Below are 288,358 nucleotides of genomic sequence, written 5' to 3' on the forward strand. Positions count from 1 at the left end.
GCGCTACATGCTACATATCCTTTATTTTTGTGATTGGTTGGGTTAAAGCTCATTTTGTACAATTATTTAAGAAAATGCAACTAGTGATTCTAATTCCATGATCGATTGATCTAAAGTTTTGCACCTTCACACACTTTGTTTGACCCATTATCTAGTCCCCAAAGTCACTGAAATGATTAAAAGAAAAACAGGAAAGGGTCATGATGAGCTGGATCCATGAGGGTTTTTTTTTTTTCATGACTGCTCAAAATGATCGAAGATAGAAAGATAGATTTTCACCAGTTCACCTAAATCAACACCCAATTAAAGGTTGACCGTAATAATTATTAAAATTGTTACCAGTTCACTGCCTGAAATTATTGAGTCATCTGAAAGAACTGACTCTATAATCTTTGATGGATTAACATTTCTGGTTTGGACATAAAATCGGGACTATGGTGTCAAGAGAAGTGAGCATTTTGCTAAAATGTCAATAAATGTTTTATTTTCTTGTTGGGCAAAAAATGACTAAAGATTAGAGACACCTCAACTAGCAAGGCCATCTGTGCAGCTGCCTGAGGCGTAATTACATCCTGCAGATGAAGAAGAACAGCTCCGCAATGTGTCACATACAGTCTGTCTCTGATTGGTGATTCTGATGTATGTGTGGGAGTTTCATTATACAGAAGTGCTTAGTTCCATTGGGCTTCTATGTTGGGTCGCACAAGACAGACTCACACTAAAGCCTATTGATCATCTGTGGAGAAATATTGACTTTTCTGAAGAACCTTTTAGCCGCATCAGACAGACAAAGCCAGAGGAGAAGGGAATGGTGGTATAGATACTCACAGCACACGGCTGATACTATCACACAGACAAAGCGCAGAGCAGTTGTCGGGGAGAAACGTTCCGGTAACATGTTCCACCTGCTGCTGCGTCGGAGAACGTGTGACAGGCGTTGACATCAGTGCAATATCTGTAGAAAAAAGCAGGTGTGAATTCCAGGCAAAGTGATTGAAAAGAGATCGCTGCAGGAATCCAGTTTACAGGCTTCACATGCAACAATATAGACAGACCGGTTAGATTTCAGTCTTCCTAACAGTGATCCACGATCAGACTGTAGCCTACAACCAGTGGTGGCGGGTTTGGGAATAAAAAGCATGATGAATACCCCTGTAAACTCATTAATAGAATAACCCCACAGCATAATGTAGAACGAGCACAACGTTGGAAATATTTCATATGAAATGAATGAATTGCTGAGGAGCGCGCACACGACGTGTCGGAGACAAAGCCGTGGTCTTATTAAAGCCAGTTATTAGAGTAATACTATCAACATCACCATGTATCCACGGTGTAAAGTGGAACACAAGAAAACTTCAGTAACCTACTTACCTCCGTTTTCACTATGGTCTCAGTGTCACTGCGTTATGTCCGGTTTACAACCACAATCCAGACAGATAATTCAAAAAAGCAGCCGCTGAGTGTTTGGTGCCTCCCGGAGCAAAGAAGAACTTATAGACTCCACTCATCTGGATCCGCACGTCCATTTTCCATCTCTCAATGGGAGACGCGTCTGTGGAGACTGTGAGGAGATTAGAGTCTGTGTGTGTGTGTGTGTGTGTGTGTGTGTGTGTGTGTGGACAGAGAGAGAGAGAGAGAGAGAGAGAGAGATTTAAAACCACGATGATCAAGGAAGTACAACATACAGTATATTACAATGATATGAACCATTTTATTAACGATAAAAATAAAAAAATCTTCCCTCTTTCTTCATCATTGTGACTGTATTTATTCATCATGTTTTCAAACCTGTAGTTTGATCTAAATCAAATCAGTGGACCAATTTGTGAACCGCATCTGTTTTCTCCTTGGTTCGGTTGGAAACACCCAAAAAAGTAACCACAAGAAATACATCTTATCTGTACTGTTAGTTATAATAGTAATAGTTAATTTTATTTACAAAGCAGATTTGTGGGCAAATCTCAAAGTGCTACATAAGCAGATTATAAGCAACAAGAAAACATGTAAAGCATAGAAACATATAAAACATAAAATAATCGCTTTAAAATGCTGAACAGAAAACTATTTTTTGAAACAGTCCACAGACTGGGCGGATGGGGAGACAGTGAAGTGTCCGGAGGACAAGAGTGATGTGCTCATATTTCCGCACCCTCCTACGGATCCTGGCAGCACTGTTTTGAGTATATTGGAGATTTTGAGGGCCCCTGCCACAGATCCTAACCTGGAGGAGACAAAGGCGTGGACCAGCTTTTTACCATCACAGAGGGAAACGGAGGGGTGGAGTTTGGTTTGTTTCTGAGATGAAAAAATGCAATTTTACAGAGGTGTTGGAAATTTATTTCAAATGACAGGTGGGGGTCAAACTGGACCCCCAGGTTGTTAACAGAGTAGGAGAGGATAATGGTGTGACCAGAAAAGGAAATACAGTTAATGGGGGAGGATTGAAGCTGATGGGGGGTCCCAGTTAGAAGGGCTTCAGTTTTGGTGCTGTTCAGCTGAAGGAAGTTCGATGTTTTGTTGTTGCTTTTTGTTGCTATTTTCTTTTCTCTCTTCACTTCCACTCACCCCAACCGGTCAAGGCAGATGGCATCACACCCTGAGCCTGGTTCTGCTGGAGGTTTCTTCCGTTAAAGGGAGTTTTTCCTCTCTAATGTTGCCTATGGTTTGCTCCAGGGGGAATTGTTGGGTTCTATTTATATATCTTTATAATCTTGACTTTATTCTGTAAAGTGCCCTGAGATGACTTTGTTGTGAATTGGCGCTATATAAATAAAGTTGAATTGAATTGAACTACTACTACTTTAACTACTTTATGTGCTTACAGCTGGTTCATCCATGATACATCAGAATTTATTAAGTCATAACAATTTCCTACAAAACACATATTGTTATGTGTTTTTACCTCTTCTGCACTCCTCCGATTCCACCATCCCCTCCTTTACCGTCACCACAGACCAGGCCAAACAGGACCTGAGGAGACTCTGCCCCAGGAAGGCAGTCAGTCTGGTGGCCTGTGCTGCAGAGAACCTGAGCCTTCACCTGAGGAAGGTGCCAATGCTTTGGAAATAATACATTATTCCTCTTCACACAGCTGCCTTTATATATAGGAATGAATTGTGTCATGTGCAAAAGTTTTCAGATGACACAGCCATTGTCGGACGTCTCAGTATAGGTCCCTTGTGAAGGACTTTTCTATCTGGAGTCACCAGAACCATCTGCAGCTAAACACTTCCAAGACGAAGGAGATGGTACTGGACTTTAGGAGGTGCTGCCCATCTCTGTTGCCTGTCAACATCAACAGCGAGGAGACTGAGATGGTTACCTCCTATAAGTACATTGGGGTGCAGGTAGGTGATAAGATGGACATATCTACAAGAAGGTGCAGAGTAGACTGTATTTTCTGAGGAGGTCGGCATCCTTCAACTTGCAGGAAAATGCTGCAGATGTTTTCTCAATCGGTGGTTGCCAGAGCTCTGTGTTTGGGGAACATCAGACAGAGGGACACACAGAGGCTGGGAAAATTAATAAATAAGGCCACCTCTGTGATTGGTGCAGAGCAGGATTCTGTGGAGTCAGTGGTGGAGAGAAGAAGCTACTCTGTGTGATGGAAGACAGCAGCCAGGTGATGGGGCAGAGAAGCTTCTTCAGTGGGAGTCTACTCTCTAAGAACTGCTCCACAAAAAGGTCCCTGCTCCCCAGAGCCATCAGACATAAGTCTTTGTTTGTACTTGCAGCACTGCTTGTTTTTAATGTGTGACTGTGGTGTTGTGACCTTAACTGAACAGGTGGATAATGGAATTCACTTCAGGATTAATAAAAGGATCTATTTATCTATCTAGATAGATGAACCTCTGCCCGCATTTACATTTAAGAGGCTCTGCCTCTCTGAAATGCTCCTTTTATACCCAGTCATGTTACTGACCTGTTGCCAATTAACCGAAGTGGTTAGTTGTTAAATGCTCCTCCATTTGCGGCAGTTACTTTTCAGCCTTTGGTTGCCCCTGGTCAAACCTTTGAGATTTTTTGCTGCCATCAAATTCAATATGAAAAGTTGTTAAAACTGAGAAAACTGAAAAGTTTCTCAATTTTAACATCTGATATATTGTTTATGTTCTACTGTGAAAACATACACGTTCTATTGTGAGAACATAAACATGAGATTTCCAAATCTGTTGGATTCTGTTTTTATTTACGTTTTACACATTGTCCCAACGTGTTAGCAATTTCTCAAATTTTTGTTAGGTTCCTACATAGAAAGTCTTTTTGCAGAGTAAACAGGATGAATGATTACAGCTACAAAAATGCTTTCATTCTAAATATGGTATTAATTGTTTTGATCCTGTTAATTTAAAATATGCTGTACGTTATCTTTTTTGATTTCCCTGTCCTCTGACATTTGTTGAAGCGTTACACTAAAATGGAAATTTAAAATGATATATTTGCCTTCAGCTACTTCAGATTCAGAGTTGCAAAATATTCTGTATCAAACACAACATACAACCTGAACATCTGATAAAATTAGAAAAACTGGATTGAGCAACTTTATTAAAACATCTAGTCACTCGGCAAAACCCAACACTGATACCATCGAAACATAAAAATACCTCAATGCATCTCTTCAGTCTATTAATAAACAGTTCAAAGACAACAAATTGTAGGAAGTTAGAAGAAGTCTGCGGCCGAAGGTCGTCGTTTAGGCGTGTTCTTTGGAGTTTTCAAGCTCATCTTTACTTTGGGGAATGGTGTGGGGGGGGACTTTAAAACCCCAAACTTAGGTTTCTGCTTTGGGTCAAAAGCCACTCGTGACGATCCGTCGGGACTCACCAGCAGACTCCGATCAGTCTTCCTAAACTCTGCGCCACACGGGGAGAAATCAAAATCAGTTAACACGTTGACTTAATGTGTAATTATACATCAGTGCAGTATAGACTGTCAGAATCTCGGCAGCTCAAACACTACTGATAAAGGATCAAAGTTCATTCAGACATTGGAAATAAGATTAGAAAACACCCTCAGCACAGGGTTTGTGTAGTAGGTGCTGAGGCATTTTCAAATGTGGTGTAAAGTGGAAAAAATGAAAATCATTTCTTTCTGAGGACTTCTGGTATATGTTTGCTTAAAAGCTTAGGTTCAAAGTTTATTGTGTTCTAGAATTCTTGATTAGGTTATAAAGACAATGGAAACGAAAGAATTCTCCTTCTGCTGAAGACTATTTGATACAACCATCAGATCCACACCAGCAACTTATTTAAAACATAAATAGTCACAGTAGAAGATCTGTGTGTTTGTATTTATGAGGTTTGACAATTGCCGCGAAGCCTGTAGTGTCAAAGCTGTCAGCTGATCAACACCTGGTGGTGAGTTGGATCAGATGCAGGTGGAGTCTGCAGGGCATGTCCACTTCATATTAGTACACTACGCATTCACGCCACATTCTACAAAGTGAACTGGAAAAGTCCTATTTTCCCCTTTTTCATCATGTCAGAATGCTCTGCACGCTTCTGGAATGTCTAAAGGAACAAGAGCTCCAGTTCCACTAAACATGTTTATTGCAATTCTTATAACATGCACTTTCTTACCAGCGGTTTTATTATTCTTGAGGCCAAAGGTCACCTTCTTGGATTCGGAATTGGGAATGTGAATCTTCTGAGAAACAAAAAATAGGAAAAATAAAAAGTTACATATAGTACAGCATTATTTTCACAACACTGAATGTCCAAACCTCTCATTCAAACTACACTAACAAACTCATGACTACCAGCATCAAACAGACAACATGAGCAGCTGGCTGGTGAACATGGAGCTACTGCAGAAGAAGAGCGTACTGATTAATGACATCAGTACTGTGACTAATTATTGTTGGTAATATGATATTCATTCCAGTGTTTCCTAGAAAATTATACGGGCACAGTGTGGGTATATGGGTTTTGTATGCATGCGATAAAACGTTATTAATTTCTTGCACAACAAAGGCTGTGGGTTGGCAATTTTCATTTAAAGGTCATCTAAAACCAATAAGCAAATAATAAATAAAGTAAGTAACTCCCCAGCTGGGGTGTTCATTTTCTCATTGTAAACACAGTGTGCATTGCTGCATTTTTTTTCATTTTTCATAGCAGCACTGTATGAAAATTCCCGGACAGGAGGCCCATTTATTGGTATTCTCCTACCAGCTCCCACACGGTCTCCTTGCATCCTGTTCCTGTGGTCTGTTTACACCTACCAAAAAATGTGAATACTTGAAATATTACAATTTTGAAATAGATTATTAAAAAGCATTTAGGATCATTTAAAACTTAGTTTTAAATCTATGAGATCAACAAACTAGAACTTATGCTACTATACAACCACATTATTTTTATTTTTTAAACCTACTCTGGTTCCCAGCCACATGTTCTATGTTTGCTTATATCAGGTAGCTCACCTGCACTGGAGCCCCGCCCCCCTGCCCAATTATGTTATTAAACTATTATAACGGAGCTGATAATTAAGCAATTCATTAATTGTCATATACATTTGTAAGATTGGTTGTAAGATGTGAAGTGTTAAAAGTGATTATATTATCAGGAAGGGCTATTTGTAAAAAAGCTTGGACATTATGTGAATTTATACTAAAGAGCAGACTAAGTAAAAGTCTGGATAACATCCAATTAGGCACGTGTGATTAGAGCAGGTAATTATCTGAAGAAGTGAGGGGGCGTATTGGCGGCGCCTATATTCTGTTATGGCAGCAAAAGAAAAACCAACCTGATGGTGAAGAACACGTATTTATACGAAGACAACAACTCTGGATGACAGGAAAAATGAATTGAATTTGTAAGCATCTGTTGGTGATGTTGAGATTGTAAAGCAAATTCAGGGAACAGCGCAAGACTCGTTCACATATGATCTTCAAAGTCCTGTTATTAAAACACTAATTTTGCTTCGGAATTTTTTATATCTTTCCCCCTGCACACTCTACCCATCACCATCTCCTCCACTGATGTGCACTGCAAGTGTTTTTAGCAAGTTTCAGGTCTCGAACAGGCTGATGTTACCCACATTTTAACTTCTGCTGTGATGTCAGAAATCTGCTTATTCCTCTATGATTCTAGGAGCAGATGTTGCAGGAAAGTCCTTTAGTTTTCAAAGCCTGGTCACTTGAAATCACAACATAATATACAGAGAGCTAATGTTAGCTCTGGTGCTCTTTTCTTTATATAATGCTACTGTATCTGTCCACATAACCGTCTACTCCTGCTTGCAATGGAAGTAAAAGAACAGTGTGATACCTGTGACAGGGATCTCCAACCCAGCTCTTGTGCAAGTCCTTATATTGGGGGAAAAATGACTATTATATAGTCAGCGAGTCACACACACGAGGGCTGTGTGTTCTTGGTACAACACTAAACCAATGAAATATTCAGGAAAATTTCAACTTGCTGCTCTGCTGTTTTGATAAAACCCTACATGTACATTTCCACTTAGCTCAAAGCCAATTGTCATTAGGCAAGAACAGGTACACTACACTTTATCACAGGGCCACACACACAACCATTAACACTCATGCACATCTCAAACAAACAACACAACTTCAGACTATGACCAATGTAATAAACAAGTGAATTAACACATTATCATTTCTGACAATGTTAAAAAAAGATAAACAGCATGAGCAGTTTAAGTACATTGTACAGGTGGCTATGATACAATGGCCACTAAGAGTAATATACTAACTCCAAACACTGGATTTATGGTTATGTTGGAATGGAGTAGAGGGGAAAAATTACCTTATAAATGTTCTGAAATGGTAAACATGTAATATAATTCTATGGTTTATGGTAGTTTTGGTTTGATTTGTCCAGGTACTGACACGCAGTTCATAGAGTGCTGTAACTGGTAAACTGACCCTCTGATGCAGGGGTCTGGTCTTTACCTTTTTGCTGATCAGTGGAGTCCTAGGGCTTTTCTGGGTTTTGCAGAAAAGTGGAGTAGGGAATGATGCATTCCCCTGAAAGGTGATGAAGTCAGACGCTGACCCCGAGGAAGTCTTTGCCTTCTTTCTGGACTTTTTAATGTTCAGAGGTGTCGATGGCTCTGCAACATTCTGAAGTGGGAAATAGGTTTAAAAGTCAGTGTTTATAGCTGCTCTGGCTGTGTCTCACTGGAACCATTTAACCTCATTGCATACTCACATTTCCCGCTGCTGTCTCCTTGGCACCAGCCTCTTTTTCTGTAGCTGCCCCCAGCTCATCAGCCTCAAACTCAAACACCACCGGGATCTTCTTCTTCTTCTTCTTGCTTTGCTTCTTATAAGAAGGGGCCACATCTTGTTCATCTAATGCAAGGTCAGCATCCACACTGCCAACCATCTGCAGCTGGGACTCCTTTTTGATCTCATTGGTCTGGAATGCTGAGAGCTCTGGACTCTTTTTCTTCGCCTTGGCTGGTGTTGTCATGGTGATCTCAAACAGCACTCTCTCAGCATCCAGCATCAGAGGTGTTTCTGTGACTTTTTCTTCATCATTTGCTGTAATATCAAATTTTTTCTTATTGGTTTTCCTTTTCTTCTTCAGTGATGGAACAGTGCTGTCACCTGCAGCCGCTACAAGTGTTGTGTCCTCAGATGTCTCATCTCTTGCCTCCTTGTCCCTATGCATCTTCTCCTTTTGTTTTCCCTTTCTCTTCATTTTCTCATTAAGTGGCACTGCAGCGGTTTGTTGTGATGCTTCATGTGTTAACTCAGCATCAGTCCATTTTCCCTCCACCACAACCTCTAATGCCTCATTTGCCCTGAGACTCTTTTTCTTACTTCTCTTCTTGACAGGGGTTCTAGTATCATTTGGCCTCTCACACTCCCCAAAGTGCACTGACATGACATCTGCTTCTGAGCTCAAACCACTGGTGTGTGATTCACCCTCATTCTCTGTAAGGTTCCTGTCAGCCTTCACTCTCGTTTTCTCCTTGGCAGGAGTTGTAGTTGTGCTTTTTTCCTGTGATGCCTCACAACCAACTAGTGTGATCTCTGCTTCAGCATCTGTTAGTGAGTCTGCTCTCAGACCCTTCCTTTTCTTCTTTTTCACTGAAACTGGAGCAGTTGCTTCAGGGGGCACCTCTAGCTCTGTTGTGGCAGTTGTCTGTTGCTCCATCGCAGTGACCATGGGTTTGAGCTCAAAAGTGTTCCTCTTTTTCTTCTTGTTTGACAAGAGAGTGTTGTAGGACTTATCTTTTATGGTTGTAACTGACGCCTGTTCCTTTAGCTCAGAGGAAAGCAGAGTTTTTAACCGACCTGGGGGAGTAACTGCCTCTGTGACCTTTACAGATGAGATGGAGCTTTGACTTTGTTTGTCTAAACACTCCAAACCTTCTTCAGTGTCATTAACTGTCTTCTGAGCCACAGATTGTCCCTGGTAAGATTTCTCTGCACCGTCTTCATCACATGCACTTTGACCCTGCCCTGCCTTCTTCTTTTTCTTCCTCTTCTTCTTTTCATCATTAGTGCTCAAGTCTTCTTGATCGTCTTCTTTTCCACAGTGGTTCTTTTGCTTGTTCAGTGTGGATGAATCATTTTTCTTCACTTAAATGGAAAACACAGATAATATTAAGTTAAGTCCAGGTTTCAGATCCAGACAAAAGCCTTATTCAGGAGCAACTCGCACCATGTTGACTGTCAAAGAAATAATTATTGATATTCCTCGTTCATTGTAAAAAAAAAGAAAAAAAAGACGTATTTAAAAAGACTTATATTAAATGAAATATGAAAACATTGCAGCTTTAAAATCAGGGCAGGGTTATACTTAATATCAATCCAGTAGAAAACATAGCAAAGACAAACACTCATCCAACTAATCATTCTGTTCACCCAGTTGCCTTTTATAATCTTTTTCTCTTCCTCTCTATCCCCCACCCCCATTCTGTCCGCACACAAAGTTTGTTGGTGTAAAAACACTGAAAATTACTAACAAAATCATGTAAATATTCTTTACATACAGAACACACACAGTAAACTCAGATACATCGATTGGCCTCAACGTCAGGTACACCTGTAGAATTTATTGTAATCCAGCACAGCATAAATGCCATAAATTCCACAATTTGACCATCCTATTTAAAATTAGGAGGGGGCCAAAACATTTAAATGGTAAATGTTCTGCACTTTTATAGCACTTTTCTACCTATTGGCACTCAAAGCACTTTACACTGCTTCTTATTCACCCATTCACACACACAATCACACACACACACTTACACACTGATGGGGGAGCTGCTATGCAGCTGGCCAACGCTCACCGGGAGCAACTAAGTTGGGGTTCAGTGTCTTGCTCAAGGACAATTTGACATGTGATCAAAGGAGGTGGGGACTGTACCAACAACTGTGAAATTGGTGGACAACCGCTCTACCTTCCTGCGCCACAGTCGTACCACAGAACCATCTCTTAATATAATACACTCCAGTACGACTCCAGTCCACCACCCATTAACATTTTATAGTAAACCCAAAGAATTATCCCCTTTGTGACAGTTTCAACTTAAAAACAAAAATTTGAACCTTGAAGAGTAGAATGTAAGGCAGAGCTGCTGTACTGGATTGAATTAAATTGTACAGGTGGACCTCATTTTGTTGCTGATTGATGTGAACTAGTGTTCGAATCAACTACATATGAAGTAATGCTCTCACACCCTTTTTTCGCATGTCAGTGGTTACATTCAGTACACAGAGGGAGTACATCCTCCTGTTTTAAACAAAAATAAGTCCAAAAAACTTTATTAAAATTACTGTTTCTCATTGAGACTAGTATGGTCTTTTTTCTTTTTTTGCTGTGGTATTATTCGCTATGGTAGCACAAGCAGTACACACTTAGTGCCAATCCGAAGACTGGATAAATGGGGAGGGAAGGTTAGGGAGGGCAACTGGAGTAACGCCTGTGGACATCAAATATGAAAATCATTAACTGGATTTCTATACAGGTTTGTTCAAGGCCTGGGTTACCAATGGCCACCAATGTTAATTTTAAGCAGAACTAAAGATGGAGAGGGCAAAGGAAGGTGGAAACGGATGATAGCTGTGGTTACCCCTAAAGGGAGAAGCCAAAAGAAGAAGATATACACTAAAGTCCCAGTCACAGTTCCTTACTGTGCTTTGTGATGGTTTCTATCTGTGACATAAATGCCAACAGTTGTTCAGAGTACTTAAACCTGAGTAAACATTTAAAACATAAACTACAGGGTAGATGATATCATACTACCCAGGAAGCAGAGTGAATAACCAAGTAAAGTCACAAGAAAACATTTACAATATGAACAGAGTGGATGCATTTTGGAAACTTGTCTTGGTTACACAACATCTCAAATCAGTGAAGTAAAAATACCAAAACTCCAGGACACATTTTTAATAATCTGACAACTTGTGGTACCTTTACTCTTCTTGGCTGGAGGGGCACCCTGCTCATTCTCCTCTACGTGAGCCTTAGGTCTCTTCATCCTCTTCCGGCTGCCGAACAGGTCATCATCCTCATCTGTGGACACCTCTTCTGGATACTCATCCTGAGGAAAGATGCCTGAGAGGAGAAATGTGCCACAGTAAGAACAATCATTCTGTTTTTATACATAATACAGTTTCAGTTTATTTACTATTGCAGCACACTTACTGAGTTACACTGAGTTCAAGACACTTCTTTTAAGCAACATGCTGTTCAACAACAGCTCTCACATCCAAAACACAATGAGAATATTAAAAATAGCTGCCGATAATAATTTTTAGGTTGGATTTATACAACCTCAATTCCCAATAAGTTGGGAAGAATGCAATGATCTGCAAATCTCATCAACCCTTTTTTTATTTGCAATAGAACATAAACAAAATATCAGATGTTTTACGTTGGAAGAGGGTCTAATGTAGATCAAACCATCTACATTATATAATAGTAACAAAAGATTCAGAGAAACAGGATGAATCTCTGTGCGCAAGGGACAAGGCCAAAGGTTAAACCTGGATCCGCAAGATCTTCAGGTAGCAGTGGATTATAACTGGGCATCCCCCCCTCCCTTTTTTTGTCCTTTCGGCTTATCCCGTGAGTTCAGGGTCGCCACCGCAGATCCCACCATTGGGACAGTTTTTATGCCGGATGCCCTTCCTGACGCAACCCCAGGTATCCACTAATGTAAGTTAAAGCTGTATTATGCAAAGAAAAGCCATATTTAAACACGATCCAGAAATGCTACTGTGTTGTCAAATCTGAGGCTAAAATGGAAAACTTCTATGGTCAGATAAATCAAAGTTTGAAATCCTGGATGCCCTGTTCTGCCCTAAAGAGGAGAGGGACCATCCGCCTTGTTTTCAGCGGACAGTTTAAAAGCCTGCATCTCTGATGGTGTGGGGGTGCAGTAGTACCTATGGCAGCTTACGTCTGGTACATAAAGGTTTTAGGAGAAGAGTCTGGTTGCTGAACTGTCTTGCCTGCAGTCCAGACGGTTCACCAGTAGAAAAAATTTGGCGCATCGTAAAATGAAAAGTACGGCAACAAAGGCCCAGGAATGTTGAGCAGCAAGAATCCTGCATCAGACGAGAATGGGACAACATTCCTCTCCTAAAACTTCAGTGAATGGTCTCCTAACTTACCAGACATTTACATACATTTGTTAAAAGAAAAGGGGATGATACACAAACATTGCCATGTTCCAACTTTTTTGAGATGTGTTTCAGCCATCAAATTAAAAATTAGCTAATATTTTCTATGAAATACTAAGATATCTTAGTTTCAACATCTGTCTTTGCTCTAACACTTGTTTATGTTCTATTGTGAATAAAATATGGGTTGATGGAATTTGCAAATCATTGCATTCTGTTTTTATTTACGTTTTACATCTTCCCAACTTTTGCTATGATTTGAAGAATGTAATTCTAAAATTTTAAAACTCTATTCTAGCTTAAGAGACTGTAATGCGAACTCAGAAGTGAGCTGTGTTGGCATTCGTAAAAAGGTTAACTAAACCAAGTGTAAAAGAAAGGTGTGAACACCAGCTCCTACCTTCACTCAGGTCCCGGAGTCTAAGAGTCAACACAAAGTGAGAGAGAAGAAGAATTGCATTAGTTTGGATAATTTGTTCGAGCCATACAGACATCTTTGGGTGCACAGTTTCAGCAGCTGAGCAGCTGGTTGAGTGACTTTTAAATCTATGCAGTAGATCTGCAAGTGGCCCAAGCTGTTGAAACAATAAATAATGTGTTGGGGGGGGGAGGGGGGGTCTTGGTCACACAGCACTTACACTGCAGCACTTACAAATAGTGACTGAGGTACCAGATGGTAAACAGCAGGTATTTTTACTAAAATTACTGTTTGGCAGTAAAAAGAGCAGACTCTGTTTTTGTGTCCATTTGGGAACATGTTCTCACTCTCAGTCAGAGCCAGAGTAGGTTCCCACCATCTGTAAGCTATTAATTAAAAGAAACATGCAGCAAGCTTTTTTTTTATTTAAAATTGTGTCAATAAAAAAGGCTGCGCCTCTCGTGTGGTGACATGAAAATGAACTGTGTCTGATTATAGCCTAAGGCCATATACATTCTGTGACTGCATGAAAGGAAAGCAGAACCTTAAGTCTGCAGATATATGAAGCCTAAACAAAGTAGCGTATGTTTACCGTTTTTACTCCCCTCCTACTCACCACAGACATTTTTTAACTAATTTTAATTGAAAATATATCTGATAACAAGTTGACTGACAGGTCCAACTGATGGTTCGATTTATCAACTTTCAGAAGACAGCTTCAGGAGCCATTAACAAAATTGAACTCTTAGCTTACCTGATGGCTGTTGTGCAACAGTCCCCAGAGTTGTAACAATGTTGAAATTAAATTAACTGAACTCTAAATTGTAAATAATTCGTTTTAAGCAGAACTTGCATGGATATCTTATAGCACCCTAACTGTTAATTATCGACTGTATCACGGATGATGCAGCTCAAATTTCTGATTTCACTAGTACATAGTTATAGATAAATAATAAAGAATTTAATTAAATGTATACATTTTCTAAACCCTATTTTAGAAAATTCTGTACTATGAATTTCTGTTCTTTTCCCAATAAGAAAAGTCAAACTGTGCACTGCGACAGGACCTATGAGAACAATCACAGCAATGATGATGTTCTCATAACGGAAAAGGTACAAGAATACACCCAAACTTGTAACATACCAACGCTACCCTTCAATTAATCACAACTTTATTCTGACATCAACAAAAGAAAATTTTAACCGTGACCATGAAGGTAAAAGTTCTGAAACTTTAATTTCTTTTTTCTCCCATGATTACTGCTAACAGGGAGCAGCAGAAGAATTGAGCAGGATACCATGTTTTTATCAACCCAGTGACGCTGGGTGAGGTGGTGGTGTTGCCTCATTAGAGCAGCCTGTTTCCTCCACAGAACAGCATATAAACAGGACAGTGCTGGAGTGTACTCACACTTTGATGATCCTGTAGAGTTTCTGTCTGTTGTGGTTGGGTGAGCTGCTCCGACTGGCCAACTCAAACAGCTTGTTTGCCAGAGCTGCGTAGTCAAACTGCAAAACACACACACCTTGTAAAAAACAGAACTAATTTATCACCATCACACATACTTATAGTTAAAGACACCTGATTAATGAAAGACAGAAAATTTAAGTCCGACAATAAAGTCCTCTCGTGACACTGTTTCACTTGTACATTTTGGACATCAAATTGAATCACCGTGCAAACAATCTGTTTTTAAAATCATGCCATCAGTTTTTACAAGGCCTTTTTCCTTTAGACAGAAATTTTATAAATTTTATAATAGGTGCTTCTCCAGTTTTGTTTTCATGAAGGTTTTAATAACATTGACTCGAAGAGCTGAGAGGAGAAATAGTTTTGTAACTAAACTCACTTCAGCTTTTAACGCTGTCTGTGATTTAGATTTATTTTAAAACAGGGAGGCAGGATGCAGCACTTTGACCTATAACATGTCAAGTAAAAAACAAGCAGCCTGCATTCAAATAAAACAGAGAATTGTTTGTTTTTAGTCAGCAGATCAAGAAAGGAAGAAGCTGCACCTGTAGGACTGGTCCGGCATCATCATCCTCATCATGTGGCAGCTCCGTGTCAGAGTCTTCCAAGTCACCTAAATCATTGTCATCCTCGTCATCTTCATCGTCCTCCTCCTCCTGTTCATTTAATTTACTGCCTGAAAACAAAGTTGGCAGGACAATTTGTTTTTCAGTAAAATGAGGGACAGGTTTTTTTAGATTTAAATCCCTTTACACTGAGCAATACGCGCACAACACATCCGCCAACTGTGACAAATCAAAGTACAGTTATACAAATGAGGGTGGTTTAAATTTCTGTGAAAATACGAGGTGTGTCTTCGTGGATATGGAGTGATTAACCACACTGAGGTATAGCACATAAAGGGCCTTGAAAACTATTCACACCCCTTGAACCAATCTTTAAATAAAGACCAATTTTTTTTTTATGTGCAAAATTGTGGCTACAATTGTGGCTTGATCTGTTCTGTAATTTTTAATGTCATACATAATGTCATCATTTTTATGTAGATCACACATTTTAACATGCCTCAGGACCCTGGACTTATTCTCAATGTAGCGAGAAATGGAAGACCAAGTATTTGTTCTTCTCCACATCTGTGTTTGTGGACAACCTTACTAGGATAATAACTATGAATTGAACTCAAATCTCTTGTCTTATAAATACTAGGTATTTGGCTCGATAGAAGTCATTTAAGATTAACATGTAGAATTTGGCTCAGAATTGTAAAGGCTAATTAGGGTGTCTTTTTAAGAAGGAAGGTTTTTGGTCATTTCACAGTCAGTCTTTTGTTTAGTAATGACTTGATTATGGTGATATTCTGTACAATCCCACGGCTCAAACAGGACGTCAGCAGCTGAAGCCGTGTATCACTGCACCTCACACTTCATCGCTAATGAGAACTTCTCTACCCATAATTGCTCTCTTCACAAAGTCTGTTAGACTTCTTTCATTTCAAAAGAGCTAATCATCCGCTTATTTTCATCTCTACTACCTAATATTAGACCTTCCACATGCATGTGTTAACCCTTGCAGGAATTCTTCTAGGTACTAACCACCTTTCAAATCTAAAAGGCTGCAAATTACCCTAACTTAAAGTCATGAATTGTACATTTTTAAGTTTTATCAGTGTTTCATGTAATTAGCTATAATTGTATTTTCTGTGAATGTGCACAGTGCAAAGAAGTAGGGATTTAGTGTGTATTTTCTCACTGTACAAGTTAAAATTGTGACTAGATACTGACTAGTCACATGAGTAATGTGATAACATTTGCATTTTAGGAGCACAAATATTACATATAAGTATAATATAAATAGTCACTGCAGGAAATTGCATTGAGCCACTACAGGATTATTGAAGTTGTTATTAAGGCAAATGTAAGACCTGTAGAGATTCATTTTAACCTTGAAATTAAAAACTTTTTTCAAAATAGCTGGATAAAATCAAATATCATTAGAGGTTGTTAAAAAGAAAACGCAAAACTTTCAAGGTGGGTGATTCTTTTCTCATACACTCTGTATGTCACTATAGACACTGATACCGGCACGTTGACAGTGACACCGTTACTGTCTAGTGAAGTAGAGGCTCCGTCACGAGTTCTCCCTGAAAAGCATTACTAGAAATAATATAACTGAGAGGAAACTTTTCCCCACAAATCACTTAATGTTGTAGTGCAACTAAACCTACACTACCACCAAACTATTAAAATGTTAAAATAATCAACTAGATATGAAAAATAAGTACGTTTTTGGACATCAATAACAAGTTACGCTCATGATTTGTTATGCTGAGAGCAAGAATTTGTGACTTGTTTCCATTTTCTAGACATTTAAAAAAAAACACTTTAAAAAAAAAAAAAAAAAATCTTTACCTAAATAGTTTGACCCACTAACCTCACAAGTTTTCTATTCAGATTCAATACATTCTTAAAAAGATGGAGGAACTATGCTTTAGAATCTAAAAAAAAAAAAAGAGTTTTATATCTTTTAATCTTCCAATGAACATAAATGAAGTCCATTGTAACATACCATTGACCTGCTTCCCTTTCTTGATGAGTGAGTTGCTCATGTTCTCTTTCAGTTGGTCTCCATCGCCCTTTACAGAAGCTTCACCTGAGTCAGAGTCTAAGTCCTCAGCTGCTTTCACCTCTCTCATCAAGTCCTCAATAGCAAAGGGAGCCTGGTCGATAATGGTGCTGAAGATGCTGCTGCAGATGGCTCTGAAGAGATTCCGACTAGTAAGACAGACAATAAAAGAAGCAACAGATTAGAGAATGAGTGGATGGGAACTAGCCAAGGTTGCTGTTGGCCACAATCACACTAACAAGCTGCGTCAAAATCCTTTGTGCTGCTTCTGACCTGGAAATGACTACTTTCTGTGAAGCTTTCAAATACAGAATTGATAAAATTGAGCTTTCACAATATTAGATTCTGATTACACAATTAATGTGAACAAAAGAATTCACGATAGATTCATGATAAGCTGCTATGCAATATCTATGGAAAATGTAAAAATGAAAAATTCTCAAATGTATCTTTAAATTTGTGTGAATAGAATGGACTTTCACACTGGTGTCCACAGGATGTCTCACTCTCTCATTTCTCCTGTTCTGTGTGACTTTGTGATGACAGTGAATGAATGTGGACTCACTCTTTGGTTTTTGCTGCGGTTTTGCAGAATGGCTCGATGAAGATCAAGTTCTGATCAGCTGTGAGCTGGAAAAAGAAGAAGACCACATCAGGATGCAGAGCTGGAAAACATGGTGATTAGCTGATAAAATGAAATTTTGATAACTGATAGACATTAGTGAGTTATCAAGCCAGAAGTGTAGTTACACATTTAATAGGGGTTCAATGTTTCTACTCATTGAATGTTGAATGAGTAGAAACAGTGAATTCTGTTGAGTTAACTTTTCTCCCCAGAAGAAAAGATTCACCCTCAATTGGCGACCCCTACTGTCTGTTATAGATCACAAATTCAAATTCTAAGATAGACAGTAAAGGTGATGCTGTACCTCTGCTGAACCCACAGCTGCCAGTTCAGTCATGTAAAGGTCCAGGATGTGAAACTGCAGCCCGCTGGGTGCTGAGCTTCCACTCTGCAGGAGCTGAACTTTCAGCAGCTCCAGAAACCCCTCAATCAAACTTAGGAGACAACAAGAAACTTAATTACTTCAAAATGTGCTCAAAAAAAATAAAAATAAAATAATAATAATACAAATAAAAAAACATCCTTAAGACATTTTAATACTTTACCTGCTCTGCCAGTTTTTCCCCTTCAGCATCTCAAATGTTTGCCTGAACATGAAGCGGATCAGCTGTTAAAGAAAGAGGCATAAAAATATGATTTGGTCATCAACCCTGACCAGACTGCAACACAGAAGCATCTCAAGTCTCTGTTGAACAGTATGTTCTACACTCCATTCTGTGTGCAATCTGTGTTTAAATGCAGTCTTTTTTGTGGCCTGAAGCAAAGCACATGCACACACGCACAAATCTTATTTTAGTATTTGATTTATTTATGTTAACAATGTTCAATAACCAGATCAAGTGGCATGTTTGCCAGACAGTGTGGGTAACTTGTCATTACTGTCAGGTTGAGGATGTTGGAATGTCAGAGAGAGTCCAGAATGTCTAGCTAAGGTTAAGCACATTGTGGGAGTCGTTTGTGTTATTTGCTGCCAGAATATGAGATATGAGATTCAAGCTTTTAAAATGGCTTCTCATTCACCCACCCACACCCACACCGATGGCGGTAGGTGCCATGCAAGGTGCTCACCTTTTTGAGAAACAGTCTCAGCTGGCTAACAACTGTTACAAACTAACTTTGCAGAGTTTGAATTTAACACCCAGCAGTAAAAACTGATTTGACTGGCCAGTTAATAGGGTTTGGGGGCTTTCAGATCAAAGTTTACTTATGTAAAAGACCTATTTCAAAGCAAACATGTTGAAATCTGAAAGTATGTAAAGCACAGGGCAGTGAGCCAGCATGTAGTTTGCTGGGCACTAAAACTGAAGCACATACAAATTTTGAAAATAAGATCATTTCTTATTTAAACATGTCAAATATACTTTTACTTTACAGTTACGGTAATAAAGCTATGTAGAGAAGCAACAGTCTACTGTTGTTGATGTATCTTGATTTTCATACCAAATGCGGAACCAGGATTTGTGTACTGACACCATAATGAGTTTTTCTTTTATTTTTCAACATTGTCAAGTCTTTTTTCATTTAACAGAATAAGTCAATAAGTCTTTTAGAGTTAATTTAAAGTCATACCACATAACATTTTACGGTTTTCATTACATGGGGCTACAGACACATTTAGGTCTTTAATAACAAATAGGAGCCCACTGAATGATCTAACCATTTGTCCCGTTTGCCTGAAAAACTGCTGTCAATGGAAGAGATGGGGGTCATTGTTTTATGCAATTGTTATGGCATTTTTTTATTCTATGTGTATCTAAAGCTACAGTGGTTTTAGAAGTCCTGATTTGTTAAATCAAAACCTAGGTTACATTTTTTTTGTTATTAATTTAAAATTCCCTCTATGTTGAGTTGTAGTTGGAGGAAAACAATAAAAATGAGAAATATTGTACTAAAGTGTTGTAACCCTGAAAGATATCCACTTAATGTGTCCAATTTGAAAGGCTGAAGCTTTATTTTGCCTTCAGATACACATTTCACTACATTATTGCACAGATAGTTTAATGGGTTTTGGTCCCCATCACATCTTTTGCATTTTTTGCTAAACATGTGATGGGGGCATCTTTTGGAGAAATATTTTGGCTGGATGTGTGGGATAAAGAAGTGAGCTGACCAGACGTCTGGAGCTGCTCTTCATCCTTATAGCAAGATATATTAGCAAACACCTAACCACCCTCTTAGAGCAAAATGTCAGGGAGTTCATTGAGGCTAATGTAGATAACCAGTGTAGACAAGTAAACAGCGAATTAAAAAAGAACCATACGTTAGCTGTAGTTCTCCTACATCATTATGTTTTCTTTGTCATTAGTGTTACAGTGTTATATTAGTGTTATAAAACAACAAAGATAATTAAATGAGCTTTTTAAATGTTTTTTACAACAAGCAATTCTCAAATCAAGTCCTGGCAGATCTACAGTTTAAACTGTGTTTATGTTTCTATCCTTAATTGTTTTTGATTTTTTATCTGGTACATGAAAGTGTATACTCTCTAAGACAGGAAATAAGTGGTGTGGTTTTGGTTTAAAAAAAAAAAAAAAAAAGCATTTTGAAATAATATGCTGCGAATAGTATCCTGATTGCATCAAGTGCAATAAAATAGAATAAAACAACTTTTGTCTTTATGTTGGAGGTAATAAAACTGAACCACAAACCCGTTTTAACCCAAAACGTTAGTTATTGTCCAGTCAAGCATCTAGAACCAACATCTAGTGTAAAATGGGCAAATTCATTTAAGATTCTCTTCACACTGACCTGGAAGAACTTGTCCATCCGCAGCCGATCAATACCAGTCCACTCTCTTTTAAAAGTCTGCAGAAAGGTCTCCAGGTATAATAACTCTGCAGTGACAAGCACATGAACAGTATAATCCCATGACATAATTAGCTTCATCTTATTATCAAGTATTATTTACATAACCTGAAGGGATTTTTTTGTATGTAACCAAACGTGGGAAACTTACGTCCATCGAAATCATGGAATCTGTGTATAAGGGAGGAGATCTGGTTTGACAACTCCTCCTACACATGAAAAGTAAAGAGTTCATAAACATGAATATCAAACCAGTAAGGGTAGAATACATTTACAGATCCAAATTTATCATGAACACATCTAAGGTTCTAGGATTTGGGCTCTGAACAGGTTTTCAGGCAAATGGTATATTTATAATCAACAACAACTTTTTTTTTTACAGATAATTGTCTACTACAAGAATGCCCACCATAACTTATGACTATGCACACTTCCCAATCATAAATAAAAGAGCCAGAAAACATGAACTATTCATTACAACTCCAAACATCTGTTTGTATTATGTTTTACAGTTGAGTAATAAACTGTCACTATTGAAAATGCTAATGCTTACAGCTAATTCATTACTATTAATAACTCAAAAATACAAATAGATCTACATAAAAAGTAAAAACAAATTTTAGATTTTGCAAATTTGGTAGACAATTTTCAGCCACGAAAAAATTGTTAAAAAGCCATTATAACGTTGAGTTTACATTGCTGCTCTGCTTCCTTTTTGTTAAAACTGTGAATTGAATTTCTCCTTGAACTATAAAAGGTCAGTTGGAAGAAACTGGTTTCATTACGAGCTGCATGTGGATATTTAAAAGTGGTTTGCAGAGCTTCACGTGTCTGTTTATTTTAATCTGTAAGCCAAACAACAATAAGGGACCACCTACCTGCAGCAGTGGTTTATCCTGCATCCAGAGACAGTAAAAAAGACCCTTCCATAGCTTGAGAAGCTCATCACCTGTGAATCCACCTGTACAGAGAAGAAAAGACTTTTTCTGTGACACACTGGCCGAGTCCAGGGTACCAAGCTAGCTGATTTCAGTGAGAGGGAAGTGGATATAATTTTACCAGGGTGTTTTAAATCATTGTGTTGTAACCAGCTAAATAACAAGGTTTGTCGTGGCTACGTTACAGTTATGTTCATATAAACGAGCTTCTCACTTAGCATAGAAGCTAACTCACTTCCACACGTTTTCACTAGCGGGTATTTATTTTTTAACACCCAAATAGGTGCCAGGCTGAGACCATTTACTTTTCAAATTGCTATTTTTGCTATACGGACTGTTAAGTTGTCATCAGCAAACTTCAAGCTAGTTCAGTGCTTTTACCCTTTGATGAGCCACATCTAGGTGAATAACACGGCCATGCTAACTTACCTGTCCCTTTCTGAGACCTGACACTTATATATTTCCTTAGTTTCCTTATAGCCTTGGTTCGGACGGACTTCTCGTTGGAGGCTAACCTCTGTGCGAACTGAACCTCTGGCTCTTGAATCGAAGCCATGCTCACATCGATTCACGTGGAAACACTTCTCTCCTCCGTTGCTCTCCTCTGTCGTTTCCTTTCCACGTATCCCTCCGCACGGCGCTGACTGATGACGTAGCGAAGTTAGCGTTTAGCTCAAAAGAGTCACAAAACGGGAGAGAACCCACAGTGTATTCTACAACAGAGAGGTTAAAGTTCTGCTGATATTTTATGACATTGTTAATACTATTACAGTAAAATGGCATATTACAAGTTATGTAGCTTTCATTTTTTTTTCTATTTGAGTTTACAGAACTCAGCAGTGACTCCATAAGCATAAGTCCAGCATGTAGACGCTGAGTGAATGTAGTCTAGACTCTCTAGAGCCTCTTGGTTTCAGAGATGGCTGTAGAAGAACAGAATACCTGCTCTGTGATCCAGGTATACTCCTACTCTGGGAGATATAAGCACCTAGAAATACCTGAGACAGGAGTTTGAATGTTTTTGTAGTAAAGATTATATGTGTTTTGGCCACAGTCCCAAGATTGGCATAGGACTGATCATTGATCCAGAGCCTCAGCTATCCCATCTCTGTGCTCTGCTGACATTGTATGTGACTGCCACAAAAACTCCCCCTCTACACGCCACCTCCCAGTAACAACCTCCCCTCAGTTTTTCTCTACTAAGGCCAGGGGTAAACATTGTGAATCTGTCCTTATGACCACACTAAGGCTGTGTTTCCCTTGTTAATGATACTTTTCCCCTCAGATAATAACAGCAGTGTGTGTTCTGTGTTTGGATCCAGTGTCATTTCACATGAATATTTTAAGAACTTAGTTCTGGTCTTGGGCTCTGCCGTGACTGTAAAAACTTTTTAGACTGTAAAAAGTCGGTGCCAGTGAGAGGTTTGTCCATGTCTCTATCGGAACGTCCTGTAGTTTCTCTCTGAGCTCTGACACAGCTGCTGTCAACATCCTCAAAGTATCTCAGAGGACGGATATTAATTCTGGATGAGTCTGTAGATTCACTGAGTGCTGACAGTGAAGGGTATCTGTGGACAAACTGGATGTGATCCTCTGTACGTAAGAGCTGCTTCAGCTCAGTGATCTCCTGCTCCAGCTTCTCCTGAAGCTCTTTACTTGACTCACTTCAGTTTCCTGCTGGCATCTGATCTTCTTCTCCACATCAGACATTCTTTTCTCCATGAGATGGTTCAGCTCAGTGAAGATCTTCTCCCTGTCCTTCACTGCTTCATCTGCAGAGAGACTGATGACCTCCACCCCCTGTTGAAGCAGCTTCACGTCTTTCTCTCTGTCCTGGATTCTCTGCTGGAGATTTGTCAATTCCCCTGAGCTCTCTCATCTTCTCCCTTCCTCTCTGCTGCAGCTGAGACTGTGTCGGAACAGATACACTGCCGATCAGTACAGCAGAAAATCTCCCTCATTTTATTATGATGAGAGCAGAGGTTCTCCCATAGCACACTTCTTCAAGGGATCCACCAGCTTATATTATTATAGAGCTCATTTTCTATTACATTTTCTATTATTATAGAGCTCATTTTCTATTATTTACTGGTCAATTCAAGATGAATTCAACATTGTCATGTTAAAGACAGAAACATGTAATTAGAAATTACTGAAAGGAGATAGATGTGACATTGAAAATTTCTGAAGGAGTTGAAATGGTCAATGACCAGATTTCACCCTTCTTCCTTTGTACAGAGTCTGTGTAACGTCAGATTGAGCCAACTTGTGAAAAGAGCCGGCAGTTCAGAGAAAACACAGTAAGTGTGTTGACCTTTAAGTCATGAGACTGGCTTCAGTATAAACTGATTTTTCTAGTAAATTTTTTCATCATATCATACCTCTTGTACTTCCTGCACTGTAAGAATGCATTTGACACAGACACACTCCTAGCGTGCACTATATCAGTTAGAGGGCAACTCAAGCTATATCCACAACTTGTTCTCTAGAATTCATATGAAAAAATGGCCAGTGATTCTGTACTCAGATCAAATCACTATCAGATTATCCAATAGAGAATCCAGAGTGGGGCCTATACACAAAGTAAATTTAGGTAGATCCATTAAAACATCATTGTCTGAGGTTAGAAAGGCTCCATTATCAGGCAGACAATATATAATTATGTTTTCATTAGTGTGTAATCAAATGAAAATGAGAATTACTGCATTTTCTTTAGCCTAGAGGTTTTTGTCAGGAGTTGGTCTCCTTTTCATGGAGGCTACTATATTGGACCACCATGTTTACACAGTAGACCAGAATGGACAAACTGAACTGAATTTCTCACACTGAAATACAAGCTTGAATTTGACATTTGGAAGATAACAAAGAAGAGAGAATTTATTTTTAATTTCTAGGGAGCTGATGTGTAAGATTCATTGACTGTCCCTTGTATGCAATGAATAGTACTTTGAATTGATTTGATTGATTCTAAAGGAGACATGGAGCCAACATTTGTACAATGTGGTCTATCATGTGGCTGATTTACAGTTTAAATGTTTATAAAAGTAAGCAAGGTTTTACAATTAATGAGGATATAGAAGTGAGTTTTCTCTGTGTTACTAAATGACAGGGCTGATTGAATTTAGAAGATTTTGCTCTATCCCTTTCTAAAAACTTGTTGTACTTTAGCTATTGCATCAGGCTAAAGCCACAATCTAAGACCACTGCAGTTTTTTTTGCAGTTAACTTTAGCTGTGTTTTGATATAATAAAATATAACACAAAATTTCAATAGTGACATCATATAAAGTATGTGATGTACATAAGACAGCTGCTTACAACAAGTTGTACTAGGTATCATAATCACTTATAGTGCATGAGTTCATATTATGACAGCAGTAGCTCCGCAAGCATATTCCCATTCCGCACACTTTAAGTGCAAAAATTACTGGAAACCCCTTTACACTTGTTGGTTCCAAACATTGGAGCTTGTTAGTCTATATGGTTTATTAGTCATAGACATATGTTAATGAATCACTAATAATGAAATTAATGGCTTTGTTAGAATTTTAAATGAAGAGAGAATTAATAAGGACTGATTTTTAAAACTGATATTTTCAAAGTATTTGACATTCTTCTTCTTCTTTTCCTTTCGGCTGCTCCCTTTCAGGGGTCGCCACAGCGAATCATGTGCCTCCATCTAACTCTGTCCTCTGCATCCTCTTCACTCACACCAACTAACTTCATGTCCTCCCTCACTACATCCATAAATCTCCTCTTTGGTCTTCCTCTAGACCTCCTGCCTGGCAGCTCCAACCTCAGCATCCTTCTACCGATATATTCACAGTTTCTCCTCTGAACATGTCCAAACCACCTCAATCTGGCCTCTCTGACTTTATCTCCAAAACATCTAACATGATCTGTCCCTCTGATGTCTTCATTCCTGATCCTGTCCATCCTCGTCACTCCCAAAGAGAACCTCAACATCTTAAGCTCTGCTACCTCCAGCTCTGCCTCCTGTCTTTTCTTCAGTGCCACTGTCTCTAAGCCGAACAACATCTCTGGTCTCACCACCGTCTTGAACACCTTTCCTTTCATTCTCGCTGATACTCTTTTATCACACAACACACCTGACACTTTTCTCCACCCGTTCCAACTTGCTTGCACTCGCCTCTTCACCTCTTTTCCACACTCACTGTTGCTCTGAACCGTTGACCCTAAGTACTTAAAGTCCTGCACCTTCTTCACCTCTGCTCCCTGTAACCTCACCGTACCATCTGGGTCCCTCTCATTGACACACATGTATTCTGTCTTGCTGCGGCTAAGCTTCATTCCTCTGTTTTCCAGATCAGACCTCCACCTCTCTAGATTTTCCTCCACCTGCTCCCTGCTCTCACTACAAATAACAATGTCATCTGCAAACATCATAGTCCAGGGAGATTCTTGTCTAACCTCATCTGTCAGTCTGTCCATCACCAGAGCAAACAAGAAGGGGCTCAGAGCTGATCCTTGATGCAGACCCACCTCCACCTTGAACTCCTCTGTCACACCTACAGCACACCTCACCACTGTCTTACAGCTCTCATACATGTCCTGCACCACTCTAACATACTTCTCTGCCGCTCCAGACGTCCTCATACAATACCACAGCTCCTCTCTCGGCACCCTGTCATACACTTTCTCTACATCTACGAAGACACAATGCAACTCCCTATGACCCTCTCTGTACTTCTCCATCAGCGTCCTCAAAGCAAATACTGCATCTGTTGTACTCACAAATGTTCACCTCTGCCCTTAGCCGAGCTTCCAGTACTCTTTCCCACAACTTCATTGTGTGACTCATCAGCTTTATTCCTCTGTAGTTGCCACAGCTCTGCACATCTCCCTTGTTCTTAAAAATTGGTACCAGTACACTTTTCCTCTAGTCCTCAGCATCCTCTCACTCTCCAAGATCTTGTTAAACAAACTAGTCAAAAACTCTACTGCCACCTCTCCTAGACACTTCCATACCTCCACAGGTTTGTCATCAGGACCAACTGCCTTTCCGCTCTTCATCCTCTTCAATGTCCTCCTCACTTCACTCTTACTAATCTTTGCTACTTCCTGCTCCACACCAGTCACCTCTTCTACTCTTTGTTCCCTTTCATTTTCCTCGTTCATCAACTCTTCAAAGTTCTCCTTCCATCTTCCCATCACACTCCTGGCACCTGTCAATATATTTCTATCCTTATCTTTAATCACACTAACCTGCTGCACATCCTTCCCATCTCTATCTCTTTGTCTGGCCAACCTGTACAAATCCACCTCTCCCTCTTTAGTGTCCAACCTAACATACAAGTCCTCATATGCTCTTTGTTTGGCCTTTGCCACCTCTACCTTCACCTTACGCTGTATCTCCCTGTACTCCTGTCTACTCTCTTCAGTCCTCTCAGTGTCCCACTTCTTCTTAGCTAACCTCTTTCTCTGTATACACTCCTGAACTTCCTCGTTCCACCACCAAGTCTCCTTGTCCGCTTTCCTCTTTCCAGATGACACACCGAGTACCCTCCTACCTGTCTCCCTGATCAAATTAGCTGTAGTAGTCCAGTCATCTGGAAGCACCTCCAAACCACCCAGAGTCTGTCTCAGCTCCTCCCTGAAAACTACACAACATTCTTCCTTTTTCAACTTCCATCACTTCGTCCTCTGTCCTCTTCATCTTCCTCACCACCAGCATCATTTTACACACCACCATCCTGTGTTGTCTGGCTACACTCTCCCCTACCAATGCTTTACAGTCACTGATCTCTTTCAGATTACAACGTCTACACAAGACGTAGTCTACCTGAGTGCGTCTCCCTCCGCTCTTGTACGTCACCCTATGTTCCTGCCTCTTCTGAAAGAAAGTGTTTACTACAGCCATTTCCATCCTCTTTGCAAAGTCAACCACCATCTGACCTTCTGCGTTCCTGTCCTGAACACCAAACCTGCCCATAACAGTCTCATCACCTCTGTTCCCTTCACCTACATGCCCATTGAAATCTGCACCAATGACAACTCTCTCACCTCTGGGGATGCTCTCACATTTTTAAAATAATGGAAGATGTTTAATCCCTAAATTCTAGAATATTGTTAGCTGTTAAACTTTCAGCAGAAAAAAGAACTAAAAAATGAGAAGAAGAAGAGAAACAAATTAAGAAAGACAAAAAATAAAAGTCAATCAATCAATATCATTCAACTCCTGTTGCACATTACGTTATTACCTGGATTTAGAAAGTGTTTTGGTACACAGACAACAGGGCTGGACACATAGACACTACAGCATCTAGGATCATGTGGGCTCAAAAGGACAAGCTGGTTGGCAGTAATACAGTATGTTCCCCATCTAACAACATGAAAAAACAAACAAACTTAATGGAGGAAATGCTCAAGCCGGTCAACACTAACACCACACCAAGTCTCTCAAACAACAGAGATCTGTCTGTATTTTGTCTTTATTAGCTAACTAGAAATGTTTCATCTTTGAAAGTATATCATAGAAATCTGGACTACTTACACTTGATTTTATTTAGAGCATCAAATTCAAGTATTTTTCTTTTGAAGTACATTGTTTTCTTACTGGAGCAGGCTAATTTCGCGCTTTAGGACAAGTACCTGTGCTTTAGGACAAGTACCTGTGCTTTAGGAGAAGTACTACTTTACGTGAGCAGCACATGGACAGAGGAGTTAACATAAAGTGCAAGTGCTTCATGCATGTGTCAACAATGTTCTGTCTTGCAGAACATGTCCCAGCAGCTTCGTCTGAGTTGAGGTGACTCTAGGCAGCAGCACCTGCGCCATCAGCCTGAGACTTCACAGATTAAATTGTATTGAACAGAACACAAAGGCGAATCATTACTGACTTACAGTTTACAGCTGTTTTCCCAAGAAGTCAGCACGTGAAGGGCAGCGGGAGCCGGGGTGACGTCAGAGCAGCAGAGACGAGCGTGAGCCGCGGACAGCCCAGCTGTGTGTGTGTGTGTGTGTGTGTGTCATAGAGAGAGAGAGAGAGAGAGAGAGAGAGAGAGAGTGGCTTTGAGGTGACAGTCGCTGGTTTTCACATAAGGAAGTGGAGGACACGCGCCACTGAAAACAGGAATTCTCACGAGCCGTTGAATTCTTCTCCCAAAGTAAGACAACGTTAAGTCCTTCAGCAGGAATAATGTGTCTGTGTTTAGTTACGAAGCCGGCACGATGGTCGGTGGTTGAACATGTCTTTTAGCCGCGACATAGTCTGATGTTAGCTAGCTGTTGTTAACTAATGTGATAGTGAAGCTTGGCGTGAATGTTTATTTACCCGATTTATGTCCGATTTTAGGGAAAATGTTTAAAAACATTCAACATTCTATGATGATCAATGATCCGCCCTAGCTATTGTTGTGTCGGTGCATATAATGGACGTCGGTTTTAGTGGGTTAGGTTACTCTTCGACATGTGACATATAAAGGGCGAAAAATGAGAATATGTCGTTACATAACGTAGCTTCCTAACAGTTGATCCTGAGGCTGTAGATAGTGTCTATTCTCTGGGTCGCAGCAGGTTTGTTAGGGTTAGGATTGTTGGAAACTGGAAGCTTTTGGCCAATCTGCAGAAATTGTCACTGAATGGTGAGATTACAGCTGCGCCTCGACAGTAATGCAAGATTTAAGAGGCAAACCAGGAAGAGATGCCAGGAAGCCATATATGTCGTATGAAAATTAGCTATAATTCTAAGCTTTTATAAATGCAGATCAAAGTCTCATGACTACATTGCATGAATCGTTGATTGAAATGTAGCCACGCTTCCCGATGAAGACTTGTTTGTGAATCCAAAATTACCAACGCAGTTTTCTTGATCAAATATTTGTGTCAGACTTAGTCTAAGTCTGCCTGTTATACTCTGATGGGCAAAGAGCCTGTGTGGATTAAGTTCACAAATGAGCCTGAAATACCTTATAATCATTTTGAGCTTTTTATGGCCTTGTCTCCATGGCAGCTATTACCCCTTCTCTCCTATTCCTCTCCTCTCTTACACTACCCATCTCTCCTCTCTCGCCTTCTTTTCAGACTACAGACTATTTCATCCATCTCCAGTGCTTCATGCATGTGTCAACAATGTTCTGTCTTGCAGGCCATGTCCCAGCAGCTTCCTCTGGAGATGAGGTGACTCTAGGCAGCAGCACCATGTTTACAGTGATCCCCTCAGCCTCTTCAGCGTGAGCTCATAAGCTGCCCCTCTGTGATTGCCAATACCAGCATCCGAACATGGCTCCTATTCCTCCAGGAATACGTCTGCTAGTTTCTTTTGACAGGGACCAGTGGTGAGTCACGAATTGTTTGTATATGTGTCAAGTGGGAGTTGTCTCTTTACATGTTAACCTTTCCTTGACATTTCAACTGACTGTTTATTAATCCACAATCTACAATATTGGGTGAGAATTGACAGCCATTTCCCCATCAGTGTCAAATGGTAATTGTCTTTGAGCAGTTTCAGTCTTTGATAATAAGTTTTTTTGGAGTTCTCAAAATATCTCGATCGGGAATTCATTCTACTGTTATGGTATCTTCAGAATTCAGAATGTTAGGTTTCTTTGTGACAAGAATGTTTCATTAGGCTAATCAGACACACTACAAGGGGCTGATGTAACACAATCTCCTCCGGTCATATTAAAGTTGTGTGTGATTAAGAGGGGCTTTAAAACTGCAAATGATGGCAAGGGCCATTGCTATGTGACTTCATAAATGAAAATGAACTAAATACAAAAAACTCTTTCCTAAAAACTGAGAAATGTTTGAAGGTTTTGAGAAAACTTAAAAGCAATATTTGTAACCTTGATTGGTAATTTTCTTTTTTTTTTATTCTGTTAGCTTCTAATTAAAAAACAACAACCAAACAAACCAGTACTGTGAACAAGACGTGTTGCAGTATTGTCAGATACAGGGTGTTCTTGTTTTGTGTTAAATAATAATGGCCCTCTGTGGGCTTATCAGTACGCCATTTCTTACCTTGTTCAGTTTTGGGGGATGTTGGTACCCTTCCTTTCTTATGGTGAGTTGCGTTTGGACTTTGTCATGGTTCTGAAAAGCTTCACCACAGTGGGTCAGTGCTGCTGCCATAGTAGGTCTATAAGTGCCAGCTTGTGAATTGGCAAACTATTGTGTATTTATCTGGATTAGTTTTTCCAATTAACTTTACTACCTAAGGTTGGTCGGTAGAGTCCCTAAACATTTAACATTTTGGCCAAATTATCACACTGAACAAATAATTCAGTTCCAGGTCCAAATAACATAACATTTCCATATTCATCTATTCTGCACAGTTTTTCACAGTTCCACAGTGTATTTATTTTCTATATTAAAAGTATGAGCCCAGCCTTTTCTGCTGTCTTTTTCTTTGATTGTGCAGGGAAATCCAGGCAAATTATTATGTAATCAAAGAGACAGTTTGCCACCTGTTTGTTTGTTTTACACATTGCTAGTCATATTCACCGGTGTCAGGCTCTACCTGTGGTCAATATTTAACTTTCTTTGTGAGTTACTAGTCAACATTTGCCTTTGTTCCTACATCTGTCAGGTAGGAGTTTTAAATTCCTTGTCAACTGCATAAACCTGATTTTCAGGTCTCTGTAATGGATAGTGGTGGTAAATGGTCTGCTTTTCTACCTATTGGCACTCAAAGCCCATCCCATTCAATCACAAATTTATGGAGTGTTTTCTAATAATGGTAAATGTTCTGCACCTATATAGCACTTTTCTACCTATTGACACTCAAAGCACTTTACACTGTTTCTTATTCACCCATTCACACTCACAATCACACACACTCATACAGCTGCTATGCAGCTGGCCAACACTCACCAGGAGCAACTAAGTTGGGGTTCAGTGTCTTGCTCAAGGACACTTAGACATGTGACCGTAGGAGTCGGGTATTAAACCAACAACCGTGAGATTGATGGATAACGGCTCTACCTTCCCGGTGCTAGGATGTCTTACATTGCTGTTTTTTTTAAGAGTGGCTGCATTGATTCAGTCCCAAAAAAGCCTTAGAAGGTCTCACTTGAAAGGTTCTTGTATATTTTTCTCTTTTTTTTTTTTGTATATTTTGTCTCTGGTTTAGAGAGTAACAGCTTTCCTAGAAAGCTGATCATTTATCAATAAAATAACAGTAGGGCTGGACCTAAGGCTTTTCTTTGTTTTTTGTTCGATTAATCTGTAGATTTTTTTTCCTACTTGTTATTATTCACTTGGTCGCCCGCGAGAAAAAGACTTAATCACCTGAAGTTTTTCACAATTGAATCAGCCTGAAAAAACTGTACCTTGTCAGAAAGCAGAAAATCTCACGACAATATAAGATTGAAGGACCACATCAACAACAGTTCCTCAAAAAGTAAGATGAGTTCATACTCAGGGAGACGGTAAAGCTTAAATTTTATGATGTTTGCAGTGGCACAGAGTTATTGAATCTGCTTTACACGAATCTCTCCGTATAAATCCAAATAATAAAAGAATTTTTCCAGAGAAAAAGTTGAAAATTCTTCACTGTTCAGTCATTGCTAAAATTGCTTACTTTTCTTTGTTTTCCGGATTGTTTAGGCTGCCTATGAAAAATTAACACTGTGACAACCACCATTTTGAAAACAGCCAGCATTCTGCATCAAAACAAGCCCACATCTAAGCATCTAAAACAAGGATTGGGCCTTCAGAAAGCCTGTAAACCAATTAAAAAGTCCCCGACAGCGCGGCTCAACTTAACTTGGTGGTTGAACATTTCTCGGCAGTCACGGCTAACTAACCGTGTGCGTTCCCTGTGATGATGCAACAATGTTGTAGCCAGTGAAATAACATTTTCAGGGATGTATATTTTGCTGGAACTCAGTAAATGGTAGTTGTTCCTATCTTATGGCAGCACACTCACTGGATACATGCAGTATGCACAGCATTGATTAGAGCACACAGGAACAATTGATATGAGAAGAAGTTTAGTCTAGATAATCTACTTAATCAATTGCCCCCAATTAACAGTGATTGATAATTGTTTTCTCCATTCAAATAGATGTTTATCTTCTTAGGTGGTGGAGTCACCAATGTTTCGGCTGACTTTAGACTTTGAAAAGTTGAAAATAATGTAGAGGAAGGTTCCACTCTTTTCAGTGAAAAGATGTGATGTTCCTCATGTACATCATCATTAGACTTAGTGATTAAGTCTGACTTTTATTGCACTTTGCTGTATTTTGCTTGTATTCTAATTGCATAGATACTAATATGTATTACGCTAGAATACATATGTCATTAAGAAATTAACCAAATACAAATTTCAAATCAGCCAACTTCCTAAGTGTAGTTTCTTTTTTTTTCCAGTCTCATATTCTTGGGTCACACTTTGAGACACACTGGAACACACTTGTGGCACGCTGTCAAGAAATCGAATAATGTGTCCAGTTGTTCTTCTCAGACTATTCTGTGATCCTTCTCGAGTGCATTACTAGTGATAAGAGACAGGTGCCTGGCCAAGCCTCAGCTTTTGTCTCTGTCCAGCTTATGGTTTCCATCCAGATGCTCATTACCATGTCACATACAGACACTCATTTTGATGGGAAAAAATAAGTTAATTCCACAGCCAGAATGTAACTGTAGTGTCGGCACAAATCAAATGAGAATATTGTCTGAAAAGAACAGTAATATAAAAAAACCCACAATTGATGGCAACACATTGAAGTTACAGGATATCATGTATGTGTGGTGGAACTTGAGCAGGGTGTACCAGTATGAACTAATGAATGATGTTGCCCCTTTTTTTTTTGTTCTGGTGTCTGTGGTGGAGCCTGATCACTGCCTCTGACAGTTTATTTCAGCCGTATATGTCTTTTACAAACGGGATGTCTGCAGGAAAATTGGTATATATTTAATGTTACGAGACCAAGGCCAGATGTTAAACAACTCTTTGTGTATGCTTAAATATTTCACAATACATTTCTTGGTTGTCTGAGGTGTGTTGTAATCATGGTTAGCTATAATGGGATGGGTTATATGGGAATGGGTGTTTCACAGTCATTAAGCTTGGTAACTAAAAGTGGTTTCTATGTTTACTTGTTTCACAATAAGAACTGAATAAATACAGTTAACATGTCTTATCTCTTACCTCTGACATTGTGCATTGTTGTGGTTGTTGCTTGTGGCATGAACTGAACCGATCTCTGCAGAAATGTTTACTGTGTTTACATTTGTGATTGGTCATGAGGAGAATAATCTGACTTTTAAAATTCTGTAAGTGTCCCTTTAGTTTTCTCAGTTTTAATTACCGCTCTCTTGTGTTGCCTCTCTGCAGGTACAGAGCTCTCACCTTTATTCTCACCTTCCTGCTCTACACCAGCTTCCACCTCTCCAGGAAACCCATCAGCATTGTCAAGGTAACACAAGCTTATTGTTCTTGATCACTTTCATGAACTTACATACATTACATTAGTGTGGCTAACCTGTATTTTGGAAGTCTGTGCCTGTCACACGTTGTGTTTTCTGTTCAGATGATTGATGTACCTATTATCTACCTATTATGCGTTGACAGAGCGAGCTCCATAAAAATTGCTCATCTGTTAGTGAATTAGCCACCGTTGTCTCTGGCAGCGGCAGCCAGCAGCCCTCCCTGCCATCTCTCCACACAGACATAGACTGTAGCTGGAAGCCTTTTGGTTTGTATTTCTTTGTATTATTAGTTAATAAGATTCTGTTCTGCTGCTGTAACACCCAAAGCAGAAAAAAAATCCATCAGCACCTTCTTGAACTGTTCAATTTTACTTGATACTCTCAGATAAAAGCAACTACAAACAGCTGCTTGGAGCCATGGACTACTCCTTCCTCTGTGCCTATGCTATCGGCATGTACCTCAGGTGAGACAATGGCTTTTGGGCCATCTGATAGATTTGGTTTTGCATATTAAATTTAATTGGTTATGAGAGGAGACCTCAGGAGACAAATTAAGATACTAAAACAGTGTTAGCCTTAAAAGACTCCTCCATCTACTGCTCATTCACACTCCTGCCTTCAGGTAGAAGGAGCCTGTATTAGGTGCTGAATATGGTAAAGTGTTAAAAAACCTCGGAAGAGGAGCTTGAAAAGAAACTGGTGTATTATATAATATATAATAAAGATTTCCCCAAGGGTGCAATACCTTTTGTCCTCATTTCATTACATAAAAATTCACCTAAAAAAACAAGGCAAATTATGAAGTTTAACGGAATAGAATAACATCAGTAGAATAAACTGAATAAAACAGTAGTTTCGATGAACAAATCAGGATGTCAACATTATAGATTATAAGCATGCAGTGTACTGTATGAAGAATATGATCCAGGATGAGATACCTTCTTGGATAATGGATGGTGAAGTCCAAAACATCTGGAATGAGGCACCGACAGCTGAGCGAGAGAGGTTGAGGGCATCCAATGGTCCAGCTTAAAGAGATTGAGTGGAAAGAGAGGATAGTGTGGAGAAGAGACAACTTGCATACACTCACACAGCCTGGCTTATGTGCTTAAGAGAGAGCCAGAAAACAGTTTTCAGAAATCACTTAATCATATCATACTAATGACAACAATGGTTCAGGGAAAAATAGAAAACATCAAAAACTGCTGTAACTTGTTCAGTTTGGCATTTTTTTAAAATCAGTGGCTGTGGTTTAGCTTTGTGAAAGATTTTAATTAAATTCCTCAACAAAGGATCACAACTTAAATATATGATCTGGAAGACTTAAATTTGATACATTCTGTTTAAACCTTAATAATGAGAGTAAGTTGTTATAATTAATCTGATTTCACAACTTTGATTGAATGCAGTGGTATTATCGGGGAGCGCCTGCCCATTCGACTGTACCTGACTGTGGGCATGCTGACCAGCGGCCTATTTACCTGCCTGTTTGGACTGGGTTATGTCTACAACATCCACAGCCTGGGGTTCTATATATTTGTCCAGGTCAGATATACCATGAAGAGTTTGAAGCCAACCCATCGTTGTTGTAGCACTGTTATTAATTTACAGTATAGTTACAAGCAACACAATAAAGTGCTCTGTCCTGTAAAGAAGAAAAGTGCTAAACGAGTACAGACCATTTGCCATTGGGCCATTGCTGAATCTGTTGCTCTAGAACTTTTGTCTAAATGTGACCATCTAAATAAAAATGCCATTCTGCCGCTCCCAAATGGTATTACAGGTAGAGACAGACATGTACAGTTAATACCTAACACATACACTCCTCTTTAAAAGTATTGGAACAGTGAGGCCAATTCCTTTATTTTTCCTGTAGATCAAAAGATGAATATGAGACAAGGGATCATTTCAGCCTTTATTTCCAGGTATTTACATCTGGATCGGTACACAAATTAGAAGATAGTAGCTTTTTGTTTGAACTTTTTTGTTTTTTTCATGTAAGCAAAAGTAATGGAACAGACAGACTTAAAATAGATTAAAATGAATAAGACTTAATATTTAGTTGCAAATCCTTTGTTTGCAATAACTGCATCAAGCTTGTGACCCATTGACATCACCAAACTTTTGCTTTCTTCTTTTGTGATGCTTTTGCATGCTCTATAGGGTTGAAGTCTTGAGATTGACGTGGCCAGTCCAAAACCTTCCACTTGTTGCCCCTGCCGAACTCCTTTGTTGTCAGTGTGTTTTTGGTCATTATCTTGCTTCATGATGAACAATGACATTATCAACGAATCTCAGGGTCAGTGGTTTGATTCCCGGTCCCAGCTATATGTCAAAGGGTCTTTGGGGAAGACACTGAGCCCCCAACAGCCCATTCCCAGCTGTGCAGTGCCGGTCCAAGCCCGGTAGAAATTGGGGAGGGTTGCGTCAGGAAGGGCATAGTGTAAAAACTGTGCCAAATCAACATGTGGACATTGATCCGCTGCGGTGACCCTGAACTCATGGGATAAGCCGAAAGGGATAAAAAAATTCTTGCTTCATGGTGAACCATCTCCCAATCAGTTTGGTTGCATCTTTCTTTAAATTGGCAGACTAAAACTTTCTGTAGACTTCTGAGTTCATTTTGCGGCTGCCATCATGTGTTACATCATTAATGAAACTTAATGAATCCATCCTTTCTTTCTCTAACCTTTAGCCTTTTCATAACTTTGGTAAAGGTTAATCTTTGTGTCATAAGTCCGTAAAACTTTGTCTCAGAATTTTGAAGCTCTACTGTTTGGCAAATTCCAGCCTGGCCTTTCTGTCGTTTTTGCTAATTACTTGGTTTGCATCTTTTGGTGTAGCCCCTGTATGTTTTGTTCATGAAGTCCTCAGAAGATTGTGATACCTTTACTCCTGCCCTCTGCAGGTTGTTGCTGATGACACTAACGGCCGTTTTAAAGTCTTTCATTACAGATTGCAATATTTCTGCCGTCAACGGCTTTAGTTTTCCTTGGTCTACCTATTTGACATCTTTTATTTAGTACGCCAGTGGTTTGTTTCTTCTTCAGGAATGGTTGCACTGGCTATGGCTAATGTTTGTGCAATGGCTCTGATTGATTTTCCATCTTCTCTCAGCTTCACAATTGCTTGTTTTCCACCCAAATTGCTTATTTTTCATGGTTGTTACACCTCTTAACTATGAATGCAGTCTGAGTAGGCAAAACCCAAATCTGAAACTAAGTGTAGATTTTCAGTGCTGTTTATTGTTTTGAATAATCAATGTCATACTCTATACTACATATAATGACACTCCTGGGCAACAAAACATACCTGTCAGTCACATGTTCCAGAGGGACTGTGGTGCAGGAAGGTAGAGCGGTTGTCCACCAATCTCAGAATTGTGGTTCAATCCCCGGCTGTGTCCTTGAGCAAGAGACTGAACCCCTCCTTAGTTGGGTGAGGGTTGGCCAGCTGTGTAGCAGCTCCCCCATCGGTGTATGAGTGTGTGTGTGATTGTGAGTGTGAATGGGTGAATAAGAAGCAGTGTAAAGCGCTTTGAGTGTCAATAGGTAGAATAGCACTATATAAGGGCAGAACATTTACAATTACTTTTGCTCACATTGAAAATGGGTGGTTTCAAACAAAAGGTGCTATCTAAGTTGTGTATCAGATCCAGATGTAAATGCCTGGAAATAAAAACTGAAATGTTGATCTCTTGTCTCATATTCATCTATCATATTCAAACCCAAATGTTTTCAGTCTACAGGAAAATGAAAGGAATTGGTCTCACTGCTCCAATACTTTTGGAGGGAAGTGTACGTAAATTATGATTTATGTTCTGTGACTTTCTGTGTGCTTAGACGAAAAATATTTTTAAAGTCAACTAAAAGAGTGATTTGAATAAATGTTTCTAATTCTTTAGTGCATAATGAATACTGTCCAGATTCATCTTATTACGGTTTTAGGTGGCCAATGGCTTGGTCCAAACCACTGGCTGGCCCAGTGTGGTGACCTGCATCAGTAACTGGTTTGGAAAGGGGAGGTAAGCTGTGATTTTTTTTTTTTTTTTTTCATGTTTTAGTAGGAAATGTTACAGTAGTAAATGAGGTAAATTTAAATTTACATAATATAATAACTGTAGTAGTAGCAACCTGTCAAACATGTTAATGTATTTTTTATTACTTGGCTTAATGAATGAGGTACCAAACAAAACATTCTTTGAAACACTGTCTGTGGCTTGTAAGCCCCAGTTTGTTTATGTCGTGTGTCTATACTCTGGCCCAGCCACAGCCTATGAGGCTAAAGAATGATTTAAGGTCTGGCTTTAAATGTTGATGACTTCTAGTGACTTCAGCTGAGCAGATGCAAGGTGATTGTTTGTACAAAGGAAAGTCTCACAGTGGTCACATTAGAAACACATTCTTTGCCTTCATTTCCTACAAATCATGTGACCCATTAGACATTTACCAGCTGTTAAGTTTTTTTTTTAGTGGTTGCAGTGTTGGGGTATACTCTCAGTAAACAGTTAGATTTGAACACTAAAGCATAAAAGGAATATTGTGAAACTTATCCAGCAAGCAGAGGACTTCTATAGGACTAACAAACACCTTGATGTGTGTGTTCCTGTTGTCTGGGCTTCCCATCAGACGTGGTCTTATCATGGGGATTTGGAACTCACACACCTCAGTTGGCAACATCCTAGGCTCTCTGATTGCTGGCTATTGGGTGTCATCCAACTGGGGCCTGTCCTTCATTGTACCGGGGTTCATCATCGCAGCCATGGGCATTGTCTGCTTCCTGTTTCTCATTGAGCGTAAGTGCAACCTCCTTTTGGCTGAACAGCTACAATATAATGATGTTTTTTTTCTGATTGCTTTCTTTTTATTTACTGTTTAGATAGGATTTTAGTTACACATTTGCTTCACTTTCTTGAAGTGCAAATGACTTGGGTTTAACTTTTTTCATATTAATCCCATTAAGATGGGATTGTTATTAAAATGTTAATGTTCTCCCTAATAGTTTGTATGGAGGTTTTTTTTTTTAAGTAAGAACTTTAATTAGGTGGGAGAGTAGCTAGCGATGATGCTAGCTATTTGTTCAGTATGCTGGAAGATCAGAGATAGTTTATACACCATGTAATAGCTGTAAATGCAGGAAAATTCTATTAACATTTTTGGCATTTTTTTTCACTGCAGATCCAAATGACCTAAAATGCATATATGCTCAAAAGTCTTCCCCAGGCAAGAGTGTGAGTAGAAAGTTGTTTTTTTTTCTGTAAATGGAAACATGTTCTGCGTGTTTCTGTCTGTGTAGATGACTTATATCCTGCTATGCATTACTTGTTAGCATTCATTTAGTACTTTAATTTGTATTTCAGCTAACTCTGAGTAAACTCTGCACACACTGTACAACCTCAATCTCCAGTGCAAAACTTGGCATCCCCTTAAGTTGAAACGACAGAGTAAAGAATAAAACAAATAATATTCTACTTATCAGCATTCTATTTATGCACATTAAGCTTTAATAATTGTTCCTTCAACATCAAAACTAACAAAAATGGTCAAGTAGTATATAACAACAATGTAAAATAATGGAAAGTACAAATTTGCTCCCCTGTTTATGAAAGCTTCTCTAATATTGTATGTTTTCCCTTTGCCTTTATAACCTCCAGCCTTTTTCGTTACTCTACGAACAGCATTTGTATCTGTTAAGTCTACCAGTTTTCTTGGTTTCCTGCATTGTACAGCCTTCTGTAATCTGTCCAGAATACAATTTAAGTCTGGAGACTAGGAAGGCCATGGTAAAACATTCAGTTTGTTCTTTTTAACTAATTCCTGAGTTTAGTTTTTTTTGTGCTTTGGGTCATTGTCTTGTTGAAGGATCCACTGCCTCTTAGTAACTTTTGACTGAAGGTAGGAGGCTTTGATTAAAAATCTTGTGATACTAAGGTGCATTAATTTGGCCTTCTACTTTTTGCCTACACCTCCAAAATGTCAGTGAGCTTTTACCAGTTTATTTCAAATTATGACCAGAAAGATTAACTTTAAGTTCATCAGACAGCATAATCTTTGTAAATTAATTTGGTCTGTTTGCAGGCTCCTTTGCAAACTGCAAGCCTGCTGCCTAATGTTTAAAAGTAAGCAATGTCTTCCTGTGTGCTTTTCTCCCAAACAATCCAAACTTGTGCACTTGAATGTGGAGATGTGAAGTTTTATTCTATTTGCCTCTAAGGACTTTGGTCAGGTCCCACTACAGTTTGTTTTGGATTCCTACGTAGCTCTCAAGCAAATTTCCTACCATCTTTTATAAAGTAATTACATAGAAGGTTAATCAAGGTGTATGCAAATGTTTACACTAAAGTAATTCTCATTATTTTACTTTAACTTTATTTTTATAAACTTGCCTTTTTAAAATAAGGGGATGCAAACCTTTTCACTCAGCTTTACATTTTACTTACAATGACACATTAGTCCACATTGCAAATGCAGCATTAGACATGGAGAGAACTTGGTTTGATGAACAACCGCAGTCACTTGTGTGACTGAAGCAGCAATGATGATGTGTCACCAGCTTCAAACAGAGCACAGAGTGTATTACATTTTTTCTTCATATGGTGCTTTGTAGCCATAAGCTGCTCACAGACCACTGGTTTTGTGGGTGATCCATGTACATGGTGCTCAAAAACAAATATTTGCCTCAAACTGGTTCCCTGAATATCAGTGATCTACAAGTCTTTGTGACTATGCCACCAACTATGCCAAACCACCCGTAGTAGGAACAAGTTGGCTTGAGATGAGAGCCACAGATGAGGCACAGAAGAACACATTAAACACATTAATTTTAAGCTTATTATGAAATTTGTTGACACCAAGAAACAAAAATCATACACACTTAAACCTTTATTGACTAAAGAAATCAGTATGAGATGTGTAAACAGAAATGTGATTTTCTGTCTTTTCAAACAGGCTTCAACTAAGAGTTGGAATGGAGTAAATAGCCACACTGAAGTGTATCTGCAATATAAGGACAACAAAACCCAGGTGTGTCACTCTTTGTGTATTTTAAAGTATATCTTCACTGATTTTCAACTTCCTCCTATGATATCATCAGGATACTTAAGACCTGTCAGTTAACCAAGAGCATAAGCACTGTTGTATGTGCAACCAAACAACCAATATCATCTGTACTGTTAGGGCTGTGACACACTAAGCTGATGATCAGCTGTCTGTAACTGTCAGGACGTCATTGATCGATTTTCGAACCCATTCATCATGTTCAAATGCTGGATAAAGATACATTGTGATAGACAAAATCTTCTTGTCAGACATATCCTTGATAAGAAGTAGATAAAAACTTTCTTTGGGTGAGAGATTGGTGTAAAAATGGTACATGAACATTGCTTTGTATCCAGTTTGTAAATCTTCTGTTCTAGATTTTAAGCTTTCCCTTCGTCTTATTCAGGGATTGAAGATAGATGCTAGCCAGCTGACAGCTGTGTGGTGTTTTAAATAAAACTTGTTGGCCCAGTCAAAAGGTGATGTGAGGCAACACAGCAGTTGGTGTTCATCACTGTTGCTTCTTTGATTTCGGCATGTGTGTCCTTCAGACGACATCATCTGGAAGACCTTAGTAAAATACATGCTGACCGAAAATCTTGTCTTCAGTTTTTTTCTCTTTAGCATTTATGCCGTTAAAGTGTGTGTCATATACAAGTTTATGGGTTTTTTTGTCGTGTAATAATCTTTGTTCCTTTTACCAGACAGTAAGTAGAGTAAAAATGAACACATATTTACAACATCAAGGGATTTGAATCTAAAAAAGATCTACAGCTTTCAGCTTGTCCCTTCAGGGGTCACCACAGTGGATCATGTTCTGCATGCTGATTTGGCACGTGTTTTTACGCCAGATGCCCTTCCTGCCGCAACTCTGCCATTTTTTTTATCCGGGCTCGGGACCGGCAGCAAGCACCCTTGGGGGCAACACTTTGGTTGGGTGGGATTCGAACCCGCAGCCGGGCAACTTTGGCGCAGGAAGGTAGAGCGGTCGTCCACCAATCTCGCAGGTTTTGGTTCAATCCCTGGCTCCTCCACTCACATTTCGAAGTGTCTTTGAGCAAGATGGGTGTGAATGGATGAATAAGAAGCAGTGTGAAGGTCTTTGAGTGCCAATAGTTAGAAAAGCGCTATAAAAATGTAGAACATTTACATTTACCTTCTGTCCCCGTCAGGTGATTTATATCTGCACTGCTATATACCACACTTCAGTACCAGTTGGATTATCATGTTGCAATGACACTGAATAATGTGCTAATAAAACAACCTTGTAATAATTCATTATTAAGATGCTTAAATTTGTACATAATAACGGGAATGCAACTGCAAGGGGGCACATAAATGCAGACTTGTGTCAGGAAGGGCATCTGACGTAAAACACATGCCAAATCAAAAATGCGAATCATGACAATGACCTCCATACTGGATCGGTTGGGGCCGGGTTAACAACAAATGCTACCGGTGCTGTTTACCTACAGGGTACCGGTGGAAATTGGACTACTGTTGGTCGAAGAAGGAGAGGAGGAAGGTGTGTTCGTAGGCAGAGAGAGAAGAGGAAAGCTAAGAATGTAGGACTGACAGAAGGGACTTTGAATGTTGGGACTATGACAGGGAAGGCTAGGGGCAGAGTTGAACATTTGTGAGCAGCAATATGGTTTCATGCCTAGAAAGAGTCCAACAGATGCAGTATTTGCTTTGAGGATGCTGATAAAGAAGTACAGAGAAGGTCAGAGGGAGTTGAATTGTGTCTTCGTAGATTTAGAGAAAGCGTACAACAGGGTGCAGAGAGAGGAGCTGTGGTATTGTATGAGGACGTCTGGAGCGGCAGAGAAGTATGTTAGAGTGGTGCAGGACATGTATGAGAGCTGTAAGACAGTGGTGAGGTGCTGTAGGTGTGACAGAGGAGTTCAAGGTGGAGGTGAGTCTGCATCAGGGATCAGCTCTGAGCACCTTCTTGTTTGCTCTGGTGATGGACAGACTGACAGATGAGGTTAGACAAGAATCTCCCTGGACTATGATGTTTGCAGATGACATTGTTATTTGTAGTGAGAGCAGGGAGCAGGTGGAGGAAAATCTAGAGAGGTGGAGGTCTGATCTGGAAAACAGAGGAATGAAGCTTAGCCGCAGCAAGACAGAATACATGTGTGTGAATGAGAGGGACCCAGATGGTACGGTGAGGTTACAGGGAGCAGAGGTGAAGAAGGTGTAGGACTTTAAGTACTTAGGGTCAACGGTTCAGAGCAACGGTGAGTGTGGAAAAGAGGTTAAGAGGCGAGTGCCAGCAGGTTGGAACGGGTGGAGAAAAGTGTCAGGTGTGTTGTGTGATAAAAGAGTATCAGCGAGAATGAAAGGAAAGATGTTCAAGACGGTGGTGAGACCAGAGATGTTGTTCGGCTTAGAGACAGTGGCACTGAAGAAAAGACAGGAGGCAGAGCTGGAGGTAGCAGAGCTTAAGATGTTGAGGTTCTCTTTGGGAGTGATGAGGATGGACAGGATCAGGAATGAGGACATCAGAGGGACAGCTCATGTTAGATGTGTTGGAGATAAAGTCAGAGAGGACAGATTGAGGTGGTTTGGACATGTTCAGAGGAGAAACTGTGAATATATTGGTAGAAGGATGATGAGGTTGGAGCTGCCAGGCAGGAGGTCTAGAGGAAGACCAAAGAGGAGATTTATGGATGTAGTGAGGGAGGACATGAAGTTAGTTGGTGTGAGAGAAGAGGATGCAGATGACAGAGTTAGTTGGAGGCACATGATTCGCTGTGGCGACTCCTGAAAGGGAACAGCCCAAAGGAAAACAAGAAGTACTTGATGAAGGGATGACAATAAATAATGAATGTTTCAGAGGATGGATATTGTATTTTTTGTGCTAATTATTGAGTTTTAGTTTAACACGTTATTGTAATCCATTCAGGCATACAACTATCATGAGGACAGTGTTCAGAACAGGAAGGTCAGTTCCTTCACTGCTTCCAGGTCTTTCCTGGTTTCAGCCTCACTCAGAACTGTTCGAGTTTACTGTTAGATTTAACAGGATTCTGGGTGAACGCTTAAAAGTTATTCTTAGGCTGAATCCAAATCTCTACCCTCTTTGGACATGTGACAGATTCTTGATTGAACGTCACACAACAAACACTTCTGTCCCTTTGCAAATTTAATGGGCTGTGGATTTGACAGTTTGTAGGAGCTGTGGACAGTTGGATTCAGCCTCATGGTGTGAAACCCTTTTGGACTGATAGTAGCATTGGGTTTATGATATGGAGTGATATCAAAACCAGCTGTACAGTTTTATCTACAGTATTTGTCTATATGGAAAACCCTGCTTATCTATAACACCAAATGGGTTAGAATAATCCTAGATAAATGCTGAAATTCTAAGTACTATTTAGGATAAATGGATGTTGGCAATTTCTCTTCAGACCAGTTTCTCTTTTGTGTCTTTTATTTTCACCATTAGTCATCATTTTATTATGATGTAAACTTAAGGTGAAGCACAAAAATATCCAGCAGTATTGTGAATGAATGGCTCCTGACTTCTATTCATTGGTTAATTCTTAGGTGACCTGGGTACATGAGACAGTTAGTAATTCCTGCAATCCCTGATCACTTATGCTTATTTTTTTTCTCTTCACCTGTTTTTAAGAGCTATGACACAGAGCTGTTGTTGCCCCGGGACAGTGTGTGTGTCCCTGCTCAACCATTTGTGGTGGTAAAGAGCGAATCTGAGCCGTCTGCAATAAGCTTTATGGGAGCCCTACGGATACCAGTGAGTTATACATACAGTAAACACACAAGGACACAAATCTATCATCAAACAACTCTTCTTCCTGTTTGGCAGAGTAGAACTTTTAAGCATATAAATTATAGCAGTATTTTATCAGTGGACATCACTGATACATTCCTTTAAATGCTAATATCAGTCATATTATGTCGGATTATTTCAGGGACAACAGTATTGTGGACTTCAGTTATGCTTTCAATACTGTGACAACTTCTTCAAAAAACTGAACTTATGTGCTGAACAGATGATTTGCTGAGATCATGGAACATGCTGGCATAGCTGGAAAATACATTTTCTTAAAAAAGTCTGACCAGATTTGTAAACAACCCCTCAGAGTTGAGAAAAAGAAGAATGAAAATACAGTGATACCCAAGCCCCTATTGTGACTGATTTAAAATCTGTCTTTATGGTTTCATTAGAACAGCTAATTATTGTAAGAGGGTTGTAGTGCATGCAGGTATCATTTAGTTACAGTTAAGAGTTCTGTAATAATGTATAAGATGTTTGTCTTGCAGGGTGTGGTTGAATTCTCTATGTGCCTACTGTTTGCAAAGCTAGTCAGCTACACCTTCCTCTTCTGGCTGCCGCTCTACATCACTAAAGCAGGTGCAGACTAAATACAACTCCAACCATTATTGTCTTGAATTTTGATTCATTTCTCTACAAATTTCTCACCAATAAACATAAACAAAATCATTATTAGCGCAACAATATATTGTGATTTTCTGTATGTCCCTGTGTCAATACTACAATGACACTATATCACGATTGATAAAGATGTACATGTAAAAGTTGTCACGGCACAGGAAAATGTGTTTATCGTCTACAATATTATATTAAATTTTTCCACATTCCCATTCTTTTTTTGTAGAAACAAATAATCTATTTTAATGTACATGGAGAGGATCACATTGTTTTATAGCTACACTATTACTTTAGGTCCAAATATTCCAGTTGTCACGTGCATTGTGTTCTACATATTTCCCCCAAATCACTGTGATTTGCGGCCCAGTATCTCTGGAATCTTTGAGATACCCTCATATATAAAATGGTTTTACATATCTCATTTGTCTGAAACCACTTGTGACTCAGTAAGAAAGAAATTTGAATTGATTAATTAAAAGATTAATCAAGGTACACATTTTTTTGTATTTGTACCTTAGCTCACCTGGATGCTAAGAAGGCTGGAGATCTCTCAACCCTGTTTGATGTGGGAGGAATTGTGGGTATGTTAACATTTGGTCTTGTCCTGAGCTAGAGAGATGCGTGGACATGTCTTTCTAATATTAAATGGTCTGCACTTATATAGCGCTTTTCTACCTATTGGCACTCAAAGCGCTTTACACTGCTTCTTATTCACCCATTCACACTAACAATCACACACACATTCATACACCGATGGGGGAGCTGCTATGCAGCTGGCCAACACTCACCGGGAGCAACTAAGTTGGGGTTCAGTGTCTTGCTCAAGGACACTTCGACATGTGACTGGAGGAGCCGGGGATTGAACCAACAACTGTGAGATTGGTGGACAACCGCTCTACCTTCCTGCGCCACAGTCGCCCACGACTGCATATATTACATATCCATTAAACAGGGCAACAATTCTAAAATGTTCCCGGTGGTTTAAATTGTTTTTGCATTTATTTCTGTCCATATTACAACTCAATAGATAGGAGATTATCTTATTAGCTTGTGTAAAGCACTGCCAACCAAGCAGACACCAGAAAACAAGCAAAAATGACTTTATAGAATTTATGGTTTCACCTTATGCTTTGGTCATATCAAGCAGAACACTGAAAGTTCTTCATTTGTCACAGAACAAGCAGAGAAAACTTTCCAGCAACAGGCAAATTAAACTTTGTTTGCTCAGACAAAGAAATCTGACTGATTTCAAGAGTAAAATGCAGCACTAGCACCTGTTACTGTACCTATATAAGAACATGTCTGTCAGAACTCCCTGTCCACACTACAACATTGCGCTGGCAGTTTCAGATTTACACACTTGGCGGGTTTGAAAAAGTTCTGGTTTAGAGCATTGAGTTGAGATGCAGGAGACCACAACTTGGAATCCCACCCCACTAGCCGTAGGCCTGGTGCCGGTCCAGAGCTCTGTTCAAATAGGAGGGTTGTGGCTTGAAGGGAATCCAGCGTAAAAGAAACCTTATACCAAATCAACGTGTGGAACACATTATGCTGTGGTGACCCTGAAGGGATAAGCCAACAGCTGTTGACCTATGCTGCTGTATTTTCTCATCTCATTGCTGTCTTCCTTGTATATTTCTGTGTGTATATGAGAATTTTTGTGTGGCTACTCAGGGGGGATCTTGGCAGGAGTGATCTCGGATAAACTGGGAAAGAGAGCCACCACCTGTGGAGTCATGTTGCTGCTGGCTGCTCCTACAGTAAGTCCCCATGACACTGTTACAACCACCCAGAAAACATCTAAACTATAACAACCTTTAGTATAGTTACCTGAAACCAGTGCATATTCAACGAAGTCAGACTAATTGTTTGGAATTGCATGCTTTGTCTTTGTCTTGCAGCTGTATGGCTTCTCCATGATCAGTCAGTTTGGTCTGGGGCCAACCATTGGTAAGAGCCAAATCTCACCCCTTAGAATTGTTCATGCTAAAAACTACCATTTTCTGTTCGCAGCTTCTCAGGATCTCTAAAGAGCCAACTAAGGCTTTTCTTCTCTCATTATATATAGGTATTAATTACTGAAGGATATACATGTTACTTAGTTTTAACTATGCAAAATAGAGTAGCTCAGACACATTGTGTCAGCTCCCAACTGAAACATTGGTCCTCAGTCAGACCAGCAGGTGGCTGTGTTACAGCACAGAAAAAGACTCAATCATTCATGTAGAGAAAAGAAACGTGTACAGCATTTGATTGACATACAGAAATTACCCAGAACATACACAGATGGTTGTCTCTAAAAGTGTCTGATACAGTGCACAGCAGTGATTTCACAAAAAGTTTAAAGCTGGGAATTTTAATAATTCTAATAATTAATAATACTGAAAAGGAATTGTTATTTATTATTTCTTTCCACCTTCTCTGATATGAGGACTTGCTATTATTCATATTATTTTCCTGACCTTTCGTTAAGGTAAAAAAATCGTTGGAATAATTTCTAAATTACTATAACTTAAAATAAAGTAATGGGAGAAATGTTCTTATATTGGTGAACACATTACTGAGGTTATACTGGATGGGCACTACTTTAATCCTGTCACTTTGGCTTTTCAAAATATTTTATATTTGCATTTGATTGTTCACAAACAATAATCATTAGATGGAAATGTGGTTTTAAAATGTAAATACAAATATTGTGTTTCCCACAGTTAAACTGCATTTTTGAATACTTGGCCAGGGACCAACTGCAATGCCCTCAGAGTCCACCAGAGGACTGGATAAGCCTGACTTAACCTCCATTTCTGTATTCTTCTCCCTTTGTTCACTCTCTTAAATATAAGACTTACATAAAATATAAAAATATAAAAGTTCATGAAGCTGCCCTCCAACATGCAGTGTGGATACAGGTTAGGAGCTGTGCACTCACTGTGAAACTAACTTCAACTATAAAGCAACAACAGTGTGACAAACTGAAACAGCTCTACATAAAATGACCCGCAGTGTAGAAACTTATGGCTACTGTTTCATTATGAATATTTAAGAGCCATGTGAAATTTCAGTAGGGGTACACCACTGTTTAATACATATAGGGGAAATGGTGTTAGGTGTTTTTCCTGTTACCTTCTGACCCCAATTCTCATATATTCCATCGTACACTCTCAAAAGCGAAACTCCAAAGCAAGTCTCAGTGGCTAAAAAACTAAAAGATTATAATTTATACTTGATGTCCACATTATAGTCATTTATATGTCTCAAAGAGAACAAGTCATTAAGAATTATAAGAAGAGGGAGTTCTGAGGTTTTGGCTCCCTTATTCATTTAAATAATTTACTCCAGTACAACTCTACCACCCACTAAGACCTCAATAATATACAGAGAGTAGAATTATTACCTTTCTGAGAGTTTCACTTTAAAACTGAGAAAATATAACATGGGTCCATTGCAGAGCTGCTGTTTTGGATTGCATTAGATTGTACATGTGTACCTAATAAAGTGGCCAGTGTGTTGTACTCCAATCAGCCACAACATTAATTGTGGTTGTCTTAATAATGTCATGGAGGACAAGGGTCAGCATGAAAACGATGAGCAGTCAAAGGGAACACAGCCCCATATTCATCTAAATGTGATACACTGTATGCTAAGATGGTAGAAGTACACGAACTCAATACTTTTAATTAAAAGGGCAAGTATTGGCCTAACAATGTTTCCACTACAAGTACCAGGTTTAAATCTTGAGAAAGTACTAAGCAGATTATCTACATTTTACATGTAGTAAGAGTACTTCACTAACAACACAATGGATTTTAAACTAAATTGATTATAGTAATTATGGAAAAATATGTACAGTAACTATTTAAAAAATACCTGATAATACCTGGAGCTGATTTTAACCCCTTTATGTGCTGAGAGCTGGTTAACCCATAATGATACATCAGCATGTATTAGTTTATGATATTCTTATAAAAGCACTTTTATATTAACACCAACAGTTGTTGTTGCTGATTGCTGTGTTTATGGTGTCTGTGTAAAGTAGCTGACACATCAGACAGCTGCTTCAGTCACGCAGGTGAAGGCTGTAGCTATGGTGACTGTTGTCATGCACGACCATAATTGCTCTTCATGTCTAATGCTGCATTTACCCTGTGGGCCAAAGTGTCAGTGTGAGTAGTACAAAAGTCCCCTTTTGTTGAAATAGCAAAAAGAAAAAAAAGGTTAATGTTTATACACTGATCAGCATGAGAAACATTTAATATGGGTGAGGATTGACTGTTGTTAGAACATACAGTTTATTTCAGCTTCATGAAAAGGTGCTCATGCTAAATACCCCTATTACCACAACTTTAAAAACGGGGTGTGGGTGTTATGGCTGATGGTTGTTTAATGTGTGTCTGTAAAGAGTGATGTAAAGCAGATCTGACCTGTCTCCTCTGGAGATCTGCTTTTAGATGGATAAAACCTTGAGAGTGAGTGCTGTAGACATAGTTGTAGTTAGTAAAAAGAGATATACCAACAGTTTAGCAGGCTGTCCTTCTACTTGTCCAGCTGCATAGTATCTGCAAGATCTAAATTTATTAGAGGAGCATATCAGCAATAATTGGTTGATTAGAACCTCAAAAATAATCTATGGCTTACTGAATGCAGATACTGTGGCTTGACTGTTGTATATTCATCATCCATTCATTCATTGACTGAGCTCCTGATGGTCGCAGCTGCTGCTCATTATCATCACAGTGTGCTGATGGGATGCTCTAAATGTCCGTATCTGACACAGCGTGATGCAGCAGAAGAAGCACTGGTGTATAATTATCATTAACATGCTGTTATTAGGGAAGCATGACTGCTTTACGTTACAGTCAACAGAAAAGTCTGTATGGATATATTTTCAGCTTTTGAAAAACACTGTGTAGTGGATTTGTGTCGCTGTAGAAACTCCATCACTGAAACAATGTGCATTTCCCAGGTATGCTGCTAGTATGTGGAGGCCTGGTCAATGGACCATATTCCCTCATCACAACTGCAGTGTCTGCAGATTTGGTAAGAATTTTTTTCTCAAATCTAATTCAATTTTACCTGTGTTTTTTATTGAACAATCCCCCCCCTTACTTATCTGATGAAGTTTTTCTTTTTACCTTTAAACCTAGGGCACCCACAAGAGCCTAAAAGGCAATGCCAAAGCACTGTCTACTGTCACTGCCATCATCGATGGCACAGGATCTGTAGGTCAGTACCATTGATCAACACACATGTAGGACACTGTACTGAAAGGAATTTGCGACAAACCACATAAACTACCACAGCAAATTATTGCAGTTATAAAAACATCAAATTACCATATATGCCTCAAACTAATGAAATTAGCAAATAAATGAAAGGTACGTATCAGTCAAAATTATTACTATTAACAAATTCCATTGAAAGACTCCTCAAATAATTTAGAACCATGATATCTTCCTGCATGATTGATTGTCATTTGATATGCAATCTGAGGAAAGTCATGTCACCTGACCTATGATTGATAAATACTTTTCCCGTTGGACAATAAGATGTGGGTGTTTTTTTGTTTGTTTGTTTTTTGTTTTTCAGAAATTTTGATTAGCTGTCTGCCGCCGAACAGCGCAGTCCAACGTTCATATAGTGATCATGTTTTAAAACTGTTAGAAATATTTTACATGATGTGGCTAAATCCGTAGTCTTGGCACTGCTGTAATATAAAACTGAGCTTCACTGCAGTACAAACATCACTTTCTCTTCTGTGAAATAGATAAAATTGGCTATTATGCCCATCACTCTATATTCAACAACCCATGTTGACAATGATTGAAACCTGTTTTTAGATTGTTTATCAATTCATTATCATGCTAGAAGGTTAATCAGTTTCAGTTTCAGGTCTTATGCAATCTAGAGCAGGTTTTCTTTAAAGTCCCCAGCAATTGGGGGCATTTAACCCTCTCTTAATGCTGACCAGCCTTCCTGTTGGATTTAGGAAATTATCAGGCCCTTTGCATGCAGAAACTATAGGATATTGGTCTAAATTAATTTCTCAACATTCCTAATAGAAAATACAATGATATAAAGAAATTATATTTGCACTTCTGTCAGGGGGGAAAAAAGCTGCGGATTTGATTAACTCAGCCTGAACACAGCCACTGTACCACTGAACACACTGAATCTGTTTGCACAAGCCAACCTTTCAGAAAACCAGGTGTTATTAGGCACTATCAACCTTTTAATATTGAAATTTAAATAATACACTTACCAGTGTTGTGTGTGTAAATGCCTGTTGCCCCTCTTAATGTGGCAGGTATGTGGTGACACATAATCCTGTGGCTGTTTGATGGGTACAGACAAGGAGCTGTATTTTATTGATTGATTGATTGATTGATTGATTGATTGTTCCCTGCCAAACTGGAAGTTGTAATATTTGTAATTGTTTTGCACTTATAAAGCGCTTTTCTACCTATTAGCACTCAAAGCGCTTTACACTGCTTCTCATTCACCCATTCACACTCACAATCACACACACACTCACACACTGATGGGGGAGCTGCTATGGAACTGGCCAACATTTACCGGGAGGAACTAAGTTGGGTTCAGCGTCTTGCTTAAGGACACTTTGACATGTAACCGAAGGAGCCGGGGATTGAACCAGTAACTGGGGGATTGGTAGACGACCGCTCTACCTCCGGAGCCACAGTCGCCCAATGGACATGAGCGACACTCATCATCAACGAGCTAAAACAAGCTTGGCGAATATGATGGATGCTGAGTTCCTGATCGTGTCCATTGAGGACATGGAGTGTGAAGCCAGCTATGACTTCCATGTGGATGAAGTGGAGGGAGAGGAAGAGGACTCCAACTTCCTGGCCCTACAGTCAAGGCCTTCTGTGAGGTGTATAAGTGGGCTGCATCCAAGCTGGGAATAGTGTGGCCAGCAGCCCATGATGCTGAAGGGATGGAGTGGGACTTGTATGATGGTAAGAGGCGTCTGCCAGCCCAACTGCCAGCTAAGTAACTTAATGGCAGTCTCAGCCTGCATGAAAGAAATAAGCCGTTATTGGTCAAGTCCTTTCAAGAGTAAACTCCAGACTGGGTGACTGTGGCGCAGGAAGGTAGAGCGGTTGTCCACCAATCTGCTGGTTCAATCCCCAGCTTCTCTTGACATGTCGAAGTGTCCTTGAGCAGGATTCTGAACCCCAATTTAGTTGCTCCCAGTAAGCGTTGGCCAACTTCATAGCAGCTCCTCCATCGGTGTGTGAGTGTGAATGGGTGAATAAGAAGCAGCGTAAAGTGCTTTGAGTGCCTCTAGGTAGGAAAAACACTATATAAGTGCAGAACATTTACCAACTAAAGTGTTCTCAAAACTCGAGATTTATGCAATTCATGAATCTCAATCCCATTTTTTGGGAATTTTGCAAATTCATGAAGCAAGTTCATGCCATAAATGAGCTGACTCTTAACTGAGCCAGCAGCATTGGAGCCTGCAGTGGCTTATCACTTTCACCCCCACCGCAGGTGTGTATCCTCGAACATTTCTCTGCTCAGCAAAATGGATCATCTCACTGCTTCCATTTTCAGAGAATATGTAGATATGCAGCTAAGTTCACGTGCGCTCTAAATGTAGTTACTCTGCTGTCTGCATGAATAGATCCTGGAGGACAAGAGAGCCATTCTTGTTAACGTTGTACCCAAATTTCCCTGCCTGTCTTACATCCATTCCACTTCAATTTGTCCATTGCTGTCCTTAAACGCACCATTTAATTGTCCCCTCCTCCACAGCTCGGTGAGAGAGAAGTGCACATGCACAACCTAAAACTGGATGCCTGTAATGTTTACAATGCACAGTAGTAATATTAGGTCTGACAATACGATTTTGTGCTGTTAAACCAAGTCTACAAATAAGGACAGTAATTATATTGATGGCATTATATTGGTAAGTTCCAGTTTGGCCTCATAAATGTAAAATTACAGCATTAATCACTTTTCAATTTAAAACTTATTTTTATTATAACTCAAGTTATTTTTTTTAAACATTTAAAAAAATAGCACAGTTAAACATTATCTTTCATAACTGGCAGGATTGGCAGGAATATTCTGTTGTAAACATCCCAGAGGGCTTTAATTGAAGCCCCCAGTGAGACATACATGAGAAATTATTGCGTGCAGTAAATGCATCATATTAATATTCACTTTTCACTTTCACTTACTTGACCCTCAAACTGCAAAACCTCTACTGCTCTCTTGCCACCACTGCCCTTTATTTCCCAAGGTTGGCTACTGCTCACATCAATTCGTTGGAACTGCTTGCTGTATTTTTGGCTTTTGGGCTGGTTGTCTTGCTGTGAGTGCTGCCGCCTCACAGCTAGAAGGCTGCGGATTTGCACGGCCGTGGCCTTTCTGTGTGGAATTTGCATGTTCTCCTCGTGCTTCCTCTGGTTTCCTCACACAGTCCAAAGACATGCATGTTTGGTCAATTGGTGAATCTAAAATTGCCCGTGACACTGAGCGAAAGTTAGAAAAAGAACATTGATTTACTTAACATAATCCCTGGTTCTTTTGATAACAGAGTAAGGTGTTTCACCAACTGTTCCCTCCTTGCATAGGCACAGAAAGATAGGAGGTGCAGTCAGCAGTAGTAATAAGTGGAGGGCAGAGCCCAAAGCCACTCGATGTGCCTGTCACTGACAGACGTGGTGTTATTGGAGCTTCTGTAGTTGGTCACGATTTGCCAATGCAAATCCCTTGGGCTACCAGAGTCTGTTATGGAGCTGGGTTGTCCATCTTAGCATTTCTGTGTATTCTTAGATCGGTTTTGGGATTTGCATAAAATGTAATATTCACTTAGAATTAAACCTGAGTTCCCTAGTGATTTTTGTTTCCTGCTCACTGTATGGATAATGAGCATATTCAAATACGGGTTTCGTTTCTGCTGTCAGGTGCAGCACTGGGCCCCCTGCTGGCTGGACTGTTGTCTGCAGGTGGCTGGGATCAGGTCTTCTACATGCTGATGACTGCTGACTTCCTTGCTTTGCTGGTGAGTTTTTATAAGTAGGGCTGGAGCTGAATATTCAGCTATTCAGGTATGTCTTTAAAAATAAAAAGCAAAATAGTATTTATTGTTTCCAAAAACATGGATAACATGCACTCTGCACTGTCCCTGTGTTAGCTTGTAACAGACAGAAGCACACACTATGCTTTGTTATTTTCTTAGATGCTGTGTTACTTTTTTAATGTAAAACACAATTTTCACAGTTTCCTTTACATTCATTCTGTCTAAATGCCTTTACGTGTTTAACAGGTGACAAGAAATGAATAAACACACGTTGCAGTGCCCTGCTATTAAATAGTACTGAGACCTTTGGAGCTTAAAAAAAATTATTACTAACAGCTCCATTTGAAAACCAAAAGAAATATTACCAGTAATAAAAGTATTTGTAAGTGATTTTCAATAAGCTACACCAGGCTATGTTCTTATATTAACAATGGTTTAAATGATCTACAACATTTTAACTCCTTTTAGCTGATTTCTTTGATTTTATAGCTGATTGCATGATAAAATACTTTAAATTCTGAAAAATAAAAGCTATATAAACTACTGTAATATTGACTTTGTGTATTCTATGTGCAGTTTTTGCTGCGACTTGTGACAAAGGAACTGGCCTCAACTAAATCCCGTCCCACCTCAGTCATAGAGTAAGTCCTGCTTTTCCTCCTTCTGTTCTTTGACACTCTGTTTGTCACATATAAGTATTATTAAGCAACAGACTACTGTTCACAATAACATAATCCACTAAAATAGATGATTGATACCCTGCTTTGAAGCCAGGACACAGAATGTTTAGTTTATTATTCTGATATACTTACTTATTAAAAATATTTCAATGTATCAATGGACAGTGAGTTTTCATAGACCTAATTGCTCTTAATTATAAATATTAATGAGATACAATCTACTTATCATGGTGTTAATGTTTGTCTCTGCTTCACAGGTTGAAGGAGCATTGAGCACTTTGATCTTTCTCTCACACACACACACACACACACACACACACACACACACACACACACACACACACACACACACACACACACACACACACACTGAATTAAACCACTTAAGCCAGAAATGGACTGTGTCTCTGACAACTGAATTGTCCCGAACATTAAGCACGTGCAGCTGTGCCAGCTATAGCTGTTCCCTGTAAACAAGAAGAAGAAGGACTTAACCCGGAAGAAAAGCTAAAGATTACGTCCTTATGAAGCCTACAGAACAGCAGCAGGATGCCTCTGTACATACTTCACTTTACTCACTCGATACATTTGTCTTGCTTTTTCCTGATTCCTGTCAGCCAGTTTGGTCTTGAACACACCACCTCAGACTCAAAAGAATGAAAGATATTTATTTAGGTAACCATCTTTGAAATAGCACCTTCCATTACTGTTCGCATGGATCCCACAGTAATGTAAACTCCTAAAGTCCTGAGCAACATCTGTGCCAGTCATGTTTATACTGTCTCTGACGTAGGGGACCATATTTAATTGTATGCCTAAATCCAAAATACCAAAGCTTGGAGTAACAATAATTTACAGGTCTGTATGAAGTGTGTGTGTGTGTGTTAGTTGGATGTTAGCTTGATGAATCCAACATTGAATCCTTGTGAACTCGTGATCCATTAGATCCTGACATTATTCAGTGGGGTATCTGAACAAATTGGAAGTGCTTGTCAGATTTGGTCAGACTCATAAAAGGTGTCTGGACAACATGAAAATAAATCTTTTGTGGCCCCTTTCAAATATAAGTCCCAAATGATCAAAGATCTCCCTTAGACATTCAGAAATCCAACAGCAAAATATTTCCTATTTCAATTAATTATGTTTTTTGTTTTGTTTTGTGTAATAATTTACTGCTTTGAACAGCAGAAAGATATTTCTGGTTCTTCTGGGTTGAGGCAGGAGTCTGTGTACATGGATAGATACCACTGGATGGATGAGGGACTATAGTCTGTTTGTTGATGAACTCACGCTTTGACCTTTAGGGAAATGCTACTAGCCCGCTGAGCCAGTGGTTTTAAAATGTAATTATGCAACAAAAAAGTCAATTAATGTCCACTCAAACATTGCTCTGTAGTCAAATGTGTGCTTATCTGAGGTGTTCAGGACCAACTTTAAATACTGTGTTTTTGTGTCAAAAGGGCACATACGAAGACCACTACAGCTCTAATGAGTAAAAGCTCTTTCATCATCACCTTTGCCTTACTGAACCAAAGAGATTGTGAGATAATTTAATATCATATACAATTAAAAGTTCATTATTTAGAATAAATTAACTTATTCTGTTAGTTTTAATGGTGGTTTGTACTTTTTAAAAATATATATATTAATAATATATATCATGCCATAATATGAATGTAAATTAGATGACTTTGTCATGTGGATACATTTTGCAGTGCAATTTTGAGACAAGATTCTGCCTTCCTTAGACTACGAGTGTATATTTACAGTGTCTGTGGTAGGACTAGTACTGTACTTGAAACTTTGTGTGCCTTGGTGTTTGTTCACAGAATTGATTTTGTAGAAAGAATGGAAAAAAAGATTAAAATGTTTCCTTCCTTGCAAATGGTTTTGGTTTGTGGTTGTTTACACCCTAAGCATTGTGGGAAAAAATAAAGCATTTGTTTTGGGTCATGTTTTTTCCATGTATTATTGGAGACTTGGTCTAGTTCATGCCATGGAGTGGTTTTCAAAGATGGAGGTAGCAGGTGTCAGACACAACCCCACACGTTTAAATTTTGCAGGAGTGTTCTACTACAACTTTTAAAGACTAGACTTGTCTTGACCTCATCTCAGCTTTGGCAAACATTAGAATGAGTCATTATTAAAGACATTAACTCTGTAAGTCCTCAGTTACAAATGTTAGTAAGTCTTTAATCAAGGTTTAATCATAAAGCACGTACTAAATACATGAATAAAATTCAAAGGTTTAAAGGGACAGTCCACAGCAACGAGCAGCTTGCAAGCAGGTTGTACGTAGTGGTGCTAAATATGCTGAGGTTTGAGTATAACTTACATCCAGAAAGTACTCGCATGTTTCTTTATTGTAGATTGGTTGATACTCTGTAGTTGCATACAATAAAATACAATAAAACCACACTAATAAAACCAAAATAAAACGCAAACCATTTTTCCACAAAAGTTGGGACGCAGTGTAAGAAGTGAATGAAAAGAGGATGCCATTATTTACAAATCAATTTTTAAAAGGGTCTCATTTAGTTTTTTTCCAGCTCAGAATGCTCTAAATGTTTCCAATGAGTGACCGGTAGGCAGGTCAGTTTATTACTATTCGTTTACTACAGAGCCACGCTGTTGTAATACATGTAGGATGTGGTTTGGCATTGTGTTGCTGAAAAAAGGCAAAACCTTCGGCAAAAAAGAGCCTCACACCATCACGGACACTGACTTTTCATGCACTGGAATTCAGACATCATCCAGACTTCACCAAGAGTGAGTCCACTGCCCACTGCCAACAGTTCGACGTGAGGGCAACACACTCTTTCCTACATGACCTTGAGTCTTTCTCGCCCTCACACGCCTACTTTCTTCTCCACTCCGCTTTTTACCAGCTTGCTGTTTTCCTCTTTATTTCGTCCGGGATGTTTAAAGTCGGAACTAAACGACACAAAAAACTGGGTACTATACTAAGAAATACGAAAAAGGAGGAGTGAAATTAAAATAAACACACCTAAAGAAGGAGACCAACTGCAACAGGCTGTGGCTCAGCACGTGCCTGTGCATCATAGGGATGATGCTACTACTAGACTAGATAATGTGAGTTCTTAACCACCCCCATCTATTTCTTTAAGATCTTGTGGGAACTGTCATTTATGGGGACAGTGGAGAGATACCTCTGCATCTGCCATCCACCTCTAACTGTGACATGACGTGTCACAGTTAGGGAAGTAAATATTGTTCATCAAATCACTAGCATGTAGCTGCCTGCTAACATTAGTTTCTGTGTTAAATAGTTAAAGGACAATTGTGGAACTATATAAGTGAGAAACGTTTTCCTTAAGTGAAGGCTAGTTTCCCTCCATATAATATAAAGTAAATGAAATGTTAGGCCTTGAGCAGTACCACAAATGGTAGTATCTGTATCTGTTCCTTCCTAAAAAAAGAGGGTCAGTGGTTCGATCCCCGGTCCAGGCTATATGTCAAAGTGTGTCTGGGCAATACACTGAACCCCCAACAGTCCAATCCTATCCCCAGCTGTGCAGTGCCGGTCCAAGCTCTGTAGAAATTGGGGAGGGTTGCGTCACGAGGGGCATCCGAAAAAACCCAGTGATCCACTGTGGCGACTCTGAACTCACGGGATAAGTCGAAAGGGCAAAAAAATTAAAATAAAAATAATCCTGAAAATTATTACTCTCATGACAACTCTCTTTGAAATGGTATTGCAGCTCCATTAAATGTTGGTATTATCAAACAAACATTTTATTTTCTAAAGACAATTGCATTTTATGTTGGTATTTGGTATAACTGGATTTGTTAAAGTTTCTTCCATAAATCATAACGCTAACATTAATAAAATTGATTGCACACTGGCAAACAGCGTTCCCACCGATGAAGCGATACTCCCATTCTGGCCGGAGTGTCAGTGGGAGAAAACAGACATGCAGATGTCACTGCTATGGACATATTCAACCTCACCTGCATCTGTCCAAGGCGAATTGCAGGCAGTGACACAGTCATTGGCTAACTTTCCAATTAATTTCTTTGCATAGTTTTAAATCAAGCAACAAAATGTCTTCCAAAGCAGTCAACAAAATTGTGGTAAATGTCCTGCACTTATTTAACACTTTTTTACCTGTTGGCACTCAAAATGCTTTACACTGCTTCTTATTCACCCATTCACACTCACAATCACAATCACACTCATACACCAATCGGGGAGCTGCTGGCCAGCACTCACCAGGAGTAACTAAGTTGGGGCTCAGTGTCTTGCTCAAGGACACTTCGACATGTGACCAGAGGAGCCGGGGATTGAACCAACAACTGCGAGATTGGTGGACAACCCCTCTACCTTCCTGCGCCACAGTCGCCCCTAGTGACCCTCTTTATTACGGAAATTACTTACTTAGCTGCATGAAGGAGGGAAAAAAACTGTTGATTCCAACCCTTGTGTTAAGACATGACAATGTCACTAACTTTCAGACCACACCACAACATCAAGATAGCAAATGAGATGGGAGACTAGGACCCAATTCTCGTGAAACTGAAATTAGTGAACACCCCTGATTATTCCTGAACGTTGTGATCCTTGTAACATTGTAACAGGTGTTAACAGTTAGTTTGAAGTGTGTAAGCCCATCCACAGCCCAGGACACCTAATGTTGGTCCTACAAACACAGAACTTTTTTAAATTATGAGGTTTGCATGGAAACATTTACATTTAGTCATTTGCCCGATGGGTTCGTCCAAAATTATTTACACATCAAGGGCGTCCTGGGGTTCAGAATCTTGTCAAAGTACAATATGACATCTTAGGGAGGAACCAGGGTTCAAACCATTGACTCTGCAGTCGGTGGATGATCTTCTACCATCTGTGCCACACCCCTGTAATTATTAAACACATGCTTTTAAACAGTTTTAGATAAAAGAGGGTCTACTACTCATAAATGTACTTTATTGACAATGTAACTGTGATGGAAATTCAAGTATGATTACAATATACTCTTAGCATTTTACCTAGTTATAATGGAAACTTGTTCTCACTGTACTTTTGAAATGTTGTTCAAACTTTGTCTCATATCCATGTTTTGTCTCAAAGTGTTTGCAGAGTTGCTCCAAGGTCAGTTATTGTCTAACAGCAGACCATCCCACACTGACTCTGACCCAGAGTCACTCCATGCTCACAGGTGCTTCTCAAAGTGCTGGAAAAGGAAATGATTTCCATAACAGGAGAAAGGGCCGGGGGCAGTGTCCTGAGGGTGGAGGATGTTCTGCCCATCAACAGAAAGATATAAAACGAATGTGTGAACGTATGAAGTTTAGAACTGCATAGGATGGAGAATTGAAACTCTGTTAATGTTCTTCTCTCTTGCAAGATAATAAAACTCTAAAAGACGTCCTGGATGTTGAAGCTTCTTTACTAATTGTCTAAGACCAGATATTGTCATTTTTGCCATGACAGTAACGATTTATGAATTTTTTTATTAATAATCAATTCACCTAAATTACATAACAATACATAGTATTATACAATACATAGGGTAGTATGCTGTATATTATCTAGCCCACAGATTTTAAAGCACTGCCAAATGGAGAATAAGCACTGTCCAATCAACTGTTCAAACATATAATTTATAGACAGCTTCAAACAACATTATTTTAATTACAAGTTATTTTCTGCTCAGCATACTCTAGTTTGTAATGCAGTGAAATTGAATAGCTTTTCACATCTAACTACTGCTACAGCTGACTGACAGCAACAGAAAGCACATTTAGTCAAGTACTGTACTAAAGTAAAGATTTAGAAATAGGCTACTTGCACTTGCGTCATACTTCAACTTCACTACATATAAGAAGGAAATGTTACTACAGTACTGTACTCTGAAGAAACATCTATTAAATTGCTCCAGATACTACTTACTTTTCAAAGTTAAATTTAACAATGTTTAAAAATTGTATAAGCAATATAAATGCAATATAAAATCCCACTCCTGGCCCATTGTAAGCAGGTTGATCTAAGGCAGGGTTTACCTTCCAAACTGTTTTTATGGTTTGATTAACCAACTGTTTGAGGTTAAACGAGGTAAAGTTATCCAGCATTCCAGAACAGTACACGAATGAAAGAAAATATGTGCTTTTAATTTCTCGTTCTTCTCATAAATTACCTAGCAGTGCTTTTGGGTTTTCTTTCCCCTTAAAGTCAATAAAACAAGCTGTACTATAAGCTTGTTCAGTGGTTAACTAATATTAACTGATACTTCTTACAGCCCGAAAAACTGAAGACTATAAATCACATCACATTCAGTGATTGACTAAACAGACATATTTTAGATATTTGTAATATTTGCTCATTTGTCCCAGCTTTAGAAGAACTCTGTTTTTACATCATCCAACTCCACCAAAATTACACAGATTACCTCAACAGAATGTTATGTTTGCACAGTTATACAGTTTGCAAGTTATATAATGCAGTGCCAATGTTTTGCTGAGCGTCATCCTGCGTAAAAACGATACCAAAACAACATGCTGGGTCCGGCACCGCATTCCCATCGGCTGGGGAAGGGGACGGATGTTGGATGTTCAGTGTCTTGCCCAGAGACACTTGGACATGTGGTCGGGAAGAAACCTCCGACCCTATGGTTGGATGGGGGCCCGTGTATCATCCTACCAGATAATACTCATATAATAGTACAATAGTTACTGTTCATCTTCAGAATGAACAAATGAGCATCAAATAAATCAGAGTGATTATTCTTGGTCTGCAACCAGGCCGCTGAAAACTCACACATCAATCCTGTATATTCCTTGTTATTATAATAATCATTCTTGTTATTATAATCTGTTATTGCTGGGAAGGAAGACGTCACAACTGTTCATCCCTCACACACTAAACAAACAAAAAGTAGTTTTGGGGTCTTTTACCTGAATCTCTGTTACAGAGAGCGTAGCCTGTAGGTGAGCGCGTGGACCTCAGAGGTCTGGAGTGATTGAAGGAGGCGGGGGACGCGCGTGGCCACGCTTTCAGAGAATCAGCGAGAGCACAGGACACCGGGAAACAGCGACCAACGGCGTTAGTATCGTAGTGTTTGGCAGACTGACTGGTCGATGGGATCCTGTCGGATCTCTGACAGACTTTCCATCATCTCCGTTTAACTGGAAAGTCTACTACCGAAGCCACGAAGCCAGAAGGAACCTCACAACGAGAGAGGACCATGGGCTCTGCTTCGTCCTCCTACCGGGTCATTTACCTGGACGTGGACGGTAGAATTCAGAAGGTAGGACACGAGATTTGGAAGCTACATGTCAGCTCTGACACTAAAAAAGGAATATACAGGAAACACAGGGACAAAAGACTATTTCTCAGATAGGCAATTCTTTAATAATTAAACTACAGCCATTCAAAAAAGTTAATGTTATAGGACAAAATTGCGAATATTGTCACTGCTGGTGAAATAAAACCTGAAGGGTGAAGAGTAATGATTAGTTTCAGCAGCACAAACGTGAAAAACATAATCAGTTAAAAAGACTAATTAAAAATCCATCAATTAAAATACATTTGAGCACCTTCTTATGAAGCAGGCTTTTATTTAGGCAATAGTACATTAAAATTATTAATACATAACAATATCAGTATTGTTATTGGATGTTTTTTTTTTTATACACTGAATTAGTACATCGACATAATTGGCTTAATGGGAAGACTGTTGTGTTAGGATGCAGAAGATCGTCACCCGGGGGGGAGGTTACGGAATAAGGGCATCGCGCGTAAAAACTCAGGCCAACCCGAAAGGCACAAGCCAAAAGCCTGTGACAGACTGTAGCGATAAGAGTAACGTATTAGAAGCAAAAGGCCACTTAAATTTTAATATAACTGCCATATACGAGTCTATAGAACGTTATATAATGTGTGGTGGATTAAACAAGGCCTCATACAATTACTTTTATGATATGTAATATTGAGGAAGACAATTACAGAGAGATTTTAATCATGTGCACCTTTTTTAATTTTCTAAATTAGTTAACATGTTTCTGTGCACTTTAATATAAATGTCATGTGTACAGTAAATGCAGAAATACTGAGCACTGTATTGGCTAAAATAGTGTGGATAACTAGAGTAGTTATGATCCTTCATTGTAACCTAACATTTTCATTGTTGTGTGCATGTGTGTGTGAATGGTCTCCATTGGTACAAACAGCACGTTACACTACTTCTCATTCATTTATTCCCACTCACAATTAAACACACTCACATGCTGATGCAATTGGCCAACACTCACTGGGAGCAACTAAGTTGGAGTTCAGTGTCTTGCTCAAACACACTTCAACATGTGATTGAACCAACAACTGTGGGATTGTTGGATGACCGCTCTACCCCCTGTGCCGTGTGTGTACAGAGTGCGACTGTGTGTGTGAATTAGCGACAGGCAAGGACCATTTAACAGGTTTGTTTGGGTGTTAGTGCTTTGTGCTCGACTGGTCCTTCTGAAGGCTGCAAAGCTGTGGGGTTAAAGAGTAACCAAGCTCTGACCTCTGCATACTCTCCATACTGTCTGCAGCAGACACAAATCACTATTAACTATTGTTATATATAGTGGCAAGAAATGGATATCACTCCTTTGTAACGACCCAGTTTTCTGTATTTGTTGATCATAAAATGTGATCTTAACTTTATCTAAGCAACAGGTATAGATAGACACAATGTGATAATAATGAAACAGTTCTGATCTTTTACTTACACACCTATTAAACAATTACTGTTATAATGGAGGCACATGATTTGCTGTGGTGACCCCTGAAATAGAACAGCTGAAAGGAAAAGAAGAAGTGATGAATACCATGATCTTGGGCCTGGACTCCCAACTATTTAAAGGATATGTTTGAGCTGAAGCAGTTCTGTTAAGAATAATCTTCCAAAATGTCTATTGAACATTGTGCAGATCTAATCCACTTCTAAAGGAACAGCCTGTTTGAGGATACTACTGCCAAGCAGGATATAACTAGCTTTTAAATTCAAGGGTTCCCTCAGTGTTTTCACAAGCACTGTGTCAATAAATACGGGATTAGAAATGTATGTTAAAAGCACATTGTATTTGACTGTACTGCAAGTTAATGAAAAAAAAAACAAGGTTATTCCAAAGAGTTCACATGCATTTCTTTATAATTTATACTTTATTAAAAATCTAAACCATAGAATTTAATAATTCAACAAAATACTTCAATGACAAGGTGGAGTTTTCTGGTCATTACTAACTTTGGCGCTATTGTTTTTATATCTCACAGGCTTTCTTTAAATAATATAAATATATAATAAATCCTGCAAATAGTAAAGGAAACAAACAGAAAAATTGCAGAAGCTCAACTGCAATGAAACCGCACATATAAGGAAAAATACATCTGTGTCTGTTACTAGTGATCTCACTATTACTGGCTCTAGTTTAGATTTCTGGAGATTTAACAAAAGGGGTAAACACTGATAATTTACAGCAGTATTATGCATAAAATATGTGGTAGAAGTGTTTTGTACCATATAACATAATAAGTATTTAAAAACTCTAAGGCACCTACTCATCCAGTTCCAGCCCCCTCCAAAAGTGTTGTAATGGCCAGGCATTCATTTGTTTTTGCTGTACACAGATAATATATGATATTGGTGAGATGGAAGTTTAGAATTTCAGCTTTTTTTGATACTTTATAAACCTCGGTAATTTAAACAACATACAACTTTGTACGCTTGAAATGAAATTTTTGTGCCCCTGTAATTTCCTCCATCCATCTATCCATTATCTATAACTGCTCATGCTGTTTAGGGTCATAGGGGAAGGGTTGAGAGATGGGGTCAACCCTGGAGAGGACTCACAGAGAGACATACATAGACAGATGACCATTCACACTCACATTCCCCTTACTCTGACATATCAAAAAGATAAAAAAGAACCTAAACAAAAGTTTTTTCATCAAGATAATATTTAATGCAGCTAGTACAGATATTCCTTCATCATCAGGGATAAAAAAGAGTTATAGTAAAACTTTGCTAACTCTGTCGCAGTTGAATGTTGGAGGCAGTCCTAGGTGTCATTCGGTGGGTACACATTGGAGAGATTACTAGTCTATACCAGGGAGGACACAGACAACATGTATACATGCACTTTCAAGGAAGCTGATTTCTTAATTGTCATCTAAATGGGAAAGCTGGTTTTCAAAATCAGGGTAGGGAGATTAGGGAAAGCTGATTTCCCCAGATATAATTTCTCACAGAGAATGACGACTTCCCTGCCATGTATAAACATAATCAGATGTTTAATCAGCTTTCTCCAACAGTACATATGCATAACAAAATCATCCAAGCAGTTGAGTGAAAAGCTTGGGGGGAGATTATTATGGGGTGATTCTGCCTAATTTTTAACTCAAACTCTGCCAACTGAAAGTAAAACTAGCACAAAGTGCCTCAAAGTAAATCACTAAATAAATCACTTTCCACTGACAGTGTGTGCAGTGTCTTTCTCCCTCCACTTTCCTCTCTCCCTACCGCTGTCACTCAGTACTGACACAAACACAGCAAAAAGAAACTGACACTCTGACGCTCTGCTGCATGTATATGCAAAATGACTAAATGTAAATGTAAATATGCAGATTTCCAGTAACCAGGTTTCTTAAGTACATTTAAACTCTGTTTCCTAATAGCTGCTTTCTATGAGTGACTTAGGCATTTAAGTAATGTTAACGTAAACACAGTCAGAGATACACAGGCAACTTCACACTCACATTCTCACCTATGGGCAATTTACAGCCACCAATTAACCTAACATGCATGTCTTTAGACTGTGAGTGGAAACTGGAGTAGCCTGAAAAAGCCCGCTGCAAAAACAGGGTAAACTTGCAAATTTCACACAGTTGGGACCCCTCTACCACAATGCTGCCACTGTACAGAAACAGTTTACCTGCAAATTTACCAAAAGTAGCTAGAGGAAGCTTGTACCAGCTGTCACAGGGCAAAAGGTGTAGGAGGTCCCTGGTTCAAAACCTGGGCTGCGGTCTTTTTGTGTGGAGTCTGTTTTTTCATGGGGAGAACATGGTTACTCTGGTTTCATTACAAAGTCCAGAGATATGTATGTTAGGTTAATTGGTGACTTATTTGCCCATAGATGTGAACGTGAGTGTTAATAGTTGTCTCTCTGTGTATGTCTCTCTGTCAGATCTGTCCAGGGTCTACCCTTCCTCTCACCCAATGACAGCTAGAATAGGCTTCAACCCCTGCAACCCTGAAGAGGATGATTAGTTATATATATGTATATAAAGAATGGATGTTATTTTTCCAACATTACTAGTGTTGCATGTTATATGTCTACTAAAAAGGAACAGTATTGCAATACCCCGCTGGTAAAAATGAAAGTATTAGCCGTTTTACTAGTATCAGCAAATAAGAACAACAGCGTTGTAGAAATAGCCTGAGTTGGGTTACTGTGTAGCATGAGACAGTGTGTGAGCAGCCTTCTGTTTTCACTGCCAGTTTGTAGATACAGTGGCTGTGCCATTTTTCAAAAATGTACATGACAAAGTAGATGTGCAGAACAATATGACATTATTTATTTATTTTATGTAGCTGACATTCAATGCAACCATAGGGGGGCACAATCTAGTGTCTTCTTGTGCCCCTCGCAAGTCTGGATGAATGCAGAGGGTTGTGTCAGAAAGGGCTTCAGTGGCTTTCGGCTTGTCCTTTCAGGGGTCCCCACAGTGGAACATGTTTTGCACGTTGGTTTGGCATGAGTTTTTATGCCAGATACCCTTCCTGCCACAACCCTCCCATTTTATAAAGACTTGAGACTAATTAAGATAGTAGCAACCAGGCTTCCTAGTGTCAGGAAGGGCATCCGATGTAAAACACATGCCAAATCAAACATGCAAATTCCTGACTTCCATACTGCATCTGGCATGGCCCGGGTTAACAACGACCACCACTGGTGTTGTTGACCTACAGGGTGCCGTTGGAAATTGGGCTATTGTTCGTAGGCAGAGAGAGAAAAGGAAAGCCAAGAGTGTAGGGCTGACAGTAGGGACTATGGGAATGTTGGGACTATGACAGGAAAGACTAGAGGGTTGGTCGACATGATGCAGAGAAGGAAATTGCATATACTGCATGTCCAGGAGTCCAGGTGGAAAGGTAGCAAGGCTAGAAGTATAGGAGCAGGTTTCAAGTTGTTTTACCATGGTGTGGATGGGAAAAGAAATGGAGTAGGACTTATCCTAAAAGAGATGTTTGTAAGGAATGTTCTGGAGGTGAAACGAGTATCGGTTTACGGCTGCCAGGCAGGAGGTCTAGAGGAAGAAAAAAGAGGAGATTTATGAATGTCAGTAAGATCAGAATCCAGCATTATGCCAGAGTCATAAATATGCATCAGAGAAAAAGAATCTAAAGAGGCAGGTTAGAGTACAAGGAATAGACTCTAAGCATACATTTCTTCAAGGGGATGTTTTAAAAATATTATTAATTTTAATTCTTTTTTTCTTGAGAAAAACAGGATTAATACATAAAAGTTGTTTTTTTAGGGGATAGATACTTTGGTCCACAGTCCTGCATTGTAGGCAGTGGTAATGCACTTTTAGGTTTGATGCAACCCACCATTAACTAAGTAAGGTAAAGATGACGCTCTCTGCTGGTTTGTGTATTCAGTGTGACTTTATTTAAATTGTGCCAATTCAAAACAGACATAAACAAACATAAACCTAGTGGTTTCTGTTTGTCTGTAGCTTATTAATTTGGTTTATTTCTGTTTTTTATTTCTGTGTATTACCCGTTGTAGTAAGTTCATGTTTACTCCTGCCTTGTTTGTTTGGTAGCCTATGCTTTTCCCCGTGTCCTGTTTCATTTGGAGCTTTTATTCAGTTTGTTACTCTCCTAATTTTTCCCCTGTGTGGTCATTTAGGTAATTAGATTTTTCCGATCTTGTTTATCCCTGAGTGTAGTGTTTATTTTTGGCTAATTAAGTTCCTCTCTTGTTGTCGACGTTAGTTTCTGTTGTCTTCTTATTTTTTATTAAGTTAATGCCCCTCGTGTTCTGGTCCTGTGGATAGTTTGTTTGCAGCAGTATATACAGTAGTTTAAATGAGCCTAGTTTTAAACAGAATACACAAATTCAGCAGTAATATTGATCAAAAACACTTTCTGTATTAGTAAAACTGTCAGGCATGTTTAAGGACTGTCCTTGTGATGAGGATGTGTTTCACTTATGTACTGAACTTATGGCTAAGCAAAATCTGGAAATGTCTGATGTGTATGAAATAACTGATCTGAGACCTCGTCAAATGTTTATCGATGAGCTGGTAGAATAAGGTATATGCCTTTAAAAACATTTAAGCCAAGTCTACAATTCTACACATACTGTATATATGTCCTGAATTGTTCATTGCGCATACATGTCATGTGAAAGACATGCACAGGGTGAATATACAGTATCAGTAACGCTGGCTTTAAAATAAATGAAGGGTAGAAATTACAGGATGATGTTTTTGTAGGTTTCATGAGCTGTGCTTAGGAATTTAAATTGTTCATTTGATTCAAATGGTTGAGCATTTCTGGCTCTTTGAACTAGTACAAGTGCATAGTCTAAAAAAAAAAATCATCCTGTCTTGTGTGGCTGTGCAGCTTGATAATCACCATGCTGTTTCATAAACTCAATGGCCAGAATGAAATGTGAGAGAAAGTATAAATGCCTAAAAATACAACAATACATGTAGAAGTGCAGCTTCAAATTACATCCAGTTTAAGTACTAAAGTAGACCAATAACAAAATAATGTATTGTACAAAGTACTGAATGTGATGCTGTTTTTAAGATAAATGTTAAGTTGCTTTCAAATTTATTCAACCAATTTAAAGGTTATAAACGAAGTAAAGTTATGGTAAATAATGAAAAACAATGATGCCTAGCAATTTTGTGTGTTTATGTACAGGTGGTTAATACATAATACATCATAATTAATTATTTGAGTTTGTTTTAAGAATCTCTATCTGCAAAAAACAAATGTAGTAAAATAAACTTAGTGGAATAAAGGTAGAATTATGTATCAACAACATGTGTATACAATGTGATTAGGCTTTAACATTGATATTAACTAATCCCAGCAAAATGTTACTTTGGTACTATTTCCTTTACATAACAAAAAAAAAGTACTGTGTCTATGATAGAACCAGATAAGCAACAGCCTTTACCTAAAAGTGCCAATAGAATTTGTATAAATCTTCATCTTTGTCCTCTTGGATCTCCACTAATATGCTATTAAGTGCTGTGCTGTCATCCTTAGAAACTGACCGAGGAAACAATCAGGAACAGATTTCCACTTTTGCATAGAGCCATTTGCAAAAATATTTCAATCTTATGCAAGGTTCTGCTGGGCAATTCTTTCATTTGTAAGAAGATTCTACATCAATATTATGTGTGAATACATAAACACACAAATGCTTCTGGACTACATTAAATTATGCCTGTTACACACACGTTAGGTTCCAGCACCTTGTTCATCTCTGAGTTCAAGTCAGGGTTGCTGTCTTAATGGACTGACAGCTCCCGCACACATGTATGGGCCACACGTCTTCTCTGTGTAAAGTTAATAATAATGTTCTTTCCCTTTCTTACCCTGTACAGAACCTGAGGAAGCAACAGAGATGCTTCATATCAGAATTTCTCAAGTATGTTGTTAGGTACTTCTGAATGTCCTTCTGATGGACAATCATTGTCTCTGGGAAGTTGAGGAACTTTACAACTTCTCTTACAGTTTGTTGCAAGGTTTCATATAATGCAGTGAGGTTTTGAAGGCTATGGTGCTGTCCCTGTGGTGCTGAGTACTTTTGTCCATTGTTTTATTACGTATGCAGGCTCTTGGACAAGTGTTAAAGTGTTAACAATAGTTAGCTCCTGGAGGATTTCATTAACATTGACCTTCTGCCGCTGTAGTTATCTAGGATCTCAATGAATTCTTCTTGGTCAACGCTGTCAAAATCTGACTGACATAATTCAAACACTGCACGGTCAGATTCAGGCCTGTATTTTAGGAAATTCTCCATTACATCGCTCTTCACATATCCCATGATAGCTTGCTCTAATATGACCAGTGCAATTTTCACGGGAAGATACTTCTCCCTCACCCATCCAAAAGCAATGATTTGGCTTACACTCTCCCACCGCTGCTGCCTTGGGAAAGGTACTTTAAAAGCTTTTCCTGTTGTGCATTGATCATAGAATTCATTCCAGAATACTGACAGGCAGTCTCTTACAACTCCTCCATCATCATACCCCATCTCAGGTGGAAGTACAAGCTGGATTTTGATGTCATTATCCATCATCACAGCAATGTGCTATGGGTTCTGGCAGTACCTGGCCTCTGTTGACTATGGCTTGGTTAGTGGTGAAAGAAGCAGTGTATAATTCAGAACCAGTGGCTTATTTTCAGAAAAGGCTCCTACAAAATCAATGTTGCTGCTCTTAAAAACATCTCCACTCTCATTCTCAGTGATATTTCTCTCCTCTATTAAATGTCCAAGTAATATCACAGCAGGGCTTACTGTTTGAGATGTGGCAGTTGGTGAGTGTTTAGCAAGACTGACAAGGGAATTAGAGGACTGATTTTGAAAGGTCTCCTGAATGTCCAAAGATGTGGACAACACTTTGCTGTGACTGTGTGGACTGTCAATTTTATTTTCCGTGTGGTCAAATAAAACCTAAGAAGAGGAAGCTTTGTAATCACTGTGACTACAGCATGAACTGTCACTTCTTGATAATCTTTGAGATCTACCTCAAACTCTGTTAAGAGCCCCGGAATATTTCTCCTATTTGTAAAGAACAGCCCAGTTGGTTCCTGTATAAAAATTCCTTTTCTGAGCATCCTTAAAAATGTCAACCAATTTTTGTTCCTCCTCCTCTTTTGGCTCTCACAAGCTCTTTTCTTCATCATAATGCATCCATCCAATCTCTATTTTTCTCCTTGTCTTCAGTGCATTTCTTTTTTGAGTTGGTTGGGAAATCCCCCCTGGCTTTGTGCTACTGCTTCCTCCATCACTGGGTTTTCTTTTGGCCAATTTTGTTTTCAGCCGGTCAAACAGCTTTGATTTGCGAGTGTTGTTCTGGTGCTTTTCCTTCCGCCTACAAAATCTGCTAGTAAGTTTTTAATTCTTCATCTATCATCATCTGAATGTTGCTGGCATCAATCTAAACAATTTTTCAAAAGAAATAGATAATGATTAGATAACCAACTGATTGTTGATAACAATTAGTTATCTAAAGTTTATTTAGCGATTTAAAAAAAAAGGTTATGTTTTGATAAACAATCCCTTAGAAGCAATACAAATTTCTATATTTTAGTTTTATGAGTGAAATATTCTGCTTTTGCAGTAAGGTACCTACTCATGCTCTAGGGCATCTATTGTTTCCTCAGGAACCTTTCTCTGTCTTCACTGAGGTGAGGTGATCCATCCTGTAAGCACAGCATACTGTAAGTTAGTAAAGATCACTTTCACCTTTCCATTTTAGAAAAGCGTGCCTTTGGTTCAAGAGAGTTCAGGTTATTTTTGCAAAAAAAATGAGCAATCATCTCCTAAAGCCAAAAACATAATCATCTTTTTATAGCCACAAACTACTCAATTCATTTAGCCAATTGTATGTCCACAGTGCACACTTGAGCATTTTTAGATGGGGTAGGCTTATTCTGAAGTTAATACTAACTCTAGGCTCTTAGGGTATTAATTCATGGATCACAGATGGATAGCTTAATATTCAGAAAGTGTACATAAATTAACTGAATGTAACCACCAATTAATCAGTCACCTGCTGAGGTTAGACGTCCCAGATCCGGAGAGTGGAGCATGGACGCATACTGTAGCCTTTTTCATCGCTAACCTAAGCTTGTTTAGTTGCAATATCTCTCCACCTCACTACAAAAACAATCTGCTTTGAGCTTATCCAATACCTGTAGCAATCCCACTGCAGCCATAACGATACACGCATCTCACCATTGAAAGAAATGCCCACAGAGAGACATGAACAGACAGACAACCATTCACTCTCATATTCACACCTAGGGGGAATTTTTGGGTCACCAATTAAACTAACATGCATGTTTTTGAACTGTAGGAGTAAAATGAGGTACCTGGCGTGAACAAAAAAATTGAAATTATTACAATGACTTAAGTGGTCCTAGAGAGAGCCCAGCCACCACGTGGGGGCAGGGTGCATCACATTGATATTGGCGCTGCAACAAGCCCTACTTTCCTTGTTTAGAAACGATAGTTGTAAACCTTGTTTTCTAATAAGTTGTTATCAAACAGTAAAAGTAAGTAAGTTTAACATGAGATAAATCAAATGACTGGTCGGTTAACATTACCCACATGGTGTTATGTTACATGTAACAACATATTTAACGTTGTTTTATTACTTTTTATCAAGTATAAAAAGATACAAGGTACCTCAGTGGAGCTCACGTTGAAGTTTGGCTTGGGTAGGAGAACACAGCAGTTGCTAAAACACTATGACAGAATGTGCATGATACTTCCCCGTGGTATCTCATTATTTTGACTTAGCAGCTCATAATATTGAGAAACTATCTCATTATCTTTGACTTAGCAACTCATAATATTTTCTATCAAGAACTGTCACCCTAAAAGAAAAATTAGGCTTATTTGTGGTTTCACTGTATCACTTTTTATGTGATCACATCAATCTAACGATTTTCAGTTTAAATCATATGCATATTTTTATATTCCCGAGTAAAAACTGGTTTTACCTGGGTATTACTGTAGCCTGCTGGTATTTTTTAATCTTCATCAGGCTGAAGTTATTTTGATAATGCATGAAATATTCAGCTGAATGAGACTGGGTAGAGTCAAGAAATATTTTTCAACCCATGGAAAAAACAAAAAAAACAAAATTAAAGTATTCCAAACAACACTGAACAACACGTTGGACATACAACAGTCCATGAGGAAATAATAATTATTATTATTAATATATTAAATTTTAAAAAAGAAGGACAAAGGTGTAATTAATTTGATACTGAGAATTGTCTTAGTGCTAATTTACTCTCATTATATTCAACCTAAACAAGAACAATGTGATAATAAAACACAAGATAATTGCGCCTTAAATGGTTTACTGGTAAAACAGATGAATAATATGACTGTGCGGTTACAGAAACAGGAGGAGATAGAATAAAATGTATTTGTTCATGAAGACAGATCTTAGGAGACTGGGTGGAATCACAGTAGTTTCTATATTTGTGTTTGTGTTTTTGGTTTCTACTCTGAGCTGATTTCAGTGAACACCATGATTAATGTGTTCAAGCAGATACTCAGTAAATCTGCTTCTTGTCCAAATTTTAAATCGATTGTTGCTTTTAGTAAAACTATCTGTTGTATAGTCAGAGGAGGATTTGAGTTTTCTGTAATAGTAGAAAAATCGTAGAACCAGTCCAATGCCTGCAGAGGTTTGGGGGTTTTCATATTTAACTGAAGTTGTCATTGACACCTCTCACGTTTGACACCATCTCCATGGTTTCCCACCTTCCCCCTTCCCAGCACCTTTGTAGAGAAGTTTGTTTAGGGGAATTCACCATGAAACAAAGCAGATATATTGACACACCTCTGCAGAGCTCATGATCCACTCAGAACAGTGAAAACTTCATTAATGAGCCTGGTATTATTAAATATGTCTGACACTCAGACTGGATAGGATTTTAAAGTCTTTAAACTCATGTTCACGTCCATCTCACCTGGAAGAGGTGAGGTGGTTTTTGTACTTTGCTTAACAGCTGACCAGTTTTTATCTTCCAAAATTAATTACATTTACATTTTAAACGTAATCATTTAGCGGACGCTTTATCCAAAGGGACTACAAGTGAGGTACAAGGCAGCCCAAAATCTAAGTCAAGGCGAAAACATCAAAGCAAAGTCCTATCAGAAAAGTGTTTACATTTCATGCAGGTGCAAGAAAGAGCAGAAAGGAGTTTTTTTTATTTCTTTTTAAATAGACTAGAAGTAGAAGTAAATGTTCTGCGCTTATATAGGACTTTTCTACCTATTGGCACTCAAAGCACCTTACACTGCTGTTTATTACCTCTTCTTGCCCCCATTCGCACACACTCATACACTGATGGGGGAGCTGCTATGCAGCTGGCCAACACTCACCAGGAGCAACTAAGTTGCTCCTTAAGTGTTGCTCGCTTAAGTGCATAGGAATGTGTGGAAGAGTTCTGTTTTCAACAGTTTTCAGAGTTTGGTAGATCGTTACACCATTGTGGGATCATTGAGCTGAAGAGTTTTGCTTGATGTCTTCTGTGTGGTGCTGGGACCATAAGAAGTAATTTGTTGGCAGACTGCAGTGGACTGGAGGGATTGTAGACCTGAATGAGGGAGTTGAGGTAAGCTGGAGCTGTTAAGTTGATCACTCTGTAGGCAAGAGACAGAGCTTTGAACCTGATGCGAGCAGCTACAAGAATCCAATGTAGAGATCTGAAAAGTGTTCTGACATGAGTCCTTTATGGCTGATTAAAAATGAGGCATACTGCAACATTTTGGATCATCTGCAAGGGTTTGATTGTGGATACTGGGGACCCCATTAACAGAGCATTGCAGTAATCAAGATGAGATATAACCAGCACCTATACAATAAGTCAATCACTGTAGATCCTGTGTTCATGCTGATGTTGGGTTGATGCCGGTGTTGAAGTTCTGGCTGGGAAGATCAGAACTTCGGACTTGGAGAAGTTGAGCTGAAGATGTCTCTCTCTGATCCAGGCAGAGATGTTGGAGAGAAGCAGAAATGCGAGATGAGACAGTGAAGTCATCCAGTGTAAAGGACAGGAAGAGCTGTGTGTCATCAGCATAGCAGTTATATGAAAGACCATGTGAGTGAATGATAGAACCCAGGGATGTAGTATAGACAGAAAACAGAAGAGGACCAAGATCTGAACCCTGTGGTTACACCGGTAGAGAGGCGTTGAGAGTGAGAAACATGCCCCTGCCAGGATACCTTGGAGGTTCATCCCAATAGATAAGGCTGAAAGCAGGCTAGAGCTGATCCTGAGATGCCCAAGTCAGAGAGTGTGGACAGGAGGATCTGATGGTTCACAGCTTCAAAGGCTGCAGATAGATCGAGTAGGATTAAGAAAGAAGATTGACCTGCGGTGTTTGCAGCTCGAAGAGACTCCACGACAGTCAGGAGTGCTGTTTCTGTGTAGTGACCCCTTTTGAAGCCAGACTGGTTGACATAGAGAAGTTGTTCTTGGAAAGAAAGTCTGACAGTTGATTGAAGACTACTCCTTACATGGTCTTGTTAATTAACTTGTTAATTCTTCACAAGGGAGGGGTCAAGAAAGTGGAGAACTGCTTTCTGGTGTCTGTGGTGTTGCTGAACTTCTCCTGGTAAATACAACATTTTAAAACTACATGAACACCAGCTTAACACAGCCTCAGTCCTGGGATAAAAATTAAACATCTTTGAGCCTCAAAGACCCAGACCCATACCGGGTCTAAGGTTACTGCTGGCAGTGCAGATGTCACGGGGCTGAAAACATTGAGTCAAATTGAAATTGGATAAACTGGTATTCTCAGATGTAGTGCATGTCAGGTCAGACCTGCAGTTTTAGTGGCCGACATGTGAACCCTGATCACCTCAGTAGAAGAGTCGCTTTTACGTGAATTCTAATATTAAGGAAAATAACAAGTCTAACAATATTTACACACAATTTATTACAATGCGCAGAATTTCTGTGTAGTTTTTCAACACTGGTGATCTGTAGACCTGTGCTTCAAATAGAGGAAGAGAGGAGAAGTTATTTTAATAAATAATGAAAACACTTTGATTTCTGGTTATGGCTATTTTATGGAAAGACGTTGGAATCGAACTCACAGATTAAAGTTCTGCTCTTTACCTGCTTGCCACTCAGGAAGAGTGATAATCATAAGTTCACATTGTTGAAGATAAATGTATTGATTCATTCATTAAAGACATGTTGCAGTGGGCTAGAATCTAAATATCAAATGTTACCTTCAAAATGATTTTGTAGTTTAGTTGCTTATGACCCTTTTAGGAAACAGGGTGACAAAACATGTATGAAACAGTAATGAAATCTCATCACAACCCACGTTAAAGAGTCAGAGACACAATCTATAGGAAATCTTTTGTCCATCACATCATCTGACAAAGTCAACATAAACACAGGGTTATGAGAGCAGATGTGATCAGATTTAAAACTAGTTTTCACCAGGAAGATGTTAATACATCCGTGGATAGAAGGATTCAAGTCTTGCCACAGATTCTCAATTGGATTTAAGTCTGGATTTTGACTTGGTCATTGTAACACATGAATATGCTTTGATCCAAACCACTCCATTGTAGGTCCGGCTGTATGTTTAGGGTCGTTGTCCTGCTGTAAGGTGAACCTCAGCCCCTGTCTCAAGTCTTTTGCAGACTCAAACAAGTCTTTTCTAAGATGGCCCTCTATTTGGCTCCATCCATCTTCCCATCAACTCTGAGCAGCTTCACTGTCCTCTCTGAAGAAAAGCATTCCCACAGCATGATACTGCCACAACTATGTTTCCTGGTGGGGATGGTGTGTTTACTGTGAAATGTTCTACAGAAATTTACTTGCCAATTGCTGCCAGCAAGTTAGTGTACATTTCACGGTTTTCTTGTTACAGTGCACATTTAGCATATGATTAGATTATTTTAAAATTTTCAGTTACACCATTGTCATCAAACTAGGAAAAGTAAAGGCAGTATTTTATGTTTTTTGATAACGAGTGTGTAAGTACCTTCACTTTGCCACCATAATAAACTTAAAAGAAAATACAAATACAGTCCATATGACACATTGACACAACTCTCCTTATGCCAAGGGTGAGTGACACCTGCAGTCAGGTTATAGTTGATTTTGAAGAGAGTCTGTTGCTGTGTGAAGTCCTTGTTAAAGCATGTGAAGTACTTCAGAAGTAAAACTGAGGTGGCTTCTGTAAGTATTATTAATTGTGAAATGCTAAGAAAGTAAAAAGATCCAGTTTGTCATCATCGATCTTGTCCACTGTAGGTCACTGATTATAGATTACATTCTTCTCATCATCTGTCTGCTCTCTCTCAGGTGGTGTTCAGTAGATTATGTTCCCCATGTGACATCAAGGAGTTGTTCTGTACAGCCCTAGGTGTACCAAGGTAACATCTACACCCACACACACACACACACACACAAACACCCTTATTTCATAAGTAATCCGCTCTGTTAATTTTCCGTCAGCTTTAGTAGTTTGCAAACAGCATAGTAATAATTAGCTCCCATGAAAGTACTGGTTCCCTTGAGTTTACAGATTAAGGCTGCTGATTCCCTGTATTTTTGTTTTATTGTTAATAAATCCCATAAGGCGGCTGAAAGGTGCAATTTATTGTTGGTTTATATCTGCCACAGAGGTCTTTTGTTGTACAATACCAGCACTAACTTACACAGTCTCTTTGTCTCTCTGAGCTTGTGAACATTGTTCATAATTATTTATTTCATCTCTTTCCCAGTAGCTGAATTAGAATTACAAAATGCAATGCTCAGTACATGGATCTTGGAATATTCATATGCTGTGATTCTGTTTCTCCCATTTGAGCTGCTGCAGATTGGATTGTTGCATTCATGTAATTTATTATTTTGTATCAGCTTTGCTAAGCAGTAACTGCGACTGCACCACCACTCTCCTATAGCTTTCTTTGGGTTAGGGATACCACTCTTTAAAATTTTTTAATGAAAACCATGTGTGTGTGTGTGAGTGTGTGTGGGTGAATAGGAAGCAATGTTAAGCGCTTTGAGTGCCAATAGGTAGAAAAGCGCTATATAAGTGCAGAACATTTAAAGTAAAAACTGCTGGTCTAATGATGTATTTTCAGACACAAAGCTGAAGTCATGTTAAAATATTGCGGTTTAAATTTCATTACGCCATTTCAAAGTTGGTCAGAGCTCTCCTAACATTTCCTGAACTTAACCTTGGCATTGCCTACCTCTCCTTCTTTGTGAGCCATGCACAAAGAAATAGGGAAATATAAAACAGAGCAAAGTGAGTTATTGGTGTTACTTTGCTGAGAACTGGGACACAGCTGTTCCCTGCTGATTCATACATTAATATAATTGATTGACTGAGGCAATTCTTTGTTCTCTCCTGCTGAAGGAAGCAGCCACATGCACTAGTGCGCAGTGGGGTTTCAACCATTCACTGTGTTTACTTGGATCACATAAAAAAAACAAAATAATGCTATAAGATTTACATTTACAGTAATATTTTAAAGTATATATATATATATATATATATTTAACTTTATTTTGTTGTATAATGACTGAATGAAAGAATGTATTAGTTTGACCACAAGTTGTGTAGTTTGAGGGAAAAATTAGCTTTTTTTTGCATGTTTGTAATGTTTTGTTTGTGTGTAAAAATTTTGCACACAGATGTTTTATTTTGTCAGTAATTTTCTGTTTGGCCTCTGTGTTAACTGTAAGGAAGATGTGACTTCATTATGGACAGATGAGTCTAAGCAAATGAGAAAAACTGACATTATGGTGATTGACAGTGCTGCTGTATATTTGTGTTACATGTTTATGTTTTTACACAGTAGTCAATAATGCAGTCATAGCTTCAGTGTACTGTAGATCACAGCCATATACACTTCTGCTGTTTGCTTTAATGTTCAAGTTGGTGTGATTCTTGTTTAGTAGCGCTTAATTATTGTATTATTATATATATGCACCCTATAGTCCTTTAATTTCAAGCAGTGCCATGAGGAACAATAGCATATTACTGGCAAGAATGACATATCACAAGCTGTGGTTGTTTGTATCTGCAGAAGATACCTTTGAAATTTAGTGTTTAGTTTGTTTTAAAAACAGATCAGCCAGGCATAACACTCCACTAGGTGACATCTTATTTTATCTTATTTGTATCGAATTGTTCTGGACATGTCACACGTGCAGTTGACCAGCTTACTACAGCTGACTGCTGTAAATGTTATAGTCATGAAACAATTGTGACCAAATGTCTAAACCACCTGCTTTGGAATAAAGAATTTTGTCTGCCTGATGTGTGTTTCATTGGTTTTGGAGGACAACATATAGTGTCTGTATTGGGGTTGTTGAAAAAACAATCAATTTAGAAAAGGACCATTTTTAGCCTTTAAAAATACTTGATGACAGACATTTGAACCTGCAGATAAATGTACTGCTCCTCCATTTGTTATTTCTACTTTGCTCGAGAAAACAACTCACTGATGGTAGTAATAGTAGTAAAAGTAGTTGTTAGTAACATTGTGCAGCAACAAATTAGTTGATGTGTTACTGTCTAGTTAAAATGACTAGTATAACTGCCCAGCTTACTAAGATTACTAGTTGGTCAGTGATAATAAATTATGCTGTTGTTGTAGTGTGTGTGTGTGTGTGTGTGTGTGTGTGTGTGTGTGTGTATTGTTCTCCCTCTGGTGGTGTTTAATAAATTCTGCAGCCTATTACAATTCTCATTTCCTGAGACACTTCTGTCATATTCTCAAAAGTTCACCTGTGTGAACTCATTCATGATTGTGTGAATTGATTCATTGGCAGCGAGTCCAGCTGAATTGTAGCCACTTCACAGTAACCTCAGAGTTGTTAGATGACTAAAATTTTATATCTCAATATAGTTAATTTTATATCCCAATATTAATATACGTATATCACAATAGAGAATATTTTCTGTAAATTCAATGACAAAACAAAATGTACTTACTCATATTTTTCTGCTCATATTTTTCTGCTCAAAATCTAGGTGCTAAATTTCGATTAACCATCACAAAAAACTATCACTACCACCTACCTACTCATGGTAGGTAGGTAATAGTGATAGTCTGATGTGGACACAGGTTTGCTGCTGAAGCACAGAAGCTGCAGGCTTCACCAATATTTGTTCCTTCAAGTGAGGAGAATTTTTGAAAGCGTGTGATAATCCAATCATCTGTAAAGGGTCATTTGTGCAATAGAAGCAATAAAATATGTGAAATAGTCGAAGTTGTAATCAAATTTAGGAATGGGTTGATTGATTTACCATATGCACTGAGTAGCACATAATAAATCATCCCACCTTAATAGCCTCTGGCTCTCAGTAGCTGTGTTGGTAGCTAATACTAACTAGAGCAAAAAGAAATAAAAGTAAACGATAGACAATAATATGAAACAATATTAAGTTTTCTGTTGTCACACCATATATGTTATCATATCTTACAGCACTAGCCTCAGATTTCTGGGCCTTTAGAAAAGAGAATAAGTAAGTAACCACTTCACAGTACTACAGTACTTATGGTTTATGGTTTCTATGGATATCGACAGTACTGATTTAGAGGAGGGACAGTTAGTGTCTTGCAAGTCTCAGCTAAATGTCAAATCTGAATTTGACTTGACTTGTTTGTGTCCCAAGTCCCAAGTTCCAAGTCAAAAACGTTATGTTTTGAGTCATAAACAACCCATTATGTTCGACTCACCTAATACCTGATGTTTTAAATTTGTTTGTTTGGGGTTCAACATCTCAAAGTGAACCCCAATTTTCTCCTGGTGTGTCAGGTGCTAGACAAGTATAGTCAATTTAAAAGGAAGAAGTTTTAAATTATCAGATGTGAATAAAATTGGGACTTTATAGTATTATAAGGAATTATATTGTCTTATTATCGTATTGTCTTATTATCTCAGTTTGAATGATTAACTTAATTTTTCTTTAAACAGAAAGCATTTGTATAAAAAGTTAAAAATAATTAAAACATCCAATGTTGTATCTGTAGTTTTTGTTGTTTGAAAAAGGCAGAAATAATACAGTTTTAAAAAGTAAAATGCTGATTAAATGTGTATCCAACACATAAACTATAGTCTTTTACACATTATGTTTCAAAAGCTAAATCATCTGAATACTGGAGGCCTACTTGCAGCCTAAAACATCAAGGACAGTAGGGGCAGCTTTGAAAAATGCATAATACAGGAAGGAGTAATCTTCCAACCTTTTATTACATATACAGTAAATTAAATCGAGCCTACACTATAACATCAAGCATGTAAAGATTTGAACACACCTCCTGTCAGTGTCTCTTCCCTTGGGTCCTTACACCTGTTTACAAGCAAGTAAGTCCATGTAAACACACTGAATGAAGGTTTTTACTGGATATGATGTAAGTTTAATCAACAGTGAACCTGTCAGTGTACTTACTAATTACTGAGTTTAACTGCATTTTATGTAAAATAGCTAACATGTGTGTTCTGCGTACTGTACATCTTGTAAAACATGAACACTTTTGATGGTAATGGTTTTTTTTTTAAATTTATCACATTATTAGAACAGGGTTTGAATGCTGTTTTGTTTTGCAAGAAAGTTTAGGACTTTTTAACAAGTTAAAACTGAAAATTCTTTTCAGTTAACTTTCAGTTTTAAATAAAAAGACATTATCAATTATTGTAAACTATATATATATATATATATATATATATATATATATATATATAATTCTTTCATCGTTTAGTTTTTTTTAACTGTATTTAACTGTAATATGTATTGGTTCAAACATTTTTATTACTCTCACTCAAAATGGATTCAGTGATTACATCTTCCAAAATCTATGAATACAGCTGGAACAGGATAAGTGGTTAAGATAATGGATGGATGGGTGAAATAATAATCATTCAATACTCCAGGTTTGTGTTTACTCTCATTCCCATTGTTGCATAAAAAAGGATTCTGGATAGTTTTGTTTGGAAACATTGATCAAGACAGACAGGAAAGAGTATTAAGCAGGAGACAGAGAATCTGTGTAGGACAATGAGAAGAAGATATGAACAGTGATGTTGAGAATTTGTAGCCAAATGCAGGAGAAAGGGAGGAGTCAACTGTTTCCAACCAGCAGGTGGAGACACACTTTGACATTGACCTTGTTTTTTTACTTTTTAGTAGTAGAAAAGAGAGGCCAAACCCTGGGCCAGACAAATTGGAACCCTTCCAATTTGCTTACAGGGCAGTTGAGGTGTTGAGGACGCTGTAGGCTCCTTTCTTTACTCGGTCCAGAATAGTTTATCATTGTTGCTTTTTATCAACTTTCCCTCTGCTTTTAATGTTATCCAACCGTATTTTTAAGAAGGCTGACTCAGTAGCAGTTTTAACATGCATAATGTTGGTGATGCAGGCTCTATAAAGAGTTTTTAAAGGGGCTCCAGTATTGATAGGTTTGATGTAAAAGATGATGGCTTTAGAATTATTTTGTTTGGAAAATGGATAAAAAAGACAGGAAAGAAGATGGACAGGGAGAAAAAGAATGTGTTGGGAACTTGTGACCAAAAGCATATGCAACTCTCACAGTACTGTAACTACAGGATGAGTGGTTATACGATACATGTTTTAAAGTTCATAATTTATGTTAGTCTCCCTGTTAATGTGTTTAGATCATAAATAAAAACATAAATGTTTTAGTAAAAGGAAAAAAACAAAAATGTAAACCAAAATGTCTTTAGTCCACAACAAACAGAAATGAATTTGCCATGTTATTCCAGTAGACAGTAGTTCAAAGCCCTGCTAATTCATAGAGCCGCCCACAAGTACATTTTGTAGTCTTGTTAAACAGGTAAGTAAAAGCCAAACAAACACTAGAAAAAATCTTGGACTGTGATATCACATGTTATTCACTCCTCAAGAATTTTTACAGCTTTTTATATTGTTGTATCTTCTTTACCACAGCAGCACGTGCTGTGAAATACACTCACCACATCTTCTAAGAAGTCATTCTTAGACTTCTTAGGAAAGGCCACCACAAACCATGTGATTATGCAGTTTTGTTTGGGCGAGACATGTGTTACAATACATAGAAGAGGAATTAAAGTGTGGACTAAAATGTATCTTACAGAGTTTACAAAAACAGTTCTGATAAGTGGGTTTATTACTAGCTAAAAGTCTATGAATTTGCACATCTTTACATATTTGTATTTGTATGCAAGATTGTTGTCTATGTAATTTTATGAAACAGAACTTACATAATAATCATTCTTCCATTTATATTGTAGTTTAACAATTTTATTGACAAATGTAGTGGAAAAAGTAAGTTACTAGTAATGAATGAACCTTGGGATCTCCTAATTATTTTTCCTGCTCTTACTTAAGCAGTCCCATCACAGCAGATAAAAATGTATTTATTATTTATTATTTATTTTCAGTACTTTTTGATTACCATGTCAGGGATATTATTTAAGAGAAATGTCTGAAAATGCTGTCACATTCGTGAGTTTTTACATATAGTTCTCATTAAAAGTGTTTGATTGTCTTCATGCAGGAACACTCTTCTATCCCTGCTGGATTCCTCTGGAGCCATGGTGTCAATCGACCCCACCATGCCACAAAACACTGAGAGGTAGTGGAAACCCTCCATCTTGCTGATGGGTTTGAACGTTTGTTCGGTCGTGTTTGATTTGAAGACGTATTTGCTTGTTGATCAGTGTTTCTTGCTGGGCAACCTACTACTGTTACAATGATTTGCCAAAAAATGTGAGCTCAGGTTTCCATAAGAAGCCACACAAATGTAACTGTGTTTACCTGGAGATCTGGATTCTGTGTGTTGTGTTTTCATACTTATAAAATACCTATTTTGGATAAGTTACATTATTATGTAGGATATGATGGGACAGGGGCAGCATTGTGGTGGCGTTGTTAGCACTGCCTCCCCATAGTAAGGAGGTCCCTGATTCAAATCCCCAGACAGCTGTTACCTTTTTGTGTGGAGTTTGCATGTTGTCCCTGTGCCTCTGTTGGTTTTCTCCCACAATCCAAAGACATGCATTTTAGGTTAATTGGTGAGTGTAAATGGTGTGAATGTGAGTGTGAATAGTTGTCTGTCTGTGTGTGTGTCTATCTGTGTTGGCCCTGAGATATATTGGAGACCTCTCCAGGGTTTACCCTCCTCTTGCCCAGTGACAGCTGGGATAGGCTCCAGCCCCCTTTTGACCCTGAACAGGATAAGCGGGTACAAATAACAGATGGAAGGATGAATGATAGCACAGTTATTGCCATCAGTTTAGTGATGGTCATGCAAATACTTTTCTGTAAACCAGAAATCAACAGACAACAGACTCTTTCAAAAAGTCTTAGATTATACTGCATCTGTGAGGTAATGTAAAACTTTGGACCTTGTAAACCATTCCTGGAAGTCGAACAGAGTGGCTTGGTAACTGTATACAAAAAAAGGGGGGTCAACCATGTGGCAGCAGATTGCATGTACTCAACCCAGACCACATTCTTGGCCCAAAATGTGCATCTCGGTCCTGAGAGCCGAGAAGCCGAAGACCAGTCTTAAGATTCTGGTGAAACCTCTCAGCCTGACCAATTACCTGGGTGTCGAATCCTGAATATAGACTAATTGTAATGCCAAGTAACCTGTTTAACTCATCCCAGAACCAAGCCATGAACTGGTGACCATGGTCGAAGATGATGTTACAGAGGAGGCCATGGAGATGAAAGATGTGTTGAATATGGATCTTATCAGTTTTTTTGGCGAAAGGGAATTTTGAGAAGAGGGATAAAGTCTACCATGTTGAAGAAATGAGAACTACAGTACTGCCAGATCCAGAAAGAACAGGCAGAGGATGTAGGAGACTGATGAGGGGGTTTCTAGAGGATTTGGAATAGGCACAAGGGGCACAAGCCAGAACAAACTTTCAAGTGTCAGACTTTAAGGTGGGCCACCAAATATGCTGCTGAATCCCAAACATGGTTTGTGATACTCCTGGATGACACCGTGACACCATAGGAATCTGCTAAATGACTAAATGCTAATGTAAATGTAATTGATTGGGAACATAGAAAAGATTAAAAGAACAGTCGGAAGGGGTTTGGAGCACCTTTCACTCAATATTAATGCAAGTGACTCCCAAGCAGGCTTAAGGAAAGGAATGTATCTGGGGTTTCATTATCCACTGGTGGGTTGAACTAATGGAGTAATATATTAGCTTTGCCATTTTTTAGAACCATGGAAGTAGAAGAGAGAGAAGTTAAAGCAATTATAAAATATAGTCCATCGGGCTTGATGGGAATACAGGCATTTGACTGTTCTGAAATAAGTTCTTCCTCCTACAATCAATGACCCCACTCTTCAAGGGCTAGCTTGACTGCCAGCACTTCACCATTGAATGTCATAGTTAGGACGTGAGAGTCGACAGGAGAAGAAAGTGCATGGGTGGATGTGGTTGTTCTCAGTACTTTGTGAAAGCATGGCACCTACTCCTTAGTTAGAAGCATTCACTTCTACTATAAACTGATGATTGGAGTCTGGGAGAAATAAGATGTGGGAGCAGAGATAAAGTGGGTTTTGGGCTCCTGGAATGCTTGATCTGCCTCTAGCTCCCAGATTGAATTTTAACCTGGTCAAGGTTAACTGGTGCTGCTACGGAACTGTAACAGTTAATGAAGAGATGGTCAATTTTGGCAAAGCATGTCTTCAAGAACATCATTGACCAATTTCTAATACATAGTTTGAGCATTGGTGAGTCTAAAGGAATTACCAGGTACTTTAAATGTCCAACCGCAATGTTGAAGACAGTCTTCCACTCATCTCCTTCCTAGGTTAAATACAGCTTGGTGAAATGGTAGCACCATAAAGAAATTCGAAGATGGAAGAAAAGGTGGAGGCAAAGAATAAGCCTGCAACCTACAGTGCAGGATGAAGGTTTTACACCCTATTCTAAAAGGGAAGGGAAAATGAGAAGGAGAAACTCTTAGAAGCTCGGAAAGGTGAGTGGTTGAGTAGGGAAACTAGAAAGATTGAGGAGCAGAGCAGGTAAGGTAAGATGGTTGCACCCAAGCCTGCCATTAACATGGATAACTAAGAAAACAGGGGCATTAAAGGGAGGAGACAGAGGCTATTTGAATGACACTACAAAAAATCAGCAACAGGAATAAAGTCATTGGTACAGAATGAATTCAATTCAATTCCACTTTATTTATATAGCGCTAATTCACAACAAAGTCATCTCAAGGCACTTTATAGAATAAAGTCAAGATGTATAGAGAGAACTGAAAATTCCCCCTGGAGCAAGCCATAGGCAACAGTGGAGAGGAAAAAGTCCCTTTAACAGGAGAAACCTCCAGAACAACCACGCTCAGGGTGGGTGGCCATCTGTATTGACCGGCTGGGGTGAGGAGAGAGGGAAGAGGAGGAAAGAAGCTCAGTGCATCGGGGGGTTGAGTTCCCCCGGGTTTTAGGTCTTCTATATATAATGGAGCCTGACCATTCAGAGCATTGTATGTAAGAAGCAGGGTTTGTCCTGTACATGGAGCAAGTGCATGTAACCACGACGGTGGTTGAGGCTCTCTGTGGACCTCGGCGCCAGGAAAGGAACTGGATAAGCAGGAACAGGAACTGGACCGACAGGAACAGGAACTAGATGAACAGGAACTGGACGAACAGGAACCGGATCTCCAGAGGCGGCGTCGACCAGCCCAGGAGCAGGAGCTGACGTGGTGGCATCTACCCGCCTGGAGACAGGAACAGGGTCAGCCCGCTTGGAGACATCAGCCAACCCAGAGACAGGAACAGGACAAACAGGAACTGGAGCCAGATGAGTGGCAGGTGACCCCAGCATCAGGAGAGGACCTGGACGAACAGGGACAGGACAAACAGGGACGGGACCAGAGCTGGAGGCGGCGTCGGCCTGCTCGAAGGCAGGAAAAGGAACAGAGCCTGGGCCGGGTGAGGTGTTGACCGAGCCAGAGGCAGGAGCTAGAGCAGGATCAGCATTGAGGCCAGACGCAGAGCTGACAACAGCTGACCCAGAGGGCAGAACAGCAACAGGACAGACGACAGCTGACCCGGCGACGGGTGCCGGAGCAGGAACAGAGTCAGGAGAAGCAGGCTCTGGGGTGTCAGCCAAACTAGAAGCGGGTTCAAGCGCACTGCTTGTGAGCTCGGAAACCTGAACAGGCGGAACATTGGCCAACTCAGAAGCAGGCGCGCAGTTCTGGACAGGGGGAGGTTCTGCTCGTCCAAACTCCGCACTGAATGCACCAAAACTGGCCAGTATTTAGGGCACCCCATGCAGAGTCAACAACCACAATCTTGACTTGACGCTCTCCTCGAAGTGCCGTGCTGCTGTACAGCAAGGCTTAGGATCCCTGGAGATGGCCATGGTCTCATGTAGATGTACAAGCAGCTGATGGATGACTGGATATTGAGCTTGTGGGTTAGCGTCCAGAGCTGGTATAACTGGAGAGTCATATTTTGGGGTGGTACTGGAGAGAGGTTCCTGGGTGGGGGGTCTGGAGGGGCTGGCATGACGGGGCCTTCGATGTCTGGCTGAGCGTTTCCTACGCATGCTGGTATCAGATACTTGCTAATTAGATTCCTGACCACTGTGTGTATGTTCTGTAAGGTTGATTTGCATTGAGTCAAACCTTTGTGCTTTTATGTAAATTCAGCTGCTGAGCTGGGTGGTTAAAAGGCACCAATAACCTGTGAAACCTTGTCAGTCTGATTGACCCGCTCATGAGTGTAGTTCTGTTCTGCTCTGCATGTTTCTCTGTTTTGCTGATTAAACTCACCATAACCAAGACTGTGAGCTGCCTTTTGCCTCCTTAACTTGCCTTGCAGTTTTTGCCACGACACAAAACACTTAAAACACTTAACTTCCATGGATATAGTCACATCCTACACACAGAAGCACACACCGATTAGGGATGACACTGCAATTGGTGTGTGTGTATGTTCTTCCTATCTTGTCTCGGGGTGTAAAATCTTATAGGTTTTCTTTGACAAATATTACCAGAGTGTTGGTGTGTTGGTAATGTTCCATTTTAAAATGCTGGACATGTTTTATATATTTATGCATGAGCTTGTGTGTGACATCCTGCTTTACTAGCACTACAGCTTGTCTTCACACTACCTCTGCTCTCAAAACTAACCTGTACAAATGTGTGTATGTCCTGTTATTTTGAAGGTTACCATACAGATTGGTGCCTATGGCCAGAGGACAGCTTTCTGGTGAGTTCCAGACCACACATGGATAGATCAATTAATTGACATAGGATCTTGAAGATATTCATGTATGTATAGTGTAATTTTAATAGGTTAGGGTTAAATGCAGCCGCAAGGGGTCACAAGCCAGTGTCTTCTTGTGCCAGTCCCAGGTCTGGATAAATGCAGAGGGTTGTGTCAGGAAGGGCATCCGACATAAAACTAACAGAGGAATGAAGCTTAGCCGCAGTAAGACAGAATACATGTGTGTCAATGAGAGGGACCCAGGGGGAACGGTGAGGTTACAGGGAGCAGAGGTGAAGAAGGTGCAGGACTTTAAGTACTTAGGGTCAACGGTTCAGAGCCATGGAGAGTGTGGAAAAGAGGTGAAGAGGCGAGTGCAAGCAGGTTGGAACGGGTGGAGAAAAGTGTCAGGTGTGTTAAAAAGAGAGTATTAGCGTGAATGAAAGGAAAGGTGTTCAAGACGGTGGTGAGACCAGAGATGTTGTTCGGCTTAGAGACAGTGGCACTGAAGAAAAGACAGGAGGATGTTGAGGTTCTCTTTGGGAGTGATGAGGATGGACAGGATCAGGAATGAGGACATCAGAGGGACAGATCATGTTAGATGTGGTGGAGATAAAGTAATAGAGACCAGATTGAGGTGGTTTGGACATGTTCAGAGGAGAAACTGTGAATATATCAGTAGAAGGATGCAGAGGTTAGATGGAGGCACATGATTCACTGTGGTGTTCCTGAAAGGGAACAGCCGAAAGAAAAAGAAGAAGAAGAAGAAGAAGAAGAAGAAGAAGAAGAAGAAGAAGAAGAAGAAGAAGAAGAAGAAGAAGAAGAAGAAGGGTTAGGTTAGGGTCACATTTTGCTTACGGTACAACTACCGCATGTTCACTCAAGTTATTGGGGAACAAAAACTAAACAGTGCAGGGTTTGGCAGCTGATAGTTATGTAAGTGATAAACTTCTTTCAAAAAGCTGACATTTTGAATATTTTACTCACCTAAATGTTGGGGGAATATTTTTCAAAAACATAAATTTACCAGGTCTGTGAAGTTTCTTATGTTTTATGCTCTCCACCACTCCTTGCAGCTTTGGTTTAATGCAAATATAGAATGCATCAACTAACATGTAAGAGAAATATCATTTAAATTGATGACATAAAAATAGTTACCATTTAATATGACTAGGGGCTCAGGTAAGAGACCAGGCTGACCAATATATTGTTGCTTTGATTCTATGTTCCCTGTTTTCTGTGAAATGTGTTTTTAGTAGAAAAGAAGCCATAAGTCAGAGAGTTACACGGAAACTACACATTTAATATAATAATTATTTGGTTACACTTACTGATTAGAAGAATGTGTGTTATTTGTGCTACTGTATGTTTTTGAAAAAACTATTAACTGACTTGAAGCTTATTTGCTAGATTTAGGCAAGATTCTCAGATACAAGCAATATCAAGAAGGGTTGGAAAATTGGAGTTAGCACTGGTACAAGAGGAACAATTATAACATAATTCAACTACACATTTGTTATATGTAGATACTCAGTTCAAATATGTTCAGATATGGTAGATCCAACCAGGACTAGATGGCTCCTATTCTTCCGCACTGTGTTTAGAGGACAGAGGCCCAAAAAGCAACCTGATGGCTTTGAGCCAAGCACTGTGTGCTCGCAGTTGTGTGATCAGTCAACTTATTCTTGTGATTCAAAGAATTGTTCTTGATCCTGACAAAAGATCTCTTTTGTTTGATAATCAGTCACTTACAGGTCATGGTAGTCATCTACTGATGATGAGGCTGTGTTCTTTCCTGTGTGGGTGATGTATTGGCCAACCAGAGTTGACTAAATGTTAAATAAATTCTTTGAGAGTTTGAAATCCTAACCACAGAAGAATCAATGGATGGTGGGTCATTCTAATACTGAAAATGCTTTCTGGTATAATATTATGCAAATTGAAATCTCCAACAATTAATTTGAATGTCAGTCCAGCTTCTGCTGCTCTACAGTGTTTACAGTTTGCAGCTTACGTTTTCCCTCCTTTGCAAACATGTTTGCTCCAGAAGGAAGTTGCACTGTTGTTGTACTGTTGCAAATAACTACATAAGGAAATGGTTTTGAATTGAACCCACCGACAACTAAAACTACGCTCAAGCTGCAGTTACTTCTTGTTGGAATCTTTTCTAGAAACCTCTGTTGCCAGACATCACAGGTGCCCCCATTAGAACCCTCAGCAAAAGGATATTTTTGTTGATGTCAGGTCATGGTTTAACTGAGTTGCTCCTGGTGAGTGTTGGCAAGCTGCATAGCAGCTCCCCCATTGGTGTGTGAGTGTGTGTGTGTTATTGTGAGTGTGAATGGGTGAATAAGAAGCAGAGTAAAGCTCTTTGAGTGCCAATAGGTAGAAAAGTGCTATATAAGTGCAGAACATTTACCATTTAAAACAATAACATTTTTAACTATACTACAGGACAGAGCGATAGTATCTGTCTGTCTCTGTCTCTCTTATTTTATATATTTATTTATTCATTTATTTCTTTTTTTTTTTTTTTACAATTTCTCGTACCTGTTAGTTTATTGGCCCACAGTACTGAACTTTGCCCATAGCTTGTAATTCCTCCTTCCAGTGTGTGGGAAGTGGAATCAGAAGTAGTTTGTTGATACATCCATCTGTCAGCTGGTTCCTACTCAATTCAAGAGAGAGTTGGTCACCAATGGTGAGAACACAGTGAGGGGGGTTTTGTTGTTTACCTTGTCTCTTCTCATTTTTCTGGCTCAGCTATCTGTTGCTTTGACCATGTGAGTCTCTGTGATTACTTTTCATAATCTTTGTGTATTCATTTTTTGTGTGTTTGCAAGTCTGTGCGAGTATGTGTACATACATATGCACAGTAACACACCTCTAACTTGCTTTTCCTCAGATAAAGAGGAACTCTTTCAGAATGTACTGACGCAGGTAGCAGAGCAGTTTTCAAGGTAAGCAGATGGCTGCTTCACAGACCTTCACTTAACTCAATATTAACATGTTTTGCTGTAGCTTCTGCTTTAGACAGGGCACCTACATGTGCATATTTTCTCTGTTTACAATGTGAATAACTGTAAATCATTTATTTAGTCCATCATATACCGTTTACCTTGATTCAGGTTGCGTCTTGTTGTTGATGTCAGGAGAAAATCTGCAACCTTTTTTACATGTATGTCCTAACCCCAAATGCTGGCAAACTGCCTCCACCCTTTACCTTAAGGGTTACAGGATTGTTATTGTCACCAAGATTACCAGCACCTTCCATGTGAATGCTTACTTGGGTACTAAATGTTACTTGTGGTGTTTCTCTCTCCCCTGATCACTTGATTCATATTTGTGTCTTGGTTTTGTTTACATTCTTTCCACAAATTCTTCAATTTTTTTTGTCGGTGATCACACATTATATACATCGAGTACTACTGTGCTTGGTCCTACACAAGACAGGCATTCACTCAACAGGACATTAGCTGCTGTGTTGCTGCTTATTGTGTCACATGCATTGCAGGCAGAGACTACAGTGTTCGTGTATGAATAGACACATATCAGTGGTCCTATCAGATATATGAAAAGATTACTTATCTGATGACCTGCCAAGTGCATTTCTTGTCTGAACAGCAGTAAAAGGAGAGAGTTTGAGATAGACATGGGAAATCCTTGAACCTATGACAGATTCTTTCTATAAATTGCCTAAAACTTGTACTTGATTTAGAAAGTTATTGGTAATTTATGCTAACTTTGAGTCTAAGCTTTGTAGTTTGTATAAACAGTACAGGGATGCATAGCATTTATAGCATAGCATGCATTTAAATATTGCAAGGTTTAAAACCACATAGTCTCATACAAAGCCATTAATATAATAAATAATACATTTCACCATTAGCTGTGCTGTAAATATCCACCTGAAGCAGTAACATCTCTACACAAGAAAATGTGTTTCTCAGATGCTGATCACTTTCTTTACTCATTTCTCCCTCTTAGTATCTCTCTTACTTGTGTTCTCTGTCTCCAGGGCCTTCAAGATCAGTGAGCTAAAGACCGAGGTCACCAACCGTATTGCCATGTTGGAGAAAAGAGTAGAACGTAAGTGTTTTCCTACTACTCCACTTTCATATTTACACATCAGCATCATCAACTGCTTTGATTTAAACTAAGAGGCACACTTCAAAGAATAGTTCATATACAGTAGTAGTTTTCTGAATAAGAAAGAATTATCATCTCCTGGTTGCCACGATGCTTTGGCATCTCTTTAGAATATTTCTAAAAGAGCTTTTGATATGAGTTATCATCACTAACAAAATAGTGCCTGTATATATTTATTTTGCAATGTCCAAGGTAGAACCCTGTGAAGTATGATATTCCTGTTATGCTGTCACTCAGGAAGTTGAAAAAATGGCTGAAATAAAGAATTATATTTCAAAGATGCTGACTATAAGTACAGTATGTCATTGCTGTTCACTGTACTGAATTGGTGACAATAGAACAACTAAACACACCATTTGACACGGTTGTGAATGAATGGTTTGGGTTTGTTCTTTACTGTAACAAACATTGTTGTGACAGTGGATTGAGTGGACTGAGATTAACGGGTTTTTCTTTTGAAAAGATTTTGGATTAGTGCTTGAGGGTCATTTGAAATAACTGACACTTTTTGATTTATTCCAGATTGACTCTGCTTCTTTTAAAAATAATAATAGAATGTATTGAGGGACAGTAGTACAAAGTTTATGGCCTTAGGATTTATGAAAAACTTTCTCATTTACCATTTCTTGATTAAGTATGAGTAGAGCCTCATTTTGACAATGGTGTGAGCACCACCCTCACTTGGGCTACTTGCTTCAAACAAGCTCAATTGATACTCCTCTGCCCACTCTCCAGTACACATCTAGGGAAAGGCCTGGCATTTCTATGCCAGGCCTTTCCGTGCCACACACATAGGACCTGGGTTTGCCTTCTTTGTGTGGGTTTGTGTCTTTGTAATTCAATTTGATTAAATTCAACTTTATTTATATAGCGCCAATTCACAACAAAGTCATCTCAGGGCACTTTACAGGCTAAAGTCAAGATTATATAGATGTATAAAGAGAACCCAACAATTCCCCTTGGAACAAGCCGTAGGATACAGTGGGGAGGAAAAACTCCCTTTAACGGAAGAAACCTCCAGCAGAACCAGGCTCAGGGTGGACGCCTCGACCGGTTGGGGTTAGTGGAAGTGAAGAGAGAAAAGAAAATAGCAACAAAAAGCAACAACAAAACATCGGGCAGGTTGGTAGGACCAGTAGCTGCACGCTGGAAGACACACAGCTTCAAAGCCGGGGGACACCTGCAGAAAGGGACAGAGAGAGGGGGACAGAGAAGGACAAAGACAACTACGGAAGAAAACACACAACTAATGTCATACAGTGGTGACAATTGTGGGGTGAGAGGAGAGGAGAGAGGGTCAAGAGGAGGAAAGGAGCTCAGTGCATTGGGGGGTGGGTCCCCCAGCAGTTTAAGCCTATAGCAGCATAACTATAACTAAGTATAAGCTTTATTAAAGAGGAAGTTTTTAAGCCTAGACTTAAAAGTAGAGAGGGTGTCTGTAGCTGTCTGCATTTGTTTCCTACATGTCCTTTGGAGCTACCTGAAGTAAATTACTTGTATGAATTAGCCTCATATTCTTTGGTTTTTATGGTCATTCCCATAATCTCTAATAATGTATAATTTAGGTTTTCAACGCTGAGGCACAGATCAGTTTTTTTCAGTGAATGAATATGTTTATCTTTCTCCAGTTTGTCAGTCACTTTAGTCATTGCTTTAAATGACAAAAAGCAGATGTTCACTTTGCTTAGGTCCCACAGCAACAATTTTGGAGGTAGAGAGAAAAGGCAGAGGAGCCGCAAAGGATCATCATCTCTGTGACTTCTAAAACCAGTTTTTTCCACCTGTGATTTACGTAAATCACTTTAAAGATGCTTCATATTTATGCCCTTCCCTCTGTTACATTTTAAAGTATATGTTTAATTTATTTATTTTACTTTGTAGAAATCTATTTTTACATTGACATGAGTCATTTTTGTTTTCCTTATTTTTCAAAAAAACTGACTGACTATTCAAACTGAACCAATTTTAAATCTAATCAGAGACTTACTTAGTTTTGCATGGTGATATGTTGTGTAAATAATCTAGTATGTGCTTAAGCTGAGAGTGATTGTCCTCCCCGATCTATAACTGTGTGCAAACATTCAGTAGAAGTCAAAGTGACTTTTTGGTTCCTTTGTTGAATGTCTCCGTGAGATGTCATGGGGATCCAACCAAATAATGCTGCGAAATTTAAGTTTGGACAAACCAACGGAACCACATCCATGATCTGTGTGGTTGGCTAAACTCAGACTTAGAGAAGACAAACAGATCCAATTACATGAATGAATGTCTTGAAATTGTCATCAAGAGCTGCACTTTGGCATTTTGTTAAGTTATTGCATATTGTTTCCATAAAAGAAAATGTCCACTGTAAGTTATTAGGAAAACCTCTGAGAAAATGTCATTATTTAAGCGCTGTCTGGCTGATTAGTGTATCAGCATAGAGATAAATGCCTGCCTTAAAAGGCGACTTCACCAATTTCCAACTTACTTTGTATGGCTTTAGTTTAGGGTATAAATATACAACCCCAATCCAAAAAAAGTAAAAATGATGTGTAAAAGTGGATCCAGTGCATCCAGACAGTATTTCCAACCTTTAACTTTTTCCACATTTTGTTATGTTACAGCCTTATTTGAAAATTTATTAAACTCCATTTGGCAGCCACACATCTGAAAACAGTTAGAACAGGGGCAACAAAAGGCTGGAAAATAAATTGGTACCAAACAGGGTGATGTTTATCATTGTGTAACATCCCCCCTTCTGTCTGTAAATGTCTGGGAAGTGAGGAGAGCAGTTGTTGGAGTTGGAGAAATGTTGTTTGCAGCATTCTAGCTGCTCAACAGTCCTGGGTCTTTGTTGCCAGATTTTCCATTGTATGATGTGCCAAATGTTTTCTATTGGTGAATGGTCTGATCTGCAGGCAGGCCACAGTTCAGCACCCAGACTCTTCTCCTGCAAAGCCATGTTGTGATGGGTGCAATGTGTTGTTTACCAATGTCTTGCCTTCCCAGAAAGTGCTTTTCAGCATTGATGGTGCCTTTGCAGATGTGTAAGCTGCCCACACCTTAAGCAATAATGCACCTCCATACCATCAGAGATGTAGGCTTCTGAACTGACCACTGATAGCAAGCTGCATGGTCCCTATTGTCTTTAGTCAGCAGGATAAGGCGAGAGAACACGGTAGCATTTCTGGATCATGTTCACATATGGCTTCTTCTTTACGTGATACAGTGGATTGTGTGATGAACTGTGTTGACAGACAGTGATTTCTGTAACTGCAGGGATGTCCAGTAGAAAAATGAGCCTGTTTTTGATGCAGTGCTGCCTGAGGGAACAAAGATCACATGCATCAAGTTTGGATCTTGTCTCTTGCACAGAGAGATTCCTCCTGATTTTCTGAATCTTTTAATCATATTTTATACTGTAGATGGTGGAATTATTCCTTTACAGTGAGGAAGATGTTCCACAATTTCTGAGCCAATTCGTTGCAGATTAGTGAACCTCTGCCAATCATTCAAGAGGCTCTGCCCCTCTGAAATGCTCCTTTTAAACCCAGTCATGTTCATGACCTGTTGTCAGTTAACCTAATTAGTTGTCATTTGCTTCTCCATTAGGTTTTTATTTGCAGCAATTACTTTTCCAGCCTTTTGTTGCCCCTGTACCAACTTTTTTAAGATGTGTTGCTGCCATCAAATTCAAAATGAGCTAATATTTTCCATGAAAATATTTCAGTTTCAACATCTGAAATGTTGTTTATGTTCTATTGTGAATAAATTATGGGTTGATGACGTTTGCAAATCATTGCATTCTGTTTTTTACACATCGTGCCAACTTTTTGTGAGTTGGGGTTCTGACTGAAAGTCTTCATACTAATTATTCATGTACAGGTGGTCGCATAGTTGCTTTTCAACTACTTTTTCAAGGAGTTTTAGAGATAAAGGGGAGATATTGGTCTGTAATTGGCCTAAACATCTGTGTCAAGACAGGGTTTTTAAAGTAGAGGTTTAATTACAGCTACCTTATAGGTCTGTGGTACATACACTCTGATGATGATGATGTGGTACTATTAGGTCTTATAGGAGGCCGATGGAGAGAAACTAATGAAGGTGAAATATAATATGACATTGTGATATGTTGAACTGCAGAGGTTAAGTGAACATTTGTTCCTTTGAAGATGCCTTCCTACTTACCATGCTACCGCTGTTTACTTAATTTTCACCTGCTTGTCTGATGGCATCTTGGCACTTGGACTAGACGTGTCAAGTTCCCTTAGATAAAAGTGAGCTATAAAATGTGGTCAATAAATGCGTTGTGATAGGCAGGTTTGCTATGCCGTCCATCTGTGTTATTTTATAATGCAGGCTCTGTTCTTACAGGCTAACTGTTACTGTATAGTAATTACCTACAGGAACATTTAATCAGTAATAGTTTAGGCAATCATTACATCCTCATAGTAGGGAGACTACAGTTAAAGATAAAGGTCAAGCTGAAGATGTAAGTTGTACTTCAAGTCAGTGTTTTTTCAGTCAGTGTGTTTTAGCAGTGGCTTTTTGTAACTGTTACTCTGCCAATTCAACATGCGGACAATGATCCACTGTGGCGACCCTGAAATAACGGGATAAGCCGAAAGGACAAAAAAAAAAAAAGAACAAATTAGGTTTTGTATGCTCTTTTGCATTTCTCTGAGGGCTGAAAATGCCTCTAGTGACATTTACAACTTCTTATCAAACGTATTCTCAGATAGGAGTAATAGAAACTCTGTGGTGAGTGACAGAGGTGTGAAAATTAAGTCAATGCTGCTTTCTTTACAGTTAACCACAGATATATAACCACATATCTAGAAATTCTGCTTCCCCTTTCATTTATACAGATGCAGAATGTACAGGACATGCTAGTTAGTCTTTGCAGTGTGTTTAAGTGCCTGAATCAGACAGGATTTTCAGTATACACGTGCATTGTTGCATTGCATTGCCTTTTTTGTTAAAATCGACACAATTTCAAAAAAGTATATTAATTAATGTTATTAGGTATGAAATTGATTAATAACTGCTGGTGACGGGCGTTTTATACCGCTTTCGGAAGTTGACCATTCTGCACTTCATACGACCAACTGGGAGAGATCGTAACTGTCGGATCCTCCTGAATTCTCTGATTTGGAAAGAGAAGTTGGTAGATGGTAAATGGTAAATGGTCTGCACAGTCTGAAGCCGTGTGCAAAATGCTTTACTGTCTTTAAAAAAAGCCACCTCAGGCTAAATGTGGTTTTTCCTTTTCAAAAAAGGAAAATAAACTGTGTGCATATAAGTTAAGATACATTTCTATCAAAATTCTGATGTTGCACTGCTAAGACAGACTGTAGTTTATCTTTGTAAAAGAATATGTGGTGTTCTTAATGTTCCCACAACCACAGGAAATCTGTACATTTCTCCATCACACTATTCATATTCTAATGTCACAATACTGATATGAAATAAATTTTGAATATGTACATATTCTGGAACATCACACAAAAAACTATTTGTGGTTAGCATACCAGGAATGACTGTTTGTGTTTTGGCTAAATTTTAAAATAAAATACCCGACACCTCACTATTTAAAAAAATCAAAATGATAAATATACATTTCTGAATGAATTAACATGTAAGGAGTTTTTGCAACACAACCACAAAGGCATTACTAAGAAATTTCAACACAACTGTTTATGTAATACATTAAAGTTGATATTATGCACCCGTTCATGTAGTTCTTACAAAGCAAGTAAAACATGCGTTTTCAAGAAATGTAAATATAGAAAATGAAATTATAGTCCTTGCTTTGTGCAAGGACCGAGTGAAATGAAGTAAGTATCTTTGTCATATGCACGTTGTGTTGTCTCTTTTAGTGACTTAAGACATGTCATTTTAGCGGTTTGCCCTCAGATGGCTTTGTACCTATGTTCACTATGTTCAATATGGATGCACACATGCTTTTTAGATACTGGGGTTGTGGATGCATCCAAGAACAAATACAAGATGTGTTCACTCCAAAACAAAATAGCCACTCTGGACAGTAGAATCAGTAAGACCAAGACCGCATGTGTAAGTTCTTCTTATTAACAGTGTCACAGATGTCCAAATAAATGTCTTCATACCTCGTAAGGACAGACTGCAGACAGTCTGTGTGGACACATATTTTTGAGATGCAAATGGACAACCTGACAATCACAGACTTAGGTGGGGACAAAAGTCATGTCACTGGTACGGACATGAAGAAACTGCTGATATGTTCTTAAGAAGTGATCAATAGCTCAACTTCACTGATTTAGTTCAATTCGCTGAAATAGGCTCACTTCTGTCATAACATACTGTAAGAACATACCATGTGTAACATTAGATGACTGTTGTCACTTTACCCTTCTAGATTTTCTAACCTAAAGAACAATGATCATTAATGTACTTTGTCGTACATACATATGTATCAGGACATGGACATTAAATATCTGATAGCTGCTGTTCATTTCATTTAACAGGGGCGACTGTGGCTCAGGAAGGTAGAGCGGTTGTCCACCAATCTCACAGTTGTTGGTTCAATCCCTGGCTCCTCCTGTCACATGTCGAAGTGTCCTTGAGCAAGACACTGAACCCCAACTTAGTTGCTCCCGGTGAGCGTTGGCCAGCTGCATAGCAGCTCCCCCATCAGTGTATGAGTGTGTTTGTGTTTGTGATTGTGAGTGTAAAGTGCTTTGATTGCCAATAGGTAGAAAAGTGCTTTATAAGTGCAGACCATTTACCAATACGATGATGTGAAAAAACACTTGAGCCTGATGAAGGATGGGATGTGACATAACATCTCAAATATTCCTACAATATATCTTTGCTGTCCTTTAATGCATCATGCATCTCCTAAAGCCTCATTAGCCAAGAATTAATTCTAGCTTGCCATCTAACACTGCCATGTTTCAGGTGCATCATAAAGCTTAGGTCTCTGACTACACGAGTTTTCTCACTTAATGTAGCTGCAGTTTGGGAATAGAAGCCTATTCATTCTTTCTGATTCATTCAGTCACCATGACAACGTGGCCTGAGTTCATTTGTTTTCAGCAGCTTCAATGCAGGCGGCTTTCTTTGAAAGCAGTGAACTGGTAAATAGTTGTGGGTTAGGTTTACAACAGATTTCAATAAAATGCTGTATGACCTCTATAGTTCCACTTAAACACTAAATGGACGGGAGAATTGAAGTTTTAATTGAATAGAAATTAGAAACTTGTAAAAATGAAACAGTTTTAAAAATCTGAACGAGAGGTAAGATCTTTTCGTTCTAACAATAAAGGTCAAAACCCAAAGTGAGGAGTGACTAAAGACTGATTTATTTAGGGGATATTAGGAGTATAAAAATGGCAGAGCAAGTATCAGGGGCGCTACTTAGGCTGTGACACACAGGGTGACATCAAAACACAAGACAAAGGCCAAACTGCTGCATGGCTTACGTCCCCTTTTGCCTGGCTAGTCCATTTAGATGTCCATGTGGTTTACAACTGTGTTTACATGGACTTTAGTAACCTGGGTACTCAGAGAAACCAGCTTTCTTGGGTAATCGGGGAACAGTGTTAACATGCATTTACTCAACCTACATGCAGCAGAAGAGTAACCTGATTTCTCCTATACCTCTGATTTATTTTAGAAGCCTGACGCACATGGAAATCACTGCTCTGTTGCGTGTGTGTGTTCATGTCGCAGCAGAGTGACAGCGCAGGGGGAGAAAAGGAAAGACACATGCAGCTGATCCACAACAGACTGAATGTTAAAAATCCACCAGGGAAGGTGACTTATTTAGACTTCTACAAAGCACTTTGTGTAGATGACCTTACGGTGACTTTGTTTTAAAAATGAGGCAGCATTTTTAATTCAAATAAATTCAACTTTATTTATATAGAACCAATTCACAACAAAGTCATCTCAGGGCACTTTAAAGAATAAAGTCAAGATTATAAAGATGTATAGAGAGAACCCAACAATTCCCCCCGGAGCAAGTCATAGGCAACAGTGGAGAGGAAAAACTCCCTTTAACGGAAGAAACCTCCAGCAGAACCAGCAATGTCCAATTTGGGTGCGAAAGGCTCAGAGTAAGGCTCAAATGAGTTATAACTATGTTTAGGTCTAGGGTTTATTGATAAGCTAGAATGGAACATTGCTGCTACTCCTCCACCTCGGCCTGTGCTTCTAGGAACATGATAATTAATATGACTTGGGGGGGTTTACTCATTTAAACTGACATATTCATATATAACATATAAGTTTCAGTGAGACAAAATAAATCAAATTGATGATCGAAGAGATTAAGAAGAGAGAGATCTGATATTTAATAATCCACATTTAATAGTTTTGGGGTTTTGTTCTGTAAGAGGATCAGTCTTAACTTTTATTAGATTATCATGATTGACTCCTCTTATGGTCGTTTTTGTAATTTATGTAATTTATTTGTTCAGGGAACAGACACAGCCTCTATAGGTATGTGGGAGTTGTGGGGGGCTGACGGTTGTAAGGATACTGCAGAGAGGAGTGTAGGACTGGATCTCTGCATCCTGGGCTCAACTCTGGATTGTCCTTAATCTCCCCTATTCAGCCCAGGTTTTCCCCCAAAATGTTAATTATTTATGTAGCCCACATCGTTTGCTGGACACCACCTAGACACCCAGCGGTTGATTGTCGACATGCGGCTGTACATGTCGTCACTGGTCAGATTTGGCAGGGGTCCAGAGAAAACTACAGAGTCCGACATTGTCTTGGCAAATTTCCACACAGATTCAACGTTCATTTTAGTGACCTCGGATTTGTGTAATCGGGTTTCATTAACTCCTGTGTGAATAATAATCTTACTATATCTACGTTTACCTTTAGCCAGGAGTTTCAAATATCATTCAATGTTGCCCACTTTGTCCCCAGGAAGACATTTGACTATGGCCGCTGGAGTCTCTAACTTCATGTTTCTGATTACAGAGCTGAATTACCAGAGTTGGTGGGTGGCTGAGTGGGGAAAATTGATAAGAAATGTGAACTGACTGGTGATGGTCCTCGGGCTTCTGTTTAGCATTAGATCTCTTACGAACCGTCACCCAGCCGGACTGGCTTGCCGGCTGTTCGGGAACTGCAGGGCGACTGCTAACAGGAGCTATATTAGTTCGGCCCGCAATTTTCCATGGTGGGTAGCCTCCCAGCTGCATAGCCTCCCCTCCACAGCTGCGAAACTCTTACAGGCAGTGGAAAAACTGAGCAAGTGAGAGGAGAGACAGAGGGAGATTGAACCAACAACTGTGAGATTGGTGGACAACCGCTCTACCTTCCAGCGCCACAGTCGCCCACAAGTAGTAATTCTTGTGTAGAGAAATAACTTAAATAAAATAAGAGCTGCAATTGATCAGTAAACAGTCCTTCGGTAGAAACCCAAGAGTGTGCAGAAACAGGAAGTGACGCAATACGCTTACCACAAAAGTTTTACCCTGTTAACTCGTTAACGATCTCGACTTTCATTCATTCTTTCCTTCAGGGGCATGGAACTTACTGTCTGCAGCCTTTGGTTACGCACATATGTAGTTGGAGAAAGCTGATTAGAAACGTGGTTATGTAAACATGGCAGTGTAATCGGCTAACTGGGGAATTCAGGTTGGGTTTCTCTAAACCCCTCCACCGATTTTGGAAACCAGCTCTCCCCAATACATGACACTTAAAAAATCTGCTTTCCAGAGAAAGCTCATGGTTACGTGGTTACCTAAGTCCATGTAAACACGGTCAAAAGGCACAGGAACACACCAGAAAGACAACCCTTGACATAAATGTAATTTAGCATCCATGCATGTCTCTGCATATGTGAGATAAAGAGAAAGCTTATGATTTTACCAAACCAATCTCGCTCTTCACAGATGGTTTAAAACTACTTTTAATTGAGAATATGTTCAACAAAAAGTTACAGATTGTACTGGCATTGTTCATACCCTGGGCTCTACATCGATTGGCTAAGCTTAATAGCCAGTCAGAATGGTGTCTCTCTTATAGATGGGACTTTTGTCCACAGCAAGAAATTCCCATTAAGCAGTGCATGGTTTGATCAGTTTTAAAAATAAAACTGTTTAAATTAAAGGTGCAATGAATTTAAAATGTTTTATTAGAAGGCGTATTTCCTGAACTTAAATTCAGATCCAGGATACATTCAGAAATTCTCATTTGAGAACAACTCTGCAGGACAGATGTTAAGCTTACAGCATAAACTGTTTTCTCCCTTTGGTTTTATGCAGGTCAGAGTGCATCATTCCTCACTTCTAGTCTAGTCAAATTTCTTTCCTCTAATGCTGAAATAGATTTCTTTAAGTACCCACTGCCCCTGACAAGCAGGACTCTACTGTAGTTTCCGGTCTGATGCACAACCACTTGGCATCAGCATTCAAACTGCCTGGATACCTGCTTGCTATTGCAACAGTGTGGTGCCCACACAGCTCTCAATCCTCCCATCACTTTGGTTGCCATGGTCACCTATTCTGGTGGGAACGGAAGTGTTCATTTTAATTTCTGAGAGGTGGAATAATGAAAGAGGCAGACACAGGTGGACAATCAGGTGAAGATGTGTGTCCAGAGTTTTGCTAGCAGCTGCAGTTAGGCTGAGATGATCAACACAGATGCACTCAGATGACAGATGACTGCCACTAGAAATGTTGATAGACTTTAGCTTCAGTGGGTGATCTTTGCTAATATCACTATAAGACCAGTGAACAGAATCATCCCCGAACTCTCTCCAATGCTTAGAAATTCTCCAGCCACCTGCTCCTCTCAATCTCACTAGTCTTTTCGGCAGGAAGGAGACTGTAGGCCCCATCTCCACCATTGCACATAGGGCGACTGTGGCGCAGGAAGGTAGAGCGGTTGTCCACCAATCTCACAGTTGTTGGTTCAATCCCCGGCTCCTCCGGTCACATGTCGAAGTGTCCTTGAGCAAGACACTGAACCCCAACTTAGTTGCTCCCGGTGAGTGTTGGCCAGCTGCATAGCAGCTCCCCCATCGGTGTATGAATGTGTGTGTGATTGTGTGTGTGAATGGGTGAATGAGAAGCAGTGTAAAGTGCTTTGAGTGCCAATAGTTAGAAAAGCGCTATATAAGTGCAGAACATTTACATAGAAATGTATTGTTGAAGAGGGATATCACTGCAGAATGGATCCAGACAAATCTGAACTTAACTATTTAAGTTTAATATGATATCAAATATTACTTTACTAAACTGAGTAAAATCCAGCTTTTAAATCCCCATGTATTCAGTAAACAGGGCAGCTGTAGCTACTTTGTAGAGTAGTCATCCACCAACCACAGAATCAGTGGTTTGACTCCTGGTCCTCCTGGCTATGAGTCAATGTGTCCCTGGGCAAGTCATTGAAGCTCCGGGTTTTCCTGCTTACTAGTTGTAAGTTGCTTTGGATCGAAAATCTGCTAAATGAATAATTGCAGAAAATAACAGTACCGTGAAAGTTAGGGTGCAGACTTAAAAAACCAAATTCTCTTCCAAAATTGTGATCTAACTTTTTATTGTTATGTATTTATTTTTTCTTAAAACTATTTGCCGATATATTGTAAATTAACAGATACTCCGAACATTTGTAGCAATAAATCTTATCAAGAAGTTAGTGTCAAATATTAACCATTTTAATAAATGACTGTGTTTGCCTGCAGTGGAGGGCATAAAGGTGGTGGAAATTGAGAAATGTTGCAGCGACATTAAGAAGCTTCGTGAGGAGGTGGCGTCCAGAAACAACAGGTAACATCCGCAACAACTGCAATTTTCTTCAATGTAATAGCCAATCTTCCCTGCTCTTTTTAGACTGATGTGACTTTGGGAACTTGTGATGGAAAGACAGTTTTGAAATTTTGGCAAAATAGAGACTAATTATTCAACAGTGTAAATAACCAATAAAGCCTTAATCAGTGTCACTCGCAGTCATAGTATTAGACATGCAGCAAATAGCACAACATGTTTTTCCTTCTTAGTGTCAATTTTACATTTTTTTTTTTAGTAACTTCCTGGAAGATAATAAGAAGCTGATTCCTCGAAGAGACGTGCCCTCCTATAACAAGGTAAGTCTTTCCTAGAAAGTCTCTACCACACACTGTTCACTCCAAAAGAGTCACTGATGTCAGGTGTACTCAGAAATGTCATAACCTTCACTGTGCTTCCAGGAAACAGATAAAACTAATTCTTTCCACATATTTGTTTAGTCAAAAATCAAACTAATTTTGATTGACTGTTTGGTTTTCTGCAAACAGTGGAGATATGAAAGTTGTGAAAATGCAATAGGAAAGATTTATAGATGTTAGGCTAGGCCTATTCCCAGAAATCAGTCGAGTACAGTAGGTCACTGAGATAATGAACTCTACTCAGAAACACAGAGAACCACACCTATGTGTCTTCACTCAGGAACAAGTTGTGTTTCGTGAACACAGTGACCCCTATGATTTTTCTTTTACACTTTGAATAACTTGACACAATTTAACCCTTTTAAATAGTGAATGTCTGTGGGGGGACACAACAGTTAAATTTAAACAGTAAAATATTGGGGATGACATTAATTTTATGCCTGAACAGTAGGTGTAATTCGAAAAACCCTCCTCTGATATCTGACTGTGACAGACCAATGAGGAAATACTGCTAAGTTTACTGAACTCATCTTACCCACAATTCCTCTCTCACTGTGTCCCCTGTCTCCTTTTTACCCATCGATTTTGTTTGTGTCTGCACAGTATCACCTATCTAAGGAGACAATAGAAGCTCTTAGATGGCCTACATTCGATGCCTGGCAGTGGGAACCCAATGAGGTGAGACTTATAGCCTAATTAAAAACTACCCTCTAAAATTGTTTAGTATTAAAGCTAATTATCAAACCATGAGTGTGCTATTAATAATTTGCTCATTTCAGTCAAAAGCCTTAGTCTTGGTAGAAAGAAAGTTTAATGTTTGTCAGTGGCCTGACATGACCTGCTCTGGACTGATGGAACAAAAGCTGGAGATAGACACAGACTAAAGCAGCTCCAGTGAACTGAAAGTGCCTGGATTTTAAAAGGCAATGATGGTGAATACAGCCAATATAAAACTCTTTTATATCCTCATTCAGTTCTTCAGTGGTCAACAATAATTTTTTCAATTCAATTCAACTTTATTTATATAGCGCCAATTCACAACAAAGTCATCTCAGGGCACTTTACACAATAAAGTCAAGATTATAAAGATGTATAAAGAGAACCCAACAATTCCCCCTGGAGCAAGCCATAGGCAACAAAATGGCCATACTTTAGCAATATGTTTGAGGTAATAAACTGCAGATTTGGTTATCAAATCGCCAAGGATTCACCAAGGATTCTGCCATATTGGCTTAAGGTTAGTCCAAGAGAATTAAATGTTGTGGGCAATTTCTCGCTCTGAACCTTTGAACCACCAATAACTAAAATCTTAGTTTTATCTTAGTTTAGCTGCAAGAAGTTATCTGACATCCAGGCACTAATGTCTAAAAGATATTTTAAAATGACATCAATGGCCCCAATTTGTTTAGGAGGCGTTGGTACATAAAGCTGTGTCATTATTATCTATGGTTAGAGATGCCATTTCTCCAAATGATGTCATTTAGAGGTAACACGTACAAATTAAAAAGTAAATTAAAAACTAGTAATCCTAGTTATTTCAGAGGTTTTGGATATGTTTTAACTAGTTTCAACAAAAAATCTGCCAGAAAAATACGATGAAAACCAGTTAAAATCAATTCCAGACAGCCCAATATGATCCTTCAGTCTATTTAAAGCTGCAGTTAAGTCTAGTACAACCCAAACTGAGAGTTTGCCTAGATTTGTCCTGATATCATTAACTACTGACTCTGAAGCTGACTCTTCACTTTGTTGAGTGTGGAAACCAGACTGAAACATTTCTAAATTGCTGGTTGTAATTAGAAAACCTGCTAGCTTCTGCTAGATTGGTTTATAGCTAGTGGGTGTGGATTGATCGGGGCTCCCTTTTTTCCAAACAGTTTTTTTCTGTGGGAAAAACACAAAGTTAGTTGACAATAAATAAAAACCTGGTCAAACATAAATAAAACCTGTTTTTAAAAATGGAGGTTTGAATGTGGTCAAGGGTGCAGGTGGAAGACTAGTTTTGACAGCACCCTCCTGCATCAACCAGGAAGAAATTATCAAGTGTGGTTTCACATTAGAAAGGCTTCACACTAGAAATTGAGTTTGAAAAGTCATAATTGCGGCATGGTATTCAAAGACAGAGAAGGTTCCAAGGTCAGCGTTTCTGCCCTTTATGCTGAGAGGCTAGTCATTTTGGAAAATCACTAGCCACACACAGTGGCTGGTGAGCAAACAAGATAATGACCACCCCTAGGTATAAATGTGACTGTCGATGGTTGTCTGTCTGTTTATGTCCATTTGTTGGCCCTCAGATAGATGGGAGACTTGTCCAGGGTGTATCCTGCCATTTGCCCAATGACAGCTGGTTTTGCCTCCAGCAGTCCCACATAAGACAATCAATGGATAGATGTAATCAAAACTAGTAGGAAAATACTGAATGTAAAAACAGTTGGGACAATGTGAAAAACAGAATTTTATCAACCCATATTTTAATAAAGAACATATCAGATGTTAAAACTGAGATATTATACCATTTCATTGAAAATATTGAAAATGAAACTAATACAAAATGCCTCATAGAAGCCTAAATAAGTCACTTTCCCCCACTGATTTTTTCACCTTCTCTCTCCTTTGCTGCTCTCACTCTGTGCTCTCATTCTCTGTTCCCCGTCAGATCATCGTTTTTGTTTTGTCTTTGCCACTCCATGCAACACCCTACCTTCTGGTTTGCCTGTCTCGTGTTGTCTGGACTTCTGACTCTGGTTATTTGGACTCCGTTACCTGTTTGTGTTGGTCTGAGGTTTGATTTAATTTTCATTGTGTATCTTAGTCGTTTTCTTTGTGCTCGCCTTCTGTTTATGGATCTTATTTGTTTCCTTGTGTGTGTTTGCCCTGATGATGTTTAGTTTTTTCCATGCTTGTAATTTCCCGGGAATCTTTTGTTCAGTTCTTATAAGTTCACTCCTTGGTTTATTAGTCCCATCCTTGTTGGTTTCATGTTTGGTTCTCCTATTGAGATTCTTAGTTTCTATAGCCCTGGTTCATGTTTAGTTTCCTGTGTTTGTATTAAGACCTATATTTGTCCCTAGTTTTTTTCCTGTGTGTTGCTGCCATCACATTAGAAATAAGACAATATTTTCAATGAAATGGTAAAATATTTATCTATTCTGAATAAAATATGGGTTGATGAGGTTTGCAAATCATTGCATTCCCAACTTTGTTTTAAATATGAATAATCTTCTTTAATTTTCCTAAATAATGCCACCACAAGGGGGCACAAGCCAGTGTCCTCTTTTGGTAGTCCCAAGTCTAAATAAATTCAGAGGATTTTGTCAGGGCATCTACAAACACATGCCAAATTAAAAAATGTGATCATGACTTTCACAACAAAGCTGACGTCTATTCTGGATCGGTCGTGTCCCCGGTTAAAAAAGACCCCTACCAGTGCTGCTGACCTACACAGTGCCAGTGGAAATTAGGCTACTGTTGGCCAAAGAAGGAGAGGAGGAAAGTGTGTTTGCAGGCAAAGAGAGTTGAAGAGAAGTAAGGTGGATATACTACTGCAAGGAACCTTGGAGTTATTTTTTTTACCAGGATTTGTCCTTTACCTCAGATATAAAACAAATCTCTAGAACAGCCTTCTTCCACCTACGGAACATTGCCAAAATAAGGAACATCCTGTCTCAAAGTGATGCCTAAAAACTAGTCCATGTTACTTCTAGGTTAGACTACTGTGATTCCCTACTTTCAGTGGTGATTGGTCCAGATCGTAAAGGACTTGTTGGTCAAAGGAACAGAGGTGATGAGAATGTGATGGGCTGGTTTGGTCTTCAGGACAGGAACACAGAAGGACAGATGGTGGTAGACTTTGCAAAGAGAATGGAAATGGCTGTAGTGAACACTTTCTTCCAGAAGAGGCAGGATGGTACTTAGTGTGTCATTGGGAAAGAGGAAAGTGGACAAGGAGACTTGGTGGTGGAAGGAGGAAGTTCAGGAGTGTATACAGAGAAATAGGTTAGCTAAGAAGTAGTGGGATGAAGAGAACTGAAGAAAATAGACAGGAGAAAGGGAGATGCAGTATAGGGTGAAGGTAGAGGTGGCAAAGGCCAAACAAAGAGCATATGAGGACTTGAATGCTAGGTTGGACAGTAAGGGGGGAGAGGTGGTTTTGTACAGGGTGGTGAGAGAGATAGAGATGGGAAGGATGTGCAACAAGTTAGGCTGATTAAATATATGGATGGAAATGTATTGACAGGTGCCAGGAGTGAGAAGTGGGAAGATAGAAGGACAACTTTGAAGAGTTGAAGAAGAGGTGACTGATGTGGAGCAGGAAGTAGTTTCTGACTTGTTTATTTAACGAGATTTTGGACAGTGAGAGGATGCCTGAGGAGTGGAGAAGTGTACTGGTGCTGATGTTTAGGAAAAAGTGTGTAGGGCTGTGGCAACTACAGAGGAATAAAGCTGATGAGCCACACAATGAAGTTGTGGGAAAGAGTAGTGGAAGCTCGGCTAAGGGCAGAGGTGAACATTTGTGAGTACAACAGATGCAGTATTTGCTTTGAGGATGCTGATGGAGAAGTACAGAGAGGGTCAGAGGGAGTTGCATTGTGTCTTCGTACATTTAGAAAAAGTGTATGACAGGGTGCAGAGAGAGGAGCTGTGGTATTGTATGAGGACGTCTGGAGCGGCAGAGAAGTATGTTAGAGTGGTGCAGGACATGTATGAGAGCTGTAAGACAGTGGTGAGGTTTGCTGTAGGTGTGACAGAGGAGTTCAAGGTGGAGGTGGGTCTGCATCAAGGATCAGCTCTGAGCCCCTTCTTGTTTGCTGTGGTGATGGACAAGCTGACAGATGAGGTTAGACAGGAATCTCCATGGACTATGATGTTTGCAGATGACATTATGATTTATAGTGAGAGCAGGGAGCAGATGGAGGAAAATCTAGAGATGTGGAGGTTTGCTCTGGAAAACAGAGGAATGAAGCTTAGCCGCAGCAAGACAGAATACATGTGTCAATGAGAGGGACCAAGGTGGAACGGTGAGGTTACAGGGAGCAGAGGTGAAGAAGCTGCAGGACTTTAAGTACTTAGGGTCAACGGTTCAGAGCAACGGTGAGTGTGGAAAAGAGGTGAAGAGGCGAGTGCAGGCAGGTTGGAACAGGTGGAGAAATGTCAGGTGTGTTTTGTGAAAAAACAGTATCAGCAAGAATGAATGGAAAGATGTTTAAGACGGTGGTGAGACCAGAGATGTTGTTCGGCTTAGAGACAGTGGCACTGAAGAAAAGACAGGAAGCAGAGCTGGAGGTAGCAGAGCTTAAGATGGTTTTCTTAGTGAGGGACAAGATGGATAGGATCAGGAATGAGTACAGCTCATGTTAAAAGTTTTGGAGATAAAGTCAGAAAGGCCAGATTGAGGTGGTTTGGACATGTTCAGAGCCAGTAATAGGCTGTGATCAAAACCAGAAGCTTCCTTTATGTGTCCATCTTAAATTGTATGTCGGCATATATAACACTACACAGTATGGGTTGAAAGAGCTCCCTCAAAAAAAAAAGCCACAACATCTACTATTGTTCTTCCAGATGCTGAGCTGTCTGGAACACATGTACCATAATCTTGGCTTGGTCAAAGACTTTAGCATCAACCCCATCACACTCAAGAGATGGCTGGTGAGAATAAGACTCAAAACAGCGATGTCTGAAAATACAAATGGTTTTACAGGTTATAACAAGGCTCTTCAGACCTAATATCTCTGCGTTTGTGTCTAAATACTTGCAATATCTTCTCATTTTTCTACATTTGTTACATTTGTTTTTTGGGATTGTGACACAGACAACATGACTTCTTGTTTGTGCTTGCTTCTTTCTGTGTGTAGATGTGTATACACGATAACTACAGGAACAACCCCTTCCACAATTTCCGTCACTGTTTCTGTGTCACCCAGATGATGTACAGCATGATCTGTCTCTGCAGGCTACAGGTAATCAGTCTCTCAAAGATCCGTGTGCAACATCAGCCTTCCTTCCACTTCAGTTGTTTTCATGTCAGTTGGTTTATTCATGCTATGCCCATAAACACAGTTTTCTTACTTTGGCTCAACTCTTCAGAGTCTGACAGGTTGTGAAATAACAACATATGAGGTCAAATTAGGAGACAAATCAGCAAAGCATCAAAAACTCGGACTGCAGTTTAAGGTCCCCATCTTTATGGAAATACAAAACCATCGGAGGATTTCCTGAAAGATATGAGAAAAGAAAGCAACCTCTCGTCTAACTCTCAGCAAGAATAACTGTCAGACCATTGCTTAAGCCCCTCAACAAGAATGTAACTTTGAAAATTAATTCTTTGGGGACACACACAACAGACTGAGTCAGATTAGTATACTCTGTGTGTTGTGTTTCTCTCTTGCATCATCTTATAGACACAAACTGACATCAAATGTCTAAGTGTACCACTGACCAGAAGTTGTTAATTGCTTCTTCTTTTTCTGTCTGTATTGTACATGTATCAAATACCTACTGAAATATTATGGTGGCAGAAAGCTACATGTTGTCATCCTTTAGTTGTCATAATCCAGTCTGAGTCAAAAGCTTTGCTGTGAAAATAAAAAAGTTAGGTTTGAGAAGGCTTAGGAAAGAAAGGAGATGAGTAAGAGGAGGCACAGGGGGTGTGACGAAGGAGAGAATATAGAAGGAGAATCTCTCTGATCTCACTTCTCTCCTACTCTCAAGGTAGGTTTAATTATCACAGGACTAATGACTGATTAGGAAGCATCTGCACCACTGACCTGCTAACGGAGCTTCATACACTCTTCACATTCACATGTGGCGATTTGAGGGTGGAACATGTGATCACAGACATCAGCTCACATTACCTTAAAGTAAAAGGTTTAATTGATATTCAGCTAAATTTGTGTTTGTCCATTGTTCAGGAGAAATTATCTCAGCTGGATATTTTTATTCTCATGACTGCAGCTGTGTGTCATGATCTTGATCACCCCGGATTCAACAACACGTAAGACAAACACACAAACGCACACACACACACACACACACACACACACGAAATACAATTTCATTTTTCTCTTATTTATTCTCTGTGTTAATTTCTCTTTTTTACTGCATCACCTTCACTCCATCCATTCCTTTATCATGGGGTTTGTCATTTTGTCCTCCAGTTGTCTCCATCCACTTCCTCTCACTGCTGTCTCCTTATTTCTGTCCCTGTTTTTTTATCACTTCTTCACTTCCTCACTCCCCCCTCCTTGATTATTCTTTTCTTCTCCGCTATCCCACCCATATACATATTCTTTGATGCTTATTTCTTTGTCTTTTTTAATTTTTACCATTCTCTGCTCTTCCAGGTACCAGATCAATGCCAGAACAGAGCTGGCAGTTCGCTACAATGACATCTCCCCTCTGGAGAATCACCACTGTGCTGTGGCCTTCCAGATCTTCTCTCAGCCTGAATACAACATCTTCTCCAACTTTGACCAAGAGGCTTTCAAACAGATACGACAGGTACTATAGGGCTCTGTAGGTGTGTTTGCGTAGAGCTGTACCACATCTGTATTAAGTAGGTAAACTTTTGAGAGCAGAATGTAACAATGTGCCTCTAACAGCACTTATAATAACAGCATTTAAATAACAGTCATAAAACAAAAGATAATAGACACAAAGGATCTAAAATACTGCACAGTTTTATTATTAGTGTCAGTGATGGCTGGACAATAATTACTAGGGTAATATATTATATATACCATCGGTTTGTACTGATAAGCTGTTTCACCTCATGATGCTTCTCAGGGAACCATAACACTGATTCTGGCCACAGACATGGCACGACACAGTGAGATTCTGGACTCCTTCAAGCAGAAAGTTAACAACTTTGACTACAAAGATGAGGAGCATGTCACTTGTGTAAGTACAGTTCACTTCACAAATACAGTGCATCCAGCATGGATTCACAGCGATGACCTTTTTCCTTTTTACCTTACAGCCTTATTACAAAATGGATCAAATTCATTATTTTTTCAAGAAAATTCTACAAGCAACGCCACATAATGACAATGTAATAGAAGTTTGTTTGAAATCCTTGCAAATTTATAAAAAAAAAAAAAAAAAAATGACATGTACATAAGTATTCACAACCTTTGCCATGACACTCAAAATTGAGCTCGGGTGCATCCTGTTTCCACTGATCGTCCTTGAGATGTTTCTGCTACTTGATTGGAATCCACCTTTGGGAAGTTTAGTTGACATTATGGACATGATTTGGACAGGAATACACCTATGTTTATACGGTCCCACAGTTAACAGTGCATGTCAGAGCACAAACCAATCCATGAAGTCACCACTCATTACCTGACCAACACCTTCCCTACTGTCACGCTGTGGGGATGTTTTCAGCGGCAGATACTGGGACGACGACAGGACGACAACCCAAAGCACACAGCCAAGATAATAAAGTGGTGGCTATGGGACAACTGTGTGAATGTCCTTGAGTGGTGCAGCCAGAGCCCAGACTTTGAAGCCCCAGAACCCGATTGAACACCTTCCAGAAGAACAACCATCTCTGCAGCACACCACCAATCAGGGCTGTATGGTAGAGGGGCCAGACAGAAACCACTCATTAGTAAAAGGCAGGTCACAGCCCATCTGAAGAAATCTCAGACCATGAGAAGCAAAAGATGAAACAAAGATTGAACTCTTTGGCCTGAATGCCACGTATCATGTCAGAGGTAACCAGGCACTGCTCATCACCTGGCCAATACCAACCCTACAGGAAAGCATGATGGTGGCAGCATCATGCAGTGGGGATGTTTTTCAGTGGCAGGAACTACAAGAATAGTCAGGATCAAGAGAAATATGAATGCAGCACTGTACAGAGAAATCCTTGATGAAAATCTGTTCCAGAGCGATCTGGACCTCAGACTGGGGCGATGGTTTATCTTCAAAAGGACAACAGCCCTAAGCACACAGCCATCATAACAAAGGAGCGGCTACTGGACAATTGCGTGAATGGGAGGGGCCCAGCCAGCTCCCAGAGTTAAACCCGACTCAACATCTCTGGAGAGATCTTAAATAGCTATGCACGGACGCTCACATACATGTGATTTATTATTTATTTTTAATACATTTGTGTGGTATTGTTTGTTTTGGAATTTTGAGGAAAATAATGAATTTGATCCATTTCAAATAAGGCTGTAGCATAACAATGTGGAAAAAGTTAAGCACTGTAAATACTTTCCAGATGCACTGTAGGTCACAAGGTGCAGTCACAGCTGTAGTTCTGTTCTGCAAAGTCAAGTAAAAAATACAGTATATGGACTGTAGGTAGGCTCAGTGGGCTTGTTCGAGACTGTGCCTGGAAGCGGAAAAGAGCAGGCGGTGACAAAAAGTGCAGTCAAGTGGGAAAGTATCCCAACTTTTTATAAATAGTAAGGGTATCATCTTTAAAGGAAGTTGCAAGTACTTACATCCAGTGAGGTCCAATATTCCATATTAAATAAAATGTCACCAGATTATTATTAAAAATTATGTATACACTCTTCATAATCTGTTTGCTATTGGATCTGACAGACACTAAAAATGTTACGCAGGTGATCTGTGTTTATAGTTTAACCTGACTAGTGTTTTCCATGAAATGAATGATAAGAATCTTCCCATCCCACTTATCACAATATATATTAAATACTTAAAACATTAACATTTATTTCATATACTATAGAACAAATGATCTGGAAAAATAACTGATGTTTTATAATAAACAAAAGAGGAAACATGTTTATAAAACATCAAGTTGTTGCAACATATGAACCAATTAGCTGTTAGTTTGGAGCCAGGTGTTTCCCATCATGCTCTAAAGTTTTGCAGTTTGTTGGAAAGGAACTGCGGCACCTGGCTCCTAAACTGCAGCCACCTTTATCTCGCAAAGTTACTGTTGCCTACATATGTTGGAGCAAATTAGGATCAAGTCGGAGAGAAAAATAAATAACCAAGGGTGATTGAATTTAAGCAGAACTTGCTCATCTATAACAAGTCCATTGATTGACAGCATCAGTACAAAGAAAAACTTTCAACTAAATTCAATTCAACTGTATTTATATAGCGCCAATTTACAACAAAGTCATCTCAGGGCACTTTACAGAATAAAGTCAAGATTATAAAGATGTATAAAGAGAACCCAACAATTTCCCCTGGAGCAAACCATAGGCAACATTAGAGAGGAAAAACTCCCTTTAACGGAAGAAACCTCCAGCAGAATCAGGCTCATAGTGGACGGACATCTCCCTCGACCAGTTGGGGTGAGTGGAAAGTGAAGAGAGAAAAGAACAGAGCAACAAAAGCAACAACAAAACATCGGGCAGGTTGGTAGGACCAGTAGCTGCACGCTGGAAGACACACAGCTTCAAAGCTGGGGACACCTGCAGAAAGGGACAGAGAGAGGGGGACAGAGAAGGACAAAGACACACAGACACACAGAGTTAATGTCATACAGTGGTGACAATTGCGGGGTGAGAGGAGAGGAGAGATGGTCAAGAGGAGGAAAGGAGCTCAGTGCATTGGGGGGTGGGTCCCCCAGCAGTCTAAGCCAATGGCAGCATAACTATAACTAACTATAAGCTTTATTAAAGAGGAAGGTTTTAAGCCTAGACTTAAAAGTAGAGAGGGTGTCTGCTTCCCGAATCTGAACTGGGAACATCCAACAATAATTGTTGGATTGACAGTGAACATTAAGCCCAAAGAAGACAAAATACGATACTTGAATCGATTAGTCCCCAAACCATCCAGTGAATAAGCTCCTGTTTGAAAAATGCAGAATGAAACTATATCTGACCAGAAAAGAACCTTAGTGACCTTAATCAGTTTCATGTGTATGATGCATTCTTCCCAACAATAAAAACTGTTTTCGAATGTGTACATTTTGTTTTAATATTTTCTTTTATAATTTCTTTAGTCTTCAGACTAAGGTATACAGTACAAAATCAGTACTACTTTTGATATTATAAGTTCTTTTACTGATCATATTTCTGTACTTTTATTCAATAAACTATACCTGAATGTAGTATTATTCTGTGGTAATACAAATTTTACACGAGTGAAGGTTCTGCTTACTTCTTCCAACCTGAAAAAATTGTTATATACTGTATTGTATTTTTACTATAACAAACAAACAAACAAACAAACAGAACACTTCTGTCCCCCAAATACTTTAATGATCAGATATATTACAGAAGAAAAATCAGTTCATTCTTTTAGCTGTGTATCTAGATAGCCTCATTTGAGTTGACAGAAAAACGTTGTTGCTGGAAGATTAATTTACTAAGGTAATGATGGCTCTAAACTCTAATACTGTCCTATTTGATCTTACCAGGTTGTCAGCTATGAAGTAAGCTTTGCAGTGTTTTCATAGAGCACCTCTTTATTCATACTGACATTTGCCCTTTGTCCCTGTGCTCTGTGCAGCTGAAGATGGTGCTCATCAAGTGCTGCGACATCTCCAATGAGGTGCGGCCCATGGAGGTGGCTGAGCCCTGGGTCGACTGTCTACTAGAGGAGTATTTCATGCAGGTGCATTCACCTATCTTTGGAAATATTTCTTATTCCATTTTGAAGCCTGAAATTTCTTTTAGGAATGAAACATCATGAGAAGCAATTGATTCAGGAGAATTCTCAGAGCAACTCAATGTCTCATTAAAGAGGTGTGGTTGACCTCGTTGCTAGGAATGACGAAATGTTTTAAAAGCTATTGCAATTAGTTGATAGAAAAATACATTGTAGTAAACTCGCTTAGAGTTTGTGGTTCATGCTGTGAGCACAATTACTGTTTCTGTTCAGTTAATTTTTTGTTGTGAACATCATTATAGTTATGTGGAGTTTGGACTTAACCAGATATGTAATGTATACATGACATAACTTAGGACTTGTAGCAAGCAATTACTGACCACCACCCAGTGTGATCCAGAAAGTCCCCCCAGGGCTTAACTTTTTCCACATTTTGTTATGTTACAGCCTTATTTCCTAAATGGATCAAATTCATTATTTTCTCTTAAAATTCTACAAACAATACTCCATAATAAAAATGTGAAAGAAGTTTGTTTGAAATTCTTTGCAAATTGCTTAACAATAAAAAATGAAAAAATTGCATATATGTATTTATCCTTGGCCTTGCCATGACACCCAAAATTGAGCTTTTGGACCAATTGACCATGAAGTTACCACTCACCACCTGGCCAATACCTTCCCTACGCTAAAGCATGGTGGTGGCAGCATCCTGCCGTGGGGATGTTTTTCAGTGCCAGATACTGGGACAATGACATATGAATGCAGCATTGAAAATCTTTTCCAGAGCGCTCTGGACCTCAGATTGGAGCGATGCTTCATCTTTCAAACGGACGACAACCCTAAACACACAGCCAAGATAATACTGGCTATGGGACAACTGTGTGAATGTCCTTGAGTGGCACAGCCAGAGCCCAGACTTGAACCCGATTGAACATCTCTGGAGAGATCTGAAAATGGCTGTGTACCGATGCTCCCCATTCAAACCGATGGAGCTTGAGAGGTACTGCAAAGAAGAATGGGAGAAACTGCCCAAAAATAGGTGCCAAGCTTCTAACATCATACTCAAAAAGACTTGAGGCTGTAATTGGTGCTAAAGGTGCTTCAAGAAAGTATTAAGCAAAGGCGGTGAAGAACTTATGTACATGTGATTTTTTTCCTTTTTTATTTGTAATAAATTTGCAAAGATTTCAAACAAACTTCTTCCAGATGACACCATCTGGAGGAATTTTAAATCATTATAAGTTTAGATGATGTCATTTGGAGGAGCTCTGCAAAAGCAGGTTGATATATTACTTCAAAGGGGGAAACTACTACTACTACTACTCTTGGTTCAAACTTCAAAAGTACTCACGAATTTTTAAGTATCATTGTAGATTCATGTTTTCTCTTTCTTCTGTTAATAACGACCTGGAAAGTGATGATATGTCTGTGTGTGTGTGCTGCTCAGAGTGACAGGGAGAAGGCTGAAGGGCTTCCTGTCGCTCCATTCATGGACAGAGAAAAGGTCACAAAGCCGACAGCTCAGATTGGTTTCATCAAGTTCGTCCTCATCCCCATGTTTGAGACTGTAATGAAGGTGAGTTCATTTGTTTTTTTATGTTCCAAACTAATATATACTGGTATATTATTATGTACTGACCTATCAGCACATTAAGGGTTAAAGTCCACTCCGCCTTTACCAACAGTGACATTTAACCCTTACGTTTAGGGTTAATTAGGCCGAACTTACCATTGTTTAAAATACATTATTTTCTCCGTGGAGTACTTCTACTTATGTACTTTAATTACAATTAGTCAACTCAAGTGGCTTTTATTGTCATTTCTACTATACACAGTGGTTCACAGTACACAGTGGAAACAAGATAACGTTCCTCCAGAACCATGGTGCTACAAAAAAACACAAGCTATGTGAAGTTCATCGAGTGCAACCAAGTGCAAACAGTGCAGATGAAACAAACAGTACAGACAGACAGTGTAGACAGACAACACAAGATAAACCAGGACAGGAAACAAAACCTAAGACCGCGTCGACCAGTAAACCTATTATTATCGATTATACAGTACAGTACAGTCAAGTGTGCTAAAGGTGCAAAAAGCAGCATGTAAACAGTGTAGTGCGGTAAGTATAGAATAATATAAATAAATAAATAAATAAATGATGGTGAAATTAATTGAGATGAGTAATGAATGATGAGTGTGTGTTAAGTTCGGGTTGTACGAGTGTGTGTGTGTGAGTTCCATGTCAGTTCTGTGCATTGAGCAGCCTGATGGCTTGCGGGAAAAAACTGTTGCACAGTCTGAATGTGGTGGCCCGAATGCTTCAGAACCTCTTTCCTGATGGCAGGATAATTAAGATAACCTGCTTAGTACTTTAGTAGTTTACATAGTACTTTTTACGTGGTATTTTTTTTGGGGGGGGGCAATACCTTTACGGACTTTACGCCAGGTGTATGGGTATTTTAATTCACTTTGTGATGATACTGACACTTGGATCTCGTTTGTGTGTACTAGCTGTTCCCACAGATTGAGGAAGTGATGGTGCAGCCACTCAGACACTCAAGAGACCGATATGAAGAACTCAAACAGATCGATGATGCTATGAATGAGGTTGGAGGATTTCAAAGTGTGTGTTAATGCAAATGATTTGTCCTTGTGTAGGTCGTGACTGATAACAAGTCATGTTATCATCTTCAGATGCAGAAAAAGAAAAGTGAGAACTTTACCACGAGTGGGAAGAAGTAAAAGATGTGGGCAAGGTAGGAAGGAAGAGATCTTGCTGTAAGTGTTTGCTGTGAGTGTGTGCATACTGTATACACAGATATGACTGGCTGTTTGCTTTATGAATCCAATCTAATCTGTTTCAGTACCAGTGAGTGTAGAGTACAAGAGTGAAACTGAGGGTTCAGACCTGTTAGTCTGTTACTGGCTTTTCTCTCCCCAACTCCACCTGCTGAAGGGCAGAGAAGCACCAGGATGATCTGAGAACACTGTCATTTTCCAGGGTGTTGCAGAAAAGTGATGGAATGGTTCACACAGTGTTATAAACTACTGATGGACACCAGGACCAGTTAGTCCAAAGCCTTTTTTTTTAGGGAATGTCAGCATTTGTACAGCAAAGACTACTACAGTGAACAATTTATTTAGATACATATGTTTCATTGGCTTTTTTATGTGAAATTAGTTGTTTTTTTACAGATTGTACAATTTTTTGTGTGACTTTTTTTCCTACTTAAAAAATGTATTAAAAAAACTATGTCAATAACAAACCCTGTCTGGATTGATGATTGAGGTCTGATTCTTGTTGAACTTCATTTGAAAATAAATCATAGCTGTTTTTTAAAGAGCATTCAGTATCATGACTCATTCATTTTGATGGGATCTGTCATAATATGATTTACTGCAATAACCTGTAGCATAATAAAGACACTATTTTATGTATATGGTTCTATCATACCATCACTGCCTTTATGATCATCAGTGAGTTTTGCCCAGGGCAAAAAAGGTCTCTTTTGCCTCTTGCTTGTTTGTCGTGCCAGTACACAGCCCAAACACAAGCAAAAACAATACTGCAGTAGTATGTTTATGTAGGTGTATATGTTGATTTACAGTTCTGTAAAAAAAGGGTTTTAGTTGAGATGGATTTTCAGTTATTGGTACATAGCGTACTCTACCGAATATAGTTAAGCAAATAGCCTATAAAACAGGTACTATAATGTACACTTTAGTTTTTAGATTTACTTTAAATAAATTCAGCCGAGTGGTTGACAGTGATGAAAGCTGTAATCTACAACATGCATAACTACAAAAATCTATGGAAGTCAAAATTATGTAAGAAAATGTGCAACCATTGTACAAGATTTATCTTTACTACATATAATTGTGAGATGTTGGAAAGACACCTCATAGCTACAAGTGGATTCAAAACTCCTGGTGTCGCTGTGGGTTTTCTGGGTGGATGTTTTCCCCAGTGGCTCCTCGTGTTTCCTCCCACAGCCCAAGGCAACCAGATAAGAGGGTGACGTCTAAGGGCAATTAAATATGAGCATGAGTCATTATCTTTCTCCGAGAATCAGGCCGGCGGTTGGTGATCCGCCCAGGGTGTGGCCTGTCTCTTGCCCCAGGTTAGCTGGAATAATGGATGAAACTGTAATTTGATTTTTCAAACTTTTCCATAATCTCCCACAAACTCATTGCAGTCTGGTTTGGTGCTAAATAAGAAATATTCCCAACGTCCACATCTTAAACAAACAGCTGCACGTGTCATATTTATAAACACCGACCTCTTCATTCCTCCAACTCTGTGCACAACACAATATATGTCTAAAATATGACAAAGGAAGAATAAAAAGAATAAAAAGTAGCAACAAACAGCAGGCAAACTCTAGCTGCAATGTTTATTCAACACAATCTGCAGGACATTCGAACTAAACTTACAAATTCAGTCTATGTGGCAAAGAAAAAGTTCCATGTGCTACATCACCCACGTTTAACTTAGTTCAATCATTCAAATCATGCAACCTAAAAGAAATAATAGCAAATAGTTTTGATCAGGCAGTTTCCTTCTTGGACTTCTTGTTGCTGCTGGCTTTCTGTGCCATGGTTCTCTTCAGCTGCTGCTCCTCCAGCCTCTGCTGCTTCTTCTGCAGGTATGACGTCACGTTGTCAAAGCTCACCTTGTGAAGGTGCTTAAAGCAGTTGTTGGTCCTTTTGGAGGCTGTTGTAAAAGGGAAGACCAAACAGAAAAGGGCTAGTAACACTATGCGAGAGCGGGACAGCCCAAGTATATTTACAGCTACAAAAGTATACAGGGGCACAGTTTTTTTTTTTTTAATGGTCTGCACTCTTATTCACCCATTTGCTTTTGCACTTACACACACACACACACACACACACACACACACACACACACACACACACACACACACATGGAGGAACTGCTACGCAGGGAGCAACTAAACCGCTCTACCTTCCTGCGCCACAGTCACACATGTCTGAGGGAATGAAGACATCTTTAATCAACTAACTAGAGCGATACTTCTCGTCACTTTAACATGACTGTAGACTACAGGAGCTCAAACCAGCTGTTGGTTATGGTAATTCCACAATTTATTAACAAGCAGAATGGACCAAGTGTCTCTGTTATCCCAAAAATTCTCACAACATAAGGAGACCACTTCTTTATTAAAACCAGTAGCTGATGCTGCATCACTTTCAGTAAATCAAATCACATCTCCTAATCAGAACCTTTACATACAGCATTTTTACCAGAAAGACTCGAACTCCTGTACTGTCCATGTCACCTGTAAACTGCCATATTTACAATGTGCTTACCTTCAACCATTTCCCAGTGTGGCTTGAAGGCTTCAGTCACTGTGTTGAGTTCAGGGCTCTGAGCATGACACTAGATGGAGCAGGAGAGCACACAGATAAGACACAGCTCACGCTAATTGGGGAATTAAATGAGAAAAGCTGAAATACTGACGAAGATGGCAACGAGCCAGTAAGTGAATGTAATGAAGCCAGTCAGTGAATCACACCTGTTAAATTTTTCTTTTCCTGTATCATATTGTGAGACTTGTATCTTCCTGCTGGGGGATGTTTCAGTACAATAGGTCAGTGGTGCTGCCATAGGAAGTCAGCAGAGGACTCTCTAATATAAAACTTTGGACAAACTTCAGCCATGCTGCCATGTTGAAGCAATGGCTTCCTCTGTGGTGTCTTACCCTGGATACCATGTCTGTTTATTGTTTGTGAAGTTGATTTTACCAACTCCAGACAATTCTTCAACATTCTACATTGTTCCTTTTGTGATTTTGACTGGCTGCTCACCTTTATGGAGAGTAGCCACGGTACCAATGAGTTCCATTTAGTACAGACAATATGTCCAACTGTGGACGGATGAAAATGGGAAGTCTTTGAAACTAGATTAGAACCCTTTCCAGCTACACGCAAGTCAAAGACTCTTGTGAATAGCAAATGGTCAGAGTGTTTTTCTAAGTAATAGTAGCTCTAACGCCTCCATCCTTGGTTTACTGATTGGACGGCAGGTTTGCTAAGACCTGACTCCAGGTGACATCAGAAAGCCTGTGCTGACATTATTGTTTCCATGGGTTTGTTTAATAAAGACCTGAAAGATCATGACTGTTTGTGTTTGATCGGTTTAGAAATATTGTGTTTACATATCTGTGACTTTGGCGAAGATCAGATCACATGACCAATATATGCAATAACATGGAAAATTGTAAACAGTGCCTTTACTTTTTTCTTGCCACTGTACAACAATATAACAGATGACAATTCACACTTGCACATGTAAGTCATGTATTTTTTAAATTTTCGATTTAGGCCCATATGGTAGAACACAACCAAAAATACCATATTTTATTCACAGGAAAAACTAAAAGTGGCTTCACTAACACTGAGTACAGCTGCAGTTAATTTAGATGAGCCAGTTCCAGGTCTTTTCCCTGGTGCATTATCCCTCACTTACTGGGACACTTAATGCCATGACGTCATCTTTATTGTTATCATGTAAAGCTGTGCTGCTGTGAAAGAACAGAATGTCTGAAAAGGAGCTAGTAACGTAGTTTCAGCACAAAAACTGGCTACAGCCAAAATACGAATTCAATCATCTGAATATCTTATCAGTGAAGATAAAATAACAAAATAACACAACTTCATATACAGGATGCCTGAATGCATCACCCCGTACCTGCCAGGAGCCCTCTCTGTGTGTGTAGATTTGAAGCGGTGTATCACTGGAGTCCATCAGTACCCAAAATTGGCCTTCAGGGTCAAAGGTCACATCCAGGGGAAAGTGTGGCAGAGTTATCCTACTGTGTGGCACAAGTCTCTCTCTCCCCTTCTCCTGGTCCAGAGTAAAAAACTGAACTGTGGACACTCTGAGGACACAAGGAAAAACAAGACAACTGATCACTGAGCGGAGATACTTTATCTGAGGCTAGTTAAGAATGCAGCAGATTGAAGGAAGTGATCGCTCTGTGTTTCTTAGCCTCCTGTGACCTTTCACCTCTGGCTGAAATTCGGAGCATTACCCATTTTAATTATTCTGCCATTTTACAATCACGTCACTCCTCAGTATGAATCTTTAGAATGGAAAAATAGTCACAATCTATAGATTTTCCCAAGTACTGAAATTTTGTTTAAATTTGAATGACAAATTTAAATTTGCATCCAGTTGTTGTTCAGAACGTTTCACACAACTTCAAAAACAGCATCTTTTGTATCAGAAGGCCCAGATTTTATTTCATTCAGAGCCATTTGTAGTTTGACTAACAGTCTCTTAGATCACACGTAATTAAAATTTGACTTATCTGAATCAAAAGGTTGTTGCTTACTTTTATTAAATTCAGAACCTCTCGTCGGTGTTTAGCGTAAACAAATAAATTAGCTGGTAAATAGTTCTCTACTGGGAGTTTGTTTTGTGTGTTTTATATAACTGTAACTTTCACAGCTCTGGGTCATTTAGGCCTCTGACATATGGTGACAGGTACCTCTTTGATTAGTATTCGCTTTTTAAAGACTAAACAATCATAAAAGCAACTGTTAGGAATAATGATACTGAAAATATTAATGAGCTGCAAATGCTGAGTAATGTATACGGGCTATGGAGGAACGTGTAAATGAGGAATGTACACATGTACACAGTACAGTACAATAGAGTCACACTCACCTTTCACACTGCACAGCTATGTGACGACCATCTTGGGAGCTTGCAATACGGCACACGGTGGGCTTCTGTGAACAAAGATCGAGCCATGGTGAGGTCATCACAAGCCTTTGTTTTTCATTGTAATACTGTCTACTGTCAGTTAGTTAGTAAAAGCTAGAACTTTAAATGACTGAGATTTAAGATCCCTCTAAACAAAAAACACTATAAACACTATATTAGCAAAAGAAAAATTACTATAAATGAAAAAGATTGGGTCTGGTGATAATCTTCCAGCTGTATTGAGCTCATCATTTCATATTTCAGCACACTGGTTTGGTATTATGACCCTCAACCAGACGTCAACCAGAGTGCTGCTTTAAGAAGCTACTGCCAGCTAACCTTCACAAACATTACAGTGTTTCCCTAAGGTCAACCATTAATTTGCTGAAGCAGTTTCAACATTTCCCTGTAATTTTTAAGTTTCTATCAGTGACCAGCCTCTCTATACCATGTGTGCATTGTATTGTGGAAAATGAAACAACACAAACAAATTCTTCAGTAATTAGTGTTGTTTCTGCTAAGGCTTTGTATTTCCAGTGTTGTAAAGGCAAATGTTCTGTAGTCACCTTCTCTTTGTCAGCCTCAGCGCCTTGTTTCTCTTCAAGCTCTTTTAGATCCCAGCTCTGTAGCCTACGGCCACACTCATACTCCCACAGCTTCACCATCCCATCCTGACAAATACAAAACATACTTCACATTACAGTGAAGCTTCTATACACCTATTTTTGCTGCATTTAAATACAAACCTTTATGCCAGTAAATTTATTAGGCTTTTTTATGTGTAATGTGAAGAACTTTGTAGTTGGTATGTTTTCATATGCACGTACCCCTGATCCAGACAGCAGACAGTGTGAATGACCTGAAGGAATCAGCAAGGCACTGACAAACCTAAGGGGGAAATCCACAAAATGTAATGATAAAATTTAAAATGTGCTGCTAGAAAACGCAAACTGTAAGACTGCAGTACTGAATAACACCTCCTTGTCTATACACTGAAGATTTGGGGCCCTTTTTTACTCCCTTCAGTGGAGTTACTCACTCTTGATGTCCCAGGCAAAAGGACTGGATTTTGTACGGACATCGGAGGGGACTCACTCTGATCTTTTCATCACGGTCGGCTGTGATGATGTACCTGTCATCTGGCGACATCGTCTGTAAGACAGCAAAACACGGCCAACATCAAATGACAACAACCCACAAAAATAAAACGGTCAAACTGTTTAGTCTGTTGTTTCAAATGTATGTAGTTTAGTCACACAGGTTTTACAGTTTTTATAGCGGTTTTGAGTTTTGTGGTTGAGAGTAGACAAAGGACAGGAAATGAGGAGAGAGATGGACACTGACAACATCTCATGATTTACCTCTCAGTGCTGCTGTTATGCTGCAGAATACCAGTCTGAACAATATAACCTTTATAAACGAGGTCTTAATGCAGAACGGAATAAGCTAACTCTAGTTATAGCAAGGTGTGCCTAATAAACTGAAAACTAAATAGCTCAACAGATAAAACACAATTGAAAGTAAACTCCAAACCACAGAGCTGCAAAGACTCAAAGAATTAAACTAAACTTGTGGTTACTGAGCAGACCAAATACTGTTTACAGACACTTGACCTGTGGGTTTTCCATTGGATACATCCTGCTGACAAAACAGCGCGAGTGGGTGGGTGAGTGACTTTATACATGTAACTCGGCAAAAGCCACAGAACTATGGAAAAGTAGAGGAATCAATTGTCTTACAAATTAATCATAAATCCTAATTACAATATTCATCCTGTATAAGATCGGCATATATTGACAGCAAGTAGAGGTAAAAGAAGAACCTGGAAATGGGTGAACGTAAAACAAGAAAATGCAACACTACTATTAAATTAATTAACAGTCATCAGATTATCTCTTTGTCACTAAAATGGTAAATGGTCTACACTTATATAGCGCTTTCCTACCTATTGGCACTCAAAGCGCTTTACACTGCTTCTTATTCACCCATTCACACTCACAATCACACACACATTCATACACCGATGGGGGAGCTGATATGCAGCTAGCCAACACTCACCGGGAGCAACTAAGTTGGGGTTCAGTGTCTTGCTCAAGGACACTTTGACATGTGACCGGAGAAGCTGGGAATTGAACCAACAACTGCGAGATTGGTGGACAACCGCTCTACCTTCCTGCACCACAGTCACTATCACTTTGTCTCTAAATAAAAAAAAAAAGCCTCTGATTTGCTTTAAACACAAAGAGCACAAGGAAAACAGTCAGCAAGTGCAGACTTTCTGCGTTTTCACAGAACGCTCATCATCATTCACACATGCTATTTCTTGAGGTGAACATTTGCCAGAATTGTCTTCAGCCTGCTGCCACTGACATGGGAATTGTTATGTAATTTATGCAAAAAAACAATAATTTTATACTCACATAAGAATGGCACAGTTTCCTGTTGCAACACTATTTAAATCCAACATGTTATCTAGTTTACACTGACTAAACCTAAAAATAAACCTGCTGCTGAGCATATGGGATAAGTTAAATGGTAAATGTTCTGCACTTATATAGCACTTTTCTACCTATTGGCACTCAAAGCGCTTTACACAGCTTATTCACCCATTTGCACTTACAATCACACACACACTACCAATGGGGAAGCTGATATGCAGCTTGTGAACCCTCACCAGGAACAACTAAATTCGACAATGACTGTGGCACAGGAAGGTAGAGCGGATGTCCACCAATCTAACAGTTGTTGGTTCAATCCCCGGCTCCTCTAGTCACATGTCGAAGTGTCCTTAAGCAAGAGACTGAACCCCAACTTAGTTGCTCCTGATGAGCATTGGCCAGCTGCATAGCAGCTCCCCCACTGTTGTATGTGATGATATGATTGTGTGTGTGATTGTGAATGGGTGAATAAGAAGCAGTGCCAATAGGTAGAAAAGCGCTATATAAGTGCAGAACATTTACCATGACCATTTACAATGCTCTACCTTCCTGCGCCACAGTCGCCCTAGGAGAATAAGCTAAACATGTGTTTGGCGAGCCAATAAATCTTGTCAGATTGCTGATTATTTTGCAGACATTTTAATCCAGCTATGAAAAACAAGGGCCAGGTGTGCTAACGCTGTTTGGAGTGTTGGTGTGGCTTGGCGTGTCTTACTACAGCTAGCAGCATGGACAGGTGGCCCATCTTCAGCTCACCCTCCTTCTGTGGCTCCACTACTGAGTAGGAGTACACGTCTCCTGATTTGTCAGCAGCCAGGACTTGATCCTCAGCCTGGCTGAACACCAGGGATGTGCACCTCCTGACCACCCACCTTTGTAGCATACACACACACATAATATATAATATATTAATTAACTATATTAATTAATCTGGCAGTGCTCCTCTTGCATCATTATCAGTTCAGTAGATAATCTGCTGTGTACAAGACAGAGTTTGAAGTGTCACCTTAAGCTGATACACTGCCACGAAGGCTCACACTGAAACAGAACCAGCCTCTTGGTATCATCAGTCAGCGCCACCAGCTTTCCAGAGGGAGACACAGTGAAGGCGAGGATTTTGTCAGTTCCATTTTGCTCCTCACAACAATCACTGATGACAAGAAAAAGCTCCAGATGTTAAAATTACAATTCAAACCGCAATTATACATTGTACAATACTGTAAAAAAATAAAAAACTGTAGTCTTACCTGATATCTTTAACTAAATCTAACATAAAACAAAGGTTATCTGAGCTGAGACAAAATACTAGTTTATGATGTAGTACCAACTAGGCCTGTGCACAATTGCTCCCATAGTTACTACATACAAGAAATTAAAAATTGAAAGGGGAGGGCAATAAATCTATTTCTAAGGGTCCGGAATTCCAAAGATCCACACTGAGAGACATATATTAAGAGGACTTGGAAAAATTGTAAACTTTCCCAGAAATGCCTGAGCTTTCACAATTATTCCGCAGTTATAGTTTTCAAGACTACACCATCCAAAAGACACGCGGTATAAATAGTATACTACTACTAAAATAACTACTATGCCAGAAGAAGGCTTGTCTGAGTTCTGCCACAACAGACCTAGATAATCTCAAACCTTTTAGGAGAATCTTCTACCGACTGATAAGTCAAAAGCCTGTCCTGTCTTCCAAAACTGTTTGGAAGATAGGGGTCCTAGTCAATCTGGTGTAAACCAAATACACAATTCCACAATAAGAACACCACGCCTATTATTTTCCATGACCATCTGAGGACTCTTTCAAGTTGAGCTGAAAATACTTCTCTACAAAATAATGTAAATTAATCCTCAGGTCTCCCTGATCATGTACCCATTGGAGTACGGTTAAAATCTCATTAACAAAAATAAGAAAAGAAAAGAAATTAGACTATATTAGAATATGGTACATGCAAAAATCTGCCTTACATTGGTTCTTCACCGGTTGAAGTTTAACAGGAGTGAGTCAAGGAGAAAGCTGCTGTTGGCATAAGCTCAAGTCTTAGCTAGAGTTAGCCATAAAGTCACACTGGTTGACTCTGAGATCAACAAGAAGAAAGTTCTATGGTTGGATGATACCAATACTGAGCTTTTGGTCACCAGAATAAACACCATGTTTGATTTAAACCAAACACTGCACATTATAAAAAACCCTCCATCCCCACTTACAAAGAATGCTAGTGGCAGCATCATGCTGTGGGGATGCTTCTCTGCAGCAAGCCCTAGATGGCTTTTAAATGTACAGGGCAAAATAAATATAGCTAAATATAAAGAAATCCTGGAGGAAAACCCGATGGAGTTAGTCAAGACAACTGTTACTTGTGATGAGATTTGTTTTCCATCAAGACAATGATCCCAAGCATACAGCCAAAACTCCAAAGAAACGATTAACAGACAAAAATGGTAATGGCCTCGAGGCTGTTCACTCACCATCCCTGTGTAACCTGACAGAACTTAAGCATTTAGCAAGGAAAAATGGGAGAATCTACAGTATACAGATCTTCATACACTATATTGCCAAAAGTATTCGCTTACTTATCCAAATAAATGAATTCAGGTGCACAAAGCAAGGTCCATAAAGACATGGATGAGTGAGTTTGGTGTGGAAGAACCTGACTGGCCTGCACAACGTCCTGACCTCAACCTGATAAAACACCTTTGGGATGAATTAGAGCGAAGACTGCGAGCACTGTGTATTATGTATTTCATAAACACACTTCCCAGAAGAGTTGGAGCTGTTATAGCTGCAAAGGGTGGGCCGACGTCATATTAAACCCTATGGATTAAGAATGGGATGTAGCTAAAGTTCATATGTGTCTAAAGGCAGGCGAGCCAATACTTTTGGCATTATAGTGTATGTAAGTGAGACCTATCGATGCAGACCCAATGCTATAACTGCATCTACAAATACACCAACTTAAAAAGGGTGAATACTTATGCAGTCACTTATTTTACATTTTATAATTTGTATTACTTTACTTACTTTGTAAAAGTAGGTTTTCACTTTGACATGAGAATCTTTTTGTCAATTGACCATATTTCAATGTTGAAAGGAAATTAAAGGGAAAAACGTCCAAGAGGGTGAACATACTTTTATAAGTCAATCTGTCTAATCTTAACTACCCCAAAGAATGTCTTCTTTCCTTTTCTGTTTACCTTATGAATCTGCAAAATTCTTACCATTTACGTGACAAACAGGAATGCTTGCCTGTTTTTACCTGTTGTTTTCATCTTTGGGGTGTGTATCCTTTGGCTTCTTCTCAGCAGTGCTGCAGTCAAACACAAACTGTTCTCTGTAATCAAGTAAAAAAATAACTGATTATTAATATTATAATTTGAGAAAAAAATATCTTGCTCCAATTAGAGTCCCTGCTGATGATCCTTCTCTATATGACTTAAATATACCATCTTGTCTGAACTAACCAAAAACAATTTATCTGTGTAGCTTTTGCACTTTTCATTTAAAAAGTTAATAAAATAGTCAATTATTGAGGTTTGAAATTTGTCAGTTAAAAAACGTGAAGGATATTGGTGACTAAAAGCTCTAACATCTTATTAGTACTTTCATCATGATTTTATTCTAAAAACAAAAGCAAGTGGATGCAATTAAGTTGCAAACTGATTTAAAAGTTGGCCTGAAATATCTAGAAAACAACACAACCGTCACCGTGGTGTGAAGCGAGAATTTTTAAATAAACACATTTTGAAGAAAGATCGTGAGATAAATAAAAGACTTGTGCAACATCACGAAACTTTTTGCCTGTAATTCACAACATATGGTAAAGATTAAACCTATCTCTCAAAAGCTATTGAAGATTAACTTCGCCGAATGTTTGAATATTCAACGTTTAACCGTACAACGTTACAGCCTGACTATTCCGTGCAGGATCATATCGAACTCTTCCTGCACTTTGCAATTAATATTAGCGTCAACTATTATCGACATTTGAAGATAATTACAAGGAAAATAATAACGAAGCTAACTAGTTAGTAATCAAAAAAGTTAAATGTACCATAAAATGGGTACGCAATAATATGGAATATTTTAATATGCTCTCAAACCTGTGTAGGAACATTACCCAGTTAGCTACCTCAACAGCCAGCAAAGATAACTGAAGCTATCTGCAAGGAACTCATGAGTTATTGAGGAGACTTTTGAAATTATTCAAACCTGGTCTTTTTCGTGTCAATTGCTACGAGTTTCGTGTCGCAAGTGACAATAAACCACTGTCCACTGAACCCGACAGCAGACATGACTGCTGTGTATGTCACGCGACAGTAGCACGTGCGTGTTCAGTCGCATACAAATTGCGTCACCCACCCCACAACACACGCCCCCAGGGAAAGTACACAATGTGCAGGAGAGCAGGCACAGGCAATGTTCATCTGAAGGTAATATAAGTACAGCTTTCAGGATAAAAGTCCCACATTAAGCCTTCGTATTTACAATATATATACACTAATTATTCGATATTAATTAAGCCATACATGACGCCACGAACACTAAAATCATTCAGCTTGAATGACAGTTGGGGAGCAGAACCCAGAGATGATTCCCATCACCGTTCAAACAGTTCTTATACTAACACATCAGCAACATGTGGCCGACATAACGTTATTAGATAACCACTGATTATAAGTAATTCACAAAAACAAAAACAAAAACACGCACTTGCAGGGCTTCTGTCGGGAAGAGGGCGTTCACATTGATGTGTTACATAAAGCTGGTACAGTCTGACAAAGCCATGTCCCTGATGCTGTGAGCTGCTGCTGGAGCATTGGCCAGCAGGAAAAGCGGGACACCGTATTTTTAATTCTAAAAAGGTGACAACACGTTATAAGTTTTTATTGGATTTTTTTGCATTAGGCATATTTTATCTTTCCTAAGGGAGGCTGGAGACAATCGCAGCTGTTGCGGCTCAGTTGTATTTGCATGTTTGCTAATGCTGTTTATTCTAGTTTGCAAATGTTTCGTTATTGTTATAGTTTTGATTAATCGTTGTGTATTTGCTGAACCCCAACACAGGTTTTAGAAAAAGATGGCGGCTTCCCTGCTGAGGATAGGACGGCTGGGCTGTATCAAGGTAATGAATTCCAGTTACAAGACAAGAATCAATTTTTGTCACACACATCCGCTGTTTGTCTGACAACTGAAGCTCCAGACTCTGAATTATAAAAGGGATGTGACTTTCTAGTGAGCTCGTTGACAGTTGAGTTTTTTGATATTTAAATGAAGCTGGTTCTGTGATGATGCATGAGTATGTATTGAAACTGTCCATGCATTAAATGGTTGTGGACATGTTTACTTGGAAGAGCCTTTGTGAAGACTGGATTAAAGTCAGTTAGATTTAACCCTGTTGACATACCAGTGAGACAGTCAAAACAAATTAATGCTTTGACATCTAACATTGTTCAAACCTACAGGCTCCACTGCAGGTGTCAGGGTTTTGCAAGACACTTTAAATAATAGTAATTAACTTAATTTTGGCAATAAAATGATGCACACTGCAAACCTAAGAAATGGAACAAGCAGATGCACACATAATCACTGTCGCACAGCTTGGGATCTCTTTTATTTTATTTTTTTATTTTAAATACCTAGAAGCTGCTTAATGGGACAGGATAGTGGTAAACTAAATGGTTTAGTCAATCCTCTTAATGTCAGGGCCTATATGGACAGTCTTCCAAAGGGAGGTGGTTTGTTTTTGTATAAGTTAGTAGTAGACATTTCAGGAAAACTGGTAGCTTTATATGCTTCATTGTTAAAGTATAGTGTTCTTATTTTATGGATGTTCATCAGCAGATGTTTAAGTGGTTTCTTAGCATGTTCTGTCATTCCTAGTGTGTTCCATGTAACCAATAATCCAAGTAGATCACTAAAGATAGAAAAAGTAACACATCGTGCCCACACAAGATTTTGAAGAAGTGAAATTAATTTTGAAATAGAGTTAAGTGCATCTCAATCTAAAAAGATGTTTCTCATATCGCTGTGAGAAGTGAGTAATTCACAAATCACTTTGTCTTTATTGGAAAAGGCGAAAGTGTGTATTTGTCACTCTCTCTGACTGTAGTGTCAGTGTAGAGTTAACAGGCTTAAATCTGTGCTGTCTGGAACAAATCACATGGGATCTTAAACCCCACTAGTACGTCACAAACACCACTAGAGGTCATCATAGTATAGATTTAAGTTGTAGATTCTGCAGAAACTGTCTAATAAAATTAATTAGAAGTGCCTCTTCTTCCAGTTTAAAATTTTGTATTAATTTCTGAATCTCATGATGAATTTTAAATTCAGTGCTCACCTGACTTAGGTTTAATGAACCATTAGACTACCTTTGTGGATTTAAGTGTCTGGTAAATCTGATGCGCACTCATATGAGCAAGACTGATTGAGACAAATATGTGAAGTTTAAAGTAAGCATATGGAAGTGTTCTCACATGAGAGCCATTCAAATCACAGAAAGATGGCAACCATTTGTCTGACAAACTCTGTGCGTGCATGTGTGTGTCTGCGTGTGCCATATGTCAGTGTTTCCAGGCTGAGAGCTGGTGTACTCCGAACAGAGTACCTGCTGCTAGAGCCTTCAGCACAAAATCTGGGGGTTCCAAGAAGTCATCTAACAAAAACAGCTTTGGTAAGTTTTAGAGTCCAAACTATTGTCACACCATGTGTCTGCTGCTCTTGTAAAACTATTACAAAACGTTTGTATTCACTTTATTGTTGGTTTGTGTTTCTGATTAATTTTGTATACATATGGCATTGTCTTCTTAAAAAAACAGGAATTATTTAATAAGGGATCGTTTTTCTTATGGAGAACCTATCTGCCCCACTAACTAATTGTCTACAGATGATAGTCTGTAAGAGATGTCGTTTGACCCCTGCTTACAGCACAGCTCCAGTGTGTATTCTGTCTGATATTTCTAACTAGAATTTTGAATTTGACTGACCACTGGGGGGTGGTTGAACTGCAGGTCCTCTCGTCCTGCTAATGGCCAGAACATCAAAGTAGAAATCTTGTCTTACACAGTATGTATTGACAATTGGTTTTTCTTTACTGAAAGTCCATTCCCACATGCATTAAAGTTATGTCAGAAAGAGTCGGTAATCTAGTCTAATATGCTGCTGGAATAAGTGTCTTCATCTTTCCAGTGAAAAGAATATAACTGTGCCCTTTAATGGCAAATATTATAAATAATCTTGAAAAATTAGATGTTGGGTTCTCTGCAATTTTCAGATCTTGGCTCATTAAATTAATATTTTCTTAAGTATCAAAGGTAGGTCCCTAAGCCTGTAGTTACAGTGCAAAAGGAGACTCCTAGCAGCCAATGCAGTATGTCTTCCATAGAATATTTGGCAAAATGTACAAAGATTTAGTTGGAAGGAGTTAAATGGGATCAGGTTTGGCAACATTACACCTCCTGATTATGACCCAAAACAATGTGGCATGTGGCAAAACAAATCCTGCTCATCACAAATAGAGATGAGGATATCAAATCTCAAAATCTGTCAGTTTTCATGAAAAATAACTATAGTTATATTGACAGTACTACTGTCATATGCAGAGTTTTTGCATAGTCTAACTTAATATAAAACTGACAATGTATGGCAACATGTAGTGGCTCTGCAATATGAAATATGTGATTATCTTTTCTGTCATTGCACTTTTTTTGGCAGTGCCTTGTTTGCTTTTTTCACATCCAAGCAGTATACCGACACAAATGCATGTGAAGGATATTAAAATGACATAAACCTTAGTAATTCAGAACAGAAGGTGTATGCAACAGTAAGCCTAACAAAAAATGTAATTACTTACTTGTGTTGATTAAATTAGCAGGTTAAGGGATCATAATTGTTTAGCGCAATGATCCCACGATGGTGGAACGAGCTACCAAACGCTGCAAGCTCAGCTGATTCTCTCCCAATATTCAAAAAACTGCTGAAAACTTTAAGTGCATCTTCCTATGCACATATATCTATTAAAAACAAATAAATAAATAAAAAAATCCTTTCTGCTCCTTGCACTTGTATCTCGTGAACACTTTTCTGATAGGACTTTGCTTTGATGTTTTCTCCTTGACTTAGATTTTTGCTGCCTTGTACCTCACTTGTAAGTCGCTTTGGATAAAAGCATCTGCTAAATGACTAAATGTAAATGTAATTGGGTATAAAAAGAGCAGTGGTTTAGCAAGGCGTTCCAGACAATTTCCAGACTTCTCCACAGCAATGCCCAAGAGACATTCTTATTAAATGCCCGAACCACCTGAACTTACTTCTTTCAAGGTGAAGGGGTAGTGATTCTACCCAGAGCACCCTTCAGATGTAAGAACTCCGCACCCTATCTCTAAGGTTGAGCCCAGCCACCCTTCAAGAGAAACTCATTTCTAACTCATTCAAACTCACTTGTACTCCGGATCGTATTCTTTCCGTCATTACCCAAAGCTCATGAAGATAATCAGGGTTGGAATATAGATTGACTGACTGACTGACTGACTGACTGACTGACTGACTGGTAAATTGAGAGCTTCGCCTTGCAGCAGAGTGCCATCTTCACCACGAGGGTTCAGTACAATGTTCGCATTACTGCTGATGCTGCACCAATCCGCCTTTCAATCTCACAATCCATTTTACCTTCACTCTTGAACAATACCCCATGATACTTAACTTCCTTCACTTTGGGTAGTGACTCATTCCCAACACCGAGGGGGAAATCCACTGTTTTCAGGGATAGAACCATGGCCTTAGACTTAGAGGTGCTGACCTGCATCCCAGAACCACATCATCTGCACAAATTAGAGAAGAGACCCTGGGCCAAACCCTACTTTACTTTTTTGAGGATTCAGATGGTTTTCCAGAGTTTCCGAGGCTACATTAAAGTCCTTCTCCATAGCCTCTGAGAACTCCTCCCACACCCAAGTTTATGTGTGTTTAACCACCTGAGTGGCAGACCTTCAGGCCTGGCATTACCTCTCTGGTAATTAGGGCGACTCCTGAGCCAACCATGCTTGAAAGGCCTCTTTCCTCAGCCTGCACTACTGCCGGTGTCCATCAGCAAGTCTTCAGGTTGCCGCCACGACCGACATAAGCTACTTTCTGGCCGCAACTCAGCGCGGCGGCTTTAACAATGGAGGCTTTAAACATGTTCCGCTCAGATGTCTTCAGCCTACTCCTGAATGCAGGAGAAACTCTTCCAGAGATGGGTGTTAAAGAGCAGATGGACTGGGTCCTCAACCAGGTGTTCCCAGCACACCCTCACTACACGTTTGGGTTTACCAGATCCATCTGGCATCCTCCCCCGCCACCGGATCCAACTCACCACCAGGTGGTGATCGGTTGACAGCTCTGCTCCTCTTTTCATCAGAGTGTCCAAGACATACAGCCTTACATCTGATGATACGACCACAAAGTGGATCATTGACAAGGTGTAAGGTGTTCTAGTACCAGGTATACTTGTGAAAAGCTCTAAGCTCGAACATGGTGTTCGTTATGGCCAAACTAAGACTAGCACAGAAGTCCAACAACAAAGCACCAAGTGGGTTCAGTTCAGGCAGGCCGCTCCTCCCAATCACTCCCATCCTGGTCTCTCTATCATTGCCTAAATGGGTGTTAAAGTCCCCCAGCAGAACTGTGGAGTCCCCAGGTGGTACTCTCTCAAGGACCTCATTCAAGGTCTCTATAAAGGCTGGATACTCTGAACTGCTATTTGGTGCATAAGCACAAACAACAGCTAGGGCTTCCCCTCAGCAACTTTTAGCCACATAGAGATGACCCTCTTGTTCCTCTAGCATAACTTCAACACAGCAGCACTCAGCCAGGAACTTGTGAGTATCCCCTCTCTTGCCCAGCACCTCTCACTCAGTTTAACTCCCGAATTGGAATGATTCCAACGCCTCTCGCATCAGTTCCAGCTCCTTTCCCATCAGAGAAGTGACATACCACGTTCCCAGAACAAGCTTCCAAATCCTTGAATTAGCTGGCCTAAACTCCCTGCCTTGCCTGCCACCCGGCTTCGCATCCGACTCTTATCCCTGCAGATGGGGGAACCACAGGGTGGTGGCTCCATGTCATTATTCGGGCAAACCACTGACAAACTCCCCTTCCCCGTCCGGCTCCAAAAGGGTGCCCCGGTGCACTTTGTCTTTGGTGTAAATCCAAATTGTTCTAATATACTTATCTTGAAGATGCTCTCTACTCTCTTAATATTGTAGGACTGCATTAGCAAGTTTTTTTTTAAGTTGGATCCAGATATACAAGAATACAATTTATAAATTTTTTTATTAGGGTAACAAACAACATGATTTAGTGCAAAGTTGTGGTTAAGCTTTTATTTTTGACCTTAGGGTGTGTGGAGCCTTGCAGTAGACAAAGTGACGTGATAAGGTGCAGCAATGTTTCAGGGATGAGCTTCCACGCTGTGTGTCTTGTGTCTTAAACAGATAACATGCAGCAGCTGCTCTGTTGAGACTACAGTATAAGCAAGCAGTTACTGCAGTAACCTGTTATTGTTAGAGCCTGCTTCTTTGATAGAGGTTAGCATTATAGCAGGACTGGGCATACTGTACATGACAGATTTGTTAGGAGGTATTTTCTTCGCCCTATTAAAAGATCAATGTAAATTGGTGCATGCAGAGACTATTTAGTTATACAAATACTTAAAAATGTATAATATCCATGATGCTCCACAGTTCAGTTCCACTCTTGGCTTTCCTTCCACAGGTTTTTGAAGATTGTGTGACTAACTGCCCCACCAGCAGAACAATACTTATGTGTTTTGTGGTTATTCCTTCAGCCATATGCATATGTGTTAACATTTTTTTTTTTTTTTAATAATAATAATGCATCTTCTTTGCTTACCCCCGACCTTCATTCTAGACAAAAAACAGGCTAAAACATACTTTGATATAGAGAAACTTGTCCAGCACAAGCCTTGTGACGTTTTTCCAGCAAGAGCAGCTGCAGCTAAACCAGCTGCAGAGGCCATTTCTTCTGCTGCTCCACCTGAGTTTGTGGGAACCGACACTTCAGTAGTGACCAGCAGCCTAGTAGTTGAGGCTACTCCCACTGCAGAAGCTGAAGCTGCACCTGTTATTGAAATTCCTCCCGCTATTGAAGCGATCCCTGAGTCTGCTTTAGCAGTAGGAGCTATACCTGTTGTTGAGGATCCCACTGAAGCTGCACCTATTGTTGCCACTGTCGCTGAAGCCTTACCAGTGGTTGATGCTGTTCCTGTTCCTTTACCAGCTGAAGATTTTGCTATATCTGCTTCTCCTGCTCTTGGTGCTAAAACTCCAGTTGAAGCTGTATACCTGGACCCTGCTGATAAAGCAGCACTTGCCCCTGAAGTGGCCTCTGAAGCCACAGTTGCAAAAGCTGCACCAGTTGTTGAATCTGCTTCTGTAGAAGGGGCCACTGTTGTGGAAGCTGCCTCTGAATTTGTCCTTGTTGAACCTGCCCCTGAGCCTGAAGCTGCCCCTGAATTTGTCCTTTCTGAACCGGCTCCTGAGCCTGTGACCGAAGTGGCCCCTGTACTGGAAGCTGCCCCTGAATTTGTCCATTTTGAGCCGGCCCCTGAGCCTGTGACCGACGCGGCCCCTATAGTGGAAGCTGCCCCTGAATTCGTCCATTTTGAACCGACCCCTGAGCCTGTGACCGACGCAGCCCCTATAGTGGAAGCTGCCCCTGAATTTGTCCATTTTGAACCGGCCCCTGAGCCTGTGACCGAAGCGGCCCCTATAGTGGAACCTGCCCCTGAATTTGGCGATTTTGAACCGGCCCCTGAGCCTGTGACCGAAGCGGCCCCTGTAGTGGAAGCTGCCCCTGAATTTGTCATTTTTGAACCGGCCCCTGAGCCTGTGACCGAAGCGGCCCCTATAGTGGAAGCTGCCCCTGAAGTTGGCAATTTTGAACCGGCCCCTGAGCCTGTGACCGAAGCGGCCCCTATAGTGGAAGCTGCCCCTGAATTTGTCATTTTTGAACCTGCCCCTGAGTCTGTGACCGAAGCGGCCCCTATTGTGGAAGCTGCCTCTGAATTTGTCCTTGTTGATGTGACCCCTGAGCCTGTGGCCAAAGTTGAAGTTTCTGCCCCTGTGGAGAACCCTGAGGAACATGACAATGCTACTGTCATAGCTGAAGCTACGGGAGAAGAACTGCAGAGAGAGGGCCCAGCTGAGTCAGTTGAACCATCTGAGGGTACACACTACAACCTCACCCCTCCCCACAACCCTCTACTTTTCCTCTGTGGACCCTGCAGTCTACCAGCAGTTATTTTCATCACCATGTGCACAACTAATATGAGGAATTGTTTGTGATGAATATTAAGGATAAACTGTAAGGATAATGAGGATCACAAACACATTTTCTTCTTGCCTTGCACGACACATTTTAATAGTTTAATTAGGTTTATGCATTTTTACCATATTCCACAAACAGTACCTTCCTTTCCCATGCTATATTCACCAAGCACATGCACTCACCCTCTTTGTCCTTTTTTTATGTACTGTCTGCTCCAAAAGTATGGGAACAGAAAGCTTAAATTGTTTTTGCTGTACACCGATGACCTTTGGTTTTGTTTAAAAGATAGAAAGAATTTCAGCTTTTATTTTATCTTCTAGTATTTTTTTCAAACTCTTCTAAAAGTATTGAAACATGTGACTGTCAGGTGTTAGCTACTCTTAGGCCAGTCACTGATCTTTTATTGATTATATAACTCATGATGGTAGTACTAAATTTATTTCAGAGTTGTACAGAAACATTTTGTCTACATATTACAGAAATACATAAAACTAATTGGGAGGAGCTTCATACAGCAAGAAAATGAATAAAAAAACATGATGCAGTTACTGTAAACAAGGAATTGTTAAACATAATTTTTGCGCTTTATTTTTGCTGTTGGAAGAGATTAAATTTGGGTCATCTGGTAGAAAAGGTGGTGTCTTTGTTGATTTTACCTACTGAGATACAGTATAAAAGCATATCTTTTACCTAATCAAGCTTTTATATCTCAGTAGGTAAAACAACAAAGATATAAAAGCATATCAGTTGGTAAAGGCAGTCTTCCACGGACCACAGGGTCAGTGGTTCTATCCCTGGTTCCGGCTATATGTCAAAGTGTCTCTGGACAAGACAATGAACCCCTAACAGCCCATTCCCATGCCTAGGTGTGCAGTGCTTGTCCAAGCCTGGTAGAAATTGGGGAGGGTTGCATCAGGAAGGGCCTTCAGCGTAACTGTGCTAAATCAACATCTGGAGTAATGATCTGCTGTGGTGACCCTGAACTCAAGGGATAGGCTGAAAGGACCAAAATAAATAAATGAATCTTTTACCTGATCATATCCATTACATCTTTTGTACAGCAAAAACAAGTATTGCCTTTGCCCTTCCAATACTTTTGGATGGGTCTATAGCTGTGCAACAGGTCAAATGTGTTTTGGGCTGTTTCAGCCACCTTGTTTATATGCATGTGACACAGTAGCTGCATAACAGTCTGCTTTCAGACTTTTTGCCTGCTATAATTATGAACCCCTTTTTCTGTATCCTATTTCCTAATGTCTGCCTGCTCATTCCTCTCATCGCTTCGTTTTTCTAGGATGTCTGCACAATTTCCTGCATAAGTCACAGTGACCCATAACTCCCACTTTTTTTTTTTTTAATTCTAGTTCAAAAATACAGATTTACAGTCTGTTCAAACCTGAGAGAACTTGTTGTATTTTTAGAGAACTGTTGTGCTTGATTTTGTATTTGTGATTGTTAAACACTAAACTTAAAGGTAAAGCTTTTGTTTCCACCACTTCCATTGTGTTACTCTTCCACTTAAATCCTTGTTCTTCTTCCCTCACAAACTTATTTGGCATTAAAATGGTCAAAGAATGTGGAACCTAAGCTTGTGTTTTACCTTACATTGTTAGGTGTATTTTGTCAAGTACTTTTTTTTTATAGTAAAACCTCTTGGTGGCGTTGCACCCTAGTTGTTGTGTGTGAAATCTAACTGCATTTAAAATGGAGTTTTCAGACTTTACAGTTAAATGATTTGTGTGTCTTCTGGAGATCTGTGCCTATCTGTGTAGCCTAGCATGACCTATCACAGCAACTTTTTATCCTGTCAGCTGACCTGACCTTCAGTTGTTCCTTTCCATCTGACTCTTGTAGCTGCTACTTTTCCTACTGTGTCACACAAGGGTTACGGATAAAACTGGATTGGTTGTTATTAATGTGTTCTAGCCACATGCTAGCATGTGGCTAGGAAAAATGTTATATTTTTCTGTTTAAAGAAATTAATTTTGTTTTTCCTCCTATTGATTCCCAGCTCATTTGGACCCAGTTAAGAAACTTTTCCTGGACTCCATACGCGAGTACTCTACAAAAAGCCAGTAAGCCAGTCTCCTTAGTTCCCGTGGTTTGTTACTAAGTTATCACAAGATCTTCTTAGGATTGTCCTTAGCTTTGCTGAGGTTTAGAAGTTCAGGTAAACTGAAATGTCAAGATGTTTAAACTGCTGCAGTGTGTTCATTACAATCTCTTTTTGGTCAGCAGCTGAATTTGTGGTAAAGAGGAAGGTTCGTTTCCCACACAGGTGAATCAAAAGTGAAAATTGGCCTCGCCTGTCAGATTTTCACTTAGCTGATCATCTCAGAAACCATTGAGGAAACATAACTATGGAACAACTACTATGATGACACCAACGATGATAATGCATTAATACAGTAAAAAATATTTTGTAGACAACAGTTGCATTATAGAGCTATACTAATACTGTATACATTTAAAAACGCAGTTCCTCTCAAAAAAGCAAATGGAATTAAGGCAGATATAAGACATAACAAACTGGAAATATACTAAATATTGCACTGATTACTCTTACCATTGTGCTACATACACCAAAAATTGTCCTGTTAGAAATTAATAAAGATGTGATGTAGAATTTCCTCTGTACTGAATTCTGTGACATCAAACTTCTGACATACCAATTCCATTGTTTTTTTATTCACTCATCCTTTTAAAATATGCCCTCAGAGATTTACTACACATCTATCCATTATCTGTAACCACTTATCCTGTTTAGGGTCATGGGGGGCTAGAGCCTATCTCTGTTAGAGGTGGTGTCCACCCATTCTGTCTCCAATCTATCACTGGGCAAACACAGAGAGACATTCACAGACAGACAACCATTCATACCTATGGAAAATTTAGACTGACCAATTAACTTAACATGCATGACTTGGACTGTGGGGAGGAAACTGGAGTAACTGGAGGAAACCCACGCAAGCAGGGGGAGAACATGCAAACTCCAGGAAAGTCATGATCAGCCAGAGATGCAAACTCACAACTTTCTAGCTGTGAAAATGTGGCAGCATAACAGTGAGGACATAACTGAGATACTGTATTGTAGACTAATGGATCATCATCTCTTTGCATCATCACGGACAGCTGTTGTGTGTACTGTGGCTGTCACTCGAAGTTAGTGTTCCAGTTCAACTAGCCACCATACAACTCTAAACCATGACAGAACCAGGACCATGTTTGACACATGGTGGTGCTTTTCTATGGTCAAAGCTGTATTATTATTTTTTTATTTTTTGGTCAGATTACCTTGGTTTCATGTTATATTAAGTTTGAAAATCTCAAACATAAGATACCCACAAAGAGAAGGAATCAAGAGAGTTATACATTTTTAACAGTACAATCTATGATTCATCAAGTTCACGCCCATAACATCCAAAGAATCAAAGAGAAAATGAGCTGATACTTGCTGCCATCTCTGTTTTCCTCTTGTAGTGCTTCTGGGGGCTTAGTTGATGAAGGTACAGAGTATAAGGAGGCTTTAGCAAAGGAGATTGCAAAGCTTCAGAGACTCTATGGTGGTGGAGACCTCACATCTTTCCCTGGGTTCAAATTCACAGGTGAGTCAAGTCAATAAACTGTTCTACTTCTAACGTGAAATAACTCTACTATGCAAATTGTTTTCTTATGTTCAACTGATATGCATAACCAAAAAAAATATTTTTACTGTACTTCTCAAGATCTTGTTTTATGTTTGCCAAGTAACAGTGCCTAAAGTAGGGTAGGTAGGGGTAGATATCTATCTTTGGCCATCAACAGACAAAGTACACTGTAAACAATGTTGACAAACTTTTAATCCAAAGCTCTCGTAACGAAGACAGTTCCACTTCCTTCTAATCTAACATCTGCAAACACGGCACCACATGAATTGAAGCAGAACACTCTGTTTGGTGTTTCAGTAGGTAGACCAGCTCCACGCTCTCCTCTTCCCCCACCTTTGGTCTGTATTACATCGTAGACCAGTGCTATGACCAAAGCTTGTGCTTTTTGCTGCAATATCAAAACATAATATCAGTGCAGTGTGATTTACGCAAGCCATCTCACATCCAAGCATGCAGCAAGTTTACAACATTACAGCTTTGTCTGTATCCTAATTTGTTTGGTAATTTTATCTAGTGCAGCTCATATACATTAAGATCAGAACAAGTAGTATTGGGTAATTAAATGTATAAATGCCACTAAATGATCAAAGATGTACCAGTTTGATAGCTGTGCTCTGTGTTTGTAGAGCCCAAGTTGGATGAAGTTTCCCAGAAGTGAACAACAACAACTTTGTAATGACTCTTTTTTAATAAAGCCATTTTCCTATACATCTGTACTCCATAGTGGAACATTAACAAACCCTAGCTTTGTATGTGAGAATAGTGATTTTAATAGTTCCACACTGTTGTAGGATGGAAGATAAAGCATTAGATTTTTGGCAAAGTGAACTTAGCTCTGTGATATATGCTTTTGTGTAGACACTGAGTGTTAAGAAAACAATAAAATCAACTTCATATTGGTTGTGTGTACATTTATTTCTGGTGCTGTAAGTGATGGAATCTTTACATGAAACATTGCTGAATATCAACTAGTTTAGATTTTACTTAAACACTGAAACCATATTTTATAGAGCAAAAAAATACTTGAGTAGAATACAGTCATGTGCAATGATTAGTAAACCCTCTTTTAGTTGGTTTTGTGTGTGTGTGTGTACAAATATTATAAATTCATCTGATTCCAGCAGGTTATTTTTTTTTTACTGTGCCATTGTTTAATAAAAAGATTGGGTGGCAATATTAAGTCTCCCCTGTTCTCCCCCCTACTATTTAACACTTGAAGCTTCACCTGTAGCAGCAATTACTTGGAGTAATCATTTCCTATATGACTTTATCAATCTCTCATTGTGTGTCTGAATTTTGGCCCATTATTCTTTATAACGTTGCTTCCTTTCAGTTATTGGGCATTTATTGCAGTTTTCTGAAAGGTTCTGCCGCAGCACTTTAATTGGGTTAAGGACTGGGCTTTGACAAGGCCATTCGAAAGTTTTTATTCTTTTACTTTTCAGCCATTCTGATGTAGATTTACAGGTAAGCTTCGGATCATTGTCCTGTTGTTGATCATTGTCTCAGCTGTCATAGGGTGAGAGGCAGAGTACATCCTGAACAGGTCTCCAGTTTATCTCAGGGCCAACACTTTTTCAGACTGAGGAATCTGTAAGATTGCATTTTATTAGAAAGTGTAAAAATACATGCGTTTTATATGTTTAGTTACAAAGTAGTTGAAATTGGAAAATTGACAGATAGAGGGGGGAGAGATGAAAAACAAAAATGAAAAGCAGAGGACAGCGCCCGTGGTTCGAACTCCTGATCCGCGAATCATTGGAGCGAGAGAACAAACGTCAAGATTGTTGAGAAGTAACCACTGAGCTAAACCTCCGCCGCTGCAAAATCGCTGATACACCAAATAAAAATCTTAAAATATTTTAGTTCATGTAGATTGAGAGTAATATGTGTACCTGACCAGAAAGTTTGCAACTTATTACCATTTGCTTATTAAATGGACGTGGGGACGCGGGTCTGTTTTTTCATTCCTAAAAAAGAGACTATATTGCCCCAGGGAGACACCGTCACACCTGAACACTTGTGTGACTTCTATAATCTATATACTTTCATGTGCATGGGTTCTTATATCTGAAAGCTGGGGATGTGTGTAATTCTCTAACCTGCTCACACATCTGTCCACCTAGTGAAGTTAAGTTTATTAGCCTTTAGCATGTTCCTGTTGAACTCTAGCTAAGGTTTGTTTCCGCGGGGTAATGTAACGATGTTATCACGACTTGTGTCAACACTTAATGAGAACGGAAATCATATTATGTACGCTCAACATATGAAGTCCAAATGTTCTGTTTCATCCCCAACCCTTCATTATTTATTGACATGATTATTACTGGGGCTTCTACTAATTTTATGATTTGTGTCTTAAAGTCAGAAAATAACTCACCTGTTTTTAATTTTGCCAGTAAAAGCTTTGTATCTATTGCTAGGGTGCAAAAATCATAAAAAAAAAACATTTGGTCACAGCAGGTCTCAGGCAAACACAACCTCGGGCAAACTGTTTTTCATTGTGGAATTATTTAACAAAAGTTAAACCAAAAAGCTAAACATGAGGCCAATACCAGGTTTTTTAATGTGTTTGTCCTTTCGGCTTTTCCCGTGAGTTCAGGGTCGCACAGCAGATCATTGTCCGCATGTTGATTTGGCACAGTTTTTACGTTCCTGACAGCTTGCACCGTTCCGCTTGGGGCGGGGAATGGGCTGTTAGGGGTTCAGTGTCTTGTCCAGAGACACTTTGACATATAGCCGGAACCAGGGACGCCAGTGGTTCGATCCCACGGACGACTTCCTTTACCAACTGAACTACAGCCCCCCGGCAATACTGACACTAGGTAAGAGATGTATATTATTTGAACCCATGAACAGTAAAACCTAAATATATAAACTATAGTAGTAACACAGGTTTTCAGTGAGCGCGTTGAATACAAACCTCGAACTATTTTAATTTATTTTAATAACTAGTTTAATTTTGCATCAGAAAATTAACATTGTTCACCTACGTTAGTGAAAATGTATATTTCTAAATAAGTAGGAAGCAATGTTAAGTCATTTCCTTGCATGCTGGTAACATTAACCTTATCGTTGTGGAACTATTGTTAACCGAAGTTTCCTACCGGTGCATAACATTGGCAACACGCAATGGCGACCTTCTTGCTTCGTTCAGGGCGATTGTGTCCTATCAAGGTAATAACCCAAACCGTTTGTTGTAGTTTGTTTGCACACTGTATTTTATTGTTAAAGACATTGTACTTATGTAAAACTTTTTACACCTAATCGTGTAACTACTGATAAAGGTGTAGACGGCAATTCCGTAACAACACCAGACGTACCTATGGAAGTTACTAACGTTATGCCTCAGCATTTCGTTATTTTCAGCCTACGTGTGTGATTTTAGTATTGTCATACTCAAACCTACAGGTATGAGGAGCCTAATGACAGTGTACAAACTGATAATCGCTAACCAATCACTGTTAAATCGCAACCCTGCGCTCATCATACACGACCAGCCTAAGTTTATGGGAGAGTGAAAAAAGAGAAAAAAAGGAGCAAACTAAATGTTAGCTCGATGTGACCATGTGGATACTCTGAAATCTAGTGGAAGGGTGGTCTATAATCTGATGAGGCCAAGTGTCAGCTTTTTGAACATCAGTCTTAACGCAATAACTATGAATGTCTCCCCTGCTAAAGCCTGTAACATTTCCCTCAGTCACAGTTTTTCATGGCTGCCTGCTCATCTAAGATTTATACCATATTCCTTACATGTCTAAATGATAACTTTAACTTTACTCCAAAAGATATATATATATATATATATATATATATATATATATATATATATATATATATATATATATATATATAAACAGTGAGGCCAATTCCTTTTATTTTAGACTGAAAACATTTGGGTTTCATCATTCATTTGAAGAATAGGAGGGCCAGGCTAGAATTAGCCAAAATTTACAAAGATGAGAGTTTCGTGGACTGAAAGTTCAAAGTGATGGAAAGGTTAATGTTTGGAAAAGAAATGATCTGCATATGATCCCAATATTCCAAGTTCATGTGTCAAACATAGTGGAGGTAATGTCATGGTTTAGGCTTGACTGGCTTCTTCTGGGTCAGGCTAATTAATCTTCATTGATGATGTAACACACAATGGCAGCTGCAAAATTAAGTCAGAAGTCTACAGAAACATTTTGCCTACCAGTTTAAAGAAAGATGCAACCAATCTGATAGGGAGATCCTTCATCATACAGCAAGATAATGACCAAAAACACACTGCCAAAAAAGGAGTTCATCAGGGCATTTTACCTGCTAAAGAGGTGACTGAATGAGTTATCCCCAAAACAAACAACAACTTAAAGAAGCTGCAGGAAAAGAATCACATAAAAAGGATGCAAAAGTTGGTGAGTCAGTGGATCACAGCCTTATCTGCAAAGGATTTGCAACTAAATATTAAGTCTCATTAACTTTAAGTCTATCTGTTCCAATATTTTTGCTTACATTAAAAATGGGTGAGTTCAAATAAAAGGCGCTATTTTCTAAGTTGTGTATCAGAATCCAGATGTAAATACCTGGAAATAAAAGCGGAAATGTTGATCTCTTGTCTGATATTCATTACATTCCCAAAGCTTACTGCCACCAAGACATAGCCTGGGGTCTAACACAAAGGCTCCAAAAGCTTAGCCTGGTTGCATTTTAGTCACTGCTCTCATTAAGTTTAGTTTCAGCTTCAGGATGTTCTAGATGAACTTAGGACTTTTCAGAAACAGAATTATTTCTTTAGGCATCTTGAAATGTTTAACTCTTCATAACAACTATTACCAGCTTCTGTGTCGACAAGAATTTGATGTCTGATTGCTGTTGTTTTGCACTATGTTTGAGAGTAACACCGAAGATGTCTGTGTTCTGCAGTATCACCAGTTAGAGAGCTGGGGCATCCTGAGGAATCAGTCGGTTGCTTTGTTATGCACCCAGCCGGGGGAGCCTGCAAAGCCAGGCAAAAAAACAAAGGCAGCAAGCAAGAGTAAGACTTATTTGTAAAATTTGTTTGTTTGCTATAAAAAGTTGGCTGATTAATGGTATTAATGTATTTCCATTGATTTGATTTTTGTCAAAAATACATGCTGTGTGTGTGTTTAGAGTTTGTCTTAAAGCCTTTTTTACACTGCAGAAAATGTGCCAGAAGGTCTAACAAAATTTTTCTTTTCTAGTCTTCCATCCTACCCATAAATATTCAGCAATGAAGTGTGTCTGATTGTGTGTAATTACAGATGAAAAAACTTTTACGAGTTTAACAATAAGTATAAGCTGTACTTTAATGTATATGAATGTGGTAATTCAGTTCTTATAATGTGTGCTGTTGTTAAAAAAGTAAAGTGTGTGAAATTCCATGAAAGCATATTCAGTGCAAGATGTTTGTTCTTATTAACCATACTTGTTTCATTTACCATTTTCCTCAGCAGCAGAGGCGTCAGATGAGAGAGCAAACCTGGTAGCCTACAAGACTACCCTTGGCTTCCCAGTTAAATTTTCACAGCTTGAAGTTTTCCCATCACAGTCTCTAGGTATATCTGAACAAACAACCAGCTCCCCTGCCACTGCAGAAACATCTGCAGCAGCTACAGTGCCTGTGACTGCTGCCAGTGAATCAGTCCTAGCCATGTCAGAGGAGGCAGAAGCTTCAGGTGTCTCCTCATCAGATGCTAAGGCCAAGGCTAATGCGAGCCATAAAACACTAGCACCAGATCAAACTCCAGTTGTAGCCTCCACCACAGATCATACAGTCTCCTCTGTCACAACCTCTTTTGAACATAATGATCTAGCAGCTGGTGGATCTTCGTCCTCATCATCCAGCGACTCAGATTCTGAGTCTGAGTCTGACTCTGACTCTGAGGACGAGAAGTCACAAGTTACGACTGGAACCCAAAATTCTACACCAAAACTGTCAGGATCCACTCTAAAAAAAGAAGCAGACATCTACAAGGTCACATTAGAAGTGAAAGAAGATACTAATAAGGTAGTTCCACCAAAGCCTGAGTATACTCGGCCTTCTCCTGCTGAGGCTTTACAGGACGCTACTCCAGAAAACGTTGTAGAAACTACAGAAGCAGGTCAATCTACTGTGGGGGGACCCAGCATTAGCTCTGAGGAGTTAGTGGACTCTGCCCCAGAGATCTTTGCTGCCACACGAGATGCTCCTGGGGTCACCGCTTTCAAAGTCTCAGGTGAAGCTGCAGTGAAACTTGCCCAAGAAGTAGGAGAAGATGTTACTCTCCCTGATGCCCAAACAGAAATAGAAGTTATGACTGAGCCTGTTTCTCCTGAAAAAGCTCCAACTGATGTGCCCACTGAAACCCCACAGCCCGCCTCTGCTGAAGCCCCTACTAAAACTGCCCCTGAAGAAAGTGAAGCTGCTGCCGAGGTTGCAGCTGATGTGTCCAGCCCTGGAGAGAGTGCAGAGGAACTGGTGGACTGTGCGCCAGTCCATATATCTGCAGAAGGGAAGTTGCAGGAAGAAGCTGGAATTAACCCATCTGAGGGTACAAACTACACCATCCTACCCCCAAATCTTTACTATTTTCTTTTTCTTAGTGGATATTTAGGCTGTACAGATGACCACACTTTCATCTGTCCTTAATACATTCTGTGTACAGTTCGGCTGTTAACTAGACACAACCCCGTCACAAACAGTAGTTCTTGTTGTTTACACAGATTTTTAAATATCATCTGCGGTTTCTTTTAAACAGTTGTGTATTTCCGTACTCCGTGATTGGGATGCCTAATTTTTCCTTGCCCTGGTTTCCAGCCTGGCTGCTTATGCATGACATAGATGTGGGCTACTTGTATTTTTTACCATTCTTGAAGGGTTTTTGTTGCATTCCTCTTCCTAATGAAGTTTGCTTCTTATTGTACAGTGTAATTTAGACTTTAATCCACTCACAAAACTCTTGTTACTGTCAGTGTATGGTAAAGATGATATTTCCTTTTGTCACACTAATCCTGCTCAAATTCTGCTTCATGTCTCTGTTTTAAACTAACGAACACACTACCTGTTTTTTTTTTCTAATCCCCTGCACAGAGCCACTCTTTACAGCTGCCAAATCCCTCTTCATTTCCTCTCCTTGCTCTATTGTTCATTTTGGTATATTGCTCACTTTTGCTCATTGTTGTTTCTGTTTTTATGAAGTGGTTTGCTGGATTTGCAAAAGTTTAAGTTACAGCTAATGTCATTGTTTGATATTAAAGGCCTCCAGTTCCTGATAGCAACATGATGAGCAGAGCTAGGAGTATATGGCGTGAGCAGAAGTAATTTGGGAAGCTTAGTCACATATCAAAATTTGTGAGATCCCAGTCATAATATGTTTGTTGACCGATAGGAGCTACCGGCCAGTGTTCACCAGAGTTAAATCTGAAACATTTGTGTTTTTGCCTGACTCTTCTCAGACCACTTGTGTAATTCCTCTTCCCTCTAGTTTACACCTTGTTCATTTTCTGTTATTTGGTTTTACCTTTTAATTATTAATCATTTTCTTCTCCTTGAAGCATGTTTGATAAGTAATGTACTGATTGATGAAAGTACTGTATATAAAGGTGTTTCTGTCTGATAGTGGATTTGTACCATGTTACTATGTGTTGGAAGTATGTTATAGGCTCCAGAGAGATTTAGATTTAAAAGTGAAGTAATATTCATATATATATGTTTATATTATAATATGCAGCTCTGGCCAAATCAAAAGCTTCAAAGTCTTGTTCCAAAAACCATTATTTTGACCTATTTCCTTTTTTTTTAAAAATCCATTTCATGCGGCATCTGGCAGTTTTATTTATTTTTTAGTGTGGGCTCTTTTTACTGTCTCACATTTAGCACATTTATCTTCACGTGCTGCGTCTCACAAATATGTTTCTCTGGAACTTTTCACACCAGTGTTTCTCCACACTCTGTTGGGGGTAATGTAGGCTGTCACCTAGGGAAATACCCCACTATAAACCATCTTATCTCGTTAACATGTTTAAATATGTAAATGCATTCTTCTTCATTTGGAAATGTATACTGCAATTAAATTTATACAAGCAAGTTATAGTTTAACCAGAAATACCCATCAGGTACTAGTTACAGCCATTGTTAGCCAGGATTGCATTTGGCAATACTAGAGCTATTCCTGTTTTAATGCATGAACAAGAGAGTGATATAAAATAATAATCTTTGTACCAGACTCAACTTTCTAACATGTCCTTTTGTGTGTGTGTTTGTTTGTGTTTCCCTCTTCTTCTGCAGAGGCTGCAGCATCAGCACCTGCAGAGCCTGAGGAGTCTTTTGACAACAGCACTTATAAAAACTACCAGCACCACAGCTACACCCCGTTCACATTTGTTGACTTGGAAGTTGAGATGGCTAAATTTCGTCTCCCTCAGCCCTCCTCCGGCAGACCATCACCCAGACACTAAAGAAGTTCCCCTGGCTGCAATCATTTATTATGCTTGTAGATGATGGTGTTGTCCTTCTTTATGAATAAATACCCCCCCACCTGTCAGAGCTGATAAAATGTTGTAATATTAAAGTACACCAATAAGAATTAAAGTCTGTTGTTGCCTAGTGTGATTCTGTTTTGTCTTGTATAAAGGGATAGGCAAAGATCAAACGCTCATTTTATGCTGCTTTTCTGCCGTGGGGGGTCATTTGAATAGAGCTGAATGTGCAAGTGGTTTATATCTGTTTCTGTTTTAATGATTACAATTTTGACTCCCTTAGCCTGGCTGCTTGCACATGATGTCTTAATTATCCTGGCCACATGCTTTTTTCCAGGAGTAAACAATCAGCATCTGTTTTTATGTTGGAGTGCTAATGTGGGGATGAGGACACTATGCATAATAGAATGTTAAGCTGGAGGTATATATAGATGTTTTGTTTAAATGAGGGCAGTGTAAAGGATGCCAAGCAAAAAAAAAAAAAAACAGCAGGGTGCAGAGGGACTAGAAGGCAGGAGGACGTCATATCTCCGCCCATCTGGTAAATATTCATGAGCTGAGCGCCCCTGCGTGCCCTTACGTGATGACGTAACGCGACAACTGCGGGTCCCGATTGCTGCAGCCGCTTGTCAGTGTGACGAAGATTGGCACTCAGGTAAGCTGTCACTCAAAATCCCTCTTTTTCCGTTCCCTATCAATCAAACAATCTGGGCCGCACGCAAAAATGCCCCAGGGCGAGGAGCGCAGACCTAATCAGGGCAGCAGAGGGTGTTTTTAGGAGGGGAAGCAGAAGCATCAGAGCTCCTGGAAGAATTAAAAAATCTGTATACAAGGGAGGGGGGTAAAAAATATGTCGGCGTTTTGGGGGCAGAGTAGGATTGTGGACAAGCAAAGGGCGAGAGAGCTAGTAACTAGGCCCGACAGTTGTATAGTTAGCGCGGAGGGGAGGGGAAGTAGAGGGCAGCTGTCCCCGCTTGATTGATTGACTGATGTGGGAAGGATTTGAGTATCAACCGGGCTAGCCTGGTGTGCAGACACTTCCTCTTAATATAATTGTTGTGGAATTAATGTACGCAGCTGACAAGAAATGCATACTGATTAATGATGTTCGTTTAAAAACGCCAAAGCGACTTAAGCGGTCTTGGTATTTGGGCAAACGTTTAGCTTCGGATCAATCCGCAGCGGGGTCTTTTTTTGTGCCTGGCTAGCTAGGTTAGCTTGTCTTTTGGCAGCGATTCCACTTGCTAAATACGGCGCCGTGCGCTTTGGTTGCACTGTACCAGCATGATAAACATTCAAATCTGCAGTTAGCTTTCTTTTTAATTTTAGCTGCTGCTCGGTCAGACCATTGTTCATTTAGGTAAACCTCAGATTGGGCTCTGGAGCGAACGTGGGGCTAGCGTTACAAGCTAACGCTACTTAGCTAAACATTATGACCAAACAAGGCATAGCGTTTGCATTACTCAAATCCAGCTGCTTTGTCAACGCCAACGTTATCCCAGGGCAGAGAATAGTTGGCGAATGTTAGCACTAAGTTTAACTTGATTTTAATCTCCTTGTCGCCACAACTGCTGTCTCATTAGCTAACAGTGCTACAAGCTAAGTATATAGTGGTGGGTGTGTTAATAGCAGTTACTTGATATTAACATAAGCTCAGTGTTACAGCACACCTCATGTTTCTGTATGAACAGACATGTTAGTGCGTTATTGAGCATTTACAAATAAATATCTAAATCATTAAACACGTCCCTTTGTTACTTGTCTTCTTTTTGCGTACAATCATGTTTCCTTGTTTTGCCCAGTTGTGTAATATACCACTGAACAGTTAAGATTAGTTTTCCACAATAGTTGTGAATGACCTGATTCGTTGTCTTACACAACTCTAATTTGTGTGTTTTAAAGTATTGCAGTAGTGTTCATGCGTTATTTGTAGTAAGTTATGAAATTAAGCTTGTTCATTCCTCCATAAGCCTACCAGCTTATTTTAGAAGGCTAATAAAAAACTCCTACTCTGACATCAGGAGAGTTACATCATTGCAAGCTTTTGTGACAACACCCAGCATTAAAGATAGTCTAACTGAAATTATATGTGCTTTGTGTAGGTTGGTGACCTGTCCCCGGTCTCTATAATGCCCCAGTGTTTGCAGCATCTGCAGTGAACGTGATGGCAGCCCAGTCGGTTTCCATAGACAAATACCAAAAGGCAGAGCATCAGGTGGGTCAGAGGGAGACATCTGGTTTGACCTTGCATATTAAAAAACTTCTCCTACTGGCTGGACATCACTTAATTTGGCTTGTTTGCCAAAGTTAATTGTTACTTTACTGTAAAAAAGACCAGGCAACAACTTTCCTATTCTCTACTCTTTGCCCATGGAACATTCATTTATTTTCTGGGTGATATAAGTCTACACCTGAATAAGCAAAGGGAAACAGTTCATGCATGTAACACTAGAACACGATTATTTTTAATGCTGTAACATAAGTTTTAGCGATCCGCTGGCTATTTTATTTATTTGTGGCAGGACAAAAAAAAAGGGACGTGTATAAGAGACACTGATGCAATGTGCAGTAAGTCATATGTTGCCGTGCTTATGTAAATTGCTTACAAAATATTTTTATTCTTTTGCCAAGGTTGGGGGTGTCAAGAGCTGAGAAAAAGCTATGAGAAATGAGAAATCTTACACCTTTAGCAAATTAATATCTTAGCCTCTTTGTGCACAGTATAATTTGTTTTTTGTCTCAGACACATGGTTGGGGATAGAATTTATGCTCCTGGAAGGGACCCTGGGTTGCTGCTTGGCAAGCGCAGTTTGAAAATGTGTGGTGGATGAAACGAGAAGAATCTAATCAATAAACATACTGAAATAGAACTTTGCAGAGGCTAGGGTCACACTTTAATATGTCTCTTTTTTGTATCAGGTGACAGGTATTTAGAGGTACAAGATTATATTCAAAATTTAATCAGGTCATAACATCAGATATGGAAGTGTTATCTCAGCACTCTCTGGAAGACATTTAGCCATCTTCTGCTTACAAAGCAATGTTAAGATCCCAAAGGGCATGACAGAAAACAGAGGCACATTCCAAAATATCTGCCCACTGCAGATGTAGAACAGTAGTTTTACGAATCAGATGAAATGTCTGAAGACTGAAATGTCTTCAAATGAAACCACAATAAGTTACCTCCAAACAGGTAACATTACACAAATTGTAGTGGTTGATACAGGTCTAACAACCCTTGACAATATTAATACATCTTTCTGATTTGTTGATGTTACAGTAAACAATCATCATGTTCTTGTGTTTTCAGACCTTGTCCTCATGACTTCCCAAAGGAATAATTTTGAAGCAGAGCCCTGTAAAAGCTTTGTCCTTTAGTTACTCTTGATGTTCACATGATGTCTTTTTTTTTAATTCTCTGCCTGTCTGTTTACCTTTTCTGTTTATGTATTGCTGTTTGTATCACTATTTGCATTCCCCCCTTTTTTGGGGGGCCTTTTTCTGCAGATGCAAAGTGTGGTGAAGGTGGACAGCGATTCAGATCAAAAGTTTGTCGAGGGTACATTGGCAGAGGCGCCCAGCCCAGCACCAACCGAGCCGCAGACACCCATGGACGCAGACAAAGCCTCTATATATCGGTAGAGCTAATTCTGCATGTGGTTATTTAGTGAATTTAATCTAAATCTAATCACACTTTTGGTTCCCATGACTCTTACTTTGTTCTCTGGCATTTCAAATTGGTTTATCATGTGCTAATATATGTTGAATACTGTTATGTTTACACTATTCCTATATTGCTATAGTTGTGTGTTTTAAAATAAACATACATTAGATAAAGAAAAACAATCAGTCTGTACAAAAGTTTGTCCTCACTTCATTTTGACATTCTATGGTATCTGTATTATCCTTTGTTTTTAATACCCTGAACAGCTTTTGCTTACTGGTTTCTGTGTTTTGAAAGCCTAGTTCTATTACTAATATGCTCCTTTAAATTAATTATTTGATCTTGTGTGTGTGTGTTTGTGTGTATGTGTGTGCGCGTGTGTACTACTTTCACAGACACCCCCTGTTCCCTCTGTTGGCCCTGCTATTTGAAAAGTGTGAACAGTCCACTTTGAGTTCTGACTGCATTACTTCAGCCAGCTTTGATGTGGACATAGAGAACTTTGTTCGCAGTCAGGAGAAAGAAGGAAAGCCATTCTTTAGTGAGGACCCTGAACTCGACAACTTGGTGAGATACCCCTCAGTATGAAGGGTAGAAATTCTCAGTTCTATTTATTTTTCTTGTAGGTTTTGTTTCTCTATTCTTGCATTAAATGTCATTGCCTGTGATACCCTGCTCATTCCCTTAGTGTTTCATCTGGGAACTACATATTTAGATATGCATACATATATTTGGCTAATTTATAAGGCTGGCAGTTCAAAGAACAGAACAGACTAAACAGTCAGCTTTTAACTGCTGGATAAATTCACTGCGAAAAATAGAGAGGGAGATCATTTATAGGATGAGCCAACAGGATTTTTCTCTGTATTTGTTCTACTTTTTGTTTTTGTCTATAGTCAGTGTGTTTTAAAGTTAGGTAAATTAAGTGTATGCATATGTCATCAATGACATCATATATCTGCCTTTGAAGTGTTTGCCTCTGAAGTTTCCCTAACCACTTTTCAAGGAAACAAAATTTTGTTTGGGCAGTTTTAGAGCTAACAGTGGGAGAGAAGCAAGGTAGCAGTGGAAAGTTGAGTGTGTAGCTGTGGAGGTACACGGTTTCTTTCCGTGTTCTGTGGACTTAATTTGTGAAACATGTTCTGTGTAATATCAGGGAACCTCGTTAAACAAGCAGCTCCTTCAAGGACCCAATCTTACCAGCACTTGACTACTGTCAGTCAAGAGCCTGTGACAATAGTGGCTGACATGGAAGCCACATTCCACCAGGTAAAGGTCCTGCCATAAGATGCTGACCTACTCAGGTTCTTGTGGTGGCCAGATAGTGACACCGGTCAGCCGATAGTAGAATACAGGATGGAGGTGCATCTGTTTAGGTGGCTTCTAAAACAATGGCTCTGTAACAAGTGAATGACGTTAGCAGCCGATCTACAAAATGCTCTACCAATGGAAAGGGTATTGATTGTGCAATGGTGTATTCAGTCAGATCAATTCAAGTTTAGAGTTGTTATCCAAAGCAAGCCCCCCACTAGAAGAGGGCTTCTGTCCATGTTTAGCCCAGTGTATGATCCACTGGGGATACTTGCACCTGTGAATTTATAGGCCAGGAAAATTACACAAGAGCTTTGCAGGATGAGATTGGGATGGGATGAGACTGTGCCTGAACATCTTGCCCAAAGGTGGTTCCAATGAATACAGAGCAGTTTTAAGTGACTTTGGAATTGATAGATGTTTCAAGCCTGAAAATGTTTGCCAGACTGTGTCTGCTCAACTGCGTCATTTTGCAGACGCTACCAAGGAGAGTTGCGGGACAGTAACATACTTAGTCCAGCAAAACAATAGTATTTAGATTCACAGAGCCTTTGTATTGGGAAACGCAAGAGTTTGACGTTTGCAGCTGAAGAAAGCCGACACACAATGCAAAAGTTGACAAAAGTACTATTCATCATTGACACGCTTTAAAAGGGCTGTAGCATGGCTCCTCAGATTGAAGGATACACTTCTGACTTTGTCCAGAAAGAGAAAGGAGCTATTGGAAATTATTGCCCAAAATGAAAAAAAAATGAATGGTGATCAACAAAACAACTTTTGTTAAGAAAAACCTAACTGGATGAACTCAAAGAAGATGAGGCGTAAATAATTTATCACTGCCGGCGGACGAATTTTCAGGAGGAAATCTGCTCAGCTAAAGGGAGAACCAGTGAAATGGAGCAAACATAAACTTAATCCAGTGCTTTAAGGTGGAATTCTCTATGTAGGCGGTAGGCTCAGCCGTGCTGCCATGCCTGAGGAATCCAAACACCCTTCCATTCTGGCTAAGGATCATCGAGTATCACAGTTCATATTGCAGCAATTCCACAAAAGGATAGGCCATGGTGGTCGCAACCGGGTTTTGTCTACTTTACGTCAAAGGTACTGGATTCCAAATGCCAACTTAGTATTTAGAAAGTGTAGAACTTCTCGAAGATGACATGGAGCAACTGGGTGGCAACAAATGGGAGATTTTCCACTTAATAGGGTCTTACCTGATGAACCACCAGAAAGTTATGGCATTATATTTACATGTCTGGCTACCTGAGCTTTCCACATAGAGGTGGAAGCGTCATTGGACATGGATTAATTTATTAATGCTATTTGACGCTTCACTGCAAGAAGAGGTCAGGTTTTGAAAATGTTTTCCGATAACGAAACAAACATTGTTGAGGCTGAGTCAGAGTTCAAAAAGACTCCAGAAGAGTGGAACATGCCCAACGTAGAAAACACACTGATCCAGAGTGGCATCAAGTTGATATTCAATCCTCCATCTGGCTCTTGCCATGGAGGGGTATGGAACCTTGTAATCAGTTTAAATATTGTTCCTGGAGACATTTTTGATGAGTCACGACCTTGAGGCTCGTGGGTGATGGGCAAAATCACACAATAAAGGATGAATATGGTGTAGTCCACCAGGTTCATATCAAGACTAAAAAAGAAGACCATAGGAGATTGGTCATGATGTTTATGGGTTATAGCACCAATCCTGCAGTTGTTTGTTCAATCCCCAGATCCTCCAGTCACACGTCAAAGTGTCCTTGAGCAAGACCCTGAACCCTCACTTAGTTGCTCTCTTAGTGTTGGCCAGCTGCATAACAGCTCCCCAGTTGGTGTGTGAGTGTTTTTGTGATTGTGAGTGCGAATGGGTGAATGAGAAGCAGTGTAAGGTGCTTTGAGTGCCAATAGGTAGAAAAGCATTGTATAAGTGCAGAGCCAACGGTAGTTTTTTTTTTTTTTTAAGGTTAGTTAAATTAGGAAGTGTATGTATAAGTGTACTTTGCCATTATCAATGATATAGCTGTGGAGGTACACGGTTTCTTAGCATGTTTTGTGGAATTAATTTGTGTAATGTGTTCTGTGGAATACATTTATTTATTATTCATCATCTCAACATTTTCTGTGATAATAATTTGTCAACTTTGGAACGTGGATTTAATAAATGTTCAGTGTTTGTCATACAACGATATCTTTGTTTTACACTTTTTGTTACACTTTTATTAAATCCTTTGAATCATACATTGTTGACAGAATTACATTTAACTAGTAGTAATTTCTCACACAGAGTTACTCACTATTTGCTGGACCGTTTAGGCTTATAACACAAACAGGTGAAGGACAACTAGTTTCCATTCCTAGGTATCTCACAAAAAACAGGGTCATGATATTAATCTGAACAATACACACTTGAAACTTCAACCCACTCATTAGTCAATGAACTTTAACCTCTGACCTCAGCAGCAAGGTGAGGTACAGCCTATCTTGAGGTCATGCTGTAGCTGAACTCACACAGGGGCAAGTTGAAATTGAGTGTCCCTTCAACCAACATGAGACAGATACAGAATTGTGTGTATATATGAACTAGTATATAACTCAATGTTTAGTGTTTTACCTTCTTCTCTTAGTCAATCTGATGCCTCCCCATAAGACAGCTAAAAAGATTATAGAATAATCAATAAAAAGTAAAAACATAATGTTAACATGAAATGGATTAGGACTTATGTCATTGTTTCCATTTTCTAGATTTTATTGAATCTTTTTATGATTTTTTTTCTAATTCTGTACTCCAGATGGTGAAAGCCATTCAGGTGCTCAGAATCCACCTGCTGGAGCTGGAGAAGGTGAGTGACCTATGTAAGGACTTCTGTAGCCGTTACATTGCCTGTCTCAAGACTAAGATGAACAGTGAGACACTGTTGAGTGGGGAGCCAGGAAGCCCATACTCCCCTGTGCAAGGCCAGGCCCAGAGCTTCTCACCCACCAAGACTCAGGTATGTACACATCACTAAACACATTTTGGGTGTAACATCATGCATCACCAACAGGTGAATATTTGAAGCTTTGTAATAGTCAGTTATTTTTTTAATCAAGGCATTTTTTTCCCTCTAACCCACTACAAGATATAACTATATTAAATAAATAATATGCTTTAAATATTAAAAGAGTATGACTAAAAGAGTCATAAACAAGGTAAATAATCATAATATCACTCAGGACCATTTTGTGTATTCATCCTTTATTATGCAGACCCCCAGCTCTCTCTCAGGGACCATCAGTCCCCAGGGTCAAATTGTAGTTCCAGCGTCCGCCCTGCAGCAAGGGAATGTTACCGTGACAGCCGTCAACCCAACACAGGTGGTCGCAGGTATGTCACCATGGCATACAACCCCTCCCTCAGGTACTGTCCTATTGTGTCTGCAGCTGAGATGTTGTCATGTACCAGTGTGATACTTTAGTCAGAGCCTTCTGTAGCCTGCACTCAGCAGATTTGGTGTGTGTGTGTGTGTGTGTTTATTTCAGGTGGCACAGTGTATCAGCCTGTTACAGTCGTCACTCCTCAGGGCCAGGTGGTTACTCAGGCTCTTTCTCCTGGGACAATACGTGTTCAAAGCAATCAGGTAGTACATCTCAGTCAATGTCATGCTGCTGAAAAGACTAGAAAAAGTCTGGAAAACATATGGGGAAATTATTATTCAGCTCTAATGAACCTATAAATACATTTCCTGTGTTGTGTATTATCCACTGCTATTACAAATGTTGTCATGTTTGCTGTTTAGAATAAGCTTTGCAGTGATTAGACTTGTTAGAACTTAGTTCTTAACCATGTTAGCAAGTAATTGAAGGTTTAAAACCTTTACAGAGTGAGAAACAGGATAAGAAAGGAGGCTAAAGATTTGTTTGTTTTTTTCCTAGCTTCAGCTACAGTTTCACCAGGACTTGAGTCTCTTTAATCATGACGACAGCTCAACCAAGAACAAGCGTGGTGTTTTACCAAAACATGCCACCAATGTCATGCGCTCCTGGCTCTTTCAGCACATTGGGGTGAGTCTATTTGCAACAAGCCTTTGCCTGTGGAATGAGGAATACAACACAGACTCTTACAGTGTCTTCCCTGCTCTCTTCTGTAGCACCCATATCCGACAGAGGATGAAAAGAAACAGATTGCCACTCAGACAAACCTGACACTTCTGCAAGTAAACAACTGGTGAGTTCAGGGTCTTTGTTTGTGGACTGAGGGGGTAGAGACTATGGGTGGCCCAGTAAGCCAGTATAATGTAACTGCCCATTGAAAATTTGTTCCAAACCAGGAATGTTTGTCCTGTCATTCTGTGGCATCACAGATGTTCGCAGAGGCTCAGATGCATTGTATTGCTCCTTATACAGTGCTATCTTAATGTGATAACTGTATAAGGGAATTCTCAGCAGCATCTTTTGTTCATCAAACCTTGAAAATGGACAGTCTTGAGGACAGTTAATCGCCTTATCTGCATCAAACTGAGCATTACCTTTTTTTAAAAAAAAAAAAGAAAAATCACAATTGTGGAGTGCAGAGGTAAGTGAATAAATGAAAGTTTTTTGGTCCCAAACACTGTGGAGGACACATTTCTGTTAGACTTGAGTACAATATTGCCACAAGAAGCATTCAGTGTTCTAGGGTCAAAGTCTCGATCTTAGACAGGTAACTGTGTATATCTTTATTTGTCCACCTTATTTGACTAATTTTGCTGCTTGTTTTGGGAAATTTGAGGGTGAGACAATGACTTGATTTCAGCCTGACAGAGCCTGAAGTTTAATAAGCAGTGTAAAGCTAAAAAAAAAACACACATCCCAGCCTCGGCGATCACAGAGTTGTGTGGTTTCTTCAGGTTTATAAATGCACGAAGACGGATTCTGCAACCCATGTTGGACGCCAGCTCCTCTGAGACACCCAAAGCCAAAAAGAAAACCCCTCAGAACCGGCCACTGCAACGCTTCTGGCCTGACTCTATTGCCACTGGAGGAGGCACGCAGCAGCAGGTTACCATGCCTGATGGTATGTAGCAATGTTTTTCTATGTACATTTGGGTTGAAGTTGAAAGACATATATTGGCAGTTTAATGAAAAACAATGTTTTTAATGCTTGTCCAGCTCAGTGTTTTTGCACAGGTTTCAATTTGAAACCAAAAATTGGATACTACATGAATGTGTCTGAGACTAAATGTGAAGTTTACATTAATATAGAAAGAACTCTGGAAGAGACCTTTTTCTTTTTTCTTTTTTTTTAACACACGGATGGGGTGAGTAACTAATATATAGTTGTTAGTTGAAAACTACTTATTTGTCAGTTTTCTCCTCAGTGAAGTAAAAAAAAATTGTACATTAGTAGGAATTTAACTGACCACCCTGATGAGTGAATAATAGAAACAGTACCTTTTTGGAACAACCAAATCCAGACCATGGACGTTCTCCTGTACTGTGGGGTTGTGGGGATTTATTAATTACAACTCTGATGTTCAATTACTTTGTCCTCACTAATTAATGCTTATGATGCATTCACTTTTAAGCTGTCCTTAAGCAAGAGCCAATGGTGTAATACAGTGGTTTGTGGAAAACGGAAGCAAAAGAGTTTCTTTATGATAATTTAAGTTTCGAAAGAGGCTTTCAAATCCTTCTTCATTCCACTCGTTCTCAGGTACGATGGTGACAATGAACGTAGAGGGTCTGCAGAGCCTGACATCAGACGGCGCCACGCTGGCGGTTCAGCAGGTGATGCTGGGGCGCCACAGCGAAGACGAGTCAGGGGACAGCAGAGATGAGGATGATGACACAGACATGGCTGGGCTGGGCCTGGACAACAGTGATTCACTGCAGTAGAGGACACACCCCCTCACACACTGATCTACATGTACACACAAGACATGCATAAATAGGTCTACAGAAGACATTTGTGTTTTCTTTTTGTTGCAAACACTTCATAGTACAAACAGGTGCATTAGGTTTACATAGAGCACAAAACTCCAGGACGTAATAGAAATGGTCCTGCACTCTTCCAACCCTCCACCCTGCTGAACAGCGGTTTATGCTGTGTGTGTGTGTGTGTACATCAGAAGTTTCATTTCAGAAACCATTTTTTAAAATAATTTAGTTGATGTAGGCGAGTGCACTTTTTGTACATTTAAGCTCAAAAAGAGAAAATTAAACAAATACAAGAAAAAAAGAAGTGTTAAAAACACCCGAAGCAAGTTTGTATGCTCCGTTACTAAATGTTGACTGATTCATGATTTAAACATTTTTTTTCTTTGCCCCTGTCCCAGTTTTCATTTTGGATGCCAACACTTTAAAGTTGTATCTGTAAGGGTTTGTCGTCACTTTTTGCATGCTTGTGTTTTGAGTAGATGTGCGGAACTCTTACAACTGACTCCACAGCTCTCACAAGAGGCCCCTGCAGGGTGAGCAGAGCCCAAGTGCAGAGTTTGGGGATTAAAGGAAAAAAAGGAGAGATGCTTATTTTTATATACAAACATATGAAATTTCTGTTTTTGTGTCATTTTTGTGTTTTCCTGTTTTGTAAGGAATATTTATGTACAGATTCATAACTAAAGCTAGCAACCCTGTTTTCTGGGGTTCTTTGAATTTTTCTAAGAAATTGAATGCTAATGAAATAGCTATTTAAATTGGTTTTAAACTTACAATACTAACAAGGCCTTACCTATGTTGTTTTCTAAAAAAAAACTCTTGCCAAGAAGCACAAAAAGAAAGAAAGTTGGACCCTTGTTGAAATTGGTCAAAAAGACACTAAACTGCAGAACAGCTCTGGTTCTGTAAAACATTGTTAATAATTGTACTGCAGCGTCTGTTTCCTGAGGAGTTAACTTAGTTATTTCTGATTTTCTTTTTTTTTTAATCCAGCTCCAGTTTTACCCACATTGTGTATACCATACATTTTGTCTTTTAATCATTTTACAGTAGTAGCGTAGGTGTCACATTTTCAAATGCACAATCCAGAACACTATGCTAGTTACACAATCACAAGGGTCTCCGGTGGAAACCTGTGGGAGGGCAGTATCACACAGTGAGATATGAACCTTATCATCAATAAGAAGTAGTGGACTGTTTGCACGCATTAAACTTTTATTTATGTACACATGCTTACTACTGCATTGAAAACAGAGCAGTTGGAAAGTTAGCCAGCTTGTTTCTAGCCTAAAGGATGTCTGTCCCCTGTCAGCACAGACACATGCAGTGAAAGATTCGAAATTTATCAATTTGTTGATATTGCTGCACAAATTGGGGTGCCTCTTGTTTGAATATCTGTAATGTTGTATTGTGCAACAGTTGTCTTTTAATATTTGCAGTAATCTGGTTTATATCCCTCTTGAATAAAATTAAGACTTGAAATGGTTACTTTGCGGCCTCAGGGGGTGTAGACTATGGGTGTGCCCTCGTTGAGCTCTCAGTTCCTCACTTGAGTCTGTCTTGCTTTCTATGACGCGTTGTTCACTATTCTCTTGTCTGTTTTGCCTTAGAGCTTTCTATTTTGGAATAAACGATGCCTAACTCTCTGCTGTGCACCATTTCTTCAGCCTCCTAATTCGAAAGCTCTGCTATTCTGATGTGGTACGGTTTTATGGGGTTTTTTTTTTTTTGTAACATTCCCACAGAATCCAGTGAGAAAGGACTGTAGATGATTCAGTTGTCTGTGGTCACAGTGGGAGAATTTTGAGCTTCTTCTTTCTGAAAGACAGGATTGACACACAGGACACAAAGGTAATGATTTACCCATATGCAGTAATAAAGAATTGTTCTAAGATGTAACGTTTTAAAGGAGAATGAAACAAAGTATCTTCAATTTAGTCAATATATTACCAAAATTATGCATAAGTCACCAACAACCTTTTCCTTAAAATGTAGAATATATTTTAACACTGTGGGCAACCTGCTTTTCCCTAGCTCCTACAGATTATATTATCTGAACTCCTAATGAATGAATTATAAACTCATGGTGATGTTGTACTTGGTTTGTGTATCGACAGATTTGTGTATCGACCAAAAAACTATCTTCTGTTTTTATCGCAACTTTTTGCACTTGTCTGGCCAAATGTCCTGGTTCCGATAGCCTAGAGAAGTGGCTCTGGGTACTGCTATGTGGATAAGGCCCATACAACTGGCCTTGGTGGTGGCTTTTCCACTATACACCATAGCAACATACAAATATCCTTTGTCTAGCCCTAATTTCTGCACTTTTGGAAGTCTGGTTTTTATGTGTAAATATCCACTTTCCACAACAATAGTACTTATTTATCGCTTTCCAAAACCATTTTCCAAAAAAACATTCATTTCTGAAACACATGACTCACACCAATTTACCCACCATCCACAAATGCTATATAAGTGCAGACCATTTACCCTTTACGCTCCGCCCCTTGATTAAGAGAGGAACCTAGGCAGAAGAAAAGAGCTGGTCGAGTCCTGTAGTGGACTTTTAAAGCTCTTGACCCGTGCATGAATTTGTTTAGCAGGACCATCAAAAGGCATATTTAAAAGCACGGCCAGATCAGAATGCTACTTGAAACTCATCAGCTGTAGCTCTAAACTCTAAAAAACTCTTCTCTACCATCAACCACCTTCTTAAACCACATAGAATATATACACAGTAGTTCACTGCAATAGTTTGATTGTTTCTTTACATCCAAAACAGACAATATCTGTCTCTCTCTTTCATCCTCAAACATTCCCATTCCAGTAAATGAAAACCCTGCTGAGGTCATCTCACTATACCTATCGCACTTCTTCCTCACTCCTCACTTCCTCAGGATGTTGAGAACATCATTTGTAGATCAAAACCATCCACCTGTGCCCGGGACCCCTTCCCCTCCCCCCTGCTAAAAACTTGTCCCATTAGTCCTCTAATAACAAAAATCATAAATCTATCCCTACAGATGGGGTATGTCCCATCATCCCTAAAAACAGCCCTCATTAGGCCACAACTTAGATCCTGAAGTCCTGTCAAATTACAGGCCCATCTGCAACCTCCCGTTCATTACCAAGGTTTTAGAAAAAGTACTCTCCGGCCACCTCCACAACCGCCTCAAATTATACAGTCTTTATGAAAATCCTAATCCGGTTTCCGACCATTGCATAGCACTGAAACAGCTCTTATCAGAGTCACCAGTGACTTATTTATGGCCTCTGACTCTTGCACCCCATTTCTTCTTATCCATCTCGACCTCACTGCTGCATTCAACCCTGTAGATCATCACATCCTACTTCACCATCTTCAGCATTACATTGGACTCTGACACCGCTCTCCTCCAGTTCTGCTCATATCTCACAGGAAGGACTGAGTTTGTAGTTCTGGGAAATGCTATATTGGACCCACAATGCTACCTGTGGGGTTCCCCAGGTCCAACTCTCTTCATCATCTATGGGCTCCCCCTCAGTCATATCATCAGCAGGCATGGAATATTATTACCCTATTATTCCATTGCTATGCTGATGACACACAGTTATACATCAAGGTCATCTGTCCTCCACCCCCTCTGCCATAGCCACATACCTCACCTCCTGCTTGGAGGAGATAGAGGCATGGATGAGTCAAAATGCCCTACAGCTCTGAAACAGGAGCCATCCAGGTTGGCACCCCTCAACAGCTCCACTCTTCCACCATCATCTCCACATCATTTTCTGGACACAACATTCCTTCTACCCCTCGGTTACCCACTTAGAGGTCAAATTTGATTACCAGCTAACCTTTCACAGTCATATTAATCACTCATCCATCCCTTTGTCTCCTCCAGGCTGGACTACTGTAACGTGCTCTTCATCGGGATACGTGGCAGGAACCTTCAAAAACTCCAATCAGTAAAAAACGGTGCTGCCTGGATCCTGTTGAGAGTTTGGAAATATGAGCACATCACCTCTATCCTCTGCACAATCCACTGGCTCCTTATTCACCTCCATATAAAGTACAGACTCCTCCTTCACACTCATCTCTCTCTGTATGGCGATGCCCCCACTTACCTCAAAGTGCTCCTTACTCTGCAAATTCAAAAACAATGGAGGATAGGGCATTTGAGGCTGCTGCTCCCTGTCTGTGGAATGCCCCGCCAGTCTACCTTACAGCTCAATACACAGTGGATACTTTTTAAAAAAGTTTTAGGAACACATAGCTTAGCTACACTGCTTTCTAATGTTTTTAGATAATTCTATATTTTAATTTTTTTGTCCTTTCGGCTTATCCCGTGAGCTCAGGGTCACCCCAGCGCATCATTTTCCGCTTGTTGATATGGCACAGTTTTTTTGCTGGATGCCCTTCCTGACGCAACCCTCCCCAATTTCTACCGGGCTTGGACTGGCACTGCACAGCTGGGGAGGGGAATGGGCTGTTAGGGATTCAGTGTGTTGCCCAGAGACACTTTGACATATAGCCAAGACCGGGCATCGAACCACTGACCCCGTGGTCTGTAGACCTTACCAACTCTATTATAGTGTTGTTATTGTAAATACTTTTATACTGCTTTTTGCATCTTGCTTGTAGCACTTTGAGATTTGTTTCATTATAAATAAAATAAAACTATTGTAAAGAGGCTGGATCTGAAATAGGACACAGTTTGTGATTTACTGACCTCCATCTGTTGGCGGATCCAGCTGAGTGACTCGGTGATGCAGGTGTAAACACCCGGCTTGTTCTTCATTGCACAACCAATTCCCCAGCTGGTCGCTCCAACCACCTTCCACACAGATGAGACCTCACAGGCCAGAGGACCCCCACTGTCCCCCTGATGGAACACACATGCAGGTCAAACACAACAGGAAAGACCCCTCAACTCACAAACCAAATCAAAATCCCTCACAGAAGAGAATATTAGCACAGTTATAGTCATAGTGATTTATTACAGTTCGATCAATGCGTGAAAACTGACCATGTTCAAAATACAGTGCAATATGACAATATATCATTTCATTTCTTTGATGTGAACAAACATTACCCACACAGCAAAACATTTTAGACCTTGGAAAGAGTGGCTCTTTATGGCCTTAATGGTATAATTAAAATGCAATGTTTCTGTTTGAGAACAAAAAAATGTAATTTGAATTAAGTGTTTCTATTCTGCAGGGCACATGCAAATCAGAAAAAATGTCCTGAATGAAATCCAGAAGCTCCAAGCTTGAACTCAACCCAGCATGTTTTTCTGACAGATTATTATATAAGCCTCAAGCCCACGATCGTTTCTTTATACTATTGACTTAATAAAAACAGTTATGATATTTCTACTGATTCCAACTCAAATGCAGACTACTGCAGATGCCAATACATTCCAGTGAATCATTGTGATGAATGCTAAAAGATGCCAGCTGTACCTGACAGGAATCTGTTCCTCCCTCCAAGTACCCAGCACAGATCATCCATGAGGAGATGAGACCTTGGTAAACCTCTGGCTTGTTGCAGGTCTTGGTGGAGATGAGTGGTACTATGGCCGAGCGCAGAACTTCACTAGGCTGGCCTGGAAGGACCAAGTCAGCATGTAAAGTGTCACAGAACTACACATATGCAAGTGAAGAAGTCTTTATATTAGAGCCAGGTCATGTGGCGTTGTTGCTGGTGACATAACAGATGCTTTTTTCCATGTTCAGACTCACCCTCGTCCTCCGTTGCCCCCCATCCAGAGATCCAGCATATGGTTCCCTCCTGAAACTCCTCCCGGTGATTAGGCAGACAAATGGGCTGCACAAGGTCTACACAGGAGACACATAACAGACTACATCTCCGAGAGTGTCACACACACTGTGGGTAACAAGGTGTGTAAATGTTGAATGGTCTGCACATGTATAGCACTTTCCTACCTTATTGGTTCCTAAAGCACTTTACACTGTTTCACATCCAACCAATGACACTCTGCTATGCAGCTGGCCTGCAGTGTTTGGGTTGAACTTGGAACAAAGTAATGTTAACCAAAAATGGGATAAATAAAACACACAATTACAAGAAAAAGGGGGAAATATATTAATAATAATAATTGAGAAGAAAAGGAGTGGTAGCAACAATAATAAGAAGGGCACGTTTGTACAGGTGATCCGGCTACAGCAGAGTTCAGGTGCAGACCTTGAGACAAGAGTATCAGTGTAGTTAACCGTAGGGATGTCACTGGTATTTAAGCTTTTATGTTAAAAAAAAACTTTTGTTACTGAAGAAAGCTTCAATAAACAAGATCATTACATAATATCACGGTGCGCGTACTTTTTACATTTTTAAAATTTCCAAAAGTTGAATATCCCTAACTTTTTGTGAGTAGTGTATGTCCTAGCAAGTTGCTCAAGCCGGTAACAGCTCTTATAATAAACACAAATTTGATAAATTATTTTCCAACAAATCAAATTAAACAAAAGTATATATGATAGCTGATAACTACGCTGAGAACCCCAGACAAGGTATGGGGCACACTGCTGTTTTGCTCTATGATGAGAAGATGTCACTGTGATGATTGACCCCCATTTATATCTCCAGAAGTAAAACTGCAGTTTTTGGAAAATCTTAATGTGTCTGTGGATGAGAGGGATCCTAGCTGTGTAACATGAATTAGTGGCTATAATCAACATTGTAACATTGTATTGGCTCTGCATTCAAGTACCGCACATACTCAAGTGCAACTCAAGGGTTATGAGATTGTTTAACTTGGAACAGTTTCACTGTGACATAGGAAGGTAGAGCGGTCGTCCACCAATCCCCCAGTTGCTGGTTCGATCGACCGCTCCTTTGGCCACATGTTGAAGCAAGACACTGCATAGCAGCTCCCCTTATCGGTGTGTGTGTGTGTGTGTGTGTGTGTGTGTGTGTGTGATTGGAAGTGTGAATGGGTGAATGAGCAGTGCTTTGAGTGCCAATAGGTAGAAAAGCGCTGTACGTGCAGACCATTTACCATTTACCTTGTTTGCAACTTTGTGTTGAAAAAACATTAGATCAGGTTGAAGTTGATCTGCAAATCAACGTAAAGTCATCCAGGGTGGTCTTTGGCCAATCACAATTCACACATTACTCGTGAATCACTTTATAACATGCACAACTACCTTCATCTCCTCTCTTCCTACATCCATAAATCTCCTCTTTAGGAGAGTAATGGATGTAGTAAGAGTGGAAATTAAGTTAGTTGGTAGGAGAGAAGAGGGTGCAGAGGGTTGGGTTAGATGGAGGCAGCGGATTTGCTGTGGTGACCCCTGAAAGGGAACAGCCGAATATTTCATGGGTACATAATAAAACACATCACCTCCAACACAGCGTACTGTGTTGTTCGAATGTAGGGCATATGTTTATTTGGATGCAGCACAGTTCAGGGGCAAACTCTGTTCTTTGACTTTCTTCCCAAGATCCAGGAACCTCCGCTCACTTCTACTGCATCTGATACTTAAAATACTGAGATGCAGGAGAACAAATCTGCAGCTGTGCATTACAAATATATGTGTATTACAAATATGTTTACAATGTTTGCAGGAAAGAATCTGCAGAGTAATTAAAAAACACACCCTTACCATTAAAAACAAGTGATGTGGCCAATTTCATTAGTGCAATGTCATAGTCTAGTCCTTTGGGTCGGTAGCGAAAGTGGTTTATGATTTTCTGCACAGACAGATACTGGGCACCATGGACCGGCTGATCTGTCAGCCCCACGAGGACCGTCCACATGGAGGGGTCTGCAAACCTGATGACAGACAGTCAGTCAGAATCATAATGTCATTATACTGTACGGTGAGGGCAGAGTGAAATGGCCAAAGTCTGTCACACTGCTGTGTTAAAGTGTGACTTTAGAGAAATCTGACTCTAGTCCTTGCAGCTTTAATTAAGCACGAATGGATGTTTGTGCTCTCAGCTGTGTTTGTGTCCATGTAGCAGCTGTAGGCAGCAAGCAAACAGGAAGAGGGATTTCACTTTAGAAGAGTTTCACCGAGAGGCTGGGCCTCTTTTGCGAGGACATCCTGATAACATTCACACATGGAAGCTGCTCAATACAACCACAGTCTGACCAACTCATCAGCCTTACTCAAGGGCACCACAGGGGTGAGTCCTGCTTTTTCCCTTGACCCAACCAGATTCACTCCTGGCAGCTGCCACTGCCCCTTTAAAAAAACAATTCACAAGGGTGCTGTTCTTTCATCTGTCACCTGAAAAGTTTTATCAGTATACTGTTAACAGAAGTTTTTTAAGCTTGTGTTGATGTGGTTCTTTTCTTTCATTGGAGCAGAGAGCAACTGTAATAAGGCAAACTTATCTATCTCTGTGATTATTTAAGTTGTTTTAATCTTGAATGAATATGACAATAAGACTTTCCTCTTTAAGCCTCGTCACAAACGTGCAGAAAGTAACTTTTATTGAGGAACTGAGGGAAGAGAGTGACCCTGTTTCTGATCTCATGTGTTATAAAAAAACATACTCAGTAGATATAAAATGATTGGTTGACCAGTAACCATCTTGTGACATTGATTTTTGATTAGGTTCTACCAATTTAAGCCCTATTAACATCTCTTTATGACAACCAGTCACATTTTTACAGTAAGTCAGTACAATAAAATGTAGAATAATTTATTATACCACATTTCAGTATTCCCCAGTAGCATATAAAAATAATAAGCAATAAAATGTAATTAATAAAAGAAAATGACCTGGACCTGGACCAGCAATATAAAATGAACGTATTGTTGGATAAACCAATTAAAAAGGTTGACACTACACTGCAGAAGGGGGGGGGGGCACTTTTTGATGGTCCTCACTGAAACACAAACAAAGTTTAACTTATTTTGATAGAAGCTAATCTGTATTCCAAGTTTTTAAATGTCTTTCCTGTGGTCACTCAGTATGTGGTTCAGTGGACTTGTCAGGGCTGCTTTTCTTTTGATGATCTCAAAAAATCTCTTCTATATATATGCAGAATAATTACCAATCTACTGCATAGATAAATGTATTTCAAGGTATAGTATTTTGCTACACATTCCACACAGATTATGATACACTGTGTTATATCTTATGGGTGGCAACACAAACATTGTTTAAGTCTGAAGAAATGCTTGGGACACAATAAACTGCAAAACAGAATGAATCACCGAAGGTCATGACCATAGACTAAGGTCTGGAGAAATTTGCAACTCCTCCAGTATGGGAGACATCAAAGTGTCAAGCGATTAATGAAGTCACTCACTCATATACACAGTGTGCTGCAGTTAGGATCCAGCTTGATGTTATGATGGATCCTCCACACACATGTTCATTGTTGAAGTGGAGACTGACCTGCCAGGGAAATTGACCTGGTTTTGAAAGATTTCCTCCAACAATACGAGTGGTGTACAAAGGCCTGGAACCACACTCTGGGGACAGACACAAGACAAGAGTCAAAAAGCAGGACTTCTATAATGTCTATTACAAGTTACATAAACTAGGTTGATACTGTTCTGACCGTCATTCATTGTCTGATGATACTAGCCTGGAAAACCTGGAATGACGGTTTCCTTTTCTAGAGCAGAGTAGTAGTATAGAGGTTTTTACAAGCCAACCTAAAGAAAATGGGCATTTCTGGAAAAAACACTGCAAACTTAAATTTGCCAGTGTAATGAAGGATTCAGTGCAGAGCTAAGATATTGCATTTGAATGAATGAATTTAGTCCCTAATAACAACAGTGGATACAACCCAATGTGTCTTTTATTGGACTGCGGTTCATCATTTATACATTGTACAGAGCCAAAGTGTTCCTTTTAGCTATGTCAACCAGAACCTAACTTGATCCTGGCCGTAAGAGCGATGAATTAATGCGACAGAGACTGACACTGTAATTGGCTACATCTGTAAGCACAATGGGGGTGATAAGAGCACACTTGGAAAGAAGGGGAACCCATCTCAACATGGGCACAGACTTTCTCATGACATCAGAACGTCTGGGTTGTGTTCCACTGAGATTTATCACATCACTGGACTGCAAATGAGATTTTTCTGTAATGAATTTAAATTATGATATGACATGAGTTCTCATATCTTGTTTATGGAAAACCCTTTAAAGTTTGCACATATTAGAAAATTGAAACCTATGCAAGCACAACTACACACAGGCCATAAACACACTCATGCACACACTCAGGTTCCAGATCAAGCTAGTTATCAGAGCTGACAAACACAGAAGAAATACACACATTTTCATGCCATGCAGGAGTGTATAGTCGGGCATGAGCACACGAGCTCTTCTGGACTCTTCTGGTCTAGAGATGTTAAAACCTTGTAGAATACACAGTGATGACAAGAACAAACACCACTGAATATTTTCTCACCCAGACATTTCAGAGTTGTCACTTTCCCTGAGCTGCACAGAGTCTTACTGTGGTGACAGGAGGTGGAGGTGACAGAGACACGCAGTAAATATAGAGAAGTACTACAACATATGATGTTAATGTCTAGTGCTTCACAGATCAGGAAATGCACCACACAATACAGAGATCAATAGTAGGAGGTTATTTTTCTTATACTTTCTCCAATAGTTACTGAAGTTCAGTTCCATTCTTCAATCCCAATGAATAGATTTGACAAAAAGGTGTGAAGTATAGTAATTAAGTATTCACTTACAGTATTTACTGTATCTAGATACAGTAAATATGGGACTTCTATTCATAAGGAACCACTGTTGTTTCACTTGTTTAGCACCACTGGTGTTGTAATATCCACAACATGGAGACATTCCTACATATCAGAATATTAAAGATCATCTTAACTGGTCAAATTATTTCGGGTCAGTGAAATAGACCTTTAGCTACTGTCCTAGTAAAGCAATGTTGTTCTTCTGTGGAACACCAATCTAATGTAGAAAAGACCTGACTACCCTTATTTCAAAGGCAACATTTATTCAAATGGTGCTGCAATTTGTACCTAAAGACTGTGGCATTCTGGAGTTTAATGATCTGTGGCTGGCTTTGGTTAATGGACACCAAGTTGTACTGAAGGTCCTGCTCAATGGAGGCCAGAGAGACGAAGAATGACTCCACATACCTGGCAGACACAGAGACAAAACATAAAAAACATTACAACAGTCCATGGATAAAATTGGTCAGTCTCTCACACAACCACACACACTCACAGACCATAATTGAACAATATTAATCAGTGATAAAAAGCAGATTTGGTGACGTACCCTACATATCCCTAAAGTTTAGTTATAAGTCAAAGATCAGAGCAATTACTTAGGTTCAATTTTCTGGTTTGTTTCCTAAAATTCCAATTTGGTTGATATGTCAAATGTTGTGAAATTGATAAAATATATCAAAAACACATCTAAATGGAGCAGTGATTGGTTTATGTAAAGCAGTGTCTCAGCAACAGAGAATGAGATGCTATGTCTCTTGAACACCAAAGAGTAGCATCAGTAGATTTGGGAAACCAGCCCGATTAGGGCTGTCATGAATTAAAAAATGATAGAGATAGGTCTTGGGGTAAGGGTTAGTTCCTGGGCACTGAGGGATCAGACACGAGAGAATCTCAGTGACCCTCTGAAGTTATCATCAAATTCCTCACTTAGAAGGAAGAACTTGGTTTGGCATTGCAGGTGGAACAGCCAGCTGAGTCTTAACTGTATGGGTTTGCTGCATTGACTTTCACAAAGCTACATATTTTTTCACTTCATTCAGCAGTATACAAGCTCTTGTGAAGTATTGCTGTCACTTGACACCACATGCTGTACTGTATGCTGCAGAATGCCAAAGACATTTGTGTACACATCCAAAAGCCTGAAAATATCCATATTTTCCATGCAGGACAAACATGTACATTGCATGTTGTAGCTAATATTAAAAAGGTTTGTGGAAAACATGTTACTGTAAACAAACAGATCAACAAGCGGCATGAAAAGGGCAACAGAGACACAAATCCTGTGGATACTGCAACAAATCAAAACGGGACAAATATGAGATTTGATTTGCAGCCGAGACCTTGGGTATCCCAGCTGCTTGCAGGCAGACATGCCCAGCCAGTTGTTCCAGTCCTCTGAGCAGACAGTCCTCCATACTCCCGCTTTCTGGACCTGTAGCACCGAGCTCCTTCCACTCAGACGCACTGACACACACACAGACAGACATAAAAATGTAGAGACAAAGAGACAAACACAAAACAGAGACAGACAGTGAGAGAGAGACATGAACAAAGATGACAGACCCACAAATGGAAAGTTACATAGTGGCTGAACAATAACATGAAATGTGTAACACTTTACAGTTGTAACAGTTTGTAGATATATGAAATATGTTGATACTGTAACATCACTACACTGTCAGAATTATCTGAACATCTATATACAGCATGTTGCTGCTCCCTACTCAAAGGTCAACAGCTTTTGGCTTGTCCCTTCAGGGGACACAGCAGAAAGTGTTCCGTATGTTGATTTGGCCTGTGTTTTTATGTCAGATGTCGCAACCATCCCATTTCTGTGTTTGGCAGGGGGGGTCGCCCTTGGTGGATGGGTGGGTCCACACCTGGTGGGGTGGGATTCAAACCCACAGCTTTCCGTATCACAACCCAGTGGTGTATCTCTAAGCCACCAGAGGCCTGCTGACCCCTACTGGTATTTGCTGAATTACCACCCCTAGATTGATTGATATCTAAAGTCTTTCCAGTTACATGCAAGTCTACAAGTCCTGATCATTGTTCTACTGAGATTCTTCTAATTGTAAACCAGACACAAAGACTGGACAGCTGGTTTTCTTCAGTTAAACTCTGAAAAGACAGTGACAGTTTCTTCTCACTGACCCATGCGTGTGATAATAAAGTCATATGTTTGTGCTATTACTAAAACAATCAACTTTAAAGGTAAAATAAAAGGTTATTATTGATCGGATTTGAGCCTTAGTTTTGAATATTTTATAAGTTTATCAATTCCAGTTTTTGGAATTGGAGTTTTTTTTTTAATTCCTCAGTTTTTATATAGATTTCACTCCTCGCAACTACATCTCTGTTTTAACAGAAGTAAAAAAAAACAACAACCTTTAACTAAACCATAAAAATAAACCCCTTTTTTCAATTTAAGTATCACTATACTGGCACTATACTGGATTGTTTTAGCCCTAATTTTGATTTGGATGATTTTATCGTTTTTTAAAGCCTTATATTTTAGCTTTCTGGAGTCTATTTTTGCTGATTCATGTTTGTCTTTACCTTTAACACCTTTTAAACAATCTTTACTCCTCATGCATGGTGTTTTGTTTCAGCACAAACACAGCTGTAATAGTCACAGATACAGGTAATCACTAAAAAAGTCTGTATTATCAAGGCTGAAAGACGTCTTACTTTCTATAACAATGTATTTGTTTTTTACAGGTCTTTGATAGATTCCTCTATTGATATAGAAACATTCAGATGTTCATCTGAAGTCAATACAAGGCCTCAACGTTTCAAGTTTTTCACATTGTCTTCAATTTTAGTCCAACTTCCTTTATTTTGTTAGTACCTTTTATTACATCTCAAGCAGGGAAACACAAACAGCAAATTTTGTACTATTAAGAACGGAAAGGGCTTTTAACAAGTATATATTAATGGCCTGGTTGTAAAGGCCATTAAGATATACTTAATGATATACTTATTGGCTAGCTTTTAAAATAAGGAGCTTGTATTCTGTATTTGTTTTTATTCTAATAAAGACCTTATTCATGTGTCATATTAATTTGTTTTTGTTGTACACTGAAGACATTTGGGTTTCTCATTGCTGGGGTGTTTCCTGTGAGATTGACTGTTCCAGCAATTAATAGTTATATATGACTACATTTTGTAGTTATCTTAATCTTTTGTGTATTTGTTGTTAAAACGGATCAATGAACAACATGAAACATCAACATGAAAGCCAATGAGCTGTCAATGACAAAACGTTGTTGATTTTGGTTATAAAACAAAGGGAAAACAGCCAAAGGCACCACATAAGCAAAGCCAATAAAATATGAGCATATGCTCATACAAGCTCAGCTGTAAAGCATGGTGGGGGTAGCATTGCAGCTTGTGCATGCACTGTGTTCAGAAGCATTTTGTTTGCAACATTTACGGAGAAAAACCTCAAAAATAATTGTGAGGAAAGACAATCAGATATATCCTTGATTAGAAGTAGTTATTAACTGTCTGTAGTGAGCCAGAGTGGCGTGGAAATGGTAGGCTAATTCTGCTTTGTACAGTATATCCGCGATATGTCCATATTCCCAGGTCATTGGCTTTCTCTTCCTTTCATACAAGTACAGAATGTTGTCGCTCTTGTCTCTGCACTTTGTTCTACTAGCACTTGATGGCCCAGACAAAGGCAACATGAGCTTATGTAGCCACTGGACTTTATTGGCACTAGTCCTTTGTGGTCGGCTTGGTATGTCGCCGCCCTTTGATTAGATAAGTCACTAGACTTGTACCCTAACTGAGCATGAATTTTACCTGCAGAAGAAGAGATTAAAGGGAGAATCCCACCAAAATAAAGTAAGAACTAAAGGAGGCTGCAGTAAAACCCAGGAAAAGCAAATCAGAAGATTAAAGTAACAATTTGGTGCAGTTAATGCAAACAAGGGATTTGCAACCAAATACTAACTTTGATTTACTTCTGATACTATCTGTTCTAGTAATGGTTATGTATATGTTATGTAATGTCTATTGGTGCAAATACCATTAAATCAAGGCTGAACCTTTGAGTTTTTGTCTCATATTATTTGATCTTAAACCTTATAATATGTCAAATATTTTCTAAACTGCCAATTGCTTTTAAGTAGATCAACTCATGCATTTCTTCTCCTGTGCTTTCATGGGTGCATGTTTGTCTCACCACAGCCAAGCTCATCCTCTCCATTGTGACATTGCACCTTTCCATCACATCGAGCAGAGAAGCTGATACACTGTGAAGATGAGCCACAACGAAAGTTCCCCACACATCCAAGTCCCACTGTTGACACACACACACACACACACACACACACACACACACACACACACACACACACACACACAGAAAGAGAGAGGCAAAAAAATGCAGATTCAAATGTAAATTACTGGTGGAGATACAAAAAATACAGTTTTTATAATACAGTATTTATAGACCAAAAAAAGGAAGGAATTAAAGTGTAGTTTAGTGATGTGTGTATGCATGTCACACTGCTGCAATTAAACAAGTGGATGGTCCTTTAGTCTTTTCAGTTTCTTTACCCGTCTCGTTAGTCTTGATTAGTTTCACCTGTTCCCCTATGTATTTAAACACAGCTCTCCCTACAGTCTGCTGCCAGTTCATTTTTGCCTTGTTCACTGGTTCAGTATCTTTATGCACCTGGACAGTGAGCCCTCTAATTTTGATTGTGAAGGACATTGAACCTAAGGACTCGTTTGTACCTGTTGTACCTGCCTCTCATTCATTGTATTCTGGTTCTTTCCTTGTTTTTCGATCTCAGGTTTGGTCCTTAATTTATCCCTGTCTATCTTAGTTAGGCATTTATTTTGGTTATGAATTTGGTTATGAGTGTGTTTTGTTGTATTGTTCATCATTTACTATTAAGTTCTATTTCACAGTTTTGCGTAGTCTGTTTTCCACATGTCAGTGTGTTCTCCTGTCCTCTCTTTGGAGTGAGTGTTTGTTTGCCCTCTGCAGTTTTTGATTTATTAATAAAACCTCTTTTACTATAACCCCTCCTCTCACCGTTACCTCATTTAGGTCCTTAATATTACACAAACCCTTCACAGTACGAACTGGCCAAAGTAGGAACCGGTGACATGCAAGAGTTTAGCCGCAATGGATGCCAGAGAGGCTTTTACAGGCTTTTTAAGTTTAAGTCCACAGATGGATGATCACCAGGATGTTTTGAATAAGTTAGAAGGTTCTCGCCTACCTATTTATCCTTGTGCTCTTGGTACCCAATGTAATAAGAAATCCAAACCGCAGACAAATCTCTGAACTTGTGACCTGCTTGTTGTTTGCCAGTCCAGGCCACTTAGTCAGTCCCTGTGCCTCTGCCTGGGGCGGGCAGCTGCCGATCTGTTCCTGGACCTGTCCTGGTTTGGCTTCAGTCAGTTCCAGGGGTCGCAGGCAGCCTCCCCTTTACTTAAAGGGAGTTCCATGACTCAAAGGACATGTTTCTGGCAAGTTTGAAATTTGTAAACGTGTTGCCTTTCTTTTGGAAGCGGCATTTGGACTTGGCCTGAGCGAAGCCCTTTTTAAGGTTGAGCTTTTCTCCCAGCTCAGCCACTTCCCTTATGGCTAGCTCTGAGGGCGTCAGTCATCAAGCAAAGTATCGGTCAGCTCATTGTCAACCTGCTAATGCCAAAGGTGCTATCCTCCAGTCTGCCCCACCAGTTCCTGTTTGTGCGCTCAGCTTGGCTGACACCTGTCCTGTTCTCGTTTCTGTTCCTGCACCAGCACAGCCTCCAATCCCAGCCCCACGATGCTTCAATAAAATAACCACAGCTCCCACTAGTTCCTGTTCCTTGGTCGGCCAACTGCCCCACAGTGGGACGCTGCGGAGCCGCTTTGGGACTGTATTTAGACTGTGTCATCGGGGGGCAGCTCTGCAGTGCACTAGTGGATACGGGATCCACCATCTGCTTATTGCGACGAGGTGTACTGCCAGGGACCGCTGGTCCTCTCGCTAGGGACTGGACTCCCACCACTACTGAACTGCTCACAGTGACGGGAGAAAAGACAATTATGCCGGGCAAGAAACTGTTACCTTTGGTGGTGGGGGCACAACAGATCAGCCATGAGTTCTGGCTCGCGGACATTAGAGATGAGTGCATTGTTGGTCTGGACCTGCTGACCCGCTGAGGGGCGTGCGTCTACATGCTGGGGTCTGCTATCTGCCTCGGTACAGAAACCATACCCCTCCGGTCAGGCTGGAGCGCTGCTAGAGAGTATCCCCTAGACGTCGCGGGAGCCACACAGCCAGGACCGGAACACCCCAGCAGCCTCACAGAGACCATCGCTCTCCAGCCCAGGTCGGGCAGGAGAGGCAACAGAGACCCGCAATGGTTATGGTGTGGAAAAAGACTGGAAAGTGGCACCCCTTTGTAGAATATAGGCGCTTAAACGCACGACCCAGAAAAGACTCCTACTCACTGCCCCGCATTGACGATGCCCTGGACTATTTTGCTGGGTCCTACTGGTTCAGCTCCTTGGACTTATGTAGCGGGTACTGGCAAGTGGAGCTGGCACCAGAGGCACGTCCAAAGACTGCTTTTACCATAGGGCAAGGACTGTGGCAGTTCAAGGTAATGCCTTTTGGACTGTGCAATGCCCCCACCACCTTTGAAAGATTGATGGAGCATGTACATTCCATGGAGCCACTGCGTGGTCCACCTGGACGAGGTGGTGTATCGGGTCCGCATGCCGGACGAGGTCAGAGGGTGGGCTGGCACCGTACCATCCTCGGTCTCAGATTCCGTTGAATCAACAGGAGGATGGTCTTTTGTCGGCCACTCCCAGTGCCAGCATGGACAATGATGGACTTGGGACTGAGTCTGGCACGGCGAGTGGGCCGATACAAAGACCGGCGTGTGTTCGACGCCTACCGGGACAGTTAAGAGACTTTGTTGTGGGGCTTTGGAGTGACTGAGCGTTGTGGGGACACTGAACCCTCTTAGTGGGGGGCTGTGTAATGGCCCGGCTAGTGGGTTAGTTTGGGGGCTGGCACAGTGAGCCCGGTGAAATCTGTTCCAGCCATGTTAATAGTTCTGTGTGTTTAAAGTGTTTAATGTGCATGATTTGTGTTAGGATTAGTGTTATTAGCTGCGTTCAGACGTACTGGTTCTGTTATACATGATGTATGTGCTGTGTATAGGAGTAGCCATCACGGTGACCGGCCACTGTTGCTGAGATCAAAATAAAGCTCAGTTCTCTCTCTGTTGCTACAGGTAGCTGTAAAAAGCAACAGCTGTCCTGTCATTGATTCCTGTTAAACAGCTCGAGGCACTTGGAGTCGTGCGGTGTATGGGGCACAAGTGTTCTCCCTTCCGCCTGCCATTTTGGACAAGTTTGCTCACACAATCAGCCTGTTGCACGCACGCTAGCCGATTAGCGTAGTGAGCTAAGTGAGTTAGGGTTAGCCTTAGCTTCCGGTTTGCCGCCTCCCACAGTCAGCTCCCATAAGCCGTGAGGGGGGGTCACAGGAGTCTGCTTGCTTCTCTGGGTACTCTGGTTTCCTCCCACAGTCCAAAGACATGCATTAGGTGGATTGGTGACTCTAAATCGCGCATAGATGTGAATTTGAGTGTAAACGATAGTCTATCTGTGTATATGTCGAACAGTGTTGGCCCTGAGATAGACTGGGGATCCGTTCAAGGTGGACCAGCCCCCACACCTCACCCCGTGACCCTAAACATTAGAAGTGGTTACAGAAAATGGAAAGAAACACATTGAATTAAGTCATTGTTGAGAGTTACAGAGCTACAGTATGATTAGTATGACTCTTTGTCAGCCTGACTACACCACTGAAAAGAAACCTGAGGTTGTTCTTATTCCTCTCTATAAATTATGAATAATATGCTCGTCTGGTCTTACATAGTTCAACACAAAGCTACTTTTTCCACATGCTTTTTAACTGACTTTTGCCAGGATACTTATTCATCAGTGATTGGATCTTTCACACAAAGCTGGGCTCATACAATCCTTTAAACATATTCACTTCATTTAATCAGTTGTATGACTTTGGAAACCAGTTGCCTTGGAGTGAATCTTTATGTAACCACCCTTTGTCAGTTTTAGGTTAGATCCATTTGGATTACTATTCAGACTTTAAGATGAAAGAGTCTATTTTTGTAAAGGTTTGTCAATAAAGGCCAAAATAACACAAGTTACACTTTCTATACCTACTGACATGTTGAAATATTATTCTCTGTGGATCTCGGCTTCTACGGTATGTTATACTGACGCCACACACCTGTGGTTCTAAAGGTAGTCAGGTGCTTGGATATCAGTTTACCTGTATACAGTTTTAATTGGCTGCATTTGGTTGTACTCTGATGTATTCTACTAAAGCGAAAGACATTTTACCCAGTGAGTTTCTCTACAGTTATATCAGCATGTGTAATCTTGATCTTCCAGTAAGTCATGATCAGCTATCAATGATGAGCCTGCGCCTCAATATGATAAGAGTAAAACTTATTATTTAGTAGCTAATAAAAGCTTGTATTATTTCCATTTTTTCTTATTTTTAGTTTTCACACAGTTCCATTAAAGACGGTGAAACTTGAACTCTCAGGTTCTGTTATTGTTCTGTATGCACTAACTAATCAGCCATTCTTATACAATGACGCTACTTTAAAATCCATCCACCTTTTCATTACCTGTAAATGCTGACACCTCTGTAACACTGTGTACATTACCACTACACAAATGCTAATGTTGCTGCTCACATACTCTATAGTTTATTAAAATTAAACCAAAGAATTAAGGGAATTTAAATAAACAATTTAAATAAACAATATTAATTACACACTCTATAACCAATGGATGTTTGTTAATGACGGTGGCGCAGCAGGTTGCATGGTCGTCCACCAATCTCACAGTGACAGTGTTGGCCAGCTTGCATAGCAGCTCCCCCATCAGTGTGAGTGTGTGAGTGCAAATGGGTGAATAACTCAGATACAATATGTAGAAAAGTGCCATTTACCATTTAAAATCACATTTGGCTTCTGACTATTGTTAAAAGAGTAACTTAAAACATTGTCATTCTATCCCTTAAAAATAATGGCTTTTTCTTGTTATTTATTCTGTTATTTTCTATCCCCTCTTGGGACTAATTTCACGTGGCATATGTGATCATCAATCACAAGCTGGAAGTGGAAGAAAATGTGTACTGATGTCATACATTCTGATAAGAGGTAAAGACAACATCAAATATTGATGGAGCAAAAGCAGCTCATGTTTCAGTGATTCTGGTAATTGAAAATGGACAATGTTCACACAACACTGCTCCTCACCTCCAAGACCGATGCCGAGAGTGAGAATGACCACCAAGATAAGGCATGAAGCGATTAGCAGCTCGAAAGGATGAGCTACTAATCTGGTCTTCCAGCTTTTTTCCGTGTCGTCCTCTGTCGAGACAAAAAAGTTAATGAACATCTACTGGGTCTAGAAATAATACGAGCTGCCAACAGTTCAAATTTGATTGTTGATTTTCTATTAAATAAAATTTAAATAGCGTGGTGTTCCCCAAAGGAATGTTACAACAGGAAGAAACCATGAGCCTCTTTATACAGAACCAATAGTCTATTTTCTTAAGTCACAACCAGAAAAGGGACGTTCAGCTTCGTGTGTCTTATCATTTGCTCCTATCATGGTCCAAGTCCATTAATACCTGCCGAAACCATCACGTGAATAACACATGGCCATTAATTTTAATCAACAAACCCAAACCTGAGAAAATAGAACACATCAGAGTATTTTCAGCAGTGGATTAATACACATCGTGTGCTTTAGTAATTTGTGGAGCTCTTTGGCACAGAGGTGGTGTCAGCTTCAGATACCCACAAAATAGAGGTAAGTAGAAAACCATAGTGTAATTTGTGGTTTGCTTTGTCCTTTACAACCCAAGTCTTACACTAATAGAACAAATCTACATTCAGTTAGCCTATTTACATGTAGTTAAATAATACAAACACTTTGGATTTTTAACTTTCATTGTTTAGAATTTGCGTCTTCTGAGCAAAATCCTAAATTCCAAATTCTGGCCTTGAGCACCAAAAACTATATCGACTATATGCTTCATGCTGTCCCATTCTCTCAAGATCTTAGGGTCTCACCAGGGATAAAGGGCTGCACCTTGGTGATCGGCATGGTTGTGCTGGGTGTAGCTGGAGGGTTGGGTTCTTCAGGTTTGGCAGAATCCTTCTCTGACTGGGGGTCAGCTGCAAAGCTTCCCAGAGAGCTGACGTTTAGTGTTTTAGGGGTCTCAACAATGGGGAGGTCTTCCTCTGTCACTGAGATCACCTCTATCCTGGAGGGGTCAGGTTGCTCAGGTGACTCTGCCTCAAATATCAAAATGGGGGCAACATGGAGGTACATTCTAGAAAACTATAAAATAATTTCATTTCCCTGAAAAGTGGCATCTGCTCAAGGGTTATCATTTATTGCACAATGGGCCTCTTGCACCCCAGCTGACTTAAGGTTTCTGGGTCTGGGGACAATAACAATACAATACAACACAACACACAAATAAGAACATGGTCTAATTTAATCAAAGCTAGCTCTGATAAAAAGTTCTGCTCATACTCAGTTTTACCTCATTCATACAAAGGATTTACTTTTCATTGTATCATTAATTGCAGCAATATTTACACGATTTGTTAGTATATTTCAGTATATAAACCCTGAAAATAATGGAACGTGCACATCAATATTTCCTCAGGGAAATGTCCATAACTGCCTTGTTTCCGTTAAACCTCAAAATATTAAATGAGATATAACACAGCTGGCTGGTTTTTAGATATTCTATTAGTGACTGGTTTCAGAACTTATTTTGTCGACTTACTGGTATGCAGGTTGATGTGTCAGCAGCAGTGTTAGCAGCAGGCTCTGCGAAAAGAGTAGAGAAACAGGATCAGGGGAGAGAAAAAGGAAAAAGGTGAAGAAAAGGGATAAACAACCAGGGGTCCTTTAGAAAATGGCTGGGTGAGCTGCATTCCTGAGTTTTAATAAATTATACCTAACGTACTGATGTCCACAAAGCTTTTCATCATTGCCCCATTGTCCACACTCAGCAGTGCTTCATCTATGACTATATTCTTCATTTCCTCTCCCCTTTGCTGTGTCTGCTCTTTAGTACAAAGGGGACACCTGAGCGGGTGAGTGTTGCTACTCGGAGTGGGGATCAGGTGACCTCCCACTTTGTGGGTAGGGTTACATGCTCATATGCCCCAAAGTGTCCAGTTGGTGTGGAAAGTCAGGTTGAGAAAAAAAGTGGCTGGTTACAGCCTTTAATACTCACTTTATTAGCATACTTGCTTGCATTTTGGTCTCAGAATTTCTATGATGCTTAAGACATCTTATAACCTGATTATTCTAATGCAGTTTCTGGATTGTACTCATATTTACAGAACCATAATTGATTCAAGATACTAAGTCATAGTTAAGAGACAAGGTATCTTTCTTTAGTTTGCTTAATTATATAATCTATATATAATTATATAATTATATAATTCTTTTAATGCTTTTCCAGCCTTTGGCTGTATCCTCCTTACATTTTTGTTTCTAATTTCATTCTTATGTCCAGCAGCAGAAATACATGTTAAGTTGTGTTAAAGGATAATGTTGGTTAATAATTTTATGTTCTCAATCTCTAAACATCTTTTATTGATCGTCAGTCTGTAGCCTGGATTAGATTGTTCATCTGTCCCATAGACCTTTATGATCAAAATATTTTGAACAAATGTTGCCCCACATGATCTGAATCAGCATTTCCTCGTATCATGGTCAGGGGCATGCTTAAGAGCTCTTCCGGAGTTATGGTGATTCATATCAGCGTGGACAATATTTATGGTGACCAAATGCATTGTAATGAAGAAACACTTCATCCGGTGGGCGGTGGGTCTTTGGCTGTGTTTTTGAAAAAAAGAAGAGGTCTTTGGCACAGACAAACAAGCTGATTCAGGCTGCTGAAGAGACAAGAAATCAAGATGAGAGGAGCGACTGTGGTGCAGGAAGGTAGAGCGGTTGTCCACCAATCTTGCAGTTGTTGGTTCAATCCCCGGCTCCTCACATAGTTGCTCCTGGTGAGTGTTGGCTAAACTTAACCTTTAAATGCTTTAGGTTTTATGAGACAAGGTTTTAACATAGTGGCTCTTTGACTTCTGCTCCTATGTAGGTTTATCAAAGGGAATGAAATGTCTTTTGTGTTGCTTTGAGGCAGTGGAAACTTCCATTGAAAAAACTCAGCTGTTTTCTCAGAAAAAGTACTTTAAAAATGTTCCTAAATGTATTAAACAAACACTGGTAAATAACAAAAGAGGGACCCAAAGAGCAGCAGCTTTACTGACAAAGCTATTTTTAATAATGTGTCTGTTCTATTTCTTACTAAGTTAAGTTAGTTACTCTTCAAACTATCTGGAAGTGAGTTGGGTGAACTGTTGAGTCTTCAACATCTCACAATAAGTGATAGAACTTATAATCATTAAAGGTTTCTTTATTTTACCTGCTTAAATCTTGAACGAATTCAAACACACTTTATCACAAATTATTATAAAAAATAGACATTTTATTTAGCACTGGAAACCAGGCTAAATCAAATAAATAAAACTACACCACTACTATAAATAATATAAATAAAACTGAAGAAAATAATGAATTACATTTTTTCACTATGGTCAGACCCAGTTCTCTATGAACAGTCAACTTGTGATAAAAAGCTTTTTAATCACTGAAAACTAATTCATAAGAAGTAAAATGTACGAACAGATAACAAATTATCAACATGATCATTCATTCACATTTCTGCCGGATAAGTCCAATGTCACACCCACTGCTGAGAGGAATACATTTGATCACGTCAGCTTCCTGTTTGTTGAAAAACAGGTATTAGAAGGTAGCTTTAACAGACAAAGATAGAAGCAAAGTTCCCTTATATAAGTTTCAAACCAGCTTCAGTGCAAACCATTGGTGATTGATTGACTGATTGATAGATGGATAGATGGCTGTATGTTACAGTTATTGTAGTTATGTTGTGACGGAATGATGAAGGTCTGTCTCCTGACACAGCAGAGTCATAAAGACTTATGAATGTTGGCAGAAATGATCTCCTGTACCGTTCTCTCTCACAGCGGATTTGAAGAAACCTCTTGCTAAGTTTCCATACAGGTCCCCAGTATAGAGAAAGGGGGCAAAGTTTCACTGCTAATCAGAGGTGTACAGGGTGAGGAGGAAGGGTGAGAGGACTATCCCCTATGTGAGAGGTTCTCCTATGTTACAGACCAACCGCTTTGACACACATCTCCGCAGCCGCACAAACTGTGGTGTGTCGGTCAAGTAGTCACATGTCACTCACAGAATGTAACTCACTGTGACAATGTTTCATATTTAGGTTTTTCCTGACAGAGCTGGGCGATAGTGAAACCTGATCACTGTGTTCTCCGTGGTAGGAAGTGGGTGCAGGGCTGGTGGCGGCTCACACTGTTGCCCTTCCTTAGGTCTCCCTTGTTAGAGAGAGCCAGGTAGATGCCCGGGTGAGACAGAGAGGAGTAGGTAGTGTAGTGATTCTCCTCCAGGTTCTCATTCAGCAGGCAGTCGTCAGAAAACTGCTCCTGGAAAAGACGACCAAGAAACATTAATCACATTGTGTGGTTTCAAGATGGCACCCTGTGTCTCAAAATGGTCCAGGTCTGAGAAAATACACATTTTCTCATGCACTACACCATGCTGTATTACTACTGTTAGCTTTGCAGTGTCCTACATACTGTTCCATATGCCCTTCCTTCTCCATTCATACAGAGGTACAAGCCACTCCTGACTCCTCTGATTCCAACCACTCCATGCTTCATAGCAAACACCTTCAACCAAGCTGGTGAACATGGAAAAAAAATGAACATCTCAGGTGACTGCATATCAGTGTATATACAGACTCTAAAACCAACCATGAAACCATGAAAATGCTGAGAGGGTCATATGGGTGGAGTGAACTCACAGTAGTTAGTGGGTTTGTGGACCCCTTTTACAGAGCCACTGGGCAGAATCTGGAGATGGAAACCAATCCCAACACGGCAGTAGAGCAGCTGCTGTTTTTGCTCTTCTCTGACTGGATAAGAACTATTATCTGCAAGTTAAAGAGATCATTTATAGTGGATAGGTGACACTCTGACGACTAATGGATCATGTCATTTAGGAAATTTCAGAAATTAGTGTGAAAAAGATGCTGGACAGAGAGACGGACAAAAGGCTCTTCTGCTTTTGCTTTGGGAACTGTGAACTTTTTAAAAAGATTCTTCAATCCACCGCCAACCAAAGATTTTAGTTTGAGTAGTATGCATCCCTTAAATTTAACAAACTAAATGACTCCCACAGTAATGCAAAGAAACATGAAGAGAAACCCCACAGCAAAGCAATGACAATACAGAAAGTTGGACCTAAGCTCACTGCCTCACTTACCAAGTCTGACAGCTATGGTGGCCTTGTGTCTAGTCCTGAGGTTTATAATCGTTATAGCATCACGTATCATGATGCCCTAAAAAAGCACCTTTTTGAGTGACAAATGTGTTTAAAATCAAGGTTAAGTGGTTATGGAGACATTAGGTTTTTAAACGTTAGAATGCATTGTTTCACAGAAGGAAGACGGGGTATATGGTACATACTCCAAGCATGCACCTTCTTGGGCACAGCCCTAAACAGCTTCTCTTTGACCCAAACCATGAGCTAAAAAAGAGCAAATGCCATAGTTGACACGCCTGTATTGTGACTGCATGATATTTGCACACACCATTTTAACTTAGTGAACAAAAACATTTTAGAGCCAACATTATGACAATGACCCTGGATGTTTCACATTGTCAGAAAAACAAAGAACCAATATGTTTGACTAAATACTGTGTAGCTACCCCTTTCTAAAACCCTGTTTAAATCAAGAGTCCTGTAAGAAATTCCTACATGAAGGTAGTTATGTTCAGGCTTCGTTGTAACTGTTGTTTGATGTGTTGATTCAACAGTATGTAAGGAGACGTCACTGCCTCAGAGGACTTTACAGTAGGAACAACCACAACATTATCTGTCTTTAGACAGAGTGTTTATTGTCACAGTTGTCTTCAGCTCATGGTTAATGATCTGTACTTATATAATTCTTTTCTACCTATTGACCTCAAAGTGCTTTACACTGCTTCTTATTCACACACACCCACACAAGGATGGGGGAGCTGCTATGCAGCTGGCCAACACACATCGGGAGCAACTAAGTTCGGGTTTAGTGTCCTCCTCAACACCACAAGATGTGACCGGAGGAGCCGGGAGCAAACTTGGGGGATTGGTGAATTGGTGCTCTACCTTCCTGCACCACAGCCATGACAGTCACCTCATGTCATTAAAGATACTGGTTGTTTATTGGTAAGACCTAAGACACAATTTTGACATATTCTGCAGCTTTAGACTGCAGACTATTTAGTGACTATGCTATGGTAAAAAAAAAAAAAAATTATTTAGTAAGTTTAGTTGTGTAAATAATAGTTGCATAAATATTACAGCTTTTCTTTTACCACCTGACCTAAAATTTAATCATTCATATCATTGTGTTTGCCAAGTAAGTACTGATGGTTTCCACTTGGAGTAAAGTCAAACTGAAATGTTTCCCTTTCTTACCTTTTTCTCCAAGCATGGAGTCCCTGATTTTCAGCTTCCAGAGGCCTTGGAGGAGGGTGCCATGGTCATCGGGTGAAGTCAGTGGTTTTTCTCTCTCTCCTCCTACTGGCCGATCACACACACAGAACAGTAGCAGCAGCAGGCAGCCGGGCAGCAGCCCGGAAACTTCCATATTGAAGCGCATCAGACGCCTGGCAGCAGAGCACACAGTGAGGTCTTACACACCGTCATATCCACAGTCAGTGTCTGTCCAGTAGGTACAAGTTAGACCTCCTCTTTCTCTTCTTCTGCTGAACTTGTGCTCCACTGCCTGCTCCTCAGCTTTTCTACACCCACTTTCTCTTTTTATCTCCCAAGAGCCTCTGCTGCTCTAAAGCACTAACAGACAGGGACACAGGGAGATAATCAACTGTACACAATTGTTATCAGAAACATATCTGTAATCCTAGCAACAACAGCCTTAAAACACATGATGTTCTCCAATGTTATATTTTTACTAACACAGCCTCACCACTATTAACCTGTTGTAAAAGATGTAGTCCATAGTTTGTCTTTAACCACTGTATGCTGGGATGGAAAAGAATGTGACAAACATTGACACCTTATTGTGTGGATGCTGCCTGCTCACAAAAATGTGTTTTGATGTTACCCAATCAGAGCTGTGATGGGCTACAGACATGCAAACTGTTTGTTCAGTATTACAGTCACTGAGATTGGAGAGCAGCTGAGCTGATAGTGAGTTCAGAAGAACATGAATACAACATGAACACATATTCTGGGATCTCATGGAAGGGAACCTTCAATTAGTCAACTCACTTTTTTGTAATGTTGTACTGTACATTACAGGGCACCTCAACATTAAACCATACTCTTTGTGTTAGCTGAAGATGCAAGGCCATAACCATAGGCACTGGTCCTATGATCTATTGCTTTCAGTGGAGTCTTCTCTCTTCTGGGTTCAGTCTTTGTCCTAGATCCTGGGCCTTTGTCAAGGTTTCTTGTCACATTAAATCAGGTGTTATCTGTTGTAAATGTTTATGCTTTTTCTGATGTATAGTTACATAAATATCAGACTAAAAAAAGAAAATACTGAACCTTTGAAGATGAACACTTGAAAACTCTTTGCATTTATGTAGTCATGACTTTATTCTGTAAATTGCCTTGAGAATACTTTGTTGTGAATTGGCTCTATATAGTATAAGTTGTAGAGCTTATAAGTCGAAGTTGAAAATTGGTATCAAACTTTGACTTAATACCAACCAATGATACTTTAATACTAATTTTATAAAATCTATATTAACAAAAATTATATCACCTTGTCTTTTTTACAATTTTTTTGGTGGTTTTACAATAAAAATTGTTTACAGGACTTAAAGGTGTCAATGAATAAAAATTTTAAATGTGATAAGTGGAACCTCCAGGTTACTAGATGGCTGATGTAGCTCCTGAACCACATCCATTCTAACAAAATAGTACAGTAATAAGGAGCAAAATACAAATATTTTCAATGTTCATTAGAGTGGCATGTCACTGTCGAATGCTTAGGAGATTTACAGGTGACTGTGGCGCAGGAAGGTAGAGCGGTTGTCCACCAATTTCACAGTTGTTCGTTCAATCCCCGACTCCTCCGGTCACATGTCGAAATGTCCTTGAGCAAGACACTGAACCCCAACTTAGTTGCTCCCGGTGAGTGTTGGCCAGCTGCATAGCAGCTTCCACATCGGTGAACGAGTGTGTGTGATTGTCAGTACGAATAGATGAAGCAGTGTAAATCGCTTTGAGTGCCAATAGGTGGAAAAGTGCTTTATAAGTACAGACCATTTAATCCTTAGGTACTGAAATTTTCAATGCAATTCAGTTGGTGCTGAATTACTGAAGCTCTACACAGGAAGGTTTGGCTGCTCCCCCTAAGGTAAGTTATGGAACATATTTATATTAAAAAATTTTAAAAAATGTTGCACACTGAAGATGTTTTTTTTTTATTAGGCCATTGTATAATATGCCAATAAAAAAAAGAATACAATGATTTGCAAATTGTTTAGAACCTATTTTGATTGTAAATAGTACAAAGACAATGTATCAAATGTGAAAAATAACAAATTGTATTGTTTATTGAAAAACAATTCCTCATTTTGAATTTTAAGCCAGTAACAAATCTCAAAAAAAGCCGGAACGGTACAACAAAGATTTGAAAAGTTGTGAAATGCGAACAACAAAACAACATCTGGTGAAACATCTCACAACTGCGAGGTTAATTGGAAAGAGCTCATTATCATCACTGGGTATAAAAAGAGCATCCCAATATTTTAGAAAATGGAATTTGTATCTTAATCTTAACTTTTAACCCACATGAATGACAATAAACTGGATTTGCCACTTTATCTAAATCTGTTTTAACTAATGATGCTACTACTGAGATGTGAACCAAACGTCCCAAAGGAACCTTAATCTTTGTTAAACATTCACAGCTGAACATTTATTCATTAATGATTTAATCATGTCAGTTACACACCAATATCAAAGACATCATAAGCTACTAGTCATAACAGACTAAATAGGTTGTAGCAAAACTGAGCAAGAGAACATTTTATTGCTCAACAATGTAGTAAACAATTTAACTTAATTTGTTTGAAAAGTGGGATGACACCTTTTAAAGGCCTTTGTTGCTTCAAACTTTCTAAAAAGTAGAGAATTCAATGTACACTTCCATGACAATACAAAGGTATTTAATCAGAACCCCTCCAGTTTTACACATAAAAGTATTATTCCATGTGTTGGGAGTACTACTGTACTGCATGTGCCTAAACTGTTGAATATACCAGGGGAGGGAGATGTGTAAATTAAAAACAAAACAAAACAGGAGACCTCCAGTATTTTGGTTTGGAAACACAGGATGTTTCCTCCACAGATTCATCATGTGACTTCTGACAACTTGCAACTTGATGACTTCTGATAGAACAAAGTCTGCACGGTGTGACAGCGCACATCCTATCTGACATGAGTAACACTACAAGCATTTCAACTGTTTAGATATGATTTTATTCATCAAATACTGCTTATACGTGGGTTACATTGGATATGAAAGAGACACATGTAAGACATGAGAAGATACTACAGAATCACATGAGAACAGCATCATGGGAAAATGTTATTTTTAAATCTGCAACAGACTTTACACTCCAACATGTTATGAAGACATTTAAGGACTTTTCAGTTTTTAAAAACTCTATCACAGGCACTTTGAATTAGTTGTATCACCTTTTTTAATGGGTTTGGAAAAGTGCTACATTATTATCAACATAAGCACATGGACATCTTACATCTGGTGCTTTTTTCTAGTAGAACTTTGAAGGTGTAAATGTTATTCATGACTGAATGTGACTTTATGCAGTCGCACAGTAAAATATTGTCACACATTATTGAAGAAATCCATCAAACTGTGACAGGCTCCTGAATATTATTTATTGCTTCGAGGAACAGGCTTGATGTTTAGAAGTTGTTTAGTAATAATTTGTGATCATTCAGGCTATAATCACAACAAAACACGACTGGTTTGCAGTAGCTCCTCATAAATAGGTTACTTTGAGTCTAAATTACTTGCTTAGCTAACTACTGTAGGTTCACACACTCCAATCAACAGCAATGAGGTATTATTTTTTTTGATCCATTAAAAGGTATTTTTTCAGTCTGGTGCACATCAGATGTAAGCCATAGTTTAACTCATATAGGTTTAACTCGTTTAGATTGAACATTTCCTTTACATAAGAAAAACAGTTTCCTAACAGTAGTCAGGCTAAGAGGCTCCTTTAGCCCGCAGCTTGGAAAGCAGCATTTCGTTCTTCCGACACTCCTGTTGGTAATTAAGCAAAGCAAAGCACAACTAAGGTCACCTTAGAAGTTTTTTTTTTATTTTCCTTTTCTAACAGAAAGTGTCACTACAGCTATTTCTGTAGCATTTAAATTCAAAGTTATTTTTACTAAACCACTAATTCAGTATCATTTTTTTCCCTTAACACAAAGAATTCAATGTCCAATTAGACAATGAAGACTAATGGTTTTCCTAAAAAGGTTTTAGGTGTTAATTTAGCTTTATTGCCATTTCAAAAACTGTGATTTGTGTTACTGTCTTATAATGTTATATTTATGTTAATTCATAATATTCTATTTCACACAATTACCTCGATAAAGATACCTTGTACCCGCAGTAAGTTAATAAATACATATTAACTAGCTAAAATATGTTTATTTACCCATTAGTAAGGAATCAGATGCCGATGCATCGTATTTCTTACCTCTTTAAAGTCCTTGACTGTTTTGAAGTAGAGCCTCTGCTTGTCGAGCAGCTCTAGGTATTCATCGTTCAACTGATCTCTCCTCATTTTGTTCTCTTGCTTCTTTTTCTCCATCTGGAAAACCAGACAGGCAAGACACAGTTAAAGAAATGATGTAAAAGTTGGTCTCAAATTAACTGTGCTTTATCACATGTATCTGTGTATTCCAGTTCCACAGTTGGACCAAGTTTCCAGATACAGCAATTAACGTATGTGAGTAAAGTTTTATCATAACCATCAAAATAATAGCAAATAAAACTAGTCAGAAACTAAGTAAAATATTTGCTTAGGAGAAATTTATACCTTGATACGACTTTGTTTGATTCCCTCCACAATTTGCTCCATCTGTCTGAGAAACTGCTCCTTAGCTGCTGAAGACGACATGGCCCTAGACAACAGAACAGCAGTGAGTCAAACCTGTAGCCTCAACTACACTATAACATTAAATCTTTTGTAACATACAACATTTATACTTACTGTTGGAAGTTGTCATGAATGGAATTAAGTAGATTCACCTACAGAAATGAAAGCACGTTTCTCATCATTAACATTCAGAACTGATCTGCTGGTGACCCAACTGTATCAACACTCACTAACTTTACATAGGTGGTCAAATAACAGACCTTTAAATTTAAAAGAATGTTCTAACTTTGGATTGTTATTTCCTTCGTTGCTAACAAGCGGCTGCTGTGGATACCTACCTCCTTCTCCAGATAAACCTTCTTGTCATCTAAAGTGTTATAAAGAGTGAAGAACTGCTTGGTCTCTTTATGTGTTGCAGAAACTGAGAAACACATGAAGAATGAACAGAGATTAACTGTCTTTGTTCCTGATAACATTTAGTACCATTCAGTTATAACCACAGACCAAAGAGTTTTCTCTAAGCACTAAAACTCGTTAGACCAAATACAGTGAACCCACCTTGGCTGTACAGTTCAATGAATCTCTTCTGGTACTGCGTCAGCTCGGCCCGACTCGGCATCTCATCGATCTTTCTCTGCAGGATGGCAATCTCACGGTTTCTCCGAGCCTGAACAGAAAGAAGCAGAGTTTGAAAACATTTTTAAACTACTGCCAACTATGAGTTGCAGGTCTGAGGTATTTTTTGTGACGGTCATTTTTTATATCCTAATTGTAGAGGTGATCTTATTCATATCTGATGGTCCAACAATTACTTCACTCCAGAGATGTATAACAAACTTTATTGTATTCGTTTCTCATCTTACCCAATAATGGACTAGTTCTACAATACAAGTTTAAGAACAGTAATATCACAAACACGTTCACAAAAGTTTCATCAAACAAGTTTCTCAAAGTATGGCTAAACCCACACAACTGTAAGAAACAGTGTGCCTCCACAGCTACACACTGAACCTTCCAATTCTACCTTGTTGCGGTCCCCACTAAGTCATAATATTTGTAATTTTTTAATTTAAACAAAAAATATGCAACTCTGCCTTTAAAACTATATTAGTTCATTTTTTTTGTATTTTAAAGCAACACAATTGTAAACACTACTTTGGCATATTGTCAATGAAATGGTTTGGAATTTCCACATCCAGCAAAGTAATTGCTTTCCACCTGATGAATACGGGTTTGATACCGTATTTCCTCTTTTACTGTAGCTGGCTTTTTGTTTACCAACTCCTGACAAAGATATTTGGCAGTTATTCCATTGTAGCGGCTCATTCTTATCAGTAGTGTGTTATCTGATGCTGTGACCTTACGGCCACACACTAAGCACTGAACTTCCATCTAATCTTGTGTTATGTTAGATGTACTAGTTACCATGAGCAGACGGATCTTCTGTAGTTTCTCTCTGTCTGTGTTGTACTGTTTGTATATCAGCTGGTTCCTCTCCTGACAAAAGAAAAAGAGGAGGAAAAAGAGGGCTGTTATACAAACTGTAACAGTTTTACATGACAGGAACTTCCTCAAGGGAAGTAGTGCATGACAACCAGGTTTATTAAAAATGACTCTATTCTGTGTGTCCAAGAGTTCAGGTGGAAGGGAGCAAGGTATCGAAGCTTAGGAGCAGCATTCAAGTTGTTTTACCATGGTATGCATGGAAAGAGAAAGGAAGAGTAGCAGATATCCTGAAAGAGGAGTTTGTAAGAAATGTTTTGTAGGTGAAAAATGAGTACCAGATAGGATGATGAGTCTGAAGCTAGAAATTGAAGGTGTAATGTTCAGTGCGGTTAGTGGTTATGCCTAGGACACAGCTAGCATGCGAGTTAGAAGAGAGGGAGAAATTCTGGAGACAGTTGGTCCTGATGAAATACCTATGGAAGTGTCTAGCAGAGATGGCTGTAGAATTTCTAACTAGTTTGTTTAACAAGATCTAGGAGAGTGAGAGGATTGCCGAGCGACTGTGGAGCAGGAAGGTAGAGCGGTTGTCCATCAATCTCACAGTTGTTGGTTCAATCCTCGGCTCCTCCGGTCACATGTTGAAGTGTCCTTGAGCAAGACACTGATCCCACCTTAGTTGCTCCCGGTGAGTGTTGGCCAGCTGCATAGCAGCTCCCCCATCAGTGTATGAGTGTGTGTGTGATTGTGAGTGTGAATGGGTAAATAAGAAGCAGTGTCAAGCGCTTTGAGTGCTAATAGGTAGAAAAGCGCTATATAAGTGCAGAACATTTACCATTACCGAGGAATGAAGGAGAAGTGTACTGGTGCCAATTTTTAAAAACAGGGGAGATGTGCAGAGCTGTGGCAGCTACAGAGGATAAAGCTTAGGGAGAGAGTAGCGGAAGCTAGGTTAAGAGCAGAGGTGAGCATTTGTTAGCAGCCATATGGTTTCATGCCTAGAAAGAGTAAAACAGATGCAGTATTTGCTTTGAGGATGCTGATGGAGAAATACAGAGGTCATAAGAAGTTGCATTGTGTCTTTGTAGATTTAGAGAAAGCGTATGACAGGGTGCCAAGAGAGGAGCTGTGGTATTGTATGAGGACGTCTTGAGTGGCAGAGAAGTATGTTAGAGTGGTGCAGGACATGTATGAGAGCTGTAAGACCGTGGTGAGGTGCTGTAGGTGTGACAGAGGAGTTCAAGGTGGAGGTGGGTCTGCATCAAGGATCAGCTCTGAGCCCCTTCTTGTTTGCTGTGGTGATGGACAAGCTGACAGATGAGGTTAGACAAGAATCTCCCTGGACTATGATGTTTGCAGATGACATTGTTATTTGTAGTGAGAGCAGGGAGCAGGTGGAGGAAAATCTAGAGAGGTGGAGGTCTGCTCTGGAAAACAGAGGAATGAAGCTTAGCCGCAGCAAGACAGAATACATGTGTGTGAATGAGAGGCTTTGATCGGAACGGTTATGTTACAGGGAGCAGAGATGAAGAAAGTGGAGGACTTTAAGTATGGTTCAGGGCAATGGACAGTGTGGAAAAGAGGTGAGGAGGCGTATGCAAACAGGTTGGAACAGGTGGAGAAAAGTGTCAGGTGAGCTATGTGACAAAACCTTTCTGGGGGATGAAAGGAAAGTTGTTCAAGATGATTGTGAGACCAGCAATGTTGTTCGGCTTAGAGACAGTGGCACTGAAGAAAAGACAGGAGGCAGAGCTGGAGGTAGCAGAGCTTAAGATGTTGAGGTTCTCTTTGGGAGTGAGGAGGATGGACAGGATCAGGAATAAACATCAGAGGGACAGTTCATGTTAGATGTTTTTAGATAAAGTCAGAGAGGCCAGATTGAGGTGGTTTGGACATGTTCAGAGGAGAAACTGTGAATATATCGGTAGAAGGATGCTGAGGTTGGAGCTGCCAGGCAGGAGGTCTAGAGGAAGACCAAAGAGGAGATTTATGGATGTAGTGAGGGAGGACATGAAGTTAGTTGGTGTGAGAGAAGAGGATGCAGAGGACAGAGTTAGATGGTAAATGTTCTGCACTTATATAGCACTTTTCTACCTATTGGCACTCAAAGCGCTTTACACTGCTTCTTATTCACCCATTCACACTCACAATAACACACACACTCACACACCGATGGGGGAGCTGCTATGCAGCTGGCCAATGCTCACCGGGAGCAACTAAGTTGGGGTTCAGTGTCTTGCTCAAGGACACTTTGACATGTGACCGGAGGAGCCGGGGATTGAACCAACAACTGTGAGATTGGTGGACAACCGCTCTACCTTCCTGTGCCACAGACGCCCTGAAAACGATGGAGTTACATGATTTGCTGTAGCGACTCCCGAAAATAAAAAAGAGTTTTTCTAATTTTTCTAATTTACTTTGTTTACCAGGAAAGGTTCCTCTGAGCTCACCTCAATATTTGAAGAATTATTTGCAATACAGCACATTTTGGAAGTTAAGCAGAGTGTGATAAACAACACTTGATATAAGACATTTGATATGCAGGTTTATGCCTAATCACTGCTGTTATGGTGAAGTAGGAGACGTGCTGCTTTTCAGTGTTGCATGAATATTCCCAGATTGAAATTGTTATTATTTTGAATGAGGAGAAAAATGTTGGTAGATAAATTAGGAGACACAGTTTAATCATTTAAAATGCATTGATCGATTGACTGATGGAAACTTGAATAAGTGTAGACTATAATTTAGCTGTAGATGTACCTTCTCCCCCTCTGTATCACGCCCTGATTCCATCTTCAGCTCCTCAATATTCTGCTGCAGACGAGTCATCTCTTCCTGAACACAACATCCACATATAACATTTTTTTGAACAAGAGAAAATTAAGACCAATTCACTGACACTCAGGATTTAAAAAAACGTTTTTTGTTTTTATGCTTTACACACACCCAGCATCATTGCAAGAAGTTAGAATGATGATAATGTGTGTGTGTTGTTGATGTACTCACCCTGCAGTGTGTGCGGAACTCCTGCTCCTGCTTCTTCAAGTTCTCATTCATCGTCACCAGAGCCCTCAGCTTCTCCAGCAAACTGTTTAGTACAACAAAACACGATCAGACAGAATCTCTTGGCTCACTGTTACTTATCTTATTTGTCATATGTGAATTATCATTTAAATATGAGGTTATATGTTACAATAAGATGGGAGAAAAAGGCACAAACTGAGGAGTAAGACAATAAAGCAATTAAACTGGGTACTACAGAATCCAGTAATGTAGGTTCCACCTCTAAAGAGACATTATAATACTCTGAATGCTTTTCATCTGACATTTTTAAGGAAAAAACATACAATGAGACTTTCAAGTCTTTGAATGCTCTAGAATTTTCTATTTCTGCAGAGATGTAAGTATAAATGTCTTCACAAACAAAGAAAATTATTAAACATTAAACTAATGAGACAAAAACAGTATTCATTTATTTATGATGGAATCCAGTCTTAAATATTTGTGCGTGGCACGACTGTGGCAAACCTGTGCTTTTAGTAATTGTTATTGTCCCCTTTTCAACAATAACTCAAGCTCCTCTTCTGTGGAACCAGCTACCATTTTAGATTCAGGAAACAGACACTACGGAAGAAACCTCCAGATGAACCAGGCTCAGGGTGGGCGGCCTGGGCCTGGTTCAAAAATTTTAAGGTTTAAAGCCTAGACTTTTAGCTTAAAACCTTAAAATCTTTGAAACAGGCCCAGGCCGCCCACCCTGAGCCTGGTTTATCTGGAGGTTTCTTCTATAGTTTTTAGGCAGCTTTTCCTCTCCACTGTGGCCTAGTGCTTGCACAAGGGGGGGAATGTTAAGTTCTCTCTCTCAACAACTTTATAGTCTTGACTTTATTCTGTAGAGTACGTTGAGATGACTTTGTTGTGAATTGGTGCTAATAAATAAAGTTTAATTGAAAGGCAACTAGTAACTAATCAGCTTGGAGGGATTTTAGTCCATTCATTCTTTCAGAGCAGCTTACAATCGGGGATGTTAGTTGGCCTTCTGCATGATGTTTTGACTTCGGGTTTGCCATTTCAAAAGATTTTATTTCTTTTACTTTAACCATGCCTTAGTAGAACGACTTCTGTGTTTAGGGTCATTGTCGTGCTGCATGACCCCCTTTGTGTTGAACTTCAGTTCACAAATGGTTATCTTGACACGTTCTTGTAGAATTTGTGAAACTTAGATTTCAAATCTTTAATGGGAGTAAGCTTTCCTCATCCAGAGGCAGCAATTGAAACATTACACCTTAGTAAATTAATGAACAAGTCTTTAATATTTTTTTTTTTTAAAACTACATTCACTCCTTGTCCTTTTAGGACTTTAGGAAATTTAAGTTTTAAGCTATATATTAAGTTATATAGCAGAATAGAGAGAATTTTGAAGGTTTCACAAAAATAGTTGAAACCCTACAGGTGATTATCTGTTTGGATACTTGACTCTAAACATCCCTTTTAAACAGGAGTGGCACCATCCACCTTATTGCTTACAGGTTGGCACATCAGTTGGCTTGTATGAACCTGTTCTTAATCAGATAAACAACAGATGATAACTTGAATAATAATAATAATAAGCATGTCTATGCCCATGTTAAAAATTCAATTGAATTTTTTGTAATCAAATAGTCCTATAGAAGCAATACTATGATGTTAATGTAACATTATGTTGGCCTGTTTTATTGAAACCTTATTTTACACAATGGGTAAGAAATAAAATATGAGGCTCAACAGAATACCTCTTTTAAAAATATCATGTGTCTGAAGCAGAATATACAAAAAGGAAGATTGTGTTTATCATTTTCTTTTGCCATTCTTCACTGACTGGCCAGCAATTTGCTGTGAATTCATGCTGGTACAAGCAGCATGTACCATTTATGTGCAGATTTTAAAAGGAACCAAAACAACACTGGTCCAAGTTGTCTTTGGAGTGCACCCAATGTTTACAGTTTTGTTGGCGGTTCTATACGGACCTCTCACAAAACCCTTATCCATGTCTAATTTACATAAGCTACAGAATTTAGCTACATTGCACATCCCATTTCTTGCCATTTAAGGACCCAACCCATGGCTCACACAGCAAGTGCCCACTGCAATCATGGCCATAGCAACTTGTTGCAACTACTGTTGATACTTTATTGCAGGTTTTATGCAGAACTGAGCTTGGATGTTTATTTGCAATGTTGCAACTACTCCCCACCTCTCACCTGCTGTCAGCGTGCTCCTCCAACTCTTCTAAAGACTTCATCTCTTTCTCCAGTTTCTCTGACTGCTTTGTGGCCTTGGAAAAAACAAATGCCTGCACTTAGAAAATCTTTGTCTATGCATCACTTACTCTTAAACTGATTGACTGTGATGACAAGTGCCAGTATGCCCTGAAAACCAACTCTCAAGGTCATTTTAAAATGCAAAACCAAGAACAATTATTAATATAAGGTACCAAAATATCCAACAAATAATTCATATAACTGATACGTTTGTCAGCAGGTATTTCGCCCGTCTTACCTCAAACAGTTTTCTCTTTGCTTCATCACAGCCCGTCTTCACTTCTGCATGCTTTGCTTGAAGCTGTCAAAAACATATATTAATACATTACTAAGAGCTTTAACACCTCCCCCTATCACTGAAAATGACTTTACAGTTTTCCTGCTAAAATAAAAATTAAAATTGAATGTAATGATAGCCCACATTAATTCTGTATGGAAGTGTAGCACTAACCAAACTAAAATAAAATAGCACTACTTTAAATTACATCCATAACTAACCTACTGCACTACAAGCTTTGACAATTTAGAAGCTTTTTTTTTGTCTTTTCCCAATTTCTACGGGGCTTGGACCATCACTGCACAGCTGGGGAGGGGAATGGGCTGGTAGGGGTTCACTGGCTTGCCTAGAGACACTCCGACATATAGCCAGGGATCAAACCACTAACCCTGTGGTCCGTGGACGACTGGCTTAACAAACTGAGCTACAGCCACAGCTGAGCTATTATTAAGAATATGGTTGACAAAAAAGTAGCTGGTCCGCTGATGTGGAGGTGTGAAGAGTCGGCATAAGACAGAGAGACAAACAAAGTGGGGAGAGGGAGAGAATTCCTGACTGTTAAGGTTAATACATGTTTTAAACTATTCGGCCAGTTAATGACCACATATAAACTACTAGTAATAGTAGTAGTGACACTGCATAATAGTTGGACATTTACAATATTTATTGCCTGTAGGTGTGAATCTGAGCGTGGTTCTCTCTGTCCCCTGTGTCAACCCTGTGATAGACAATTGATCAGTCCCAGGTACAGTGCATCCAGAAAGTATTTACAGCACTTAACTTTTTCCACATTTAAGTATGTTACAGACTTATCTCGAAATGGATTAAATTCATTATTTACCCCAAAATTTTACGGACAATACCCGTAATGACAACATTAAAGTTTGATGATATCTTTGCTTAATACTTTGTTGAAAAAACTTTAGCACCAATAACAGCCTAAAGTCCTTTTCAGTATGAAGCTACAAGCTTGGGCTAGTCTCTATACTTGTTCCGTTAGATCTTAGTGCTGCATTCGATACCATTGTAGTACTATCACAACATTTTATTACAGAGAATGGAACATGAAATTGGGATTAAAGGAACTGCCCTAGGTTGATTTAAATTTTATCAATCTGATAGATTCCAATCCTCAATCCTCCATGCACACAAAGGTTATATATGGACTTCCACTATGCTGATGATACCCAGCTATATCTATCTATGGAACCAGATGAAAGTAAATCAGTTAATCAAGCTTCAAGCCTACAAGACATAAAGGCCTGGATGTCCCACAATTTTTTTTACATCTAAACTCAGACAAAACTGAAGTCATAGTATTTGGACCCAAAAATCTCAGAGATATGATGTCCAACCATATTGTTACTCTAGATGGCATAAGTCTGGCCTCCAGTATTACTGCAAGGAACCTTGGAGTTATTTTTGACCAGGATTTGTCCTTTACCTCACAAAACAAATATCTAGAACAGCCTTCTTCCACCTAAGGAACACTGCCAAAATTAGGAGCATCCTGTCTCAAAGTGATCCCAAAAAACTAGTCCATGCATTTGTTACCTCTAGGTTGGACTACTGTAATTCCCTACTTTCAGGATGCCCCAGTAACTCCCTAAAGAGCCTGCAATTAATCCAAAATGCTGCAGCAAGAGTGCTGACTGGAACTAGCAAGAGAGATCATATTTCACCTTCACTAGCTTCTCTCCATTGGCTTCCCATTAAATGTAGAATAGAATTTAAAACCCTGCTTCTTACATATAAAGCTCTGAATGGTCAGGCTCCATCATATATAGAAGACCTCTTAGCACCATATCATCCCAGTAGACCACTTCGATCTCAGAATGCAGGCCTACTTATGGTTCCCAGAATTTCCAGTGTTAGAATGGGAGGCAGAGCCTTTAGCCATCAAGCTCCTCTCTTGTGGATCCAGCTCCCAGTTCAGATTTGGGAAGCAGACACCCTCTCTACTTTTAAGTCTAAGCTTAAAACCTTCCTCTTTAATAAAGCACATAGTTAGTTATAGTTATGCTGCCATAGGCTTAGACTGCTGAGGGACCCACCCCCCAATGCACTGAGCTCCTTTCCTCCTCTTGACCATCTCTCCTCTCCTCTCACCCCACAATTGTCACCACTTTATGACATTAACGCTGTGTGTTTTCTCCCATAGTTGTCTTTGTCCTTCTCTGTCCCTTTGTGTAGGCATCACCGGCTTTGGAGCCGTGTGCAGCTACTGGTTCTACCAACCTGCCCAATGTTTTGTTGTGTCCCTTGTTGCTCTTTTCTTTTCTCTCTCCACTTTTTACTCACCCCAACCGGTCAAGGCAGATGGCCGTCCACCCTCAGCCTGGTTCTGCTCGAGGTTTCTTCCGTTAAAGGGAATTTTTCTCTGTACTGTTGCTTATGGCTTGCTCAAGGGGGAATTGTTATGTTTTCTCTATACATCTTTATAGTCTTGACTTTATTCTTTAAGGTGCCTTGAGATGACTTTGTTGTGATTTAGTGCTAAATAAATAAAGTTGAATTTAAAAACTTAAATTGAATATGAGCTCCAGCCCCCACCACCCATAACAGTATATGTACAAGAATAATTTTGTTATGTTGCAGCCTAATACCACATTTTTGTTCTCTAAATTTATTAGAAAAGGAAAAACTGAAAAATCACATTGGCCCAAGTATTCAGACCCTTTGCAACAACACATGACATTTAGCTCAGGTGCCTCCCATGTGTCTTGATTGTTGCTGTGATGTTGCTGCACCTTGACTGGATTCCACCTGTGGTAAATTAAATTAAGTGGACATGATTTGGAAAGGCACAAACCTTTCTATAGAAGGCCTCACAGCTGAAAATGCATAATGTATCAGAGCAAAAGCAATAAGGTCAAATGTGCTGTCTGCAGAGCTCAGAAATAGGATTATTGCAAGGCACAAATTCAGGGAGGGCTACAAAAAAGATTCCACTGCATTTCAGGTTCCTAACAGCAGATTGACCTAAAAATTCTCAAATAAAAGAAGTCTGGTCAAATCAGGATTCCTTCAAGAGGTGGTTAACTGGCAAAACTGAGCAATTGCAAGAGAAGGGTCTTAGTAGTAGAGGTGACCAAGAACTTGACGGTCACTCTGACTGAGCTGCAGAGACCTGGTATAACCATAGGACAAAGTTCCAGAAGGACAACCATCATTGCAGCCCTCCACTTATCTAGGCTTTATATCAGAGTGTCTAGATGGACGCTTCACCTCTTCACTCTAAAAAGGCCTGCTTGGAGTTCACTTGGAGTCCAGGCACTGCTCATCACATGCCCAATACCACCCCTACAGTGAAGCGTGGTGGTAGCATCATCCTGCTGTGGGGGTGTTTTTCAGCAGCAGGGACTGGAAGACTGGTCAGGATTGAGGAAAAACTGAATGGAGTAAAGTACTAATTTCTCCTAAATAAAAATCTGTTCCACAGATTTTCCACATAGTCGCCCCTATGGCACTGTCCCTGCCAGAGCCCTAACTGTAAAATTTAAAGTTAGGGCTCTGACTTTAGAATTTAAATGATTGTACTATCAGGCTGCCACATAACATTGAAAAAAGTGAAACATTTGAATGCACTGTATGTATAATATGCCTTAATATGATATTAAGGCTGTGGGAACTGCTATATATGTACTTTGCCCTTCAGCTGGTATTGACACTGCGACAACTTACAGAAACATGGTGCTCCTTGTTACAAAAACCTTTAAGTGAGAGATGATGAATGTGTTATTCTTAAACGTCCTTGTGCAAAAAAACTCAAGTTTAGGTTTTACTTTAGAGGCAAATCTTTTTTTTCTATGAAAGTCAGGATTGATTGCTGCCAATTTCTCATCAGTTCATGAAAACGGAAACTTGGTATACATCAATCCATCAGAATTCCTCTGAATGTGGGACCATGTTGTTTAGCACATTGAAATAATAGCTTGCAGACTGCCATCCTTTTAAAGTTAAACCACGTTCATATTAGTGATAATTCATATGATATAAGTTATAATGTCAACCTGCATATTGTTAAAACAACAATTAAGATATTATCTTAGACAACATGTATCGCACACCTTAGGTGTACAAGCCTATAGGGTCATTTACAAAAAATTATAGATTTTTTGAGACTCTGGTTGTAATAAAGTTATTAACAAAGTGGATTACATAACATGGTGTTTGTGAAGTGACAGTGAGCCAGAGAAAATGCTAACCTCCTCCAGGTGTTTAGTTTTCTGCTGGATCTGTTTATTGAGTGATGTAACGATCCTGCGGTGTTGCTGTTGTGGGCCAAATCTCTCGGAACGCTCCTCTGAGGTCAATTCTGACTGCTGCAGTGACATATGGGACATGCATTATATTACAACAAAAAAGAAAAGTAACAGCAGAATAATCATTTTTAGCAAGGCTGTGCCACCCCAGGCAGTTGTGTTAAAAATGCCTGTACAATAATCACAAACAGTAACCAATATGAATATATACACAATATATATAGTTTAAATATATATGGCACCTCTAAATTGTTCACCCTTCAAACTGTTACAACAAACAGTTGGAAACTAAACTAAAGCACATCCCTTTTGCTACTGAGTAATGCAATTATGTTTGAATTAGTAGCATCTAATGAGAATGCAATTTTTAAGCAACTTGCCCAACGCTACCCGAGTCCTGATGATTTGGAGCAGCACAGTACAGAATTTCTCTGCTTCTTTTAACAAACTCACCTTCTCAGCATACTCGGAGGCAATCTGTTTGATCTCCTCAGACTGCAGTCCCACTATCTGACCCACTGCACTTGCAGTCAACTTCCCCTGCGGAAGGACAAATGTTGGTCACAGCCACAAATAATAAACGGTTTGCATTTATATAGTGCTTTTCTACCTATTGGCACTCAAACCGCTTTACACTGCTTCTTATTTAACCATTCACACTCACAATCACACACACATACACAGAGGAGGGAGTTGAACCAACAACTGAAGGACTGGTGGTCAACCGCTCTATCGTTTTGTGCCACACACCATACAATGTATAGTTGTATTTATGTAATTTAGGCACTGATACAAAGAAATGCAATTTCCAGGGTCTGTATTTCCAAGCTCGTCAGACTAGGAAATAACTTCTAACCCAAAATTCTCAGACTGATTTATTTTTTTTTTTTTTGTTGCCAGTATAAGACATTTTTAACTTTGGAAAATTTTGAAAAAGTTTCAGAGGTGTCTTAACCTGTTAAAAGTTACTAGAATATTGTAGGCATAAGTATGCTGTGACGAGAGACCTGTTTTTGGTTATGCTTTATGACAAAGTACTTGCTGAGGCCAACTGACTAAACAAATGCTGGGGTTGGAGAGTTCTTACTTCTACACTGACCTTATGGATAATTCATAGAAGGAAGATGCTGCTTGATAAACATGGGTACAGATTTTACTCACTGAATAAAAATTTATAAACATTTTTTTTAATTGGAGAGTAGATAAGCTCTTAGTTGTGCTAGAACAAGCAAAAAACCTTAAAAAGGAGAGCATTGATTTATTGATTTAATTAGCCTCCAGAAGAAGTAGTACATAAAGTTTTAGGATAGATAAGTAGTAATGTTGTGATTAAATTCTATATGGTACACAGATAAAAAAGACAATACAGAACACAGGTTTTTGTTCACCCCTTCATTTGCCATGGCAGCCATGTTGGTCATCAGGGTTTTGATTCGCATCTAAGAGGAAACAAAAAACAGTTTCACAGAGGGGTTAAAGATAAGTTAAAACACAAATGACACGTCTTCATTTTTATTTTGCCTGCATTCACAAATAATTACAACCAAATATTCTAATAATTATGCTTTACATAATTTATGAAAACCTTGCTCTATAATGTGTACAGATGTTTGTTATGTTTTGCTGTTAGAAAAAAACGGAATTTTTAATTTTCAGTCTTTTTTTTATCCATTCAATTACGTACATTTATTATAATTCACCGCTTTTTACTTAGTGCTTTATCTTATTTCTGCTACTTGGATGTAATTCTATAACATGTATTTTTCCTCCCTATGTGTAACACACTTATAAGCTCAAACCTCTTCTACTGCCTGTAGATCATCCTCTTCTGACACCTCTGCCATTCCAGAAGGTGTCGCCTGAGAACTAGAAGCCATTGAAGCCTTCTCCCCATCCACCTACAGTTAAGGAGGGAGGACAGAATGAGGGAGTTAAGCAGCAGTAAAGAACCACTCTGAAATCTAACTTGTGCTGTTAATGGTGTCAGTGTGTAGCTGTGAATGGGGTAAGGAGAAGCAGTGAATCCCACCATAAAGGCTTATTAACTTACTCTGCAAATGCATTCTCAGAATAGAAGAAAGGCTAGACAGCTCAAACACCTACCTTGTCTTGTTTGGTCTGCCTACTGAATCCATATCGCCTAGAGAAACAAACCAAAAATGTAAGAAATGTAAAAATAACATGCATTTCCTTTACCCCTCATAAAATCAATAATGTCAAATATATCATGCCACATTACAACAGCAGCAAATCAAATGGCAGAAATTCAGAATCAAGATAAACAGCTCCCTGTGGGCACGACTGTGTGATTAAATAAAAAAATAATTCCATATGAAAGTGCATCAAAGCAGAACCACAGTTTGCATCCATCATGCCTAAAATCAGTGACGGACACGCTCAACCACAAAACAAAGCATTGTGAAGAGAAGCTTGCAGAACAACAAGGCTTCACACGTTCATTCAGTACTTACAGGAAGAAAGCTGACATTCTAATACAGTAATGGAGATAGATGAAAAAATAATATGTCAGACAGATAAGAGATGTGTGGATTAAAAACATGTAAGGGATTCAGTTAAAAAGGTTATCAAGAGGAGGACAGAGAGAACGTATACCATCTCTCACAAGACTCCAGCCTAATACATCTACAGTGCATCCAGAAAGTATTCACAGGGCTTAACATTTTCAACACTTATTCCACAATGGATCAAATTCATTATTTTCCTTAAAATTTTACAAACAATATCCCATAATGACCACATGAAAGAAGTTTGTTTCTACAAACCAAGCCATGAAATCCAAGGAATGGAATGGAAAGGAACGAGACAGGATTGTATCTAGGCACAGATCAGACTCCATCATATATAGAAGACCTCATAGCACCATATCATCCCAGTAGACCACTTCGATCTCAGAATGCAGGCCTACTTGTGGTTCCCAGAATTTCCAAAGGTAGAATGGAAGGCAGAGCCTTTAGCTATCAAGCTCCTCTCCTGTGGAACCAGCTGCCAGTTCTGATTTGGGAAGCAGACACCCTCTCTACTTTTAAGTCTAGGCTTAAAACCTTCCTCTTTGATAAAGCTAATACTTAGTTATAGTTATGCTGCTATAGGCTTAGACTGCTGGGGGACCCCCATCCTCCTTGGACAAATGTTACATTTGCAAGATTTCAAACAAACTTATGTCATGTTGTAATTATGGGGTATTGTATGTAGAATTTTTAGGAAAACAATGAATTTCATTTGTTTTGGAATAAGGCTGTAACAACAAAATGTGAAAAAAAGTTAAGTGCTGTGAATACTTTCTGGATGCACTATATATATATATATATATATATATATATATATATATATATATTCAGATGATATATCTAATGATCATGTTATTACATTCTAATTGGTCCAGAATATTAATTTTAAAACACTTATATTTTATGGTTTGTTTACATGAGCTGTATTATTCAGTTATTATAAGGTATTTTAAAAAGCACATTTCATAAACTCTGAGATTAAATCAGAACTCTGGGTTGACATCACTGTGTGGTACGGCAGCACTATGGTCATGGACCGCAAACGCCTGCAGAGACTGGTGAACACTGCGCAAAAGATCACCAGGACTCCACTGCCCTCTCTGCATCTACCACCGCAGAGTCCACAGGAGAGCTGCTTCCATCCTCAAAGACCCCTCCCACCCCCAGCACGGACTGTTCACACTCAGGACGGAGGTACGGAAGTATGAAATGCAGGATTTCAAGACTGAAGAACTCTTTCTTCCCCTCTGCCATCAGACTCCTAAACAGCTGATAGGAGTTTGCAACCATGGACATAACTGTTTACATTGATTTACATTTTTGCTTTTGCACATTCATTATTTCAGAACTGCACTACCTCACTTTTTATTGCCTTATTCAGAACTGCACTACCTCACCTTTATTGCTCTTATTTTTTTATTTGAATTTTTTTCTATTTTTTATTTTACTTTACTGTATAACATTTATTGTGGACACAAAGTAAGAATTTCATTGTGCAGGGAAACATGCTTTATGTGCATATGACAATAAACACTTTAAATCTTGAATATTTAATACAGTGAGAGGGGAAACTCGAGAGTTTTAGGTTTCAGAAAAGCCAATTAGCGTCAGTTCAGTCAACTCAGAGTTTGTTCACACTTAGTTAAGTATGTGAACAATGACTTTAAAAAAGGCATCAACAATGGAACTCAAACTATGATCTACCATGGCAAGTAGAAGCAGAGACGCCATTTCACTTCTTTTGCACTACAAATATTAACATGTAAAAATGAATGCAAATTCAACATTAAAAAAGCAAGAGACATGAAAACTAAGAAAGAGTCAAATTAACACACTGTTTGAACAGCTTCAGACAACCAGAAGCATTTGTTCAAAAAATTATATTTAAATCACATCTAGTCCAAGTTTTTGCATCTACAGTACAACCAGCCACTCACTATAATGTCATAATGAGAAATATCTCTTTAGAGACATGTTTCTAAAGCCTTTCACGTTTTTGTTAAATAATTAAAACACGCAGAGCAGAACAACTGACCAACAACCCAGAAAGTTTTGGTAGCAGTATTCATTCAGTATCTTCACTACTAAGTGACTAATAAGTCTATATCAAGTGATGTTTGTATGGAGTCAAGATATAACTTAACACCTTAAATCGTTTTGAATTAGTAGCATAAAAAAAAGGTAGCTTTGTGATTATTGAGTTAAATTGCGATATGAATTTGATATAACGATCCATTCTTTTGCCTTCCGTTGTATCATGTAGTCATTGTCTATAAATTGGACTGCATTTACATGGATAAGTTAAACCAGAATAATTCTTCTCCATTGCACATGTGCTTGTACTGTATATTTTGGCAATAAAAAGAAGTGGGTCCGCTAGTGGCACATTCCACCATTGTTAACTGAAGGAAGAGCATAAATTTGGAAACAGACACCAGAGACATTCTGATGATGGTGTAAACAAGTCCCTACAATCGATCATTGTTAAAGTAAACCTAGATTACAGACATAAATCTCATATGATGACGGCTTCTCCGGCTGCTCCTTATTCACTTTGAACCTTCCAAAAGTGGAGCTTGTATGAGATGTGAATGTCAGCTCCTCTGCAAATCTATTCTGTGTAGGTGTGTGCAGATGTTTACGTGCATCTTTGGAGAAACATGACTTTACAGCATGATTTAGAGCAAAGGTGATAGAAAATACACAAATCTTACCTGCCATATTCCAGCAGAGTGGAGTGTACCCTGGACTCCTCGTCCAGCAGCTCTCCTGCATCCTTCTGTCTCCTGTACTTTCTCTGTGGTTTGTACACTTCCTGCAAAAAAAGTTTGCAGGGAAGGCCATAGGAACGGCTGTCAGAATCAGTTATACTGTTTAAGTTTATATATATTTAACCAAAACCATTACATAAACAATTTTTATGTAAAAAGGGGACATTCGATGGACAGAAATACGATTAAGAAAATGAGGATATGCTATTAAATCACTTGTGTAGTATTTTCAGAGGAGAACCAATGTTCACCCGTCAAAGATCAGTCAGGGTGCTATTGTATACAACACTATATGCTTCACGTGTGATACAGAGTCTTGTTGTGTTTCTCAGGAGATGTTTTAAGCTATGTTGCTGTATAAATGAGTTTTCCGAGACTTGGACAGAGTGAAGTTTAATCTAAACGTATTCAAGCTATATTTGTGTTGTGAATATTTTATTTTCTATGCTTGTTTTATATCGCTGAAGAAAAAGTGTGTATATTTGTGTGATTTTATATTATTTCTTTTATTTAGTTTTCACGGCATGCTGGATGTGTGAACAAGAGAACACTTTGTGTCCGTGATTAATAGAGGATAGTTACATCTGTTAAGCTAGAGAACTTCTCAACTATTGTTGTTGTAGTACTGTTGTATGTAGTTATGACTGAGCATTTACACTCATATACTTATTGCTTTTAATTAATTAATTAATTTTCTGGCTGAGGCAGAATGTCATCTTTGTATTTACTCAAGAGAGATTAGTTGGGTTTTGTCAATAATTCTGTATAGTTTTGCCTATATTATGTAAAATACTATTGGATGATTTTATTGTTATTTGGTGCTATATAAATAAATTTGAACTGATTAAGTGTCTGAGACCTCTTCTCTAGTAAACCGACTGCTAATCTTGCATTAAGTTCATGTATCATCTCTCAGTTTAAATGTTCATGTCATGTCAAATAAATTAATGAAACCGTTCTGAATTAGAACCCCAAGTAGCCTATTTGCAAGCAAGTAGCTACTTTATCACAATTTATGCCAGTCAGATTAAGTATAATCAGATTTTGTGGAAAACACTCTTAAGAGTTTTTTAAATTACCATGTTGGACAATCATTGTGCAAAAACGATAAACTCAGTTAAAAAACATTAAAAGCCTAACATTGTCATGACAGTCATATCCATAATGAGTTTATGTAAACTTTCATCATCATTACTGTAATGTGTAATGGTGTAGTGACTCACCTGTACATCTAGAACTGCACTCACAGCCTTGTCTTTTCTTTGAAAAAACTCTTCATCCTGACCACAAGGTTTCAAAGCACAAGTTAACATCAGAGAGTATAAGTGCCTAATTACACTGCCTTACACTTGCAAAATCCTGGTAAATAAGGGTTGATACATTTTTCTCTCTTAGTTAGGGTTGGGACAGTTTAAAGACAAAAAATTGATTTGTTCAGTTTGCTAGCCAAATTTCGGAGCTTGGCCAAACTACCTGTAGGTGCAGACATCTGACAGAAAGTTACAGAAATCAGAGTTTGCAGGAATTGCCTCTAAAGGTTTTGCAACAATATACACTGTTGCCCATAAAGTTGGAATAAAATAATGTTTACTTATTATTGTGACAATGTGATTTATTCTTGATAGATAACGTGTATATCTTCTCAATACTTTATTGATCAATCTTCTCCAAACATATTACGGTAAAAATTAAACAACAATTAACCTTTGCAAACTTTATGGGCAAAAGTGTATTAGGTATCTTGTTTTTGTCTGGGGGTTAATTTTTATTTGAAAGGTACTAACAATTTTTTGCTTTTATATTATATTTGCTTTTTAACTTAATATCTATTTTGTGACTGAATGATAGCGTTACCTCTGGAAGGCTGTGGGTCTTCTGGAACTGAGAAATAGAGTAGGCTCTCACATAGTCACCCATCTCTTCCCTTGTCTCTATGGCTCGCTTTACCAGCCACTGGCAGGAGACACAACACACCACTGATTATATACATGCTCAAACCAGAAACCACTGTAATTAGTATTATATGTAAAGTATTACATAGAAAAAGTCAGTGTCTTAGATTGTAATGAATACTCTTACTTGTATCACTGGAAAAATGTGAATGAAGTCCAGGCCTTGGATTTGATGGGGTTCCAGGCGATGAGGACACTTCATCTTCGGTAGAACAGAAACTATTTTTTCTGTCAGGGCTCTGCAACAAGATAAAAACCCTACTAGAATCTAATTATTCTTTGCAACATATTCAGTCATTAGACTGTTATCAAACCCAAGTGCCAAAATCCAGAAAATAACATTAAATATAATATTCTCTTAAGACTTACTGCTGAGTCACAATAACTTTGGCTTGAAGGAGATGTATGACTACCTTAAAAAGCTGTTGTACAGTCATTGCATAATTAGGCCATCTGAATGTTATACCAATGCATTATTGGGGTACCTATATGTTGTGTTTTATAGTATAAATTTGAAATTTGTTTCTCCTGATAAAATAAAATCCAATCAATCAAATAGATTTTCACTCCTGACATATAAGCTGCATTAAAATTCAGTAACATCCACAAAGTACAAACTGCCTGAACCATCTGACCTCTGGAAAAAATCCTGTTTTGGTCTTACAGTTCATATTATGTCTGCATTTGCAAATTACACCTATCAACCAAAAGACCACCGATGGTTTTAATATTGTGGTGGACAATTCACATGGGCACTCTGATACGTTCTGTGGCAATGCAGCAAGCTGTGATGCATTATGTGTACTGACACCTCTCTGTATCATAATCATTACATTTTTTTCAATACTGGCCCTTGTATACTACAACATAAAACTATCCGGTGAATTTAATGCTTTGCCTGATTGTTGTAACTTGATATCTGTGACATTTTAGATTCAGATGAAGAACCTTAGATAAATGATTACTAAATTGGAGCGCTATAGTGAATAGGAAAAGCAGACTCTTATCATCAACACGGTTTATCTATCCGTTTAAAAATTTACTTGATTGTCTCTTAAACAGAGGAGATTTTTTTTAGATCAATAACCACAGACTTAACCACAGTAATACATCTGGGAAAGCACAGGTGACATAAAGTATATAGGAACCTAAAAGAATTACCAGTTAGCTGAAAATGCACTTACATTTTCTGGCCAATGGTTGAGTTTTCTTGAAAAAGAAGATCCACGTCGATTTCAATGTTACAAGTGGTGATGCACCAGGTCATACCCCCCACTACCTGATGTGGAGATCGGGAAGAATCGATATGAGTGAGGTTTATGTGACTGCTATGTAGATTAATGGACACTCACGTATACAGATTAGCAAAGCTTCTCTTTGAACAGGCAAGAGATATTAGCATATTGAGCTTGAAAAAGGGAGATTTTCCAGGAAATGGTATGAGACCAACATGGGCGAAGCTCAAACTGTTTAATTGTGTACCTTATCGAAAGGAGACAGTCCCTTAATCCTCGATCTGAAGTATCCAGCTGCCAGCAGAAGCTCCAGGATCTCTGACAGCTTAACGCTCTGCTCTTCATCCTCTCTGGTTTCCACCTACGAACCAGACACACATTATCGCATTCATAATCAACGTCTGTAGAAAACCAATCACCACCTGGCCTGTTGAAGTGCTCACGGACTAGAAAATGAATCCCCAACAGCTACAGAGATTTTAACTTTTAGATTTTAACTAGCTGATTTAATAGATTGTGGGTATGTTTTGTTCAACTGTCACACTTATAGATATATTACTCCATTGTATAAAGCTGTTTTTGAACACAAGCGTTGAGTTTTAAACAGTTGATACGTCGTTAACTCAACCAAATTCACCCGCTTTAAGTCTCTCTGAAAGCTAAGCCTGGGTCTCACATTAACGTTAAGTGCTGACTTTACAGTAAAACCTTTGTTATAGTGTTATACTGTTAAATGCATTTCGTTAAAAGCTTTTACCTGGATAAGGTTGCCCTCTTGGTCGTACTGGACCCCTATTTTTGACCCAGTTTTCACTCGGTGGAAAACAGACGAAGTAGTCGCCATGTTGAAAAAGCAGTTGTGGATGACGGGTCACGTGACTGCAACATGTGATCCCATCTAAGATAATCCAACGTAACTTGTGTGACGGCGAGGTGTCGTTTTTTCCCCTTCTTTTCTCGAATAAAAATTTGAAAACAAACTTCATATTTTAAGGAAAACACAGAGGCATAAAAGGAAATGTACTAAAAACCACATAGAAATACATTACCTTACACATAGAGCATATATTTTAGCATGTTTTTGATTGAATGTGGCTTCACACTAAATATTAAAGTGGCACTCAAACAATTAGAATGTGGTATTGAAAACAATACTCTGGCTACACAACAGGCGTTAGACAGTAGAGGGAGCACAGATCTAACGACATGCTCATTCTAACTTTCTTGAGGGAATCATTTCACGAGCTTCTACTATAATTTTATTTGTACCGTTTCTGCCTAAATCCTGTTTTGTTTGTATACATATTCAATTGCATATCAAGAATTTCAGTTATGCATCTCAGAGACTAATTTTATGATAATATGATCACTGTTTCCTCTAAACCGATAATTATATGTATTACTGTTTACATTGTAATACTGAAAAGTCTTTACTCTTTAGGGGGTAGGACAACACCCAAAACACCCCTAATTTTAGATGAAATTATATGCTATTTATGGCAGCCTGTTTTTGCAACAGGGGATAAAGAAAAACAAATTATGACAGTGTATCTTAAAATAATGAGTTACTAAGTCAAAATAATGAGATACTATCTCATAAATAATAAGTTACTAAGCTACTATCTCAAAATAATGAGTTACTGGGTCAACATAATGAGATACTTTCTCAATATTATAAGTTACTAAGTCAAAATATAGAGATGCTTTCTCAATATTATGAGTGGCAATAGCCTTCATTTTGGGCGATGAGAAGTCTCTTTGTGTTCTCCTTTGTTTTCCCAAACGTTAATCTGAATCCAACTTTACACTAACCAGACTTTAACCCTTGTCATTTAGTTACCTAAGACTTCTCCTAAATTGTAGAAGCTAAGGTTTAACAGCACCTCCTTAAAATGGAAGAAAGAGCTTTGCGACACTTTGTCTCACATTGCGGCGACTATTTTGCGATAATGGCTCATTTTACGGCACACGTGTAGCGTCTACTCCAGTTGTGTGGTGTTTGCTCCACCATGGCTAAAATTTCTAAGAAGAAAGTGAGTAAAAAGAGTCTTAAAAAAAGCACGAAGGCGCCAGATAAGGTTACAGCTGTGGTCTACGACGACGAGGAGGATTTAAATGAAGCAGATGATAACATCACTAGTGAGGAGGAAGATGAGGAGGATGACGGTGGGGATGAACGAAAACGCCAAAAGCTGCTTGAGGCCATCAGCGCTCTCGGCGGTAAGAGGAAAAAAAAGCTGGGAGAAAGGTCTGAGGCGGCTGTCCATATGTCCGAGTTTACTGTCAACGCGGAGGGAGAAGGCGACAAAATCGACCTAGCTGAGCTCATCGGGACTATTGAGGAAACCCCGGCTGTTCCAGCGAGGACCAAGAAGCAGCTTAAGAGCCTGCAGCAGAGTAAAAGGACAATTGAGTGTCCACTCAGCAAGCAGGAGAGTGAGAGGATCCAGAGAGATGTAGCATTCCAGAAGGCATCAGCAGAGGCGTCCCGCTGGAAGGGGATTATCGGACAGAACCAGAGAGCTGAGCAGCTGATCTTCCCCCTCAACCAGGAGCCCTCTGGTCCCAAACCCATGGAGAGGGTAGTGACTGGCTGGAAAGCGCAAACCCCACTTGAGCTGGAAGTCTTTGCTCTCCTGTCTGCAAACAAGCAGCCCATTAATGACCCCATTCTGACCCCAGCCGAGGAGGCTTCCCTGAAGGCGATGAGCCTAGAGGAGGCCAAGATCCGTCGTGCTGAGCTACAGAAAGCCCGTGCACTGCAGTCCTACTATGAGGCTAAAGCCCGGAGAGAGAGAAAGATCAAGAGTAAGAAATTCCATAAAGTGCAAAACAAGGGCAAGCGTAAAGAGTTAATTAAGCAGTTTGAAGAGATGGTGAAGACAGACCCGGCTGCTGCCTTAGAGGAGCTGAATAAGATAGAGATGGCCAGGATGCAGGAGAGGATGTCACTGAAGCACCAGAACAGCGGCAAGTGGGCAAAGTCCAAGGCAATCATGGCCAAATACGATGAAGGAGCTCGCAAGGCGATGCAGCAGCAGCTGGAGGTGAACAAAGAGCTGACGCAGAAGCTGGTGACATCACTCAATAATGAGGAAGAGAAGGAAAAAGAGGAAACGGGTGAAGCAGAGGTGATTCCTGATTTTGCGAATGATGCTGAGCAGGGACTGGATTCTTCAAATCCGTGGATGAGAGGCAAGCTCTCTGAAGATCTCACTGATAAAGAGATTATGATTGTGGATCTTACAGCAGAGGAAGCAACAGCAAATACAGCTGAGAAAGAAGAGGATGAGGAGAAGGCGGAAGAAGTGGAAGAAACGGAACAGGAAACACTCCTCAGAGAGTTTGACAGTAGGAGGAAACTCCGTCAGGCTGAGGAGGCTAAAACAGGACCTGAAATATGCGTAGATGATGAAGTGGAGAGTAAAGATGAAGCTGAGGTTTTAGATGCTTCAGACAAAGAGGAGGAGGAACTTTCAAAGTTCACAAGCCTTTTCAGGGGATTAACAGACAGGCATTGTGATGCTGAAAATGAGCAGGCTGAGGCAGCAGCAGTTGGCAGCCACATGGACGCTCAACTGGAAGAAGGACTGATGAGGATCAGGACTCTAGAGGATGTGGAGCTCCTCATTCATAAGGGCTCAGCCACTGATGAAGCACCTGCTCAGCCCCAGTTACCACCCACTACAGAAACCTTACCGTCAGCTACACTAAAGGAAGGCAAAAACAGAAAAAGGAAAAGAGGGATCCAACTTGAGGAAATTCTCACCAAAGAGACAAAAGTCATCCAAGTTCAACTCACTCCAACAGTTGAGGACACAGAGGATTCCAATGAAAAGCTGGACCAGAGGGGGCTTATTAAGGAGGCCTTTGCAGGAGACGATGTCATCTCAGACTTCCTCAAGGACAAGAGGAAGCAGGAGGAGGCAGGAAAACCTAAAGTGGATGAACTTACGCTGCCTGGGTGGGGGGAGTGGGGAGGGATGGGCCTTAAGCCATCCCGCAACAAACGCCGGAGGTTCAGGGTCAAGACGGCACCAGCACCGCCCAGAAAAGACCAGCATCTGCCCAGTGTCATCATCTCAGAGAAAAGAAACAGCTCCATCAGCCTCCACCAGGTAAACTCGCTGCCCTTTCCCTTCGAGAACCACGCACAGTTTGAGAGCACCATCCGCTCTCCACTGGGCCGCACCTGGAATACAGAGCGGACTGTGAAAAAGGTCACCAAGCCTAAAGTGGTCACCCAGCTGGGTGCCATCATCGAGCCCATGGCTCGGGAGGAGCTGATAAAGGACAAAAAGCAAGTGTCTGTGGGGAATAAAAGTAGTGTGGACTTGGGGAAAAGAAATTATTAAGAAATAACACTGAAATAATCAGTAAGGCTATTTGATTATTTTATTCATTCAGCAGATGTTGGTGAACTGTGTGTCTGTATACCACAATGATCACTTCAGTCCTTGTGAGGGTGTATCAGCATACATAGAACAAAATGATTTGTTTGACTGAGTCTATAAGTCATATTTTTCTAGAATTATTCCTATGATATATATGATAAGTCTAAACATAATTTGAAATTATTAATATTTATGTGTGATTTAAAAAGTATGAAGTCAACTAAGTAGATAAGAAAACGTTAAATTCCACTTTTAGAGTTTACGGTATTGTAAGCTCCCGAGCTGAATTATTGCCAACTGGATATGTAAGACTGTGTAAGGCTGCAACATGCAGTTGCATGTTCTTTCTCAAGTTCCTGTAATGTTTGTTGTATGAAGGTGTTATTTTGTCACCAAAATAAAACTAGTCATTATGCAGATTAACTGCTTTTAAATTGTACATGTATATTTCTTAGGTCTATATTCTTGTTGAAATGTTATTATGCAAATGTTTCTCACATCTAACATTTTAATGTGGTTGGTGTTAGATGTGCTGATTTCATTGTCTTAGTTCAGTAGTAAGTAGTTCAGTGTATTCTCAAATATCTATATTGGATTTAAATAGTTAATATAGGATTTTAAATGATTCTATAAATCAGTATATTATTAGATTGCCTCAGAGCTTGTCAGCCCTACTCTGGCTGACTCAAGTGTGACTCAACTGAAAATGAAGCACTGGCACCAGCTGATAACTGGTGACAAAAAGAGAGTTGAATCATACTTTCAGCTTTACTAGGTGAAATATAATAGGAAGGTTGGGGTTACGGAATCCAAAGGAATTAATGTTTGTGACACTAAGTCAGAAATATAGATTAAAATGATCCAAAAGCAGCAAAAGTTTTAAATACAGCTGAATGGCTGCAAATCAAAACTCTAGAGAGAATGTGTGAAATTTCAAGTTATATTTGTACTGTCTGTTAAGATATTGATTTTATTTAGACAGGTTTAGGTTTGTGTGTGCTGCTGGTATTTACACTTTTTTAAAAAAAAATCATTTAATCATTTTAATCATTTAATTAGGTAAAAGTAGCAAAATTGCAGTGTTAGTGTTAGTTATTGTTACTCAAGTAAACATACAACATACAAACATAAGCTAAATTAATAATTTGAGTACTAGCATTAGGGATACTATATTCTTTTTATGCAGAACGGCTCATTTCAACTTTGTCAAAATATGGTATGGTAACAAATGGTAATGAGAAGTGAAACTGTCTATTCACAGTAATAATTAGACTACAATATGAATTACCTTTGCACAGAGCATCATTAGCATCTTGTTAGCATCATACAGTTGTTTGTATCATTATTCTGATTTCAAAAAGTAACTAGTAACAATAGTAAAACTGTATTACCTGTTTCTGGAAATTTAGTAAATAGAAATGCTTGAATAATTTAGAAATATATCAAATTGTAGTTAAGTACAGAACTTAAGTAAATGTGCTTAGTTACTTTTAATCAATGGCTGCTAAAAACATGTCAAGTGCTACCCAAACCAAATTAATAATGTCATTACTGTTTTTATAGTTTATCTACTGAAATATGTCATTTTAAAATAAAATGCTTCAATCAATCAATCGAAACTTTATAGCACCTTTCATATGGATTAATGCAATTCAAAGAGATTTACAGTTGATTAAATGTTGATAAAAAGGTGTAGCAACCAAAGACAATAAATGCATTATAAACAGTAAAGATAATAACCAATACACAGGACAATAATAAAATAATAGAAAAATATTGAATCTAGATGAAAATATACATAAAACAAAGAACAATAAATAAAATATTAAAATGACAAGAATAAAAGAAAGTAAAATGTTTCTGGCCTGTTGGCTTAAGGTTATTTCAAAACAAATAAATTTTGTTGCTGGTTTCTCTGAACCTTTAAACTCAAAATCTCAGTTTTGTTATGGCTATGGCTGCAGGAAAAAGACAATGAGAGATGTTCAGACGAAACAAACAGCGGGATTTCACAAATGTGTGTTTAACTTTCTACTGCTCTGCCGTGTTGATTTGTACCACGTGTAAGTCCATGCACCATTGTCTGAGAGAAAAGCCATTACAGTTGGGTTAAACCTTCACACATGGGTGAAAGTGCATGCTTTGGCACCTGACGACTCTGTATTTCACATGATAGACACTCTATTAGAGTGGGGGATGCCGTAATGGACTATGCATCAGTTCAGGTAATGGTTGTCAGCTTGAGTGCCCAAGAGGCAGTGGAGAATTCCATTAGAAACCTTATAGTTACTAAATCAGTCATTCTCGACCTTCCTCTCTATTGAACCAATTCTTTTAGCTGAGCAATTACAACTGCTTCATACTGCTTTCAACAATGAAAAGCGACCTAGTCCTTGGACTTATTGCTGCTGGCTGGACTGCAGTGCAATCAGACAGTGATTCTCACTCAAATATGAAGGTAGCTGTAAATAACAGAGGTGAGGGTATGAATTGCCTACAACCCCATGATGGATCGTGTTTTCCTCCATAATACCCATTTGTTGTATAAACTTAAATCTTTGTTATAGGATGAAGAAGCCTTTATGCCTACGTTACTGGTTGGCTGCTGAACAATGAATTGGTTCATTTTCTGATCCCTGATCGAAATGACGAAGGACAAGCATGATCTTAAATAACTATCATCATGCAAAGCAAATCAAAACAGACTGAACAACAGTAAAGTGGAGTCAAAAACCCATAACAGTGTCTTTCCTCTACACACAGCAGTGTCTGCTCAAGGCTACAGGTTTATTTGCCACTGCTGTTTGACTACAGTCCAACTGCCCTGGAGGTGTGTGCATGAAACACTGTGATAGAGGACTCTTTCCCATTTCCTCCTGTAATCCAAGGCCCAACTCCATTCCCACCCTGACAGGTGTAAGATTAACTTAGTTAGGTGCAGAGCTGCTCATGCACATCAAATTAAATTAATGGAACAAATTTCCCACCTAATTAAGATGAAAATACGTGTCAGTTGTAACCTTGCTAAGCACTAATTATGTACAAATGATTTATCATCTGTTTCGTCCTGAATAGCAATGGGCTCACCTCTTCGATAGCCTGGCTTGCTGTTAAGAGATGGCTTCTGATTAACAGTGACAGGTTGTGCTGCAGAGAAGCTGCACATTGCCAGTCAGCCAATTGGAGCCAACCTGAGCTCAGACTCCCCTCCCTTCCATTAACCTATATTGAATGTGCAGCTGAGCATCACTATAGCTCAGCTCTCCTTCTTTTTTCTCTCCTTGGAATGAAAAAAAAGTACATTCAAAGGGGAGAGGTGGGGGGAGATATTGTGACTGATGGAGCAGAATGGTAAAACCTGTACGAAGGGACCAATCCCCCTGCATGTGATGTGTATTGAGACTGGATTATCTTATGCCTGTATGATCCAGCTAACAGAAGGAGATGAAGTGTATATTGACTCCCAACCTGCAATAACAAATTGAATAATGCAAAACAGAGTCAAGGTCATACTTTATGCACAGTGGCAGATAATTGCTTAAAAGTACCATAGAATAGAAACCAGCTTGTGTCATACTGGTACCAGCCAGAGGCCAGCAGGTGGTGCAATAGGTTAGGCTTGCCAGAAGCCACGGTAGACATTCCTGTGGGCTAAAATATCAAAATAAACAGACCTTCATGATACAATTATGGCCTAACTAGCATATTCCATCTTATTTCCTCCTGCCTTGCAAGCACAGATATATTTCAATGGGCAGCAGCTCTGATTAGCATTAGAATCAGAATCCCCTGTGCTGCTAAGAACACACCGACCAATCTGTAATCATTGTTCCGCAGGCTTGCTCACAGGGGATATAGCCCGTTTTGTCATTATCATTCAATATGCCACACACACGCTGGCATAGCTTCCTTGGTGCTGCGGGTAGCAGAGCATTTGCATTTCCTTCTCATAGTCCCAAGAATTTGCACAGACAATGATGCACCAAAAATAACTCCTCTCTGTTTTCATTGCCTGAAGATGAGGGATGCTTTTTCTCCCTGAATGCTCCTAAGATGCAGAGAAGCTCTCTCATTCTATCTCTCACTTCCTCCTTGTATGATTATTCTCCTTTGATTCTCTGTGTGTGAATCCTCAAAATATCATTATGTACAGATGTTAGCATTTGCCATTAGGGATCCTTTGACTTTCTTTTGTGTTTTTTTTTTTTGTTGACTAGCCGACACCTAATGTTGCCACAATTTGTTCATGGGATGTTTCATTGTTGTGGTAAATGTCAGTATACCTGCACAGGGAAGGTTCCTGTCTTCTCCAGCCTATTTCTCTCATCTGCTTTCAGCCAATCTTGTCTGTCCAAACCTGGTTATTCCCCTGCTGCGGTATACATAGCAGAGCTGTGGTTAATGCAGATCCAGAGCCTGTCAAGCACACATACAGACAGAGGGAATGTCAAACATCCATCGTAAGAGGGATCTCCACACTTCTGCCTCATCAAATTCTGTCTGTGTTACAATGATTTATGAAGTAATTAGAATTAAGTCCTTATTTTGATGTTGACAATCTTCCTGAAATAAAAACAAATAATTATTTTTTTGTATAAGACTAGTCCTTATTATGGATTAATGATCATTTTATTTAGCAAAGATTAATTAAAAATAGTTGAATTCTTTCATCATAATGCAGAGTGCTGAAGTCATTCCATACATATGACATTCAATGGAACATAAGAGTAGCAGACATTTTCATTTATTGCCATCCACACCCACAGCCCATCCTGTACACGCCATCACTCACATGTATACTGAAGGAGCAAACAGTGGGACTCAGTGGTCTGATAATGAAAAGGTCCTTAGCGTTTAGCAAAGGCAGGATGATGAATTGTATCCCTAGCTGTTCTCTGGCTGTGTCAAGGGGCTGCAGAGGAGCCCTTGACAACTAATTGAAAGCCCCCTTACGCTCCTCTTACTTATTCACTAGACATCCTTCACTCTACTCACTCTACCTAAACTCTGGGTCTAAGTGAATATCCCATGAGACTGTACAGATGTGTAACTTTCAAGTCATGTTATTATATCAAAAACAAATTTAAAAAGCATAAAATAATCACTGTGGCTGTCCTGAACTGATTTGTGGTCGTGTTGAGATTTTTCTTTCTGGCCCTGCAGTACAGCTTTTGTGCCAAATCATACATTTGTGAAAATGTTTCATTAAGTAGTTTGTCCTCAGCCACTTTTATTGTTAAAAAGTTAATGAAGGAGCCAGACAAGCACAGGACTGATGAGACTGTGATGTCAGTGTCTCCAGAGCCTGCCATGTCTTCTTTCTCTGGACTATAAAGCCCCATTAATTTTTAAGTATTAGTGAAATACACTCTTGCACTGGCTGGTATTTTCATTATCACAAACACACTGTAATTAATTCTGACTCATTTTCACAAATTACCACTACAACAGAGGATGTGGATTAATCCGCAGCAGAAACTAGTGCCCAGTTGCAATTTTTCTCACTGTGACGTAAGTTTAAAAATTTAGGCTATGCCTTAGAAGCCAGTGGCCTTGGGCCTGATAAACCACTGACAGTGGAGGGAAATCAGAAATGACCAATAAATCTTTGGTTTTGTTAAAAATATATAGAATAATACTAATGCCACTCTCAATTACAGCACTATCCAAGAAACTAATGCAGTACACAGAGTGACAATACTGTACATACTGTATATACTATTGATTTATCTACTGAATCTGGAAACAGGCAAACACTGTAATCCAAACGTCTGACATTCTAATAGAATCTATTTCGTTTTTTTGTTTTGTTTTGTTTTGCCCCATAGCTGACAAATATTTTTTTAAATGAATCCTGAGTGGTGGCTGTGGTTTGGGATTCCTCCATGGAACGGGGAACTTCATTCACACCAAAAGACAGTAAAAGTTAAAAACTGTAGAAGACGAACACACTGCAGTACAATCCTGAACATGTGATAAATCATTTATTTTTTCTTTTAATTTCTACTTAATTTTAATTGTTAATAATAAAGTAAACAGCTGTCTTTAACTTCATTATAGGCAGTGAGAGCAGCTTTTTCTGATCTTCCCCTGCTGGGATTTTTAAAATCTCTACTATGAAAGCTACAGTTAAGAGTTTTAAGGTTCACACTGAGCTAAGATGGAATGAGAAAGCATGGATAGCTTTTGCAAGCCAATGTGATAATCCCTAAAACCCCATCGTGAGCAGCAGACCTCAGTATGCTGAATACAAAATTGAGTGTAAATGGGACTGAGGATTACAAGTGATCCACTCCACATTGTGACTTTCTCACTTCTGCAGCTCTGTAAGTGCTAGACCGAAAAAGCAAATTGAAAATGTGGTGGAAAAAAACAGTATCTGTACTTGTGTAAAGAATAACTAAAGCATGCAGCTGTTTATTTTCAGTGTCTGAAAACTGAAATTCGTTATCATTTTAGATTGTACATAAATTGTAAAACTTGATAAAGACAATAAATGTCAGTGTCAGTGATATTTGACAATTACTAATTTAAAAGTTAATTAAATGACACTGGCATGCACTTAAAAACTTAGCGTTTAAATACATGCAGCTCATTTGTAATGGATCACTCGCATTTCTGCAGACTTACAGCAAATCCTATTTGGGTTAAGCCCTTCGCTTTAAACTCCAATCATCTGACACGTCAGCTTTGTGTAACGCGGTTACGTCTTGATCGATGATTGGGTGGGGGTCATTTAGCTCGGACAGCCGGAAGTAATCTTAGTAGGGAGAGAAAGCTAATTTATATTTTCCTGTATTGATGTGAAGTATTACTCAGAGAGATGTATACTTTTATTCGTGGAAGGTCTCTGTCATAATAAGGTAAGAAGAATTGTTAACCTCAGCCGGTGTCTTCCGAGAACAGTGCTGTTAATGACAAATGTTATTTTAGCTAGCTATTTTGTTAGCATCGTAACGTCAAAGCTTGGATAGAATACAACACTTGGCAGTAAATTTTGGTGGAAGTATAGCCTTTTCCCCGTAGAACACCAATATGATCCATAGTAATGTTAATGATATTATTTAGAGTCCGAGTCTGGAGCTACTCTTTAAATGGCAAGTGCACAATCTCATACAAAAGCAGCGGTTTTGGCAGTTAACCAGTTATAGAGGGTAATGTTGTATTTGCAAAAGCAGCCAGTGGGTTCTCGTTCTTGTTTTTTAAGTCTTCAGAAAACACAACACACTACTACTACTCTCCTTTCGGCTTTATCCCATGAGTTCGGGGTCGCCACAGCGGATCATTGTCCGCATGTTGATTTGGCACAGTTTTTACGCCGGATGCCCTTCCTGACGCAACCCTCCCCAATTTCTACCGGGCTTGGACCGGCACTGCATCGCTGGGGAGGGGGAATGGGCTGTTAGGGGTTCAGGGTCTTGCCCAGGGACACTTCGACATATAGCTAGGGCCGGGGATCGACCCACTCACCCTGTGGTCCGTAAGCAACTGCCTTTACCAACTGAGCTATAGCCGTCCCTTCAGAAAACACAACACACACACAAAAAAAACACAAATCAGTATTCAAAATGTAATGATGCACTGGATAAACTTTTGAGAGACGAAACAACCAAATCAAAAGAGATGACAACAGCTTCAAGTCCAGTCAAACTTAGTAGCATGTATCAGTTGAAACCATGTACACAAAACTTTGACGTCTGTGAAGAGTTTTATTCATCCAGGTAAGGCTGATCTCAAAGGTGCTACTGCGTGGCAGGCTTTAAGTTCTCGAAGGCAATGAACTTAAAGATCTGAAGGGCTGACAAGTGGGAGTTAAACAGACATTGGTAAATTGGCAATATAAAAAAGATGCAGTATAATAATATTTGCCCTGTTGGTTATTCACACATGGTTTTTCTAGGTGTATGGATGGTTCTGCACAGTGTCACACCAGCTGTAAGACAGGAAGGTCAGATTGACTGTGGCAATTTTCATGAATCCATAAAAGTTGGGCCCTAAAACAAAATGGCTATAATTTAAGAGAGCCATGTAATACCTTCTGGTCTATGCATTATTGCTCAGGAGTTTATCATACAACAAAATAATAAGCCAAAACTTAGTCCTGCAATCTATTTCACAAGTATGTTAGAAGGTAAGAAGATCCCAGTGCAGGGCACAACTGTATCTGTGTTCCTGAGATTAAATTTGATATTTTTTAAATTCTTTGCGTGGTATGGTTCAGGCATTGCCCATTTAAATACAACCCATTTGAATAATCTATGTGTATTTAAAAGCATAAGATAAGTTGTGTTTGAGCAGGGATCTTCTAAGTCTTATCCCCTGCCTATTCTTGTTTTACAGCTCGGTCTAGAATGGCAGTGAAAGACACTGAAGTCACTGGTGGATAAAGACGTCACACACTGTTACATTTCTTCCTTACCTAGGATTACGAATGTCCCTAAGACTAACAGCCATGAACGACAGCACAGTGACCAGCAGCCAGCAGCAGTCGTTAGGCTCTGGCCAGTCACCACGGCCTCACCAGGGCCCCTACATCTCAGTTATTACCAACAGGTTAGCTTTGTATCTGCTCTAAATAATGTATTTATTTGCATGTGTGTTTTATGTTTTTCACTTCCTATACTGTCATGTTTTTATGTCATGTTTTCTAATTATACCCTTGGGAGCACATACAGTCTGCTTCACTTAGGTTCACTGTCTTAATGTCCTTTTTTTCATTTTGCATGTTATGTTATTTAACACAACACAACAAAACTAAACTATGAACGAATTTTCTAACCCTACTCACTCCTTTTACTCTATATTGCAGAACCACAAATCTGGTGATCCGAGGGGCTATGCTGTTCTCTGTGGGTGTCTTCCTGGCCTTGGTGCTGAACTTACTTCAGGTGCAGAGAAATGTCACTCTCTTTCCCCCTGATGTCATCAGCAGTATCTTCTCTTCAGCATGGTGGGTGCCACCATGCTGTGGCACGGCCTCAGGTATGTGCACAAATCCACAATGATGAGTGAAACGATTAATACCTGGATTATTTTTTCTCTTAATATTTAGGAAAAGGTAACAGTGACAAAGAGCGTTTACATCAAAATTCCGCTGTGTGGTCTCCCAACAGAGGAATCTTTTAATGTAAATCCCTGGGCATTATATGGTGGTTGAGTCATTAGAACTCGTGCCTCACAGCTAGAAGCTTCCCATTTTGAATCTATCCGCTAAATGCTGCCTTTGGAGTTTGCATGTTCTCCACATGCTTGTGTGGATTTAGTTCGGTTTCTTCCAAATTCCAAAGAAATGTATGTTAAGTTATATGCCAACTTTAAATTGTCATAAGTGTGAATGTGACTGTGAATGGTTGTTCGTCTGTGTATGTCTCTCTGTTTTGGCCCGGAGATAGACTGATGAGCTGTTTAGGGTCTACCTCTTTTCACTCTAAAGGCAGAATATAATTTAGTAATATCTCACCTTTCATTTGTACAGTAACTGCCAAAATATCTTGTTCCCACACTGACATTGTTATACAACATTGAACTGTGTCAGACTCTTAAGTTCTGGGGAAACTGTAGCTTAGTTTGTCAAGCAGTTGTCCTTGGACCACAGGGTCAGAGGTTTGACTCGTGGTCCCTCCCAGCTGTGTGTCCAATTGTCCTTGGGCAAGACACTGAATCCAAAGTGGCTCCTGGTGGGTCAGGTCAGCACCTTGCATGGCAGCTGCCAACATCAGTGTGTGTGTTTTTTTTGTGTGTGTATGGGTGAATGAGAAGCAACATTGTAAAGTGCATTAGATAAAAGTGCTATATAAGCAGACAATTTACCATACAAAGTTAAGGTGGTAGAGGTCACAGTATGAGCCATTCACTCAGGTTCACTGTCTTAATGAGCCATTCTTTTACAGAGAACATTTGATAATGTCCAAAATTAGTTTTAAGGTCAGACTGTGCTGGAAAGGATGTAAGTTTACATGACCACATTCTGAGGAACCACACTAGAAGGGCCAGCTGTCATAGAGTTGGGGGGCAATGTGATAAGATTTCAATGTGGTTATAACAGATAAATTCTTTCAGTCTGTCCTGAAAGGCATTTATAGTGTTGCATTGTTTCTACACATAAAAAGTGACAAGAATAGCTGAGATACAAGAAATTCTGAGGACCTTGATACACCAAGCCGACATCAAAGAACTATTGGTGACAAAGGCCAACTGCTGCTTCAGCTCATGTTGTCTTTTGTCTGGGCTGACAAATAGCACACACCACAAAGGCTTCAGCTGGTAGGCATGAAGGAGGGATGTTCTTTGCTTGCGTGAGAGTATGAGGAAGCACAAGACCTGGGACTGTGGTTATACAAGCGAAACAATTTTCCCAATCTTTTTTCCCAGATCATTTATACTACTTCTAATAAATAATGTTTCTGATGAGAAGTTACAGATTGTACTGGTCATACTCATGGTCTCTTCTCATGCACTGATTTATTACTTTAAACAGTAAGAGCTGTCTCTTTGACTGGACTGCCAAAGATTTAATATGCTGAATTATCTGAATAGCTATTGACAGTGGTCCAAATAATTCCAACAGTGCAGATAACATTCCAAAAATTAGGCCAACAAATACTCAACGACATCCTGACAGTGGCAGACAGTTACATAGTTAAATGCTGTTGTGTACAGTGCATTGAGAAACAATTTACAATACTTAACTTTTCCGCATTTTGTTATGTTGTAATCCATTTTTAAATAAGGATTTAAAAATGGATTAAATTCATTATTATTCTCAAAATTCTCAAAACAATACAACATAATGAAAACATTAAAGAAGTGAAATCTTTGCATATTTCTTAAAAATAAAAAATGAAAAAACCACACGAACATAAGTATTCACAGCCTTTGTTTAATACTTTGTTGAAGCACCTTTATCACCAATTACAGCCTTTTTGACTATTAATACTTTCTGGATGCACTGTATACATAATGGTGCAATCAAGGGGGAAAAAAAGCAACCGTATAGAGTTATAGCTGTGCACATGTGTCTTTCATACAGTATGAATACTCAGCATGCCCACCAGGCTTGACTAGCTAGCGTTATTGAAATGTTTTCCCCTGGGTGTGAAGATGTGGATGAAAATGCAGCGCAACACTGCCTGTTCTCAAGTGGCTCAGTTTAAAGCATGACAGCCTGAGGCAGTTTCCTCCCCAGACACACCACTTATCCTGAAGAAGCCTGTTGCTTCATTATTGCTAAAAAAAAATCCTACACCCCAAGGAGAGTTACTGTGACAGCACAAAAAATTAATTTCTGTTAAAGCCACATTAGTTAGGTCAGAGATTAGCAGGATGTGAGAGCTGGTGTGCAAGCTGCAGTTTATTTGTATAATCTGAAAATACCAATAGACAATGTGAAGTTACAGTAAAAAGAAAAATCCAATTGACTAGCCAAGCAGGGTCATTGGATAAATTACCAACAATAAATCAGTTAGACCCATATGACTCATCAGCTCCAACCTGGATTACAGACTGTGCTTCACTACCTTTACTCACATACCTAGACATTGTAAATTTCTAGTTTTTGGACTGAGTGAATACTGAGTGAACTTTGAAAGAATTTTTTTAAATTTTAAATCCCTTGAAGCTCATTAACATCAGTTTTGCGGTGTCTGGTTGCAAGATCTCCAAATTCACAAGATGGCAAACGATGATAATCAAGTCATCAGTACACCTTTTGTATTTGTACCAGAAGTTCTAATGTGCTGTGTAGATTGAAATCTGTGATCATTTTTTTTTAAAAGACTTTGCTTGTTTTATAAGCCAACGGACAATATAAAGATCTGACACAACTGTAAGAACACAAAAGACCTCCAACTAACATGCCAACAAACAACTGCCATTTTAAACAAACCAAAATAGAGCAGCTTCTTTCCACACAGCCTAAATCAGCTGCTCAGCAGGATCTTCATCCAGCAGGATCTTTATCCTGCTGTTACAACAATCATCCAGTCCAGATGTGTTGGAAATTGTATTAAATTTGTTAATACCACCATGAAATAAATCGAATTTTTATGGATTTGTGGACATTTGCTTGGCTTTTAGATTTAATCTTTAATTCTTATCAATAATAGCAGTGATGATTATGGGTCAGTGATGATAGATATTTGTTTTTATCTATTTCAGTTGTTTTATCTTCGCCCCTACTGAATGCTGACCCTATTTTATTTTTATTATTATCCCCCCCCCCTTTACTTTATACCTCATGATAGACATACAGAGTTGAATAAGGGTTCAGGCAAAAAAAATGTGCTATTTTATTTGCAATGTCTGGTGCTCTGAAGCTCTGTTTTCACTGATTATCCTTGATATGTTTCTGTAATATGATTGGAATCCACCCATGGTTCATTGAACATGATTTGGAAAATCATACACCTGTTTATATAAGGTCCCACAGTAAGTGCATGTCAGAGCACAAACCAAGCCATTAAGTCCAAGGAATTGTCTGTAGACTTCAGAGCACACCTGAAGTCACAGCCTCCATCATCTGTAAATGGAAGAAGTTTGGAACCACCAGGACTTTTCCTAGAGCAGGCCGGGCGACCAAACTGAACGATTGAGAGAGAGACAAGGCCCTTAGTCAGGGAGATGACCAAGAACTCGATGGTCACGCTGAAAGAGCTCCAGGGTTTCTCAGTGGAGAGAGGAGACCCTTCCAGAAGAACTACCATCCCTGTAGCACTCCACCAATGAGCCCTGTATGGTAGAGTGGCCAGACGGAAACCACTCCTCCATAAAAGGCACATGACAGGCCACCTGGAGTTTGCTAAAGGGACATTGAGCTAATATCCTATTGAAACAAACAGTAAATCAGTCTTAAGACTCACTGTCATTCTCGCATCGATTAGTTTAAACGTGTTTAACATTTACGAATGGTGCTCTGCCGTTAGTTAGGCCGACTTTTGCATTCAGCAGGCATGCAAAACTATCAAATAACATCAGAGTGGAGGAGGACCTGCAGTAACTACAGTTTTACATGAAGTAGTGTTGTTTTATAAGTTATTTTACATTCATCTCTCTCTGTAGACTGTATCCCGTGTTGTCCTCGCTTTTCCATCGGTGAATTTCCTGTATTTTTTATTTATTTTTTTTTCACCCATAAAATGTCATAAAAAAAGTTCTGAGTTGCTGTGATATTTGTTTTGGTACAAAAACATGTGAGAAATCCCATTCACGCGGGATTTGGAGTCTAGAACATCCAGTCGTTACAGACCAGTCGTTAAGTGCGTTGCCCCCAGTTTATTCAGTTGTTAACTGTGTGCTACTTGCAGATTATGAGAGACTAGAAATCTGTGATATTTGGTGGAACTATGGTGTCCCCAGGTTTAGGTAATCCTTGTGTCAGACATGTTAACTACCACAGCAGTGAAATTTGGTTTTTACCTCCTTGTTTTTCTGATCTGTTTTTGTGTTTTGCCCTCCCCAGCAATGATTGGACTGTTGTATCCCTGCATTGACAGCTGCCTGGGTGAGCCACACAAGTTCAAGCGGGAATGGTCCAGCGTAATGCGCTGCGTGGCTGTGTTTGTGGGTATCAACCATGCTAGTGCTGTATCCTTTGAGCTTTGGGCTTTATGTACATGGTGCTGTTCTACTGGGCTGGACAATATGCTGAAAAAAATGTGTCACAATAATTAATTCATATTGATAATGTTGGTAAATTACAGTTAATAAATTACATTATTCTTTACTTAAGCCTCTTTCACACATGCGTTTGTGTGGGACCACAAATCTCAGATTGAGCCGTTCCTGAGATTTTTCAAACTTTATCTTGCAAGTCCTTTAGTACAAAGCCTGTTGTGTTTATATGCTCATGCGCCCACCCTACAATGTATACATGCTAACTGTCAAAACCGAGAACAATCTCTATTATGGGATTTAATTATGTTAGAAAATATATGATATGGCTCACCTTCATACTTGCATGTTAATGTGAAACAAAATCCATCTGCCTAAGACTTTGATTGGCTGATATTGGATTTTTCTCAACAGTGGTTTAAGTGCAGTGTCAGAGAAAGGCTTTCATTCACATGGTTTCATGTCCAGCTTGATGAAATGTTAAGTTGTACAGGTGTCCTCATCTGGACCTTGACTCTGGCTATGTCAGAAAGTGGACTTTGCCAACAACATCCAGCTGTCTCTAACTCTTGCAGCGCTCTCCATTGGTCTGTGGTGGACATTTGACCGGTCGCGCAGTGGTTTTGGGCTGGGAGTCAGCATCGCCCTGCTGGCAACACTGGCCACCCAGCTCCTAGTTTACAACGGAGTCTTTCAGTAAGTTCACCTCTGACCTCTCCTTAGAGTTTTCATATACACATATACATAACCAACAGCAGTGGATGGAAAGCCTTGAAATAAACTACAGGGAGGAAGAAAAGCGATTGCAGGTTATCTAAGAAAAATCCAATTTCTAATGACACCTTTGGAATAATAAGCTGAAAAGGAACAAAATGTGTATTGTGCACTAAAGATTCCAGTAACTGAATTATGTTATGCAGATTTTATCTGTGTGGCAGCACAATTTTCAGCTGGCCCCTGTTTTACCTGTACATTTATACAGCTACATCCTCCAACATAAATACTTGGTTAAGATTTCTGAAAGCACTATGTTTTGCAGGTTAATACAAATTTTAATCGTAAATGACTGAGATTTCTGATGATTAAAGTTTCCAAATACAAGTTGCTGTAGTTTACTTGTTCTCTGCACAGGTATACTTCTCCAGATTTTCTTTACATTCGTTCCTGGTTACCTTGTATCTTCTTTGCGGGGGTGATAACTATCGGAAACATAGGACGGCAATTAGCCTTGGTAAGAAATCCTTTCAGTAAATCTGCTTTGCTAAAACTCTTAATTTTAGATTCATGCTGGTTTGCTTAGGTTGACTGCAATGAAAAAAAAACGTTGGTGCCATGCTTGTTTCATTTTCCAGTGGTATACAACTAAAGCTGACCATGAAATTGGATTTAAATGGATTTCACTTTTCTGTATTTTAATGTTCTTTTTGTTTGTTTTTTTAGTATGAATATAAATTCATCCAGGAAAAGATGCATCTCGACTGAGGATTCTTGGCTTCATCAGGCTTCTGCTACAAAGGATCTTTGCAACAACCTAAAGACAGAGGCAGATTATCAGAAAATATCTGCATAATGCCTAGACCAGGACCTGCTGGACCTGTCCCTGGCCCTGGCCAGTCATGCACGTCCAAAAAGCTGAGCTTTTCGTTGGCTACCAGAGCCTACCTCTTCACTGGACAAGAGAGTATTTTTGTTTGGCTCTCAGGCCATTCAGAGCAGGAAGAAGTGTTTGGCTTCATTCTAACCTGAGCTGAGGAGAACAATGATAGTGAAGTTAGTTCTGTTTTCTTTATTGCAGTGTATATCTACTTATCTAGAAAGGGATTAGCAGCGAGGCATCCACCGTTCTTCAGATCAGCTCAGATGTTTGAAACCTTTGGCTCCATTGTGCCAAACAGTCAGTTTTGAACTTCTCTTATCTCCTAATTCTTTCATCCTTCAGCTATCAGTGAACACACAGTCTAGTGATATACATCTACACGCACATACAGACCTTCTATTGTATGTAATTGGCTTATATCCACATTTAAATTTTCCTGACAAAGGAAACTTGATGTGTACTGCGCACGTGTCTTTCCTGGCTGTGAGGGCAAGGGGCATTCAGTGTTCACCACCAGTACGTATTTCTGCCAGGTACATCGACATGTACAATATCATCATATCCAAAGAAAGGATACATAAACCAATAGGGGTTTTATATCATCTGTGTAACACACTAAAGGTTTTGGTAAATGATACACTTGTGATTTACACCTGCAGGGGAAATTAGTTTCATCCATGAACACTCGCTCTGATTATAAATTGCCTTATTGTTACACCAGTTATTCATTTCAGGGATCAACATATGTACAGAACTCATCTATAGCCTTTTCAGTTAATTTGCTTTACCCCAAACACCTGAAATGCCAAATTTCCCAGCTTATTGTGTTCATACTACATTACTAACAATTATTTTCTTTCTAGAAGCTTGATAGTGAGTGTGCACTATGACAGTGGCTAAAAGGTAGAACCTAACATAGAATTCAATAAACTTTAATGTTGTTAGATTAGCCTATATGATCATTTAAGATGTAAGAACTAACGGAATATGAACAGAAAATTTGCAATATTTTTCAAGGGTCATGACATACTTACAGTGTTGTGAGTTGAGTCTGTGGATCTACAGAAAGCATTTCCTTAAGTAATTTCTTTCTTATTTGGGATAACTGTCTAAGATGGATAAGTAGCTACATTATTGTTAACTTGCTACAGAGAAAGAAATAGACCACAAATACAAGGTGAAAACAGTGTTGTAAGTTGTTGTTCTCTAGACAGTGTTTTTTGTTTTTGTTTTTTGTTCAGATGAACAGGTTGATTAGTAGAAAGTAATAATTAAGAACATGCAGCATATAAATGACAAGCATTAGTGTGTAAGCTGCAAGAATGAATCCCATTAGGGAACTTAAAAAAATATGTTTGTAAAAATGATGATACATATAATCACAGTTTAAAACAGTGTTTTTGTAATTTTTCATGATATAATTAATAAGATGTTGTAACCAAGATAGAGGAAACTTTTTCCCTTTTTTTTGTGTGTGTGGATAGGAGGGTATATCAGCACTGTAGCTACCTTTGTCGAAGTATGAGATATTATAGGAATTAGGAGTTAAACTGGTTAAACAGATGAAAACTCCCCTAATTTAACAGCCTCTGAATGTGCAGTTTGTTTTGATGAAATAAAGACCAAGCCCTTTTGCTAAATGCCTGAGAAATTCATTGTCTTGTGTATTGCTTTAGCAGCTGTACTCTTATATACATCACCAGCATTTTTGTTAGGCCACGGAGTATTAGTAAACTGAATATAATTCAAGGGGAACAACTGTTTTAATTTAACATTTTACAAGTTGTCCTAAATGTCCATAAATCTCCTCTTTGCTCTTCCTCTAGACCTCCTGCCTGGCAGCTCCAACCTCAACATCCTTCTACCGATATATTCACAGTTTCTCCTCTGAACATGTCCAAACCACCTCAATCTGGCCTCTCTGACTTTATCTAAAAACATCTAACATGAGCTGTCCCTCTGATGTTTATTCCTGATCCTATGCATCCTCATCATTCCCAAAGAGAACCTCATCAGCTCTGCTCTCAATCTCTGCTACCTCCAGCTCTGCGTCCTGTCTTTTCTTCAGTGCAACCGTATTTAAGCCCTAAGACATGATTGGTCTCACCACCGTATGGAAATCTTTTCCTTTTATTCTCACTGATAATCTTTTATCACCTTACGCTTTTCTCCACCCTTTTGTCCAACCTCTTGCACACACCTCTCCTAGACACTACCATACCTTCACGTGTATGTCATCAGGACCAACTGCCTTTCCAGTCTTCATCCTCTTCAACATCCCTTTCAGGGGTGGCTACAACAAATAACCAGACCTTCTCCTGAATTGATTTTTTCCTTATCAGTAACTCACTCACCCAACAAGTAACTGAAACCAAAATTCACCCAATCATAATCAGTGACCACGCACCTGTCTCACTCACACTAAACATCCACCCCCATATTAAACCATGCACACTCTCTCATAAAGAGAGTATGGGCATCCTTTTTGGAAATTAATGACTCTATGGATACCAAACCATCAGTATTAAAACAGACAGAGGTAAAATAATATCTTATTCATCGTATAACTTTATTTATATAGCGCCAATTCACAACAAAGTCATCTCAAGGCACTTTACAGAATAAAGTCGAGTATAAAGATGTATAGAGAAAACCCAACAACAACTTTTATTAGTTTATTATGATTAACTCCTCTTATGGTCATTTTCACACTCAATTAATCTCAGTGAACAAACAAAATGATTTCAACTAAATAAAATGCAATATGACACTATCATACATAGAAAAACACAATTCCTTATTTAGCAACTTAAATATGAACAGTTCCAATATAGCAACAAGACAGGTCAATATTTAGCAAATCAACTCTAACCTAAAAAAGAAAAAGCAATCATCTCATCCATACTTAACACTACAGGTCAAACTGTCAACAACACACAGGATATCAATAAGGTCTTTCAAAATTTCTACAGTAACCTACACTCCTCTGATCATAGTGTTAATCAGTCAGATATAGACACCTTTCTAAACCAGCTCCAACTGCCAACGCTATCCCAAGACCATGTGAACAGCTTAGATGCAGCACTCACCACTGATGAACGACATAAAGCACTAATTAAAATGCCAAATAATAAATCACGTGGTCCTGGTGGATTTCCAGCAGAATTCTACAAAACACTTCTGGCAAATCCTGTCACCATTAAAATCTACATCTACAATACTTACACACACGAATACAGCCATCATGACCCTTCTACTAAAACCCAACAAAGACCCAACCCATCCTTCCAGTTATCTCTCACTTAGCAACACAGATCTAAAAATCATCACCAAAGCACTTGCTAATTGAACTCCTCTGTCACACCTACAGCACCTCACCACGGTCTTGCAGCTCTCATACACGTCCTACACCACTCTCAAATACTTCTCTTCCACTCCAGACTTCCTCGTACCACAGCTCTTCTTTTGACATCTTTTCATACGCTTTCTTTAACTCTACGAAGACACAATGCTACTCCCTATGACATCCTCAGAGCAAATACTGCATCTGTTGTGTGGCTCATCAGCTTTATTCCTCTGTAGTTGCCACATCTCTGCACATCTACATAGTTCATAAAAATTGGCACCAGTACACTTCTCCTCCAGTCCTCAGCATCCTCTCACTCTCCAAGATCTTGTTAAACAAATTAGACAGAAACTCTACTGCCACCTCTCCTAGACACTTCCATACCTCCACAGGTTTGTCATCAGGACCAACTCCCTTTCCGCTCTTCATCCTCTTCAATGCCTTCCTCACTTCTTACTAATCTTTGCTACTTCCTGCTCCACAACAGCCATCTCTTCTACCCTTTGTTGTCTTTCATTTTCCTCATTCATCCACTCTTCAAAGTTCTCCTTCCATCTTCCCATCACACTCCTGGCACCTGTCAATATATTTCTATCCTTATCTTTAATCACACTAACCTGCTGCACATCCTTCCCATCTCTATCTCTTTGTCTGGCCAACCTGTACAAATCCCCCTCTCCCTCTTTAGTGTCCAACCTAACATACAAGTCCTCATATGCTCTTTGTTTGACCTTTGCCACCTCTACTTTCACCTTACGATGCATCTCCCTCCCTTCACCAACATGTCCATTGAAATCTGCACTAACCACTCTTCCTTTTCTTCTAATCTAACTCATATCCTTCCTGTGGGGCATAACCACTAACAACATTGAACATCACGCCTTCAATTTCCAGCTAAAGTAAAATTTAAAAAAAAAACTGAAATATTACATGTACATAGGTATTCAGAGCATTTGGTAAGTACTTTGTTGAAGCACCTTTGGCAGCAATTACAACTTCGAATCTTTTAGGTATGATACAACAAGCTTAGCACGCATCTAGATCGGGGGATTTTGTGCTATTCTTGTTTCCCAATCAGGCTCAGTGAGGTTGGATGGGAACCGTCAGTGGACAGCCATTTTCAGGTCTCTCCAGAGATGTTGGAGCCCTGACTTGAAAAACAAGTCAGGGCTCCAACTGGGCCACTCTAGGACATTCATATAGTTGTCCCTAAGCCACTCCTATGTTGTCTTGGTGATGTGCTTAGGATTGTTGTCACATTGTTAGATGAACCTTCTGCTAACTTCAGTACTCAATTCAACTTTACCTTAAAAGAGACCAGTCTCGCAGTATCTGCTGCTAAAAAACACCCCACACATGATGCTGCCAGCAATTTGGTCCGATGAGCAGTGCCTGGTTTCCTTCAGACGTTATGTTTAGATTTGAGGCCAAACAGTTCAATCTTTGTTCCATTAGACAAAAAAAACCTCAAAGAGTCTACAAGGTGCTTTTTTTTTTTTTTTTTAAAAAACTCCAAGTGCAGTTTCATGTGTTTGGAATGAGGAGAGGCCTTCCTCTAGCCACTAATCCAAAATAAGCAACAATGTTAAAAAGTAAAAGGAAGCACCGGAGCTAAAGTTCAAGAGTTCCAAAGTGTCTGAGCAGTTATGTGCCTATAATATTTCAGTCCTTTCTTATTAATAAATGTACAGACAATTCTAAAATTCAGTTTTCACTTAGTTCTTATGGGATATTGTGGATTTATTCCACTGCTATGCTTATGATACCCAGCTATATTTATCTATGAAACCAGATGAAAATAATCAGTTAATAAAGCTTCAAGCCTACAAGACATAAAGGCCTGGATTTCCCACAATCTTTTACTTCTAAACTCAGACAAAACTGAAGTCATAGTATCTGGGCCCAAAAATCTCAGAAATATGATGTCCAACCATATTGTTACTCTAGATGGCATAAGTAAATGGTAATGTTCTGCACTTATATAGCGCTTTTCTAGTTATTGGCACTCAAAGCGCTTTACACTGCTTCTTATTCACCCATTCACACTTACAATCACACACACATTCATACACCGATGGGGGAGCTGCTATGCAGCTGGCCAACACTCACCGGGAGCAACTAAGTTGGGGTTCAGTGTCTTGCTCAAGGACACTTCGACATGTGACCGGAGAAGCTGGGGATTGAACCAAAAACTGTGAGATTGGTGGACAACCGTGCTACCTTCCTGCACCACAGGCACCCTACCCACAGTTGCCCTACAGTCTGGCCTCCAGTACTACTGCAAGGAACCTTGGAGTTATTTTTGACAGGATTTGTCCTTTACCTCACATATAAAACAAATCTATAGAACAGCCTTCTTCCACCTACAGAACATTGCCAAAATTAGGAGCATCCTGTCTCAAAGTGATGCCGAAAAACTGGTCCATGCATTTGTTACCTCTGGGTTGGACTACTGTAATTCCCTACTTTCAGGATGCCCCAGTAACTCACTAAAGAGCCTGCAATTAATCCAAAATGCTGCAGCAAGAGTGCTGACTGGAACTAGCAAGAGAGATCATATTTCACCTTCACTAGCTTCTCTCCATTGGCTTCCCATTAAATCTAGAATAGAATTTAAAACCCTGCTTCTTACATATAAAGCTCTGAATGGTCAGGCTCCATCATATATAGAAGACCTCATAGTTCCATATCATCCCAGTAGACAACTTCGATCTCAGAATGCAGGCCTACTTGTGGTTCCCAGAATTTCCAAAGGTAGAAAGGGAGGTAGAGCCTTTAGCTATCAAGCTCCTCTGCTGTGGAACCAGCTCCCAGTTCAGATTCGGGAAGCAGACACCCTCTCTACTTTTAAGTCTAGGCTTAAAACCTTCCTCTTTAACAAAGCTTATAGTTAGTTATGCTGATATAGGCTTAAACTGCTGGGAGACCCACCCCCCAATGCACTGAGCTCCTTTCCTCCTCTTGACCATCTCTCCTCTCCTCTCACCCCACAATTGTCACCACTGTATGTCATTAACTCTGTGTGTTCTCTCCCGTAGTTGTCTTTGTCCTCCTCTGTCCCCCTCTCTCTGTCCCTTTCTGCAGGTGTCACCCGGCTTTGAAGCTGTGTGTCTTCCAGCGTGCAGCTACTGGTCCAACCAATCTGCCCGATGTTTTGTTATTGCTTTTTGCTGCTCTGTTCTTTTCTCTCTCCCCTTTCCACTCACCCCAACCGGTCGAGGCAGATGGTCTGGTTCTGCTGGAGGTTTCTGCCGTTAAAGGGAGTTTTTCCTCTCCACTTGTGCCTATGGCTTGCTCCAGGGGTAATTGTTGTGTCTATACATCTTCATAGTCTTGACTTTTTTCTGTAAAGTGGAGATAGATGACTTTGTTGTGAATTGGCGCTATATAAATAAAGTTGAATTGAATTGAAAAAAGTTTAATTATTAGAAAACAATGATTTATAACAACTGATCAGGCTGCAACATAACAAAAATGGAAAAATATGGGTCTGAAAGCTTTATAAATAGATTGACAAGACAAACTAGGTTCAGTTCTCATTTGAAGATTTTAAGAATTTCAAACAACTGAAATGGTCATAAAACCAGGTTTACCAGTGATTGTAAGTTAATGGAGAGCCAGTAAAGATTAACCACAGTGATGCAAAGGAGGTACATGCTGATAAGCAAATATGTTTTACAGAGCATGTCTGTAAACTAGTCAACATGCTAGTAGACAATTATGTGGACAAAAGTCAAAAAACCTTATTTAAAAATTAAACATTTCCAATAACAGACTTAGTCTTACAAATTGAAATTATATGAAAATATTAGTAAATTTGAAACATTGTTTGAGATATTGTATAAGATAATTCCCCCTCCACCTAATTAAGTGCAGATACTACGTGTCTGGCACAAATGCTGCACAATAGCTGCAGAATTGCACACATCAACTGGTACAGTGTTCACTGCTAATGTGGATTAATGTGTCCTGTCTTGTACCAGCTCCTACAGACACAAGCTCTTATAGACACAAGTAATTAAGATGAATAATCAGGATTTAAAGAGCCTTTGTTTGCATTATTGCTGAATTCCAGTAGAAGGACATGGTTTCTCTGTGTGTATGAGGCAATTTGCTGTGTGAATGTTATTGTTCAAGGCTAACTAGCTAGTAAAACAATAGGCGTGATGTGTCATAGCAGTAAGTGCTGCTCCGAAGAGCTAAACTCCCCACCACTAATGAATTCATTAATCTCTCTATTTATTCCTGACAAGCAATTATCTCCTTTCACAGAATGAGGGTCAGGAGACAAGGTTGAGAGCTCTCATATATTTAGTGAAGAGGAGACAAAACAGGAGCCAATCATTGTCCTCATACAGGTGGAGAGCAATGATTGGCTTTGACCCACCTCTTTAATATTCCTGTGTTTTATGATCCAGTAATTGGTTTTTAATGTTAATCCAGATATTAGTTGCCACATTGCGATCGGCAGATGGGTAGGTGCTCATTCCCACATCTCTCCCAAACATGACATCACATATATTGTTTTGTTCAAACATTTATGCACACTGTACCTTTAGGCTAGTGTCAGACTATGTTCACACTAAACAAAATAAAGTGTGTGAACTTTGTCTAAAAAACATTTAAGGTCAATTGAAAAGAGAAGGAAAGTTTTTGGTGAGTTCTGAGGCCCAGCTGAACACACACATAAACACTGTGTCTCTTGTAGCTATTGCTAAAAGCTAATGTGAAACACAAACTCTCTAATGGTCAAATCTTTGGGAATAACATGAGGCAAAAAGCACACTGAGGCTGTATTCACATACTTTCACTCTGGATCTGTAAAGTGCTGAATTAGCCAGTCGTGTTGATGCAAACTTGCATTTCTCGTTCAGTTGCTGCCAGGCTTGACTTTCAGAGCTGTACGATTCTGTCTGTCAGTATAAGGAATCACTGTGATTTTTTCTTTACAAACGGTACATATTTGTTCCTTTTTTATTGTCTCTTTTTGTACATGAAATAACCCACCCAAACCAAAACAGCTTTCTGAGTGAGAATGCAACCAAAGGCCATAATCACATACACAGTAGTATGTAACAACAGAGCCCCCTGTTCATTTCTGTCGAAATACTGACTGTCACCACGGCACAATGTAAGATAACCTCTCCAGTTGCATTTATTAATCAAATCTGCTAATTGTGGAGACTGAACGATCGTAGACTAGAACATATGGTCATACTGCTATAGAACGCTGTGTTTTGGCATCAAAACCTTACACAGATGGGCCAACATGTATCACATTTTATTGTTTTCTGTGGTACATGAAAGAAAATGCCTCATCAACATAGATACTTGCATTTTTAACCTATAGTAGTTTATACTGATTAGGTCTCAACAGTCTGAAGTACACAGCAAAAGAACAGTGTCAGTAAACATGAGGCTGAACAGAACACCTGAGCAGGACTTTGGTTAAATGCTGAGCTGGATGTACAGGTGAGTATGGAAGCCATCATCCTGTTGGTGTACAATTCAGTTTAGTGGTGTTAATATAGACAACACATACAACAACAACAAAACATAACATAACACACTGATTTACATGTTTACCTGCACTATTTTAAACCATCACCAGCAGCAACAGAAGTCTCTGTCACCAAAACCTCCTGCTATCCTTTTGACATCCAATGTAAAACTTGCTAGGGTTGACCTTGCACACACTTAGGTGTTTTCCACACATAGCGAGGCACAAAACCTATAAAAGCCACACAGTAATCGCTGAGGACAGGCCAAATGCAATGAAATAGGTGTTAGTGGGGAACCACAGTGCTCCATCTCCAGCTCGTCTCTGAGGGATGACCATCTAAACTGAAATAAAACCCTGTTAAACTGTGTCACAACATGAATCACTGCCCCAGGAGACATCCATCAATGCTTAAAAGGTGACCACAAATGATCTGTGAACCACTAGATATTGATTACGCATGTGCTGTAGGTGTCAGGTTTAATGTTGCAGTAGCTTGATAGTGTCGCCTCTGACAGCCACTGCCCTAACTCCCCTCTGATAGATTTTAATGGTGAAATATTGATTTCTTTCTGGCCAAGGTCTGCAAGCAAGGGCCAGATCATTTGTTGGGGTAATGCAGGACACTCTATGCCCTGGTCCCAATCAATCATTTTGACAGGGAACACCAAAAAGAAGAGGAAGAAGAAAATCAGTCCTGGCAGATACATCTACTATGAGGACATACAGCAGACAGAGAGAGGAGTGCATCTCCAACACTGGCTCCAGTTAATATGAATACTAATGATGTGTTTATTGAGTGGGAATTCTCAGCAAATCATAGCTGATAGGATAACAGTCGCAGTGCCTAGAGCAGTAAATGAGGATCTTGGAGAGAGGGTCTATATTTTATTTAAGCAGATCTTAGCTGGGGCTGGGGAAAGACACCCAGGTAATGTGTTGTGTTACAAGTCAGTGGTCGTTCCTCCCAGCCTGAGCAATAACAGACTTGCTAATGGGAAGCCATCAATCACAATCAGTCTCCTATTCCACCAGTGTCGACACTCTCTTCAGCTCTGTAAAAGGGAGCTGGAATAGAGGTAATAATGGAATTATGTGGCTTAGCAGCACCAACAGCAGCTCCTGCAGTCATATTCCTTAGCCAGAGCAATAGATGCTTTGCGCTGTCAGCATGTCTTTTAATAAGAGAGCCCCAAAACGGCCATGAGAAGCCGTTAAAGTCTAGACAAGGCCTAGAATTGCTGAGGGAGAATGAATATAAAACTGGTCTAAGGTGGGATGCATGTTTTTTGCCAAAAGCAGCTAATTGTTTTTTTATTACTCTCTGTTCAGTTTACTGTCCCATCCACAGAGCACAAACTGCAGACAGAGAACGAGTGCATGAATGAATAAATGAATGAAGAGTTGTTAATAATTTGAGGTTTTTAAGTTGCATCACATTTAAGGTTGGGCAATCTGATTATTTATCAGTGACCAATATTAAAATGTCTTATTCGTCCTACACCTGTTTGCAAACTTTACATGATACCTTCAGAAAGGACAGGCTCACAAAGTTTCATGTGTGTCAGGCCAGAGACAGAGATTTTACTTGCTGTGATCATTCAAAAATCATAGTTCTTGTTCTGGGCAGAAATTTATTTTGGTTTAAATACGTAAGCTAAAACAAACTTCCAGCAGTTTGAGTTTATACAACTAGGAAATATCTTCTAAAGATACAGTCATGTACAGTCATGTAGAAGTCGCTCTCTGTGTTTCCATCTTAAGTTCAAAAGTAAGAATAATTTTGTGCTCAAGGTTTTCAGCTATAAAAGATATTATGTAATGTGACCAGTTGTGTAAAATAACCACATACATTTAATTAACGTACTCTAGTTAGGCTCAATTTTGTGGTATTTCTCCTTTACTTGAATATTTCCATTTTCTTTGTCATGCGGGTTTGATTTCACTTGATTTCAAATATCATAATTTGGACATATTATTTAAGTTTTTTTCAGTTTCACATAAGTAACAACAACAACAACAAAGCACAATAATGCATCAAGAATTATAATTCAATATTAACATATTATTGATGTGATTAAGATATTCTGCCAAGAGTATTTTTGGTACTTGAAGTATTTATTGATCTAATACTTTTGTAGATTTACTTACAGTAAGTTACATTTTTGAATGCAAAATATTTTACTTGTAATTTGTACTTTTTATGAGGTGATTCAAATTCAGAAATACTTAATTGAGTATTTCTGAATTTGAATCATAATAGCCTCAAATAGCCAACTAAATTGCCAAGTGTGATACTGTACACTTTAACCTATAATAACATTTATAATCTGTAATTTATTTGTATTTGGAACATGTTGAGATTACATTCATCATTTGTATTAATTGCTGTTTGCACTGAAACGGTCTCCTGTGCGTGTAGTACTGTTGATGAGCAGTAGGGGGCACACCACTACACATCTCACTGTCAACTGACTGCACTCACCACAGAGAATAAATACAGGACAGTCATATTATGGACTACACCGTTTGTCTTGTTTAGATTTGGGGGAATTTTAGCAGATAAAATATCTAACTGTAAAGAAAGATTTCTCATGTAAAAAATAACGTTTGAATATTAATCTTTTTTTTCTGCCACTGATGAGCCCCTACATCTAATAAAACACATTATAAAACTATTGGATATGATTAGTGCTTTGACAGGTGAATGAGGGGTTGCTTACACACATACCCATTTATCTTTATGAGGACAGTCTTTGACATAGAGTTGCCTCATACTTTAACCAACACTCATCTAAATTTGAGGATTTTAACCTACAAACAGCCCATTGAAGGTGCTATTGAATGTTATAAAACCAGTTCTCTCTCATACACACAAACATACAAACACACACACACACATACACACACAGAGCTTTCAAAGAGATATCAGGTGGAGGGTTAAAGACTTGTAACCAGACTAATGGATGACTTCCGCATATATTGTTTAGTCGTCTTCAGAAGCCCTACATTGAACATGTGTCAATCAAAGAGGCGTCTGCATGTGGCCTCCTGTTCCCATGGCAACCTGCTAGCTTCTGAGCAAACATGATAGTGGCCCCAATACTGACACACCCCTCCAACCCAAATACACTGGGGGCCCCCAAAAGGTGAATTCCTTCCACCCACGAGAGTGTAATTTTTTTGCATCATTGGTAAGTTTTTGTACGTGCAATCGTATTTTTTATTTCAGTTTAGGAAGAGGGATGTGGTGCTACAGTTTGACTTAAATAAAAAGCAAAAAGTCTGTTCTTGCTAAATGTGCTTTAGAAGCATCTTCTGGGGCATAGCCATATCCATGGACACAGGAGTCACACACATCAAAGCAGGGACTTTTGGTGAGCAGGAACAATGATGTGGTCACACATGAACAGCCAAGCTTTGTGACAAATGTTCAAGTCACTAACTTCCCACAGACGTCCAGCCGGTGGGGATCCAGTGGGCAGGGGCACCACTGCAAAGACAGGTCAAGAACAGTGTCAGTAGAGTGGGATAACACTTGGCATCTCAGATCTACACTCAGGTAGTACAGAATCTCATAGTCACCTGTGAAGATAGATAATGTCCTGACAAAAATATGCGAGAGAAGAATGCTTTGAGATGTTTTTTCACATCCATAAAACTGTAACATGCACTCATAACAAACAACCAAGACAACCACTACCACCTGCAGAGCTAAACCATTTCTTAACAATTTCTAAAATGTGTCTAGGGAGCAGTGAAGGTCTTTCATCAAGGCACTTGTCACCACATCCATGAGATCCCTCCACAGTGTTGGTTGCCTGAGCACAAAGGCAGACTGTGGTTCAGCTCAGGCACAAACTGAGTTTGTGTCTAATCGCATATGGCATTGTCATCATACAGTGATTTCCTGCCCTGACACAATCTCCACAGCCATTCAGTCATGGAGGTCAAACCGAATTTTCTCAGAGAGGGTCTGAAAATTCAAAGGCATTGTCACGGTCCCCTCTGTGATTTCGACTTGTCCCCTCTTTCCCTCTGCTGGAAAGGTACAAAAGAAAATTGAAGACGCTCTTTTTCACTCTTGGGATATGTGTGGAGCAGCAGTTTGAAAAGTGGTTTGCAGGCCAAAAGGTCAACATTTTTGAGGTTTACATACTGAGGATGTGGCTTACAAACATGATGATATGTGGTTGTCTTTGGATGAGAGGTTCACTTTTGCTCAAGCTCTCTTCTTTTAAGAGGTATATTTAACACATATTAACACATATTTTATCAAGACAAATTCTGTCAATAATTCTGTGTTGCCTACATTGCAGTATTACTGTGAGAACAAGGCTTATTTTATTTCAGAGAATAAATTGTGATTTTAACCAAGTTACAGTTTGGGTATCAAGTATCAAGTGGCTTAAAATGGGAAATGAAAGTCTTTTTGACATGTCGGAAAGGGTAACTATTTATTTTTGATTAAATAAATGACAGTTTTATAGTGAAACACAGTGGAACATACAATTGAAATACTGTTCCAAAGTAAACATTTCACTAGACGAGTTTCATTTTACAGTCATCTACTGTTTATGTTAAGCTACAGGGACGGCTATAGCTCAGTTGGTAAAGGCAGTTGCTTACGGACCACAGGGTGAGTGGTTCGATCCCCGGCCCTGGCTATATGTCGAAGTGTCCCCTGGGCAAGACCCTGAACCCCTAACAGCCCATTCCCCCTCCCCAGCGATGCAGTGCTGGTCCAAGCCCGGTAGAAATTGGGGAGGGTTGTGTCAGGAAGGGCATCCGGCGTAAAAACTGTGCCAAATCAACATGCGGACAATGATCCGCTGTGGCGACCCCGAACCCACGGGATAAAGCCGAAAGGAGAGTAGTAGTAGTACTGTTTATGTTAAGCTAAGTTTATGACTTTATGTTTTTTTGCATTTAGAGGTTTTTATAAGCACTGGTGAAAAACATTAGACATGGAAATTCTAAATATTTTATCTAAAGAAAATCTTTCTTAAATCTATTTAGTTTACAATAGACTAGTAAAAATGAGAAAACAATTGTATTCTGGCATCACTACTCAGATCATGTTGGGAGATTTAAAGAAAGTGATGAAGACGAAGATATAAAGAAAATATAGCAGAAAAAAAAATTCAATCAATACAACTACAAAAATAGCAACACAAAAAAGCTTTCAAACTTTCTTTCATGGTTTCTGACCAGATCTTTGGAGGATGAAGTTCTGTGCTTGCAAAGCCCAGACCTTAGTGGATCTAAAACAGTTTGCACCATCTTTGACAGATTCAATCTATCTAAATTCCCCTAAAAATCACATCAGCGCTTATCAGAAGAGTAGTAACCTGATAAGCTCCATATTTTTGTAATAATTTGTATCTTTAATTATTTTACACAGTTAGGTGTAAAACTTTGCCTTCCCTAATTTTGAAATGGCAAAAAAGTAAAACAAAATATTTTTTCATCAACAAAATATTTAAATCAACTTGTACAAATGTTATTTTATCATTGAAAGTCTAAATAAATGGTCAAGGAGTATATGTTAAAAAAGGTAAAATAATGAAAATTAATTCAGTGCAAAAGTTGGCATTCCCCCTACATACATGAATTAAAAATGACCTTTAAATAATTTCTGATGAATATTTGTACTAGCTGAATGTAATTTAAATATCATGTTGATGAAAAAAGTAATTTTTATTAATTGTTTTTGCCGGTTCAAAATGAGGACATGCCAACTTTTGCAACAGATGGAAATTAGCCGTAGGCTACAATCTGACATGTTTACATTCATGTGATATGTTCATGTAAATAAATAAATAAATAAAACATAAAAGCAAAACTTGACATATCCTGTTTTTCCTTCTCAGAATTGAAAATCTTCTAAAACAGAGAAACTAAATTAATTCAAAGCTGTAGACAGGATGGCCCACAGTAAAATGTGCCATGGATTAATATTATGTGTGTCTTACATGAACATACAGTAAAAACTGCAACTGTGGCACAGGACTTACAGCAGTCTTCCACCCATCCCCAGCTGCTGGTTCGATCCCCAGCTCCTCCACTAAACCCCAACTTAGTTGCTCTGGGTGAGTGTCAGCTCCATAGCAGTGTGAGTGTGTGTGATTGTGAGTACAAATGGGTGAATGAGGAGCAGTGTAAAGTGCTTTGAGTACCAAAAGGTAGAAAAGTGGTTTATAAGTGCAGACTATTTACCATTTACTGTAAAACAATATGCCAAATCAGTGTGAATCTTGTTTTGAATAACCTTTGTGATAACAGTAAAGTCTGACAAGAGTAAAGCTTCCAGTAAGGTACTTTTTCCTGCTTCTCGATTTAATGGGAAGCAGACACCTGAAAGGAAGAACTCAGCTTTCTCTACTCCACCACTGTTTGCTGCTGGTTATCCAGTTGCTTTCCTCCTGTACAGCCTGCACATGGCATCCATTTCATCCTGTTAACTTGGATGCTGACTGACACATATGACATGCTAAATCACTGACGCCATTAGACATGCTTGCTGACCAAACGGATGACATGCTAGTGTCCTAATCCTTGGTTTGAATCGCTGTGCTCTCCGTGACTAAATAATTTTGCTCAAACACAAATCATCAGTGTGTAATCCACTTAGCTGTTTGTATGTGAGAAAGAGAGAGAGACAGACAGAGAGAGAGACAAAGATGGTGTGAGCCTTTGTGTGTGTGTGGTCTGGAGTAGCATAACAAAGTGTAGTTTTTAAGATGCACATGTCCCACAGCTCATGGAGGGATTGTCCTGTTCAGAAAGCTGCTAGCATGTGGAAGTTTGGCGAATGCTAAAGCTACTGTTTGTCATTTGCTGTTCTCTCTACTCTGATGACAATACTGCATCAAACACAAAACGTTTGGCACTTTTAAAGTTGTAAAATGAGCTAACTTGTTTTTAAAGTGATTGTGACTCCTTCCACCCTCTCTGTGTTTACTCTACTTGCCTTTTCTGAAGAATGAAAGAACGTGCTAAATGATAAAGAATGATCACAAAGGGGACAACAGACAAATCTGTACTATTGACCTTTCAGCAGATCCGATTATTGTTCATCATTTAATCTTATTGCAGAGCCTTTAACCTAACTCAGTTTTGTCATTTGTTCATTCACATCCACCAACTATAAAATTTCACTTAGCTCTCACTTAGTTGTCTAAGGCTTTAAAAGCAGCTTGTAAGAGAACCTTAAAGGGCGACTGTGGCGCAGGAAGGTAGAGCGGTTGTCTACCAATCTCACAGTTGTTGGTTCAATCCCCGGCTCCATAGCAGCTCCCCCATCGGTGTATGAATGTGTGTGTGATTGTGAGTGTGAATGGGTGAATAAGAAGCAGTGTAAAGCGCTTTGAGTGCCAATAGGTAGAAAAGCACTATATAAGTGCAGACCATTTACCATTTAAAGTTCTACCAGTAAAATATAAACTAAAAATCATTGCAGTCTCAACTGTTGAGCCACGAATTTCCAACCCGTTATTTGAACCTGAATAATTTTTTTCTCAACTTTGTGTTTCAATGGTTTAATAGAGGACAGAATGGTATAAGAATATAAACAGAATTTAAATAGATTAATAAACATGCTGAAATGACTGGTCATATTAGACATATATATTTTTATTTACTTAAAAAGACCATAGGTTGGGGAACTTTAACTATTGAGTAAATAACACATCACACCTTTAATGAGACTGGAATTTTAGTAATTTGTATTCTCATGATATCTCAATACCTCATGTGGTTTTGTCTTTCATACTTCAGGAGTAAAATGGAAAGGTTGTTTTCACTTGCTTCTAAATAATGATTTCCACAAAATAAATAACTTCACAATTTCCATTTCCAAAAATGTCAATAAGTTATAAAATAATTATAATTTATGGTTGCATTACCGAATTAACAGCAACAACCCTTAACATTTTTGTAAGAACATCCAAATCACGTTTCCCTCTGTTATTTTATTCCCCAAACATTAAAACATTTCACGGTGTGAGCAGATGTGTGCATGTTCACGTCCTCAGCGCGACAGCCTGTGCTGTGTGACCAGCTTTCATGAATATCAAGGTATTCAGGGCCACTTAAAGGGTTTAACACTATGCTTAATCCCTGCTACAAGTCCACAGAAAAACCAATTTAACTGTCATAAAAGAAGTGGCTCTCCCTCTCCCTTCCCTTCCCTGGCTCTTTTGCCTCCTCTTCTATCCCGGTGATGGAGATTAGGCTTATTAAGAGGGCTTATTGTCTGTGGTGTCTTGGATACCCAGTGATTACACACTTTGTGGCTGCTCCTCCTCTGTTCGCCCTCAACCCTCGCAGGGATTTGCTGCCGCCAAAGTCAAATCAATTATCCCCCCCATCCACATTCACCTCTGATATCATGCCAGACAGGCTGCGCACTTCATTGTCAACAAGCCTGGATGGCAAAGGCAGGGAAATATTTGAAGAGAGGCTGTGACTGTGTTTGCAAAGTGTGAATTTCACAAGGTGGCTCATCCTTGTTGATAGAAATATTCCACTTTTTCTTACTGCTGCTGGTTTATTTATCTAGAGAAAATACTGACACATCCACAATAATTTATCAAAACATATGGGAACATTTAAAATGACAACATTGGGTTGTAAAAATGTAAATTAAAATGGTATTAATAACAACAAATCTCAACACAACTCAACTTTTTTTTTATTTTCTAAAGGGAAAGTTGCTTTGCAGCGAGGTATTAGACACATAACAAACATAAAAAAACATCAATTCAGTAGATAAAAGAAAAAAGAATCTACTGAAAAACAAACAAGTTTTATTTTTCTTTACTTTTGCATTAATTAGAAAGATCCTTTCTAAATTGGTACTTTCTAAAGCTAGTTTCAGACCTTGTAGTTACCACCCTGGTTATGAGTCCATGATTCATGTTATTCAAACACCCCCATGCTGCTGGTGTGTGTTCAAGACTGCATGTTAAACCCTAGGGGAGTCTGTGGGCCCACATGGAGCCCTGGCAGCCTGGAGCTAAAGAGGGGTGACAGGTTTAAATGTTCTCTTGCTGCTGTGGCACTTGACCCCAGTTGCCCCCTTAAAACCCTTGTTCACTGCTGATGTCATCCAATTTCTTGGTGGTGTGAGAATTTCTCTTTGGAAAGCAGTAATACACTAGGCCTGGATTTTCTCCACCTGTACACCTTCAGTAGGTTCTCATAAATCATATGAAAATGTTTGCAGCAGTTCAAAATAGAAATGTAATGTAAGCACCTGTTTTTTGGGTCTGAATAACTTTAGCTCTTCTTAAGTCCAGCACTAACTGTATCTGAGTCAGACTCTAAAACCATCCAAAGGCAAGTCTAGATCCCAACTAACCAGGATGGCACCATCCCGCTGAGATCTCTAATGTGAGCTTGTTGATCTTGAACTGTGAACTGCACCAAAAAAAAAAACCCTTTTGAAGCCTCTTGCAGATGAGGAAATGAGACCAAGAGGGTGAACAATTGGAATAAACAGAAGGGGAACAACTGAGGAAAACAGAGAAAGTGTGTTTAAAAGATAGACTGAAAAAAAGGAGAGGAAGAGAAACAGAATGTATAATCGAGCTTGTGCATGAACAGGTTATCTGTTGTCAATAGGCCCTGAACACAAAGGTTCGGCTTTGTATGTTAGGAAACAGAGGGAGGCCTGGTCCATGTGGGACCAAAGGGATTGTGTCTGTATGTGTGTGTATGACCAAGCAGGAGAAAGGTCTGGAACACAGGAGACCCTGGCCACTGATAGGCACTCATGAAGCCTCTTCGGCAGGTTAGCGGCGACATAATTAAAAAGATAAACCTTATGAGCAGGGCACTGAGATAAGGGGTGTAATGAGAGCAAAAAGGGAGATCATCCAATAAGAAAAGAATAGGGATCATTGGGGGTGGGGAGGGTTTTTGAAGGAGGTCCCAGGGGAAATAAACCCTGACCTGTCAATCATCTGCCAGAGAGATAAGTGTGGATGTGGAGCCCTGGAGCAGATCTAAGAGAGCATGATCTGTAGCCTAATGTAGACTCTCCCCAAATGAGGGTTTTCAAAGGATAACTTGGTCTATGGTGACAGTGTAGATAATGTATAGACTGTATAGATAATACTAATTTTGCTCTGCATTGGATGTACAGATTCGTGGAAAAAAGAAATTGTGTTTACCAGGGCAACTGACTGGCCTCAGAATAAACATGATTTGAGTCACCACTGTCAGAAGGATACAACCAGTTCAGTTAATGTTAGTGGAAGGTCATGATCATAGCACAATATGTTTAAACTTTGGTTTTGCAAACTACAATTACACTTATCAAACACACAAAGACACAAAGTAACGTTGTTACCTGGTCAATCAAAGCCCAATACTTAGTCTAATTTTAGAGGATGTTTTTTCAACCTCTGGTCACTGAGGAAAGGTATCATCCTCTGTAGGAGGTGAATGTTCACCAGCATGTTGCTAAGTTTGGGTTTCTTCTCTTTGGTCCCTAGCAGTTAATGTGCTACGTGTTAATTAGCAGCTGTACATTAGTACATTAACTAACCACTGTCTCCAGCAAAACTTCAGAAAGATTTGTCAGTTTTATTAACATCATCAAAAGTATTTTTTGTCCACAAAGGGTTTTTGTCTTAATAGCTTTTTAACAATTTGTTGCCTCTAACACATCAGAGATTTAAAACAGGTACACAGGTGCAGAACACGTCTAGAGAGGCTTAAGTAAACCCTTCAAAGTGCAAGGTTAAATGTTATACAGTGTTTTAAATAAGTTACCTCTTGTAAAACCCACTCACCAATCTGTTTATTGAAACTGGTAGGATATGCTAACCAAGTTATATGACATACAAGCTTTACAGAATTTACACAACTTATTTGAAATTAAAATGTGCATTAACAATGAATTGCACTGAAAATGCATGAAACAACTCAGAATTTCTAACATTTCTTAATGTTTTTAAATGCCCACAAAAAAGTAAAGTTGTTAATGCCTGTTTATAATGCTTCAAAAATTCCATGACTGCCTTGCCTTTTACAGAACTATGTCCCAGTTTGAAACCAATGTATTGATAATAATGTATACTCAAGGGGGAATTGTTGTGTTCTCTATATACATCGTTATAATCTTGACTTTATTCTGTAAAGTGCCCTGAGATTACTTTGTTGTGAATTGGCGCTATTATAAATAAAGTTGAATTGAATTGAACAGTTTTAGTTATTTCATCCTAAGGAGGGGCGACTGTGGCGCAGGAAGGTAGAGCGGTTGTCCACCAATCTCACAGTTGGTTCAATCCCCGGCTCCTCCAGTCACATGTCGAAGTGTCCTTGAGCAACACACTGAACCCCAACTTAGTTGTTCCTGGTGAGTGTTGGCCAGCTGCATAGCAGCTCCCACATCGGTGTATGAATGTGTGTGTGATTGTGTGTGTGAATGGGTGAATGAGAAGCAGTGTAAAGTGCTTTGAGTGCCAATAGTTAGAAAAGTGCTATATAAGTGCAGATCATTCCTGAAATGTTGAATCTTCCTGATCAGTAGATTATTTTTCACAACACACTGGTCCTTGATAATGTTATGCTCCACTAAAATAACAAAATTAATAAATCTTTATTTGTAGCAGACATGTGTACTGTATGCTTGTATAAAAACATGATTATAACAATCAAAATACTTAAAAAAATGCAAACTTAACAAAATATTGTTTGCAAAATTAACAAATGTGCCAAAATGTCAAAGTACAAATTATAAAGTACAAAGTACAAATCAGTTAAAGTACACAAACAACAGTGACTGAAGGAACAACACTGGCTAATGTAATAAATTTGCCAGTAGGTAGTAGGTGACCTTCTAAATCATAACTATGGGCTGACAATGACCAATAACTTGGCATTCAAAGGCATGTTTCAGATCAGATGGCTAAACTGCACTTAATGTTGCAACAACGTGGGGTATGGAAACGTGATGTGGATGCAATTCCTAAAATCTTGTTTGACACCTTTATTTTAACACTAGATCACAAGAACTGTCTAAGACTTAACCTACATTTAAAAGAATTCTCTGATGTAGAGCATCAGTATAATTCATGGTTCCTAATGTTTTGCACATTAAACACAGAAACAAACATGACATAAAATACAGGCCTCAGCTTTCTTGTCCATCACTTCTCTATTTTCCTGTAACACTGGAATATTATGACTGTCCACCACCATCCATGCGAAACTGTAGTGATCCTGCAATCCTTGCAGAAAGATGGATGTGCGTTATGGCCCAGAAAGTTTTGGTGCCTTCATGGCCTAAAGCTCTGCTGCTCCATGTCAGTAGCAGAGTCCTCACAGCTGTGTAAATAACAGATATGTATTCTATAGTGAATAATTCCCACCCTTCAAAACACACATATAACAATCTGTTCCAGCTGCAGATGTACTACTCTCTCCCACTCGAGTGTGTAAATGATCTGGGAGCACATTGTCTTTTCCTGTGCCAGCCTACCATGTGAGGCCTCCACAGGCGGGTGCTTTGTGATTGACAGTTAGCTCGTCTCTGCGACACTCTGCTTCTCATATGTAGAGTTTAGAGCCGTGAACGCAGGCATCTCCTGTGAAATGCTCCCACTCTCCCCCTCCTCCTCTCTGTCTCTCTCCCTGTTCTGTCTTTGACACCCCCGATTAGAAGAGAAACCTGTGTGAAGAGAATGCATCTCTAACAGGAACAACGTGTGGTGCTGTGAGGTGGAAAGTGAGCTCTCTTGTTACAGGGCCTGCAGTAGAGGTTGTTTACATGAGCACCTTAGGAGGAACAGGGTGTAGAGCCTGACAGCTGATGCTGTTTCATCTCCAAGGCCCCCTATGAATAAATTGCCAGAGGAGGCAGCCATGATGCCTCCATACACCTCTCTGCTTTACCTGCAAGCACCAGAGCATGAGTAGGAGGAATTGCCCTGCACGTTTGACAAGAGAACACAGTTTTCAATTTAGTGGTAACACTGGAGGAAACGTGAATTCTGATTGTTACATTGAATACAAATCCAGAAAGCTGCCGGATTTGAGTCTGCTTTGTGTCTTTAATAAAAAAATTGATTGGATACATTACATATATTATAACCAACAGCAATTCATAAACCACACCTCTGATGCTGTAGAACGGCTGGGGGAGCAGCTCAGACCCACTTCCTTGATGTCCTGGCAGAACAGGACGGCCCTAGACATGGTCCTTGCTAAGAAAGAAGGTGTTTATGTGATGTTTAGAGACTTATGTTGCACTTTCATTCCTAATAACACTGCACCACATGAAAGTGTCATCAGAGCCCTAGAGGGTCCTAGATCCCTCAGGGAGGAATTTGCACAAAAACTGTGGTATAAATACTGGTTCGATTGACTGGATTGAGCAGATATTTGGTAAATCTCCTCTCCTTTTGTCTCACCCCACAATTGTCATCACTGTATGACATTAACTCTGTGTGTTTTCTCCTTCCTCCTTCTCTGTCTCCCTCTCTCTGTCCCGTTCTGCAGGTGTCCCGAGCTTTGGTGCTCTCAGCGCTGACATTTTCCCCACATTTTGTGATGTTACAGCCTTATTCCAAAATGGATCAAATTCCTTATTTTTCTTAAAATCATACAAACAATACCCCATAATGACAACATGAAAGAGGTTTGTTTGAAATCTTTGCAAATTTATTAAAAATTAAAATCACATATATATGACTATTCAAAGCCTCTGGTGGATCCTGTTTTTACATCTTTAAATGTTTCTACAACTTCACTGGAGTCCACCTGTGGGAAATTCAGTTGATCAAACGTGATTTCTAAAGGCATCCACATGTCTATATAAGGTTCTGCAGTCAACAAAGCATGTCAGAGCACAAACCAAGCCATGAAGTCCAAGGAATTGTCTGTAGACCTCTGAGACAGGATTGTATTGAGGCACAGATCTGGGGAAGGGTACATGCACATATCTGCGGTATTGAAGGTCTTAATGAGCACTTTGGCCTCCATCATCCGAAAAGGGAAGTAGTTTGAAACCAACAGGACTCTTCCTAGAGCGGGCCAGCTGGCCAAACTGAGCTATCGCAAGAGAACGGCCTTAGTCAGTGAGGTGACCAAGAACCTGATGGTCACTGTGAAAGAGCTCCAGTGTCTTTTTCTGGAGAGAAAAGAACCTTTTAGAAGAACAACCATCTCTGCAGCACTCCACCAATCAGGCCTGTATGGTAGAATTGCCAGACGGAAACCACTTCTCAGTAAAAGGCACATGACCATGAGAAACCAAATTCTCTGGTCTGAAGAAAAAAACTTTGTACTGTTTGGCCTGAATACCAAGTGTCATGGTGTCACCACCTGGCCAGTACCATCACTAAAGTAAAGCATGGTGGTGGCAGCATCCTGCTGTAAGAATGTTTTTCAGTGGCAGGAAGTGGGAGACTATTCAGAATCGAGGGGAAAGATGAATTCAGCAATGTGCAGAGAAAAACCTGTTCCAGAGTGCTCTGGACTTCAGACTGGGGCGATGGCTCATCATTTAACAGGACAACAACCCTGAGCACACAGCCAAGATAACAAAGGATTAAGCAAAGGTGGTACTAATACTTATGTAGATTTTTTGTTTTTAGTACATTTGCAAAGGTTTCAAACAAACTTCTTTCACATTGTCAATATAGGGTATTGTTTAAGGAAAGTAATGAATTTATTCCATTTTTAAATAAGGCTGTGACATAACAAAATGTGGAAAAAGTTAAGAGCTGGGAATACTTTCTGGATGCAGTGTAGGACAATGTTCCAGGACTTTATTCCAGTCATAAAAGTACTGTTTATAGTACAGCTTTATTTTTGCAGTGTGAGACCTTATAATTACTTAATAATTCTACAAGGCACAAAATACGTTAAAATATATAAAATAAAAAAACAACTTAAAAAACTATACTTAACATTCTCAAATCTGTTGTATGAATTAATTGTGTTGGCATGAGGTATAATTAATTATTTTTCACATTTCTTTGTGTGCTCTCCATGAGTACAATAATATTGATGTAATGGAAACGGTATTTAGCTTCCTTGGAAATCTCTCATTCTGACATGGGTCCTCTCCTTATCTGATATTTAAATGAGCAACACCTAAATTCATTGAATGCTGGAAGTATTTTTTTTTTTCTCCTTATGCGGCTGAACAATGTTTGACCCAGCTAAAGACAAATATAAGAATGTCTAAAATATTACTTACTGAAATTATACATGACAGACAACAGTTGTTGTTTCCAGATTTAAAAAATCAGTTCATCACTTTTGCTAGAAATTGACAAGCTGACACTGATGCTGCAATTGATCTGCCCTGATTGATTTGTTACTGCAGTATAAGTCTATCTGCCGAGTCAAGTCAATGAGCTGGTTTACTGAAGTGAAGTAGCATGCAGATTCAAGACATGTCTGTTTTGCAGTATTGGGTCAGTGTCCCATTAACTAAACACTTTCACAAGAGATGGTGAGCCAAAGGTTTCGATTCATTCAGCTGAACTCATATCCCCTATGAGAACACATTTTCATCTGTATAGAGTTATTTCAATTGTGCTTTCTGACTTACAAGCTATTTGATTCTAAATGCAAAATTTATAGCAGGCAGAGCTTAGTTAGTCATTTCTGGGAACATAGGAAGGATCTTTATTATGCTGTATATTGTGGTTTGGCATGCCTTCCTTACCAGGGACAAACAAAAAAAATTATTTATTATTGCATGTATTCATAAACTTACGTCCCACGTATCACACACTCCGGAAATGATAAGAAAATTTACTAATTAGAATTAGTCTATTTTGACATCATCATCATCAACTTATTATATGTCTTATTTCAGTCATAACAATATGGAAAAATAAAATGCACACCATAAAGATTAAGGAAACATTTCAAAATGTTATCCCTTTAAATTGTTGGCAAGTGTACTTTATCTTATTTAATTCCAAAGGTCAGACATTCTCCCACATTGCAAGCTCTTAAATGTGAAGTATTGATGTCATCTCTCCTCTCCTCTCACCCCGCAATTCTCACCACTGTATGTCATTAACTCTGTGTGTTCTCTCCCGTAGTTGTCTTTGTCCTCCTCTGTCCCCCTCTCTCTGTCCCTTTCTGCAGGTGTCCCCCGGCTTTGAAGCTGTGTGTCTTCCAGCGTGCAGCTACTGGTCCTACCAATCTGCCCGATGTTTTGTTGTTGCTTTTTGTTGCTCTGTTCTTTTCTCTCTCCCCTTTCCTCTCACCCCAACCGGTCGAGGCAGATGGCCGTCCACCCTGAGCCTGGTTCTGCTGGAGGTTTCTTCCGTTAAAGGGAGTTTTTCCTCTCCACTGTTGCCTATGGCTTGCTCCAGGGGGAATTGTTGGGTTCTCTTTATATATCTTTATAATCTTGACTTTATTCTGTAAAGTGCCCTGAGATGACTTTGTTGTGAATTGGCGCTATATAAATAAAGTTGAAGTTGAAAGTTGAAGTTGATGTAAAATACCTTTTTTTATTAAATGATGAGTAATTATACATTAAGGAAAAAAAATGTAGGTGATAAATATATTGGATAACGATGTGATTCTACTGCACCAGTCTCTCTTATATACAAACATAACCCCACATAAGAAACCTGCTAAAATGTGTCACTGCAGCTTGGTTATTGGTGATGTAAACCGAGCTGCTTATCACTAGGACATCGGTTACATACATATTATCTGTACACTGGTGCCTCAAATAGAGGATTTCACAGCCACAGCCAGTGAGAATGACATAGCTGGTGTGCTATGTGGTGAGTGATGCTAAAACCACAACAGCAACTGTGGCATTGATCATTTATCCTCTTTCTGCAACTCGTGGCGCGAGTGGCAGGGCACAGTTGCCCCACTTTTGTAAACTGAGGCATAATGGCTGAGGACTGATGATTCTCATACTTTCCTTATATGCTTTAGAGCCTCCATCACAGCATTTAGTGTATAGGATTCCCATTTTGTATGAAATAAAATAACAATGGTGGAAGGAAAAGTTGTGTTAATCCACCTGAACTATAACGTAAGGGTGGTTGCTCAATAACTTTGAGCAACCAACCACAAAAATGGAAATGTGAGAATAAGAGCAGAAGTTGCACTTGCTTTTTAAAAGTTGTAGACTTGTACGTTGATATGTAAACAGACAGACGACTCTATTGTGTAAAATTATTTAAAGATTTATTTTAAGGTTAACTTGCTCCTCTTCCAGGCAAAACCTCTATACAGTAACTAAGAATAATACACTTCCATTCCCCCAAACTGCTCTATTTTCTGGGGACATCTGCTTCCTTTGAAATCCAACAGAAGTGTGTGGAGTTCAGCCTGATTCAATGTGCTAGTCCATGGTTGCACCACTAGAAAGTGCTCTTCAGCAGCTTATCATTCATCTTACACAATCCCTCTGCCTCTGCACCCCATTCATCCTTTCATACCCCCATCTGTCTTTCTTTCCACTGCTGCTCCAGCCTCTGCTACTCAGTCAAAGTTCTGCTTCTAATTTTTGGAGGAGGCATAGAGAATGTGATTTAAAAGTGTGAAGAAGATGACTGTAGGGGAATCTTTACCACCACCAAAGCACAAAGCCCCTAGAGTCTGTCTCTCCTCTGTGTGGTCAGTGAACACACAGGAAGAGAGGTAATGTGGCCTTTGGGAGCCTGTACTCACAGCACAGACTTCTCCTCCCATGTATGCTGATGATCTGCTTTGGGAGCTTCACTGAAATTCAGAGGTCACTGTATGTAGGTACTCTGGGATATACAGTAGTTTAAGCATGTACATGCCAGTAGCAAAGAAGTGTAAGATTTGACTGATGCAAAAAATAGAATTTTAATTGTCATTAAATATCAACAAAAGCTTTGACCAGTGTTTTCTTCCAAGCATCTACTTTGCAATAGCAGTTTTCGAAGAGGCTCCCAACATTGAGCCTAAACCATTAACTGCTGATTCAGAAGGAAGCACAGAGCACTTCTACCGCTTAAACATTCTGAACTCTCTATTGTTGCTTATTGTGTAAGACAAAACCTGCCAGCCAACGTAATGTGTGGATTAAAAGAATCCTCAGTTGTGTTAAAACTTAAGGTCCTAGATGTTTGAATTAATTTTAGCCCTATTATTTGAATGTTTCTTGGTTTATTTTATCTTTTGTAAAATGTTTAATATTGAAGTTTCCTAATGAGCATTATTGTTGTAAATTTTCGGCTGACTGCTTTATTATAATGCAACTTAGCCTTCATTAAATTAGCATTTACTGATAGAGTGTTTGACTGTCATTTTGATTGATGTGGTATGTAATAATATGAATGAAAACCAGAAAAAATGCCTATGAAGAATGAAATACTGCTTCCATGTTGTCGGTAAGAACTTTCCCCGACCCTAAGACATCAGCTGATCTCTGTCACTGATTATCATTAGATATGCATGCAGGAATCACTAAAACCCTCCTGTAAATGTTAGAAATATTGTTCACCTGATGTTCCAAGGTTTAAGGGCATTTTATGGACCAAACATTGACATGAGCATTACTGTGTGGGACATTATGATCTGATGTAAAGAGATACAGTACATCTGGAAAGTATTGATAGAACTTAACTTTTTCCAAATTCGGTTATGTTACAGCCTTATTCCAAAATTGATTAAATTCAGTATTTTCCACACAATTCTACAAACACCCCAAAATGAACAGAGTTTGGTTTAAATCTTAGCAAATTTCTTAAAAATAAAAAATTTAAATGGCCTTTGATTAGAGTTCACTTGTGTGAAATTCAGTGTAATGGACATGATTTGGAAAGCTTCACAGTAAAAATGCTTGTCATGCAAGCCATTAAGTTTAAGGAATTGTCTGTAGACCTCTGAGACAGGATTGTATAACGGCACAGATAGAAGGTGGAAGATTAAAGAAAGACTTCTGCAGCATTGAAGGCACAATTGAGCAAAGTGGCCTTCAAAATCTGTAAATGGAAGTAGTTTTAAAACACCAGGACTCTTTTGAGAGCTGGCCGGCTGGCCAAACTAAGTGAACGCGAGAGAAGGGCCTTAGTCAGGGAGGTGACCAAGAACCCGAAGGTCAATGTGAAAGAGCTTCAGTGTTTCACTGTGGTGAGAGGAGAACCTCCCAGAACAGCAACCATCCCTGCAGCACTCCCCAATGAGGGAGTGCTGCACTGTACTGCACTGTACTGGCCACTCCTCAGTAAAAGGCGCATCACAGCCCACCTGAAGGACTCTCAGACCACGAGAAACAAAATTCTCTGGTCTGATGAAACTCAGTTTGAACTCTTTGGCCTGAAGGCCAAGTGTCATGTCTGGAGGAAACCAGGCACCGCTCACTTCCTGGCCAATACTGTCTCTACGGTACAGCATGGTGGTGGCAGGATCATGTTGTGGGGATGTTTTTCAGCAGCAGGGACTCGGACACTAGTCAGGATTGATGGAAAAATACATGCAGCAATGTACAGAGACACCCTAACGAATATCTGTTCCAGAGTGCTCTGGATCTCAGACTCTGGAGACGGTTCATCTCTCAACAAGACAATGACCCTAAGAACACAGCCAATATAACAGACGGTGTGCTATGTCGGGACAACAAATAGCTGTAATTGGTGCTAAAGGTGCTTCAACAAAGTATAAAGCAAAGGCCATGAACACTTGAGTACATGTAATTCTCTTTGTTTTTTATTTTTAATACATTTGCAAGGATTTCAAACAACAGCTATTGTTTGTAGAATTTTAAGGAAAATAACAAATTTTATACATTTTGAAATACTGTGAATATATTTTCTAATATTTTTGTAGAAGCAAAGAATATAACAATGGTAACTATAATTCAATTCAATTCATCTTTATTTAAATAGAATATTCTCAACAAAGTCATCTCAAGGCACTTTACAGAAAAAAAATCCACACTACAAAGATGTATGGAGAAAACCTGACAATCCCCCCCCTTGAGCAAGCCCTACGCAACAGCGGAGAGGAAAAACTCCCTTTATCGGAAGAAACCTCTAACAGAACCAGGCTCAGGTTGGGTGGCCATCTGCCTTGACTGGTTGAGGTGACTGGAAAGTGGAGACAGAAAAGAAACACATTAAACTTGCTGAAAAACTGAGACATAAATTACTCTTATAATAAAATGTTTTTACTTTTTCTTCAATACAACCAAACAATCATGCTGGGACTAAAATGAAACATGTTTTAAAAAAGGTTCTGTAACCAGCTAATATGGAATGAGGAATATGTTAATGTCTACAAAAGAGAAAAGTCAGCAACAATACAAATCCACCTCATCATGAAGAATTGTTGATGATGTCGCCCTGAGTTAAGGAGTACAGGTCCTGCACCTATATTGATACAAGCCTGCTGCAATGCCTTGAGTAATAAATGTTAATGGCACATCAAGGGGACATTATGGAGTCATGGTACAGCGAGTCTTCATTTAGAGCCACATATGAGATGAACTAAAGGCCAACTGTTTTAGGTGCCCTGTCTGTTGACCTGTAATGGCCAATCCATTCAGATTAATTGGATTTTTTAACGAGCATCCAGTGACAATTATATGCATGATCCAGAGGGAGAAGTGCAGGATGTTAGGTTGTCCCTGGTGGAGTGCTGCTTCACTGGCCCCAGATCCTTTTCAGGGGTCCCCTGAGAACACTGGGGCTCCCCCACATTGAGAATAAGCAGCAGTTTGGGGTCGAGATTATCACAAACACAAAAAAAAAAAAAAGAAAAAAGGGAGAAGAGGACTGGACCCACTCTCTGGGGAGGGGAGTGCAATTTTATAGCTCATTCAGATGATAAATTGTTTATCAGGCTGCTGTTTGTGTTGAAGCATTTTACTATGCAATTCTTCTAAATGTGTGAAAATGCCATAAGCAGATTTCCAAAATAGTCTTTAGGGTTGACAAATTACTAAACTGACTAAACAAATATTTCTACAGTTACTACGACTGAATTAATGATAATGTTAATGTTTATTTGAAATTAGTAGGTTGATCAACATTGAGTGTTGTAAAAGACGGTGAGCATAAGATGAGCTTGTTTAGAGCTTATTCCACAAACTGTCAGGATATTCTGAGCCCAAACCCATCAGAAAAATTTGTAAATTGCATAGTGTTTTCGAAGTTTTGAAAGATATCTGAGAGCAGGAACTTGGAGGACAACCGGCATGGGTAATAATTCCAGAGTCTAAGTAGATTCACCAAGAGAGAGAGAAGAGAGTGTTAAAGGACTGAATTACTTCACCTTTGTCCGTTCAACAAAGAACATAATTAGCACTAATGGTGATGGTAGCAGCCACAAACTCAGCGCTTCCCCTTTCTTTCTTTCCCGCAGTCCCTCATAATCACACATTCACACAACACCTGACACATTGCAAAGCTGCTAACACTCAGAAACACACAATAAATTCTCAACAGTTGTTAAACGCCTGTACTGTGGTTCAACATAAAGCAGCCAGAGGGAACAACAGGGTCATTTCACCAGTGATCAGACAAATATGTGGGTAAATTAGCTTTCATCAATTCAATTTGCAAACATTGCCTATCTTCTCAATGCTTAAATGAATCTGTGTGATTAGAATCAGCAACCTAACTGATGCAACTCGGTCACGCTCATTCATTCAGCTAGTGCTTGTCCTAGAAATGCTTTTGTGTCTGGGCAATGATAGCAAACTCTTTTCATTGACTGGCACAATAGTCCTGAAATCCGTTAATTACTGTGATGCTAAGATATGGATGGGCACTATACAAACCGTAATGGAAGAGATGTGTGTGACCACCCCCTCCATTATTAATCCATATAATTTCCTCTTTCTTTTAAAATTAGGTGGAAGAAAATGCTTGCTACATTAGCCTCATAATGAAAGGCAATATTCTAAAAAAAAAAAAATGTATAAGAGCAAGACCTTCTCTGCAGGTTCAAATTAATTAAATTCCTTTTTAGCCATATTTCATTAAAACACTTTCATTTCAGTCAGCTAGTATCTGGCCCTTCGTCATTTAAGAGATACTGATGAGTGAAAAAAAGGCGAATTGTTGAGAGAACCCAACTGTCAGCGAATTTAGTTCCAAATTAATTATTTCAGCCTGATAACCCTTTTCATCTCTTTTGACTCACTTTCTAGAAAGAGCCAATTAATTATGTCAAACATGTTCTCTCCTTTGGCTCCCCAGAGTGGGCAGGAAGAATGATGGGGATGTTTACTGTAAGTGAATGGGGTGGTTGGTAATGTATATGTGTGTGTGCGTGTGTGCGTGTGTGTTAGGGAACAGTCTGCCCCTAATCTCGACACACCTGTCAAGCATACAGCTCGTTATCTAGGCACTGAGGGCCCTGGCTGGTTTTGTCAGAAGCCGAGTTCCAACAACAATCCAGGGGAATGCGTTGGAGCAGCATAGTCTAGCACACACACACACACACACGTGTGAATAACCTCTGAGACACACACACACTGTCCACTGAAAGACAATTCACTCAATTAGCCCACCGCACTCAGCCACAGCCTTAATGAGCTGGGGAATGGAGAAGAAATCGAGAATCATGTCATGCATGTAACATCTCCTAGATACTTACATTCATATTTTTATTGACGCTTTTGCTTTGCTGTTTTCTCATGATTGCGGTCTTGTTTTTGGAAATGTCAAGGTGTACAGTAGAAAGTGATTTATGCAAATCAGCCTGGTTTGGTGATACAGCTTGGCTTATAGAGGCAACACACACAGTGTTTTTTAACTGTGTTCAAATGCTGGTTTACGACTGATCCAGGACCACTGGGAAGTAGTTTGTACATAGTGTTGTCTACATGTGTTCTGAAAGTTCATACTGTTCACTCATGGGAACAGTGATGGAGTTAAATGTGTGGAACATGACAGGTCTTTCCCACCTCTGAGACATGGCTGATCACTCCCTAAGAAAGATGTGATTGTCTTATTGTTAAAACTTTCTTTTATAGAAAATCTGCCTGCCACAGCCTTATTTGATTTCATGCAATTTATATGAAATGACCTATGAGTGTTTTACTTAAAGAGGAATTCGATAGATTTTACTCATCTTACTCAGGTTATAAGCTTAAAGTAAACTATATGTAAATGTGTGCTTTTTGTTGCTCTTTTCTTTTCTCCACTTTTCACTCACCCCAACCAGTTAAGACAAATGGCCGCCCACCCTGTGCCTGGTTCTGCTGGAGGTTTCTTCATAAATAGTTGATAAAAAGTTGAATTGAATTGAATTGATTGAAAAATTGTATAAAGGGTCTCCAGAGGGAGCTGCGTGAAGTCTGATAAATGTCGTCAAGTGATGTCAGTTCAGTCAGTGTTGGTTGGAAATGAAAAGATGGAAGAAAAAGTATCTGGATGTATAGAGTTGACATAACTCCATAAAAATGAATGTAAATAAACTGTGAAGATAAACTGGCCCTTGTGTGCTACTAGCTACATAAACAAAATCTCCAAAGAAAAATTTAAAAACAATAGATTAGTAAAATAAAAGAAATATCTTGTTAGGGTTGCTGATCTCATATGTATGGTGGTGATAAACTGGTAATAAAACTCCAAACATGAAAACATCGTTACTTGTCAAAGTTTTAACAAAAATGATAAGTACATAAACATAAGGGCGCAACTGTGGTGCAGGAAGGTCCACCGATCCTGCAGTTGTTGGTTTGATCCCCGGCTCCTCCAGTCAAGTGTCCTTGAGCAAGACACTGAACCCCAACTTAGTTGCTCCCCGCGAGTGTTGGCCAGCTGCATAGCAGCTCCATCATCAAGTGTATGAGTGTGTGTGTGTGTGTGTGTGTGTGTGTGTGTGTGTGTGTGTGTGATTGTGAGTGTGAATGGGTGAATAAGAAGCAGTATAAAGCACTTTGAGTGCCAATAGGTAGAAAAGTGCTATATAAATGCAGATCATTTACCAAGTTATTATTCATATGGTACATTCATGGAGTTTTATCTGTTGTTCTGGCTGGTAGATAATACCATATTGTATTTAGTGGTGGGGAAAGCATGATGTCACATTCCCCTTGGTAGCCAGTTGTTACATGGCAATGTAACTTAATTGTGTTATGTTGTTTATCACTGTGGTCATATGTCTGGTCCTGCAGACAAGCAGACAACAACATGACTCTAACTTAGTGTGAATGCCCTAAGCTGTGCCTTGTCACGCCTTTGGATTACACATACTGTATGTGAACAGCCTATAAAAGGGCATATCCTGCCTGAGCTTGTGGCATTGGCTGTGACACCTGGAGCAGGATGGGGCCTGAAGAATTCACAAAAAGTTATCTGTTAGACGGAGAAAGGAAGCCTGCAGCGGTGCTGCCAATAAAGCTCCACTGAAGAATGAGTTCTAAAAGCCTCGAGATGTGTGATTTACAGATGTGTAATTCCTGTCTATGGAAAAAAATGTGGGAATTCAAGTCTTCTTATCCTAGAGGCCCTTTCTGCATAGTTGCTATGGCTCACTGCACTTTGTCAGTCACTGAGAAAGGAATAGGGCAGCACCAGGACAACATATTCCACCATTCTATGGACACAGAGCTGTGTCAACAGGTAACAGGTCCTATCCTCCTTAAAGATATTTTTATTGATATCTTTTTCCTATCTGCATGTGCTTTAAAATCACATGATTTACTTCCTCCTAAACTTCTCCCATCTTCTAGACCAACATTTCATCTTTAGAGCATCCTTTGTACTGTCAACTTTTGTTAAGCATCTTATCTAAACCTGCATAGATTTACATACATATTACTAGATTACCTCAATACACCATTCAATTGATTTTATACTAAAACACAGACAGGTTTTGAATTCACTGGCTCTTCATCAGGTTGAATATCTTCACAGAAAGCACCTACTTTCTAAAATGACATTTGAATTTTCCTTTAGTTCCAGCACATCATCTACACTAAAACCAAAAAGGGGCACTCTTCCAGCCCTGCAACTAGAGGAAACGTTTGTCACATTACCTGCCTTAACAAAAAAAAAAACTGCAGATGACGTCTTCAGAGGGGACAGAAGCAGAGTGTACTACAATGGAAAAACACAATACCTAAAATTCTGGCTGGGGTCACTGACTTCCTAAGGCATTTCTCAGAAAAACTCTGACTACATATGGCTACAGGAAGCATGAAAGGCCTGTGTATAAACTGTGATTGATGTTTACAACAGCCAGTTTGGTTCATTATCTATTGGGATTGTTGTAGTCCATAAAATGGCAAAAAAGTATTTACTCCCACTCACCTTTTAATAATAATCATAATAATAAAGAGGTAAATGATCAATGACACAAATACACTCTCTCTCTCTCTCTCTTTCTCTCTCTCACACACACACACACAAACACACATGTGCACATAGACTAATTGAAAGCAGCAAGATAATTGGTTGTGTTGGGGAACAGGTAGCCAGTGGAGGTCACTGTAGGAGTGATATGAGGGTCACCATTATGTTTCTGTAAAATTAACATTTTCTTTATGTCACAAAATTGACAGTTAATTAAAAGTACAATATGCACATGTTTTGTGATTCCTTTCACAGTATTTTAAAGTTACCTGACAAAAAATACATTATATAGATGCTTTTCTTCCTTTATAATATGATACAGATGACAGGTTTTTTAAAATGCACTTTTTAGTGTTTATTTTTAATATATGTTTCAATGAAACTAATCTAATCTTTAATCTAAATGAATATTAAGTCATCGGTCACACTACATACATTTATTAAACACTGGTATAGACATGCAAGTGTAGACACGTCTTAGTCTGTATGAGTAAAGAACAGAGCAAATGCATGGAAGCAATAATTTTTAAATATTTAATTACATTTTCTTTCTCTCGTGGCCCATGGCATCTGCCTGGGGTCACCACAGTGGATTGCAGGGCCTGCACATTGATTTGATAGACTTTTATTAAATAGAAAAGTCATTTGTCGTTTGTACTGGCTGCCAAAAGCAAAACAAGGGATACACCCCACCTCTTAGTAAAATCCAGCAGCTGTAGGAAACTATATACCAGGACATAGTATCTAGACCCTAAACTTCCTCCTTTATCAGGACGCAGTTTAGGGTGTTGAATGGTTCTCAAAACACAGAGCTTTCACAAAGGAGTCCGGAGAATCCAGTCCAATGTGAAACAACTATTGTTGTGAAAAACTATTGTGAAACAACTATTGCTGTTCCAACAATCAAGTGACACATGTTGTGACGTTAAGAAAGTACAGATATTTAAGGCGTACAGAAACTTCTTCAGTAACTCTAACGTCTTTATTTAGTGACTTTACTAATCATAACCAAACCACTGTGAATGTACAATTTAATTGTCTCATTCCTTTAGCGTGACATGCTGATACTTAAGGTGCCCGCTGTCACACATGTACTTGATTTGGTCTGTTTTTTATACACTGCATTTTGTCTTTATGTAATTTGTGTCCCTGAAGTTTAACCCATGTTGTCTCTGAATGTTGCACTAGAAATGGCCCTAATAGCATTTTGTGTTTGTGTAAAGTGTCAAATAGTGCTGCTCCTGGACCAATAAAGATGCTAAAGTGTACCTGTGGCATCAACATGATACACCAAAGGACGTAAAGTGACACAATATGATGCCTTGGGAAGTGTTGGGAAAGAATTACAGGAATGACACAAGCTGCCACTTTGATAAATATGTGCGAGTATCATTAATAAGTAAGATTATATCCTGCCATACCTTTGTTTTATTTAGCCTGTTTTACATTTTTCATCAGCTTGCTGTAGATATCAGCAATAACAATCAATGCAATGCAATGAGTACAATTCTATCCTAAACCACTAGAGTAACTGCCATAGGTAAAAACTACACGCTTTATACTTGGCTACTAAACTAGCATATGTAGAATTTGTTTTGAAACTGTAAAATATGACAGGTAACTGCCTTAAAAAAAGTTCTTTATTGCAAGATGAACCGACAGAATCTATGGGGTCTTGCCCAGTGCCCTTTGCTATTTTCGTTTTACTGAACACAGATCACTTTCCATGAAATGTATGTGGAGATCAAAGAGCTGAAAGGACTGATTGGATATCCTGAGGTTAAATAAACCAAGTGAGGATATATTGAACCTACAGACAACCCACAGATTCCAACACAGCTGGACCACACATCCACACATGCATACACACAAACTTACAGGAGAGATTCTGCATTATGAGGAAACCTGGACAATCAGTTTACTTAGTGTAACTTACTGTATGAGAAAGCAGGGAGCTGGTGGGTGATTTTGAAAGCTCAAACCTTTACAGGCCCCTGTGAGCGCTGCATGATACCACTGCACTACACAAACATTTGTTGATTTATTCAGTTGTTAAATTGATCACTTCTGTTGAGCAAATCCAATGTAACATAAATGAGTTTTAACAGGATTGGTTTACAGACTGCCACTAATCCTTTGAGACCACTACCAGACAGCTGTCCTTTGACAGTACTTTTGTGTTCTTTAATTAGCAAATTCTGTATCTGTGATGAAATTACTGTGTGTGTTGCAAAGCATTTTAACTGCATAATCTACTGACTGCAAACCGCAGGGGGTCTAGCAGAGGCTCTGTGATGTCATTCAGGTGTTTCAATTGGTAAATAGTAAATGGTCTGCACTTACATAGTGCTTTCCTATGTGTTGCACCATGGTTCTAGAGGACCGTTATCTTGTTTCTACTGTGTACTGTGTACCACTGTGTATAGTAGAAATTACAATAAAAAGCCACTTGACTTGACTTGACTTGTTTGGTACAAAAAGTGCTTTACACTGCTTCCTATTTACCCATTTGCACTCACAATCACACACACTCACACTGATGGGGGAGCTGCTATGCAGTATACACTCACCGGGAGCAACTAAGTTGGGGTTCAGTGTCTTGCTACACTTTCACACGTGACAGAAGGGAATAAACCAACAACCCTGGTTGGTGGATCACTGCTTTACCTCCTGCACCATAGTTGCCCCAAAATTAGTCATTTAAAAGAGTTCATTACCACAAATATCAGAGCAATTGGCCTTTAGCCTTTTAGTCCAGTGATAAAAGTTTCCTTAGGTGATGGCATTACAATAGAATGTTTGAACGTTTAGGGAACTTCACACAGATCCAATGACCTTTTGAAGATTCAGGTAAAGGTTGGGGCCATTGGTCAGCACAGGCTTTTAGATTTTTATCTGAGCCTGCTTTACTGTAAAAGAGTCTGCTCACCTCCTCTTTGCAAATAATGAGGGAATCCAGGATGTCTGGAAGGGATAAGCTTTATGTAATCTTGAGCATATGAACTTTGCAAAATGTCCAAAGAAACTGTGTTTAAGACATGTAACACACAATAGAAGATTGTCAAATTCAGAAGTCTTCTTACAGGTAACTTAGCATGATATTAGTGAGGGGTGAGCATACACAGGAGGCACAACATGATAGAAATATTATGATGTGAAAAACTGTGTTTTGTTTGCAACATGTTGGATCGGTGCGTTTAAAAAAACATCATCAATACACCCCTTCCAACACGCCCATTCTCTCACCTTAAATTCTACCAGAAAAGGTACCAATGCTTCTGGATCTTGTTTACAGTATATATGTTTTTTTTTCTTTTTATGGGAGAGTTTTAACTTACATTTCTGAATACTGCAACAAACTCTGTTCTCTGACAATGGTTTTCAGAGGTTTTGCTGAGCTCATGCAATGATTTATCCTTGTATTTTGAATACACATATCTCCAGATTCTTTCAAAAAAGTTTAAAGACTTCTTTGTTGTTTTAAGCTTTATCTGTTAGTAAGCGGCAAATGGGCACACAGTTGGGGGACAGAGATGTTTTGACATGCACTAAAGGTACTCAGACTCAGACCACAACTATTATATTTGTGTGGCACGTGATGTGATAATTTAGCTTCCAGGGTGCACCAAGACTCCATCCATCTATCTATTCATCCTTCTATTATTACATCCATCATCTTTATCCTGTTAAGGGTTGCAGGAGGCTGGAGCCTATCCAGGCTGTCATTGGGTGAGAGTTGGGGTACATCCTTGAGAGGTTGCCAGTTTCTCTTAGGGCCAACACAGATCGACCTACGCCCAGTTCTCTTAACATGCATGTCTTTAGACTGTAGGGCAAAACTGAAGTACCTGGAGGAAACCCACACAAGCATGGGGAGGACATGCAAACCACACAGAAAGGCTGTAGCTGGCACAAAGAGCCACTCGACGCCTTTACCACTGCTCCAAGACATTTATTAGAAATTCTCATTTTCTTTAAAAAAAGGTTGTTGCAAAACAATAATTTTACATTTTGATGACTCAGATTTACTGGGATGCTATTTTTATACCCATTGATGATACTGAACCTGCTAATTACCCTCTTAGTTGTGAGATTGTTCATCAGGTGTTTTTATTTTCTATTTTTTATTTTTTAGGCATTACAGAACTCTCCCAGTCTTTTGCTGTTTTCATTGAGACATATATTGTTGGATTGTTTGCATATAAATCAAATTTCTCTGAACATATGATATGTTATCTTTGTACTATTTACATTTACATTATTGCATTCTGTTTTTATTTAAATTTTACATTTAATTTTTGAAGGGGAAACAGGGTTGTAGTTACATCCAATCCAAACAATTTCATTTATCATACATTATTTCCATCCTCTTGATCCAAAATTGCAAACCATTGCTCAAAAAATAATTCTTTTGATAGTTATGATGAAGGATAATAATACCCAAAGGACATGATTTGGGGAATATTATCTTAAAAACAATTGCAATAGTCCAATAGATGCTTTTACATCATCCTGTAAATATCAAAAAGTGAACTAAGAGTTCAACTTGCACGTCAATGCTTTTTAATCTGAAAGAAGATACTATAAAAGCATGAAAGTCAATGCTTTAAAAAATATCACTTGTGCAACATGCAGTGTGCTTATGTTTCTGGACATGTATGTATTTGTGTACTGTTTGTGCACGTGTGTCTGCGTGTTTTTGAGATAGCTTTTCAGCTGAGTAGAAGTAATTCTTCTTGATTCGTTCCCAGTCACACATCCAAATGAGTTTGGATGAGAAACACAGCAGGGGGTTGTGATGGCCTCCTGAAATCCAAGGCCCTATTTTTCTGCATGGCATCACAACCCCCTCTGTTGCATGCACAATGAATTTATTCATTGTAGATGTGGAAGTTCATATAAAAAAATCGCAACTGTAAATTTGAGGAGCAAAAGAAGAGGGCCTGCAGGGTAAATTTTAAATTTGTCATGCTGCAGTGTTGCAGACTTTGGTGTCTCATCACATCTGAATGAGTCTGCTTCTGGGTTTAAAATATTTTTTAATCCAGCTACTCAAATACATAGATGGCATTTTGCTGTGACCTTGAATTTCCCTTTGGTTCTGTATATACACACACTTGAGCAAAAATGTCTGTGAGGTCTTGTATAAATTTCCAGACCCAAGCCCAAACAGAGATGGGGAATGTGATGAATAAAGGGCAACTTTATTGCCCATATAATGGGCAACTATAAGACAGAACAGGGTGCAAGAACTAACTAAAAATCTCCCAAAATGAAGGGCAAAAACCAACATCAACAAAACCAAAGCAAAGAAACTAAATCCATTACAGCAGATGCTTAAGTGAAAAAGCTATAAAGAAATTTAAAGAAACGATTCTTTCATCATTTCCTTCACTATATGTTAATACAATGGAAAGTAGCCACCTTAATGTTTCTCCTGCACAAGTTGATTATCTTGACAATTCTGCAGCCTCACAATTACAATACTCGATAGTGTTGCCCCTCTAAAAAAGAAGGCAGTAAACCAGGAGAGGTGATCTCCATGGTATAGTTCACAAACACGCAACTTAAACACGAAAAGTAAACACGAAAGTTAGAAAGGAGGTGGCGTTCCAGAAATTTAGAAGAATCTCATTTAGCCTGGAAAAATAGTTTAAAAATGTACAAAAAAGCTCTCAGTGATGCCAGAACAGCATATTATTCATCATTAATAGAAGAAAACAAGAACAACCCCCGGTTTCTGTTCAGCACTGTAGCCAGGCTGACTAAGAGCCATAGTTCTGTTGAGCCAAGTTTTCCCTTAACTCTGAGCAGCAATGACTTCATGACTTTTTTATGAATAAAATTGGAGCTATTAGAGAAATAATTGACCAGACCCTCCGCCCAAATATTACAGATAGATCTTAATATACAATAGTGCTAGAATCATCAATAGGTCACCAATCTTTCTTAGACGGCTTTTTACCCATAGATCTCACTGAGCTAACTTTAACTATTACCTAATCTAAACCAAAACCCTGTCTGCTAGACCCTGTTCCAACTAAGCTGCTCAAGGAAGCTTTACCCGTAATAGATACATTCGTATTATATATCATTAATCTATCTTTAGAAAAGGCTATTTACCACAGGCCTATAGGTAGCTGTAATCTTGTGTTCCTTGTTCCCTGTTGGTTTGCCACGCCTTGTTTGTTCTGGATGATCCTGGATTTCCCTTGTTTGGACTCTGCCTGATTCCCGATTTTGGACTGTTTTTGGTCTGTGGTTTGGTTTTTCTTTTGTTACTCTGTTTATCCTTCCTGTTTGTTTATTACTTATATTTAAGAGTTCTTTTTAGTAGTCTGCGTTAATTTATTCCAGTGTTAGTTACGGTTTTTCTGGTCCCTGGGTGTACACTACGTTTAGCTCTGTCTACTCTGTATTCTGTCTGTCCTGTATTCGTGCACCCCGTTGGTTTATTAGCCGTTTTTGTCTAACGTTTTTCCTGTATGTGTGTAGTCTATTTTCTTGCTCCCCTGGCACAGTCGCTATTTAGTTTGTCCTCCCCTTTTGGTATTTAAGTTTGTGTTTGGATTTATTTTGTTAATTTACATGGTGTGTAATTCTTGTTCCTCCTTACGGAGTGATTTTCTTTGTGTGTGTGTTCACGGTATATTTTCCCTTTTACTTTGAAACCCTCTCTTACTGTCTCAATCATGGGTCCTTGAACCAAATTACTCAATAATTAAAGTTTCTAGGAATTGTGAACTTTGACTTTACTGTATTGAAGAAATTTATAAAATAATGAAGTTGAGGCTCCATGGTCTAAACCTGAATGGTGTTTTTTTTCCTAAATCCTGTCAATTGAAAAAATTTCTTCTCTCACACCACTTCTGCTTTCCACATTTTACAATAAAAACTCCAGGTCTAAACACTGCTAAACTTAGCTCAAAGCAATTACTAACAACTTAACTTAATAAAATATACCAATTATTATTGATAGTGTAATTAGTATGAAAAATATAGCTTAAAAAAATTGTTAATAATAATGGATATGAAATGTCCTTTTATAATATTAAATAAATGCTGCTAGACCTTAAGTTACTATAGCACTCAGTGTGAACTCATTATTGTCCTGTGTGCAGTCCACTAGTGCAACAAGCTCACCAGAAATGTATACTAGTGTAGTGTAAGGTTTAGTTGAGATTTTGTGTAATGTGTGTGCAATTTGTGTAATCCCTGTTAATTTGCAGGGATCTAATTTGATATTATTCTTATTCTTCTCTCTTGTATTGCTGGGCTAAATCTGCTTATCTGTTTCTTGATTGCATTTGCATGAGTTGATCCTTGTTATCCTTGTTTATTGAGTGATTCAACCACCACATACTGAACCCCCCACATTACACTGGTAACAAACATTTAATCGTACTAGTTTATTAGTGGGTCTCAAATGCTTCACTAGTCGTACTAGTGAGATGCAAAGCATGCACTAGTTAATTTACTGAAGTTTCTTTGCTATTTTCTTTACTAGTTAACTAATGATATAAAAAATGCTTACTAGTTAACTAGTGAAGGTCATTTGGCTTTACAAATTAACTAGATAGAGTTATATACTAGATGTTTACTAGATAAATAGAGTCACTATGTCCACTAATGGCACTAGTTAAATGCCAGTGAAATGTCTGACAGCTACTTCCACGCAGACATCAACTATTGCACAGTTTTTTCAAACTAGTATGATGGACATGTCAACTATTGCACTCAAAATGTTGACTAGCAGAATTAGGGTCTTAGTAAACTAGTAAGGATAGGAACACCTCAACTAATATGACTAATAGGACTTTTACTTTTGTAAAATTAAAACATCTTAACTGGTGTGACTAGTGGAATATTTGACTCTTACTAGTTAAATAGTAATCACATTTGAGCCATACTACTACAACTACTAAAGCGAAACAACTAGTGATCCAGTGGATGTTTTGAAGCTTACTAGCACCACGAGTAAAGACTTTAAGCCTCACTAGCAAGTTAGAAGACCAAAGAGGCTTGAGCTAGTGAATAAGTCACCATTTTTGTTTTAACCTGATAACATGTAAGTCCCAGCATGCAGCCACTAGTGTCACTTGTTGCAGTTTCATAAGCCAACATGTTTACTAGTTTAGAGCTTGCAAAATGATTGGGTGGGCCACGGACATATTGATGAGTCTTCTCTTCCCCACTTCCACATTAGCATTTTCTGCAACTAGTGCGACTGGTCAGCATTTTGGCCTTCACTAGTTTGACTGTACACTTTTGTACAATGTGACTAACCACAATAATCCAGGTTGTTTTATTGCTACGTGGCAAGTTAACAAGCAAGGTAACAAGTTACCAGCAGCTGCAGTAGATTCTCAGGAAACAAACAAGACCCAGCATTCATGATGTGCAGCTCTTAAGGCTGTGCAATTGGGAAATTAGTTGAAAGAGGTGTGTTCAAAAAAATAGCAGTGTCTGCCGTTGTCTGTAAAAACTCAAAACTATTTTGTACAAACGTTGTTGTTTCTAGGATTTAGCATCCTGTGAATCACTAAACTAATATTTAGTTGTATGATCACAGTTTTTTAAACCTGCTTCACATCTGTGTAGCATGGAGTCAACCAACTTGTGGCACCTCTCAGCTGTTATTCCACTCTATGATTCTTTAACAACCTTCCACAATTCATTTACATTTTCTAGGTTTTGCTTCAGAAACAGCATTTTTGATATCACCGGGGATTGTAGGAGCAACATGCCCATATCATGATGCTGGCACCACCAGGCTTCACTGTCTTCACTGTGTACTGTGGCTTGAATTCAGAGTTTGGGGGGTCGTCTCACAAACTGTGTGTGGCCCTTGGACCCAAAAAGAACCTGGATTATACTGGTTAGTCACATTGTACTGCTATTATTTTGAACAATACTCTAACTGGTAAATGTTTCGGACCTCACTAGCACATTTACATTTAGTCATTTAGCAGATGCTTTTATCCAAAGCGACTTACCATTGAGGTACAAGACAGCAAAAATCTAAGTCAAGGAAAAAACATCAAAGCAAAGTCCTATCAGAAAAGTAGTACTACTAGCAAGCATATTGAGCCTCACTAGTATTGATGATACGGTCAAAAAGGCTTCAATTAGTTATCTAATGGATGTTTTGGACCTCACCAGTACTACTAGTAAGCATTTTACACTTCACTAGTTAACTAGTAAGGCCAAAGGGGCATCAACTAGTTAACCTTTGGAAGTTTTAGACCTCACTAGTACTAGTAGTAAACATTTTGAGCCTCACTAGCGAACTAGTAAGCAATTTTGTTGAACTAGTGTGGCCAATTTGCGAACTAGTGCACTTACATAAATACATAGTACTGCACTTATTTGCCAAACAAGTGGAGGAAATTTAATTTGATACTAGGGATAAGTAATAAATGCTCAAATGGCTTGTAGCTGGTTTTATCAGACAACCAAAAGTCTGACAATCCATTGTTGAGTCTAGGATGCAGGGATCCAGTACAACACGCCTCTCTGCAGTGTCCCTACAGCGTCACCCCTCACCACTCCTAAGTACTCCTAAATGTCTGTTCCACAGCCGAATAAGACACATAAACCAAAAAAGTACACAAGGGGACTATTTCTCTCATAGAAAAAAATATCAGATCTCTCGTCTAAGTCTCTTTTTCGGTTAGTAAATTACTTAGTAAGTAATCATATATTCGATTTGTCTTACTGAAAGTTGGTTGCAGAAGGAAGAATATGTGAGTTTTAATAAATTATCACTCTCACAAGTCATATTAATTATCATGTTCCAAAAAGTACAGACTGAGGTGGAGGAGTATTAATCTTACCAATAAACCCTAGACCTAAACAAAGTTATAACTCATTTGAGAACTGTACTCTTAGCCTTTCACAAACAAACTGGAAAACTAAAAAAAAATAAAATAAATCTATTTGTTTTTGTGTACCGTCCTCTAGTACCTTTTTCTGAGTTTGTGACTGGATTTTTCAGGTTTTATGATTTAGTGCTTATTACAGATAAATTCAATATAATGGGTGACTTTAACATTCATGTAGATCCTGACAGTAGCTGCCTCAACACTGCATTTAATTTATTAAAATCAATAGTTTTTTCTCAAAATGTAAAATATACACAGTTTTAGTCTCACCCTAGACCTTGTCCTTACATATAGCATTGAAACTGATAATTTAATAGATAGACATTTCTTCATGTACAACAGTGTGAGAATTATCAATAAAGCCCCAATCCTTCAGACAGCTTTTTACTAAGCTAATTTCAACTATTCCCTCAAAACTAACAAAGCTGCATTACTCTTAATAGACATGTTTATATTAGATATCATTAATCTATCCATAGTAAAAGGCTATGTATTAAAGGCCTATAAGGTAGCTGCAATCAAACTACTATTTAAAAAAAAAACCCGTCTTGACTCAGGTGTTTTAGACAATTACAGACCAATATTCAATATCTCCCCTTTATTTCTAAAATCCTTGAAAAAGTAGTTGCAAAGCAATTATGAGACCACTGGTACAGAAATAATTTGTTTAAAGACTTTCAGTCAGGATTTAAAGTTAAACATAGTACAGAAAAAGCACTGGCAAAAGTCACCAACGATCTTCTCATGGCCTCAGATAATGGACTCATCTCTATACTTCTTCTGTTAGATCTTAGTGCTGAATTCAACACCACTGATCACAACATTTTATTACAGAGACTGGAACATGAAATTGGGATTAAAGGAACTGCACTAGGTTGGTTTAAAATCAGATAGATTTTAATTTGTTCATGTCAATGAGGAATCTTCCAAGCACAAAGAAGTTAGTTACGGAGTTCCAAAAGGCTTTTTGTACCGACCAATACTGTTTACTTTATATATGTTTCCTTTAGGCAACATAATTAGAAGTTACTCACCAAGTTATATCTATGAAACCAGATGAAATAAAATAAAAAGATTTATCAAACTTCAAGCATCCCTACAGGACATAAAGGCCTGGGTGTCCCACAATTTCCTAATTCAAAACTCAGACAAAACTGAAGATAGTATTTGGGCCTAAAAAAACTCTTGCCATCCAATCATATCATTACCCTAGATGGCATAACTCTAGTCCCCAGGCCAAGGAGCTTCAGTTATTTTTGACCAGGATTTGTCCTTTGTCTCACATATTTAAAAAAAATCTCCAGATTCTGGAGAATCACTGTAATGTTTAATGTCATTGTATGACTTTAACTTTGTGTCATTTTCCCGTAGTAGCCTTTTTCTGTCTCCCTCTGTCATGGTTTTGTATGAGGACCCAAGAGGCAATACCGTGAGAGGGATGTGAAAAGCAAATAGTTTTATTTATAAAGACACAAGGGATGAATAACAACTCTAAACGGAAGCTAGGCCGAATAACAGTGAAAGCAAAAAACACAAGCTAAGCACATAAACCAGGGAATTTAACAAGGAACTAAAATACTAAAATGTGAACATCAACTTGCTTGAACACAACATATGACAGTGAACCAGAGCTAATGGAAACTGAGACCGACCACCAAGGTGCAGACCTATACAGAAACTGAGATGGGGTAGACAAGGGGAACAAACCAAAGGAAAATGGGGCATGAGATATAAACAAAATTACAGAACGCGGGATATAAAAACTAAAAATCAAGGGTGCAGGTGAAAACAACTGAGCGATAATGAGTGGTAAAGCTGGATGACATGAACAGGAAGTGGACAAAAAGGGAGCAACATATTAGAAACTGAGACATTTTAACATTTCATGGAAAAGGCAGTATGGTTTTTTAGGACTTCTTCTCTGAATCTTTTGATGATATTTTATGCTGTATCTTCAAAGTTTTCGAAGTTTTTAGTTGGGGAAAAGTTTTCAGAAATTTATTTCCAGAATACTTTGGCCGTTTGTCGCAGATTGGCCATCTGCCGATCTTTACATTTGAGATTCTTTGCCTGTCAGAAATGATCCTTTTATACCCATTCAGGTTACTGACCTGTTGCTAAATAACCTAATTTGTTTTCAAATGCTTCATTTGTTTTTGATATTTTCCATGAAATGGTAAACTATCTCAGTTACAACATCTGATATGTTGTTTATGTTCTATTGTGAATAAAATATGGTTTGATGAGATTTGCAAATCATCTCTCCATTGTATTTTTATTTACGTTTTACACATCCATCAAACTTTTTGGAATTGAGGTGGTACACCCCAATCACCCCAAGTACAGGTAATCTAGAAGAAATCTACTTTGACCTTAAAAACACAAGAAATTCAATTCTTATTTTATTTATTTTTTCTTTCATTGTACAAAGTGCAAAACTAAGAATAATACCGAGAGGTTAGAGCAGGGTCAGTGCAGCTGCTGTGAGTGTTTCATCGGCAGTGCTGAAAGCTAGTGAGGTCAGTGAAATATGGTCCACTGTTTAGTGTGATCAGCATTTTGACTGACAGAGCAGTCAGGAGCCATGAACTGCAAGAGAGTCACTCTGCAACACTGCATCCTCTACTATAATCAGGATGTACATTTTTAAATTTAGGTATAAAAAAAGAAATCTTAGCGGAACCATCATATGCATAGCCTCATACATGGCGCTATTAAAAGGTTAGGGGAGTCTCGAAAACTATCCCTGTGTCTGAAACAGTAACATTCTGCTGGGCCTTTTTAATAACAAAATCAAATTAAATTTGCTAATAAACCATTTTTATTAAACACTACCAAACCAATATCTGTGTTAAAGTTGTCATTGCTGATTAATGATTTAAGTTTATAAACCAGGAATTCAGTAAAGCATCTTTTTCAGTGTACTACTATGAGTAATTTCCACAGAATCTGTTGTCCATGGCCACTTTTTAACACAGCTGCTATTGCTACTACGCTACTAACAAGCATCTTAATGAAGGCCTCAGATTAATTCCAAGTCTCTGAGTGGAGTGAGTGCTTTTAGAAGTGAATGGATTAGGGTCAACTAACACCAACTAACAACTAACACTGTTTTTGTATAGACATTGGTGCTCATTGTTATTTTGCTTCTGTCTGTTTTTACCCCTACACTGTTGCCTAGGGTTGCTCAAGGGGGATTTGTCGGGTTTTATCTATATATCTTTATAGTCTTGACTTTATTATGTGCCTTGAGATGACTTTGTCGTGAATTAGCGCTATATAAATAAATTTAATTAAATGTTCACTGTGTATATTTAGATGATAATAAGAAGCTTTTGTGTATCTATTAGTCAGTAAGGTTGTTCCTGCCCATAAAGTATCCCTGTCTGTGTTTATACAGTCTTTACTTTAATGTCATCCTGGCAAGTAGGCTTTACGGTGCATGGTAACAGGTTGTTCACATATTGTGGACCAGCATTTGCAGGTGTGTCAGAAGTAGAGAGGGTCAAGGGTCTGAAGCAGAAAGGTTAGAAAGGTCACTTAGTCTGTTTTAAATGTCCTGCTTTTCCCTCCACTCACCTCAGCTCCTTCCACTGCCACCTGTCATGCCTGTGGGAGGTTTGAACAGTGTCCTGGTTGGGGTCAGTATAATGGTCAGCAGCCAATTTTTAGGAGGGTGGGGTGCTATGTGTGGAATGCCCTGATTGTGTGAATGTCTCAGTGTATGTTGTGTATATTATAGGACTAATGGCCAGAGCCAGCCTTACCAGCCCCTACTGAATCTGTGCTTATGCTAATGGATGGATCCCGGAAATGACCTGCTGAAGAGGACTCCTTGGCCCCCTGGTCCAAATCCTTTGTTTAAAGTGATTTCTGTTTAAAGTGCCATTATTTCTTGTTACAATGTCAACCAAACTACAAAGACACTAAAATCACAGAGAGATAAGCACATTCAGAATGTATAAAATACACACACACAAACACAAACACACAAACAAACACACACACACACACATGCAGTATTTATATCCCATGCATATCAATGACAGGAATGTGTGTTTACTCTTTGCTGCCAGACCACACCATCACAGCACCAGCTGAACACCTGGCCTGTCTTATATTAGGCACCCTTCTCTTTAAATCTTTTTCTTATGTTTTCTCCCATCACTCATCTCCATTCTCTTCCTTTTCTCTCTTCTCCTCTCTTTAATAACCCTGTCCATTTCTTTCTCAGTTATTGGTATTAAATTGAATTGGTAATTTTAATGTTTTTATTTTATGGGTTATGTGGTGCAGTAACACTATTGCCTTGTAGCAAGAAGACATTGTTTTCATGTTAATTCATGTTATAGAGGAACAGACTGAAACTGCAAAGTCTTAAGTCAAGAAGAGAGCCTCACATTTAGGAGTTGTCCACAGCCGCAAATTATCTATCCTGGACCTTCCAGTAACCTGACCTTTTGAATTGTTGTAGTTTACCAATACAGCCAAACAAACACAGAATATACAGACTCAAAATTTCAACTATGTATTGGAAAAAACTTCCTTGGCCAAATACACGGCCTGTTCATTGGCTCTGCAAACCAGCACATCACCCCTCTAGTACAAGAAATTTAGATTTATTATCATTTTATGACTAGTGGGAAACTTTGAATGTGTCTCCACAGCAGATGTGGAGCAGCAGGAATATAGCAGGTCATTTGGCAATGGCCACAGTTTAAGTTAAAATATTGAAAACAATTTAGATTTGTTGTAATACATAGTGTTGTTTACATACAGTATGTAGCTAGAGATTGGTCATTACATAAAAAGTAATACTGATGTCCATCCATTATCTGTCACCTCTTATTCTATTTGGGTCATGTGGGGCCTGGAGAATATCCCAGCTGTCATCGGACGAGAGGCAGGGTGCACCCTGGACAGGTCGCCAGTTTATCACAGTTGTTTATGGAATATTTCTTTTTCAAAGATCATATACCATTTTCCAGAAGTTCTTTGCAGATCAAACATCACCATGCCATTAGATCAGGCTACTTGACTGATGGTGACTAATCCAATATGTGCAGAACAGTAACTAAACATGTTGCAGATAGCAGAGGTTACAGCTAAGAACATAGCAAGGCAACATTAAAAGACTGAGTTTCATGAATGGGAGAGAAGTCACTGGAGCTATAAAGTAGTTCCTAAAATGAATTATTTGTTAAGTTATATAACTTATCAATAAGCTAATAATAAAGCAATATTAAACCAATTTCTCCTCCCACGCTCATATAGGTTGTTTGTTTCTATCATTTCATGTGCCTGTTGATATTACACTGCTTTTGGTGCCAAGCAACAAATACTTGAATGCTGTTGAATGGTGGCCAGTGTCATGCTTTTTTTCCAAATATTCAAAAACACATAAATTAAACTATGAAAACACAGTGCTTTGGTTAGGATTAGGCACATGAACATCCGGTTAGGTTAGGTTATGATTAGGCGCTAAATATAAATGATTGGTAAATATGTAAAAAAATATTGACATAAAAATCACCACATCCTTAATGTGACATCATGTGTCACATTGCAAGCATTATGTGACTGGTTGAAACAGCATCAATAGCCGTAGAATCACATCAGACCTGAAATTTCAGTCTCTTGTAGGAAAGTCTTGTGTTCTATTACCTATTTAATCACGCCAACCTTCTCATTTGACAATATAGGGCTTGAAGGACGTAATTCGCTATGGTTGCTAGATGTTGCCAAACATTCGATGGGGGTGGTGCTACCATTGTACCTGTTCCATGGTTAACATGAGCCTGAAATGAAACTAAGCCACACTGGAACTAAAAGTAGCTGATCTTGAGAGGGAGATCAGCTACCTGTACTAATGACACAGCAAAACTGGTATAGAACCATTTCCAGGTAACAAAGTGCCAAGCCTACAGCCTAGACAAACTGGGGACCTAACTAGTCTGCTTGACTGCTAAATTCATGAGGATCACATGCAAACCCTAAGTTTCTCATCCCACCAAACTTGATCTGGCTGATACTTGTCCCTGTCATGATTATGCATTGAATCAGATAGCAGTAAATTCTCAAATGCCCATTTTAATCATGGATGATACTGGAATTACATGGGAGTGGAACCAAAATTTTCTACTCCCACCACTTAAAGGATTGTCCATCGCCTGGGTAGAATGACCACAAGCAACAGGAGCTCCACTCATCATCCAGAAGTATTCACAGCATTTAACATTTTCCATATTTTGTTATGTTATGTTCAAAGTGTCCTAGATCTGAACCTCAACTTAGTTGCTCTCTGTGAGTTTTGGCCAGCTGCACAGTAGCTCTCACATCTGTGTGTGATTATGAGTGCGAATGGGTCAATGAAAAGCAGTGTAAAGCACTGTGAGTGCCAATAGGTAGTCATGCTGAAAGAGCTCCAGTGAACAGAGAAGAACCTTCCAAAAGAACAACCATCTCTGCAGCACTCCACCAATCAGGCCTTTATAGTAAGAGTGGCCAGACGTAAACTACTCCTCAGTAAAAGGCACATGAAATTCTCCTGTCTGATGAAACAAAGATTGAAATCTTTGAATGGCAAGTGTCATGGAAACCAGGCACCACTCACCACCTGGCCAATACCATGCCAAGCATCTGGTGGCAAAAACATGTTGGGATGTTTTTCAGTGGCAGGAACTGGGAGAATTGTCATGATCGAGGGAAAGATGAATGCAGCCATGTACAGAGACATCCTTGATGAAAACCTGTTCCAGAGCTCTGGACCTCAGACTGGGGTGATGGTTCATCTTTCAACAGGACAACGACCCTAAGCACACAGCCAAGGTAACAAAGGAGTGGCTACAGGACAACTCTGTGAATGTCCTCGAGTGGCGGTGGTGAATACTTAAGTACATGCAACTTTTTTTTTAAATATACATTTTCAAGAAAATAAGGAATTTAATTCATTTTGGAAAAAGGCTGTGAAATATTACAATTTGGAAAAAGTGCTGTGAATAATTTCTGGATGCACTGTAACTTAAGATGAGATTCAAAACTCATCCATTGTGTAGCGAATTAATTGCCTTCCGATTTTGTGCTATTTTTAAACAAAAACAAACAAAAAAAGACACATTGTAGGAAAGAAATTGCATCTCGATCCAGAACAGTTTCAAACCTCCATTTCTTTTCAAAAGTGCTGGAAGCAGCTGGCTCCCATCACATCTACAACAATTAACTTGAGCCTCATCTATCGGCTTTAATACCTTCCTTTTCCAGTGAAACTACACTTGTTAAAGTAGCAAATAACCTTTTCTTAAAACTGGATTCTGGCTATGAGCCAGTTCTTATTCTTATAGATTTAAGTGCGGCCTTTGATTCAATAAATCATTAATTTCTACTAAAATTACTTGAAATGTAATGTGCTGCAGTCTGGTTTACCATATTTGAGCATTAGAAAGTTTCAGAGGGTCCAGAACACAGCAGCTAAGGTTCTTACTAGAACAGCAAAATTTTATCATATTACAACAATCCTCTATTGGCCTCCTATTCCTGCATCAGATATTTGACAAAGTATATATTAGCCAGAATCATGCATTTGGGCTGCAGCATGAAATAGAGTAAAGTCTGGAATTACTGGGATGCTGTAAGATCAAGTGCAAAGGCAATACACTTTAAAAATAGTGTTAAAGTATTCCATTTAGTCTTGAAAATGTAGAAATTAGCAAGGCAACAACATTGTTCAATGTTCAATAAGCGAGCAATCAGCAAGCTACTAAAAAGTATAAAACATTCTGAAATAGTCAACAGCACTGTTAGCTATGCGTTTTTCTCTGCCTAGTTGTTGTCTATCATCAGCTGATGAGACAATCACTCAACAAAGTTAATAAGTAGGGTGACTGAGACTGACACAACTAGAAAACTAATAGTTTTCCAAGTAGCAGCTTAGAAATAACTTCCTGCATTTCTTCAATTGATAAGACAAACGTTATGGTAACTGTTCCAAATAACTTTTAGCACTAATTTTTATTGTGTCAATAACAATAATATTAATGGTAAATGTTCTGCACTTATATAGCACTTTTCTACCTATTGGCACTCAAAGTGCTTCACACTGCTTCTTATTCACCCATTCACACTCACAATCACACACTCAAACACCGATGCGGGAGCTGCTATGCAGCTGGCCAACACTCACTGGGAGCAACTAAGAGGGGTTCAGTGTCTTGCTCAAGGACACTTTGACAAGTGACTGGAGGAGGTGGGGATTGAACCAATAACTGTGAGATTGGTGGACAACCGCTCTGTAACAAAATGGAAAGAATCTTAAAGGAAGCCCCTAGTAGTCTAATACTACAGAAGCAATGTAAAATAAAACCTAAAACTTTAGAAAACATAGTTTTCTAAATGCAACACCATATATCTTAGGAGGGAGAAATCACTAAAGAAATCAATCAGGATCACCTAGCCAGGAACCTGGCTAGAAGTTGCAGCTCAGCTAAACTACATATGCTTGTTATTGTCAGTTGTTTATCTCAGTGACTAGACCTAAATAAAGTACAGCCATGAATGAAAAAGATAACTGATTAACACTCCTCATAAATAACTTATTAATTTGCTTTCAGGCAAATTGCTTTCAATACAATTTATAAGAAGTGTCTCTCAAATATTTATAAGCCAGGGTAAGTGGGCAATTTGTGCCTGACTAATGGCAAGAGCATTCTCTCTAATTACACAAGTTGAAATGGGATTAGATGGTTTTTATTTCTTAAAGGCCACTGACTGGCAGAAAACAGCGGCATCAGGCGCTGACAGGAATGGAAGCTGCTATTACATGCTGCACTAATAAAAGTGTGTCGTTTAATTAAGGCTAACGTTTTCTTTCATAATAAAGCAGAGCTGTTGAAGTCTGTGGCTGACGTATCAAGAGATTTGTGCTTACACCCCCACACGTAATTAATAAGACAACAATATCGCACAGTGCCTGTGGTTCCAAATTCGAATGGAAGTGCTGGCAAGCATGCAAAGCTGCTAATAAACAATATGGAAATGGGATTCCCTGATGACCTCTGGAGGCTTTAAGAATTCACACACACTGTTGTACGATTGGGACTTTGGTTATGAATACAGAGACCCTTGTTGGTGATTCAACACTGATTTCAGTCCATCATCAGTGGGATATGCTCAGAATCAGAGATAGACTACAGTATATACTACCGACTGTGGTGCAGGAAGGTAGAGCGCTTGTCCACCAATCTCGCGGTTGTTGGTTCAATCCCCGGCTCTTCTGGTCACATGTCGAAGTGTCCTTGAGCAACACACTGAACCCCAACTTAGTTGCTCCTTATGAGCGTCTGCCACCTGCATAGCAGCTCCCTCATCGGTGTAGGAGTGTGTGTGTGTGATTGTGAGTGTGAATGGGTGAAGAAGAAGCAGTGTAAAGTGCTTTGAGTGCCAATAGGTAGAAACGTGCTATATAAGTGCAGAACATTTACCATTTATATACTACCCCTTTCAGCACACACACACACACACACACACAAAACTGCGACAGAAGGTTATTGCTGATATGGTGAGGCTTTGAGCCATTATCAGACCGCTTAAATAATTAAGAGTGTCAATAATGAGAGAATAAGAGAAGTCTTTTGTGTATGGCCTTTTGTGGCAGAGGCCCCTCTGGCATGAAAAGACCTAGACACACTGTTGGACCTCCCCCTCACCGTTGTGCCGATGTAGTCATTAGCTAGTGAAAGGCACAGGGAGGAGGTGCTTAGAGACAGGGCCACTCCCAATTTATAATTTATACCCCTATCCCTTGTTTTTGAGTGTTCCTTTATTTTTGACTTTCCCCTCAAAATAGAGTTATATGGGGTAGTGATTGAAAAATGTTCTACCAATCTGGAGAAACAAACAAAAAAAAAAATCCTCAGAGCTAAAGGAGCAGTCTAGGTTGCTGAGTCTCCAGTAAAACATGAGGGCACCTCTGTAACACTACACACATCTCAGAGTTACTACTTACAATCAATCAATACACTAATTCTAGTAGCAGTATGCAATAGCAGTCCTCTTACCCTGCATGCGTGCACAGCCTTTAGAGAAGCGATGTGATGCTGACAAGATTAAATCTTAATTATGAAATACAAACAAATACAGAAAGAATAAATATAAAATGAATATGTAAATGTAGGACTGTCTTGTATTAACGTTCAGATTGTTAGTTAACATTAGACATTAGTTCACTAACTGTCTTTTTGACATTGCATAATAGCAGATTATTTTGTTCTATTTTTTAACAAGAAATGGGTCTAACACATCAAACAACTTCAAACTAAGGTTATGTTATGGTTAACAGAGAAAACTCTCCTATGACTTCACATGAATGTGCAACACAAAGGGTAAGCGTCAAGTGGTTGTGTGAGGGGAGAACTGGGATTGGGCTACAGAGAACAGGATCCAGTTTGGGTGGAAGAAAGACATGATCGTGTGAGCCATAAACCCATGTTGCACCTACAGTACATTAAGATAGTTTGATTCCTAGTCCAGATATAAATATATGATTTCTTTTTGACAGTGATAGAAATTCAGCTACTGTTAACATCATGGTCATTTTTCCAACTGTCCGCCTATCTTACTGTGATTGACACCTGCATCCGCAAGACCTTGGAGAGCAGCCAGTCACTCTCTTGTGTTGTGGCTCTGCATGATCGATCATGGGGGTCCCGCCCTCGCACCCTGGCTGCCAGAGCCCAACAGGGAATCACTTGGCCCTCGATGACACGTTTAGGAAGTAGTGCTGGCTGGTAATTGTCCTGTGCCAGCGGGGAAGATGGAGAGACACAGGGACAAGACAAAAGAAGGAGAGGATATGGGTGAAAGATGAGGCCTCTGAGGCTTTCATTGGAAAAGAGTCGTCTAGACATTAATGCTTCACAAGAGAGCCTTAGCCACTTTTAATACGACTTTGAAAACCTCTTGTTCAACCCTTTAGAATGGGAAAGAAAGACTGGTTTGGGTTTCAGGGGAGATGGGAAGGTCATATTCAGTTATCCAATGCAGAACTAGAGCTTGAACTTGCTGATACAACCTGATCTGTATCTGAAATCTGATGACAATAATATGTTCCACGGTTTGCATTCACATCTTCTTCTTGTGATTGCTCATTATGTACATTTGTTTATGTTTCTACTAACTGGGGTAGAGTGGGAATAAAAATTGACCGGGACTCTTAACTCAGACTGGTGCATCCCATATTAAACAGGCTAAATGAAAGTATAGAAAGTCATTAAGTGTAAATGAAAACACATTCAAATCAACTTTATTTATATAGCGCCAATTTACAACAAAGTCTTCTCAAGGCACTTTACATAATAAAGTCCAGACTACACAAGTATGTAGAAGCAACCCAACAAATCCCCCTTGAGCAAGCCCTAGGCAACAGTGGAGAGGAAAAACTTTCGTTAACGGAAGAAACCTCCAGCAAAACCAGGCTCAGGGTGGGCGGCCATCTGCCTTAACCGGTTGGGGTGAGTGGAAAGTGAAGGGAGAATTAAAATATGTCACAGTCAATTTTTGATTTATAAAACTATTATAAATATTATAGGAAACACATTTTCATATTTCTGTTTACAACAATAACAGTAAAACACTGAAAGGACAGTCACAAGTAGCAACAACGTAGATGTCATAGTTTGCAGTACACCAAGTGAGGGGTAGGGAAAGGGTAATGGATCAGTGTTCTATTTTGAAGTACCAACCAGTACTTCAATAACCTGTACTTTGATATGACCCCCATGTTTATCTACCTAAACAAAAAAGCTGCCTTGGTACCCACTGAGCACTGCACTGTACACATTAACTTTTCAAACACACCTCATAACACCCAAATGTGTTTTCAAAGGAATAGTACACACCTACAGTAATATGTTTCTGAATATACAGTATGCTTTATTCATTACTCCAATAACGATTCATTCGTATTTTCAGAACATGGAATCCCCTGTGGAGCCACTTCAAAATAGGTCAAAATTTAAACATTGACAAAACTAGACAAAGTAACTAAACACAACTAGGACAGGGATAAACTGTGAATTAAATAAGAGCAAGATGAGGCAAGCAATAAATATCCAGGAGAGAAACTGGTAAGTGAAGTCCAAAGTAAAACACGTAAGTGGTAAGAGTATCTAGAAGTGACGCTAACAGAGGACTAACATGGGCAAATATATCATATAATTAAGGGAGTGCTCCTAAAGTGACCAACAAAACCAGGGAACACATGGCTGTCGAAATGGTTCCTACAGTTGGTGGAGGGGGTCTGGAGTAGGACGTGAGTCAGTCTATTACCTCGAGCTCGATGGAAGGACCCAGGGGGACAACGCAAACAGTTGGATGGCCCCGGTGAAAAAAAACATGGAGGAGAGTGGAAGGGATCAGATGGATGGGCCAAGTGGAGTTTGCTGGATCGATCTGGAGGCCAGACTGGAGACCAGTGATGGGGAGTGCTCAGTCAAGCTGGTGGCCAGCAATGACAGCTGACC

At 39.2% G+C, this 288,358-nt stretch overlaps 12 protein-coding genes and 1 long non-coding RNA gene across 33 annotated transcripts; 8 read left to right on the forward strand and 5 right to left on the reverse strand.

Annotated features, from left to right (window-relative positions):
- Positions 1–4,531: 4,531 nt before the first annotated feature.
- LOC137133172 (ribosomal RNA processing protein 1 homolog B-like) lies at positions 4,532–22,118 on the reverse strand. Of its 2 annotated transcripts, none has more exons than XM_067516464.1 (16): positions 21,919–22,118; positions 21,430–21,512; positions 20,703–20,760; positions 20,495–20,580; positions 18,292–18,353; positions 18,051–18,180; positions 17,687–17,751; positions 17,065–17,270; positions 15,045–15,175; positions 14,440–14,537; positions 13,011–13,030; positions 11,397–11,540; positions 8,178–9,559; positions 7,919–8,089; positions 5,583–5,649; positions 4,532–4,856 (listed from the first exon to the last, which is right to left on the reverse strand). In XM_067516464.1, exons 1-16 carry the CDS (start codon positions 22,043–22,045, stop codon positions 4,666–4,668), a joined length of 3,021 nt encoding a protein of 1,006 aa, XP_067372565.1. In that variant the 5' UTR covers positions 22,046–22,118; the 3' UTR covers positions 4,532–4,665. The 2 variants fall into 2 exon arrangements, with proteins under 2 accessions (XP_067372565.1, XP_067372566.1); XM_067516465.1 differs by having other exon boundaries at positions 15,045–15,171; positions 17,061–17,270.
- A 6,344-nt stretch (positions 22,119–28,462) lies between these two features.
- slc37a1 (solute carrier family 37 member 1) lies at positions 28,463–57,026 on the forward strand. Of its 3 annotated transcripts, XM_067515999.1 has the most exons (22): positions 28,463–28,615; positions 29,596–29,785; positions 33,790–33,871; positions 34,027–34,150; positions 34,270–34,348; positions 35,294–35,429; positions 37,832–37,908; positions 38,513–38,679; positions 39,062–39,114; positions 40,832–40,906; positions 43,833–43,871; positions 44,562–44,684; positions 45,215–45,305; positions 45,863–45,925; positions 47,019–47,104; positions 47,246–47,294; positions 50,305–50,378; positions 50,486–50,564; positions 54,278–54,375; positions 54,970–55,034; positions 55,331–55,364; positions 55,419–57,026. In XM_067515999.1, exons 2-21 carry the CDS (start codon positions 29,730–29,732, stop codon positions 55,344–55,346), a joined length of 1,632 nt encoding a protein of 543 aa, XP_067372100.1. In that variant the 5' UTR covers positions 28,463–28,615; positions 29,596–29,729; the 3' UTR covers positions 55,347–55,364; positions 55,419–57,026. The 3 variants fall into 3 exon arrangements, with proteins under 3 accessions (XP_067372100.1, XP_067372099.1, XP_067372101.1); XM_067515998.1 differs by having other exon boundaries at positions 55,331–55,443; XM_067516000.1 differs by lacking the exon at positions 43,833–43,871 and having other exon boundaries at positions 55,331–55,443.
- Positions 57,027–90,688: 33,662 nt separating this feature from the next.
- Positions 90,689–119,254, forward strand: pde9aa (phosphodiesterase 9aa). 5 transcript variants are annotated; one of them, XM_067515567.1, is made up of 17 exons: positions 90,689–90,793; positions 90,998–91,052; positions 92,111–92,181; positions 103,910–103,994; positions 104,251–104,311; positions 104,975–105,049; positions 107,028–107,153; positions 109,931–110,017; positions 110,224–110,328; positions 111,280–111,362; positions 111,712–111,868; positions 112,154–112,267; positions 115,817–115,921; positions 117,363–117,491; positions 118,427–118,522; positions 118,610–118,693; positions 118,780–119,247. In XM_067515567.1, the coding sequence occupies exons 3-16, from the start codon at positions 92,160–92,162 to the stop codon at positions 118,655–118,657; spliced, it is 1,293 nt and encodes a 430-aa protein (XP_067371668.1). In that variant the 5' UTR covers positions 90,689–90,793; positions 90,998–91,052; positions 92,111–92,159; the 3' UTR covers positions 118,658–118,693; positions 118,780–119,247. The 5 variants fall into 5 exon arrangements, with proteins under 5 accessions (XP_067371668.1, XP_067371671.1, XP_067371670.1 ...); XM_067515568.1 differs by having other exon boundaries at positions 90,740–90,875; positions 118,610–118,671; positions 118,780–119,245; XM_067515570.1 differs by lacking the exon at positions 118,427–118,522 and having other exon boundaries at positions 118,574–118,693; positions 118,780–119,254.
- A 1,041-nt stretch (positions 119,255–120,295) lies between these two features.
- Positions 120,296–130,432, reverse strand: wdr4 (WD repeat domain 4). 5 transcript variants are annotated; one of them, XM_067515572.1, is made up of 11 exons: positions 130,299–130,432; positions 129,346–129,420; positions 127,092–127,235; positions 126,801–126,957; positions 124,687–124,799; positions 124,475–124,535; positions 124,214–124,318; positions 123,609–123,673; positions 122,628–122,817; positions 121,247–121,316; positions 120,296–120,629 (listed from the first exon to the last, which is right to left on the reverse strand). In XM_067515572.1, exons 1-11 carry the CDS (start codon positions 130,379–130,381, stop codon positions 120,463–120,465), a joined length of 1,230 nt encoding a protein of 409 aa, XP_067371673.1. In that variant the 5' UTR covers positions 130,382–130,432; the 3' UTR covers positions 120,296–120,462. The 5 variants fall into 5 exon arrangements, with proteins under 5 accessions (XP_067371673.1, XP_067371675.1, XP_067371674.1 ...); XM_067515574.1 differs by having other exon boundaries at positions 129,336–129,420; positions 130,299–130,427; XM_067515573.1 differs by having other exon boundaries at positions 130,190–130,306.
- Positions 130,433–130,457: 25 nt separating this feature from the next.
- Positions 130,458–142,962, forward strand: si:ch211-140m22.7 (uncharacterized protein LOC570370 homolog). Of its 3 annotated transcripts, none has more exons than XM_067515579.1 (7): positions 130,458–130,519; positions 131,154–131,211; positions 132,657–132,762; positions 136,998–138,314; positions 140,428–140,491; positions 141,897–142,021; positions 142,690–142,962. In XM_067515579.1, exons 2-7 carry the CDS (start codon positions 131,167–131,169, stop codon positions 142,719–142,721), a joined length of 1,689 nt encoding a protein of 562 aa, XP_067371680.1. In that variant the 5' UTR covers positions 130,458–130,519; positions 131,154–131,166; the 3' UTR covers positions 142,722–142,962. The 3 variants fall into 3 exon arrangements, with proteins under 3 accessions (XP_067371680.1, XP_067371681.1, XP_067371679.1); XM_067515578.1 differs by lacking the exon at positions 130,458–130,519 and adding an exon at positions 130,638–130,951; XM_067515580.1 differs by lacking the exons at positions 130,458–130,519; positions 141,897–142,021; positions 142,690–142,962 and adding exons at positions 130,631–130,951; positions 140,655–141,857.
- A 2,194-nt stretch (positions 142,963–145,156) lies between these two features.
- On the forward strand, positions 145,157–150,656 carry ndufv3 (NADH:ubiquinone oxidoreductase subunit V3). 4 transcript variants are annotated; one of them, XM_067515724.1, is made up of 4 exons: positions 145,157–145,240; positions 146,969–147,080; positions 147,517–147,621; positions 150,333–150,656. In XM_067515724.1, exons 1-4 carry the CDS (start codon positions 145,196–145,198, stop codon positions 150,500–150,502), a joined length of 432 nt encoding a protein of 143 aa, XP_067371825.1. In that variant the 5' UTR covers positions 145,157–145,195; the 3' UTR covers positions 150,503–150,656. The 4 variants fall into 4 exon arrangements, with proteins under 4 accessions (XP_067371825.1, XP_067371826.1, XP_067371827.1 ...); XM_067515725.1 differs by having other exon boundaries at positions 147,520–147,621; XM_067515726.1 differs by lacking the exon at positions 147,517–147,621.
- Positions 150,657–151,080: 424 nt separating this feature from the next.
- On the forward strand, positions 151,081–163,039 carry pknox1.1 (pbx/knotted 1 homeobox 1.1). 3 transcript variants are annotated; one of them, XM_067515719.1, is made up of 11 exons: positions 151,081–151,178; positions 152,626–152,738; positions 154,031–154,161; positions 154,583–154,754; positions 158,288–158,488; positions 158,745–158,895; positions 159,018–159,115; positions 159,411–159,539; positions 159,626–159,702; positions 160,364–160,530; positions 161,170–163,039. In XM_067515719.1, the coding sequence occupies exons 2-11, from the start codon at positions 152,688–152,690 to the stop codon at positions 161,349–161,351; spliced, it is 1,359 nt and encodes a 452-aa protein (XP_067371820.1). In that variant the 5' UTR covers positions 151,081–151,178; positions 152,626–152,687; the 3' UTR covers positions 161,352–163,039. The 3 variants fall into 3 exon arrangements, with proteins under 3 accessions (XP_067371820.1, XP_067371823.1, XP_067371821.1); XM_067515722.1 differs by having other exon boundaries at positions 158,745–158,862; XM_067515720.1 differs by lacking the exon at positions 151,081–151,178 and adding an exon at positions 151,245–151,549.
- Positions 163,040–163,060: 21 nt separating this feature from the next.
- Positions 163,061–183,223, reverse strand: tmprss3a (transmembrane serine protease 3a). Its single transcript, XM_067517138.1, has 14 exons — positions 183,148–183,223; positions 182,965–183,008; positions 182,237–182,462; positions 181,415–181,528; positions 176,280–176,396; positions 173,428–173,551; positions 172,373–172,492; positions 171,781–171,827; positions 170,663–170,828; positions 169,002–169,171; positions 167,118–167,213; positions 166,839–166,981; positions 166,103–166,255; positions 163,061–163,211 (listed from the first exon to the last, which is right to left on the reverse strand). The coding sequence occupies exons 1-14, from the start codon at positions 183,221–183,223 to the stop codon at positions 163,167–163,169; spliced, it is 1,641 nt and encodes a 546-aa protein (XP_067373239.1). The 3' UTR covers positions 163,061–163,166.
- Positions 183,224–184,159: 936 nt separating this feature from the next.
- On the forward strand, positions 184,160–188,036 carry LOC137132543 (uncharacterized). The gene is made up of 3 exons (XR_010915136.1): positions 184,160–184,204; positions 187,318–187,514; positions 187,780–188,036. It is a non-coding gene; the product is annotated as an uncharacterized lncRNA (long non-coding RNA).
- On the reverse strand, positions 184,951–186,639 carry fgf9 (fibroblast growth factor 9). The gene is made up of 4 exons (XM_067515795.1): positions 186,570–186,639; positions 186,109–186,237; positions 185,882–185,985; positions 184,951–185,728 (listed from the first exon to the last, which is right to left on the reverse strand). The coding sequence occupies exons 1-4, from the start codon at positions 186,637–186,639 to the stop codon at positions 185,546–185,548; spliced, it is 486 nt and encodes a 161-aa protein (XP_067371896.1). The 3' UTR covers positions 184,951–185,545.
- A 2,746-nt stretch (positions 188,037–190,782) lies between the features above and the next one.
- Positions 190,783–213,143, reverse strand: ccdc93 (coiled-coil domain containing 93). 2 transcript variants are annotated; one of them, XM_067515800.1, is made up of 24 exons: positions 212,989–213,143; positions 212,479–212,592; positions 212,181–212,275; positions 211,124–211,235; positions 210,899–210,997; positions 210,268–210,324; positions 208,988–209,088; positions 206,217–206,234; positions 205,849–205,885; positions 205,545–205,643; positions 205,134–205,184; positions 204,199–204,285; positions 203,689–203,805; positions 199,442–199,504; positions 199,144–199,217; positions 196,910–196,991; positions 196,664–196,738; positions 193,886–193,957; positions 193,019–193,127; positions 192,799–192,881; positions 192,575–192,612; positions 192,401–192,485; positions 192,059–192,172; positions 190,783–191,616 (listed from the first exon to the last, which is right to left on the reverse strand). In XM_067515800.1, exons 1-24 carry the CDS (start codon positions 213,073–213,075, stop codon positions 191,560–191,562), a joined length of 1,926 nt encoding a protein of 641 aa, XP_067371901.1. In that variant the 5' UTR covers positions 213,076–213,143; the 3' UTR covers positions 190,783–191,559. The 2 variants fall into 2 exon arrangements, with proteins under 2 accessions (XP_067371901.1, XP_067371902.1); XM_067515801.1 differs by lacking the exon at positions 206,217–206,234.
- A 1,038-nt stretch (positions 213,144–214,181) lies between these two features.
- si:dkey-251i10.3 (uncharacterized protein LOC553498 homolog) lies at positions 214,182–217,062 on the forward strand. Its single transcript, XM_067515799.1, has one exon. The coding sequence runs from the start codon at positions 214,241–214,243 to the stop codon at positions 216,584–216,586; it is 2,346 nt and encodes a 781-aa protein (XP_067371900.1). The 5' UTR covers positions 214,182–214,240; the 3' UTR covers positions 216,587–217,062.
- A 6,285-nt stretch (positions 217,063–223,347) lies between these two features.
- insig2 (insulin induced gene 2) lies at positions 223,348–233,481 on the forward strand. Of its 2 annotated transcripts, none has more exons than XM_067516525.1 (7): positions 223,348–223,488; positions 224,966–225,178; positions 225,435–225,607; positions 230,082–230,206; positions 230,763–230,929; positions 231,365–231,464; positions 231,674–233,481. In XM_067516525.1, the coding sequence occupies exons 2-7, from the start codon at positions 225,057–225,059 to the stop codon at positions 231,713–231,715; spliced, it is 729 nt and encodes a 242-aa protein (XP_067372626.1). In that variant the 5' UTR covers positions 223,348–223,488; positions 224,966–225,056; the 3' UTR covers positions 231,716–233,481. The 2 variants fall into 2 exon arrangements, with proteins under 2 accessions (XP_067372626.1, XP_067372627.1); XM_067516526.1 differs by having other exon boundaries at positions 223,349–223,488; positions 225,049–225,178.
- Positions 233,482–288,358: the final 54,877 nt, after the last annotated feature.

Source organism: Channa argus, chromosome 9 (genome assembly GCF_033026475.1).
Source record: "Channa argus isolate prfri chromosome 9, Channa argus male v1.0, whole genome shotgun sequence".
Classification (NCBI taxonomy): domain Eukaryota; kingdom Metazoa; phylum Chordata; class Actinopteri; order Anabantiformes; family Channidae; genus Channa; species Channa argus.

Bases quoted from the DNA above. Each gene is read 5' to 3' on its own strand.
- fgf9 (XM_067515795.1), bottom strand. From the start codon at position 186,639: ATGATACGTGATGCTATAACGATTATAAACCTCAGGACTAGACACAAG. The intron at 186,238-186,569 runs GTAAGTGAGGCA...TTTAACTTGCAG, and splicing joins CACCATAGCTGTCAGACTTG to ATAATAGTTCTTATCCAGTC. The intron at 185,729-185,881 runs GTATGTAGGACA...CGTCTTTTCCAG, and splicing joins AAGGAAGGGCATATGGAACA to GAGCAGTTTTCTGACGACTG.
- slc37a1 (XM_067515999.1), top strand. From the start codon at position 29,730: ATGGCTCCTATTCCTCCAGGAATACGTCTGCTAGTTTCTTTTGACAGG. The intron at 40,907-43,832 runs GTGTGTCACTCT...TAATCCATTCAG, and splicing joins ATAAGGACAACAAAACCCAG to GCATACAACTATCATGAGGA. The intron at 50,565-54,277 runs GTCAGTACCATT...TTCTGCTGTCAG, and splicing joins CGATGGCACAGGATCTGTAG to GTGCAGCACTGGGCCCCCTG.
- si:dkey-251i10.3 (XM_067515799.1), top strand. From the start codon at position 214,241: ATGGCTAAAATTTCTAAGAAGAAAGTGAGTAAAAAGAGTCTTAAAAAA.
- tmprss3a (XM_067517138.1), bottom strand. From the start codon at position 183,223: ATGAAGAATATAGTCATAGATGAAGCACTGCTGAGTGTGGACAATGGG. The intron at 176,397-181,414 runs GTGAGGAGCAGT...GTGTGTCAACAG, and splicing joins TCTCGGCATCGGTCTTGGAG to TGGGACTTGGATGTGTGGGG. The intron at 170,829-171,780 runs GTGAGAAAATAT...GTCTGTCCCCAG, and splicing joins GACAACTCTGAAATGTCTGG to AGTGTGGTTCCAGGCCTTTG.
- ndufv3 (XM_067515723.1), top strand. From the start codon at position 147,717: ATGTCAGAGGAGGCAGAAGCTTCAGGTGTCTCCTCATCAGATGCTAAG. The intron at 148,597-150,332 runs GTACAAACTACA...CTTCTTCTGCAG, and splicing joins TGGAATTAACCCATCTGAGG to AGGCTGCAGCATCAGCACCT.
- ccdc93 (XM_067515800.1), bottom strand. From the start codon at position 213,075: ATGGCGACTACTTCGTCTGTTTTCCACCGAGTGAAAACTGGGTCAAAA. The intron at 212,276-212,478 runs GTACACAATTAA...TCTCCACATCAG, and splicing joins GACTGTCTCCTTTCGATAAG to GTAGTGGGGGGTATGACCTG. The intron at 192,882-193,018 runs GTGGGTTCACTG...TGTGTTTCTCAG, and splicing joins CATTGAACTGTACAGCCAAG to TTTCTGCAACACATAAAGAG.
- LOC137133172 (XM_067516464.1), bottom strand. From the start codon at position 22,045: ATGGCTTCGATTCAAGAGCCAGAGGTTCAGTTCGCACAGAGGTTAGCC. The intron at 18,181-18,291 runs GTAAAGTATTAA...TTGTCTCCTAAG, and splicing joins GGGAAAAACTGGCAGAGCAG to TTTGATTGAGGGGTTTCTGG. The intron at 4,857-5,582 runs GTAAGAAAGTGC...CGTGTGGCGCAG, and splicing joins CAAGAATAATAAAACCGCTG to AGTTTAGGAAGACTGATCGG.
- wdr4 (XM_067515572.1), bottom strand. From the start codon at position 130,381: ATGTCTGCTGTCGGGTTCAGTGGACAGTGGTTTATTGTCACTTGCGAC. The intron at 129,421-130,298 runs GTTTGAATAATT...ACTTGATTACAG, and splicing joins ATTGACACGAAAAAGACCAG to AGAACAGTTTGTGTTTGACT. The intron at 120,630-121,246 runs GTAAGCACATTG...CTTTTACAACAG, and splicing joins ACACTGGGAAATGGTTGAAG to CCTCCAAAAGGACCAACAAC.
- pde9aa (XM_067515567.1), top strand. From the start codon at position 92,160: ATGTTGGAGAAAAGAGTAGAAC. The intron at 115,922-117,362 runs GTGCATTCACCT...TGTGCTGCTCAG, and splicing joins TAGAGGAGTATTTCATGCAG to AGTGACAGGGAGAAGGCTGA. The intron at 117,492-118,426 runs GTGAGTTCATTT...TGTGTGTACTAG, and splicing joins TGTTTGAGACTGTAATGAAG to CTGTTCCCACAGATTGAGGA.
- si:ch211-140m22.7 (XM_067515579.1), top strand. From the start codon at position 131,167: ATGGCGGCTTCCCTGCTGAGGATAGGACGGCTGGGCTGTATCAAG. The intron at 132,763-136,997 runs GTAAGTTTTAGA...CCTTCATTCTAG, and splicing joins ATCTAACAAAAACAGCTTTG to ACAAAAAACAGGCTAAAACA. The intron at 142,022-142,689 runs GTGAGTCAAGTC...CTGTGTTTGTAG, and splicing joins CCCTGGGTTCAAATTCACAG to AGCCCAAGTTGGATGAAGTT.
- insig2 (XM_067516525.1), top strand. From the start codon at position 225,057: ATGTCCCTAAGACTAACAGCCATGAACGACAGCACAGTGACCAGCAGC. The intron at 225,608-230,081 runs GTATGTGCACAA...TGCCCTCCCCAG, and splicing joins ATGCTGTGGCACGGCCTCAG to CAATGATTGGACTGTTGTAT. The intron at 230,207-230,762 runs GTATCCTTTGAG...TGGCTATGTCAG, and splicing joins GTATCAACCATGCTAGTGCT to AAAGTGGACTTTGCCAACAA.
- pknox1.1 (XM_067515719.1), top strand. From the start codon at position 152,688: ATGGCAGCCCAGTCGGTTTCCATAGACAAATACCAAAAGGCAGAGCAT. The intron at 154,755-158,287 runs GTGAGATACCCC...TCTGTACTCCAG, and splicing joins ACCCTGAACTCGACAACTTG to ATGGTGAAAGCCATTCAGGT. The intron at 159,540-159,625 runs GTGAGTCTATTT...TCTCTTCTGTAG, and splicing joins GGCTCTTTCAGCACATTGGG to CACCCATATCCGACAGAGGA.